General features: G+C 40.4%; 4 protein-coding genes across 10 annotated transcripts in view; 3 read left to right on the forward strand and 1 right to left on the reverse strand.

The window, feature by feature from the left end:
* The first annotated feature begins 24,003 nt into the window (after positions 1 to 24,003).
* ARFGEF1 (ADP ribosylation factor guanine nucleotide exchange factor 1) lies at positions 24,004 to 118,693 on the forward strand. Of its 3 annotated transcripts, none has more exons than XM_044424063.1 (39): positions 24,004 to 24,492; positions 51,902 to 51,932; positions 54,192 to 54,348; positions 55,545 to 55,691; positions 57,089 to 57,268; positions 61,463 to 61,739; positions 62,097 to 62,210; positions 63,125 to 63,300; positions 65,560 to 65,693; positions 67,391 to 67,625; positions 73,598 to 73,700; positions 73,845 to 73,984; positions 74,081 to 74,189; positions 75,293 to 75,494; positions 87,288 to 87,399; positions 88,703 to 88,908; positions 88,986 to 89,070; positions 90,831 to 91,002; positions 92,841 to 92,992; positions 94,018 to 94,146; positions 95,077 to 95,235; positions 95,566 to 95,716; positions 97,119 to 97,209; positions 99,077 to 99,117; positions 99,211 to 99,380; positions 99,655 to 99,806; positions 103,934 to 104,106; positions 104,393 to 104,553; positions 105,538 to 105,668; positions 107,847 to 107,976; positions 109,304 to 109,439; positions 109,522 to 109,660; positions 110,366 to 110,438; positions 111,395 to 111,524; positions 112,126 to 112,265; positions 112,901 to 113,069; positions 113,963 to 114,101; positions 115,637 to 115,754; positions 117,380 to 118,693. In XM_044424063.1, the coding sequence occupies exons 1-39, from the start codon at positions 24,369 to 24,371 to the stop codon at positions 117,542 to 117,544; spliced, it is 5,553 nt and encodes a 1,850-aa protein (XP_044279998.1). In that variant the 5' UTR covers positions 24,004 to 24,368; the 3' UTR covers positions 117,545 to 118,693. The 3 variants fall into 3 exon arrangements, with proteins under 3 accessions (XP_044279998.1, XP_044279999.1, XP_044280001.1); XM_044424064.1 differs by having other exon boundaries at positions 24,005 to 24,492; positions 73,598 to 73,697; XM_044424066.1 differs by lacking the exons at positions 24,004 to 24,492; positions 51,902 to 51,932; positions 54,192 to 54,348; ... (2 more) ...; positions 61,463 to 61,739; positions 62,097 to 62,210 and adding an exon at positions 62,240 to 62,697.
* A 737-nt stretch (positions 118,694 to 119,430) lies between these two features.
* Positions 119,431 to 203,208, reverse strand: CSPP1 (centrosome and spindle pole associated protein 1). 5 transcript variants are annotated; one of them, XM_044424068.1, is made up of 31 exons: positions 202,927 to 203,208; positions 197,956 to 198,067; positions 195,810 to 195,906; positions 190,247 to 190,344; positions 189,035 to 189,058; positions 186,238 to 186,318; positions 184,025 to 184,126; positions 182,833 to 183,242; positions 180,434 to 180,501; positions 179,889 to 179,982; positions 178,178 to 178,235; positions 174,983 to 174,997; positions 171,303 to 171,493; positions 170,606 to 170,736; positions 169,306 to 169,384; positions 168,937 to 169,054; positions 168,154 to 168,301; positions 166,805 to 166,957; positions 165,123 to 165,235; positions 163,828 to 163,977; positions 163,116 to 163,253; positions 160,118 to 160,222; positions 158,183 to 158,243; positions 157,945 to 158,068; positions 153,906 to 154,048; positions 152,121 to 152,255; positions 150,880 to 150,935; positions 139,547 to 139,613; positions 137,214 to 137,323; positions 135,564 to 135,714; positions 119,431 to 120,226 (listed from the first exon to the last, which is right to left on the reverse strand). In XM_044424068.1, the coding sequence occupies exons 1-31, from the start codon at positions 202,977 to 202,979 to the stop codon at positions 120,084 to 120,086; spliced, it is 3,528 nt and encodes a 1,175-aa protein (XP_044280003.1). In that variant the 5' UTR covers positions 202,980 to 203,208; the 3' UTR covers positions 119,431 to 120,083. The 5 variants fall into 5 exon arrangements, 4 of the variants coding, with proteins under 4 accessions (XP_044280003.1, XP_044280002.1, XP_044280004.1 ...); XM_044424067.1 differs by having other exon boundaries at positions 153,906 to 154,051; XR_006414080.1 differs by having other exon boundaries at positions 120,089 to 120,226; positions 135,564 to 135,646; positions 153,906 to 154,051.
* A 762-nt stretch (positions 203,209 to 203,970) lies between these two features.
* On the forward strand, positions 203,971 to 214,599 carry COPS5 (COP9 signalosome subunit 5). Its single transcript, XM_044424313.1, has 8 exons — positions 203,971 to 204,480; positions 207,367 to 207,601; positions 208,211 to 208,339; positions 209,605 to 209,670; positions 209,790 to 209,875; positions 210,220 to 210,331; positions 211,958 to 212,106; positions 214,218 to 214,599. The coding sequence occupies exons 1-8, from the start codon at positions 204,329 to 204,331 to the stop codon at positions 214,300 to 214,302; spliced, it is 1,014 nt and encodes a 337-aa protein (XP_044280248.1). The 5' UTR covers positions 203,971 to 204,328; the 3' UTR covers positions 214,303 to 214,599.
* Positions 214,600 to 230,496: 15,897 nt separating this feature from the next.
* The window catches only part of PPP1R42 (protein phosphatase 1 regulatory subunit 42), a 19,737-nt gene continuing 8,577 nt past the window's right edge, over positions 230,497 to 241,656 (forward strand). Inside the window, exons 1-4 of the mRNA XM_044424341.1 lie at positions 230,497 to 230,629; positions 231,891 to 232,057; positions 233,422 to 233,560; positions 241,107 to 241,223. Coding sequence (XP_044280276.1) covers positions 230,501 to 230,629; positions 231,891 to 232,057; positions 233,422 to 233,560; positions 241,107 to 241,223 — 552 coding nt within the window. The 5' untranslated portion in view covers positions 230,497 to 230,500. The remainder of the gene's footprint in view (positions 230,630 to 231,890; positions 232,058 to 233,421; positions 233,561 to 241,106; positions 241,224 to 241,656) is intronic.

Here is a 241,656-nt window from a genome sequence, read left to right on the forward strand (position 1 = left end):
CAGTGTTTCAAGCAGTTCTTGACTCCAGCTCATAACTAGCAGCAGCAGAACAAACTATGTAAACTAACCATTCCTATTCAATTTGGCTTAATTTGCATAATTTCTGCAAGCCAGAAATTTGGCTTCATTGAAGAAGAGAAAATCTTAGCTAATGTTCACAGAAGATTTTAATTTTCATGGAAGAGAATATACACAGCCCCAGATATACCTGTAATGCATACACCATAAGTTAAAGAATCTCTCTTTGGGACAATAAAGCTCCTCCATTTCCCACCTCCATCATCAGTGTTATTAACTTTAATGACAGGAGAATAACATGCTATTATGTATAAAAAATACTGTAAAGACCATGCATAAAAACACAGAAAGAAAAATGCATTTCTCTGTGTACCTTCTGTTCTCTCAAACTGTAGTAGTACCAAGAAAGACCTTCGGAAGGTAGATATAGAATGCAATTCATAGACCCTCACCTAACAGTAGCCTGTATAGCCTGTTCAGGTCATGCATATTGCACCTGATGTAATCATTTATTATAGCTTATGTTTTTCTGTTACCAGTTCATAGCAGAATAACTTGTGCTATTAGGTACTGAAGCCTGGCAAAGCTATTTCTTTCAAGTTATGGCTTATGCATAGCCTTTGCTCTAGCGTAAACTCCAGTGATAATTTTGCATCCAATTTACTAGCAGGTGCAAACAAGCAATATATTTTAGGAGAGGCAAGCTATAAAAGAAACCTGACTTTATGCTATAGCTCATGGGCACACAGTTCTTTGGCTTGGGGTTGAGGGCCTGAATACACATACACATATCCACTCCACTCCTTCCCCTAGCATTCTTGATAAATAGCACTTCTTCCTGTGAGAAAAGAATGATCTCCATGAGCATCTCTGAGAACTTTTCTCTACCATTTACTCCAGCTATCCTGATAAATGTCACTCTTTCCCATGAAGCAAGAGTAATCTTATCAGTATTTCTAGAAAAGGGAGTGGAAGGCCTTCCCAGTGCCTGGATGACTTAGTTAGCAGTAGACAGTCTGATAAATAACTGTGTTTGAAGCATGCAAGCCACTAAAGGTGAGTACCAAACACAGCTGGGTCTGGTGATGAATGGGGCAGGGGCAGCAATGTAGTCATTTCAGGTAAGGCACAATATGATCTCATCACATGTGAGATCTGATAGCAGCATTCTGGGTTAGTTGCAACTTCTGGACAATCTTTAAAGGCAGGGCTATACAAGCCACTTTATAGTAATGCAACCTAGAAGATGCCTTAACACAGAACATGGGTAACAGGTTAAGCTGACAAATAATAGCAGATTATGTTCAGGTCCATCATTAATGCCAGTTATCACATAGACAAGAATCCTGATCCAAGATATGGGTGGCATGTGGATTTTGCATGCAGATTGTTCCAGCATCATGTGTGCAGAACTTTGGGGAGGGAGGTTGAAAACTCTTGGAACTGAGCTGGCCAACATGCATATGGAATTCTGGTCCATGTCCAGAGACCCATGAGAACAAAAGTAGAATGTACACATGCTTCTGGAGTCCCTCCCCTTGATGGGAAAGGAAACTCATTTTTGAAATAGATTTCTATTAATCCTCTTTGACCTAAGTTTGCAAAACAGATTGCTTGTTGGATTATCAGTGAGATTAATTCTTATAGCCAGAAAAAAACAAAATGTACTTGAAATTCATGTTTGAGGAACTGGGGGTATGGACTAATACAAACATGTTCAATAAGTATAAACTAATCTGTTTTACAAACTTAGACCAAATAAATATGCTTCAGCGATGTTTAACTTAGTATAACTGTATTATTCTTGTGTGATGCAGTTTCTGAACTGAGGCACCAGTTCTTTCCATGAGAAGTAAAAGGTGGGAAAATAATTCTTTTCTCTACCATCCTCTTTCAACGCTATAGGCTTGACAGCCATCTGTAGGGTGGCTTTGAAAGCTCTTCAGTGATTGTATATTTACAAGCGTTTTAAGACTTGCATGTCAGCTGGCTGAGATGCATCAGTTGTGTGGGTATTTGGTGGGAAACCAGTGAACTCAATTAAGCAGCAACACAGCCGCATCTATTTGATACTGTAAGAAAGGTTTAGATGGCAATATCAATTGAGTGGTGAATTTGTGTGCTAAAAGTATGAAACTGCAGCTTGATCCAGAAATACCAGAATACAATGCTCTCCTTTTATATTAGGAGTGCAGAATCAATTAGCAACATAAAAGTACCAGCCTTCTGTATTTTCTTTTCAGTACAATGAAATAGGCTCTCTCTTTCTCTCTCTCTATCTCATTCTCTCTCACACACATTTTCTCTGCGTGTGTGTGTGTGAGAGAGAGAGAGAGGAAGAGAGAGGGAGAGAGGGAGAGAAAGAGTTCTGTAATATCCATTCCAACAAGAATAATGTGATAGCTTCTCTACACATACTGAATAAGCTTCCTGTGAGTAGATGCTTTTCTATCAAATCTCTTATGCTCTCCAGCACAGGAAAAGAAAGGCCTGGAGATCTGAAAGAATTGTTTAAAAAAATCAATGGGATGGTCGTCAAAATATGTGACAAATGCTTTTAATATGTGTGTTTTATGTGATGCATATACACATCATGTCATGTGCATATCTAAGCATGTGTTTGTGTATTTCCATTTGAACCTTACATTACTGTTGTCTATAATAGATACTTAGCACAGGCAGACCATTACATAGGAGTATTCAAATCCAGACACTGAAAATACACAGTGTTTTCTTTGGCCTTTTTATAATTAATTTAATCCTTATGTTAAAAATTCACACTCCAGTTGCTCAGTGAAAAAGATCACTTATTCATAGGGAGAAATACATATTCTTGATCTCACATTTCACCCATGCTTTTATAAAAACACAGTGTGCATGGGCTTCTATCCCATAGGACCTATGGAAACCACTGCTGTCAAATTAATCCAGAGACATTAAATTCACTCAGCTCAGCAGACGCTTTCACTTCAGGTGCAATATTGGGCAGTCATCCATGGTGAAGAACACTCACTCTGTTGGTAAATTACATTCCTTTTCCTTAACCAGCATAAGGTTCCTTTCCCCAAAAGAGTTCAAGAATAAGGCAAATTTAATTCTTAACATCTGGTCTCCTAAACAGTGCTACCATGTTCCACTTAACTGTTACACAGAATTTACAAAGATTTTATGAAATTCCATAAACAACAAAAATATGGGCTTCTCACAGCAGCATACAGATTTCTCCCACGTCACCCCTGAGGACTGGGTCTTACTTCATCAGAGCACAAGGTGCAAGAGATGTAAGTAGGGGAAAGAACAACAGAACTGGAGCAATTCCACTATGTTACACTTTGTATCCAAACCTTGCTTTGTCTGGAAGTCACACATTTTTCAGGAAATAACACCTCATTTTAAAAGCTATTCCACTTTTTCCCTTCTCTGGCATTGCTAAGTTTTACCATCTTGTACCCCTGTCTTCCATTAAATTTTCAGCCTTGTGGAAGCTGGTAAGAACCATGAACCCCTAAAGTTTCTATTCAGAACTGGTTACATTTGTTCCAATATTTTATGGTACAATGGGTCAGGAAAAAATGCCATCCTCCACCAAAAGTTTTCTCCTCCTTTCAATCACTAGGACCTTTCTCAACTAGAGCCTTGATGTTGCATGCAGTGCCCTGGTACCATAATAAAATTTATTCACCTGGTAAGTTAGGTTTCATCTTTCAATCTGAGAAATTATTCTGTTTGATCTGGGAGGACCTCTAGCCATCATATTGGCTGATACCTAGAGAATTTCACATTCCCGTTTGTACATGTTGGCTTGGCCTTTTCTAGATGTGAATGTTATCTATGTGTTCTCCTTCCTATCTGCTCTGCATTTTCTATGCTTAAAGCTGCTTGCAAACAGCAATTTCATAAGAATAAGTGAAGTAACATCAGCCATCAAACACCTTCCAAAGTAATTTCTGCAGGAGTCAAAAGATCAACTCAGTACTTTCTGATGGAACAAATTCATGTGTTTGGACAGTATCAGTAAAGGTAGTTGATTCTAACATACACTAGGCTGACCTAATGACCACATGAAGGCTCATATGGAATAATGGGTTTATTTTTATTTTTCAGAGTGGAAAAGAGCTTGTGTAGTGTTCTTAATATGTGTGAATGCTAATAGGTCATGGTATTTTTTCTACAGTGGGATTCATACTGCTTTCCATATGATGTTGTTTACCTCTAAGTGCTCTCAAGCCAATTCAGTGACCATATTGACTGGATTCAGACAACACAATTACCCAGGTTCAAGGATTAAGTGTAAATGTGTTGCTGAATCATGGGTGGTTGTTGAAATATGGGTTAACGTGTTGTCTCAAAAGAGGGTGCATCTTTATCCCATGCTAGTGTACACTTGCAGCCTGCTAATGTGGCAGAAGCTTCTTGTTCCTAGGGCAAGAGTGTGAGGGGAGCAGCTGAGGCTACATAGCAATGGATGGTAGCCGTCTCTCTCCCTTCATGTTGACCATCACATGGAAAGCATATCATAGTTACAAAACATAGAGGTAAGTATCGCATTCCTCTTTTCTCTAATAAATGGTTCATAAATTTGGCACAGATAAAATGCAGTATGGCATGGTACACTTATTTTCTTGAAGCACCTTTTCCACAGAATAACCTGAACTTGATGTTAACCCTTAGCAGGTTTATTTATTTATTTAAAGCTTTTTTATTGTGTCCTATTAGAAAAAGTGTCAGGACAGTCATAAATAAATAAATAAATAAAAGCACAACATCAAATCCTCAATAAAACCCCAATTAAAATAGCAATTAAACCTTAACATACTGAAATATGAGATGGTTTTGGCCTGGCATCAAAAAGAATAAAGTGTCAGCATCAGGTCCACCTCACTGGGGAGCCTATTCCATAACCAGGGCACCACTGCAGAGAAGGCCCTTCTCTGGGTAGCCACTCTCTTAATCTCCTTCAAAGAGGGCTCCTGAAGAAGGACCTCTGACTTAGATCTTAAGGGGTGGGCAGGCATATAGAGAAGGAGATGCTCTTTCAGATATCCAAGTCCTAAACCTTTTAGGTTGACATGTGAATGGCTGGATGCAACCACATTTTTGACAAATGAGGGATCCTGGTTAAACAGCTCTCACAAAACTATATTTGAAAATGCCCTCTCTAAGGTCTTTCAGGGTCAAAGATTCTTGATCAATAATTTATTGCCATTTTCATAGAAGTGCCCACATACTTCTCAATAACAAAGGTAAAAAAGGGACAGGTTTGTATCAGCACACACACACATATTTTAGAATATTTATTGTCACTAATATTGCCTTTTGCAATGAAGAGAGAAGGAAATACATGCCTATTTTCTAATTTATGGAGAGTTGCAGGTTAATCCATCCATTGCAGGTGGAAATGGGGGATAATAATTCTGAGCAAAGGCATACCAATATCTTTTTATTCAAAATACAGATGAATCATGAGATCAGAAGACCACTTCCTTATTCTTCTTGACTGACAGAAATTGAGCAGCCAGGCTGAACACTCCAGCTGTCTTCACCTTGCAATCCTTTGCAAAGTATTTCCCCTGGGTAAAAAATGCCAAGTCACTTACTGGATGAGGCATTCCTCCATTAAGACTTCAGAGAGTCTACCTATGAATAATATATGGCATGGGTAATTGAAAGGAACCCAATGAGGTACATGGATTGGTGATTGCAAATGACAAAAGAAGTCTTCATTGTGCAACATTAACAATTATATGCATAGCTCATGTGTGTTATCAGTTAATGGCATACAGATCCATGGCTGGTGCATGTGTGTATCTATATAGAGAAGTATTACAGTAAAGAAGATGATACTTGACAATTTCTCCATATAGTACACCACTGCCTCTTCTTTTTAATGCACTATGCTTCAGTATATATGCATGTTCTACTGAATAGTTCAGTTGATGAATGAATGGAACCATATTATTATTGCTAGGCAAAAAATCATTCTGGGCACAATCCTATGCCTTCCTGGTGTGTCCGGGGGACAATAGGATCATCCAGATCCCCAGCTGCATGGTTCTGCAAGCTTGGAGGTGAGTCTCTGAAGAGCGCCCCCCCCCCCCGCCCCCATCATGGCTAAACCACACTGAGTTCAGAGGCTTATATGCATCTTCTGTGGAGGGCATTAGATTGTGTCATTAGTATCTGAAATAGGTAGAAGAGTTGCCAGATTTAAATGTAGGTTACAGATTATTGTATTATTTATTACTTTTTTTTTTTACCACCCAATAGCTAAAGCTGTCTGAGTGGTTCACAACAATTTGGAGTATATTCTGAAGTACATTAAAAAATGCCACAGAACAGGAGCTGACAAATGTTTGGGGCTTGTGAACACATCTGACATTTTGAATAACTGTTCATGGTACCACTGCAACAGATGCATAATGCAGATTAAAGCACCAGCTTTTAGTCATGTGCCATCTTATTTTCTGAAGATTGTCTCAGAACATTACATGTAGCCCAGAGACATTTACAGGGAGAAAGGCTGAAACAGCTGGAGGTCTCACTTTGCTTGAGCTGTTCCCAGCTTAATATATATATTGTGTAGGACGAGTTTGTCACTTTGGTAGGCACTAGAAAAGCTATCAAAGGGATCCAAAGGTTCACTGCTGCCACAGAGACTATGAGATAAATATCTAGCTTGTCTGTGTTTTTAGACTGGTGTACCAATGATCTATGTAAGACATATGACCTGATGCTCTTTCCATTGGGAGGTAGAGGGGGGAAATTCAACTGGTTTTGATGAATAAAGTAACCAAAGCCAGTGACACACATCCTGTTTAAAAAATAATTATAATTAAAGATGAGTATATTTACCAATATAGTGATTACTAAATATAATTCCTGAGAATCAGCACACCATATGATAATTATTAATGGCAGTCATATTATTTTAGAAAATGGTACACCAACACTGTAGAACATAGAAAGCACAGCATCCATTTTACAGAGCACATATGTAAAAAGTTAACAGCAGCTGTTTCATGGTAAACCAATTTCCTCTTCTGAACCTTTCAATGTATATGCAACATAGAGAACTGTCTCCAGTTCTGCATTCTATCCATCCATCCATCCCAGAAAAAAAGCCAGTGTAAACATCACTTAAAGTGTACATGTAAAGAAAAGAGAGAGTTTGTGTTGTAGCAACTGTGGTAGTAATAATGGGCAGAGTACTGCAAGAACAAGGGGTACAGCTGTTCTTTGAGCCACAGTCTCCACAAAGGATCGGGCGATTGCATGGAGAAGTTTGACTTCATTCCTTAGAATTGCCAGTAAAAAAACTTTGAGTTGAACATAAGACAATGTAAAATTCATTCACCCACCTCTGTGTTACACTTCTGTGGATTTTTGTTTGCATGATTTGTTTTGTTTTAATCACTTTCATAGCTAACAAGGAAACTAGAACACTTAACCTTTAGTAACAGTAAAATATTGAGCCTATTATAAACATGTGAACTTCCTCACATTCCTATGCAAATGTGTTTACACAGATCTCTATGCATAATGTGTAATATATGTAGCCTTATATAATAGTACAATTGTAGCACTTAATTGGCAGATCATACAGTTGTTAACAGCAAGTTTAAATGAACTATATTCTATAGTCCAAAAGCAGAGTTAATGACTTGGCTAATATTATGACCTGGAGCCAGTACAACCACACCAAGAACTTCAGAAACACTTCCCAGGAAATGAAATTCTCAGGCTGCTAATGTAATAATAGTTGCCAGACCCTTCAGGGGAGGAGAGTGGCTGTGTTCACATATACCCACAAGCCATGGCAGGAATGCCTTGTTGTTATGTGTGAGTACTGGAAGCATGGTGAAACACAGAATGTTTGATTACCATGAATCACCATGGAGAACCAACAGTTTGTTTTAAGGTTTCCATGTTTCAGTATTGCTTCTCATGATAAGTGAAGCTGGATACAATGTTTTTCTGCAGTTTCCCTATTTGGCAGCAAAGGCATCCACGGCAAATTGATCATACACCTGGAAGTTAAATTATAGTGGACCCTCAGAAACTGATCTTGCCCTGCTAGAAATATGGCATTTAATGCAGCCTCCTAGAAATATGGCATGGCCCCCTAGAGGGCCATAAAGCCCATGATGAGAACCACTGCTCTGTACCAATAGCCCTGGCAAACACTGTAGATTAATTAAGTCAGTTTCCCCTTTTTGGTGGCAAGAGTGGTCATGACAGCCAAGGCCATTCCAGCTGCTATTTTCCACTGCCCTGTTTGCCTAGCAATGGTTGAGTTATTGGTGGACAGAGAGCTGAGTAGCTATCTTGACACTCCCTGCCCTCCCTCCCTCATGAGCATCACAAAAGTTGGGGAGACATGTCCCATCCCGTGAGCCTCACATGAGAGATGAGCCCTCACAAGGCATCAACATGGTTTTGCCACATGAAACACCTGGCAACTTGACCAGGAAGAGCATGAAGTGGGCAACCTGGCCAGGAGGTGGGCAAGGTAGGAGATCTGGCCAGGAGAGCATGGCAAGGCAAGCACAGGAGCAATCAGTGAAGAAGTGAAAGAGTGGAGTGGTGGGCATGGCATTTATGGCAGTGGTAGGCAACCATGCACCAGTGAGTGTGTGCTGGCAGGGAGGACAGGGAAAGCTTCCAGTGAGTTAAACTAGAAATCAGAGCACCTGCTCTACTTGCGAACCTGCACTACCATTATACAGAGTGATGCAGTTATTTCAGGCAGTTCATTTGGGATGTTATGGACTGGAAAAAGAACCAACTGATGTCTATTCGAGTTATTACTATTGCATTTTTACTGCCAGGGAAGAAAAGGCAGTTGTAGAATTTTGCCAAAATTAACTTGAACAAATCTTGGGCACCTTGACTGGGGGCTGGGCTTTTTATTTCTCCATCTCAGGTGGCAAAATGACTTGAACTCTTTAGAAATCATTGAAACATTAGAAACCTTAATTGTAGCTGTTCTGGGTCTTTGTTAAGTAATACTTAATAAAGAATCCTTTTTAGAATCATGAGGAGTGTGAAGAAAAGAACAATGCTAAATGTGTTAGAACAGTAAATACCTCAATGGAAATGATTTGGTGACAGGAGCTGATGTTTGCAGACTTGAAAGTAACCTGAAGATCAAAGATTTAAAAACAATATTTGCCAAACAAATGTAGCATAATTACTTAACAAACAAGGAACATGATGAATGCATAGATTTTTTTTAAAAAAGTACTAAAGTAAGAGAATGGTTAGATACCACTTGCAATAATTCAGTTCTGATAATGATAGTTTGCAAACAAATTTAAAAAGAAACCTCACTCCCAAGTATCCTTTTAAGCAACAGCTTTTTATTAGGTCCTTCATGCTTACACATGAATGATTTGATCTGTATTGAAAGCAACATTAGTAGTATGTTCACTTCCTATATATAAAATGATCTTAGAGAATTACAGAATAAAAGGGAATGCAGATTACAAAATAAGAGGGAAATGGAGGATATAATGTAATACTTTATGATTTAATTTACCTTAATATTTTAGTATTTCATATAACACTTTATGATTTGGTGTGAATTTCCCAGTATCACACAAACAATCCATCATCTAATGGCTTTCATGTCTCACTAGTACCCAAACAGTACTTCTCAAAAAACCATATCCTCAGGCTACATTCATAATCTGATTTTTCCCCCTTATATATTTTGTATCATGGAAAAGGAGAGATACAAAACAGTAGATAATCCTTTCAGAAATAATAGGCACCACCTGTGCGATGCAGATGTGATATATATAATATGTCCCCTGGTGGACTGTGAATGACAGAAATATGCTTTTTCTACTCAACAGGGCTGCTGAGAGCTAATGAACAGAGAATGTGGTCTTGTTTAATAGTGAGCCTCGTTGTTCACATTCCTGGATCTAAAGATATCAAGGTGCAATAAAAAAATAATTTCATGTCAGCAATAACCTGTGTAGGAATATGGGTACTGCTTGCATTTTCTTTACCCTTTAAAAGTATAAGCAGCAGCAGTACTGATCTCCATGATACAGACAAGGACATTCTGTACATTGTCATATAAATCAAGGTTTTAGCTAGGGTTTGTTTGCTCTCTCCCTGCTTTTACAACTAAAACAAATAGGAATTCCTATGTAAATAATGCATAGAACCTTTCAAATTGGTATGGCCAACAGAGAGGCACAAAATAATTATTTCTAAAATTAAATTCCTTATTTTGGACAGAATCATTCTTCATAACAAATAAAAATGAAATGCTATTCATGTGTAAAAACAAAAAAAAATGAATGTTTGAGTATTATTTTGGTTGGAGCTAAGAATGGCTAATCTATAAGTATGAAAGACAATGGGTGTCTGTCATCACTATGGTTGTTTCTGAATGGGGAGGAAAGGAAGCTGAAACACTGGAGAGACCTTCTCTGCTCCCCTCCCTCTGGAATGCTTCCTTTGCCCTTTCACTGAGGTCACCTTCCTGACCTTGGAAAAGCAGCCAGTTCAGTTCTTTCTGCACCAGCTGTGAGAGCAGGAGGGGAATCCTACTGTGGATCCCTAGCTCCAAGGTCAGAGTTCTGTTTCTGACTTCGGATCTGGAAATCCAAAAAACCTAGACTCCCTAGATGCTCTGTATGGGGTCATAGAATCATTCTGTTAATTAACTGAAATGTGTTTGTGTGGTTGAAGACTACAGTAAAATCTTCAGCTACTATGACAGGCTTTCCTAACCAACTCATACCTTTGCAGTCCATACAATCTGAAATCACGGAAGATTAGTAAGCCAAGGCTTACTATATGCCTTTTTCCTGCACTGAGCACCCACTTCCCAGGGAAAAGAGTGGGAAGGTCTCTCTATGATACTATCAATCATGGCTTCATTCATGCAAGGCACACGCTATGTGTCTAAATCTGACAGCTTTGTGGTCTTCACTGTATCAGTGTAAGGACTGTCCTCACCCATGCAAGGCCAGATCTGCTTGGTAGTTACGAATATAATAGGTGTTTGCTAACTTTAAGATACACAGAAAATGTCACAAAAAATTAAATAAAACTATTTGTTATTTAGACTCAGATTACCTTCTACAATAAAATGTTTTAAGCTATATAAACTAAATATATTATTAGTATATTATTGTTGTTGCTGTTAGTCGCGGTTGTGTCCGACCCATTGCGACCCCATGGACTACACTCCTCCAGGCCTTCCTGCCCTCCACCATCTCCCGGAGTCCACCTAAGCTCACACCAACTGCTTCAGTGACTCCATCTAGCTACCTCATCCTCTGCCGTCCCCTTCTTCTTTTGCCATCTATTGTTCCCAGAATTAGGCTCTTCTCCAGGGAGTCCTTCCTTCTCATTAGGTGGCCAAAGTATTTGAGTTTCATCTTTAGTATCTGGCCTTCTAAAGAGCAGTCAGGGTTGATCTCTGCTAGGACTGACCAGTTTGATCGCCTTGCTGTCCAAGGGACTTGCAGGAGTCTCCTCCAGCACCACAATTCAAAGGCCTCAATCCTTTGGTGCTCAGCCTTCCTTATGGTCCAGCTTTCACAGCCATACATTGCAACTGGGAAAACCATAGCCTTGACTATACGCACTTTTGTTGGCAGGGTGATGTCTCTGCTTTTTAGTATGTTGTCTAGATTTGCCATAGCTTTCCCCCGCAGGAGCAAGCGTTTTTTAATTTCATGGCTGCAGTCCCCATCTGCGGTGATCTTGGAGCCCTGGAAAATAAAATCTGTCACTGCCTCCATTTCTTCCCCATCTATTTGCCAGGAAGTGAGAGGACCAGATGCCATGATCTTAGTTTTCTTAATGTTGAGTTTCAAGCCAACTTTTGCGCTCTCCTCCTTCACCCGCATCAAGAGGCTCTTTAGTTCCTCTTCATTTTCTGCCATGAGAGTGGTATCATCTGCATATCTGAGGTTGTTGCTATTTCTCCCAGCAATCTTAATTCCAACTGGTGATTCATCTAGCCCCGCCTTTCTCATGATGTGCTCTGCATATAAGTTAAATAGGCAGGGTGACAGTATACAGCCTTGCTGAACTCCTTTCTCAATTTTGAACCAATCAGTGGTTCTGTGTCCAGTTCTCACTGGTGCTACTTGACCCGCATATAGGTTTCTCAAGAGACAAATAGATGGTCTGGTACTCTCATCTCTTTAAGAACCTGCCACAATTTGTTGTGATCCACACAATCAAAGGCTTTAGCATAGTCAATGAAGCAGAAGTAGACGTTTTTCTGGAACTCCCTAGCTTTCTCCATGATCCAGCATAGGTTGGCAATTTGATCTCTAGTTCCTCTCCCTCTTCGAAATCCTGCCTGTACTTCTGGTAATTCTTGGTCCACGTACTGCTGGAGCCTAGCTTGTAGGATTTTGAGCATAACTTTGCCAGCATGTGAAATGAGTGCAATAGTGCGGTAGTTTGAACATTCTTTGGCATTGCCCTTCTTTGGGATTGGAATGTAAACTGACCTTTTCCAATCCTGTGGCCACTGCTGAGTTTTCCAAATTTGCTGGCATATTGAGTGTAGCACTTTAACTGCATCGTCTTTTCGATTTTGAATAGCTCAGCTGGAATACTGTCGCCTCCACTAGCTTTGGTCTTGCTCAGACTTCCTAAGGCCCATTTGACTTCACATTCCAGGATGTCTGGCTCGAGGTCAGTGACCACCCCATCGTGGTTATCAGGAACGTTAAGCTCTTCCTTGTATAGTTCTGTGTAATCTTGCCACCTCTTCTTAATCTCTTCTGCCTCTGTTAGGTCCCTGCCATTTTGGTCCTTTATCATGCCCGTCTTTGCATGAAATGTTCCCTTCATATCTCCAATTTTCTTGAAGAGATCTCTGGTCCTCCCTATTCTATTGTTTCTTCTATTTCTTTGCACTGGTCATTTAAGAAGGCATTCTTATCTCTTATAGCTATTCTCTGGAATTCTGCATTCAATTGTTTGTATCTTTCTCTTTCTCCCTTGCCTTTCACTTCCCTTCTTTCCTCTGCTATTTGTAAAGCTTTCTCAGACAGCCATTTTGCTTTCTTGCATTTCTTTTTCTTTGGGATGGTTTTAGTTGCTGCCTCTTGTACAATGCTGTGAACCTCCATCCATAGTTCTTCAGGCACTCTGTCTATCAGATCTAATTCCTTAAATCTATTTGTCACCTCTACTGTATATTCATCAGGGATATGATTTAGGTCATACCTGAGTGGCCTAGTGCTTTTCCCTACTTTCCTCAACTTAAGCCTAAATTTTGCAACCAGAAGCTCATGATCTGAGCCACAGTCAGCTCCTGGTCTAGTTTTTACTGACTGTATAGAGCTTCTCCATCTTTGGCTGCAGAGCACATAGTCAATCTGATTTCTGTGTTGACCGTCTGGGGATGTCCATGTGTAGAGTCGTCTCTTGGGTTGTTGGAAAAGAGTGTTTGCTATGACCATCGTATTCTCTTGACAAAATTCTACCAGCCTGTGCCCTGCTTCATTTTGTACTCCAAGGCCAAACTTGCCTGTTATTCCGGTTATCTTTTGGCTTTCGACTTTAGCATTCCAATCCCCCATGATGATAATGATATTATTTTTGGGTGTTAATTCTAGAAGGTGTTGTAGGCCTTCATAGAACTGGTCAACTTCAGCCTCTTCAGCACCAGTGGTTGGGGCATAGACTTGGACTATTGTGATGTTGAATGGTTTTCCTTGGATTCGAACTGAGATCATTCTGTCATTTTGGAGATTGTATCCCAGTACTGCTTTTCCTACTCTTTTATTGACTATGAAGTTTACTCCATTTCTTCTGAGGGATTCTTGCCCGCATCGGACTCTCCTTTCACCACCAGATACATCAGCAACTGGGTGTCCTTTCAGCTTTGACCCAGTCACTTCATTTTTTCTGGCGCTACTAGTACTGACCCTCTGCTCTTTCCCAGTAGCATATTGGACACCTTCCGACCTGAGGGGCTCATCTTCCGGCATCATATCTTTTTTCCTTTTGGTACTGTCCATGGGGTTTTCATGGCAAAGATACTGGAGTGGGTTGCCATTTCCTTCTCCAGTGGATCACATTTTGTCAGAGCTCTCTGCTATGGCCTGTCCATCTTGGGTGGTCCTGCACGGCATAGCTCATAGCTTCATTGAGCTAGGCAAGCCCCTTCACCACAAAAAGGCAGTGATCCATGAAGGAGATTACATGTAAATTATTTCATGTAATAATTCCAAATAAAGTAATATGTCAAACTGGATTTCAACTGAGTATTTGAATAGATGGCTGATGAGTAGAATAAGACTGCTTTTGGGTGAAGGACTGTATTAGATTTTCCTTGATACATCCCAATTCTGTGCCTCCAGGGGCAGTCCAAAGTTGCCTCCTAACTGAAAATCAACATCATAAAATATATTCAAATTTTAAATTTGGTCATCAATAAACATAAATGAGCAATTGGTGGTCATCAATACACATGATAAGAGATACAAAATTAATGCTCTTTCTTATTGGATCCATTCCCATTATAATTTAATTCAATTGTCCATAACATTTGACTGGCAAATAGATACACTGCAATGATGGTGCACAGTACTAGTTATATAAAATATATAATGGTCAAACTATACCTTGTTCCTCAGTTATAAACATCCAAGTTAAGAACAACCACCTATTTACAAACAAGCAAACCCATCAGTCCTACCTTATCCTTGAGTGGCAAGTGGGCACCTGCTGGCAGCAAGCAGTGAGAGCTGGGGGTTGAAGAAAGGAAAGAAGAAGAAAGGAAGAAAGGAGGGAGGGAAAGGTAAGGAGGGAAAAGTAGCAAACTGTCGAGGTGCTACTCAACATGTAAACAACCCACACGTTCACGAGCAATAAAACTAAAGTCCTTTATTGCTACTTGTCTACAAGATGTACAACTCTATAGATAAGCTCTTCTGTTGAGGTCTTTGGAATGCAGTTGTTAATCCTCTAATGGTGTCTCTCCCCGAGCCCAAGTGGGACTAGCCCTCCTGGTCACGCCTTTCTTTCCTCTGGCATAGCAAGCTCTGCCTTTGCTCGTACCTCCTCAGAATTCTACGATTGGTCGCTAGAGAAAAGTCTATTACGCCCCCTGCGTCTCCTGTGTCATGTTCAGCATGTTCAGCGTCAGTAGGAGGAGGGACACCCCGCTCTGACTCCTTCTGAGTAGAACTCGTAGTGTCTTTTCCCTTGGGGCTCTCTTGCTTTGATGTGGTCTCGGGTGTTTGCTCACTGGCCAGGGAGCCAGTGGGAGGTGCAGCTATCTGCTGAGCTACCCCCAAGCTAGGCTGCGGGGTTGGCTTTTGGATACAGGGTCCTAAGCACAAAACCTCCTCGTGAGGTGCTGTCTCTGTCGGGGCTTCAGGCACGACACAAGCAGTGAAATTGGAATTAGAATGTGACTCCAGTTGTAAGCCAGCCCCGCTCCAGCAGCACAATCAAACCCTGATTCTCCAGCACCAGTCCATCCTCTCCAAAATTAGGCTTAATGTTAGCTCAAGAAACGCTAACCTTTAATAATCTTTTTTTACTATTTTTTAAATCTTTCTATCTAAACTGTTTTAAGAACTGTACTGTATACCTACACACATACATACAGATTCGCTCTTCAATACCTCCAGTTACTTTATTATTACTGTATTAACATCATTATCATTATTAAAATGCTATTTTATGTTTAAGATGTTTAAGTGTTTCTTTAGTGTTTTATATGCTGTTATATATGTGATCCAACTAACATACAAATTTGACTTAAAGATGAACAGAACAGGAACTGAACTCGTTCCTAACCAAGGGACCAGGTGTACTTAAAAATTAAAGCCCTTGAGAAAGTTATGAGTAACTGAGGTCTCCAAGATTAGTTTTGGAAATATACATCTTCAACACTTTCAGAAAGATTACATTGATATTGCTACTTTGCGCTCACTCGCTCGCTCACTCTCTATCTATATAATAGGCATTTTCACTTAACATGTTTACTTTTCAAAATTATTAGCAGAGATAGGTAGAGTCTCCCACTTCTGGTCCACAAAAGGTTCAGCACACCCAGATTTTTTTAAAATCTAGGTGTCATATCCACCAACATTCTGCCCTCTTCCTGTCCTAAAATCCATTTCTGATTAATAGATATGGATTGAGAAATATTTATGATACTGGACATATAAAAGGAAAATTGAAAAGATATATGTATCATAACTTTTATCATATATCATATTTATTTGATGACAAAGCAATTATAAATCATACACTCTAGCTGTTTGTTCAGATATTGTTTTATACTATTGGTTACCAATAAGGAGGTTTCTGCCTATACATGCATTCCACAATAAAATGCCAAGATGTCCTGATGAATCCTTGTCATCACACAAGGGTGAGCTTCAATGGCTGCATTATTGGCCTCTCTCCAGTAGTTTATGATCATTTGGTAAAAAGAAAGAAAACATTGTAAGGGTGGGGAGTTGCACAACTTTGTGCAGAAATAAGTGTTTGCACTGGTTACTCCCCAAATTAAAACTTGGCAAAATGTCACAATTTTTTAGTAAACCAAAGCAGAACTGGATTAAAAAGAGATGCCATCATTATCTCACATTACTACTGCTGCTGTCACCTTGAGTGTTGTTTTTAGACAGTGGGGCAGACCTTTTTTGGGGAAGTCCAATTTCCCCCTGCAATCTATTAAACTTATAAGTTTGAGCAATGGTTGCATTCAGGTTTTTAACCTAGATGCCAAAACAGTTGGACCACAAAACTAGCAGTCACACATGTATGTGAGAGAGGAGCATTAAGTCCAGAAAGTGAAAAACTTACTCCATTCCAGATGACATGTTGCCAGGATCCTGTCATGGAACAGGGTAATGTGACCAGCTTTTGTGGTGTTAGGGGATGTTGTGGTGTTTGAACTACAGAAGCATCACCTTGCTTCATTTAGGTAAATAAAAACAAGGACAAGAATGGGTGTCATACATAAAGGATGGTTCACGGAAGTTTGCATATACAACTATTTTCTTCCCTTGTATCTTTCCGTTAGCGTTTGCCAGCCCTCCAGTTACCACTGTTCTGCTTGATTGTCCTAGCATGCTTGGACTATAACAGTACAGTGTACTTGGAAATTCCTCCAACATATCTTTCCTCTAATGTATCAAAACTAATCTCATATTCATTTCTGAGGGACTGAATATGCAACATCAGGCATATTATTAGCATAACTATCACACATTTGTCAGGAAAACAAATAGCTTTTCAAAAAATGATTTTTAATGGTTATGTATTTAAAAAATAGATGGCTTATGTACATGAATGAGTTGTGTCTGTGTCCCTGTTTTATCTGTTTTGAGGCAAAAGTAACCCCCATTTCCATACAATTTTACCTCCTGTGTTATTCATACTTAGAACACTTCATTCTTCTCATGCCACCCATTATAATGACTGGCTTGAAATATCAGTTATTGCACTTTTGACAAGAAATAAGTAGATGGCCTTGCTGGAGGAAAGAATCATGCAGATCCAAAGATCACTTCTTGGCAGTTAAAAGTGGATATTTTTCCAGTCTTACTGCTTTTCACCTTAATTCACATGACTTTATGACCTTCTGTCTGAGTTTTTCAACATAGATATTAAAATGCCTACAGGGATGAACAGTTGAAACTGTCCTTGTTATTCATCTTTTATAATTCAAACGTGAAAGGGAAAAATATTTCCTGTACTAAGTTTTCATTTAGCCTTGTTAATTCTTTATTTGCTATTTTAGTAGATTATTAAGATCAGCTTGAAAGTATTTTTAAGAAAAGCAAGGCTTTTTTCTCAAAGTCAATTGCACATATAAAAAGCTAAATGTGTTATTAAGTATACAATATTATGTCTTTTTTCCTTCTCTTTCAGCTACTAGTTTTCATCCTAAATCTTAAAAACCTACTGTGATTATAAGTTTACAATGTTTTTAATAGTTCCAGGGGAAAATGTCAAGAATCCACAATGGGTATAAGGCTATCTGTGGGGCAAGGGAATGCTCATGAACTCAAGGAGTGAAAGCCTAAGATCCAAATAACTAATGTTCTTATTTGTGCCCACACACACACAATTGAAAGTCAATTCATGTAGCCTAACCTACCTATTTTTACTCTTTTTATCTGGAATTTCTATTGACTCAACATTGACTTGGATCTAATAGTGTTGATATTCCAAAAGGGAAAAGAACAAATTCCCCTTTCCCAATGCTGACCCCATGCACTCCCAAATTTGTTCCAGGGAATCTCCACAGGAGACCAACATAACAAATTAAAATAATTGACACAATGATGCTCTTGGGTGCTGCCTAAGATGGTCAACTAATTGCAATTCATGGCAGAACTAGATCTGCCAGGGCCAGGCCACACATATGACTAGTTGGCTACATATGGCTCTCATGGCACATGGGGCAGTTAAACCCCAGTTTACCTTTTCATTTCAAAGAAGGATTGCTAAGTATGAAGATGGTCTTACAATGGCTGCAAGAAATTTAGAAAGAGCTAAGAAAAATGAACTCCAATTTAATAAGCTTTTCACGTATCTTGCATGAAATGTCACCATAACTAATTTGTTCAAGAAAAATACGTTTATTTGGGGAAACAAATCTAAGACCATTATAGAATAAATATAAAGCATCTAGCTACCATGGCATACAATCCCACATGTTCATAAAATTGAATTAAAATATTACTTACAGACAAGTAAAAGACAAAATTAGTTGAATCTCTGCCAGAACACATCATAGGTTGGAGATTCATTATCCCTCCTTCCTTGGTCAGTCAGGTACACTGCCAGATTGGCACTAGGCTACTATGGAAACAGGTTGGATGGCATGGGCAGGAGCCAAGAACAAGCACAGCTTATCATATCTTTGCCAGGGACAAAAGAGCATTCCCATTACCTCTTCATGGCAGCAGCATGACATGTCCCTAATGACAATGAGGTTGGAAGAAATGACCTAGCTCAAATAACCTGATAGTGCACTGTGGGTTAAGCTTTAAGGGAGCATGGTGCATGCTGTCCACTATTATGAGTATGTGACCCCCAGCCAGGAACAGACATGGCTTGCAATGCAAGCAAACACAGCAGCAGAGATATTTGAAAGTTAAACTAATCTTGCATAACCATGGTCTTAGTGTTAAACAAAGGTCATTTAATCCTTGAATGACACCCCTTCCCCTGGGCCAGCTGTGCACAACATGACAAGCAATGATTGGACATTCATAAAGATGAACAAGCCCGATGTCTTTAAACCCAGAGAAGCATGGCCTTCACATTTCCTTTGAAATCCAAGGGACTCTCAGGAGTCTTCACCAGCATCACAATTCAAAAGTGTCAATTCTTTGATGTTCAGCCTTCCTTATGGCCCAGCTCTCACAGTCATACATTACAACTAGGAAAACGGTAGCTTTGTCTATACAAACTTTTTTTGACAAGGTATGTCTCTGCTTTTTTAGTGTGATGTCTAGTTTCACCATAGCTTTCCTTCCAAGGAGCAAGTGTCTTTTAATTTCATGGCTGCAGTCCCCGTCTGCGGTGATCTTGGAGCCCAGGAAAATAAAATCTGTCACTATCTGCATTTCTTCCCCATCTATTTGCCAGGAAGTGAGAGGACCAGATGCCATGATCTTAGTTTTCTTAATGTTGAGTTTCAAGCCAACTTTTGCGCTCTCCTCCTTCACCCGCATCAAGAGGCTCTTTAGTTCCTCTTCATTTTCTGCCATCAGAGTGGTATTGTCTGCATATCTGAGGTTGATATTTTTCCCAGCAATCTTAATTCTGCCTTGTGATTCATCTAGCCCAACCTTTTGCATGATGTACTCTGCATATCAGTTAAATGAGCAGGGTGACAATATACAGCTTTGTTGTACTTCTTCCCTTCAAGGCTAAAAATGCCCAATTCTTTCAATCTCTTCTCATAGGGCTTTGCTTCCAGTCCCCAAATCATGATTGTTGCCCTTCTCTGAATCCTTTCTAGTTTGTCTACATCTTTCTTAAACCATGGTGTTCAGAACTGGACAAAGTACTCCAGATGAGGCCTAACTAGTGCTGAGAAGAGGAGAACTAGTACTTCACATGATTTGGAAGTGATATTTCTATTATGCAGCCCAAAACTGCATTTGCCTTTTTTGCAGCCACATCGCATTGTTGACTTATATTTGACTTGTAATCTACAGCAATTCCAAGATCCTTCTTACTTGTACAATTGTTCAGCCAAGTATCCTCTATCTTCTAGCAATGCATTTGGTTTCTTTTTCCTAGGTGAAGGACATGGCAATTGTCCCAACTGAATTTCATTCTGTTGTTTTCAGCCCAGAAGGCTGAATTTTGTTTCTGTCTTCCAAGGTATTACCTATCCCACCCAATTTTGTGTCACAACATTGCAACAGTTTAACAAGGAGGTTACCCAATCAAAAACTGAATTCAGATTAGTCTGGCAAGATTTGTTCTTGACACATCCATGTTGACTTCTAATAATCACAACATTGTTCTCAACGTATTTGAAGAGTAACCACTTTATAATCTGCTGCAAAATTTTCCCAGGGATTGATGTCAGACTTTCTGGTCTGTATTTTCTACATCCTTCCTTTTTTCCCTTCTTGAAGATGGGGACAACATTAGCCCTTCTCCAGTCATGTGGTGCAAAGATAACAGACAGTGGTTCTAGAAATCTTCTGGCATTCCTTTATTACTCTAGGATGGAGTTCATCTGGCCCTGAAAATCTGAACTCATTCAAAATAATTAGATGATCTTTGACATTTGTCTATCAATGTCAGGTTGTCATACTGCTCTTGCACCTCCCCTGCATCAGGAAGGTCATAGATCCTCTTTTGGGAGCCAAAGCAGGAATCAACCATGTCTGCTTTTTATTTGGCATCTGTTATTTTGCCATCCACATTGAGTAGGTGAACCCCCATTTCTTTCTCTATCTTTTCCTATACCTGTAACCTTGCTAACCTTAGTTCATTCTCAGCGTTAGCCTTCCTGGTGGCAGCCCTGCTATTCCATGCTATCTGTTCCTTTCTTTGTAGCCTGGCCTTCCTTCCACTCCCTATACATGTCCTTTTTTCAGATAATCAATGGCTTCTTCTGTTGCCCTTTACCTTTTTTTCCTTGTTGGAATTATTTGTAATTGTATCTTTAGAATTTCTTTTTCTTTTTTTTAAATTCCCACCCATCTTTGACTCTTGCCATGACTCTAATATAATTTCTTTATACTTATTTTAGGTGATGAGATTGTGGAAACAGACAACAGAATGTCTTCTCTGTTAACATTTTCTTCTATCACTTTGAGGAGTACGAGCTAACAAATATGAGTCTTAGTCAGTGCAGTTAAAATACTAATGAGATCATTTTCAAATGGTTATCTAAACTAGACTGGGAAATATATTATCCCCGCTAGAGATCACACTATCAAAAAGACCATTTCCTCTGGTCTTTTAAATTGTTTTATAACAGGAAGAACAATGGTACTGGGAACTGGAAAAAAACATTGTTCATATTACTACAGACTATGCACCTCCACAAAACAGTACAGCTGTACAGTACATGACACCATAGGCCAACATGTTTTATTTTTGCTTTTTAACCCACAGTGAGGCTGTGGCACGTGCAAGGAACATCCATCTGGCATTTTTAGTATCCAGCCTCTGCTTGTGCAGCCCCTCTGAGAATGGGTTATGGGAGAGATAAGCAAACCTCACTTAACCTATGGTCTACATGTGCAATATGATACCCACAACACCAACCAGTCATTGAAAAATGCACAAACATTTACATATGAATTAAAGCTCACAGGACATACACATTGCTAGAGAAATGTTTTAAAACACCTCATTTACTTTGAGTAGGTATCATTTTTTGATTCCTGCAGTTGAAAACTACATAATATGCAACCTTTTAACAAAATGTTCATGGGAAACTTTCTATACAGTATAAATAAAACCTACTATAATGAATATATCATCATTCCAACACTGCTGCATCCAATTTTATTTTGTGTATTTGCCTATCTGAACCACTGATACCATTCTTTGAAAATAGATAGTTGCAAAAGCTTACTTCAGACTACAACCATTCCAGTTTTACAATGTATATTGCTATTTATAAATTGTCACCAGATATTAATTTTCTGTGAAAACAGAAAAGGTCCTACAGCTCCCAGAATTTCCCAGTGAGCCCATTTTCTGTCTAAACATGAATAGGATTACACCCTTAGAATTATTAATATTACAGAGAACAGCCTAACTCTGACGAGGCATAACAACCTTCTCCCAAGTGGACTTCTGAAAGGATCCACAGCCAAACATGATAAACTTACCATGGAGAGCACTGCACCACTGCATTAGACTATTTGTCAATCTAACCTTATAGCAGCTCATCAACATTTTGGGCAAAGAATATTTGCCCATCTTTTATTACACAATTCCTTTTAAATGGAAATACCAAAGATTGAACATTATTAAAATCCTGTTTTATCATTTGTGATCTCCATCATATACCACTCAACTGAATACTTGGAAAGATAGTAGGACCATTATTTGGCATAGCATTGTCAACATGTAAGTCAACCAGTTCCTAGGGTGATGCAAATTCATTTCCCAACTTTTTTGTGACTTAGCTGAACAAAGAGAGGGAACTTCCTTTGGTTCATTTATCCTGGTTGTGAGTGCTAAGTCGGCATTCCTTGTTTTTACATTCTTTTAAATCCAGGATGTCCTCCTCATCTGATTAGGCTCTGCCCACTTTGATCTGCTTTCATCTTGAGGCTGAGTAGAAAACAAGTACTCTGCTGCCAAACACTTTTTATCTCTGAGTTGTTTTATCTTAATTATCCATGGAGGGCTGGAGCAGAGGAAGGGTCATTATAGCCAAGCATAAGCTTTAGAATAGATTATGCCTTCATACTTTCCTAACTACAATTCCAATTTACTTTCAAATAACAAATTCGGGGGGGGGGGGGCGAGCTGATTGGTGTATGCTGGGAGTTGTAGGCCTTTTTTTTCCTGTTTAAACTTGCAGGTAAACTTAGTCCTTTACTAAGGCATACTGTGACAAGTTGAAGAGAAAGAGATTAATTGTGGCAAAAATCTAAAGCCCGCCAACAGTTGTATGTAGCAATATGTGTGTGATAACACACGCACATAAAACACAGACACATGCCTCTTGATTTGATGAAATGGGCTCTAGCCAACATACCAATTTCAAATGGTATCTTGAAGGTACTGCAACACACTTAGAGGGAAGTGTTCCAACACGTACTCAAGGGGATACACATACACACATGAATATGATAAACAGCAAAATGCAGTCTGTGACATTTCTATACAATACTCAATCGAAGATAAGCAGTGTAGCCACTCATCACAGCCGTACTTGACCACAGCACAGCCTACCTAGTTTTGCTATGCTAGTTTAATGACCATAATTAAAGCGAGAGCAAACCCGGCCTGGGCTAGGCTCAATCCTAAAAGAAGAGATTCAGACGCGCCATCAGTTCTTATGCTTCATCATCGCGGAGTCATCGATGCCTCTCCTGGAAGGGACATGGAAGAGGGGCGGAGATCGGCTCGTTTTCCTTATCAAGTCTGAAGGAACAAGCGGACCGAGCTGGCCGGATAGTCTTTGCCATCATCGGGAAGCATCTGAGAAGAAATCCACTGTGGCAGGGAAAAGGAGCGAGAGGCTGGCACACGGAGGGCGGGCAGATTCTTTCACAATTCAGCACCTCTGTGCCGCTCATCCTCTTCCACGTTCCTTTTAGAAGAAGAGGACCAGGCCCCTCCCCTCCTCACACCTGTTGCGCGGGCCGACAACCAGTCCCAGCTCTACCTCGCTAACGCGGCTGGTGTTGTTGCTCTGCTCGGTCCCTCCCTGCGGCTGCGCCTCCGCCTCCGCCTCCGCCTCCGCCTGGGCTTGGAGCAACAACAGCAGCGGCAGCAGCTACCGCCAGCGCCGCTGCCGCTTCCTCCTCTGCAGCCACTCGGGCCGCGGCCTTGACGTCGTTTCCTTCCAACATGGCGAGAACAGGAGGTTGCTGCCGCTTTTGCTGCCCCTGCCGACGCCGCTGCTAATGGAGGCTGAGGCGAGCGGGCAGCTCAGAGGTTGAGGGCTTAGAGTTCCTAGAAGAGCCGGTTCCTTCTTCCCTGGCGACGAGGAAGTAACCTCCCTGCCCCATCCCAACCTCAGTCGCGTCCAAGCCGGAAAGCTATTTCACGGAAGCTGCTTTGGTTCTCAGCCGCTGGCGCGGTCGGAGCAGCTGTAGTCTAAAGCAGAGAGAGAGAGACTCCCCACTGCTCGCTCGCTTCTTTCTCCTCACTTTCATCGCATCCCCATGTATGAGGGGAAGAAAACGAAAAACATGTTCCTGACCCGGGCTTTGGAGAAGATCCTGGCCGACAAGGAGGTGAAGAAGGCGCATCATTCCCAGCTGCGCAAAGCCTGTGAGGTCGCATTAGGTAAATGTAGGGGGACAGGCAGGCTGGATGGAGGGGAAGGGTAGGCAGACCGAGGCACCTGCAGCAGAGCAGGCCTCGGAACTGGCTGGGGCGGCTGTCATTGTGGGAAGAAACTGACAGCGAGAGGAAAAAGGGCGAAGGCAATGATGAGGGTCTTCCAGGCTGGGTGTGTGCGTGGAGCAACACGACAAAGGTGAACCAGGTTTTGATAGACTTAGTGAGGAACGGGAAGGAAGAGGACGGGCAGTCCCTGGTATTGCCTAGTGCGTGACAAGGCCTTTGTGATCCAGCAAAAACGTTGGGTTGGAGGTGACGATGGGAGATACTAAAAACAGGCCGTTTGTGTGTGCGTTATGTTAGTCTTGGCGAGGAGTTGTGCGTGTGGGTTTTGGTGAACGGGAGGGTGTGTTTTAGCAAGCTTTTTTCCCCTTGTTGACAATACAATGTAGTCAATTGCTTCGACATGGCTCTTTCCTTGTCGACTCCCTCATGCATAAACACACCCTGGATGAATAGGCAGGGAAGGTGTGTAAAAAGCTGACCTGGAAGAACAAGGGCGCCTGGGAGGGAGCAGGTGACAGGCAAGCGGGAGGGGGGAGAAGAGCGGAGAACGGAAGCTGAAGAAAAGCCGATGATGGAAAACAAGGAACAGTGACACCCTGGCAACATTTAAAATTTATGCTGTTCTTTGAATTGAGAGGCTGCTGTGTAGGGCAGAGAAATAACAGCAGGGAGGGATGCAGTGGTACAAGGGATCTTTTATGGCACATCTGTGTAGATTAAAAAAAAAATCTGGGAGGAGCATGAGTTTCTTTCAGGTTTTGCATAATTATTTAAGCCAGCATGAAAGAAATACAGGAAATGCATTCACAAGGTGAACTTTTCACCCAGTTTATTAGAATTAGACTTAATCCTTCTCCACATAAATAATTTTCAAAGGCCAGTTGAGTCACTTGGTTAGAGCAGGGAGATACTGAAATGAAAAGTGATTAGGTGGCATATGATACAGAATTCTGTTTTGATGAAGGCTGACAAGTAATATGTCCCTGGACTGAGCTGACCCTATATTTGTTTTAAAAAACTTAGTGTAATTTAGAAATAGTAAAGAAGGTGTTTCATCTAGAACAACTGGCTAATTGTTGGTTTTGTTTGTTTGTTTTGGCCTTATCCCTGGTATGTTAATATGTATTAGTGTTAGTTCAGTATCATATCTGTGTTTTTATAAAAATCACAAACCTTAATTTACTATTTGAAGCTAATTTTATAATTCATACAAGGGTCTGTCTATGTAAGCATCTTTCTTCTGGATCAGGAACTATGGCCCAAATCAGAGGTGCATCTGGTTCTACATGTTGATGCCTATCTGAATATGGACATTTAACTTTGCCACTTTGCCTTCATTGGGGCAAGCTTTCAGATATGCATTTCTATCTACATGCTGGTACATCTGGTCATGCATAACTATATGCAACTAGAGCTGGACCAAGGCAATATGTTTTCATATATGAAAATCAGTCATTTGTCAGTGTAGTGGTTGGTAAAAATAACCTTTCATCACCTCTTTTCTCTACTGAGTTTTATTGCTGTTTGTGTACATCACCAGCCAACATCATTGCAGATATAAGTTTTAAAAAATGACAGTAACAAGCTACTACTGAGGATCCACCAGTTATAATTGGAAATAAAGGTTATAATTGATTTAAAGTTGCTCCAGTTTAACAGGAAACAATGAATTTTATTGGATCATATTTCAAACAAAACTGTTGAGATACATTGAACTACAAAAAGAAAGACAAAGAAACCAAAAATGTGCTAAATTAAATACTGGGCTCAAAATGAAAGAACTCCAATTATACCCAGTAGTTTTGGTGTTTAAGGCACAGTCCAATGCATGTTTAAACAGAAGGAAGTAGGAATTGTAGCACTTTATTCTGTCAAAACATGCCTTGGATTGTACCTTGGGCTAAGCAATTCTATGGCCATTAGACAGCATTTATGACCTTGGAGAAGCAACCAGCACAGCTATTTCTGTGCTGGCTATGCACAGGGAGGTACTCTTGAGTTCAAAAGCGCAGCTGGTTGGAGTTGGGTCTCTGAAAAATCCTATAGCTTTGCAGACATTGTGTAGACATAATGGCAATGCATTTGTGCTGCCCAAAGTGCAATCCTGTACATGTTTAGATAGTGTTTGGGTGGTTGAGATGGAACAGAGAGAGGAGGCAATAGATGCTACCACAATACAATGTATCCTGGGGCTACAACATCCTCCATCCCTGCAGTCCCCTGGCACATAGATACCTGAAATCAACTGTTTTGCAGAACAGAAGTGTGGAGGCAAAATGCTAAGGTTTACTGTAGCTATAGAATGGAGCCTAATCAGATTGAGCATTTGGTTGTTTCATTTCAATAGGGGTAAATCAGACCCTAAGTGTTGTCCATGGGGTCGCAATGGGTTGGATGCGACTTCGCAACTAGCAACAATTACTGACACGTAACTGTTCAAAGGTTATAGTGGTGGTGAGAAATGAAACAATGCAGGAAAACCAACCCTTAATTGAAGAGGGGTGCATGGAGTATGAAACAGTTCAAAAGCCAGAAAGTACCTTAGGGTGCAATCCTGTGATGATGGCCATAAGCCTCCCAAGTCCAGAGCTTTATGATCATCCAATGCACAGCAGGTGGAGTAGTGGATGTAATCTTTTCTTCCTTAATCCTTCCCTTCTAGACAGACTTTTTTGCCTATCAAGTTGAGTATAAGAGATGGTGAAGAGGCTGGAGACATGTCAGGAAAGTTCATATTCCCCTCTCTCTGCTCCTTGAAGAGTCATTTTCCCCCTCTCTGATCTGACCTAAGAAAGCAGCCAACACAGTTCTTTCCTTACTGGCTGCAGGAGGATGGAGAAGGCAGTCAGCGTTCCAGTTTCCAGCTGCAAGGTCAAAGCACTGTCTCCAAACTCAGATCAGGGAACCTAAGCTATCCCATGGCTCCTCAGGCTAGGGACCATAGCGTGCTTCCTTAAATGCTAACATTTATTATGATTGCAGCTTCCATGTACTAATGTCCACTTGCATCTAATCAAGTGGATCTTAATCCATTAAGGTTTATATGGAAATAAGTTTGTTTCTTTTTAAGTGCCATAAGATGGTTATGTTGTTTTTGCTGCTACAGAAAAACATGCCTACCCCCAATCCCAGAAGTGGCTGAAGTTTGATAAATTTTTTTAAAAGGTGTTGGGACTCACAGAAGTTCCATTTGCACAAAGCCTGATGTAAAGCCTCAAGAAAAAAGGAAGTCAATAGACCTTTAACTTTGTCCAATAGATTTCTTTTCATATCTGATCACCAATAATATATATAAAATACACACACTAAGAAAAAAACATGAGGAGCATTACTATAGTATTTATTTGTGTTTCATATTCCTCAGTCAGAATCAATTCTTAATTGCACAGTTGCTGTATTACCATTAAAATATTTTTACCCCTCTTTGTAACAAAAAGTCAGGTGGATTACAAATATTAATATATTGCAAATATTACATCAGTCCTTGTCTTTAGGCTTATTATCTAAATGACATGATACATACAAAAGGTATAGGGATAAGGAGAAGTAAAAAAGCAAGCTCAGGTGATAATTCTTAAGGTTACAGTTCTTTAAACTTCATTTAAACTAAGGCAATAACTAGGTTCAGACAACCAGATAACCACACTCAAAGCTGAAGTGTTGGTTGTTGTGGAACTGTGGTTTTTCTTGAAACATGGGTTATCATGCTGAACCAACAATAGTGGCTGTTAGGTTGAACAAGAGTCAAAAGCATCTGGTTTTTCAGCAGAGGTAATGGAATGGCTCTGTTTCTACTCTCTTTGCTCTGCAGCCTGATGGAATCTTGGCAGCCACTAGATGACAGTGTAATTGTTGTTCACCAGTTCTACAGTCTTTGTAGTTCAGCTGTACATAGAGAAATTGTTCTTACCCAGAACTGCATTGACATCTTGGGACAGCTTGGTGGTGCAAAGTGTTGTTCTCTTTATGGATATAGAGTAGGATCCACTGCTGTTTAAATAAAAACTGATTGGCAGACACAAACAAGACCTAGAGAAGTCAGAATAACAGCTTGAAAGTGACAGTGTGATTTCTGATTAGGCTGTTGCAGAACATGACAATACATCAATGATAGTGTAATTCTGATACATGGAACAGTATCTCATAGCACCTCTAGTTATTAATAATTGTTAAAATGCTCACATGTCTAAAGAGGCAAAGAGAGAATTCCATTTCATTTCTGTTTTATATATTATGATTTATTAATACACATGAACTGAGAAAGTGGATAGTGTTAATTTAATGTGCAAGTGCTGAATCATTTAAAAATATATTAATTTACAACAGCTTATCTAAATAGGCAGGAGATCACCAGTGAGCCTCAGTGCTGTAGTTCCTGCAGTAGAAAGAAGGAGTGAAGGATACTGGCAGTGTAGGGTGACTGGAGATGAGAAATGGCAAGAAATTAGTAATAATACTTTGAGATGCATGCAAAGTCGAGGAGATCAGAGTCCTGCACTTGGAGCCTCTGGATCAACAAATTCTGGCTGATATGAACAGACTGAGTGATGCTATCTCCAGAGCCATTATGTATACCTAACTTAAAATAAGGTGAAGTACAGAACTCCCTGCTACAAGAAATTATTGTCAGAAAAAAATCCAGCAGTTCTCCAAAGGTTATCAGTATTTGCATGTAATTGTATCAGTAATTGTCCATTGATAATGCCGAACTCTGCCTCCATCTGTCATCATCTTGTGACTGGCTCTGTCCCAGCACTTCCATTTTGTCATTGGCGGGCCTCAGTCATATTCAGCTTTCTTAAGTGGGCCCTGAACATAGAAAATTTGAGATTACCTGGTTTAGAATATACAGTATATGTAGAAAGAAAGAAAATCAATGTAAGCTTTGAATGTATGTCTTATGTTTCTTTATAAGTTTTCTTTTAAAAATGTATATGTTAATTTTTATAATTAGTTTGAACTTTATGAAATGCAATTATGCCATATTTTTCTGAACTCATGACTGTAGCATAAGTGTCCATCAACTAAACAAGTCTACTTTTCTGATAGTATGTAGTGCAATCCTTTGCATATTGATTCAGAAGTAAGCTCCACAATATTAAATTAGACTTATGCATTTTGTTGTACACTGTCCAGAGAAATTTAGCTACAGGAAGTACAGAAAATAAATAAGCAAGCATATTTAAGATAATATCCTTTTTTCTTCTTTGCACTGGTGTGATTGTTAGCTAGTATGTCTTGAGTTTGATCTAGCTCATTTTAATTACAGGAGGCCTATATTTGCTCTTTAGTTCCATTCAGTGTTCCTCTGTGGGTTTTTTTTTTATTTAAGGAGCTCTGCAAATAGCACAACTAAAATAAACCAGAGTTTTCCTACCATATAAAACTGGTTTCTATCCATTCCTTAAGTAAGGTTGTTATATTAAATGAATGAAGCATATTAATGTGGATATTTCATTCTCTGTTTTGGTACCTACATATTGCTCAAAATTAACCTTTTTTTGGTTATGTTTGATAGAAGGATGTTCTGTTTCTGTTAGGCTAATATTCCCTTTATCTTACTTTTCTTTATCATTTGATTTAGAATAACAACATGCTTGTTTGTGTATGGGGGCTTTACAAAGAGTTTTCCTCTTGTTCATACTTTAACTTAGTATTTCAAGTATCCTTTGAAATACTTGTACATGTTAGTTGTTTGTGTTCAGTGTATCTGTGTTGCTTGGGGAAAACCAGTCTTTTATGTAAGCCAAGCAAACAAAACAAAACAAAACAAAACAAAACAAAACAAAACAAAACAAAACAACAATTAGATTGTCCATAAAGGTTCAAGTGAATTCAGATTTTAGAAACTATGCCATGGGTGGCCAAACCAAGCCTCAGGAGCCACATGAGGCTCTTGGAGTTTATTTCACAGCCCGCTGCTGTGGGTGCCTGTAGGTGCCCGTTTGCAGCTCTCATATATCTGACATTTACCATATATAGCTTTCCCGTTGAGCAAGTCTGGCTATCCATGGACTATGCCATAGGATCATGCACATTTTATTTGTCTTTGACCCTCCTCTGTCTTTCCCATCCCATCTGTCTTCCTGTGCATAGTGTTGGTTTTAATGGTGACTGTTGCTAATCTGAATTAAAATGAAGTTAGATGTACTCCTGAATACTTTCTGGGAACCTGTGTTTAACCATGGTTCTTTATAAGTAAGTCCGAAAGCATGCCTGGTAACATTTTAACCTAGGTTGGCAATAATCTTGTATAACTGAAAAAGTAGGTGGAGGGAGTTGATGGGGTACAGGATTCCAAAACCTATTCCTGAATCTTAAATACTGCATTTGGTTATGTATCTGAACTAGGCCTTTCCCTACTTACTGCGTTCTCTGGTCTGCTCCTGTCCACTATGCATGCTTCACTCCCTGCAGTCCTAGACTTTGCTTAATCATCTCTTTATGTAACATGAGAAATTTTACTTTTTAGTACTATAATAATAAAGTAAAGGAGTTTTCAGAGTGGTTCAGTTGCCTTTCTGTCATGTAAGTCCCTCTCATTTAAATGAAGTTCACAATGGAAAAGTTTTCTTCAATTTGCTACAATGAATCATCCTGACTTTCACACTTCCTTTCCTTAGTTAATTGCACAGCTTTTAGCAACATATATTTCCTGCTGCTACAACAATCTCTCTTGCCTTTGCCCTATTTTTGTTTTTATCTTTTTACTTTCTAGGTCTGATTTCCTGTTCCTTCTGCTCCTTTACATAAAATCACATGCATGTGTACTTGAATAGAGTGGAGAACAATCCTCCTAGCACTTGATTAGGTTTGATTTCAACATTTTGAGGTGTGCCAGTATGTTGATGACATCCCAATCTTCTTTCCACCTAAATCCAAGGAAGCAAATTGAGTTTTAAATCAGTTTCTGTTAGTAACAGACTGGATAAAGACAAACAAATTGAAGCATAATTTAGACAAGACAGAGATACTTCTGCTTAGTTGAAAGGCAGATTAGGGAATAAGAATTCAATTTATGTTGAATGGAGCTACATTCCTCAGTCTGCAGTCTCAGGTTTGCAGTTTAGGTGTACTTCTGCATTCAGCCTGGATGTCCAGGTTTCAGTAGAGGACAGCAGTCTGTTTGCACAACTGAGACTAGTGAAGATGCTGACTTGTTTGAACTACTGCATGGGATTGCCTTTGAAAACCGTAAGGAAGCTTTAGCTGATCCAGAATGCAGTTGGCTAGATAGTTGACTCAGTTGGTTACAGGGAACAGATTGCTCCCTTGTTATAGTAGCTTCACTGGCTTCTAGCCTTCCTCCAGCCACAATTCAAAATGCTGGTTATGTTCTATAAAGTTCTAGTACTTCTACTACTACTAATAGTACATGAGTTGGGATCAGGCTGTCTGAAAGACTGCATTTCTCCATGTGAGCTTTTGAAGAACTTTTTGGGAGGCTTTTATCTTAATTCTTACTGCCACTGAAGGCACTTTTGGTGGGAATGAGTGAAAGAACCTTCTTAATGGCTTCTACTAAGCTAATGGAATTCCCTGCTGTCAGGCCAATTTTTTATTCAGACAAGCCATTGGCACACAAACTGGTATATTGATGAAGGTGGTTTTAACTGGTTAGATGCTGTTTATTTCTCTTTTTATTGTTTTTTATGGGTTGAGCTCAATTTTATTCTTAACCAGCTTGACGGCTTCTAAGTTGGAAAGGCAGAATATTAACTAAATAAATGAACGGAATTTATTGAAGATTCAATAATGTGTTAATACTGCAAAAAGTTACTAGGTTGATTATATGTCCTTAGTCTATGCAAATAATGTTTGAGTAATTTTTGCCCTTGGAAGAAAGAGCAGGGTAAGAATAGTGATTATCTGTGATTAACCATGAGACTCCTGTGGTAGCCATTTTGTGGTGGCGGCCCATGACAGTAATTTTTAAACATACCTGTAGGCTCATATGATGGAAGACTCATTAGATCTGGAATAAATGGATCTGATCTGTGTTCTGTATCTTATTAATATAAAATATTAAGTTGGAATTTAATCAAGTGATTCAGCCACACAGGCTCTGCTCTGTTCTGAATACAGCATTTAACTGATAAGTGCACAGCTTTATAATGTATCCATATACCCTGAAGTGCCTGATCCTGCCTAATCTTGGAAGTTAAGCAGGGTCAGGCCTGGTTAAAATCTGGATAAGAGACCTGAGTCCTGCATTGAGCAGAGGGTTGGATCCGATCACCTTCGAGGCCCCTTCCAACTGTATGATTCTATGTTTCACTTAATATGTAAATATAATTCTACTACAGCCTTTAAAATGCTGCATATGTGTTTAACATTTTACCTTAAGTCTCATTGTTTTGGATTATACCATTTAATATTAATATAAGTTAATATTAAATTCTATTCACTATTTTTCACATCATTGTCATGCAGTTTCTTACAAGCTTCATCTTTTATGTAGCTTATATAAAGAAAAATCTGTGTCAATATTTCAGGTAAATAAATTAAAATAACTTTGCATTGTTTGTACTGAGAGTGTTGGTGTATGGGCAGTATAAAAATGTAATAATAATAATAATAATAATTTTGTCCATGCTGATCAAAGGATCAATTTACTGTCAGGCATAATTTTTGTAACTTTGCAAAGCATGTTTTATTCATGTTGTTATTCACTGAACTGGAGTTTATGAATTTTCAGATTTAATATACTGGTCTGTGAAATTGGTTCACTTATTCATCCATCCATGTCCTGACTCAGTTTTAAAAGTATTTTTTCTACATTCTGCTTACATCAAACTGGATTGGCCAAGAAATTGTCAACTATTGAAAAAAAAAGCCCAATAATTGTTTTTTGTCTTAAATTATAAATCCATTTGATTTTGTTTGGAATCCTTGCTAAATCAATACTCTTAACATGATATTGATATGCTACTTTTGCTATTGATTCATATGACCACTTCAGGTAGCAGTAAATATCAAGTGATAGGTACCTCCTGCTAGTAACATATAGCCTAGCAATATTTACTTGATCTGCAAGAAATACATGTCAATACTGGGAACTCCCCCCCCCCCTTTATTTCATGCTGCAGAAAGGAATATGAAGATTGGCTCATCTATGACTTGAGGATCTTTCATGTATTCAGACATGTTTTGCTAAATATTTCCTTTTATTGGGCAGATTTAAAGTATAAACAAAATAAGTAAAGTCAAGTGTTCTGTAAGCAGAATTCAGTAAAATGCCCAGCACAAGAAGAACTTTTCTGCTTGATTAAAGAAATATTGTTGGAAATATCCAGGCAGCTTATTTGCTTACAGCAAGTATCAGTTGCCCCGGGTAAGCAACCAGATGGCAAATGGCATATGCCTGTACTCCTGCTGTAAGCAAAGTACAGCACTGTTCCCTGGCCAGAATCAAATAGTGTTTTGCCATAGTGCTTCCAACTCTGTCCTTCTGCCTTAAAGAGATAAAAGCCAGAAGTCATAGAACTGCATACACATCTGCATAATTATTTTTGGTGCCACTTGCTTTCTCTTCTTCCATGTAAAAGAAGGTAAGCAGAGCTTGGCTTCTCTAATAATGCCGCTGGGAGGTGTGGCATGGTACTAGTGCAGCTGTATGGCACCCTCTCTTCTCTGAGAACAACAGAATAGTATTCTGAAGCTGATGACTGTGCTGCTGTGCTGTGAATGCTGGAGGATGAGTACTTGGTGCAGAATGTATAGAGCAAACTTTGAAACTACATGAAAGACTAATATTTTCTGTTGGAAAGGAAAAGAATACTTTTATGCACTAATAAATTCTGTCAACATACTATAAGATACTTGTAATATGGTGAAGCTGTAATCTTTCAAGCAGTTTGATCTGTTCAGGTGAAAAAGTCCCATAAGATAAATGCATGATAAGCTAGGACAAACTTCTCTTATAGGTATTTTTTATTAAGCAGTGTAGTGGTTAAGAGCACAGGTATGAGGCAATCTGGGTTCTAATCCCTGCTCAGCCACTGAGCCAACTGTGCAACTTTGGGCCAGTTATAGGCTTTCAGCTTGACCTACCTCACAGGGTTTTTGTTGTGGGGATAAAATTGAAAGCAGCAGGAGGAGAATTATGTAAGACACTTGAGTGCTTTAAGAAAGAAAAAGGTGGGATATAAATCAAATAAATAAAAAAATAACAATACTTCTGCTTCAGTCAGTTGTCAGTTGATTGACAGCCCAAATATTCTTAGTTATTTCCATGTTTATGTTACTGGAATTTTGCAATTTTATTGTTTTATATGGGCTTTTTAGCATATAAGGCAGTATATGAATGCTAATATTAATCAGTAATTTTATCCACTATTTCCAGACCTATAGCAGGATTTATTTTTCTTAATTTTGTAAAACTTGCAACAGGACTACCACACTTTTACATGAATGGAAACAGAATTGACATCTATGGTCATTAAATAATGAGTCATATTAGATTACATTTTGGGTAGAATGTCAACAGGCAGAGCTTTAATGTGGCTTAAGCTTTAAAATAAACAGGCATGACAGCTACAACTTAGGTGCTGGACCCTTGCCTGTCCTGGCTTATAAAAGTCTCCTGGGAAGAGTCTGGCTGTGTAAATGAGGATAGAAATGAATGCTTGTTTACGGCAAGTTGTGATTCTATTTTGCTTAAACGAGATGGGGGTAAGACCTTTAAAAAGAAAGCAAAGAAATGTTTTAATAAATAAAATAAATAAAATAAAAATAAAATCCCTGAACCAAGATGTATTGGATAATTCTTGGATCATTTCCAGTATTCCATTCTTGAGCAAGGTGTTGGAATATGTAATTGATTCTCAGTTTCTGGAATTATGGATAAGAAGGGTTACCTCGATCTAGTTCAGTTTGGACACTGGCTTGGTTGTGGAGCAGACTAGGTTCATGCAACATGATAATGCACTGTTAATGGTTGGGTATGGGTTGTCATTGAACTGCACGTTTTTGTTGTTATGTGAGTTATTAGGTTGTCTGGACCTAGCTACACTAACCACGAATTGTTAGCTACAAAACACACATGAACACACACACAGATTGTTGTTGGGTTGTGAAGTGTGGATTGTTTGTGGTTTGATAGGCTAAGATTGCCTCTGTGCTCCTCCCATGCTCAACTGGATGACTGTAACCTGGAATATTTGACAAGTTACAGGGAGCCTCATATGATGGTGCCCTTTGCCTCTTTCCTTGTTATGGAATGGAATATTTCTACCAAAAGATGTCAAAGATTTCAGTGAAACAAAATGTGTCTCTTTATATATATGAGCAGTAGGCTGTTACTGAAGCATACATTTGAGTAAATTTAGTGTTGGAACTGGAAGATCTAGTTGAATTAGTCTTAATATTCTGACTCTTTAGACATTGAACAAAGAATTCTGCACCTATGTGTTTTGTTTGTTTGTTTTTATGCCATCCAATAGCTGAAGCTCTCTAACTGGTTTACAGTTTGGCTGCCATGTTTTACAAAAGCTTTGGCTTCCTAATATTTTGCAAGAGAAGCCCTGCAAATAGTTTGTTTAATCTAAATGAGAGGTGTTTAAGGCATGGGCCACTGTGGCCAGATCTGCCTTCCCAGAAAGGGAAAACATTAGCCAAAGCTGGGCAAAGATACTTCTGGCTGTTGCTGCCAACTGACCAAGAGCAGCAATGGACCCCAAAGTGTCTCCATACCTCCATTGCATTGAAATCCTGGGTTTCTGAATTGTTTTCTATGGGTGCTGCAATCGGCTCTCCACTAGTGAAACCCCCTAACACCAGTGCTTTTTTGTAAAAAAAAAAAAAAAAAAAGTGCCGGAACTCATGTCTTGGGGTCACACTTTTACACTAAAAAAGATTTTCAATTCACCAACTTTTTTTGAAATTAAGAACAGATTTACCTTTTGCACATAGCCAGTCACTCCACAAACACATAAACATAATGGTCGCGGCCGGCAGTAAGCAGCGTGCGACCACATGACCAATCCCAAGCCGAGCAGTGTCCCAAGCCCAGCAGCGCCCTCACAATCAGCACGGACACACAAGCAGCCCGCATGAACTATTTTAATGATTTTTGCCGCCGACCTGCTACGCCTGACAGGGCGATTCACCATCACTTGGAAAAATCACTTGGAAAAATCCATCAAAAAAAGGTGCCAGAATGCCGTTCCGGTGCATTCTATGACAAAAAAAGCCCCACCTAATACATATCTCAAAAGGGGAAAAACACCCTTTAAAATAAACTAGAAAGTTATCCAGGCAATGGGTCTGTCACTTTAGTCTTCTTGCCTGACTTATTCACTGAAATTTTGAAAGGTGGGAGCATGCTGGTTTTTCACAAAATGGAAACTTTATGTACATTTTGTCTCATATCTGGGATTCTACATTTTTAAAAAAGAACATTGGAAATTGGGTGGTTATGGCTCATCTGGGTTAGGACATGCTCTCTGTAGAAGTCCATGGTCTCTATTTATTAGTTGTCCCCTCCAACACACACCCGACTTTACAATTAGAAAAGGGCAGAATATTGTCCTTTCATTTTCCTTGTTCTTAATGTCTTGGAGTTTCGTTCTTTCAGCTCTGGTAAATTGTCATCATAAATTAACTCAGTAAAGACTGAATAGGTTTTCAGATGCTTATTTGCATTTGAAACACTCATTGTTATTTTATTAAGTGTAATAATTTCAGTATGGATTTAGCTTAATACTAGAGCATGGACAGAAAATTCTGCGGCTCCTAGACAGCATCTGGGGATCCATAGGATTGTGACACCGCCTCTGTGCTCATAGATAGAACTATGACTGCAGAGAAGATCCAGTCATGGTTCTTTTGACCCCCTTCAAAGTGGTTTCCCTTTTGAGTTCTAAGGGAAGAAGTAGGATAGTGGGTGGGTCCAGGAAAAAGAGGCTTGCATCTCCCTGATCCAAGAACCTCTCCATGGCGATGGCAAGCAAGTTGGATGGCCTGAAAGGCCATGCATCTAAAGAAAAGTTAAACGGAAGATGGAGAGCCTGTAAACGCCTTTGCCCTCTTTGTGCCATGCCTGCATTTTCTAGGCAAGGCTTCGGATAGATAGCAGTCTGTCAAGTAACAATCCTTTAGGGGCATGTGCTTTTGCACATTTTTACTAGCCACTGCTTTGGCATAAGGTGCATAATAGTTGCAGTATGTACTATTGTACTGAAAACATGCAAACGCTTTCTGTGTGGGTGGAGGTAAAATATTCTAGCTGTTTCAGATATGTTTCCACTATCGGTCCATGAAAGGTAGCATTTTTGGTATAAGCAGTAATTGTGTGGAAGGATCCATAACACATGAGACAGAGGCAAATGCTCTGCAAGTAGAATGTTCATCCATTTTCTGGGGGGGGGGGGGTTGCATCAGTCTAGAGACCTAGTTAAATGTGAGATAAAATTAATGTATCCTAGAGATTGTAATAGAACTCACTAAACATTGTGTACACGTGTTTTAACCCTTGATACTAATAAAAATACTTTCCCAGTCAGATACTGAAGTCAAATAGTTTCCCAAATTATAGTGTTAATTTTCTGCATATCTACTCAGCAGCAGTCACAAAGGAACTTACTCTCTAGTAAGTGGGTTTATTGTATTTTTAGTTGCACTTTAAACAATCAAGGCAGTGTGCCTTACAGTAGTTCAAACTTAATGCAAAAATGTGTAATTATGCTGAGTTTTCATAGTACAGGTGCAAGTGGGGGATGATGCCTGGAATCTGAAATGGATTTCTAAAAGACCTCTGATGCTTCAATGAAACACTTCCTGGAGGCAAGTTCTTTTTCCCAATGTGATGGTTTATAACATCTGATGGAATATCTTTCTCAGTATGAGCCCACCCATTCACTGAGGCCCTCATCCAAGGAAGGTTTCAAAGAGGGCAACAAGGGAGGGTTTCCTCTTTTGGTGGGCCTGCAGCTGTGGAATGAAGCCCATTGAAGCCCATCTGGTCCAATATTGTAGTATTTTCAGGGCGAGATTAAGGCTATCCTCTACTCTGATGGGATTTTAAAGTTAGTTTATCAAGTACCAGTATCTCATTGTAACTGTTTTGATTCTTTAAAAATTTGGACATTAATGTTTTTAGGTTATCTTTTATAATTTTTGTGAACCAATAGAGCTCTTACTAAGGGGTAGTATAGAAATAAATAAATGAATAAAACTAATGATAGTGCAGCCACAGCACGAAGCAGCCATTGTGCTGTTTAAAACTCTTTCCTCTAATCTGTGCTATTTCATATTCCATATATTCTTCTATTTTACAATAAAGAGATCAGTAACTGTGTAGTATTTTAATCTCTCTTTTCCCAGTTTGAAGGTTATGTTACAATACTGTTAATGAGAGTCAGAGTAGTCTCTACAACATAAGAAGATCCATGCTGAATCAGACCAAAAACCTGTGAAGAATACATTCACACTGGCCAACCAGCTGCCCACAATCGGCACAAATGCAGCACACCACCACCACACACATACATACTGTCTCTGAAACTGGAATTAAAATATAGCCATCATGACTGATAGTTATCAATAGACTTACCTGTCATTTTTTTTAAAGTTATCAGGCTGATGGCCATCATTACATCTTAGGGTAGTGAATGCCATTATTTAATTATATACTATATGAAGAAATACTGCCTTTTACCTGTGCTGAATTGGTTGCCAATCATCTTCATGGAATGACCTTAGAGTCTTACATCATGACAGGTTGGAGAAAAGTCTCCTTGTCCATTTTCCCCACACCATGCATTGTTTCTTTACCCTTATCTCCTTTTTCCTAAGTTAGATGGGCCCAGATTTTTTTAAACATTTTCTCATGAATTAGGTTTTGGAAAATTTTGAATTGATTTTTTTTCTGGAAATGATTCCTATGCAAATTATTTTAACTTAATTTCCTGTGTAACTCACGTTTATATGCATAGTCTAATTTTCATTGGAGAATGTTCTGATGCCATAGTGTAATCTAATTTAGAATGTTTAGTTTATTTAGTAAAGAATAAAGAAAAGAGTAACCCTTTTTGTACCAATATTTCACAAGTATTTGACCTGAAATACTTGGATGGGGCAGAATTAAATAATAATTAATGTGATTTAAATGTTATAGAATGCAGAATTTTATATTGGAGTACTAGCAAAACTTTAAAGACAATACCATGTACTTCCTTTAGCTGAGTTAAATGTCAGGGAAGAACAAAGGTACTGAAAAATCTTCATCAGTACATTAGAACTGTGTATGATAGGCTGACAACTACTCATCTATAACTTGCAGCTGGCAAGTTTGCCTAATAGGTTGGCATCCATTCATTGTTACTAGTGAACTTATTAAATGGAAATTTAAAGCACTGGGAATGTTTCTGTTGCACACCACTGCTCTTAGAGAAGGTGTACAAGGCTATTGATCATTTTGGTTGCCCTTTTCCACACCTGTTTCAGCAATATATGTGCTTTTTTTTTTTAATTGTGCTCTTACAGCTGCCCCTTATTTGTAGTCTTGCTTGGTCAATTGCCTTGTATGTTTCAGCTGTCAAAGGGCAAAGCAAAGTGGACTTGGGAACATATGTCAAAATTAATAAGGCAAAGCTACAAATAGGCCAATTTGTACACTCTCCAGGGATTAATTGCTGAGTTAATTTAAAGGAGTCGGGGGGGGGGTGAGGAAGTAGATAAAAATGATGCCCCAGAATAGGAGGATAATATCACCTTTGGTAGTGTGATCCTACCAGTTCAAACGTTGAACTGACACTCCACCTTTTTAACACTTCCCCAAATTTTCAGCTACTTCAGAAAGGGAAGATACTGGCTTTTCGCATCCACATCACTGTTCACACCCTCTTCTAGAGTACTTACTGCTATAGTTCCTCTGTGTCCCTAACACTTCTAAAAATACAGAGAAGGAGGTTGAACAGGATAGAATGAATGGATCTCCACAGGAAGTGGGAGCTGTAAAGAAATACCCCGAGTGCCAGTGCCCCATTGGCTGCATCCCAGCATGCCACAATGCAGTTGTGGGAGTGGGGAGGATTTTTTTGTTTTTGTTTTCTGTCAGGAAGATTTGCACGATTTTTCAGACTGGGCTGAAATGTAATAGCTGCGAGGGAAATGGAGGAGAAATTAGTACACATGCAGTAATGGAATAGTTAATGTAGGTGCATAATTTTCCTCTTCATTTCTTTCCCATCCCTTAAATTTATGTAGAATTAATGTAGAATTCCCTTCCATTTACTTCCCAGCTTTTACATTTGTGTATATATTTGCAGATTTATTTGGTTTTTTTACAGATATCAGGCACTTGCAGTAAGTGCTCTGAAAAGGAGCTGTGGAGATGGTACAGAGCCAATATCTCCCCTTTCTGGAGTAACTGGAGACTTTGGAAAGTGTTGAAAAGGTGTAGGGAACAATAAGGGTCATTTTAGCACTTCAAAGCAATAGGATCATGTTGCTGAGAGGCAGATATTTGAGAACTGCATTGGCCATTTTTTTTAACCCTAGTTGTGTTTCATTTGACAACTTCATACGTATATGCAATCTTCCCTTTTCCCATTTCTAGACATGTTACGTTCTTTACTTCTCAGCAATCTTTGACAACTGAAACATACAAGGAAATTAACTAGGCAAGACTAATACATACTAGATAGGTGCAAGAGCACATTTGGACACTTGTGAAAGACAGATCAACGTAATAATACATTTTAGAATTGCAAACACAATTCAGAAAGGGATCTCCTGGGCCATCTAGTCTGACCCTCTCCCAGGCTCCAACTGGCTTTGCTCATGACATGCCTACCTCGTGCATGGCCAGTACATCCTTGAACGCCCTCACTGATGGGGCTTCATCCTCCTCTCATGAAAGCCCATTCCATACCCTAGGGGTCCTAAGTATCAGGAAATACTTCCTGGCATCCAAATTGAATCTTAGTTCCTTGAGCTTTGCTCCATCAAAATGCGTCCTACACTCCTCCACAGGGGACAACAGGTCTCAACCCACCTCCATGTGGCACCCCTCTCCTCCAAGCTGAAAAGACCCAGTTCCCTCAGTCTCACCTCGTACAGCTTTCCCTGCAATCTGGTCACCATCTTTGTGGCCCTACAGTACACCAATTCCAACCTGGCGATATCCTTCCTGTAATGTGGAACCCAAACTGAACACAGTATTCCAGTTGCAGATGCACCAGAGTCATATAGAGTGGCAGTAATACCTCTCTTGATCTAGAAGCCATGCTTCTGACTATGCAACCAAGGGTGGCATTTTCCCTCTTGACTACTGTGTCACAATGCTGACTTATGTTTTGCCTGCAGTCAACCAGTACTCCGAGATATCTTTCACAAGTACTGCTCTCCAGCCACTTGTCACCTAACCTGTACTTATGGCAGCTATTCCTATGCCCCAAGTGCAAGACATTGCGCTTATCTGCATGGAACGCCATCTGGTTGCCCCCTGTCCACTTCCATACTCTTTCCAGATCCTTCTGGATCCAGAGTACCTGCTCCTCGGTTGTGGCCACTGCCCCCCATTTTAGTATCATCTGCGAAATTGATAAGCAGACTGCTCACCCCCTCTTTCAGGTCATTGATGAAAAGATTGAACAGGATCGGTCCCAGGAGCTGTAGGGGACTTCGCTTGTCACCAGCCTCCATCCCGATGTTTCCCCATTAATAGTTACTCTCTGCTTTCAGTCTGTTAACTATGCCCCAATCCATCAGACGGTGCATTGGGCTATCTGAAAATTCCTCAATTTCTCAACCAGGATATCATGCAGCTCTTTGTCAAAGGCCTTGCTGAAATCCAGGCAAACCACATCCACTGCATCCTCTCTATTTAGCCACCTCAAAACCTTGTCATAGAATTCCACAAGTTTCATCTGGCAGGACCTGGTTTTGTGGAAGCCTTGTTACGTGGCCTCCAACCTCCCTTCCCTGTCTACAGTTACTAGATCTGTCCCTATTATGAGCCTTTCTATTTTCTTTCCTAGAATGGACATAAGGCTAACCAGCCTGTAATTCTCCATGTCCTCTCTACTACCCTTTCTGAAAACTGGGACCTCTGACATCACTCTCCAGTCCTCTGGAATCTCACCCGTTCTCCATGAGGCCTCAAAAATGGAGGCCAATGGACACAAGAGTACCCCCACCAACTCCCAAAGTACCCTTGGGTGTAACCCATCAATGTCTTCGTAATGCCCAGTGCCCTGAGGAGCTCCTTGACTTCTTGGGGGGGGGGGTGACTCTAATCTGTGCCCCTAAATCCCCAGCTTCATCTGGTCCCCCATGTAGATCTCCTCCATCCTGCTTTAGAGAGAACACAGAGGCAAAATAATCATTTCGCATCTGTGTCTGTTCCCTCACATCCGTCACCTAATCCCCTTCTTTCTTATTAGGTGGCCCCACCAAGACAAGACAGTTTATGTTGGGAAGGACACTGAGGTACCATCTGGTAGACTGAGGTAGACAGTATCTCACAGTGATCCTGATAGTCTCCTGGGAATACTGTTCATTGTTCAACAGACCACACCACACAGCTTGTTTTCATGATGTTTTCATGTATGGAACAAACGTGTCTGAAGAATTATTACCAAAAAGATGTTTGCTCTGCTACTCAACAGAAAACAGCCTTTAATCTCTGTTGTCTTCTGAGGCTCATTACCCTCTAAAGCCAAACAGATGGATAATGGGAAGGTACTGGGGTAGGTGGAGAGAAACTGTTTAGTTTTCTCCACTTATCTTTTTAAAGTGAACCCTCTAATGCTCTTGCTGCATTTTTCTTACTTGCAGAGGCCTACCTACAACTGAAAAAAAAAAATAGTATCATGGAGCATTATTATGAAGAATTAACTTGAGGGTAAAGATTAAACAGCATCACTAACCCATCCATCCAAGCTGCTTTTGGCTTTGAGGAAAATAAAACTACTCAAAAGAAAAAATATGGAGCTCGTAATGAAGTTAAAATTGCTCAGTTAAAATTGCTGTAGAAGAGCAGCCTCTTATTTTTTAGCTCCACTGGGGGTAGACATGGAACATATTTTTCTACTCGACTAGTGTGTATGAGAATTTCTTATTAGGGATTTACTTTTGCCATATTACCTGCAGTAACTGCTGTTGGCACGTTTTTTTAACCTGCCTAGAAAGTTTCTGCACATGATTTGGGAATGAATTAGGAACATAGATTTTTTTAAAAAAAAATCATTTTCACCAAGTTGTTGGTAGATGTTGGTAGACTTCCCGCCTTGACTTCTGTAACGCGCTGTACGTGGGGCTACCCTTGAAGACGGTCCGGATACTTCAATTGGTTCAACATAGAGCTGCCAGGCTGCTGACAGGGACTGGGCGTTATGTTCACATGACTCTAGTCTTCACTGGCTTCCCGCTGAAGTCCAGGCCCAATTCAAGGTGTTGGTGATGACCTATAAAGCCCTAAACGGCCTGGGTCCTGGTTACCTGAAGGAGCACTTACATCCATATACGCCCGCCCACCCTTTGAGATCTGCGGGAGAGGCCCTTCTCCGGGAACCCTCCGTGAAAGAAATTAGGAGGGTAGGTACTCGGAGGAGGGCCGTCTCTGCGGTGGCGCCTAATCTATGGAATGCGCTCCCCAGAGAGGTCCGCCTGGCGCCATCGTTATTTGTTTTTTGGCACCAGGAGAAGACCTTTTTATTTAAACGTCACTTTAATTGTTAATATTATTTGCTTATTTTATCTGGCCAGGGCGACTTATTTTATATTGTTAATTTGTTGTATATTTGAATGTTTTATATTTTAATTTTATGTTGTGAGCCGCCCCGAGGCTTCGGCGAATGGGGCGGCATAGAAATGTTTTAAATAAATAAATAGATAGATAGATAGATAGATAGATAGATAGATGAAGAGATATAAGCTAGCCCAAGAACCATTATATCAACAATTCACTTGTAGGTTTAACCTGGCTTTCTAAGTTTGAAATTCTTATGTTACATTTATTTGGCTTATACCATTGATCTGTAAAATGTTTCCCTTGTATTTCTGATAGATATCAAGGTTCCTTTTTTTCTTCTGAATTGGGTGTTTGTTTTGGGATGAGTAAGTTTGGAGTGTATCATAAGCGTTCTGTTCTCATAGATTTTCCTTTTAAAAATATTTATTGTACTTCTGTAAACACAACTCAGAGCATGCTAATACTTTCATCTTGTTTCTCAGAAGCCCTGTTTTCCTCCAATTCTATCAACACTCACCACCTGAGATCACTGTTAGAGACTGAAGTAGTAAACTGTGACTTGTTACATAGAATTCAATTATACAGGTAGTTCTTTGCACCCAGATGAGGCAACTTAGGGATAAAACTTTCCTGAACTCAGAATTAATCCCTTAAAATACCTGCATTTGAGCCTGTGGAATAAATCTCATCTAATAAATGGGGGAAAGCTATGGCAATTAGTTGGAAACAAACTTTGCTGCATGAATTCAACTTGTTTAAAATCATTAACACATTCTTAGACAATGATGTTTTGCGTATCAGAAGATGTGACAGACATCCAAAATGAATTATAGAAATAGTTCTTCATGTCAAACTTGTAATTAGTTGATTTCTGGAGAAGAAGAATTGTCTTCAGACAACCAGATAGCCACACCCTCCCCTTCTCAGGACACAAGGAGTTGCCAGAAGAGAAATCAGAGAGGCAGATGGCATAGTGCAGCATTTTATTTTAAAGGGCTTTGCTGTGGCACCTGTTAGTCTCTCACCTTTCCAGACCGTAATCCGTTGTAGGAAGCTTAAGAAGGAAAAGTTAGAAGTGGAAAGGGTGGCAGAACAAAAAGAAATGGGAAGAGAAAAGGAGGATGAGGATGGCAGGAATTTGGGTCAGAAGCCCTGGCCCTACTCAGCACCATGAGAGGGAAAAAACTACAAATGCAGCTTGACAAACTTATCACATTTTTAAGTAAGTGAAATGCCATCTAAAGAAGGTGCTTTCATAGAACTGTAAAGCTCACAGGCTAAGATTGGTTAATTGCCTTCCTTCAGCTTCGGCTGATCCATCAGCTGTGTCCCTTCCTGGAGAACGACTGCCTGGCGACAGTGACACACGCGTCGGTAACTTCCTGATTAGACTTCTGTAACGCGCTCTGTGTGGGGCTACCCTTGAAGACGGTCCGGATACTTCAGTTGGTTCAGAATAGAGCTGCCGGGTTGCTGACGGGGACTGGGCGTTGTTCTCATATAACCCCAGTTCTCCGTCAGCTTCACTTGCTCCCAATTGAAGTCTGGACCCAATTCAAGGTGTTAGTTATGACCTATAAAGCCTCAACGGCTTGGGACCTGGTTATCTAAAGGAACGCTTGTGTCCATATATGCCCTCCGCCCCTTGAGATCAGCAACAGATGCCCTTCTCCGGGAACCCTCTGTGAATGATATTAGGAGGGTGAGTACCCGGAGGAGGGTCTTCTCTGCAGTGGCGCCCCACCTATGGAATGCGCTCCCCAGAGAGGTCCGCCTGGCGCCATCGTTATTTGTTTTTCGGCTCCAGGCTAAGACCTTTTTATTTAAAACTTATTTTAATTGTTAACTTATTATGTATTTATAGGATTTTAAAATTTTAGCTGAGATGTTACCAGGCTTTTTAATCTTTAATGTGTATTATTTGTTATTTATATGTTTTAATTATGTTGTGAGCCGCCCCGAGGCTTTGTTGCGATGGGGGCAGCATAGAAATGTTTTAAATAAATAAAAATAAATAAATAAAAACTGCACCAGTGAGGATGACCACTCCTGATAATATTCTTGAAGGATCCTTATACTGTTGATAGGGATTAAAAAGATACTTTCATTTCCTGATAAAAGTGAGCACTGTTTTGCCCAAAAAGATAGGTTAGATCCAAAGTACTCCATGCATGAAAGGAATGTCAATTTCTGTTGGATACCCCTGCCCCACCAAGAGGTGGAACCCCCTGTGCCACCCCATACACTGTTCTGTAGGATGTTCTGACATATAAGGGTGCAAGATGTTGCAGTGGCAAGGTGTTTATTGCTATTTGCGTCAACTGGGCAGCATTTATTCAATACTGTTAAAAGAAATCTTAAAGATGGGATGTGTATTTTTTGTTAAAATTTTTGACCCTGTTCTTTTCATATGCAAACAGTATCTTTCTCTGTTCTTTTTGGTTATTCCACTGTCTGTTTACAGCAGACACAGTTTCTCTAGTTGACTTTCCTGCAAAACAGGTTTGATCCTTTTGTTGTTTAGGCTGACAAAGCTTGTTCTCAGAACATAGGCTTATTGCACTTGACCAGTATTATCTACTGGAAGAAAATTCTGGTGAAGCTGAGTTTTGCTTTATCAGTTATTTTTCTCCTTCTTCTCTATAGAACACATGCGCTATGGAAAGAGTTTATTTGGGGGAGGGGGGTGCAGACACTTATGTTTAATTATAGATGCTGTTTGGCAGTCCTCAAGCCAAGACTATCCCTGAACACTGAACTTTCATACGTCATGAAATGTCTGTATGTTACTTAACATCTGTAGCATAAGCAATCCACAGAATCAAGGTGTGAGAATTTTCACCTCCTTTGTGAGACTAGAGAAAGAGTTTCTGGTTCTGTATCAAGGTCACATATGCTCTATTTTTCTGTGACAGGGATAAAAATCTAACATTAGTTGACAGATAAAGCTGTGAACCCGTATGGTATAGTGGTTAACAGTGTAAGTCTGGGACTCAGGTGATCTAGGTTGTAGACTCCACTCAGCCATGACACTAACTGAGTGACTTTGGGCCAGTCACAGACTTTTAGCTCAACCTACCTCACGGGGTTGTTGTGAGGATAAGATTGAGAAGAGGAAGAGGAGAAGAATAAGTTGCTCTGAGTTCTTTGAAAAAAGAAAGTGGTGGGATATAAATCTAATAAATAAACATTTAAATTCGATCATTCAGAATATTTAAGCAAGAGGTTCATTTCTTGTGAGTTAGCAGAATTTAAACATGATCTAAGCCAGCTTTTTATGCATGATTACAATCCTGTGCACGTATTGATTTTTTAAAGCTTTAGAATTTACTGAAATTCAGAGGCATGGAGGTAAGATACTGTGATCACGACTATCATTTAACTGTTGATAACCTTAGCCTCCATGAGCCTGTAATGTCTGTGCTAGAGGAATCTTCTTCAGAAGAGCTAGAGCTCCTGCAGACACTGCTTTTCTCCTTTTCCTTCTAAGCAGACCGAGACAAAAATGTTTTATTATGTTAAAGCTGGCTTTAAACTATTGCAAAAGTCAATGCAGATCCTCCTGCTTAGAACTGATCACTTGAAGTGCCTGACCCATCTCAACTGGTCCACCCTCTTAACCCGGTGCTGTACCCTCAGATTAATGATGATAAGTTAGGTCTGTCCCCTCCACAATTGCTTGCCTACTAAACTTTCCCACAGTTTTTGAAACTATCTGATTTTCAGCCACTTCCTGGCTTATCTTTGGATCCAGTGGCCTTGACATTTCAGTGGCAGATTCTTCTTCACCTGTATCTCAAGCCCTTGAATACTTTTTTATAGCAACAGCAGCCAAATGGGAGGCAAACCAGGAAAAGTAGGACTCATCAGGAGAGATGGCTACAGAGGCTTTTCTGGAAGAGGAGAAACTTGCCTCTAAGACAAGGCTAAGCAACTGTTTAGCTGCAGAGAACTACAGCCTCAAGAGGCAAATCAGAACAATCATTGTTAAGAAGCATCATGCTGTAGAGCAGGGCTTCTTAAAAGGGAAGCAGAATTTCCAGAAATTTTGAACCCATGCCAGAAAAATAAAATCCCTGAGGTGTTTCAGTCAATAATGGAATGTTGGGGGAAAATTAAATATAAGCAATGCAGGTGTGGGGGATTTTTTGTGCTCCTTACAGATCTGAGGTCATGGTGTTGCTTCAACTGCTATCAGCCTCAGACAGCAGGAATGCTGAGTGTTGAAATCCAGATCATTTGAATGGCACCAGGTTTGGGAGAGCTGCTTTAGGAATGTAAAGCAATTTTTTAAATTGTGTATAATTTGGTTTGCTCATAAAATTATCATCACATTTAAAAACTTTTAACAGAAAATTTAGTTACTATATTTATAGTAACAAATTTGAATAAAGTACAGTGGTACCTTGGCCCATGAACTTAATCCGTTCCAGGACTCTTGTCGTGACCTGAATTGGTTGTAAACCAAGTTAAATTTCCCCATAAGATTCAGTGTAAATAAGGTTAATCTGTTCTGTAACTATTTTTTCTTTATCAGAAAACTGTGAAGCAAAGTGACAAAGAACAACAAAGATCGCGGCCATCTCCCCACCCCCCAAGCACGAGCATGGCCATCTCCCTCCCCCAGCACGGCCGCGATCACACCTGTCATCCCTGCACGCACCCATCATCAGTATGCTGCGGGGGGGGGGGAAGACAGGCACGAACACGGGCACACTTGGGGGAGGGAGAGACGGCTGAGATCACAGATGCGCTCATGCAGGAAAGACAGGAGCAATCACAGGTGCACTCATGCAGGAAGGATGGGCGCGATCTCGGTCGCCACTTGCAGGGGTGGGGAGATGGCCGCAATCGCAGTCGCCACCCACTGCGGAGTTTGCAACCTGAGCCAACATTTTAATGAAATTTTTGTTTGTGATTTGGTCATGAACTGAGGCATTCGTGAGCCGAGGTACCACTGTATGGTTTTAAATTTGAAGTACCAAGCATGATAATTTTATGAGCAAAACATTATATATGCTTTTTATATCTATTAATGTAGAACATGTTTTAGTTTCCTAAAATAGCATCTGTTCTTATTTGTAAAGAAGTTTAAGAAAATTCCTATATCTGTTTCTGTTTGTAGGATGGAATTTAGGGAAATTTAACCCATAGGGAAAGCTGAGGAAGCATCATCTTCAGATTGCTGAACAACTATATTTAATTTAAGAATCTTTAAGTAATCTCAGCCTATCATTTGAAGAGTGACATTTTATTCACTGTTGTAAATAATAATGAACATCTTAGTTTTTGTTCAGTTTGAAAGGTGGTCTCCAGTGATAGTGGCAATCCCCTGCCTATGCCACAGGAACCAGGATACTGCATTTCTTTTATGTAGAGAGGGTTTATTCTACTGGCAGCAGTTCAAAGGCTTTATAGCTGAAGCAGCATTTCCTAGTAGTGAGGTTTGATTGAGAATGTTATTTAAAAACTCTAGCAGTGAGTTCTGTAAATCCAAGTCTTAACATTAATTTAAAAAATAAGTGGGATAACCCAAATACTGTTACTTTGCACCTGCTGACAGTTATGGAATAACTTACAGTGTTTCTTTTTTCACATGTGGGTTTTAGATTAGAACTACATTAATTGACCACTTACAACATCTAAACAAAACACATACAGAAGCATAGGACTTGGTAGAGCAAAGCCCAAACTGTCAAGGAGCACATTTTTCTTCCATATTATGATATGGTGATTCTACACAGAGAAACGGAGCTATTTTACTGAGTTCTTCAAGGGTTCTTCCCTTGGCCTTCACATCTCTAACCTCTTGTAAGTAAAAAACTCCTCATGAACAGAGCTCTTCCCAAGGTCTCAGATATTTTGTTGGTGAATCCTCAGTGTGCTCCGAAAGCTTCAATCTATAGGCCTCATTTCTCATTAGGGTGGACTGCTGGAACAGCATGTTTGCATCACCTTTTGTATTTGGTGTTACCATTCTTGATCCGTGGTTACTGCAATTTTGAGAAATTTCTAAGCATTTTGGGAAGAATTAATTATCTTGACTACCCCTCACAATTTCCTTTTTACTAGTTCCCACATCTTTTACTAGTTCTCAAAAGAGAAGTATCCTCTTTTGAAGTGAAATGTGACTTTGTTGGACTTATTTAGCAAGTTTCCATTTAAGTTTCAATTTCATTTGATGGCAGTATAGGCACTCTTTCCAGTTGGTTAAGCAGCACTCATTTTTTTGCACTAGGCTCTGGGCTAGAATACTGTTTAGGATTAATTTGATATTTGGAAAATAAAAAAGGCTGCTTCATCCATATATGAGGAATAGAACATTGCATTGAAAAATGACTGGAACCTGTTTGCAAGACTTTTAGTTGACTACTAGTCCAGGAGATCTCAGAGTCTTCTTCAGACACAAAAAGCATTTCTGTCTGTCTATCTAATACAATGCTTGGAGAGCTTGGATGTAGTATAAGGTCTGGCCTAAGCTCAGTATTTCTTGTGAAATATATAAACTTGCCTTAGTTATGATGAAATAGCCATTGATGATTCTACTTTGGTAAATAGTTCACTGCTGGAACAACTTAAACTTTTCCAAAATATGCTGGATTTCATTTGTTATCAAACAAATTGCTATCATGTATTACAAAGACAATTTGAAGGAAAGTGTGCAAGCAGAAAAAAGACATAATTGGAAGTCATTATGATCCTACAATACAGCTGCCTACTAACTGGCACAGCTTCTTAAGAATTGATTAAAAGAACCAAGCTTTTCAATTTCCTTGCAGATATTATTTCAATTAAGGCTGTATCAAGCATTTGATCAGCATGTATGAATAGCTAGACATAAGCAATGTCTTGTATGGCTATGGTGAGCAATGTGGGTAGTGTGTGAGTGTTAAAGGTAATTTTTCTCTGTGGTCTCTGTGCATCACACACATGGGTGCTGTGCCTGCGCAGTGCCTCAGTTTGGGAAGATTCTTCTAGCTAAGCCTACAGTTTTTGGTGGAGCCCCACCCACTTCCCTCTTAGTATAAATAGAGCTCCTGCCATTTGTCAGTTTGCTTTTGACTGCTGTTTTGTTGTGCCTTGGGTTTCTTCCTAGCCTCAATATTTTCTCCTCACAACTTAGTTGTTTTATCTCTTCTTCTTTTTGCTAACTGTTCCTATTTTCTCATGTTTCTCCCTCTTCCTCATTACCTCAAATCCCCTTATTAAAAAATAAAAATGCACTTAAGTTCAGACATTGGAGAACACTATGAGATGAAAGGCCCCATATCCTTATTCTCCTACTGGGCCAGATTTCTTAAGGAACATCAGTAAAATCATATAACACGGATTAGTTATTGGACCACTTGCCTTATTCAGAGCAGAGGTGGCTTTCCATTCTTCCCTTGAATGCTTATGCCTTATGAGTTGTCAAGGTTCAATACATATTTACCATCTGTTGTGGGGGGACAATTAGCAGTTTTTGTTAAGTCTACTTAGAGTACATGTGGTACAAGTATGTGTTCTGTGGTTGGTCAGCAATACTGGAAATGCAGAATTATATTAATAAATGCTTAAATAAAAGTTACATGTTAAATGTGCAACTTGTCATATGTTAGCATTCTTGTATCTTTTGTAAAACAGGCTTTTATTTTTATTTTTTTCCAGAGGAAATAAAAGCAGAAACTGGAAAAAGAAGGTACCTTTTTTCTTGATTGAGCATGAATTGTTTTCACCTATTTGTTGTGTTTATTTACAGTGCAACCATGTTCATCCAGCAATTAGGTCTTTTGTTCATTGTAACTTTTTAAGGGGAGGCTTCTCAAGCTACTTGTTTAGTGCTAAACTACCATGCCATGAGAGATATCAGGAAGTAAAGTACCCGGAGGAGGGCTTTCTCTGTGGTGGTGCCCAATCTGTGGAATGTGCTCCCCAGAGAGGTCCGCCTGGCACCGTCGTTCTTTGTTTTTCAGCGCTAGGCCAAGACCTTTTTATTCAAACAATATTTTAATAATCTTTAATATTTATAGGTTTTAATTGTGCAGCCAGTGTGTTTCCGGGTTTTAATTGTAATTGTTATTTGTTTTGTATTTATTTATTTCTGTGAGCCGTCCCGAGGCTATATAGCAAGGGGGCGGCATATAAAAAGCTTTTAAAAAATAAATAAATAAATGTCTGGAATGTAGAAAGCTCACATAGAGACATGCTGTACGTGAAGGGTATCAAAACCTTCCACGGTATTGTACAAATGCAAAGGGGAAATGTATTTTAGTTATTTACATTTCTGGAGTGTCACTTTTTCATTCTAATCACTTAGACTTTAAATTACAGTTAGGGAAAAATGGAGAGTGTGAGCACACTGTGAAATCAGTGAACCTTCTAGTGAAGACAGCATAAAGCTTTTGAACACCCTCTGGGAAGAAAACCATTTTAATCCTTTATGATTAGCCTTCACTCAGCTCCAGAGCAGTCTGCATGTGTAGAACTCGCTGATTCGTCATATTTTGACCTTCTGGCATATGCATTCCCCTGTGAGGTTCTAGTATGAAGGAAATTTTGCAATAGGCTTGGATTTGCCTTGCCTCGCCTTGCCTGCAAAACTGTTACTGTTTCAGGGGTAACTGAATTTATTCTGGTGTTCAAAGTCTATTTTAAGAATAAAGGATGTATATAATCTTTTTTTAAAATGTGGATTTGCCTGATGTAGGAAATTGGGTAAAGCCACTTCTGTTTGTACACTTAAATCAGAAATGAACAGAAGTAGATTTCCAGCTATTTGAGACAAACTTCTAGAAGGCCCTATCAAAGAACAACAAAGTAACAAAGAACAACAAAGATTGCAGCCATTCCCCCCCCCCCGCACGACTGCTATCATGCCCATCTTCCCTGCATGAGTGCAACCATGACCATATCCATAGACGGGTGCGATCACAGTCGCGCTTGGGCTAGGAAGACAGGCATGATCGTGGCCATCTCCCCACCTCCCTGAGCACAATCGTGGTCATCTTCTCCCGAGCATGACCGCAGTCGCACTCGTGCAGGGAAGACGGCCCAATTGCAATTGTTGCTCAATGCGGAGTTCGCGACTTGAGGCAAAATTTTTCTGAAATTTCTATTTGGGATCTGATTTGATCATGAACTGAGCTGTTCATGAGCCGAGGCACCACTGTATGTTGGGCTGTTTGGGACTGTTTGTCATATGTTGGGCATATAAGATGATCCCCAATTTTTGCTTTGCTATTTTTGGTTTCAAGTGTTGTCTTATACACCAATATATATGGTAATAATTTATGGAACAAGCAACCAGGAAGTATGTTTCAGAAAAATAGTGTATATATTGGCATGTAAGGTGACTTGCATATAAAACAAGGTCAATATTTTGGGCTGTTTATATATGCTGAGTGTATAAGGGTGACCCCCAATTTTTGCTTTGCTATTTTTCTTTTCAAGGGTTGTTTTATATGCCAATATATACCATGTTTATTTTTGCAGTGAACCAAATAAATGTTACATTTGTACACTGCATATATGTGACTTCTCTCTTTCTCACAAGTAGTGATGGTACGTATATTAAGTTCTAAGTGTTAAGATGCATCCTTATACAAAATAACAATGTTCATTTCCCTTTATCCATATTGGGAAAAATACTCTTATGCATCCAAAGTAGAACAAACAAACATTCAGTTAGTTAGCTGATTCTGTTAGGATAGATTTGCCTCGCAAGGCTGGTGTAATTTTAGGTTCTGCTATGTTAATAGCAAATTAATACTTTTGCCATTGTATGGTAGTTGACTTTCACTAATTTGTGTCTTTATTTAAATATTAGTTTCAAATGAGAAGGCAAACTTTTAACTCAATATTGATAACTGAACATGAGCATAAATATGTGGTGATCAGCTGTAGACAATTCTGTGTTCATTTAAAAATGTATACTATTAACACTATTCCTCTTATTCAGTCCTCCTCATGGAGAAGCAAAGCCTGGTTCAAGCACTCTTCCACCAGTGAAATCAAAGACAAGCTTTATTGAAGCAGACAAATACTTCTTACCATTTGAATTGGCTTGCCAATCCAAGTGTCCCAGAATTGTTAGCACATCATTAGATTGTTTGCAGGTCTGTATTGAATTATATGTGGTTAATTTGCTGTTTGTGATATCCTTATCATAAGGAATGAAGAAAAGCAATAGCAATTCTTAGATAGTATTTAATTTTCAATCACTATGGTTTAAACTGTTTTATAATATTTCAGCTTGGAAAAATATGTTGCATAATAAAAACAGAACTTCTTGGTAAGAAACCTTATCAGGTGATGTAGGACAGTTTTTTACAGTCCCTCCATGTTGGTGGAATACTGTACTAGCACAAGAGAAACAAGCTATTACTTAAACAACCAAAAATGAATGCTTCTTTCTGGAATGGAGCGGGTCAGCAGAGCTCACTGAAGAAAGCTGCACTGACCATCTCCATTCTGGAAATGCACATTTCCATTTTTCCCATGTTTACTTCAGGAATGGCTAGTTTCTGTTGTGCTAGTGGTTTATTCCATTAGTGCAACAGAACTAGCAAGGCATAGCAGCAGTATAGGATACTGTCCATAGTTGGGATTTTCAGTAACCTGGTTCAAATATCTTGGCTGAACTACATTGCCTCCACAGGTCCTGCCGTGCTTCATGGGACCTGCCAGTTGCACAATGAGGCTTTGGCACTTCTAAAAATAATCCTAGAAATGAATAGAAATGTTTGTTTTCAAATTGGGACTGATCAGTCGAGCCCTCTTCCATTGGCTGCCACAACTATTCCATTATTTTTAGTTTGTTTTTAAACATTCTAAAGCAGCATTGGGTGTTAGAAACAAAATTCAGACACCTTCCCTTATGCACATCTTCCCCTCTTTCCTGATACATATTAATACTGTTATGTGCATTCTGGTTTGTGGTAACAATGATCTTTCTCTGATATTCAAAGCAGTCAAACTATGGTATAGCAATAGTTTTGATTCCAAATCACAAGCAGAAACCCATTTCAGACTATAATTTCTGAGTATCATTTGGAAACAAACTATAAGAAATGGTTACCTTAATTGCCCAGTTCAGATTTCATGGGAAAAGGAACTGAAGAAGAGGAAATGTACCAATGTCTTGCTAGTTCCTACATGGCTCTGATTTTATCTACATAATTAATTATCACAGCCTTTAAAAATATATTTTGCTACAATAGGATATTTTAGATAAGAATTAACATCACTATAAGGTACAGTACAAGATCTAATGTGTTGTTTGTTCAGACTTGTTCTTTTGTTTTGCTCTCAGAAACTTATAGCCTATGGACATTTGACTGGCAATGCTCCAGATAGTACAACTCCTGGGAAAAAATTGATTGATAGAATTATTGAAACAATATGTGGCTGCTTCCAAGGTCCTCAGACAGATGAAGGGGTTCAACTGCAAATTATAAAGGTAACCAACAGCATATTGTTAGCAAACAGATTCTAAGAAAGCACAGAATTTGCTTTTGAAATGTGTTGTAGGCACAAGACAGTATGCTGTGCTTCAAGTAGACTGAACAAGAGCTGAAACTAAAAGCATTTAATACTTTAATCTGGTGTTACTTCATTGCATGTGGACCAGCAGAAAGATGACTGTAGCTGTCAACTCCAATCAGAAGTAATCACCTTGTCAGAAGATGAAGGAATTAATTTCAGGAATCCTTTCCCTTCCCTTTTTACCAAATGATTGCTGCATTTCACTTTGTCAACATTTGTCATATGTATAGATTGAGAAACTTCACACAGAGACTGAAAATGTATTTGTAAAGTTAAAAGGTTGAGGGGATTTCTTTCAAAACTGACTGATCAAAAGTCAGGTATCAATTAGAAAAATGCTTGTTGACTGGAACCTTTCATTCCACACGATGGCTTCTTTGAAATAAGTGCAGCTGGAATGTTTGAGTGGACTAGGGGGAAAAAGCTGAATTTGAACTATTTATCCAAACTGAATAGGATTTGTTATAACTAAAATACCTGTTTGGTACATATTTGCGTCACATTGATCTGAATGTTATATACCTTGATTTACTTGTTTAAACCATACTGTTTTCAGTTTGTCTGGAGCATTGGATTTAATATTTCAGTTGTTATCATTTTCTTTTAATAGCTCCACTTGTACTTTTTTAATTCAGTGGAAATACAGGAATAAATGTTTAATGAATAAGATCATTAAATAAGATCATCAGTATGAAAAATGTATAAAAAGAGTGTGTGTTACCTTTTGAAAGCCCCATTCAAATGTGACAGGCTCAGAATAAAGCAGCTGCGTACATGCCCTACACAGCTGTTATCTGGTTTGCTTAATGGTGACATATCATGGCATCCAAATATTCAAGCCACAGTGATCAATTACTCTGGCTTATTGTTACATCTCAGCATGATGTGGGTGGGTTGTTAGCATGATTAACACACCACCCTCAATCCATGGGCTAATTAAGGGTTGTAGATAGTTTGTTAACCACTTTAACAACCCACCATTGCCATTTTTTGGCATTACATTAAACCACAGTGACAGACATCCATAGCCTGAATATTCAAAATGGCAGTACATATTCCAACATAGCATGCACTGAACCCCACCATGGCTTATATAACCCACAGAGGGCTGCAGTCATCATGCAAACTGGGCCATTAAGTGTGCTTGTATATGTTGTTGGAATAGCAACAGTGAATATTCCACTAGCATTCTAACACTGTATACATGTGATCCAGGGCAATGTGGTATGCATTGAAATTAGATGTGCATATAGTATTTTTTTAATGTTTATTGACAGTGGCCGTAACATTGTGTGTATGTGTGTATTTTAGGCTTTGCTAACAGCAGTAACATCTCAACATATAGAGATTCATGAAGGGACTGTTCTACAAGCTGTAAGAACATGTTACAATATCTACCTTGCAAGCAAAAATCTCATAAATCAAACCACAGCCAAGGCTACTCTTACACAAATGTTGAATGTTATATTTGCACGAATGGAAAACCAAGCAGTAAGTATCATTACATTTGATATTTAAATGATTTAAATGCTTCTGTAATCTCCCGTATGTGCAATTTGATTGGTTTGCCAGCTTCTACCCAAGACCTTTTGTTTCGTATAACAATCACTGAAAAAGGCTCGAGGAACTAACCTGGCAGAAAAGCTGTTATTGCGTGATTTAATATATAAACTTTACATATAAGGGGCATTTAGTAGAACACCAAAATTGGTGTTGAGTTCCTGGTAGTGTTATTACTCAATGCTAAGTTGACACATAAAATATCACTGATTAAATCATGGATAAAAATGCTGACCTGGCCTATATCACTGAGACCTGGGTGGGAGAGATGTGGGGGTGGGGGTACTCCCAGCTGTGCCTGCCTGGGTACTCGGTAGAGCACCACCATTGCCTGGAGAGGTGCTGCTGTGGTTCATAGGGATTCTACCGCCCTCTCCAGGCTTCCTGTTCACTCAAGTCCAGGCTGTGAGTGTCTTTACCTTGTGTTGGGTGATGGAGACGGATTACAGATTGTGCTGGTTAACCATCTACTCTGCTACCAGCTGATTCCCTGCCAGAGCTGACAGAGGTTGTCTCCAACCTGGTGTTGAGTACTCCCAGGATGTTGGTCCTGAGTGCTATCAACTTCCAAGGCTCTCTTGTTCAGGGCAACTCAGGGCTGTATGGTAGCCATGACAATCATGGGGCTGTTTCAACATGTCACGGGCCTGACACATGAGAAGAGACACACTCTGGACCTGGTTTCCGTGACTGGGCAGAACGATGGTGATCTGGTGGTTGGAGGTTTGACAACTACCCCTTTGTCAAGGACAGATTACTTCCTCTTGAAGTTTGAACTTTCAGCTTTCTCTTCCTTCTGCAGGGGTGGAGGACTCATTAAGTTGCTCCACCCTCAGAGTCTAATGGATCCTGCAGGTTTCCAGAAGGCTCGGGGGAGGGGAGGGGGTTCTGGCTGGCATGGTAGGTGTTACTGTTGAAACCCAGGTCTCTTTATGGAATACAGAGAAGGCCCGGGCAGTTGACACAATCACTCCCAAATCCCATCTCTCCCATCACAGAGCTCCACCTGCTCCATGGTATATATCTGAGCTAAGGAAGATGAAGTAGGTGGGGAGGCGGCTAGAGTTCGGTTAGAAGAAAACTCTGGCCGAATCTGACCAAATATGGCTTAGTGCTCATTACTGACCCTGTTCCATGGTGGTGAAGATGACTAAACCTGCATTGCGTCCTCAGAGTGCCGTCCAGAAAAGCTGTTCTGGATGATTCTGAGACTTCTATATTCTGGTCCCAAAAGAGATACCAGTGAGCCCTTGGCAGCCACTGTGATGAATTTTCAAGACACTTCGAGGGCAAAATCACTCAGATTCACTCCGATTTGGACTCTACAGTTGTCTTGGTTCCATTGGCAGAGGTGTCCAGAGCTGTCTGATCTTGTTTCAATTTCAGTTACTATGGCCCAATGATGTGGACATATGGTGCTTAGACAAGTGTGGCCCACCACTTGTCCACCATTGCCCAGCATGGCTTATTGGGAGATCTAGGAAAGGGGTTTGCACCTGGGTCCAGGAGGCTGTCAGTGCGCCCTAGAGAGAGAGAGTGAGTGATGCCAGCCCCTTTGAAGGCAGCTGTGATAACACCACGCCTACAGAAGCCAGGCCTGGACGCAGGTGATGCAAACAATTTTAGACTAAGGGACCAATTTCCCTTTCCTGGGCAAGGTAGAAACATAGAAACAAAGCAAGTCAGAAGGGGACTCCCAGGCTAGTCTGACCCCTGGTTTCAGCCAGCTCCACTCATGAAATACCTATCATGTGCATGTCCAGCTTATCCTTGAACGCCCTTCCTGATGGAGCTTCAACTACCTCCTGTAGAAGCCCATTCCATACCCTTGGAGTCCTAACTATCAGGAAGTACTGCCTGGCATCCAAATTGAACCTTGGTTCCCTGAGCTTTGCTCCATCAAAATGTATCCTGCGCTCCTCCGCAGGGGAAAACAGGTCTCAACCTACCTCCATGTGGGACCCCCTCACGTACCTATATGTTACCAACAGATCCCCTTGGAGTCTCCTCCAGGCTGAAAAGACCCTCCTGGGCCATCTAGTCTGACCCTCGCCCCGGCTCCAACTGGCTCCACTCATGACATGCCTACCTCGTGCATGGCCAGTATATCCTTGAATGCCCTCATTGATGGGGCTTCATCCTCCTCTCATGAAAGCCCATTCCATACCCTAGGGGTCCTAAGTATCAGGAAATACTTCCTGGCATCCAAATTGAATCTTGGTTCCTTGAGCTTTGCTCCATCAAAATGCGTCCTACACTCCTCCACAGGGGAAAACAGGTCTCAACCCACCTCCGCGTGGCACCCCTCTCCTCCAAGCTGAAAAGACCCAGTTCCCTCAGTCTCACCTCATGCAGCTTCCCCACATTCTGGCTGCCATCTTTGTGGCCCTACACTGCACCAATTCTAACCTATCCCTCCTGTAACATGGAGCCCAGAACACAATACTCCAGTTGCAGGCTCACCAGAGTGGTAGTAATACCTTTCTATAGACCCATTTCAATTAGGTTTTTGACCAGGGTTTGGGATGGAAACTGCCTTAGTTGCCCTGTGGGATGACCTTTGCTGGAAGAGAGACAGGGAGAGTGTGACCCTGTTGATTCTTCTGGATCTCTTGGTGACTTTCAATACCATTAACCATGGGATCCTTCTGGAATTGCTGACCAGGTTGGGAGTAGGGTGCACCACCCTGCAGTGGTTCCACTTCTACTTGGCTGATTGTTTCCAGATGGTGGTGCTGGAGGACTGTTGCTCTGTGCCATGGTGACTGCATCATGGAGTTCCACAGGGTTCGATGCTGTTCCCCACGCTTTTCAACAACTTCATGAAATCACTGGGTGAGGTCATCCGGAGGTGTGGGCTGAGGTATCATCAGTGCACTGATGACACCCAGCTCTGCTTTTTCAGGTGAGGTGGTAGCTGTCCTGGAGACCAGTGCCAGAACTCGGTAATGGACTGGATGAGGGCCAATAGACTGAAGATGAATCCAGACAAGATAGAGGTCCTGTTGATGGGCATTCCTACACTCCAGCTAGGAAACCTTCAACCTACACTCCCCCTAAAGGATAAGGTTCATAACTTAGGGTTGCTCCTGGACCCCAAGTTCTTAGAGCCTTGACACAGTGACCCATGCACTGGTAACCTCTCGCCCGGACTACTGTAATGCACTGTACATGGAGCCACTATTGAAAATGGTCCAGACATTACAGCTAATACGGAACAGGGCAGCATAGCGGCTTACAAAGACTGGCTGGCAAGAACGTTACACCAGTCCTCCATCATCTGCATTGGCTCCCTGTTCAAGTTCAGGCCCAATTCAAAATGTTGTATTTGACAAGTAAAGCCCTAAATGGCCTGAGACTAGAGTACCTGAGGGAGCACATATATTCCTTTCCATCCATTTAGATTCTCTTCAGAACTCTTCCTCCGAATAGTGAGATCAAGGGAGGAAGGCATTTTTGGCAGTAGCCCCTAGACTTTGGAACCCATTCCCCAGGGATATATGGCTGGCACCAGCTCTTGTTTTGGGTTTTTTTAGGGACCAGGTCAAAACTTTTTTATTTAAACAAGATTTTGGTTAATTTAATTTCTGTTTATATTTTGTTATGGATTACTTATTTAATTTTATTTTTGGTTGTTAATTTATTGGCTCTATTTATCCTGTTGTGTGTGGTCATATTTTATCATGAGATGGTGTGTCTATTATTTTATCTATTTTATCACTGTATGTTATGCTGTTCTAGCATTTCTAAGCCATCCAGAGTACCTTCGGGTTATGGGAAGGCATAGAAGTAGAATGAAATAAATAATAAATAAATAAATATAATTGAAATAATTCCTGAACTGCATATCTTTGATTTTATTTATGACATTTCTATACTATCAACCAATCGAGATGGTTTATTGAAAATCTAAATCAAAAACACATAGCAGCCTTAAAAACCATAGCAATAACTTTTAAAAGCCAAATTAAAAAGATGTGGATTAAGGCATAGGAGTATTTGTGTTTATACATTTTCTGATATATAAGGTAGCATGCACGGTTATTCTGCCATAAGAAATTTTGTGTGTGTGTGTGTGTGTGTGTGTGTGTGTGTGTGTGTAAATATATATATATTTCCCCCTAGCTTCAGGAAGCTAAGCAAATGGAGAAAGAGAGACATCGCCAGCAGCACCATCTGCAGCAGTCACCCTTAAGCCATCATGAGCCTGAATCACCTCAGCTGAGACATCTTTCGGAACAGACTGTTGATCAGTTATCCCAGGATCATGAAGGGGACTTGGACAATCATACAAATGATGTAGACAAGAGCCTTCAAGAAGATACAGAAGCAGAAAATGGATCTGATATTTCCAGTGGGGAAAATGAACAGACAGAAGCTGACCAAGCAACAGCAGCAGAAAGTAATAATGGGTGGTTTAGTTAAATTGGGTTGAAAGAGGTTATGAATTTTTACTACCTTAGGGAATAAGTATTTCTTTTTAAGTTGGCTAAAAATAACATGCAATTTGTCTGCAGGCTTTGATATCAGGATTATGATTTCTTTATAAAATACTTTGTTGTTATAGTGGCTTTCTGCTTATTTGCTTTCTTGAAGTGTATTTAGGGAATTGCTAGAAATGCAGATTTAATCAATTAAACAAATTACCATCAAGTAATAATCTGTTTAAGAGTTATGTGTAGTTTATAGAATCATAATGCTGACTAGAATGCAATTCTGATACATTTTGAGTAAAGTATTTCTTGTTTTTATTTTGTAGCTCTGTCTAAAAATGATGCGGGGCCATATGATGGAGAAAGCAATCAATGTGAAGAAACAGCACAGGATGTTGTACAAAGTATAGTCCAAGAAATGGTGAACGTAGTAGTAGGAGGTAGTATATTAGCAAACTATGGTTTATAAAGCTGAGTATGATGCTCTAGCTTATTAAATAAATATAATCAGCAGAAATTGCAAGGTGCTTGAATTTTATTTCTGCCTCAGCATCACCTGTGTTTATTTGAACTTCTGCTACAAGGACAAGCAGAAAACTATTTTGAGGCAGTTAAGTTTCTGTTAACTTAAAGGGATATTTTCAGTACTATTTGAGCTAATGAGTTGACCTAGTTTTGAGTTATCAGGATTTGACAACTTATTTCTTTTTTTTTTCAAACTCCCTATTTTTTCCTTGTATGTGTGAGCTCTTCACAGCAGGTTTTCTTTCTCTCCTGAGAGACTAATGAGATGTTTATACATTCTGGCACTTTATTAAAATGTTTGATCAGAGATGGGGGAAATATTACAAATATCTAGTCTCTGGACCAATTTGGTGTTGCAAAATTCATTAAATGTGAAGCCCAATTGTCATAAATAATGTACAGGTTAGTTATAATTCAACAAAATATAGAATATTTTACATGGAATTTCACCTTGAACTAGACTCCTGGTTCATGTTGATGTTCCTGGTACTACAGTCATAGTCATGTTCTGATTTTTAAGTGCTATAAACATGCTGAACATAATTTTATGGTAAACACAGTATTTTCCAGTTATGTGTTTAATCTAGAATATTGTTCTGAATTCAATTGGTATAATCATATTAAATATAATCTGGTGTGATACCAAGAACTTTTGGCAACAAGCAGATAATCTGAGGATCTTGTTTTTGATGCTACTTTAAAAAACTAGGAGTCCTATGTTACCTATAAGGTTAATCTATTCCATTTATAATTGCATTACCAATTCTTTTTAAATTTAATTATTTACATGATATTATTATTAGATATCAAGATTATTGTTTTACTTTAGATGCAGAGGAAAGAACTGCTGAAAAGGGTATGACGGATGGACCAGTGGGGACTTCAGAAGATGGTAGTGACAGTGAAAATATTCAGGCAAATGGAATTCCAGGGACACCCATTTCTGTTGTTTATACACCATCTTTGCCTGATGACAGGTTATCAGTTTCTTCCAATGACACTCAGGTATAAGAATGTATCCTTATGCAGTATACATTTAGAATATAAAAGTGGAAAATTATAATTTAAAGAGGTTTAGGGTATTTTACAGTATATTAAAGTTCATATTGTACGTACAGTACTGCATAAACTACTGTTCCATAGGGGAGTAAATTTTCTCCTGGAGTACAGATGTTTTAATGTGAATTATTCATATGAATCAGTGCAAATACATGATAAGCACTATTGGTATGTCTTAGACCAGTATTATATGTAAATAAAATGTAGGAATAATCTGTAATTCCTAGTATACAGTAGCATGGATTTAATATTTTTCATTTGTACAGTAAATTTCAAGAGTTTTAACTTTTAAGGCAGCAACTAATGTTTTAAACATTCACTCTCTAAGCAGTCTGTATATGTGTTGGACTGGCAAATGGGAATATGTCTGAATAAAGAGCCCATTGCCACATTACTTATTAAAACTAGATCCTTTCTATGGTGTGTATATTGGAAAATTTTTCTTTCAGCTGCACTTGCAAGAATATTTAGATGGGTTAATGGCATTTATACAGGAAAATGACAAAATATTTTGCTTAAAATATTTCACAAACATATCTGTAAAATACATTATAGTTTAAAACTATTGTTATGAAGTCTTTCATATTTTTACAATTTACTGATTACACTTAAAATGAGAACTTACTTTATTATTTATTTATTTGATTTTTATGTCTCCCAAATAGCCATAAGCCCTCTGGATGAGTTACATATAATCAAAACCAGAATACAATCCAATAAAATCTGCAAATGCAATAAAAACATTAAAATCAATAATAATCAACAAAAATTAACTACTACTAATAATTACTTATTAAAATATTAAAGCTAAATAAAATAAATAAAACAGATAAAGTTGAATGAAATATTAGGGAGTAACATTGAATAAGATTCTCTATCCTTAGAAAATTATTTGGATAAGCGGTGGTTTGAGATTTGGGGTTATGTTTCTTGAACAGTTTATTATTGTCAGTGCAGATATTATTTTATTTATTGTCTTCATGTAATGTTTAAAAAAATCAAGAGGAGATTTCAGAACATGCTCTTACCTCCATTAACTTCCAAAGGGTTAACTAAGTATGTTGCAGCAGTCCCAGCAAAAGTTTCTAAGAGCTTAAATACTAATAGATTTACTATAGAAGATGATTTTGTGAGCAAGGATTCATTTTATCAGATGTATCAATTTCATGCACTTCCAAGTCTCTTCCAATTCAGCTGAATACACAAAACACAAGACAGACCCCCCCCCCCACATACACACACACACAAAGATAAAAATCAGAATGGCAGTAAAATTCAAAAAAGTCAGTGACAAATTAATTAAAGTTTAAACATATATATATATATATTTAAAATTGAGCATAGTGACTTTTCACAAGAGCAGTAATTGGTGATAGTATCTAAGTATGTTTGGATTGTATCTTTCTTAACCATGAGTAAGATGTTAGAACTCATAATAACCATAATTCAGGCTCATCAGGGTTTCCTTTGAAATTCTGAATCTGAAACTTCTGTGAAGTATTTAAAGGAAATTCTGGTTAGCCTTAATTGTGGTAGTATCATTCCCATCAAAATACATGTTTGAGGGAGGGAGGAAGAAAAAAGAAATTACAATTTCATGGTTGTCTTTTGATTTGCTGATTGTACTTTTCTGTAAGCCAGCATTTCAGAGCATCTGTATGATCAATAACTATAAAAGAATATGGCCCTGAATGGCCTTTCCAGAAACAAGCAAAGAACCATCTTGTTTATAAATGTTATAAATTTACAATATTAAAAAATAAAATTTAAAAGATTTCATGAATGTAATTTTTTTAAATTGAAAAAGTTATTTATAGAATGTTCTAAAATTGTATCTAAATTTTAAAAGATCTTTTAAATTTTAAAAATTATTAAATCTAACTCTTTAATTTTTACATTTTAAAAATTTTGAATCTAAAAGTTTTATGGTGGACTTTTCCCTAGTTTTTGGACTATTACATTATATACATTGCATTCCCTGCGTATCAGTTGATTCTAATTAACTTTTAAAATATTAGGTTTGTGATTCTGGAGCATAACAGTTCATTTAAACAATATTAAATGATGCATTGTTAATTAGGGAAAATATGTTATAAATATGTATGGTATCATGTTTCTATTATATTCTTGTTTCTGTAAGGTGAAAATTACTCACTATGCCCCTCTGAATGCTAAATAGAATCTAAAATATGTTAACTTTTTTAGGAATCTGGAAATTCTTCAGGACCTACCCCTGGTGCTAAATTTTCCCACATCTTACAAAAGGATGCCTTCCTTGTATTCAGGTCACTGTGTAAACTCTCCATGAAGCCTCTGTCAGATGGGCCACCTGATCCAAAGTAAGCTGATATTGTTGTTTATGAATACTTGGGTAATACAACTATTATTGTATTGTATTACAGTACAATACAGAGTAGTACTTCACCCTAATTCCCCTCTCTTTGCCTTTGAAATGCAGTACCTAACATCTAGTATCATCTCAGTAAGTTATGTAAAAGCAAAGAAATTAGAACCTGGTGGCACTTAATCAGTTAGCATAAAAGAAGACTGTGGACAATTCTGATTAGAAGTATTTATATTTAGCTAGACCATTACACTCACATAAGATCATTTCTAGAGTAAATTGGTCTTTGCAGGGGACTAGATTGGATACCAACCTCCTGGAGCAAAATATTGAAAAAAAGATAGTCTGAAGAGCTGATTGCTTATTTTGGGGACTAGCACTGCTCCTCCTCCAAAATAGTGCTTTACATAACACTAAGCTATGTTTGGTTGGTCGTTGTGTGAACAACCTATGATGTTCCTAAAGGATGATCAGGAAAGCTACTCATTCCCTTTTTCTGCCTCAGTTCAGGGAACAGTGTAGCAGGACTTCCCTCTTGCTCTTCCCTCCCCTCTGCAACCAGGAATAATTTTCCTCCTTCTCCCCAAAATGGAGAAAGCCAGCTTGGCAGCTCACTTATATGATCCCTGTTCTGACAGCCACTGATAGCCTCTTTGAAGGGCCCACGCAGCATTTTAGAAGAACTATCAGTGTTGGCAAACTATTTTTTTAAAATTTGCATTTACATGGAGTTGCCCAATTCTGCAAGTGTGCAAATTTGAAGCTTCTGCAGCATGTGTACCAAACCTGATCACTGATGCAAGGTGGTTCCAAATATTTTTTTTCTTTCCTTTGCTTTCTCTTGACAGCTGTGAAAGGCAAACTGTCAACAGAAAGCAATGCTATGAGTGATTTTACTTATGGAGAGGTTCACCAGGCGCCGAGCCTATATTCTTTTCGGCGACAGGTCAAAACCTTTTTATTTAAGTGTTATTTTAAAACTAGTATTTTAATAGTTTTAAGCAGTTGCTCTTGACTTAATTTATTTTTATTGGTTGTATATATATTGCTTTATATTTGTATCAATTGTTACTCGTTTTTGATTTAAATGTTAGTAAGCTGTCCTGAGATGCCACACATAGAAAAGTTTTAAATAATAATAATAAATGAACAGTGATAGGGTGAGTTGAATTCCCTTTGCAGTGAGACCTTAAAATGTTTGTTTGCTTGCTTGCCCTATTAGTCCTTCCCTTCAGGTGATACACATTTTTCAGTTTTTAACAAGATTATAGCTGCTACAAAAAGTGCAAAGGTGGTTTTTAACAGCTAACTAGCTCCCCTGTAAAAGCTTTTGACAGAACTGTAGGTGATGCCTGCCTGAGACATATAGGTATATATGTCCCAGTCTAGAAAATTCCCATGGGTCATAACGTTAACTTTTGTAATGAGCGATTGTATTATTTTTGCTATTTTGGGGTAATTATGTCTTTGATACATAAAATGCACAGTGTATTATACAGTAACCTGTTACAAGAAAGGTCAAGTCAGTCAGTCATAATTTAGCTAACAAGCATTAATGCAACTATTTGTCAGTAGGTTAGTTTTGTAGTTGTTGTTGCTCATTGTTACAATCATTAAGTTAGAAAAGTTATACATAGTTTCTTGAAATAGGAATCCACAAATATTCTAATCATTATGATTATTTCTTCCTAGGTCTCATGAATTGCGATCAAAGATCCTTTCACTGCAGTTGCTGTTGTCCATTCTGCAGAATGCAGGGCCTGTTTTTAGGACAAATGAAATGTTTATTAATGCTATTAAGCAGTATCTTTGTGTTGCACTGTCTAAAAATGGAGTGTCATCTGTTCCAGAAGTATTTGAACTTTCTCTCTCTATATTCCTGACTCTGCTTTCAAATTTTAAGACTCACCTGAAAATGCAGATTGAGGTATACCTTCAGTATTTTAAATGCCATATTTGATGCACATCTTTGTGCCTGTAACCAGCAAATAGTTTGGCTAAAATCAAATGGGGATTCTGAAATATACATAAGTCTTATCAAAAAATAATTATATTCTAACATCCAAGTGGTTGGGCCTTCTTAAAGTTAAAGATCACTTTACTCAAATAAAATAACTGGCTCCCAAATCATTACTGATTATGAGAACAATTTCTTGCAGCATTTGAAGAATGTAACTAGATACACGAATGTTCAGAAACTGACTAAAATGCGGAACTGGAATCTGTTCCATCTCCATCTGACTTTTGCATGTTTGTGTGGGTGGCCATTCATGCAGTCTGCTTGTGAAGGCCCTGACAACCGTATGCTTCTAGTTGTGCAAATAGGACATATATGCATCTGCCCATGTGTGAGAGCCCCTATGTAAACTTGAAATCCAACCCATGAATCAGCAAATCCATATTAAGTAGAGGTGGCATTTATACTTTATTAAGTATATGTGCCACGTTTTTTATCTTTGAAGTCCCAAATGGTTTGGAGCCCAAATACCTGAAGGAATTATCTCCCTGTATTCCCTGTCCATCTGTATTTTAATATCTGGTGGCAAGGCTCTTCTCAAAGGACCTGTTGCACATAGTATATCAATAAAGGAGGGAGCTCTTGTCATGGAATGCCCTGCTTCTATAAGTGTGCCTGGTACCAACTCGTACGCTTTTAGTGACTAGTAAAGCTTCCTTATTTGCCTGACCATTGGTTAGTCTAGTATTTACTTCCTCTTAAGTTATTTTATGAATGTATTTTTGTTTTTGTATTTTCATGTTTAGAATGCTGCAGAAGTTGCTATTAATAATGTGATTGTGTTACTGTGGGGTGTGGGAGGGCAGGACCTTAGTGGTTGGACCTTAGCTGACCTTAGGAACTAGTCATTCAGCTATGTGGAAAAAGTCTGCTCCAACCCCCAATCTTAGCTTTAAACTGAGTATCTGTGGAAGAATCATTGTTATCTTACTTCTTACTTCAGATAAATAACACAGTACTTGGGAAGCAGGAGAGAAAAATGAGATTCTTATATCCAAAATATCTTTTGTCCCTGGCAAAGCTCACTGTAAGGCACTAAATGAAATTTCTATCATACAAATAACACCTCATCATTGTATGACACTCATTCCTTTAGTGAATGATTTTTCTCACTGTGGTAGGGACTTGTTCTAGAATTTCACTTTTCTGTTCCTCATCAGTGTTTGTCTGCAATGATCTATGAGTTAATGAATACTCATAGAAACAAACTGAATTCAGGTATATGAATTTGTAAGTATATTTGTTTGTTTCCTTTCAGTGGCACTGCATTAAGTCTAACACTTTCTGATACCACTTCTGGAAAAAACTACCTTTTTACAATAGCCAAGATAAAGAGTTAGTGTGGAGAGTCTGGTTCAGTGTGTCCTCAGCGTTTTGCCATTCATTTTCCAGGTTATTACCCAGCAGCAATCCTGGACATTTGTTATAGTAGTTAGTGATTAAGTTGCAGGCTGTTTTTATCCTAGCATTTTGCAGTGGTCTCCTGTCTTTCAGGTGCCGTGACTGATACTGTGTGTGTTCACGCCTGTGCACACACGCATGTGTCCATTTTGATGTATATATCCAATTCTGTGGCATGTAGACAATTCTCTTAAGAAGCTTTTCTCTAAATTGCTTCCTAGCAGCAGTGGTAAGATTTATGAAAAGCAAAACAAAGCATGATATCACAGTGCCATGTTGTTGTTGTTTTTTATATGATCTCACCCATATTACCACCCTGAGACATAGTGAAGAGCAGATATAAAATCAATCAATCAATCAATAAATATTGAAGCAAAAATACTTAGGACCTCAGACACAAGGATCCATAAACCCTTAAAGCTAGTTCCATGACCCCAATAGGGAATCAGTCTTATTTTCCTTTAGGGCAACTTCTCATGTAACATACTGAAGACATTAGGTCAACTGTGTAGATGGAAGGAAGGAAGGAAATGCAGTGCTAAATCCTGGCTGGGTCCCCCCACCCTTCAGTTTCAGCGCCAGTGCAAGCCTCTTGCATTATTCTAAGACATTGCTTGGATTTCTGCTAAGAAAAAGTTTAGATGACATTTTTGATCTGTTCAGCACCTTTCATATCTTGAAAATAGGTGATTTTAAAGGACTTAACTGTGGACATTTGTGTCCTAATAAAGGTATGGAAAACCTGAGGCCTGAGAAGCTATAGGCAACCCTCTGGCTAATCTCAGGAACCTTGTGCAAATAGACAGTTTAGACTCCTGGCCACCTGTTCAAATGGCAGAAAAGGGAAAGAAAGAGAAAGTGGTGGAAGAAAGAGATATACAGAAGGTGTTGTTACAGAAGAGCTTCAGTTGTGAAGGCTCTCAGCTGCATGTATTGTTTGCTTTTGCTTTAATTAGTTTTATGCACACAGCTTGGCTTAAAATTAGGTTCTGAAAGGCACATCTGGCAAGCTGCTAGGGCCCTGGTTAAGGCTCTGAATTCCTTCAGAGGCACAAAAATGACATAATGTACTTGGTTTGCCTTGATTAGATTAAGGGACTGCCTCCTTAAATATGCAAATGACTGACTGGTAGCCCAGCTAACCAATGCACAAGGGTATCTTTGACCTGGCCAATAAAAAGCCCTGGCAGTAAAACTGCCCCAATTCTGAAGTGTTCTCATTTCCTAGACAGATCAGAAACACTACCTGAGTACTCTTGTTGATCCTTGTGCTGTTCTGTATAGGCAACTGTATATAAATCAGTAAAGAAGCAAGAACCCTCTCCCAAGTTTTCTATTCATTCCCCAGAACAAGTGTTTTCCTTTTGTGCTTACTCTAACCTCTGGGCAATCAGACTTTTCGTATTCTCTGTTTTAAACCCTATAACTGACTTGAAGTTTGGGCAGTTAGTGTTCATTTTTTTGCGTGTGTATTCCTTACATCGATGTGTCTCAGCACTAACAATAACCTGCTGTCCATTCTGGTGACTTCCCATGTTTCAAAGGCCAGAGTTTCCTCTCATGGTTTCTAATTGAACCCTCTTATAGCCATGTTTAGTTGGGGAGATCTTTTGCTTTGTACATCCAAAAGGAATACTTTATTGTCCCAGGTAAATTGCCCCTTGGATTCCAAAGAATTCATGTTCTATGTGTGCAAGAAAACAGTCCAATGAGGCTACATAGGCACTATGCAGCCTCTGAGTGGGTTGTCAACTTTAAGTCCAGGAGAGGCAACCATAGAGTGAGTGTAAGATACCTGGAAGAAGTGATTCCAGAAAAGTCTTGAGCATATTGCACAATTTTGTTTTCTTTTGTGAACCCTAAGTAGGAACCACATTGTCAGCACTTTCTTTCTAAAACTGTTTTTTTTTTTTTTTTAACTAAACTGTATTGGCTACAGAGTCCCTTCTAACAGCATAGGATTCTGCATACTCTGTCATTCCAAAGAAATCATCCTTTCCATTCTTTCTGGATAACATTTCCTTTAGGAAAACTTAGGCAGCTTGAGGCTTATACCCCATTTTTTAATTTGGTACTAAAAGCTGATAAACTCAAGTGTAGTTTTTCCCTGCATTATTTTTTTAAAATTCTGGCAACCAACAGGGAAATGTGATCCTTTGGCTTCATCTTCCTCTGAAACCAGATAATTACAGTAACTCCAGCTCCATTTATTTTCCTTTCCTCCAAAGTCTATTTATCTCTACCACCACCCCAACCTATCTCTAGTGCTGAGCACTTTTGGTTGTAATCCTGTGCTTTGCCACTTCCATAGTACCATCTTCCACTCCCTGTTTCATAAATGTTAATCTCGCTGATGTTTGTCTCAATCCTGTTTTTCATGTTAGGCCCAATAAAACTAATAAACTGGCCCATGTGCGAGGTAATGGGTATCCTAACCAAGCATTTTTTTTCTTCTGGAATGAACATGCACACCCAGATGGGTGTGTGCTTGTTAAGAACAAAAATCTGTAAAAAAAATAGTGGGATTGGAGTTTAGAGATACGTGAGCTAATTTACTTATTTAGAAGTTAGTATTAACAGTTATGTCCTTACTTAGAAGTTAGAACTGGATATGTTCAGCCTTGAGAAAAGACTGAGGGGTAACATGGTACCACTTTATAAGTACAGTGGTACCTCGGCTCACGAATGCCTCAGTTCACTACCAAATCGAGTTGCAAACAAAAATTTCATAAAAATTTTGAGTCAGGTCATGAACTCCACATTGGGTGGTGACCACGATCATGGCCATCTCCCCAACCCACTCCAAGTGAGGAGATGGCCATGATCGTACTGGGGGTGCGGTGAGGTGGCTGAGATCACTCCCGTCTTTCCTGCACAAGTGGAACTGCGATCTTGGCCATCTTCCCCCCCCAGTACGATCATGCCCGTCTCCCCCCCAGCGCACCCGCAATATGCCCATCTCCCCCCAGCACACTTGTGATCACGCCCATCTCTCCCCTCCAGCATGCTGGGATGAAGGGCGCGTGCAGGGATGACGGGCGCAATCGCAGTCATGCTGGGTGGGGCGGGGGGAGAGATGGGCACGATCTTTGTTGTTCTTTGGCACTTTGCTTCACACTTTTCTGATTTAAAAAAAAAAAGTTACAGAATGGATTAACCTTATTTACATTGAGCCTTACGGGGAAATTTAACTTGGCTCACGACCAATTTGGGTCACAACCAGAGTCCTGGAACAGATTAAGTTCGTGAGCCAAGGAATCACTGTACCTGAAAAGCTCTCACAAAGAGAAAGGACAAGATCTCTTCTCACTCATACCAGAGTGTGTGACATGAAATAACAAGCTCAATTGAGTTGCAACAAACCAGATTCAGGCTACATATCAGGAAAAAATTGCTAACTGTTGGAGCAATGCAACAGTGGAACCAATTGCCTAGTGAGGTCATGGGCTCTCCCACACTAGAGACATTCAAAAAGAAACTAGACAGTCATCTGAATGGGATGGTGTAAACTGGTCCTGCAACAGCAGGGGGTTGGACCTGATGGCCTTCTTGACCCCTTCCAACTTTGCTATTCTATGATTTTCTATTTTATTGAAAGCATAGTGCATACATCTACTATGCGCACACCACACCTGTGGTCAAGACACCTACATATCATTGCATGTGTACACATGCTTGTTAAAGAGGCTACATGGCAAAAGGCTAGCCCTGTCTGCTTTTGGCTGCAGTTCTGCCCACCACTGATAAAAAATCCCTAACAGATTGCTACCAAGGGAATACATCCCTCAGCAGTACTTCTGCCATAGTCTATTAACTGGATTACTTGCTTTGTCAGATGAGCAATGACATGAATTTAAAAGGTTGATTTTTTCACAAAAGGGAAAGGGGCATTTTAAGGAGCAGTTCAGAGAAAATGTTTAATAGATATTAACCTAGGAATGAGCATCAGCCACATGCACTCCTGCCTCACCCTTTCTGCCCACTAGCACCAGGTTCAGCACACTGAACCAATGTTGTTGTTGTTGTCTTATGTCTTTCAGCTTTGTGTAGCAGGACATCCAGATGCAATTTAATGGAGCTGGTAGAATAGTAATTGGAGTAAATGCAATTACAGTTAAAGTCAAACTCTGTGACCTTCATAGCCATATGTAATCCTGTGCTTCTCCCTGAATCACTTCCTTTGAATTAAAATGTCGCTGTACAACATTGCTGCCTGTTATTTTGATGAATAGCATAGCATATTGTCATAGGATCAGGTTGTACTCTTAGGAAAGTTGTACATTTATATAGCAAGATTAAAAACTATGAGTTATTAAAAAACTATTTCCCCCCAAAGGAATATGTCTTCTATAAACTATGTGAAATTTTACATAAGTCAAATTATGGTTTATAAAGGATAATTGGAAGGAAAGAACTCATTAATGAAGTGCAGGTTTTTTGAAATGGAAGCAACTTCTTTCTGTTTGTATCATTTCTCCTAGGTTTTCTTCAAAGAGATATTTTTGTATATCTTAGAAACCTCCACTAGTTCTTTTGATCATAAATGGATGGTTATACAGACACTGACAAGGATATGCGCAGGTATTACTCCATTGGGCATACTATATGTTTAAAAATGGTTAAAGATAATGTATCTTGCTGGTTTGATCATTTTTGTTATGCAGGATTTTTGTTACTATGCTTATACATACAAAAGCTCTTCAATGTATACTTTTGTTATGGTTACAGATGCCCAGAGTGTAGTAGACATCTATGTAAACTATGACTGTGATTTAAATGCTGCAAACATATTTGAAAGATTGGTTAATGATCTGTCAAAAATTGCTCAAGGAAGAGGCAGCCAGGAACTTGGCATGACCAATATTCAGGTAGGAACTGAGGCATATTTTGTTATCTTTCTAATTGGAAAAATGTGTTAAAATGGAAGGCTATCTAAATCTTTTTGTAAACATAACTTCTTGCAGGAGCTGAGTTTGAGAAAGAAAGGACTTGAATGCTTAGTATCTATATTGAAGTGCATGGTAGAATGGAGTAAAGATCAATATGTAAATCCCAACTCTCAGACAACCTTAGGTAAGCTGTTTACTTAATATTGTTATTCCCTTATGACAAGTTGTCCAGGATTTGGGACCATCTTTTATATTCCGTTTTTCTAAGAGTGCCACCTTATTTTGCTTACATAAGTGAATTTTTTGATTCACAATATTTCTGTTGGGCCTGTGTGTGTAAATTTCTACCAGTAGCAGGGTTGGATCCACTAATATACTAGTGGAAGAATTTCTGTGAGGTTGCTGTTCTTTAAACTGGTACAAGAGCTAGTTGGATACGTCAAGCAACATGGACTTAAAAGAAGTATGTAAGACATTTGAACTATTTGCATGTAACAGTGGCTAATCAATCTATTACTTGCAGTTTAACTGTGGGTTGCTTAATCCATTATTAATCTATAGTGTTCAGTTCTCACATAGTTACCTCCTATTAAATATACAGAACAGGTGCAAAATGTGCATGACACTCCAGCAAGTTATTGAGTTAATAAATCAATTAACCCAGGAATTGCCACTGTTACATGTGAACCTGTTCTTTGTGTGAAACCTTGAGCAAGATGTTGCACAACAGCTTGTGCAAACAAAAGTACAAAGTGTGAATTCAGTTCTCTTTTCTCATGTGAATGTTTGCACTAAGTTGGGAAAAGCTCTTCCAGTTTCAGAAGCACATCTCCAGATGCCTCCCATAGAATCAAAAATTTACAAGAGAGTCCTCTGTTCACCTTCAGATTGTATTTTGTGTGAGCTGTTTGTATAAGCTAATACATTGCATTACATAGATCCATACTATCTAGAATTGTAGCTTCAATATTTGGCATGCTTGGATCATGTAACAGGCTGTATCATTATCTATAATAAATACTTCAGGCGAGGACAAACTTTTCTGCCCTTTATTATTTTCTTATTTGAATATGATTAGTTTTCCTTCAATATTCAGATCTGACATTTTTGTTTAATATTCATATTACAAAATTCTGCTTATGGTACAGTGTTCCATATCATTTGTTGAATATACTTTTAAATTTTGGGGCAATTAACAAAACAACTTCTGAAAATGGTATTTGATATGAAATATAACACTATCTTTAAAATATGTAAAGGTAGCTTTCCTTTGCATCCTTTGTGCAGGACAAGAAAAACCCACAGATCAAGACAACACTGAAACCAAACACCCTGAGACAATTAACAGATATGGAAGCTTAAATTCCTTAGACTCCACAGCCTCATCTGGAATTGGTAGTTACAGCACGCAGATGTCTGGTACTGACAATCCAGAGCAATTTGAGGTCCTAAAGCAGCAAAAAGAAATAATAGAGCAAGGGATAGATTTGTAAGTATGTTTGCTTTACCCATAGGATGAATTGAAGAATGCAGAGGAAACTTCTTTTTATCTGTTCTTTCAGCTGTTGCCTTTCATTTACCACATTTTAATTTATTGGCAGTGTTCCATAGCACCAATTGCTGACAGTGTGAGTTGTCTTAAGGCAACTTTCACTGTAACTTACAGAAAGTGTTGCACTTTCACAATGCTAATGAGGACTGCTGTCTTAGCCAGTTATAAATGTCTGCTTTCCAGATGTCTTATACTGAAGTTCCACTAGAGGAAGTCAGGGAAGCAATATTTCATTTCCCATTGCAGCCACGTCCACACTGTTCTGGAGAAACAGAATCTTGTGAAGCATCTTTTCAGTGGGCAAAGGAGGATTAAGGGGGAAACCAATGACAACTTCTCCCCCCAGTTCCTTCTTCCAGCAGGAGCTTCCTCTGGATCCCGTTCCCTTCTGTAAATGGAAGGAGCGCCGGATCCAGCAATACATGTTTATTCAGAATTAAATCCAGCTAAATTTAGTGAGGTTGATTTTCTAATGAGCGTACTAAAATTTTGAGCTACACTTTAACAGCAGTGTTCTCTTGTGGCTTCTCCCCAAAGGAATGTAAGCTGTGACTGTTCATGGAACAACCTGTGGTGCACTGACACACAGTTGGGCTTGCCATGGCTGATTCTTCGTTGTGGCCTCTGTGCATCACACACATGGGTGCTGTGCCTGCGCAGTGCCTAGGCCGGAAGATTAAAAAGCTAACGGTTTTTGGCAGGAAAACTCCACTCCCCTCCCCATTCATGGTATAAATAGAGCGGAGTGTCCGCCATTTTGTTCAGTCTTTGCGACCACCGTTCGCTGTGCCTCGTGCCTGTTAACATCCTCACTAAGATCTTGAGTCCTTACTGTTCCTTTTGCCTTTATCCTCTCTTTTTCTTCTTCTCAAAAAACAAACAAACAAACAAAAAAACCAAAAATATTATCTTACCCTCTATCCTGTCATCTTGTCTTCTTTTTCCGCGATGGCGCAGTGAGCGGCCTTTCGCAAATGCACCACATGTGGATCCAAAATGTCACCTGCAGATCCGCATGATCTATGCCTCCTCTGCCTCAGCGAGGGGCATAGAACCGACAAATGCGGCCATTGCTTGGCCTTTACCAAGCAAGCGTGGAAGAACAGGGAGAACCGTCTCCGTAAGCTCCTCTGGGACCAGGCCTTGATGCAATTGGACCAACTGCTCTTACGGCCTGGTTCCTCTTCAGCCGCACCGCCTCCCCCATGCTCCACCCCAACTGTGAGCGCTCCTCCGAAGCGTCCCGCTTCCACCGCTCCTCCTCAGCATCCTTCGGCTGAAGGCGCTACTCCAGTGGAGACCCAGGTGTCGCCTTCTTCCCCAGCCAAAAAACGGGAGAAGCGCAAGCACACGGGTTCGGATAAGCCTTCCGCTCATAAAGTTCCGAGGAAGGAGAAGGCAGATAAACCCGCTCACAAGACCAAGAAACCTGATCACCCCAAACACCGGGGCTCGGGTTCGTCTATTTTTTCAGTACCGTCCGCCGCCATGGTACCGACCCCTTCGGGACCGGCCCTGAAACTTACTATGCAGGTAACACCGCCGGGATCCCCCAGGCTTCTCATTCGGCCTGAGAGCATGCTGACCCAACAAGTGGAGGAGCCGCTTCGGGAGTCTATCTCTGATGGCGAGATTAGAGACTTCCCACCGAGGGAACGGTCTCCAATGCACATGACTGAGCCACCTGTGGAGTCACCTTTGCCTCCAAGGCACCGCAGCCGCTCGTCCGAACACCGGGGTGACGACTGAAGGATGCACGGATATGATGCCTTCCCAGACTGGGGTGGCTATCAATCTTATTCGTACTACCTCGGGATTGTGAGTTTCCATCGGCCCCAAGAGATTCACCTTCGACGGCCAGGCATGTGGACAGGGGACGTCCAACCTCCCCAGAAACGTCGTCTTCGAGCGACCGTCCACTTTATTATCCAGATTCGGACGAATCCGAGGTTGACTCTACATCCCCCGATGTAGCAGTCACCTCCCAAGAACCGGCGTCGCCCGATGAGCCACATGTCTCCTTTATGGAGCTCATGTCCCGCCTCGTCCGTTCACTAGAGATTGAGGCTAGTCAACAGCCGGGCCCATCCACGGATCGCTTCTTTGATGTTGTGAGGGGAGAACAGTCCGCGGCCATAGTCCTGCCGCTTATTACCACACTTCGGCAGGCTGTGGTCCAACCCTGGGATCAACCGGCCCAACCGCAAGCGACCTCTCGTCGGCATGAGGCCATGTACAGAGTTCTGGAGGACAACATTCCGTTCCTGATTCACCATCCACGCCCGAACTCTGTTGTCGTCGAATCCTCCCAGGGTAGGGAGTCCAGGGGACACATAGCCCCTCGCGACAAGGAAGGGAGGAAAATCGATATGCTCACCCGCCGCGTCTATGCGGCCTCTGGACTCGGCGTGCCCACATCGAACTATGAAGCAACACTGGCACGTTACCAGTATTTTATTATGCAAAAACTGGATAACGTTGCCTCCTCCCTTCCAGACCGCCAAGCCAAACTTGCCATGGTATTCATCAAGGAAGCTATGCAGGTAGCAGTGCAGCAATTATCTACCGCACGACATCACGTAGATACCAATTCGAGAGCTCTTGTGAATGCCATCTCGCTGCGCCGACATGCATGGCTTCGTAATTGCAATTTCCCGAACGAGATGAAATGGAGGATCGAGGAAATGCCATTCAACGGTACCGGGTTATTCCATCAGAAAATCGACTGCAAGTTAAAAGCAATACACGAATCGCGGATGAACGCGCGCTGCATGGAGCTTCCTCAACAGAGGCGTAAGTGGCAAGAGCCTCGTTCCCCTTACCGTCCACAATTCCACCCTCAGCAACACTACCAACAAAGACAGCAACGGCGAAGACAACAGCCACAGCAACGTTTCCCCCAGGGCCGGCGGCACTTCGACGCTGAGAAACGTCCACGTTGACGGTCCGGGCGAACCATTCTCTCTCTCCCCACACCAGCTTTCCCTCTCCCTTTTGGGGACCGGCTCCAGGGCCGACTCCCCATTTGGGAGTCCATTACATCTGACAGGTGGGTGTTGTCTATCATTCAGTTTGGATATAGGATAGAATTCGATGTCGTCCCTCCACCGTGTCCGATTCAATTTACATCTTCTTCATCGGTACTGTGCGAAGAAGTCAGTTGCTTCGCAAGGGCGCGATTTGACAACAATCCTGCTCAGAGGGATTGCACGGATTCTACTCCAGATACTTCACGGTCCCGAAAAGAGACGGTGGTCTTTGTCCGATTTTGGACTTACGGAATCTTAACAAATACATCAAAACAAAAAAGTTTCAGATGACCACTTTATAGAGTATTTTTCCGTTACTGAAGAGAGAGGATTGGTTCTCCTCCTTAGATTTGAAGGATGCTTATTTTCATATTGCTATCCATCCTTCACATAGACGTTTCCTGCGTTTCACTGTTGGGCTTGACTTGTTTGAATATGCTGTGCTACCGTTTGGCCTGGCCACCGCACCTCGAGTTTTTACGAAGTGTATGGCACCAGTATGTGCGCACTTACGGACAAGAGGAGTGCAAATATACCCATATTTAGACGACTGGCTAATTGTCTCCCAAACTAAACAAGGGCTTCTGTCTGCAATACACATGATCTGCGCCTTGCTCAGTGATCTTGGACTATATATTAACCACGAAAAATCATCCCTTATTCCCACGCAGGTCATCGACTTTATCGGGGCACGTCTCGACTCCACACAGGAAAGAGCTTTCCTCCCTCCGGACCGTCGCGCTACCTTATGTGCCCACATCCATCGAATCCGAACGCTAGGAACGGTTCCAGCTATATCCATTCAGAGACTATTGGGGCACATGGCTGCTACAGTTGCCATTGTCCCGTATGCCAGACTACGGATGCGGACCATGCAGCTGTTTTTCAACATGTCGTTTTGCCCACAGCGAGATTCTCCCAACAAACTGATCCAAATTCCATCTGTGATACTCAACACTCTAATTTGGTGGACCATTCCGAGCAACCTGTCTGTCGGTGTCCCGTTCCGAACACCTCATCCAATGAAGACCCTGTATACAGACGCGTTGCTACTGGGATGGGGCGCAACATGTGCGGACCTTCGGGTTCAGGGAACTTGGAACCAACGGGAAGCAAGGAAGCACATCAACGTCCTCGAACTACAGGCAATTTTCAACGCCCTAAGGGCTTTTGAGACTGTCCTATGCCAACAAGTTGTCCAGATTGCATCAGACAACATACTGGCTGTCTTCTACATCAACAAACAGGGCGGCACAAGATTGCCACCTTTAGCACGTCTTTCGATGGCCATTTGGGACTGGTACATACCAAGGGACATTATGCTTCTAGCAGTCCACCTCGCAGGGACTGACAACACCGAAGCAGACATGTTGAGCAGACATATGTCAACAACGCATGAATGGGAGATGGACAGACAAATATGCCATGACCTCTTCCATCTGTGGGGCTATCCGGACTTGGACTTGTTTGCCACTTGCGACAACAGAGTGTGTGCCCTATACTGTTCCAGGGCAGGCATAGGATCGGGATCAATGGGAGATGCCCTTATGATCCCCTGGGACAACATAGCCTTTTATGCGTTTGCCCGAATTCCACTTCTAATGAAAGTGATAGCGAAGCTATCTCAAGAGAATGCCACAGGAATAATAATAACTCCATGGTGGCTGAAACAATGGTGGTTCGCCACCCTTCTTCGTCTATCCAAAGGGACGTTTCTTCGCCTCCCATCTATTCCTCAGCTATTAATGCAGCAAAACGGAGCGATCTGACATCCGGATCTGACTGCCTTGAGGTTGACAGCATGGTGGATCACTTGAGTCATTCTGCTGCGTCGGTACCGACGACATCCGAACCTCTACCGGAATGTATTCACTCCACTGTACCAACGGCCCCTAGGTCAGTTTCGACGACAACTGCTTCGCTACTGGTGACTGTTGACCAGGAAATTCAGGCGATTCTCACATCTGCTCTAAGACCGGCCACTCGTCACTCTTATGCGGCTAAATGGAAGAGATTTTCCTCCTTTGCAGAATGCCATTCTTTTTCTCCTGGAATGGCCTCAATTGACAATATTTTACAATTTCTCTTGGAACTTCATCATTTGGGACTGAAACCGTTATCCATTAAAGTTTATGTAGCCGCTATTTCACACTATCATGGTGCACTTCAAGGGATTTCAGTTTTCTCTCAACCTCTACTTTGACGTTTCCTTCAGGGGTTACAGAACCTACACCCTTCTATTTGCCCGCCTATGCCAACCTGGAGCCTTTCGGTCGTACTCCAAGCACTTACCAAATCTCCGTTTGAGCCACTGGCGACCTATGCCTGGTGTCCTGGAAAACAGCTTTCCTCATAGTGGTGACATCAGCTCAGAGAGCAAGCGAACTTTCTGCTCTCCACATAGACCCTCCATATCTTAATTTCCATAAGGAAAAGGTCGTTCTTTGTATGGATTCTTCCTTTCTTCCTAAAGTGGCTACACCATTCCACTTGAGTCAAGATGTTGTTCTGCCAGCCTTCTTTCCAGCACCGTCGAATCCAATAGAGCGGGCTCTACATACCCTTGATGTTCGCCGCTGCCTGGCTTTCTATCACTCCCGTACGGAATCCCTCCGTCGTACGAACAGACTCTTTGTTAAGTACTCCGAACATGACAAAGGACTTCCAGTCATACCTCAAAGACTGTTGCACTGGATCACCCAGACTATTGTCCTGGCCTATCAACTATCAAAAATAGACTTACCCGTTACCCCCAGGGGTCACTCCACACGAGCTGTTGCGACTTCGTCCTCCTTTGCCACTGGGGTCCTGCTCCAAGATATCTGTAAAGCTGCAACGTGGTCAGGGCCGTGCACTTTTGCCAAGCACTATTGGCTTGATGTGCGTGCCAGGCAGGACTGCTCTTTTGGCAGAGCTGTTCTTTCGTCCGTTCTTCGCTGACGACACCTCCCTCCTTCGAGTTGGGTAAGCTTGCTAATCACCCATATGTGTGATGCATAGAGGCCACAACGAAGAAAGGCAGGTTGCTTACCTGTAACTGATGTTCTTCGAGTGGCCATCTGTGCAGTCACACAACCCACCCACTGGCCCCACTCGGTGTCCATCATTACATACTGCCTCGGTACCATGCTGTAATTTGCATCGGTACCGATGGTATATGCCGGTGAGTGGATATTGTTCTCGGTACCGTACTATACTTTGCATCGGTACCGTTGGGGCTCAATGACATTTGCAACTAATTTTATTCTTAACCTATGGAGGGCGAACGTTCGATCTTCAAGACTGAACAAAATGGCGGACACTCCGCTCTAGTTATACCACGAAGGGGGAGGGGAGCGGAGTTTTCCCACCAAAAACCGTTAGCTTTTTAATCTTCCGGCCTAGGCACTGTGCAGGCACAGCACCATATGTGTGACTGCACAGATGGCCACTCGAAGAACATCAGTTACAGGTAAGCAACCTGCCTTTCTCTCTTTCTTTCCCCTTTGTTTTCTCCAGCCTAATGGCCTTTTCAACAGAACCTGACTTGTCTTCCTCTCCCAGCTTTGATCACTATGCCTTTTTGTTCAGCACTGTTTTTTGGTTCTTTCTTTCAGAGGCCTGAAAAAGTGCACCTGGGTGTGTTTGGTTGGTTGGTTGGTTGGTTGAGACCATGGAAAATTGTAGAATTGTGCATGTTTGTTTTTCTTCTTGGTCTTTCACAGGTGGTTTGTTCTAGGGGTTGTTTGATTCCCCACAGATAACACCAAAACAATTCTTTGTTTGTCAGTGACTTGTAACTCCCAAATAAGTCAACCTGTAGGAAGTAGTCCAAGTTTGCTTGACATGGCATCCCACTATGGCCAATTAAGGTCAGTGGGTTGCCATATTTTATCCATCCAGTCTAAACCCCATCCCATGCTTGTCCTATGGTAAAATATTTTTCTGATATAACAGAAAACACATTTTTCTCTCATTCCTACTACTCTTTCCCATGCTGAGGTAGAATATTTTTTTCTGGGGATGGTGGTGTTCCTTACGTAGTGGAGTAGGGTGAAGGCTTATCAGATGGACAAATGTCAGCCTGTACAGACCTAATCAGGGAAAGCTTATTTAGGGGAAGGGGTTCCATTCTCACCTCAGTTCAGATCCCACTGTAATTGTCAAAGAGACTGTGTAGTCACGCACCCCACCTCCAGTCAAATTTTCATGAAACCCCTACCTTTGGTTGGAAAGCCACTGCCAATCAGATTATATGTTATAGTGCATGACATACAAACAGTCTGGTCTGGTATAAGGCACTGCTATGTTCAGGAGAGGAGAAACCTCTTCATCCAGCAGCCTTAAAGAGACATATGCTATGCAGGGATCCATGCTCACAGAACACTGTGTAGCTATTGCAGATGAGTGCAAGTACAGCATAGTTTTACCCATCCTGTTGTGATTAATTTGGCAGTGGGAGAGTTTCAAGTCCTACTGTGGATCACAATAGCTATATTTTGTCACCATTTTGTTCCATTTTTCTACAATGAATGCTTTAGTAGTTTTGCCTATGTCTCTCTGTCCTGGACTATTTCTAGAAATGACATAGGAAGGGATAGATTATTTATTTCTTTATTTCTTTATTTGGTTAAAAGAAAGCCCTCCTCAAAATTCCTCCAGAAGTGTGTGTGTATTTGTATTTCAGTTGACCATGGGCACAGATAAGATAGAAACACAGTGAAATAATGGTACGTTATTTGTAATGCATACAAATGGAAGGAGAAATGGACTAGTATACTAAACTGTGATTTTGAATACCATAATTTTAATCTGATACCCATTAAGAAGAAATACTCAGCAAGGTATCCAAGTTGGAAAAATGGAAGTCTAGCATAAAAATAGCCTGTAAAGCCCTGTATGGTTACCCCTTTTCACCTTCTGTCATGTTTGTCATAGAAACATAGAAAACAGAGCGAGTCAGAAGGGGTCTCCCGGACCATCTAGTCTGACCTCCGGCACCAGCCGGCTCCGCTCATGACATGCCCACCATGTGGACGTCCAGCCTATCCTTGAACACCTGCACCGATGGGGCCTCAACGACCTCTCGTGGAAGCCCATTCCACACCCTCGGGGTCCTGACTGTCAGGAAGTGCTTCCTGGCATCCAAACAAATCCTTGACTCCCTGAGCTTGGCTCCGTTGGAGCACGTTCTGCCTTCCTCTGCAGGGGAGAACAGGTCTCTACCCATCTCCATGTGACATCCCCTCACATACCTGTATGTCGCCAACATATCCCCTCTGAGTCTCCTCCAGGCTGAAGAGACCCAGTTCCCTCAGTCTTGCCTCATACGGCATCCCCTGCAAACCAGCCACCAACCTTGTGGCCCTACGCTGCACTGACTCTAACCTGGCTATATCCTTTCTGTAATGAGGGGCCCAAAACTGAACACAATACTCCTGTTGCGGGCGCACTAGAGTAGTTTAGAATGGTAGTAATACCTCTCTTGATCTAGAAGCCACACTTCTGGCTATGCAACCAAGGGTGGCGTTCGCCCTCTTGACCACCGCATCACACTGCTGACTCATGTTTAGCCTGCAGTCAACCAGTACCCCGAGGTCCCTTTCACAAGTGCTGCTCTCCAGCCACTTATCACCTAACCTGTACTTACGACAGCTATTCCGATGTCCCAAGTGCAAGACTTTGCACTTATCCACATTGAACGCCATCCTGTTGTCTCCTGCCCACTTCCATAGTCTGTCCAGATCCTTTTGGATCCGGAGTACCTGCTCCTCAGTTGTGGCCACTGCTCCAGTTTTAGTGTTGTCTGCGAATTTGATCAGCAGACTGTTCACCCCTTCTTCCATGTCATTAATGAAAAGATTGAACAGGATTGGCCCCAGGACAGAGCCCTGGGGGACCCCGCTTGTAACTGGCCGCCATCCCAATGATTCCCCGTTAATGGTTACCTTCTGCTTTCGGTCAGTCAACCATGCCCTAATCCACTGGACAGTGCTTTGGTGTATCCCAAAACTCCTCAGTTTCTCCACCAGGATATCATGGGGCACTTTGTCAAAGGCCTTGCTAAAATCCAGGTATACCACATCCACTGCATCCCCTCCATCTAGCCATCACGAACCCTTGTCATAGAATTCCACAAGGTTTGTCTGGCAGGACCTGTTTTTGTGGAAGCTGTGTTGTGTGGCTGTCAGCCTCCCTTCCCTATCTAGCATCACTAGATCTCTCTCTATTATGAGCCTTTCCATTGTTTTTCCTACAATGGACGTACGGCTAACCGGTCTATAATTCCCCATGTTCTTTCTACTACCCTTTTTGAAAATTGGGACCACTGATGCCACCTTCCAGTCCTCTGGAACTTCACCCGTTCTCCATGAGGTCTCAAAAATGGAGGCCAGCGGGCGTGAGAGAACCCCTGCCAACTCTCTAAGTACTCTCGGGTGTAACCCATCAGTGCCTGGCGCCTTTGTAATGTCCAATGCCCTGAGGAGCCCCTCGACTTCAGGGGGGATGACTCTAATCTGTGCCCCTAAGTCCCCAGCCTCATCTAATCTCCTATGCGGATATCCCACGTCATGCTTTGGGGAGAACACAGAGGCAAAATAGTCATTTAGCATCTGTGCCTGTTCCCTCATATCAGTCACTGGATCTCCTTCCTCCTTATTTAGTGGTCCCACCACTTGTCTCCCCTTCCTCTTCCTTACATGCTGAAAGAAGCCCTTTTTGTTGCTCTTGATATTCTTGGCAAGTCTCAGCTCGTAATCAGCCTTAGCCTTGCGAAGAATCCTTCTGCAACGGGCCTCCTCCTCCCGGCATACCCTTTTGTCTATTTCCCCCAGTACCCATTTCCTACGGAGGTTCCTCTTTCGTCTAATCCCTCTAACCACCTCCTTTCGCATCCATGGCGGCACTCTCCTCCGCCTCCCCACCTTACTGACTAGAGGTATCGTCAAGGCTTGCATCTCTAAAACCTCCCTTTTGAGTTCTATCCACCCCTCCTCAACTCGCTTACCTTCCAGTAACCTATCCCAGGAGACATTTCCCAGTCTGGCCTTCAGTTGGCCAAAGTTGGCCCTCTTGAAGTCCCAGCTTCTTGTGCTTGACCTGCTGCACGTCCCCAGTCCCCTGATCTCAAAGCAAAGGATGGAGTGATCACTCTCATCCAGAGCTCCCCTAATCTGTACTTCATCTATCAGCTCCTCCCTATTGGTCAAGACCAAGTCAAGGATGTTTCCCCCCATCGTCGCCTTTTGGACCCTCTGTGTGAAAAACCCTCCCTCTATAGCTTCTAGGAAGCGACGTGACCTGGCTGTCACCGCCAAGTGAATCTCCCATGTAATATCTGGGAGATTGAAATCTCCCATAATTACTGTGTCTCTCCCCCGAGATATCCTTAGAATCTGGCCTGTCAGGACATCATCCAGAGTCTCAAGTTGACCTGGAGGGCGATAACATACCCCCACTGTCAGGTCTCTTTCCCTGTCAAAACCCCTAAGTTTCACCCAGATTGCCTCTACCGAATCCCCATCTGTGCTGCATCCTATCCCTTCCCTGACGTATAAAGCCACACCCCCACCTCTCTTTCCCTTCCTGTCCTTTCTAAAAAGGTGATACCCTTCTATGTTCACATTCCAGACTTCCCTTTCATCCCACCAAGTTTCTGTGATTCCCACCAGATCATACCCTCCTATTCCCAGGAGCGCTTCAAGCTCTTCCAGCTTATTACCCATGCTCCTAGCATTGGTGTACATGCATCTCAACTCCTTCCCACTGCTTCCTTTCCTTGGAGTTCCCAGCCTCCTCCTTCCTCCCATCCTCCCTAATACCTGGCCCCTCTGAAGGAGTCCTGTCAGTCCCTGCAGTATCTCTAAAACCCTGCTCCCAGAGCCCTGATCCTCCCCCCACACTTGTCCAGTGCAGACACATTCCTGGGGGGCCTGACCCCCCCCCCGGCTCAGTTTAAAGTCTTCTGGACGAAGCTCGCTAGAGCATCTCCAAAGGACCTTTTCCCCATCCTTGTGAGGTGTAACCCGTCCCTTGCCAGAAGCCCATTGGCAAGAAAATGAGTGCCGTGGTCGAGGAACCTGAAGCGTTCCTTCTGGCACCACACCTTAAGCCAGTCGTTCACCTCGGAGACCCTCCTGTCCCTTCCTGGCCCAAATCCCCAGACAGGTAAGATTGACGAGAAGGCCACTTGGGCCTTCAGCTCCCTGAGTTTCTTCCCCAAGGCCTCAAAGTCCCTGGTGGTCCGAACCACACCCTGCCTGGCCACATCGTTTGTGCCCACATGGATCACCAGGAGCTGCTGGTGATCCCCGGAGTGAACAAGACGCTCCACTCTGTCCATCACATGCCGGATGCGTGCGCCTGGCAGGCAGCAAACCTCCCTTGTCTTCAGGTTGGGGTGGCACACCGCCGGCTCAGTGCCCCTCAGCAGGGAGTCCCCGACAGCAATCACCTGCCGCCGGGGTGATTGTTTTGTCCTTCACAAATACATTCAAACTTTCTAGCAGTAAGGACAATTGAGAGTTAGGTTACCCGAATATCACTTTGGGATAGGTTTCTTGATTTTCAGAGGAAGTTCCTCTAGATCCAGTCTAATCTATTTTGATTTTTGAATTGGAATATTTATGATGCTAATCTATGAATTCTCTTATGCATGCAGATATGTATGTATTCCATCTACAATTTTCAATGTGTAATTAATGTAAGATTTAACATGCAGGTTTAATAAGAAGCCAAAGAGAGGAATTCAGTATCTGCAAGAGCAAGGGATGCTTGGTACTACTCCTGAGGATATTGCCCAGTTCTTGCATCAAGAAGAAAGATTAGACTCTGTAAGATAACTAATGTTAATTTTCAGTTCATTTAATGTTTATAAATATAATTACAGCGGTTCAAATTAGGCTGATTTATATTCTGATTATGCAGTTTAATGGGAAATAATCACTTAAGGCTGAAACCAGGAGAGTTCATTTGGCACACCCTAGAACCTCATATTCTCAGAGAGATTTCTGACAAAACAAACTGAAGCAACAGCCCTACATGCTAAATCTCTTACTGCTTTAGAAGCTTTCCTGAGTTACTAAAATGGTTTGACATGAGGAAAAAAGAACTGCTGCCCAAGAAGGACCTAACTGGTTGTCTGCAACAAGCGTACCTTAGTCCCTCTGATAACTGATTTCATTATAAATAAAAGGAAAATCACCTTTCCTTGTCTGTGGCTTCTAATAGAACCAACTTACCTTTTTAGATTACTGCTAGCAGTTTCTTACTGGCTTCAGCAATGTGCAGTACTCCCTATCTTCAACATAACTATAGCAAAAGGAAAGAAAAGGCTCGACTTGTGAGGAAAGCAGCATTCTGAGAATCTGAAGTTTTCCTTTGCATAATAAAGACATTGCTAGCATTTAAAGCTGTGAAGGAAACCTTGAAAATGTTGAGAAATATGTTGGAATGTCAGAAGCAAGAGAAGGAAGTTGAACACATCTTAGGAGGTGTGAAAGAGAAGGGCTTCTGTGTCCTCTGCAGTTGTTTGTGTCTTCTCTCCCCAGTCAGAAAAAGCATAATTAAAAATGCAAATTTAGAATGATTCATATATGCTGTAGAGTTCCAATAACTGTGTACATTGATATAGGACCCGTTCTGTTAAAAACGGACAAATACCCAATATTTGTTTCTGGGGAGTTGAGGAATAAAAGGTTTGCTAGGTTTAGAGGTTAGGTGTCTTATTAGAAAGATGGATGAGAAGGCGATCTCAGAGCTAGAATGACATAGGTATGTATTAGATGGCCGTACCTAATTGTTTCAGATATTATATACATAAGAGCGTAATGCCACCATAATGGAGGAATAAAACGAGTATGGTAAACAGGGTAAGATTACTCTTTATATTGACAATTAACTACAGTTTCTTGTCCTCATGAAACAAAAAAAGCAATTTCCATGCCCTATAAAGCATTTAAATAGATCTTTTACTTTGATAGATATTGCAGCAGTCAGCAACCAACACAACATATTCAGATGTTTATATATTTTATCTTCTTAGTATTTAAAAGTAATGTTTTGATTACTTTCCTTGCTTGCTTACCTATATGTGGGTTGAAATGATGGAATTTACTATCTTTTTTTCCAATTTAGACTCAAGTTGGAGAGTTTCTAGGAGACAATGATAAGTTTAATAAAGAAGTTATGTACGCCTATGTGGACCAACATGACTTTTCAGCAAAGGATTTTGTTTCAGCTCTGCGAATGTTTTTAGAAGGCTTCCGTCTTCCAGGAGAGGCTCAGAAAATTGATAGATTAATGGAGAAATTTGCTGCTAGATACTTAGAGTGCAACCAAGGGTGAGCAGCTTTTTCTTGCCTTTGTCTGCTTTGAAAGTGAGTAACAGGGAAGTTATATATTGTCTTGCTTGTTTCAGGCAAACCCTCTTTGCTAGTGCAGACACTGCATATGTCTTGGCTTACTCAATTATCATGCTGACGACAGATCTGCATAGCCCACAGGTATGTTATTCTTATCCTTTTAAGACGAGAAATGCCATATTTTATTTTATAATTAAATAAAATATAATTATCTTTTACTTCAGTCGTGGGTTATTAGTTTTATTATTGTTTGGGGTCTTTATGATCTTTTATATTGTATTTATTGAATCTGTTTGTAAGACATCCAGAGACGCATAGTGATTGGACAGGTTAAAAATATCCCAAATAAATAAATAAAATATTATGACTTGAAAGGCTTAAATGTTCATCCCATTTGATGTAATAGTGTATTAAACTGGGGACCTGAGAGATCTAGGATCTAGTCCTCACTCAACCATGAAGCTTAGTGGCCAACTTTGGGAAAGTCACTCACAGACTAACTCACCTCACAGGGCCGTTGCTGTGAGAATAAAATGGAGTAGAGGAGGACTGTGTAAGCCATTTTGGGTTCCTTGAAAGATGAAAGAAGGTGGGATCTAATGCAAGAAAATATTTTTTAAAAACAGTGTAGAATTTCATGCTTCACATTTTTTGCCTTATTGCTTAGTTTCTCCTTCTGTTCAGATCTTATATACCTGGTCCATCCATAATAACCCAAAGCATGAATTGAGTATGTGTTGGTGCTGAATCATGTTCACAACAAAATGATGGCAGAGAATGCAGGGAGACTAGGCTCATCATAACACAATGTAACCTGACTGCACTCCAGCCTCCTCTGCTTCCATTGCATAATGCCTCAGCTCTCTAGCTAAATTGCAAAGCGGGAAGAGCAATACTTTTGTAAGCCTATGTGTTCCGGGTCTTTCAAGCATCAAGGGTGCAATTGATAGGATTGCACCCTTAAATTCATGAAGAAAATTAAAAAATGTAAAACCTAAAATACATAAAAGCAACCATAGTACAAAGCCAAAGTTTAAAAAAAAAATAGCAGAGGAGAGCAGAAGTGCACGGATTTCAAAATTACAAACATATTTTAAAAACTGGAATATTAAAAGTAAGGAATGGAAAAACGGTCTTACCTACTGTTGAAAAGATTACAATATAGGAACCAAGCAAGCCTCTTCAGAGAGGGCTTTCTATATCCTGGTTGCCAGGTTGAAAGGGCAATCCATCTCTTTAGTAGTCAGCTTCATCCGGTACCACTAACATTTGGTACCACCTTTATTCTTGATAGATTGTCAACCATATTTAGTGATATCTGGTATATAATTGAAAGGATTATATGTGGGAGGATCTACAAAATGATTCTGTCAGATTTATCAACTATGTTCTGTTTTTCACCCAACTTTACCTAGATTCACCTTTAGCCTCATTATCTAAAATGGGAGTTGTTGAATAATTGGGCCTTTAAAAATATGGAGTAGTATAGCTGAAGTTGAGATTTTTCTTCCTGAATGTTAAGAGTTGGTTTTAGTGCCCTAATTCTGGAACATTGTTCCAAGCAAATTCCAGTTGACCCTTCATAGATGGCTTCTAGTTAGGTGTTTAAATTTCTTATTTCGCCACATCTTCAAATTCTTGCTAATTGGTGTGGGGTTTCTTTGAATTGAGGGGTGTGTGTGTGTGTGAGAGAGAGAGAGAGAGAGAGATGCTCTGTTTTAATGTTCTTGTTCATTTTAAGTTTCTGATTTATATTATGGAGCAAACAGTGGCTCCAACTTGATGCATGGATTTGTAGACCAACTCATCTGAAGGGCATCAGGTTATAGAAGGCTGTCATACTGTGGTGCCTTTAATTTTTCTTCCATGGTAATACTTAAATAGTTTTTCCTAATTTCTAGGTAAAGAATAAAATGACAAAAGAACAATATATTAAGATGAACAGAGGTATCAACGATAGTAAAGATCTCCCTGAAGAATATCTATCTGCCATCTATAATGAAATAGCAGGGAAGAAGATATCAATGAAGGAAACAAAAGAATTAACAATACCCACAAAAACAAGTAAACAGAGTATGTGTCTGCAGCATACTAGGTTCCACAGTATAATTGCTGGTTCTCTCTCAATACTGATATAACTTCCTAAAGTTACTACAATGATCACTTTTTAAGTGTCAGTAATGTGAAAGTGCTATGATACAGATTTTTATCTAGTCATTCTGTGATTCTGTCACTTTATACAGATCTATCTGAAGTAAACATGAAAGAATTTCAACAGCAAAAATAACACTGAATTGCAGTTTAGCATGCACTTGTTCCCTCTTTCATGTGTAACAGTAGATGTACTCAGTACAGTCATTACTAAATTCATACTGAAGCCAATTTAAAAATTGTATTGATTTTTGATTGAGGATAAACTTACTTTTCATTAAGTCTGTAATGCAAAGGCATATTTCAAACCCTTAGCTTTTCCTTTCTTTGGACTGACCCTCTTCATGAAATCTGAGACACTACTTTTTACATGTTCTTACAATTGTCAAAGTAAACTAATTTAGACCAATAAGAGAATAAACAGTTACTTGGGGTAGCAAATTATTATTTGTTTAATTCTTCAGTGATCCCATGGCCCCAAGAGAATCTCTGAGAGCCTTATGTTAATACAGGATTCCTGAATTTGAGGTTGGAGACAGAACTTCAGCCTTAGAACTGAGGATCTGTGCTGTGATTCTTCTTCCCACTTTTTTTAAATTTTATTAAAATTTTAAACTAATACTAAAAAACATCAAACATCACACCCACTTTTTACAACTGGTGTGGAAAGAAGTGCACCCTGTCTCTCCAAGGTTAGCAAATAGATTTTGGAGACAAGGTCAGGGTAGCAGAAAGCAAAGAAGACTGGGGCCCAAGGATATTAGGTATCCTGACAGGTCTGCCACTTCCTTCCCTCTTTCTCCCAAGCACCTAAGGGAAACAGTAGAATTGGACTGCCCGACATACAGAGTTGGAGGTGCAGGATGGGGCAGAGATTGTCTGTGCTTCTCCTCCTACTTTGTGCTGGATACTTGCAAGTTTCCAAGCTCAGTAACTTAGGAATGTTGAGTGTTTGACTGATGGGATTGCACCCCAACACCAGTTATTTTCCAGTTGCATTTTTTAAGTGTGTTTAAATTCCATTAAGCAAAACTCTATGTGCTTTGCTGGAATATGGATGAGGAATCTCTCTAAAATATTTCCATGGTAAATATTTAGAAGTATCTAAAGCAATTTGTAGCACAAATACTTGTTTCAAGAATATGCTGAAACTAAAATACAAAATGTATCATTGGTTTCAAAGGTTAGTATCTAATGGTGACCCAGCACTAGTGCCAATGATGCTGTCTTGCCTACTAAGCATGTGCTTGCACAATTGACAGAAATCAATGGTGACAGCCTGTGCTCAGCCAGCCTCACCAATTGTGTTCTATAAATGGTACCTTCTGCATGTGCAGTAGAGGTTTGGCACTTCTAGTGTCAACCCAAGATGAGCGAAAATGCTTGTTTCTGGAACATGGCAGGGTGGAGAGCTCACATATGCAAATGCTAACCCTCTGCTGCATAATCAGTAGGTGTCACTTGTGCAATGGAATTGGTAGACTCAGTTGCATATAGAATGAAAGTGCCAGTGGACCCCACCTGCAGACAAATAGCATTGGACACTGTCCAAAGTAACTAGAGCAATGGAGTTTTTATGTTACATTGGTTTACACTAGCATGATGTCATTTACTCTGGTGCCGGGTCACCATTAGATGCTATCAAGTATATTATCCCTATGTACAGAACCTGGAAGTACAATGTATTAAAATGCTGTAAGAATTTTTCTTCTTTGAAACATGGATGGTGAGAAATTTTAATAGGACAATCTTGCTTACAGGTGTAGCTAGTGAAAAACAGAGACGACTGCTTTATAATTTAGAAATGGAGCAAATGGCTAAAACAGCTAAAGCACTGATGGAAGCTGTGAGTCATGTTCAAGCTCCTTTCACGAGCGCAACACACTTGGAACATGTAAGACCCATGTTTAAGGTAAGAGTTATTAAATATTATCTTTTTCTCTTACTGTCACTAAATAGTTCATCTAGGTAGCTAAATATTAACTATTTTAAAAATTGTTTGAAAGTATGTGTTGGCAGTACTCCTGCTTTAGTGCCTTCATATTTATGGATAACCTAAATATTTTAACACTATAATAAGGTTAAGTATAGTAAAGTGTGTGATAAAATGGTTCTAAAAACTATCATCTATTATTTGATGTACAATGGCTCTTTTTCTGTCTCTTGTAGAAAGATGTATAGGTAAGTTTGCCATCTAAAGTTAAGCTTGCCATTTGTGTGGTTATTAGAGTGTTGGTCTAGAACTGGGGATGGCCAGGTTCAATTCCCCACTTGGCCATGAAAGTCACTGGGTAATCTTGAAATAGTTACTGCCTGGCTTTGCATGACATGACATCCCACAGTGGCTTGGTATGTCACCCAGACTCACCAGCGTTTTGTCAGGGTTGCTTAAGTTTGTGTTATAAACCATCCTGAAAAGCCATGGCTTGTTCTAGGGGTTATTTTTTCCATGATGAGTTAGTGCATTGTCCAGTTCAGACAGTGGACCTCCCTATGGCCTTTTACCATTTTTCCCCATACAACTGACTTTCATGATTCCTATGCAGGCAACTACAAGCAGCCCCCTCAGTTTTAAAAATTGATACCCATGTTCAAGACCTCTGTCAAAAAAAGGGGGGTCCACATTAGGGTGGGAGGAAAATCTCATTCTTTTGACAGTGACCCACTATTTGTCAGGTGCATTAGGGCACTCAAAAGGATACTGTCTATGAGGCAGCCTATCTCACAGAATTGTTATAAAGATCAAAGTGGGAGTGAGGGGGGCCATGTATGCTACCTTGACTTGCTTGGAAAAAACTATGATATAGTTCTAAGAAATACTTAAAATAAATAATCTTGTGAATTATTTCTCCATATCTAGTTTTATTATGCAATTCCTATTTACCTGGTCTGCGTCTTATTATGTGTTCAGCTATTTGTATCAATGTTGCATTCTAGTTAGCATGGACACCATTCTTAGCTGCATTCAGTGTTGGGTTACAAGACTGCGATGACACAGAAGTTGCCTCTCTTTGCCTGGAAGGTATACGATGTGCAATCAGGATAGCCTGCATTTTTACCATACAGGTAATACTAAATGTCAAGGAACCCAAAATATTTAAAAAAACATACCAGTATGTAGCATTATACAATAAAATACTTGGGACAATTTACTAACCATATAGGGGTTTTGGGGAAATTCCAGTTTTAAAACTGGAGATTTCAGATTTTAAATGAGATTAATTTATATATGTGATTAAAAAAGGGAAATAAGCTTGTGTTTGGAATAACTTGCCTATTAACCAGAAATGAAAGGTGCAGTGCTGCTTAGCGATGATTCAGAACCTCTTTTCTTCTGGGTAATGCAGAACATGCAATTGATTTAACAAGTTCATTTGTAAAGAGGGGTGTCTGGGCATTAATTTGTCTGAAAGCTGTCCTATTTTAGAAGAAATCCCTTTGCCTCTTAATCCCAGAAAACTGAAACTGGTTGTGGTTATTTGTCTTTATTATTTTTTATTACTTATTATTAATAAATGTTTATTATTTCAAGACTTAGGCCTGGTATTTTATTATCAGTTCCAAGCCTAATCCTTAATGAGACTTAGTCCTAATGTTCCCTGTCTGAGGGGTGTTTTTTTTTTGTTTTTGGAGGGAGGTTAAAAATAGCCACTTGTTTCTATTCCATTTACAGTGCTAGTTCCATGTTACACTATCAATGGTGCTGTCTTGGCTGGCAAGCAGCATAATATATTGCCCAGTGGGTAGAAGGGAAATGTAATAGGAAAATGTGTCAAGGCAGAGAGTTTTTTGAGAATGAACAAACCCTTTTATGTGTTTTAATACACTAGGGAAGTGTTTGAATCTTCTCCCTGCTCTTTTCTGATATACTTGTTTTAGAAACAATATTTTCCTTCTTTGCCATTGCAACAATGTATATGAAAAGTACCATGGTCTCTAGCAACAGATTAACTGAATAAATATTGATTAATTAAAACTATCTATTTCTTCCAATAGCTTGAAAGGGATGCTTATGTTCAAGCACTAGCAAGATTTACTTTACTTACTGTGAGTTCTGGTATTACTGAAATGAAACAGAAGAACATTGACACAATAAAAACACTCATTACTGTGGCTCATACTGATGGAAATTACTTGGGAAATTCTTGGCATGAGGTAGATTATTTTTGAAGTACTATACAGTAATTTAATATTAATAATACACTGAACTTGTTATATTCTTGACAAAACTATTTGCATTACCCATATATTTTTCATATAATAGATTTTTAAGAATGTATTGTAAAATTAAGCTATAATTGATGGTTTTATGAGGCTATATCACATAGTTCTAGTGCAAGATATGTAAAAGATTTGGTAAATTTTACTCCTGTGCTTGAGGAATGAGTGTAAATTGGCTGGATTATTGCTGTTAGACTATAGTAAAATTGAATCTGTTTTGATAAAATGGTGTGGTTTATTTAATAGTACTGTTTTTAATTCAAGATCTTGAAATGCATCAGTCAGCTTGAACTGGCACAATTAATAGGTACTGGAGTAAAGCCACGTTACATTTCTGGGACCATGAGAGGCCGAGAAGGTTCCTTTACAGGAACAAAGGATCAAGCACCAGATGAATTTGCAAGTCTGGGACTAGGTAAGTACTCTAAACACTAACTAGTGGATGGCATAATTGTTTGAAAAACAATATGTCCATTTTACTCATGGTTTATAGTTCTCAGTAACTTTCCTATGGAACAGAGATAAGTATGCAAATATAATGTATGCAAATATATTCAGCATTCCCCAACTTGATACTTTCCAGATGTTTTGCTGCTTAACTGCCAGCATTCCTGATCACTGGCCATGCTGACTGGAACTGTTGGGAATTGAAATACAAAATCCCTCAAGAGCATCAGTGTGGGGAAGGATGTTTTATCTATGTACACCCTATATTTTAATGATGTCATGATCATGGTACTTACAAATCTATGTTCTTGAAGTAATCGCTTAATTATTTTAATATCTGAATATTGTTTGCAATAGTATTGCAGATGGGGAGAAGATGGTTCTTTCTATGTTTTCTGAAAAAGGAGGGGGGATCAACTCCTATACCACTTTGCCATTACAGTCCTCTACCATCCTTTAGATAGCATGAACTGATTAGGTTCCATATGCCAGGCTTTGGGCTATGTTGGAATTTCCAAAGAGTGCTAAAGACTTCACAATAGTTTTAATTTATAATGTTTGTTCCATGTGTTTTTTATGATAGTGAATAGATTATAGGCTTGGGTGAAATATCCCAGGTTAAGATGGAGTGGATGGCTAATTTTTCCACTACCACCCAGCCAGAGAACCTCTTTAATTACTCAGTGTTGCAAAGTTTCTGTATTACCAGCCAGCTTTCTGCCTGGGCAGGGACTTGTTGTTAGGGAAAAGAATTCCTTTGACATCAAACAATGGCCACAGAGACAATGAACTGGCCTGGTTAGTTGATGGCAGCAGGCTCTTTGCTGTCTGCAAAATCAAACAATGGATTATGACCGCTATTACTAGTTCTATTGCCATTGCTGATCTTGTCGGCTCAGCAGTGGAAGTAACCTATAGATACACTTAGGAGTCCCTTCAGTTAACTTTCAGTTTGGGAAGAAGCATCTCATTAGTCCCATCTGCTCTTCCTCTACCACTAACCATGATCTCTCCTGTTCCTCCTTGGGTCTCACAAATTAGAGATACAAACAGTTTTGATGCAGTTAATAAACATTTACCAAACTCGTAATGTCTTAATTTGGGTGATCCCAAAGTTTTTGGTTGCTAAAGAGCTGTGTGTATCCTTTGGTCTTTATTTATAGCATTCTAAGGCAGCAGCTCCCAGCAGTGAGCAGACAAAAATGAGGGGTGGGGAATCTACAATCATCTCTTTAGCACATAGTTCTAGGATTACAAGCCTTTTTATCATTGTCCTTTTGGTAGCACTAAGAAACTTAACTACTTTAATTTACTCAACATTATTTTGTTTCCTCCCACAATCCATACTTTTAAAATGATGCATCGGGTAGTTGGAGGAAATATGGACTGGAAGCAGATTGCAAGTATTCAAGAATCTATTGGAGAAACTAGTTCACAAAGCGTTGTTGTTGCTGTAGACAGGTACAGTATTGTTTGATGTTTATATAGTAACAGTGCCTCTACTAAATTTGAAAGAGTAGTGTAGATATTTTACTTGTTGGATAATTTAGGTTGCAATCTAATGCAAGTTTAGTCAGAAAAAATGTCTTCTAACTCTCAGCAGTGTTGGCTGGGGAATGCTGGGAATTGTAGGAGTATTTTATGTCTAAACCTGTGCAGGATTTCAAAAATGTTGTCACCAATGCTAGAGTCTGATAGTGAGGACTAGAGGGTAGAACTAGGTAATGACAGACTTGAATTTGATTTAAGTAGTAGGGGTCCTATATACACTTGTGTGTACACTTTCTTAAATCTTACATTTGTATAAAATATTCTAGATACATTTTCATTAGCATACATGGTGTTTTTGACAACTGAAATTAAAATACTGACACTCATATCCCAGCATTTTTTTAACCCTAAGTGTTTTCCCTGGGATAGAATCTGTATGGTATATATCAATAAAACAAGTACTAGTAAAACAACCATTTTTAACAGGAAAGCAACACATTAGGAGGCAAATATTTTTGTAAATAAAAAGGTCTTTAACCTACATTTAAAATACTTAAAGTGGGGGGCACCTGCTCTGGGAGGAGGAATGCCTTATTTCTCATTCTTCCCTTCCTTAACTTATTTATGGAGGGGGAGGGGAATGAGGGTATCTTCTGCCAATCAAAAGGGCCATTTTGGCTGGTATTGGGGAAAGTACTTGCCTAGGTACCTGGATACCATATAGTTAAGGGGTATACATGCTAAAAGCAAGCCCTTACTTTTGGTCAGTAGTTCACTTATAGACAGTGCAGTACTTTAAGGATGGGTGTAATATGATACCTTCTAACAATACCTTCCAGCAGCTGCACCACAGTATTCTGCATCAGGTACAGCTTCCACACCATCTTCAAGGGGAGCCCATATATGTATATGTGTGTGTTTGTGTGTGGACATATGTGGAGATGGATAACGTGTGAATAGGTATTGACCTGGTATGTATGATGCAACATTCCACTATGTATGATCAGCTATGGTGGGTTGCTTGTGTTGTGTGAACCCAGCACAGTTTCTGCAAGTTTGTCTTGTTTCGGTGTAGCTCACACCCATGATGGCTTGTTATGCCATCTGAATCCTGGCAACTCTATTGTTAGTTACCAGAGATTGCTAGAGTGGTCCCTGGCCAGAGCAGCAAAACCCTCTTGCCACTCCTCACAATATTTCTTTGAGCCACTGCCAACCTTCTTTATTCCTTCTTAGCTGACAGCTGCATTTAGATTTTCTCAGTTTGCTCCTCTACTTTGCCATGACATTTGACTATGTATCCTGATCTCTCTCACTGTTCTGTAACCCATATCTATAATGTCTTACTGCATTCATAAGGATTCATAAAATTAATTCCATTTGATGAGCTAATGCTAGGAGAAGTGGAGTTTCCCATGGTAGACAGCAACAGCCACTGACCAGTTGCAGAAAGAGTGCTGAAATAGGAACCAAGGTAGTGAAAAGTTTTGAGAAAAAGGCACCTTGGGTATGTGCTGGAATCAGCAGGAGGTCTGAGGAGGGTTGATGTGGGAAAGGAAGCCACAGCAAACACAGTAATCTCTCAGGAGTATCTTGAACTCTCATCCCATGGGGGCTTATTAGCAGTGTGGCTTAGTATGACAAGCAAACCTCTCTCTCTCTCTCTCTCTCTCTCTCTCTCTCTCTCTCTCTCTCTCTCTGTGTGTGTGTGTGTGTGTGTGTGTGTGTGTGTGTGTGTTCAGTGATAGACCTGTGTAATTTAATCTAGATACATGCTAAAGGAAATTTACAATGGATAAATATGCTTACACAATTCTGTTAAATTGTGTCTTGGCAGGATATTTACAGGATCTACAAGGTTAGATGGAAATGCTATTGGTAAGTTTTAATCAGTTTACCTAATTAATGTATTGATATTTTCTTTTTTGGGGAAAAAAGGGATACTAAATTGATTACTTTTGGATTTAACAGTGGATTTTGTCCGATGGCTTTGTGCGGTGTCCATGGATGAATTGCTGTCTGCCACACATCCTCGGATGTTTAGTCTGCAAAAGATCGTAGAAATTTCTTATTATAACATGGGTCGAATAAGACTACAGTGGTCTAGAATCTGGGAGGTTATTGGTGATCATTTCAATAAGGTTTGTCTGAGTACAGTTGTATACTTAACTAGCTCTTCTTTGAAATGAAATGGAAACTTGTGTTTAAGAGCTTAATGTAAAATGTAATAGAAATGAGAAATATTTTTAGAAAATAATTATGCTATTAAATATTACAAGGATTTTTGGTATATTTAAGTGTTTATATAATTTTCTACTGTTTCTGCTAAATGGTATAAAAATAGAAATAACAATTTTGTGTGTGTGTTTTACTGTTGATACTACTTATCATGAGTTTTTAATTTTGTCTTTCTAGGTTGGATGCAATCCCAATGAAGATGTAGCTATATTTGCAGTAGACTCATTAAGACAGTTGTCAATGAAGTTCTTAGAAAAAGGGGAACTTGCTAATTTCCGATTCCAGAAGGACTTCTTAAGGCCATTTGAGCATATTATGAAGAAAAACAGGTAATGATATACAATGGGAATTACTTGGAATCACTCTCACTTAAATGCATGAAAACAGAACGTAGATGATATACACTAGGGCACAACCCTGTGGCCTCCCAGCATTGTCTGTGGAGCAGTAGGATTATTTGTCCCAGCACTGAGATCCTCCAACCTCAGAGGTGAACAGGCCAGGACCAGTGGCTTATACCATATCCAAATGGCACTCCAGCCTCCTCACCCCCTCTGTGGCACCTCATCTAGATGCATACAAGGTGCAGGTGACAGAGGTAGCTGTTGCCATGCCTTGTATACTGTATCAGATGCACATTAGCCTCCATGTTCAGAAGCTTATTTTTATCAAGGGTAGACAACATAGAATTTATTTATTTATTTATTAAAACATTTTTATGCCGCCCCATTCACCGAAGCCTTGGGGCGGCTTACAACAATAAGTTAAAATAATTATAATATAAATCAAAAATATAAACATTAAATTAAAAATGCAAAAATACAGTATAAAATAAGCCACCCTGGCCAGATAAAATCCAATAATATTAACAGCTAAAATGCCGCTTGAATAAAAAGGTCTTCGCCTGGCGCCGAAAAACAAATAACGACGACGCCAGGCGGACCTCTCTGGGGAGCGCGTTCCATAACTTAGGCGCCACCGCAGAGAAAGCCCTCCTCTGAGTACCCACCCTCCTAATTTCTTTAATGGAGGGTTCCCGGAGAAGGGCCTCCCCCGCCGATCTCAAGGGGCGGCTGGGCATATATGGATGCAAGCACTCCTTCAGGTAACCAGCACCCAAGCCGTTTAGGGCTTTATAGGTCATCACCAACACCTTGAATTGGGCCCGGACTTCAATGGGAAGCCAGTGAAGCTGAGGGAGAACTGGAGTCATGTGAACACAACGCCCAGTCCCCGTCAGCAGCCTGACAGCTCTATTTTGAACCAATTGAAGTATCCGGACCGTCTTCAAGGGTAGCCCCACGTAGAGCGCGTTACAGAAGTCGAGACGGGAAGGCACCAATGCATGTGTCACTGTCGCGAGGCAGTCATACTCCAGATAGGGGCGCAGCTGGTGGATCAGCCGAAGCTGGAGGAAAGCGCTCCTCGCCACTGCTGTCACCCGAGCTTCTAGTGAAAGCTCCGGGTCGAGGAGCACTCCCAAGCTGCGAATCTTGTCCCTAAGAGGGAGTGCAACCCCATTCAGAACAAGGTTCAGTTCACCCTCTCCAAAGCCAGAACCACCAACCAACAGGACCTCCGTCTTGTCTGGATTGAGCTTCAGTTTATTGGCCCTCATCCAGCCCATTACCTCGGCCAGGCACCGGTTCAGTACAGCCACTGCCTCACCTGGATTGGTGGAAAACGAGAGGTAGAGCTGGGTATCATCAGCGTACTGATGGTTCCGCAGCCCACACCTCCTGATGACCTCTCCCAGCGGTTTCATGTAAATGTTGAACAGCAACGGGGACAAAATGGACTCCTGAGGTACTCCATGGCATAACTGCCATGGCACAGAGCCATAGTCCCCCAGCACCACCTTCTGGAACTGGCCATCGAGATAGGAGCGGAACCACTGCAAAGCAGTGCCTCCGACCCCCAGTCCCGCAAGCCTGTCCAGAAGGATACCATGGTCGATGGTATCGAAAGCCGCTGAGAGGTCCAGGAGAACCAACAGGGACGCACTCCCCCTGTCTTTCTCCCTGCACAGGTCATCGTACAGGGCGACCAAGGCAGATTCAGTACCGTACCCGGGTCTGAAGCCGGACTGAAATGGGTCCAGATAATCAGTTTCATCCAAGTGTGCTTGGAGTTGTCCCGCCACCACTCGCTCTAACACATTGCCCAGAAACGGGATGTTGGCCACTGGTCTATAATTAGTGGCCATCTCTAGATCCAGTGACGCCTTCTTCAGGACCGGTTGGACTACTGCCTCCTTTAAAGGGGCAGGCACCCAACCCTCCCTCAGAGAAGTGTTAATCACTTCCAAGATCCAGGTCCCAATCCCGTGCTTGGAATTATTTATTAACCAAGACGGGCAAGGGTCCAAAAGGCAAGTGGTGGGACGTACTCTTCCAAGGACCTTGTCCACATCATCAAGCCGCAATAACTGAAATTCATCCAATAATTCTGGACCAGACGGCGGCATTGATGTCTCCCTTAAAACCTCTGTATCAATAGTGGAATCCAGCTCGTGACGAATCTGAGCGATTTTCTCCCTGAAATGCCTGGCAAAGTCGTCACAGCGGGCCTTTGAGGGTGGAACCAGGTCTTCTTTCGGACCTGGACAAACCAGGCCCTGCACCACTCGAAAAAGCTCCGCCGAACGGCATTGTGAGGAGGCAATGGAAGCGGGAAAAAATCTCTTTTTCGCCGCCCTCACCGCCACAGCATAGGCCCGATAGTGGGCTCTCAAGTGTGTTTGGTTAGATTCATCACGTGATTTCCTCCACCTACGCTCTAGCCGTCTCCCAACCTGCTTCATCGCCCTCAATTCAGGAGTATACCAATGGGAAGAGCGGGCTCTGCCCAGTGGGAGAGGGCGCTTAGGAGCGATCGTGTCTACAGCCCTGGTCATCTCCCTCTTCCACAGTTCGACCAGATCCTCGACAGGAGCACCCGTCTTGTCAGCCGGAAACTCCCCCAGGGCCTTCAGGAATCCTTCCGGATCCATCCAGCTCCGGGGGCAGACCCACACAATCGGGTCCGCACCCTTACAGAGGGAGAGGTCGCTCTCGAGCACAAACCTCACCAGGAAGTGATCTGACCATGACAGGGGAGTCAAACATAAATTCCTCACCCTCAGACCACCCTCTTCCTGCCCCGTTGAGAAAACCAGGTCCAGAGTGTGTCCACGTTCATGGGTTGGGCCGATGACATGTTGAGACAGCCCCATGGCCGCCATGGAGGCCATGAAGTCCTGAGCCGCCCCAGTCAGATCAGTCTCGGCATGGAGATTGAAGTCCCCAGGACCAACATCCTGGGGTCCTCAACACCAGGTCCGAGACAGTCTCCGTCAGCTCAGGTAGGGAGACTGTTGGGCAGAAGGGTGCACGGTACACCAACAGAATCCCCAATCTGTCTCGGTCGCCCAACACCAAGTAGAGACACTCCAGCCCTGGCCTTAAAGGGACAGGAAGTCCCGTGAGAGAGATGGAGGCTCGGTAAACTAAAGCGACCCCCCCTCCCCTCCCCTCCCCTCCGGGCACGAACAGTGCTGAACCAGATACCCGGGCAGGCATAGTTGGGAGAGAGCCACATCCCCCCCCCCCCCCAGGTCTCCGTTATGCAAGCCAGGTCAGCCCCCTCATCCACAATCAAGTCATGGATGAGGGAAGATTTGTTATTGACCGACCTGGCGTTAAGCAACAGCACCGTCAGGCCCGAGGGGCGGTTGACAAGACTCCCTGGCACCCTCTGGCTGGGAGCAAAACCAGAAGTAGGGACAGGTGTCAACCATCTGTCCCTCCTTCTTCTGTGCGGACACGTTAAGCTCCCACCGCTGTTACGTCCATTGCCCAAGACTACCCCAATGGCAGCGCCCGTGCGCTCCCCAGGAAGCACAAACGGCAACATGGCCAGGGACGACTCCATAAAACAACTTAAAATACCATAAAATTATAAAAACAGTTAAAAACTTACAATGACACGCAGCGCAGCAGGAAGGCTAAATATCACACAGCCAAACAAAGCCCCCCGGCCGCCGCCGGCGCTTTTCAGGGCGCAGGGCTTCCTCTGATGCTCACCGCGCCCTGACACGCCTCTCACGCGTGCAGAGCGTGGCGGCCAGTCAGGTGGTGGAGTCCGGGGCGTGGGCGTTCGCTGCCGCTGCCGTGCACGCAGGTGTCTCTTCTGCCCTGATAGCCCTGAATTGTGTCCCCTGACTGCAAACCTATGCATGTTTAAACATAAAGAGAGCTGAAATTCAATGCTGTGAGTTGTAGGACTTATTATTATTTATTATTATTATCTTTTATTTACATGTACATATGATTGCATAAAAAGTCTACAACTCTTACAAGGCTGGGTGTTTTATGACTTGAAAAGTCCTATAGTTCCTAGCATTGCATTAGAGCTCTTTTTATGGCATAGGATTGCAACATTAATTTTTTTCTTTTATAAACTTCGTATCTTGTAGGTCACCAACCATTCGTGACATGGTTGTCCGTTGCATAGCCCAGATGGTAAATTCCCAAGCAGCAAACATCCGCTCAGGGTGGAAAAATATTTTCTCAGTGTTTCATTTGGCTGCATCTGATCAGGATGAAAGTATAGTGGAACTTGCATTTCAAACCACAGGCCATATTGTCAGTGAGTACTTATGTATAACTTACAGGATATGACTGGGAGGTATACTATTTTATTGCTTTTGTTTGGTTAGTTTTTAGTTTCGGAATGAGTTGTATGGTATAACCTAAAACATTTAATAAAGCACCTTTAACTATTTTATTTCCTATTTTTATTTTATACCTTGTAAGTGCATGGTAATGCATGTTCTTTCATAAGTGAAAACATTTAGCTTTTAAAAATTAACTTAGCAATTGTCTGTTGCAGTGTAAAAAAAACAGCTCCTAACTATTCATATTATTTATTCTAGCAATTGTGTTTGAGAAACATTTTCCAGCAACCATAGATTCTTTCCAGGATGCAGTAAAGTGCTTGTCAGAATTTGCGTGCAATGCAGCTTTTCCAGACACAAGCATGGAAGCAATTCGTCTCATTCGCCATTGTGCAAAATATGTGTCAGAAAGGCCTCAGGTATAGTTTGTAGGTATTAAGTAGTAGTCCTTCTGTACAGCATTATTAAAGCATTGACTATGATTGTTGTGGGGGAAATTAGATTTGCACAGACCATGGGCTGCCCATGTGAGAAACAATTGTGACAATTATCAAAAGCTACAGTTGTTTGGCTTACTTTGGAGTTTGACTTTCTTAAAATCCCACCCTCCACAAATAAGAAAAAAATCTTCTAAAGTTATTAATAGTAATGTATGTTTCTAATATAATAGGCTTTTTGTAATCAAAAATTAATATAGTGTGATTGCGATGTAAATTTTGTTTGAATATAGGTTCACTATAGCAAGGACTGGCAATTTGTGGTAGAAAAATGTTGAATGCATTGTAAAGTCAATTAAAACATATAAATAATTGTAATTTTAGTTGTAGTACATGACAGCATTGTCTGATGTGGTCTTGGAGATACTGATATAAATGAGAAGAAAGTACTGAACTTTTTTTCCTATGGATTACATGGATCCAGCATGTGATCAGTGTTTAGAAGGATGCTTTTGTGCACACATTGGCCTTTTGGGTTGGACTGCCTTTGCACCAAATAGCGTTTATAGTAAGGGAGGATTTATATTTAGCTTCTCTGGCAATACTCATGATATTCCTATACTTAGGTTCTACTGAACACCATCTCTTCTGATGGAGCCAATAAACCCTTTAAGGGCAATAGAAAGATTGACTGTGGGTACTCTCCATGTGATTATAAGAATTAAAGCAATGTCTGTCATTTATTATGTGGAAAGTTCCTCACACACATCAGCAGATACTCTGTTATACACAGGAGCATGTTTAAACCAGGGCTTGATGTCTGATAGTTAAACAGCTTTATGTAGTAAAGCTATTATACTGTTATGTAGTGTCAAATGGCTGGGCATTTTCTAGGGGTAGAAAATAAAGATTTCATCTGATAATGAGTTTCTGCTGTATTCATTCTACTTCTGCTTATTTCTAAAGGCTTTTAAAGAATACACCAGTGATGATATGAATGTAGCTCCAGAAGACAGAGTGTGGGTGAGAGGATGGTTTCCAATTCTCTTTGAGCTGTCGTGTATCATCAATAGATGCAAATTAGATGTAAGAACCAGGTAACAATCCCTATTCGTAATACACATTTTAGAACATTTTGTTTCACTTGTAAGTCTTCAAGGAAGTGAGGAGTGGGAGATGACAATCTATCATCAGAGCACAACATCCTGTAAGAAACAGAAATATTGAGAGCTAGGTCCTTTTAACAAGTAGTGGTCCATATATTTCCTGTAAACATTTCTTTTTTCCTACCAAAATTGTGGGAAACCATTGAAAATGTCTATATGTTGTTGCTAGAGCCGAATATTTGGATTTCTAGCAGCTTTTATCAAACTTGGTCACATCTCTAAATTTACAGCCTAACAACATAGAAACAGCACTCAAAGGCTGTCTTCAGATAGCAAGCAGTAATTATTTTCATAATAGTTCTATTTTTAGTGGAACAGACTCATTTACACTAAACCCTGTTCTTGGCTGCAATATTATATTTATAATGATCTCTGATAACAGTGGTTTCTACTTCTCTTTACGTAAAGCTTCTAAAACAGCATCAAAGGCTCTAATTGCATAAAGTATCCGAGTCTGAAACATGGAATGCAGGCATCTCTGTAAGCAGTGTAATTCAAGTTCAGGAACATGTCATGATAAATGGGTAATGTGGAACTGCCAAGAAAGTTATTGAAGTTTAAGTCAGTTGTGGACAACTTGGACAACTCTAGATGCTTTGGCCTACAACTTCCATCAGCCATCACTATTGGCTGTGCTGGCTACGACTGACAGGAGTTGTAGGACAAGCTGTCTGAAGGGCTGTAAATTGCTCACTCCTGGCTTAAGTACATCAGAATCTAAACAATCTTCAGTTTTCATATTTTGGACTCAGGCTTGGATTAGCTACTATCAATTTATTTATTTATTTATTTAGGAAGTTTCTATGCCGCCCCATTCACCGAAGCCTCAGGGCGGCTCACATCAAGCATCAGTTTTTGGTGAAAAGGCAGGGTATAAGTCAAATCATCAGTTCTAATATGACATAAGTGTGCGCCCAGTTCTCAGAAACATGTTGTCGTATAGAAAAAGCTTGAGTATAAATAAGTTTTTACTAATGTTTGTTAGAAAAAGCTTGTTTGTACACTTCTTCTTACTTTGTTTTAAATGCCCAGTTCCTGGGGCAAAATTCTCTGTGAAGGCAAAATTCTGTGTGTTAAAATTATTTGCAGAGATTTTCTAGAAGAATTTCTATAATACTTTTCATAGCTGAAGCAAGTATCAAAACCCAACAAAACATGCAGATATTGGGTACAATCCAGAAAACAGTATTCTCATTTTCCATTAAATCCTTTGACTCATGTCCCATTAAGACAATGGCACAGGAGTCAGAAGTTAAGCACTTTATGTCCTTAGATTTCAGTTACACTCAGAGGTGTATAACTTCCTAGATTGTACCAAGAGTATGTTAGAAAAAAATAATAGTTCTATGGCCCTTTTTTCAGGTAGGTACAAATCTTATAATTCTTTGTTCTTTCTTTTAATAATTTGTTAATTAAATTATTTTTGTACTATTTTCAAATGAAAATTGGATTTTTTTTCTTTTTTGAGATGGAGATGCCTCTGTATGTATAAAAGATGCTTGGTGTATGTGCATGTATATGTGTAAAAAATGTTTCATCCACATTCACAGTTGTGCTGTCATTCAATCATAGGAAAACAAGTTAAATGATATTTACAATTTGAATTCTGATGTAATGAAAGACTTTGCTTCATAGCTCTCTCCCACCAGATAGCATTTGAATATTTGTTTTAAAGTAGGAAATTAAATTTTTAAAAACAAACTGCTGATGTTTGGCAAAAATGATTTCTGTTGCAGCTTACATTTTATTTACAAAAATTAGTAAGAATTTCAACTTAGAAATGTAAGCCTTTGATTCAAATCAAAGCCTTATATTACGATCATACCTCTGTTCCTTTTTGTCATGATGGAGATTCAAGGTGGCACATGCAGGGTCTCCTATAGACACTGGGCTAGGCCCAAGCATGGTTGCCTCCCGCTTGCTTATTGCGTCATACCCCTGCAGGCCATGCCTGTCCCATCCAGTATTTCTTTAATTCGGAAGTGCCTATTCCTATTGCTTTCAGAATGTTCCTTCAGGTTTAAAAATAGGTTTTAAACATCACTCTAGAAGCTGAGAAATTCTAAATTACTATAGTTTCTCATATTTGCCATTTACTTTTTATTCCAGAGGCTTAACGGTTATGTTTGAAATAATGAAAACATATGGTCATACATATGAAAAACATTGGTGGCAAGATTTGTTTCGAATTGTCTTCCGAATATTTGACAACATGAAATTGCCAGAACAGCAAACAGAGGTAAATAAAACATGAAAAGTTTTTTTAACTACTTAAAAAGTGGCTTTTGTTTCTACATTTCTTCAAATGCCATGCTACATTATTATTTATTTATTATTTACATTCTGCCTATATTCTTTCAAGGAGCCAACTGATGGCTAACATAATTTTCCTCCTTTTCTCCATTTTACCATAACAACAATCTTATGAGTCAAGTTAGATTAAGTGACTTCCCCAAAATCATTCAGTGGGCTTCATGGACCAAGTGGGGAGTAGAATCTGAATCTCTTGCAGCCAGTCCAAACACTCAAACTACTGTACAACACTGCCTCTCATGTCCTTATTGGCAGACTTGAATATTGAAGATGTAGTTGGCATCTGTATAGTGAACCAAAGTGTGGCTCTTGAATTAATACACTTAAAGCCAATCCGAATCAGAGAGGTGAAGAGATCCCATATCAGTCTAGTATGCTCAGGAAAGCATTTTGGCAGGTCATGGGTAGGCAACATGTACACACCCATGACTGTTTTTGCAGGCTCCAGAGGTCACTTATGCTAGTGCAGAATACACTGTTTCAGTCTTCTGTACCCATTCACTTTAATTAGTGTCTAAAGGCAGGGCTTTTTTTGTCACAGAATGCACCGGAACAGCATTCCGGCACCTTTTTTTGATGGATTTTTCCAACGGATTTTTCCAAGTGATTTTGAATTGCTCTGTTGGGCGTAGCAAGTCGGCGGCAAAAATCATTAAAATAGTGCATGATTGAGGGCATTGCTCAGTTTGAGACGCTGCTCGGCTTGGGATTGGTCGTGTGGTCGCGCGCTGAGTGCTTACTGCTGGTGGCGACCATTATGTTTATGTGTGTGTAGAGTGACTAGCTACGTGCAAAAGGTAAATAAGTTCTTTATCAAAAAAAGTTGGTGAATTGAATATATATATATTTTTTTAAAATAAAAGATTAACAAAATGTGAGTTTTTTACAAAAAAAAAAGCACTGTCTAAAGACCACATTTAACTGAAACCTGCAAATAAACCTCCCATTGAACAAAGTTCAGAGAATGTAGATTATGGAGGTACAAGATTTTTAAAAATATACACCCTTTCAAATTTGTCATGACCCTGAAGCATTCATTGTTGCTTTGGCTTTTAGTTTCTCATTTGTTGAAGCAATCTGTTGAATCTTGTACATTCTCTCATCTGTGCTATGCATTTTTAAACCTCTGTCTACAGAACTATTTTAAACATCCTCCAAACTTCCTGAAGAGATCTGACACTCTTGGCTGTCCCTGAGCTTCCCTTTAACATACATCCATGATGTTGAGAAGTTTCTTGTTCTTTTTTTCCTAGAAAGCTGAGTGGATGACCACAACTTGCAATCATGCACTTTATGCAATATGTGATGTATTCACACAGTATTTGGAAGTACTTAGTGATGTCCTTTTGGATGATATATTTGCCCAGTTGTACTGGTGCGTTCAGCAAGGTAAGAATGAATCAACTTGTCATAGACAATGATAACAATTTACTCTGTGCAGTACAAACCAGTGCCTTGTTTTGTGTTTCAGACAATGAACAACTAGCACGGTCTGGTACAAACTGTTTAGAGAATGTTGTCATTCTAAATGGTGAGAAGTTTACCCTTGAAATCTGGGACAAGACTTGCAACTGTATGCTGGATATCTTCAAAACCACTATACCCCATGCGTAAGATTATTGTTCCCTTTTGAATAATTAGGAGGAGGCCAATGTGTGGTAATATTAAAATATCTGTATCTGTCTTAAATAAAATTTGTTCAGTCCCACAAGTAAGTATCTGTCCATGTACAGGCCAATCATGAAACCTTCTGGAATGTTTCTTGATTAATGCTTTTGGTGCCACTTGCCCTGGTGAAGCAGCACAGAGAGTGCCTTACCTGCTTGGTCTTTTTTCACAACCACAAAACGAGAAGTTCTATGTTGCTCTTCCCTGTTGGACTGTCTAGAGCAGTGCCTCCTTTTATTAAGTCATTCTGAATAAGTCATTGTTGAGTTGCCCTTTGTGAAAAGTGACTTTCAATTTTAGCAGTTTTCTTACTAGCTCAACTCAACTGTTTTTGTGTGTTTTTGAGTGCTAGACAAGATTGCCTAATCCAGTTGGCACAGGATGTATCCTGTGCCTTGGTGAAGGCTATAATGTCACTACCCACTCAGCAATTAAATAAGGTAAAGACAGTCAATGACTAAAGGTGCTGAGATAAAAATGGATTTCCATGTCAATAAAAGTTTGTTTTACGCCAGTAGCCCTGCATAAGTAACTTTTGAGTTTCATTTTCTATTCTTTATATATTCAAATAGGGTTTAATTTTATCTTCAAACACTGAAATGCTATTGCAGTTCTGGAACTAAACTATGATATTTTCTCTTTTCAAGCCTTTTAACTTGGCAGCCAATAGGGGGAGATACTGCTCCTCCATCTCCATCTTCAGGAAGGGAGAGACAGTCGGTATGTTTGCAAAGTAAAAATATCAGGGGTGCTACTTTCAGATGTATGGGTATAAGGCACCTTTGTGTGAAACAAGAGTGGTATTCCTCGATGAAATTCTTATTGTAAATGAATGACTGCAGATTGTTTTAACTGTCGCAAATTCTAGATGGTGTCTAAGCATATTAGACCACGAGTCCTCAAACTACGGCCCTCAGGACGGATCTGGCCTGCCATGGCCATCCATCCAGCCCATGCCGCTGTTCGCTGTCCATGTGCACGCTTGCTGTGCGGGCGGGGAGGTGGTGGCTTGCTCGCCCGGAGATGGTCTCCGAGTGAGCAAGCCGCCGCTGCCGCCTGCCTCCCATACGTGCACACTCACCGCTGCCTCTCAGCGTGGGCGGGGAGGCGGTGGCTCGCTCACTCGCACATGGTTTTGGACTCGCTGGGAGATCTCCAAGCAAGCGAGCCACTGCCGCGCATACCCGGTGCTGCCTCGCATGCACCTGACGGCACCTTACTGGCTCGTGCCCCCAGGCAACCCCACCTCACCGCAGCCTTTCAACTGGCTCAAAAAAGTTTGCGGACCCCTGTATTAGACTTTTGGGTCCTTTACCTACATGTTTATGAACAAATACATTTCTACCCAGTATATTTCTGATATGCATATCTTAAGGCAATTTAGAATATAATATATACTGGAAATTGAGAATACTTATGATACAACTAAATAGAAACATTTACATAAATATAAACATTCCAAAATAGACTTTAACTTAGTTGATTTCTCTTTCAATAGTATGCACCCTGAGCTAAGACAAAGCCTATTGGGACAATACTTGACTTCTGGACTTTGGAGTAAATACGCATAGGACTGGGCCATTAGATAATTTCCTCACAAATGCTTCATTTGTTCAGACTCAGATATCATATTTGCACATGGTACAAAGCCTGTTCATTTGTTTTTCCATTTTCAGGATTCAGTATCACAGAAATCTGTAGATATACATGACTCTGTGCTACCCAGATCATCAGACAGACATCAGTTTCAGCCTAGTGTAGGGCCACCAGCAAGTGAGGAAGTCAGCAAAAACAAGCCCACAGCAAGTGAGTGTTTTCCTTTAGAAAGAAAGCTTGTTCTGTTTGAAAAACATGACCATTTGAACAGATAGATACAGGTTGAGATCCAAGGTGCCTGGATGGACCACAGAAACACTTCTTTCTATACTGCAATATTCATAATATTTTCCTTTCTGAGCTGGAACTCTTTAAACCATGTTAAGAGACCATATCCAAAGTTTCCTCAAACTGTGTAAATAACTTTTCAGGTGAAACTGTCTGAAAATGGGTGTATGGGGCAGGGGCGACAGTCTTTGCAGATGGTCTCTTTATAGCTTTTTGGATCTTAATCTTTTTGGATATTCATCGTCTCTTAATATGAGAATAATAATGCATGCAAGGTTGCAACAGAATATGTTTCTCTCATACTATGTTGATCATAAAACAGATTTACACATGTAAATTATCATACTTCTAACCTTGATGTATTAAAAAGTGCATGTTTTTGGATTTTAATTCTTCACTGTTTAGTAATACATAGACTAGATGAATGTCAGTTTGGCTGAGTAATTTTCAAAATATGGATTGACTTATCGCATCCTTTTCAATTGCCTGAATTCCTAAATTTTACTGTTTTTATTTTTTAAAGAATTTCCAGATCAGAAACTGTTTGGTGCTCTGTTGATTAAATGTGTGGTGCAATTGGAACTCATACAAACAATCGACAACATTGTATTCTTCCCTGCCACTAGCAAAAAGGAAGATGCAGAGAATCTAGCTGCGGCACAAGTAAGTCCACTTGGCTGATACAGCAATGTTTGGAGAAATACTTTCTCCTTTGGTTTGAATTCAACATTATGTCTTACAAAGTATGTTTTTTATGGCGGAAACTTAATGGATTTCCACATTAGATATCTTATTAAGAGCCAATTCAAATTTTATAAAGAGCTGTGAGTAGGGTAGAACAAGTAAATTCTGTGCTTTGTTTTTCTAATGTTTGTGTGCTTTTGAAGTATAAATGTGACCTTAGTCTATAGGAATTGCCTCATCTGCTCTTTGGAACTGTTCCATGTGCCTCCACACACAAACTACACTGAACCCAGTGGTGGAGATTTGTAGGAAACATCCATATTATCTACCCCACCCACATGGTTACTTCACATGCAGTTCCTGAGTGGCAGTGGCTACTTGTGAAGGCCACACTCTTCCTATCCTTTGGAAATCTAGCAGTATGTAGATAAACATCAAGCATCAGAATAATTTAGACTGATAGACTTAAGAGAAAAACAGTGACACAAGTGCATGCAGTTTTACCATTTCATTGCTGTAAAGTTATATGTAATGATAGGGATTGATAGGTATCATAATAACTCTAAAAAAAGAGCTTGCAATTACTGAATGTTAATTCCTTTTTTTTTCTTTAGAGGGATGCAGTCAACTTTAATGTTCATGTAGATACACAAGATCAGGGAATGTATCGCTTTTTAACATCACAGCAGCTTTTCAAGCTACTGGACTGTTTGTTGGAATCTCACAAATTTGCTAAAGCTTTCAATTCAAATAATGAGCAAAGAACTGCTCTATGGAAAGCAGGTAAGTCCTTTTGAAGCACTCGCAAAATAATGTTATACTGTAGTTTTAGATGGCTGCAGTAAAGCAGCAAAGAAACAATTACAACTGTAGTAGTAGCAAAACAACAAGTACTCTTAGAATTCATGCCATATTATTTATTCAGCCCAAGGATTCTCTGTGCTCAGATTTTAGAGGAGCATATATTCTGGATAGCCAGCCTTTTGTCTGTTCAGTATCCTGGTACTGTCTGTGGTTAAAGATTTAAAACCAATAATAGGAAAAATCCTGAGGAATTCCTTGGTGCTATAAAGTCTAGTAAATGTATTATGACTTAAACTTTCAATAAACGCATCAGATGTTCTCCACTGTATGTGCATCTGTACACACACATACTGACAGAGCTTCATCCATCTGATGAGCATGACTCTAACCTTTCAAAGTTTATGCCATGATAAATCTGTTAGTCCTTGAGGTGCCGCAAGACTTTTTGGACTGTATCCAATGTTACACTTGTGGAGAAGGAGCAGGAGGAGGCAATCTTCTACTAGTTGCACAAGTATAAGCAAAACAACACAAGCATCACAACATTTAATAAAGCAATGAAATGTAGAACAGCTTACATAAGCAGAATCAAAGTGCTGGATCTGACACTTGTGCTAGCACAATGATGGACCTTCCATAAGTGATAGAAACTTTATGTTAGTGGAAGGACACCATTAGATACAATTTTTAAAAAAGTCAAGGTAGCAATGTAAGCATCTTCACTCCCAGTCTTCTAAATGGATAGTGACACAGATAACCTGCAAAAGAAATAGCTTTTGCATCCCCATTCTTTCTCTTGCCTGTACACTTTATTCCAAAGCAGGTTTTCAGAAAAAGCTAGATACATCTGAATAGTTGTAATGTTTTTGCAGGTTTCAAAGGAAAATCTAAGCCCAACCTATTGAAACAGGAAACAAGTAGTCTTGCCTGTGGGTTACGTATTCTGTTCCGTATGTATATGGATGAAAATCGCAAAGATGCATGGGAAGAAGTACAGAGGCGACTATTAAAGTAAGAACTTGGGCTACATAGTACTTCCAAAATAAAAAAGCACAGTGCTGAATTTTGTACTATATAGATGTGTTGAAATGTACTTCAAAGGGAGAAATGTGCTATGAATAAATACCTGAATTCTCAGCTAATGTGCTTTTATTTGGCATGGTGACCTCTGTTCTTCCTGTGGTCTCTGTGCACCACTGGAAGAACAACAGTTACAGGTAAGCAACCTGCCTTTCCCTTTGATTCCCTTCCACAGGGAAATTAACAAAGTTCAAGAGCATGAATTGTTCTGGTTACTCATTGTTTCTGGCATAATATTACTAGGACAAGACCCTGCAAGTGCATCATATGTTTACAGTTGCAATTTCAAGGTTATTATATGAATTATACTGTTTAGATTGGATCCAGAAAACTGCAGGTGGTAGGAAATGCAGAGAATTCTTCTGCATCCTCCTTCCTTCCAGAAACCCCTCCGGAAAGCATTTCCCAAGGGTTGGAGGGACCCTGGTGAATGCTGTGTTCTGTGGAGCAGATGGGTCACTGAAAATAAAATCAGACAGAAGCTAACACCTTGTGAGAAGCATTCAGGCATTACCTGAAAATGGTAGAAAGTTACCTTACACTGGCTTTTCTCTGGACCCAATCCTTTGCTGTTTCTTAGGAGTAATTTCTTAGGAGTAAAACCAGCTGATGATACTGTGAGCCACCATCGTCTTTCCTTCCCTTCCCATTACCCAGACATATCTAAAATTCATTGGATGCCACCATTCTCAACACATTTTCCCTCTTATTTGCTGTGTCACTGCTCCCTTTGAGATGTAACTACAAATATTACATGATCAGCAAATCATCCAGTTATAGTTGTTCCATAGGATCAGTGACTGCTTTGTGTGACTGCTTTAAATCAAACTGCATGAACATTATGTCTAGCCTTGTACTTGCCTACTCAATTACCCATCTTTACCTAAACTGTGCCAAACCTCCAAAATGCATTGTACTATGGAGGTATCCATATGTAGGGAACAATTTGGATTCTTTTTTAAAACAGATTGCTATTTTTTATTTATTTCCAAGATTTATATTTTGCTCCATATACCAATATAAGGTTATTAGAGCAGCGAATCAAAAGATAAAACATGTAGAAGAATAAAATTTTTAAAACAAGATCAATAAAACTGTGGTAATTTCATTCAGGAAGGCTTCCTGAAATAGGAGTTTCTGGAAAGCATTGAAAACAATAGAGTATGGAGTTGCTACACAGAAGGCACTGAATCTGGGTGTATTCCATTTGGGCCACAGCGCCATATGGAACCTCCAAGGGGCATGCCTCCCAGGGATCTCTGTTAGTGAGCAGGTTGATGGAAGAGGAGGTGGTTCCCCAGGTGGCCTCACCCAAATTTGTTCTAGTATATATTACTATGAATACATTAAACATTTTCTGATCTAGGCTTTCTTTATGGTTTGTTCTGGCTATAATAGCATCATATCTTCTGCAGCAAACTATCCATACAGTTGAACTTCATCTCCTGTTGGCATGTTCTTTTCAGTGTCTGCAGTGAAGCACTTGGTTATTTCCTTACTTTGACATCAGAAAGTCACAGAGAAGCATGGACTAGCTTGCTCCTTTTATTTTTAACAAAGATCCTAAAGATAAGTGATGATCGGGTAAGTATGACTAGTAAATGAATAGGGAATATTAAAAGCCTCATTATTGACACTTGGTATAATTAAGGAGTGGTAGGCCAACTCCAATCTATTTGTTAAATTAGTTCTAGTATCAGTGTGGATTGGATCTCCCCTTCAGGAGGCTTGTGCCTGGCTTTAGACTATAGGCTCTAACATGTCTTTAATGTTGCCTTTCAAGCATAGATCAGTCACTTCAGATACATATATACACGTACGTACGTACGTACATATATATATAGAGAGAGAGAGAGAGCAGATTATATATACCCAATATATATATCTTTAAGGCCTAAGCCTAAATGTAGGCCTGCTATACATAACATAATTTGTCCAGCATACTTAGACAGAGTCATGTATTTCCCATTATGTCCAAGTAGCCTGGATTCTGGAACTTTCATTAGAATTATTCTTCCCATAATGCCCAATTATCTTGAGTTTAGCATGTAGTGTTTGGGAACTGTTTGCATCCTCAGACCTTTATGACATTTAATCACAGCAGCCCTGGCAGCTGCTAAGGTAATTAAAGCTAGACTTCCTGAGGGGAATCTGCATCGTAGTTGACTTCTGCATGCCAAGATAGCTATTTAGACCTACTTTATATCTGATTTGAGCCTACTCTGATTTTATAGGTGTGTCTTAAATAGATCTTGTAATCCAAAGCTGGAATTCAGGTTTTGCAGCAACTCCAGTGAAAATGTAACACACATGTAAATGATAAAATAGCACATAACCTCTGCTGATATTCTGTCAATATTTATTTATTTATTTAGGAAATTTCTATGCCGCCCCATTCGCCGATGCCTCGGGGCGGCTCACAAACATAAATAAACTTCGTTAAAATAATATAAATTAACAGTATAAATTGAGTCGCCCTGGCCAAAGAATAAAATGAATGAATACTATTAACAGTTAAAATGACATTTGAATAAAAAGGTCTTCGCCTAGCGCCGAAAAACAAATGACGGCGCCAGGCGGACCTCTCTGGGGAGCGCATTCCATAGATTGGGCGCCACCGCAGAAAAAGCCCTCCTCCAAGTACTCACCCTCCTAATTTCCTTCACAGAGGGTTCCCGGAGAAGGGCCTCTCCTGCAGATCTCAGGGGGCGGGCGGGCATATATTCTGGTTGTAAATTGGCATCCCTGCATAAGGAACATAAAGTGTATATTGAGAATTGCCACAAATCATCAAAAAGCAAGGTGAATATAGTGATAAGGTACACAAGGACACTTTGGTAAAGTAAGAGCATTGGGAGAAGTTCTGGCGTATGTTTATCTTGGGTTGTTGTACCTCTCCCCACAACCCCTTCCTGGCATTTTGAGAGAAAATATGTGTAAAAAGCCTCTGAAGAAAACTATCAGAGTCTTTAGTCTTTTGCTTTGGTCTTTTCAGGATTTACTTAGCAAGAATTAACCACCCAAATTAGAACCAGCATAAGACTCCTCCCCTCTTGTTTCAGTTCTGCTACTATCTTCATTTTCATTTCAGAATGAAGTTGAATTACATCCATGGCTTATTCTTTAATGCCACTAATTATTGCTTGAATTACAAATCTCCTCATGAACTGAAGTCGATGCCTAACAAATTCCTCTTTTCTCCCCAACAGTTTAAAGCTCATGCATCATTTTACTATCCTCTCTTGTGTGAAATAATGCAGTTTGATCTGATCCCTGAGTTACGAGCCGTTTTGCGAAGGTTTTTTCTACGGATTGGAGTAGTTTTTCAAATATCCCAACTACCAGATCAAGAGGTAGGAACAGCCAAGCAGTAGAAGCATGGCCAAGGAAACAAAGGACCAAGTAAATTTGCACTAGATGCCAATAAAAAAGGTTTTCTTTATATGGCATTGTGCATATATGGGTTCACAATGAAGATTAAAATTGTAATTTAGGTTTGCAGCACTCTAGTTCTTCAGTGGGGTTTCTCTTTCTCCTGACTGGTGTTACGCACACAGCCAGTTTTAACACAGTCTCATTTCCAACCTGACTGTGGATACCCTCTTATTTTCCTAGGCTCTAATATATATCAAAAGCTGTTTATTTTGGGTGTGAGGATGTACCCAAAGGACTAACACATTTTAAAAGTTAGAACTTTTACAGAGATACAGCTCAGGAGAGTTGTATTTTGAAAGAAATACTTACCATAATATTACAAAATGGAAATGTTGCTCATGTTAAGAGATCTAGCAATTATATGGAACTCTTATTCCAGAAAAAAATTGCACACTCAGGCTTTCTGAGATATAAGTAATCATCCTTCTGTGAAAAAAAATGTACAGAAATGCAGGTCTGTAATATAAGGTTCTAAACACTATACAGTTCTTCCTGCATTTATTTCTTGTATTTCTTGGAGACCCATAAGTTTGTTTACCAAATGCACTAGTCTGAGGTTGAGTTGTGATGATTTTGGTCTGTATTCTAAGAGTTAGTCTTGCTGACTTTGGTCGAGGAAAGACTCAAAATGTCACAATTAACTGTTTGTAATATATACCTGTGATAGGGCTTTTAAATATAACAAGCCATCTCAATGATCCTTCAGGACTGGAACTTGAATCACTGCAAACAAGTCTAAGTTTTGTCTGCTGTCACTATTTTTATTTTGATTGTTTGATGTAGATTTCACTCTGTGTACAGAATTTAATGTTGAATATATTCAAGTAATGAATCTGGCATGGTTTGGGGATGGCTTTAAATTTATTGGAAATGTATTCATACTGTGAATTGTGTTCTGATGGTTAAAGAAAAGATTGTCAAGCATTCTGTCTTACAGTGGATGTAGAAAAAAATTTCAGATGGAAAAATGTATATGGTACAGCTCTGTAAAGTTTTCTATGTAAATTCTGTACAACTTTCTGTACAATATTGGTTCTCATCTGGCATATTCTAATCAGGTTATAGGTCAATAAAGTTTTTGAATTCTTTCACTGGTGCAATCAAAACTAATATAATGGAAAACTAATATCTCCATGGTTTAATATTAAAATACTTAATTTTGATGGCACTGGCATAATCAGGCATTGTACTGCTTTCATAATCCCTGTAACTGTAAAAACAAATTTTTGACTAGGGATAAAGCACTGGAAACCACATGAGAGGAGAAAATGAGGGTGCCTTAGAAAGAAAGGGAGGCACAGATGTAAAAATTAAAATGCTGTTAGAGCCAGAATAAATGCCACCTGTAGACATAAGTGAAAAAAAGCAATGCAACTGCGATTGCCCACCCTAAGCAACCAGGCAATTCCTGTGTATCCTCAGTAGGTACAGAATGTTGACTGGTTGGCTACTGGAGATTAAAAAAATCAAGTGGGAATTGCTGAAAATGAAAGCGAGAACAAGAAACAAACAGACCTAAAAATAGTGAACCATTGCATTAGCTAGATAAGTCATTTTTTTGGTTCACACTAAAATGCCTCCTTAAATTCCATGGGAATGGAAGAAAGCTATCCATAGACATTAGCAGAGAATGCAAAGGCTTTTATGTAGCTGGCACTGCTTCCATATAAAAAGAGCACATAAAATGGCACATTCTTTCTCAGCAATCCTAAGGTAGCTTATTTTTCTCTGAGTCCTTTCAATTCCAGTTGAGTCCAAATTTAGTCCAGAGATGCTTGCCCCATTAATTTCAGTGGGCCACCTCTCTAAGCATGACAGGGTAAACTTTTAATAAAATATATTTTATTTTATTATCTTAAAATCAAAACCATAAATACATTTCACAGTAGTGTTCACTACTGACATCAAAAACACAAGGCAGAATAATCTCACATTTTAGGACAAATGATTGGAAAATGATTATGTGATAGTAAAGTAGCAAAAGTCCTATGCCGATCCCTAACATTCTACTACATATCTGAGAAACCGAAGCAACAGTTCTCAGCTCTGTTAAACTCAGGATGTTTCTCAATCTTGTAGTGGTAGTACTTGAGGTCTGAGGTAATCTGTCAAACAAAAAAATACCAAAAGTGTAAAGTTTGCCTCTGTGCCATTGAACTAGCTGAGTAATTGTGTGCTTAGGTCTAACCTGATGGTGACCTGCTGCAGGAGGTCCACTTCCACATGTGGGTCTTATCAGTAACATCCTGGCAGCTTAACTTTAGAGGCACTCACCATAATCAGCTTGTTTACCTGTTTACAAGATTTGTTACATTATTAACATTGAAGACAATTAAAAGTGCAGTAGTGACTAAACATTCTTTTAAAAGGCACAACTGGCTTCACTGCAGATTTATTCAGCCATGGGCAGTTGATAGCCCCTGCCAATTGAAAGGTAAGTTCTTCTCATCAGAGGTAACTTTTGCTTGACTTGACTGCTCAGCCATGTTGAAGGGTTTCTGATGTCCCAGGTCTCAGCCATGGTTCAGTTGCCACCGTGTCAACAGAATTGGATCGTCTGTCACCTTTTGATGGCAATTCCTTCAGGATATTGTTATCATGTCCCAGTGAAATATGATTAACTTGAAGAAAAGAAAAGAAACCAAGTTTAGCTTCTGCCATTACTTAAAAGTTCATTTTTTGTATGATAACATTTCACCAATCTAACAAGGTTTTTAAATACTGCAGCCTCTTCTTCAGTCAGGGGTGTTCAGAATAAAAATATATCAGGATAGTTCTTAACAGAACCAGCATTAGTTCTTGTTTATCTGAGATACTATGAGTTGCCACCTTTTTTTTGGGGGGGGGGGGAGAGCATTCCTTGAGACAAAGTCTCCTCAGAAGCTCAAACAAATGGATAATGGGAGGAGACATTATTTTCAATGCTTCATTCCTTCAGCAACACCCACAGAACCCCCAGCTTTTCAGAGCAGATTTGCAGAATTAGAGGGGATGCATAAGGGACTACACATGGAGGGGAATCAACAGAAATTTCCCCTTTTGTTCTACCAACAGAATTCATTTATTGGGTGCAATGCCTCCCACAGATAAAAGGAACCATTCTATAAGTAGGAGGCAGATTCTGGCTCTATGGCTTCAATTTTTCACTTTTCAAATTATCACTAAAGTCACTGGTAAAATAGGGAAGCATCTTGTCACTGGTAAAATAGGTTTATAAATTCAAGGTCAGAAACTGCTTAGACCTTGAAAGTAGGAATTGGAAATCTGTTCCTCTCCCCATGGAAAGCTAGGAAAATGACCTCAGAGAGGGGCAAATGACAGCATTACAGAATAAGGTAAAAGGAGTGGGGAGGCCAGGATACAGAGTATCTTGAAGTGGTTCTAGGTTCCTTCCCTCTCCCCCTCTGCGATGCTCTAGTCAGAAGGCTACCTAGAAAAGCAGAGCAAGAGAGCAGTGAGATGACAATTGCCTCTGCTACTTTTCCTGTTCTGCGATGGATGCCTATAAAGCTTTTCCTTTCTGGTCTTATGTGCATCACAGTAAGACTGAGCCACTTTAAGTGACTTACTGGAGCAGAAAAGATGGGTAAATGTTCTAATACAATTATGAAGGGATTCTGAGAAAAGAAGCAAGCCACTGTGTTCCATTCTCTAATGGATGAAACGAAGTTCCTGCCATTTCTCACACTTTAATATGAGCTTCTATAAGTGCACTTGTGGTCTCTAACTTGTGGACAACTGCAGTGCCTTTTTACAATATTATTGTTCTCTAGAGTTGCCCCATGTTTTCTGGCCATTTTGAGGATTATTTTAGAGTAAGGAAAGTCTAGCATTAGATGTTAAATTGGGCCAAATGGAAACAAAAAGCTTGTGTGTTGGTGCACATCCATTACGCTGTTGCTATACCACATCACCACCTTGTGGCTAGTTAACTGAATTTATATAAAAAAAGCAGGTTGCTTACCTGTAACTGATGTTCTTCGAGTGGCCATCTGTGCAGTCACACATGGGTGCTGCGCCTGCGCAGTGCCTTTGGCCAGATGATTGCCAGCTAACGGTTTTTGGTGGGAAGCTCCGCTCCCCCTCCCCACCGTGGCCTATAAAGAGCGGAGCGTCCGCCATTTTGTTCAGTCTTTGTGACCGAACGTGCGCCCCCTCGTGAAAAAAATTTTTTTTTGGAATTTTAGAAGGAAAAAACGGAATCATCTGTACCGAAAGATGAATCGGTACCGATGGATGTATCCACTCACCGACACCGAGCGGGGCCGGCGGGTGGGTTGTGTGACTGCACAGATGGCCACTCAAAGAACATCAGTTACAGGTAAGCAACCTGCTTTTCTTCGTCATCGCCTCTGTGCTTCACACATATGGGTAGATTAACAAGCTTACCATAAAGGAGGAAGGACGGTGTCCTCAGTGAAGAACAGACGAAAGAACAGCTCTGCCAAAGGAGCAATCCCGTTAAGCCCAAACATCAAGACAGTAGTGTCTGGCGAAGGTGCAAGGGTTCACCCAAGTAGCAGCTCGGCATACATCATCAAGTGAGACTCCGGATGCAAAGGCAGATGAGGTCGCAACGGCCCTAGTGGAATGGCCTCGAGGGACTGAAGGCAGATCGAGCTTAGCTAGTTGACAAGATAGGACTATAGTGTGTACTATCCATTTGGAAAGTCTCTGTGGCGAGACTGGATCACCCTGATCTCTAGTGGAATATTTAATGAACAGTTTATTCGAACGTTGAATAGACTCAGTCCTTGATCTGTAAAAGGCTTCCGAAGCAATGCCGAACATCAAGTGAATGCAAAGATCTCTCTAGTGGAGTCGACGGTGACAGAAAAAAGGCAGGTAGCATGATGTCTTGTCCTGTATGAAACGGCGTAGTCACTTTTGGTAGAAAAGACGGGTCAAGGCGTAAAACGACCTTCTCCCTGTGAAAGTTCAAATGAGGAGGGTCTATGCGGAGAGCGCAAAGTTCACTGGCCCTTCGGGATGAAGTGATGAAGTGACAACCATGAGAAACGCTGTTTTCCATGAAACGAGGCGCAGATCCACTGTCACCAGTGGTTCAAAGGGGGCTTTCGTAAGGGCTTGTAAAACAACCGAGAGACTCCAGGTAGGCATCACCGGTTTGACTGATGGGTTAAGATTGTATAGTCCCTTTAGAAATCTCTTGAGAATAGGTTGAGAAAAGAGAGGTGATCCAACAACTAAGCCACGGTAGTGGGCTATTGCTGCTGCATATACTTTAATAGACGATGGTTTTAGTCCAGAATGGTGCAGTTTCAATAGGAAATGAAGGATTTGATGTATGGATGACCTGAAGGGGAGAACGAGCGCGAACCAATCCTCTTTCCTTAGCAACGGCAAGATGTTTTGTAGGGTGGTCATCCGAAACTTTTTCGGTAGAATAAATTGATTCAGGTTGCGTAAGTCCAAAATCGGACGTAGACCACCATCCCGCTTCAGGACCGTAAAGTATCTGGAGTAGAATCCGTAGAGTCCGTCAGATGGGAATACCTGACGAATCACTCCTTTACGAAGAAGTTGATGCATTTCGTCAAGCAATACTGGTGAACATGATGTAAACCATATCGGACTCGACAGAGGAACGATGTCGAATTCTATCTGATAGCCCTGCTGAACGATGGACAATACCCACCGATCAGATGTGATGGACTCCCAAATGGGGAGTCTGCTTCGGAGCCAATCCCCAGATGAGAGGGGGGTGGGTATAGTAGGAATTCGAGGAATGGTTCGCCAGTCCCGTCAACGCTGCCTCCGATCATCGAAACGGCGGCGGCCTTGTTGGTAGCGTTGTTGGGGCTATGGATGGCGGCGCTGTTGTTGCTGGCGGTGCTGGGATTGTTGTCTTGGCTGATAAGACTGCCTGTAGGATGGACGATTCCATGACCACTTACGTTTAGTTTGGGTCTGTATCTCCATCCTGCGTGCTGTCATCCGGGATGAATGCAGCTTCTTTAGCTTGTGGTTGGTGCGAGAGTGGAAAAGCCCGGACCTGTCGAAAGGCATTTCCTCTATCTGGCGCTTTGTTTCCTCCGGGAAATTGCAATTTCTGAGCCAGGTGTGTCTCCGGAGCAAAACGGCACCGACCAAGGCCCGTGAGTCTGTGTCCACGTGGTGCCTGGCCGTGGACAACTGTGCACCATGACCTGCATCGCCTCCTTGATTAGGACCTTAGCCAGGTCTCCTTGGTGGTCCGGAAGGGTCAAGGCGACGTTGTGGAGGCGCTGCATAATGAAGTACTGGTACCTCGCCAACGTCACCTTGTAATTAGAGGTCCGCAGCCCCAGGCCTGAAGCAGCGTAGACTCGCCTGGCCAGGGAGTCGATCTTCCAGCCCTCCTTGTCCCGTGGCACCGTATGCCCTCTTGCCTCTCTGCCCTGGGAGGATTCTACAACCACTGAGTTCGGCTTGGGGTGACGGAGGAGGAAGGGAATGTCCTCCTCCCACACCCGGTACATCAACTCATACCTCCTGGACGTCGGTTGAGGCTGGGAGGGCAAGTTCCAGGGCTGTCATCGCCTGCCTCAGGGTGGTAATGAGCGGCAGCACGATCAATGTCGACTGTTCCCCACGGACGATGTCGTAGAACTTGTCCATTTTCGGTCCCGGGCACTGGACGGCGTCGATATCAAGGGACTGGACAAGTCTGGACATCAGCTCCGTGAAGGAGACGTGGGATTTGTCGGGTGACTCAGGACCCTGGGATGTGATGGCAACATCTGGGGAGGTTGAGTCGACCTCTGAATTGTCAGAGTCGGCACCGAAATAAGGTGGGGCCGATGACAAAGACTCCACTGGGGAAAAGGAACGGCTGCTTTCATCCCAGGCTGATCGCGGGGATGCCCGCCTCGGGTCCAATGGACGTGGCCGGTCACGGGATGGTGGAGAGGACCGCCCCCTTGGAGCGGGGTAGTATCCCACAGAAAGCGGGTCATCCCAAGTATGGTAGTAGGGGCGACGCCAACCTTCTGAATGTTGCTTGACGGAGTGGCTCCTCCGGCTCCCCGGCGGGGACATTCCAACATCCGCCTCCATAGTAGCTGTGGGCATGGGTGTAAGTGACCGAGCCCTGGGGGAGAGTCCTGAATTTCCCCATCAGATATCGAGCCCCTTTGCAGAGTTGGAAGGGGCACAGATGGGAGGTCAGCTGCGCAGCGTGGGGACCCTTGAGGGGTAACCCGCATAGCCTCCTGAATAGCAGGGTCAGGCGGAGTCGGTACCGTAAGGGCCGCCGGTACCAAGGGGGCCGGTACCAAGGGGGCCGTCGAATCCGAGTCCCAGTGACGGGGACGGTCCGAGCCCCTTGGTTTCTTAGGAGGCTTGGAGACTTTCTCCTTCCTGGCCTTCTTATGGCTTGCCGGCTTTTCGGGTTCGGCATGCTTTCACTTCTCATGCTTCTTCTTGGGAGAAGCTGAGGAAGCCACCAAAGCAGACGCGCCTCCGTCCGAAGGGCATGAAGGTGGGGCCACAGAAGAGGAGCCAGGCTTTGGGGCAGAGATCAGCGGATCAGACTGCATAAGGCCCGATCCCAAAGCAGTCTCCGGAGGCGGTTTTCGCGATTCTTCCTGGCCTGCTTGGAGAAGGCCAGGCATGAGTGCATTTATCGGTCCTATGCCCCTCACCCAAACAGAGGAGGCATAGGTCATGCGGGTCAGTTGGCGACATTTTTGACCTACACTCCGCGCATTTGCGGAAAGCTGCTCGCTGCACCATCATAGAAAAGGAGAAGAAGAGAGAGAGAGTAAAGAGGGTAAGTATATATGTTTGGTTTTTTTTTTTTTTAGATTGATCGAAAAAAGGAGAAAAATGGAAGAAAGTGCAAGAACTATACTATATGGAGTGAACTAAAGGGAATAAGGAGAAAAAACGGGAGGATAGAACTGGAATATTCGAGAAGAAAGGCGAAGTCGAAAGCAGCACGAGGCACAGTGAACGGCGGTCGCAAAGACTGAACAAAATGGCGGACGCTCCGCTCTTTATAAGCCACGGGGGGGTGGGAGTGGAGCTTCCTGCCAAAAACCGTTAGCTGGCAATCATCCGGCCAAAGGCACTGCACAGGCACAGCACCCATATGTGTGATGCACAGAGGCCACGACGAAGAACAGATCAATACAAACCCCAGGTTTAAAAAAAAGGAAAGGATGCCTTATTCTTCCTGCAGTGAAAATATAAGAATCCTTACTAAGGCAGCTGATTAAATCGCACATAAAGAAGACCTGGTTAAAGAAGAGCTTAACAGGAAAATCTATAGTGCATATAAGGGGGGGAAAGAACAACAACTGCTGCTAGATTTTTACAGAAATTTTTCAAATAATAGCATACATTGACTGACATTACAAGCAAAGAATAGGTTCTGCTTTATCTAAAACTAGATCACACAGCATGACACTTATCAGGAAATTCCCTAATAGCTTTTTGCTCTTTATAACCTGTTCTTCATCTACAAAGATTTCTTGAAAAATGCTAAACATGCAAAAAGAAAGATCCCTACCTTTGGCTTAACTTAATATGAAGCAAACCATAACAACATAAGTTGGCCTACTTAATTTATTGCTTTTCATCCATTGTCAGTCATCTCCAAGAAATGACAAGAAATATTAACCTTTATAATAGACATGCAAGTTTGCACCAAAGTATCTGTTACAAAATCCGTTAATACTTTTCCATAATGTGTAAACAACCCAAAAGTGGCGGGTAACTGGCTTTTTTCCCTACTATAAGTTTTGGAATACATTATGCCAACACATACTGAAAGAAACTTGTATTTTTAACATTAAGAAGTAACTGTCTGGGATGTTATGTTTCTGAAAGAAAATAAATAACCTGTCATAAGTACAGGTTAGGTGATAAGTGGCTGGAGAGCAGCACCTGTGAAAGGGACCTGGGGGTACTGGTTGACTGCAGGCTAAACATGAGTCAGCAGTGTGATGCGGTGGTCAAGAGGGCGAACGCCACCCTTGGTTGCATAGCCAGAAGTGTGGCTTCTAGATCGAGAGAGGTATTACTGCCACTCTACATGACTCTGGTGCACCTGCAACTGGAGTATTGTGCTCAGTTTTGGGCCCCTCGTTACAGAAAGGATATAGCCAGGTTGGAGTCAGTGCAGCGTAGGGCCACAAGGTTGGTGGCCGGTTTGCAGGGGATGGGGTATGAGGTGAGACTGAGGGAACTGGGTCTCTTCAGCCTGGAGAAGAGGAGACTCAGAGGGGATATGTTGGCGACATACAGGTATGTGAGGGGATGTCACATGGAGATGGGTAGAGACCCGTTCTCCCCTGCAGAGGAAGGCAGGACGCGCTCCAACGGAGCAAAGCTCAGGGAACCAAGGTTCCATTTAGATGCCAGGAAGCACTTTGGACCCCGAGGGTGTGGAATGGGCTTTCACGAATGGTGGCTGAGGCCCCATTGGTGAGGGTGTTCAAAGATAGGCTGGACATGCACATGGTGGACATGTTGTGAGCGGAGCTGGTTGGTGCCGGAGGTCAGACTAGATGGCCCAGGAGGCCCCTTCTGACTCACTCTGTTTCTATGTTTCTAAATGGATGATTGTAATCAAGTGCAGATAACTGGAGGGCAGAAGGAAGCAAACCTTGCACAATCTGCTTCTTTGATAACTGTATTATATTTGATAACTGGAATAATAACTATATTATTCCAGTTTAACATTTTGTGCCTCAGAACAGTCTGCGGACAACTTCTTACTGCTTCTTAGAAACATAGAAACATAGAAAACAGAGTGAGTCAGAAGGGGCCTCCTAGGCCATCTAGTCTGACCTCTGGCACCAGCCGGCTCCGCTCACGACATGCCCACCATGTGGACGTCCAGCCTATCCTTGAACACCTGCAGCAATGGGGCCTCAACCACTTCCCGGGGAAGCCCATTCCACACCCTCGGGGTCCTGACTGTCAGGAAGTGCTTCCCGGCATCCAAACGGAACCTTGGCTCCCTGAGCTTTGCTCCATTGGAGCGCGTCCTGCCTTCCTCTGCAGGGGAGAACAGGTCTCTACCCATCTCCATGTGACATCCTCTCACATACCTGTATGTCGCCAACATATCCCCTCTGAGTCTCCTATTCTCCAGGCTGAAGAGACCCAGTTCCCTCAGTGTCGCCTCATACGGCATCCCCTGCAAAGCGGCCACTGACCTTGTGGCCCTATGCTACACTGACTCCAACCTGGCTATATCCCTTCTGTAATGAGGGGCCCAAAACTGAACACAATACTCCAGTTGAGGGCGCACTAGAGTCATGTAGAGTGGAAGTAATACCTCTCTTGATCTAGAAGCCACACTTCTGGCTATGCAACCAAGGGTGGCGTTCGCCCTCTTGACCACCGCATCACACTGCTGACTCATGTTTAGCCTGCAGTCAACCAGTACCCCGAGGTCCCTTTCACAAGTGCTGCTCTCCAGCCACTTATCACCTAATTTGTACTTATGACACCTATTCCTATGCCCCAAATGCAAGACCTGGCACTTATCCACATTGAATGCCATCCTGTTGTCTCCTGCCCACTTCCATAGTCTGTCCAGATCCCTTTGGATCTGGAGTACCTGCTCTTCAGTTGTGGCCACTGCTCCAGTTTTAGTGTTGTCTGCGAATTTGATCAGCAGACTGTTCACCCCTTCTTCCATGTCATTAATGAAAGGATTAAACAGGATCGGCCCCAGGACAGAGCCCTGGGGGACCCCGCTTGTCACTGGCCGCCATCCCGATGATTCCCCACTAATGGTTACCGTCTGCTTTCGGTCAGTCAACCATGCCCTAATCCACCGGACAGTGCTTTGGTGTATCCCAAAACTCCTCAGCTTCTCCACCAGGATATCATGGGGCACTTTGTCAAAGGCCTTGCTGAAATCCAGGTATACCACATCCACTGCATCCCCTCCATCTAGCCATCACGAACCCTTGTCATAGAATTCCACAAGGTTTGTCTGGCAGGACCTGTTTTTGCGGAAGCTATGTTGTGTGGCTGTCAGCCTCCCTTCCCTATCTAGCATCACTAGATCTCTCTCTATTATGAGCCTTTCCATTATTTTTCTTGTCTTATGAAATATGAAAAGTAGACAAAGGAGAGGCAAAAATACTAATTTCTCACCCCATCACAAGGCAGACTATAATCTACTGACAAGTGGACACCTAAGAACTTGAAAGTCAACCTTATTTGCAGGACTTCTGCATGAATTGCAGACTCACTCAATACTGTGAATTAAAAAAAAAAATCAACAGAGACTGCCTAGTAAGAACGCTTAAGAGATGGCACCCAGATTCTGGAACATATTACACACTATGGACTGTCAAAATTTCATAACTCTCAGGAAAAACAAAGTTACATGCACCACTATCCAGGGGCACCAGAATAAGCATAGTGTATACTTCCCCAGTACAGAAATAAAGAAGACAACTTCTGCACATGTGAAATGCCATATACTCATGCAAACATCATGAAGACCAGAAATATTTACTCAGAGGGTAAAGTAAATCCAACCTTAAGATTTGTGCTTGGATGAACAACTAGCAAACAAGCAACACAGTATGTTGTCCAGGAAACAACTTACATCACACCTGAAAAATGATTGTATTCACCATGGTTGCACCTTCTCCCTCAAATCCTCCTGCAGGACCCATCTTATCTTCTTCCAGCAACTTGTGACCCTTTTTGTAGTCATTGCAGCTCACCCCACACCTTTTCCATTTTTCTTCCAGAGAGTATTTCATGATCTCTGAAATGACAGCCAATGACAGCTGCTTCAATGTGCCTGAATATATTGGAGCAGCTGTCACTGACTCACCCCTTTTGAAAGATGTGCCCAACAGTTGTGCAAATTTGTGTGTGTGTGTGTGTGTGTGTGTGAGAGAGAGAGAGAGAGAGAGAGAGAGAGAGAGAGAGAGAGAGAGAGAGAGAGAGAGAATGCAAGCATCTGTTGCTGTACAAGTGCACAATTCTGAAATGAACAACCTTGCCTTGTCAATGCCCTGCATGGCTTTTGTCAAAGTGCAAGGGGCACAATACATGATCATTAACAAAGCAAAGCTACAGTTACATTTATTTGTTGTTTTGCTTTCCATTTGACAGATGTCAGACTGAAAACTATCATGTGAGAAGCAGAGCTGCAAGAGGATCTTTGCTGACAGAAGGGGGGGGTGACATGTGGATCATCCATTTCCCAGCAAGTTCTAGTTTTTTGAGGGTTGAACCTGGCAGTTCTCAGTGGCCTCCATCTTTCTCTTTTCTGACAGTTTAGATACTCAGGAGAGTGTAAAAGTGCAAGCCATTCTATGTACAGGAACACAATTTTTAGAGGGTTGTCAAAACTCAGGCTCTCTTTTAAAACTGCTTTTTTACAGAGCTCACTGGGGTTTTTCAGGGACATATAAAAGCATGAATTTGAATATGAACCAATATGTCACAAAAACATCATCAGGGATGTGAGGGGATTGTAAAATGGAAAAAAGTCACAGTGTCCACAAAAGGGGTCTCAGCGTGAAACAGACCAAGCCAGTAACATTCACTCCAAAATGACAGTTGACACTTGATAGAGCAGTTACCACTAGCAGTGGTCAGTTACCAGGATTTGGATGATGACCCGTCATGGATACAACAACCTGTACTGTGACTAGATACCTAGATGACACAGAAATGACACACAACCCACTGATTATATGGCTGGATGACATACAACCCACAAGGTCTAGATTCCTATGATTGGTTGCCACGCTGTGCACACCCAATAAATGACACAAATCATTTCTTGTACGGATTCTTCTTGAGAGAATAGTTTCATAATTAAGGGGTGTGTCAGTTTACCATGGCTTAAATTTTAAAACTACCACATCCCAATACAGAAAACCATAGGAGATTACAAGTACTCTACACTGCATATAAATCACTAAAATCTACCGGCATCCACATGAGAATGGGTTCTAGATAAGCAGAACCATAGATGTAAAATGAGCAATGGGGAAGTAAATAGGGTCTGTGCTGGTCTATGAACTGAAACTTGTTTCCATGTCTGCAGCACTGACAGATTGTTATTTAAAAATTATCTTTCAATTTCTATCCATCCATCTATCTCTCTATCTATAAGAAACAAGAACCAAACCTGACCAGTTACTCACCCTGACCATTTCTTTTTATAAAGAAAATGTCAAAAACGAGTCCAGATATTGGTGGAGCAAAATGCTAACCTATCAAAAAAGAATATATATTTTTGCAAGTTTTTAAAATACTTTCATTTATGTAGGGCACTGGCACCTATATAATTCTTACCACATATTGGAAGAGGTATTCCTTACTAATTTTACAGCAAACACAAAACCAGGAGAGACAACTGACACATCAGAAGGCAGGAATAAAATTCAAAATGACTTTGATAAAATGGAAAATGTGAGAAACTCACAACATTCTGCATAGGGAGAGCAATCCTATAGCTCATAGACAACATCTGTGTTCCAACTTTAAGCTGGATATTGGCACTCAGATCCTCCTTCCCCAGTCAGCTGGTACAGAAGACAGCTGCTCACTGCTTCTCCAAGAGTGTAAATTTGACCTTGGAGAAGGGGTAAAAAGGACATTATGGAGGACAGGTAGAGGAGGAGAATGGGCTCACCAGGAATGCAAAGAAGGATGCATGAAAGTCCATGTGGTGCAGTGGTTAAGAGCACAGGAGATCTGGGTTCTAGTTCCTACTCAGCCACAGAGCTAACTGGGTAGCTTTGGGCCAGTCACAAACTCTCAGCCCAACCTACCTCACAGGGTTGTAGTTGTAAGGATAAGATGGGGGTGGGAGAGAACTATATAAGCTGCCTTGAGTTCCTTGAAAGAAAAAGAGATATAAATATAATAAACAATAAATAAGCTAGTGGTTCTCCAGTCCCTTTCCCTCTCTACCTGAAGTGTGACAGTGAGAAACCAGCTGTTTAGCTGCACTGCTGAGTGGGAGGTACAGCCTCCTGCTGTAAGCATCTGAGTTCAGATAAGCATCTGAGTTCAAAGGCAAACAGGCATTGAATAGGAAATTAAATACACCAGTTTAGGACAGAGGATACCTGTCTTAGCAGCTGGATCCTGGGACTCTTGTCAAATCACAAGTGAACATAAACATTAATCAGCAATATGATGCAGGTGAGCAAAATACACACACACACACACACACACACACACACACACACACACACACACACAATATATATATATATATATATATTGCAAGGTGATTTTTGGATGCCCTGTAAGAGAACCATGCTAGATGATTTAAAGTAAGTTTCCTTTTATTCCAGACTAGTCAGATGTCACAGAGTGCTATGTCAGGTTCTGAGCAACATATTTTAAGAATGTAGATAAAACAGGTTCAGAAGAGGGCAATGAAATGAGTACTTTTTAAAAATCCTATTTAAAATATTGAAGCATTAAGTATAAAATATTAAGCATGTATTGAATGGAAGAGACTTAGGGGATCTTCCTTAACAGTATGTATGGATTTATTTAGAAGGCTTCTATGCCGCCCCATTCCCTGAAGCCTCGGAGCGGCTCACAACAGTACTCTTTAGATGCTTGAAAGATTATTACACAAAGGAGGAAAGAGACTTGTTCTTTGCTGTTTCAATAGGAATATCTAGATTGAAATGGTTTAAATTACAGGAAGATGATACTGGTTGAACACTGAGACACTTTAACAGTTAAAGCAGTTTGACAGCAAACTAATTACTGGTATATATGTGTAAGGTGGTAATGAGAGGCGTTCTCCCTCATTGGCAGCTTTCAACCAAAAGCTGAATATTCATCTGTGGGAGATGCTCCATAGCAGGTTTTCATATAGCAGCCCTAAGACTAAAACTTGATGGCCTGTAAAAGCTGGGGTATCCAGCTTACAGTGCAAATGCCTCAAGGGCAATCTGTAGCAGCAAGAGGAACTGGGGACCTATTTGTGATATAAGCACAGCTGGTGGCCACTCTAAAGTAACACACATAGCCAAAGAGGCCACCATAAATAGTATGTTGCCCAAAGGAGCTGCAGTAAGCTGTTCATTTCATTTTATACCCAATCCCAGTTCACAATCTATCCTTGTTTCCCAGTCATTGCAGTAATTTAAAAAATTGGCAGTCAGGAAGCCTAAACATGGATTGGAACAGGTCCTTAAGTTTAAAAAGGCAATATGAGAAAGGGAGAAATACATAGAAGAGATAAGTCATGTTTTTTGAGTTTCCATGGCATTTTGTTCATATAAATAAATTCTAGCTCATGGTCTGTTATTGTTCCTCCCTGAACCTTTTATTCATTTCATTTCTGTACTACCCAATAACCAAAGCTCTCTTGACAGTTCCCAAACAGTATTCTTCAAATACAAAATTTTAACCATAAATTACAAACAGATAAAACAGCATACGATTGACAGTATACCTGTAAAACATCTGGGATGAGTAGGTCTTAAGCCCTTAAATAATCTTGAATGTCTTTAAATGCTGCTGTGCAGAGGTTCATCTTAACCTGATGTTAAATGGATGACAAGGCTAGCGCCAGGCATGCCTCAGTGGGGAGACCATTCTATAGTTGGAGAGGGAAGACCTGACCACTGTTGCTGCCCTCTGAACCTCCCTTGAAAGTGGCACTCAGAGGAGCCCCATTCATTGACCATAGTACCTAGGTAGATTACAGCTGAGAGAGGTGCTTCATGAAGTATTACAGTCCCAAATTGTGTAAATTGCTACAAAGACCACCAATTGAAGTGAAATTAGTTTTTGCTAGGGAGCATCAGTATCGCCCAGTCGTTGAAAATGACAATGCACACAGTACTCTTTTGCTATGCTATGAAGAATCAGTGTCTTACCTATAATACTGGTTCTTTAAGCAGATGATTGTGCATTCAGACATATGAGTTCTGCACCTGTACAAGCCCTTATTTGGAATGTTTTTGAGCCTAGCTTATTTTGAAAGGACTCCCACCCCTTTCAGTATGCACACTGAGACTGTGGTTTTCCTACTATTCCCACTCAGTTCCTGACAACTGATGCCATGGTCTCAGAAAAATTTCCAGCAGAAATGAGAACCATGGATGTTATTCTGGTACCTGCAGCAGGGATGGAGGCTGGATTATATGACAGAGCAAAGGACCATTCAAAGAAGCAGTTACAATCAAGCAACTTCTCCTTTGTGATCTTTCTGCATCAAACACATGGGTGACTGACACAAAGCATTACTTGGAGAAGTACAGGTGCCTCATGAAACCACAGGCAAAAGTACTATTCATGTGAACACAGTATCCTGTTTGACATGAATGTTCAACTTATAGTGGAATATGAGACTATGAGCTATGACTATGTGGCAACCGGGCAGAGATCAGGAAGGGGAATACCCTGTAGAAAAGGAGGTCCTTGTGCCTATGGAATGATCCCAGAGAGTCACCAGAATAAGTTCAAAGAAATGGGGTGGTCCTTTCTACATCTCCTCATTAAGAGATGAGAAGTCATGCTGTGGTGTTCAGATATGCCTCTTTAAGAGATCTGTTTCTCTGGGAAGAGGTATATAAGCCAGAAAGCAGGATGTGGTAGGTATGCAGATGTAGTAATGTGTTGTTTTAACATTTTTTGTATGCTGTTCCGAGACATCTGTAGTGGATGGGTTAGAAAAGCTTTCAATGACTAAATAAACAAACAAACTTGCTTGGTCTTGAATAAATGTTGATCCTGTATTTGGAGGAAGATACAACAGACAGCACCATGTGAAAAGGGGCAGCATTTGACAATACTTCAAGAGAATACTGCGAAATCTCTATGGACAATGTTGGAGTTGAAAAACATACAGGAAACATTATGTTCTGGTTAACATGAAACAGTGCTGATGTTTTGATAGGAAAGAAATATCAAGATAGGTCATTAGTTTCTCTTATTGGCTTGATGACTGGAGGTATTATGGACCAAGAGTGATATTTTCTATATTAGCCATCTGAGGAAGTAATTTGTAAGGCACTCAAAGGACCTGAATGCTCCAATAACCATGGAAGGCTTAAAGCTGGCATCAGCCCAGTACCTTGGAGATGAAGATTAAGTGAACTGCTTCAGAAATTTTCAACAAGAGTAGGCAGGGGGCAGAATAATTATCATCAACTGGCAAATGCATAGAGAACAGAATAGGGGCTGAAGTACCTGGAAGTCTGAGATTATCTGTCCATGTGGGACAATTTACTCCTACAGCTGGTGCATTTTATTTTTTCATTTATTATATTTACAACCACCCCCCAGTCTTTTTTTCCTTTCAAGGAACTCAAGATGGCTTACATAATTCTCCTCCTTTCTCAATCTTATCCTCACAACATCCACCAACCTGTGACTCTTGATAAATTGGACCAAGAGTCTGTGTCTGGCCCAAAGTCACCCAGTGACCTCCATAGCTGAGTTGGGACTAAAACCCCATTTGCAGAAGGGAATCTTAAAGGCCACAAGTCATGCAACCCCTATTCATGAAGGCACAGGTATGCAAAGAACAGCACAGGTGCAAAAAAGAGAGCAAAAAGTCCAAATAAGGATAAAAATAACAAACAGGAAACCTCCCTACAATTCACCTTAGTTTTTCACTGGTGAACTAGAAGAAAGCTTTGAGCTGGAGCTGCTGCTGCTGCGATCTGAGCAGGAGGAGTAAGAGTCACATTCTTTTAGTGCATGCACTATGGATGGAGAAGGGCAGATCTCCACAAAAATACTCAGTTCTCGAATGCTCCAAGAAGATACAGAACCCTTGTGTGCAATGAACAGAGACCACAAAAAACCCCCACACCAATATGCCAGCTTGGATCTTTCTGAGAACTAGCATAGCTTGTGCAGGCAATGTTTGCTCATTTTGCATTCTTCTACCCTATGTGCAACTTCATTCTGTGAACATGTGTTGAATTCTTGGATTGTCAATCACCTCAGTTTGTATCTCTAGTAAACAAACCATACCTATATGGCTGTCCTTCTTTTGTAGTTCATTTAGTCTTTGCAGTCGCTCTTCATTTAGGGCTTTCAGATGATCTATATTGAGACTAGAAGTTGAGTACAGAGAGCTGTTATCTGATTGTAGAGGTGGAGTCACCCTAAGGGGGACATCATCCTATAGATTTAAGGAACGATGAAACATTGAATAGTTAAAATATATATCTACTGAGGCTGATTTTTATAGTGGCCTTCATCCCCATGCTAATAATAAATGCAGTAAAGGTGGCCAGAGTCTGATAGTGAGCAACAAGAAAACGGAGCATCTTGTCAGCACAGCATTCAAATATGCCCACAGTAAAATACCATAAATTGAGCTAGATAAAGGTTTGTTATTTCGATCTAGTATGACTGGATTTTTCAGAATGGCTGATATCTAACATTTTCATAACATAGTAGTTGTGCTTCTACTACTGAAAAATGAACTAAAAAGCATATACTTCTGTCCCACTGAAAAAAATGGGGTATGTTAGTCACAACACATTAGCTATGTTCACACATAATGCTAAACCAAGATGTGTGTAGTTACTGTGTGGCATGGTATCTCATCTTGTCTCCTATGTTCCTGTGTTCACATGTTTGTGTGGTACTCATGAGAAGTTTCCACATGCCTCCGTCTTCCAAATGTGGCAGCATGTTTCCCACCAGCCCCCATGGCTGAAAATCAATCTCAGCATGCACTATTCCTGCCTCTCCTCCTCTGGTCCTCATGTTCCCCTGGGCATGGTCTCAGCTAGCTGCTGCTTTTCCTCACTGCTGCTGCACCAAGAAACCATCCATTAATTAGAGTAGCAGGGCTGCTATGTGGGAGCAACAGAGCAGCACCCACCACTGCCTCCACACTCCATGCTGATGGAGGAATATGCCCCCTCCCACATCTCTCCCTGGTCCTTTGTTGCACATGTGCCCAATGCTCCCAACCCCCATGTGCTGCATTTGCACATGCTGCTGAGGCTGCCTTCCCCCCTCAGCCCAGTGAACAAAGGGCTGCAGCATGGGCACTGGTGCCAAAGACAGTGGGAGCATGGCCTGCCAGGCACACTTTCCCAAGGATGCTCATCACCTGGGAAATTCCACTGGCAGGCTGTTGAGGGGAGTGGCAGGGCTTGTGGGGAGTTCCCTGGATTACTGAGGATAGGGTGGGAGTGGGATAATGGGTGGAAGGCAGCACAGCAAGGCCAGCAACATGGCAAGATGGCATGGCCAGGCATCAGGGAACATTTGCCAGGAGGGAGACAGGGAGCAAGGAGACAACCAATCAGCACCCTGCTGCTGGCAACTCAGCAGCTGCTAGGCAGAACAGGGCAGCAAAAATGGCGGCTGGAACAAGCACAGCCAATGTGACCACTCTTGCTGCCAAATTTGCTGTCGGAGCAACTGTAGAAACATATCGTAAATGCAGTCACACATAACAACCAGCAATGGTGAAGTATGAAAATCTTAAAACAAACTGTTGGTTCTCTGTGGGGATTCACAGCAACCAAACAGATCATACTTCACCATGTTTGCTGAATTCACACATAATAACAAGCCATTTCTGCCATGGCTTGTCATTACATGTGAAAACAGCCATTGATTTCAATTAGGCTCAGTTGCAATTCACTAAAGGGGGGAGACCTTTTTCTTCTCTCGCCTCCTTTCCCTTGCAGATACAGGTGGTGGAGGGGATGTTCTAGCCATGTTGAAGTTGTTTTCTTCTAAAGTAGGAAAGGCTTCACCATCAGTACCTAGGAATGTTTGAAAAAAATAACAAAGGCTAGGTTTTTAAACAAGACTTAAGTAAACAAAATTAACTATACTACAGGTTATATACTTTAAGCTCCACAGAGAGTTTACGGGATGGGAATTGCAAACAACCTTCAGAACGATCTCACCAATTCCAGATTAACCTTTTTGAGCTTTCCATGTATTTAGCTCTTTTTAGCTCTCTCCAAGACAATATGCTCAGATTTTGTTTTCTTTTTTGCTCCAAGTATCTTTTATAATACTGAAGCAAGCAGTTAAACCACTTTTACATAGAAAGTTGCAAAGCAGCAGTGGCAGGCAGCTCCATCTTATGATTAAATGAATGCCATAACAATAGGTCTTACCTAAAACTATTTCATACATATATCATTTACATAACTGCAGGACTAATTATGTGGTGCATTTATATCTCAGCTTTTTTCCCTCTTGCAAGGAATCCAAAGCAACCCTTCTCCAGTTTATCTTCATAACATTGTGAGGTAGATTACACTGAAAGTCAGTAACTAGCCGAAAGTTACTCAGTACGCTTTAAGGCTGAGTGGACACTAAAACCCTGGCCTCCTGTGTCCCAGTTCTTCCCTTTAAAACTAATTCATAACTTAAAATAAGGAAATGCAAACCTTGTTTTAAATCCTTGTGTGTGTGTGTTGTGGGTTTTTTTTTTTTTTGTCTCAAGATCTGAAGTCCTTATAGGAGACGTAGGGAACATTTACCTTTAAGGGCCAGTTTCCGTTCTAGAAAATGTTTCAGATGTCATACTCCCTCTGTGAGCATGACCAATGGCCATGCAGCCATGGCCAAAGTCAGGATGTACATCGCCAAAACATGATTCTTACCCATTTTAACCTTGCTCAGACAAGCACGACAAGTCTCTGCATGTCTACTCAGAAGCAAGCATGTTCAGCATGTCTTCGCATGAATAAGCAGAACAAAACTCAGAAGAAATGTTAAATCACTCAGCAGTTTCCTCACCAGCTTCCCCGCTACACAACAACAAAAAACCCTTACTACTCTCCAGCAGATGCTTTGAAAAAAAGCTTTTCCTTAACAGGAGAGTAGGTGGGCCTAAGGGAAGACATAGTAGGCTGTAATCTAGATATGGAACCCCTGTGGGCCATCTCCAACCCACAGGCCAGAGTCCATATGTCTGCACTACAGAGATGTGGGTCTAATATAGCATTGATTCATGTCTATAATATCTCCATGAAGACAGGTGCATGGAGACCCAAAACAGATGAGAAAGGTCTGTTGTACCATATATTTGCCTCATTCACCCTAGTTCATACCTTTCACTCTGGCATGCCCACATAAGCACCCTACTTTAAATATGCTTGATTTTTAATTCTCTCCCCTGTCTAACACATTACCTGCTTCTAGTTTGGGCTAGTGGTTTACAGCTTTTTAGTCAAAATTACAGTTACTGTAATTATAGTTATTGTAATTTTGTGGAATTAATCTAAATGGTATTTTAAATATTCCTTAAAGCCTGTGATTCTTGGTTCAAAGGCTAGAGATATTCTTGAGGACTCTGATAATGTGATCCAATACCCTGCTTTTTTCAAATAGAGTCTTCCAGAAGGAAAGCATATTTTTGAACATCAGAGCTTTCTTGATGTTTCCTCCATCCCTGTGAGAGATGATGCTTATTTTTCTGTGAAGAAGCTGCAATTTAATTTTGAGGGCAGACAAGAGATGTAGCCGAGGAACTGAAGAAGGGTCAGCATGGTGGCTTTCTTTGAAGCTCTGAAACATCTGGGCTCCTCAGAAAGCTGACTGGAGAGCAGAGTGTGTTGGGTATTATTGCTGAGAACCTTCATCTTATGTTCAATCATTAAATATGTGTAAATAAATCATATATCATACACGCACCAATCAGTCTCCAGTAACACCCTTCCACAGCAGCCAAACTCTGGGTAAAGCACTCAAATTCCTGAGCACTCACTACTTTACAGCTTTATAGAAATCTGTGTCACCAAATGTTTGAACTCCAAGTCAGAACATCTGCTGATACCCAGGTATCATAAATAGCTGAAGATTAATAAAAGTCTCCCCCTTGCTACTATTCTACCATAGCTATTTCCCTCAAACAACACACAAACTTGGCAGAAAATGCACTTTAGTGCTAGCATCAATGGTATTTTACAATAGCAGTCTATCAAATGAAAAAGTATATAATGAACAAGTAAGCACCATTGAATACTCACTAATAAAAGCACTATCAGATTCCAAGAGTGAGCTCTTCATATACTCATTTGACTCATCATCTCTGACCTACACCAGAAAAATACAAGAAAACTCACTTCAGGTTTTTTTTTTAAATTTCTGCAAGAAGCAGCCTAGCTAAATAAACCAGAGTTATGAAAGCTGCCAGATTGTCAGTTATTAAATCTGTTTTTACAGGAGGTTCTACAGTTTTGCCCCTTCTGAAACAAATATTAGAATCTTGCAAGGTAATAGCTTTTTGGAAGATTAATTTGAATAAAGGCAGGTTATATACCTGTAACTGTCGTTCTTTAAGTGGTCATCCGTGCATTCACACATTTTGGGTGCTGCACCTGTGCAGTGCCTGTTGCCGGGAAGATTTACTAGCATTAACAGTTTTTGGGGGGAACTCTGTGCCCTCCTCCCCCATAGTATGAATGGTTGGAGTGCCCGCCCTTTTCCCAGTCAGCTGAAGACCATCTGTTCACCCCCAGGTGGAGCTGGCTGGTATCAAATCTGGCACATAAGGGAGAAAAAAAATACATACATATACATAGTATAAGTAGAGATATAATATACCCAGTCGCCAACATCGAGTGGGGCTGGTGGGCGGGTTGTGTGAACGCATGGATGACCACTCAAAGAACGACAGTTACAGGTAAGCAACCTGCCTTTCTTCATCATGGTCTCCGTGCATCACACAGTATGGGTGACTAACAAGCTTACCACACTCGGAGGCAGGACAGTGTCATCACTGGAGAACTGTGGAGAGGTTAGCACGGCCGAAGGAACAGTCCTGTCTGGCCTGGACGTCCAAGTGGTAGTGCTTCATGGAAGTGCACGGAGTAGACCATGTGGCAACTTTGCAGATATCTTGCAAGGGAATGCCCGCACAGAGGGCAGAAGAAGCAGTGACAGCTCTAGTGAAGTGTCCTTTCAGAGTGATGGGTAAGTCCAGTTTTGAAAGGTGATAAGCCAGTTCAATCATCTTAACAATTCATTTTGAAAACCTTTGAGTACTGATAGGAGCTCCCTTGTCATGTTCCAAGTATTTGATGAAAAGCTGTTTGGTTTTCCTGAATGACTCAGTTCGGATTGATAAAGGCTAAACAGCACCGGACATCCAGGCTATGTAGGGAGCGCTGCTTCAATGTCGACAGAGTAGGGAAATAAGCCGGTAACACAATGTCCTGGTTAAGGTGAAATGAGTCACAACCTTGGGCAGGAAGGTTGGATCGGTATGTAGAACCACATTCTCCTTGTGGAAGTTTAGGTATGGTGGGTTGACATGAAGGGCACACCGTCCACTGGCTTTTCTGGCCGAAGAAATCGCTACTAAAAAAAGGCTGTTTTCCAAGTGAAAAGGCGTAGATTTGTTGTGGTCAGTGGTTCAAATGGAGGCTTTGTGAGAGCTTGCAGGATGACAGGGAGGCTCCACGTTGGAACTACCGATCAAGTCAGTGGCTAAAGGTTTTGTACTCCTCATAGGAATCAATGCACAAGGTAATGGGAGGAAACAGACAAACCTCCAATGTATCCTCGATGATGTAAGATGGCTGCAATATACACCTTAATGGAGGAAGGTTTAAGACCCCCATGGTGTAACAAGAGTAGAAATTGTAGAATGTTCTCGATGGTAGCAGATTGAGGTAAAAACTGATTAGCAGCAGCAAAGGAGGTGGAACACTTCCATTTGGCAGTATAAGAGCGCCATGTGGTTGGTAGGTGCAGATTGGAGAATAAACTGTATATCAGGATGAAAGCTGGTCATGTCTGAGGAAGACATCAGTACCTATGTCAATACTGAAGGCAGTATTGGATTGGAAAGCTCTAGTGCAGTAGATACATTTGTAGAAGAAGCAGGCATCGATCCTGATGGGGGTGCATGTATCAAATCCAAAGAAAGTGTCAGTATCGATGTAGAAGAAAGAGCCAATGAACGAGCCAGACAGTGAGATACCGAGAATGTAGGTCGGGATGTTGTATGGCACCGTGCTCTTGAGTGAGAAGGTGAGGATTTCAAGGTAGGTGAAGAAATTTGTTGTGTGAAAATTGGAAGAGAGCGGAGAACCATGACTGACGGGGCCAGCAAGGCGTGATGAGGATACAGTGAGTGTCATCTTGTCAGATTTTGGCTATAGTCCTTGTTAAAGCAGGTTACTTACCTGTAACTGATGTTCTTTGAGTGGCCATCTGTGCAGTCACACATATGGGTGCTGCGACTGCGCAGTGCCTAGGCTGGAAGATTAGAAAGCTAACGGTTTTTGGTGGGAAAAACTCCGCTCCCCTCCCCCTCGGTGGTATAAAAAGAGCGGAGTGTCCGCCATTTTATTCAGTCTTGAAGACCGAACGTTCGCCCTCTAGAGGTTGAGAATAAAATGAATGACAAACATCATTGTATCGCAACGGTACCGATGAAGTTATAGTACGGTACTGAGAGAAAGAAATATCCACTCACTAACACCGAGGGGGGCCGGCAGGTGGGTTCTGTGAATGCACAGATGGCAACTCGAAGAACATCAGTTACAGGTAAGCAACCTGCTTTTCTTCGTCGTGGCCTCTGTGCATCACACATATGGGTGATTCGCAAGCTTACCAAACTTGGAGGAGGGAGGTGTCGTCAGCAAAGAACGGATGAAAGAACAGCTCTGCCGAAAGAGCAGTCTTGTCTGGCACGTACATCAAGCCGATAATGCTTGGCGAAGGTACATGGACCAGCCCACGTCGCAGCTCTGCAGATATCTTGTAGCGGAACTCCTGCGGCAAACGCAGACGAAGTCGCTACTGCTCATGTGGAGTGACCTCTTGGAAAAGCAGGTATGTCTATTTTCGATAGCTGGTAAGCCAAGACGATAGTCTGGACGATCCAATTAGAAAGTCTTTGGGATGTGATCGGTGATCCCTTGTCACGCTCGGAGTACTTAACGAAAAGTCTATTAGTACTACAGAAAGATTCCATGCGAGATCTGTAAAAAGCCAAGCAACAGAGAACATCAAGCGTGTGTAGAGCACGTTCTTTCAGGTTCGAAGGCAATGGAAAGAATGCTGGCAAAACAATGTCTTGACTCAGATGGAACGGCGTAGTCACTTTAGGAAGAAAGGAAAAATCCATCCGAAGAACGACTTTCTCCTTATGGAAATTCAGAAAGGGCAGGTCTATGCAAAGAGCACAAATTTCACTAGTTCTCCGAGCTGATGTTACTGCTACGAGGAAGGCCGTTTTCCACAACACGAGGCGTAAGTCCACAGTTGCCAAAGGCTCGAACGGTGGTTTGGTAAGTGCCTGGAGCACTACGGAAAGGCTCCACGCTGGCACAGCAGGACGGATACACAGATGTAAGTTCTGTAGTCCCCTAATAAAGCGTCGAACCAGCGGTTGAGAGAAAACTGATGATCCTTGGATAGCGCCACGATAATGTGATATGGCAGCTGCATAAACTTTGATGGATGATGGTTTGAGTCCCGTGTGATGCAGTTGCAAGAGCAATTACAGAATATTATCAACTGAAGCCTTCCCAGGAAGAAAAGAATGGCACTCTGCAAACGAGGAGAATCTTTTCCATTTAGCTGCATAGGAACGACGAGTGGACTGTCTCAATGCAGATTCGAGAATCGCCTGAATTTCTTGGTCAGTAGGCGTCAGTACCGCAGCGATTGCTGTTGAATCCGAGGTAGGAGCCGTATGTACAGACTGCTGAACTGGGTCCTCCGTAGAGCAAGGTGGTGTCGGTATCGACTCAGTGAAATGACTCAGTTGATCCGCCATGCTGTCAACTTGAGGGAGGTTATATCCGGATGTCGGATCGCTCTGTCTTGCTGTGATAACACATGAGGAAGAGTTGGTAGGCGAAGAAACGTTCTTCTGGATAGTAGCAAGAGAGTGGCAAACCATGGTTGTCTCGGCCACCACAGAGTTACTAATATCCCTGTGGCATTGTCTTGGGCTATTTTCGCAACCACTTTTGTTAGAAGTGAGATTGGAGGAAAGGCATAAAAAGTCCCCCATCAATCCCGATCCGATGCCCACTCTGGAACAATACTGGGCACACACTCTGTTGCCCTGAGTGGCGAACAGGTCCGTGTCTGGGTAACCCCACAAATGGAAGAGTTTCTCGCAAATTTGTCTGTCCAACTCCCATTCGTGGGTTGTTGACATCTGTCTGCTTAACATATCTGCTTTGATGTTGTCGGTTCCAGCCAGGTGAACCGCCAGGAGCATAATGTTCCTCGGTATGCACCAGTCCCAAATGTCCATCGATAGGCGCGCTAAGGCTGGAGATTTCGTGCCGCCCTGCTTGTTGATATAGAAAACAGCAGGTATGTTGTCTGATGCAATCTGGACAACTTGACTGCATAGCACAGTCTCGAATGCCTTGAGGGCGTTGAAAATCGCTAGAAGTTCGAGGAAGTTGATGTGCTTCCTTCGTTCTTGTCGGTTCCAAGTACCTTGGACCCGAAGTCTCGAACATGTTGCACCCCATCCAAGGAGGGATGCGTCGGTATACAGGGTTGTTGTTGGCTGAAGCGGTCGAAACGGGACGCTGATAGACAGGTTGCCTGGGATGGTCCACCAAGTTAGAGTACGAAGGATCGCAAAGGGAATCTGGATCAGCTTGGTGGCAGGATCTCATTGCGGGTGAAATGCGGTGTTGAAAAACAGTTGCATGGGCCGCATACGCAGTCTGGCATACGGGACAATGGCAATCGCAGCGGCCATGTGTCCAAGCAGTCTCTGAATGGATAAGGCTGGGACTGTTCCGTGCAGCCATATCCAATGAATGTGGTTGCATAAGGCATCTTGACGTTCTCGTGGAAGGAAGGCTCTTTCCCGTGTCGAGTCGAGTCGTGCCTTGATGAATTCGATGACCTGTGTGGGAATAAGGGACTATTTCTCGCGGTTAATGCACAGACCAAGAGCGTCGAGTAGAGCGCAGGTCACTTGTATAGCAGACAGAAGACCTCATTCGGATTGCGAAACGATGAGCCAATTGTCTAAATATGGGTATATTTGTACTTCCCAAGTTCTTAAGTGTGCGCATACCGGCACCATACACTTCGTAAAAACTCGAGGTGCGGTAGCCAGGCCAAAGGGTAAAACATTGAACTCGAACAGATCGGACCCGACAGTAAAACGTAGAAAGCGTCTGTGTGAAGGATGGATAGAGATATGAAAATAGGCATCCTTCAAGTCCAGCGAGGCAAACCAATCCTCCCTCTTCAATAACGGAAAGATATTCTGTAAAGTGGTCATCCGGAGCTTCCTTGGTCTAATGTACTTATTAAGAGTTCATAAGTCCAAAATTGGACGAAGACCACCGTCCCTTTTCGGGACCATAAAATATCTGGAGTAGAATCCATGCAATCCTTCCAAGCAGGATAACTGTCGAATCGCTCCCTTGATAAGCAGCTGGGAGACCTCGTCGCATAGCACCAATGAAGAAGGTGTAAAACGGATCGGGCTCGACGGAGGGACGACATCAAATTCTATCCTATATCTGAACTGAATGATAGATAACACCCACCTATCAGATGTAATGGACTTCCAAATGGGGAGTCGGCCTTGGAACCGGTCCCCAAAAGGGAGAAGGGAAGGTGTTGTTGGAAGAGGAAGGATGGTTCGCCCGGACCGTCAACGTGGGCGTTTATCGGCGTCAAAGCATCGACAGCTTTGGGAAAAACGCTGTTGCGGTTGCTGCCTCCGACGCTGCCGTTGCTGATATTGTTGGCAAGGGTAGTATTGTTGGTTCCGACAGGAAGACCGAGGCCACTGCCACTTACGCTTTTGTGGAGGGAGTTCCATGCGGTGCGCAGTCAGGCGTGATTCGTGGATTGCCTTTAACTTGCAGTCAGTCTTCCGATGGAACAGGCCAGTACCATCAAATGGCATTTCCTCGATCCTGCGTTTCGTCTCATCTGGAAAATTACATTGCGAAGCCACGCATGTCGGCGTAACGAGATGGCATCGACAAGAGCCCTCAAATTGGTGTCTACATGGTGTTGTGCAGTAGACAACTGTTGCACCGCCACCTGCATTGCTTCTTTAATGAAGACCCTAGCAAGGTCCACTTGGTGATCTGGAAGGGAGGAAGCAACGTTATCCAGCTTCTGCATGATAAAGTACTGGTAACGTGCCAGTGTTGCTTCGTAATTCGAAATGTGTACGCCAAGCCCAGAGGCCGCATAGACCTGGCGCGCAAGCATATCGATCTTCCTCCCTTCCTTGTCACGAGGGGCAGTATGTCCCCTGGACTCCCTGCCCTGGGAGGATTCAACCACGAGAGAGTTCGGTTTCGGGTGACAGAGCAAAAAAGGAATATCGTCGTCACGAACTCTATACATGGCCTCATACCGGCGGGAGGTAGCTTGTGGTTGAGCCGGTTGATCCCAGGGCTGGACCATAGCCTGGCGAAGTGTAGTTATTAGTGGCAGGGCTATGGATGTGGACTGCTCTCCCCGAACGACATCGTAAAACCAATCCGTGGAAGGACCTGGCTGCTGATGAGCTTCGATCTCAAGGGACCGAATGAAATGGGACATCAGCTCCGTAAAAGAGACATGGGGTTCGTCAGATGAAGTGGGCCCTTGGTATGCAACTGCCACATCGGGGGATGTCGAGTCGACCTCCAACTCACTGGAGTCTTCATCGTAGTGGCGGCGGTCAATTGAGGAAGAGGTTTCAGGAGAAGTTGGATGCCTACTCTCCACACGCCTCGAGGTGGATGGTATGTCCCTCTGGACCGATGGTGACCTACGATCCCAAGGAAGGTAATGGTATGGTTGATAACCACCCCAGCTGGGGGGAGCACCATATCCAGGCATCAACCAATCATCATCCTGATGTTCGGACGAATGACTGCGACACCTTGGAGGCAATGGCGAAGCTCCATGAGGCTCAGTTGTGGGCATAGGCGTTGGCGAGTGTTCCCTCGGTGGGGAGTCTCTAATCTCACCATCAGAGATGGACTCCCGAAGCGGCTCCTCCTGTTGTTGAGGGGGCACACTCTCAGGCCGAGTGATTGGCCTGGGGGATCCCGGCGGAGTCACCTGCATAGCGGATTGCAGGGCCGGTCCCGAGGGAGTCGGTACCATGGCAGCCGTCGGTACCGAGAAGCCCAATGAGCCTGAGCCCTGGTGTTTCGGGCGGTCAGGTTTCTTGCTTTTGTGAGTGGGCTTGTCTGCCTTTTCCTTCCTCAGCTTCTTATGGGTGGAAGGTTTATCCAAGCCAGTATGCTTGCGCTTCTCTCGTTTTTTAGCTGGGGAAGAAGGCAGCAATTGAGTCTCCATAGAAGCGGCGCCTTCATTCGAAGGGCGCTGCAGAGGATCAGCAGAAGTTGAAGTGGGGCGCTTCGCAGGAGCGCTCGCGGTGGAGGAGGAACGCTGAGGAGGCGCAGCGGAAGAGGAACCAGGCCGTAAGACCAGTTGGTCAGACTGCATTAACGCCTGGTCCCACAGGAGTTTCCCAAGGCGATTTTCCCTGTTCTTTCTCGCTTGCTTGGTAATCGCCAAGCAATGGCCGCATTTGTCGGTTCTATGCCCCTCGCCCAGGCAGAGGAAGCACAGATCATGTGGATCGGCAGGCGACCTTTTGGATCCACATTCGGTGCATTTGTGGAAAGCCGCTCACTGCGCCATCGTGGAAAAGGAAGAAAGAGAAGGTAGTGTAGAGGGTAAGATAATATTTTTGTTTTTTGTTTTTTTTATAGAAATGAAGGGATTTAAGAAGAACCGGGAAGAGCAACAAACTTGGATCAAGAGAAGAAAAGTTTAGGAGATAAATGCAAAAAATAGACAAGAAGCACAAGATCTAAGCGAGGGACGAACAGGCACAAGGCACAGTGAACGGCGGTCGCAAAGACTGAATAAAATGGTGGACACTCTGCTCTATTTATACCACCGAGGGAGAGGGGAGCAGAGTTTTTCCCGCCAAAAACCGTTAGCTTTCTAATCTTCCAGCCTAGGCACTGTGCAGGCGCAGCACCCATATGTGTGATGCACAGAGGCCACGACGAAGAATTAGCGGTATCGATGGAAACATGTAGAAGAATTTGTTCTCCCATGACACCATGAGTGCATCCCCGATCAAATTCAGGCTGATGCCCACTGGGGATAAGTATGTCCTGCAGATGGAGTTGTCGTGAGTCACAAATAAGTCTATGTCTGGTGTCCCCCAAAGTTGAAACAGGTATAGGCAGACTTGTCGATTTAGCTCCCACTCGTGTGTTGTTGACATGTGTCTGCTGAGGGAGTCAGCTTCCTCGTTGTCAGTGCCTGAGAGATGGACAGCTAGAGGAGTAATCCTGTGGGCAATTCACCAGTTCCACATGTGCAGCGAGAGCAAACAGTACTGACTCCATACCTGTTTGTTTATATAGAACATGGTCACAACATTTTCCAACACAATCTGGACTGTGTGGTCTTAGAGGAAGATTTGGGAGGAACGTAGCACTTTGTAGACCACCAGCAATTCCAGGTAGTTGATATGCCTGGTGGTCTCGTGTCCATGCCAAGCGCCTTGGGCCTGAAGAGACATGCAGTGGGCACTCCAACCGGTCAGGGAAGCGTCAGTATAGAGGGTCATGGTCAGTTCCAGTGCATGGAATGGAACTCTGTGGGAGAGATTGGTATCAACAGTCCACCAGTACAAGGTCTGGAGGACTGAGTGCGGAGGTTGTAGTATCTGATTGGCTGATCACTTTCCGGGTGGAAAATGTGATTGAACCAGGGCTGCAAAGGTCTCATCCGCAGTCTTGCATTCAGCACCACTGAAACCATGGATGCCATATGACCAAGCACCTGTTGAATCCAATGCTCAGAGACAGTCTGCTGGGCAGTGATCTGTCGAATAGAGTTATCAGTCTTTCTTGTTGGTCCCAAGGAAGGAAGGCTCATGTGTGTAGAGTCCAGGAGTGCTCCGAGGAAATTGATGACCTGGAAGGGAACGAGGCATGATTTCCCGGTGTTAATACGCAGTCCAGTTGGTCAAGCAAAGAACAGGTGATATCAATTGAGGTCAAAATGTCATTCCTCTAAACATATATGGTAGGGGGACCCAGTACCTCAACAGTTGTGGTGCAGGAGCCTGTGGTGGTAAGAGGGAGGAGAGGCATTGGGATGCCCTTGGAGATTCCTCCAGAGATGTTGGCATTGGAATTGGAGATCTTGCAGGTGGGTTGGTCTGGTCACAATTGAGGGGGAGATTCTCGGATCTTGCCATCAGACTCTCTGGCCAAGGGATCAGAATGCTTGGGACTGGAAAGTGCTGAGAGAGTAATCTGCGGTGGTGACGCTGGTGGAGTCACTTGCATGATGGATTGGCAAACTGGAGGTTTGGCCAGAGTCAAGATCGGGACCAAGATCGGGACCGAGACTGAAGCAGCAGTCGGGTCACGGCAGGGCACCTTGTCATGTTTTTTGTGCCTGCGCTTGGCTTTGTTGGGCTTGTCCTTCTTAGGATGCTTCGATTTCAATGATTCATCGGACCCGACCTGTTTCCTCTTCTCCTTCTGTTTACAGGGAGGAGAATGTGAGGAGCACTTTCCATCCTTGCCGGTCAGGTCCCCTTCAGATGAACAAGGAGGAGTGGCTGAAGAGCTGGCCTCAGCTGATACCTGCTTCATCGCAACCATTGCTTGGTCCCACAGCATTTTATGCTGCCTGTTCTCACATATTTTGCAAGCCTGCCTGGTGAAAGACTGCATTTGTTGGTTCTGTGTCCTTCTCCAAGACAGAGAAGATACAGAACATAAGGATCTGTGGGGGACATTTTGGCTCCACAGAAGGCTGTCTGCTGTGCCATTAAGAAGAAAGAGAAATAGAAACAGTGAATGGAGATGGTTTTATGGGAAAAAATGACAATAGATGATTTTTTCTATTTATTTTTATTTTTATTTTGGAAGGGGAAAGGGAAGAGGGGGTGAAACAAGAAGTAAGGGTAGGGGTTTGGTAAGGAACGAACTGGGTTTGGGAGTGAAAGTTGTAAAGTTTAAAAGAGACAAGTTCAAAATTTATAGATTACATGGAGAACTACAAGTAGACAAGCAAAGAGAAAAGCTCAAGGCATGGTGAACAGTGGTCACAAGCAGACTGGGGAAAGGGTGGGCACTCCGACCATTTATAGTACGGGGGGAGGGTGTGGAGTTCCTGCCAAAAACTGCTAATGCTAGTAAATCTTCCCGGCAACAGGCACTGCGCAGGCACAGCACCCATAATGTGTGATGCACGGAGACCACGATGAAGAATTGTACTGTATGTATGAGTGTGCATGACACTTGAATAATCTAGCTTTATTCCTAACATAAATTAATCTTAAAAAGTCATATGCATTCAGCATGAGGAATGTTTATGTGTATGTTAAGGGAAGAAGTGTGCACCTGCCTTTTCTTCAGGTGTCATAGTGATTCACAATCATGATGATACTGGCTGACATGTTATTGGAAAAGTGGTATCCAAAATTTCAGAATGCATCACTTCCAAGCTCAGAATCCCAGTCCATATATGACTTGGTTTGCTCTGTGCCTTGTGCCCCAAATTCTGGCTATCAGACCTACCTGGATTACTTGAAAAACATGTAGCATCTTCCACTTGGAGAGAGATACCTACAGAATGCCCCATCTTAAGTGTCTTCTAGTGACATATTATACTGAACTATGAGTATTCCAAAGTTCATTTCTCACCATTGTGGAAATGCTATAAAATCAAGTGTGCGTGTGTGTGTGTGCATGCACGAGAGAGAGAGAGAGAGAGATTACAATAATAAATTATACTGTTAATTTATATTATTTTATTTTATTATTTTAATGAAGTTTATTTATGTCTGTGAGCCGCCCTGAGGCTTCGGCGAATGGGGCAGCATAGAAGTTTACTAAAGAAATGAAATGAAATGAAATGAAATGAAATGAAATGAAATGTAATGTAACTGGACTATGTGTAGCAACTATTAGCTTTTTGCACCATGTGGAGGTGCCTAAGAATAAGCAACTAACTGAGCTGTTTCAAACTGGTGATAATTGCTAGTTGCAGTCAGTGCCAATCTAACAACTAAATTCTACATTATTCAAGGTTTCCAAGTTGCCTTTCAGGCAGTATCATGAACAATGTACAGTACTAGTTCATTTTGGAAGTCACTGTAGAAGATGGAGAGGGGATGAGTTAGTTGGTAGCAGCCAGCAATGAAAATATTGGGCTATATTCTTTACAAAAGGGTATATTGTTATAATTAAAAGAGAGATTTGAAGACAGAAAGATTACTCTTTCAGGTATATGATTTAGGGCATACACATATGCTCAGACATAGTACTAGAATGAAAACAAAGCAATCAAATCTGTTTTTGCTTACCATTACCCTGTCTCTTGATTTAAAGCCAGACACTGGATCATCAAAATCTCGAACAGCTATTAAAATGAAGGAAATGAACAGGAAAAAAAATGAAAAAGAATAATTATACAAGTGCATAATGTAACAAATTCAGTGACTATAATAGCTCTTATCATTATTAAAGCCATGCATTTAGGATCACACCAATAATAGCAACAGCTACTTTACTGAAAAATTACTCTAGTAATAGTCTTAAGGGAAATAAGGTAGAAAATTGTAGAAGAAATTATCATTAGATAATTTTAGTAACTGTTTATTTACCAAATTGCACAAAAAATACAGAGGATTCAAGTATATATTTATCCATTACATGTGCATACAATGTCATTTAAACAAATTTTACTTTGCATTCTTGAGGCTGTAGCTAGCAAGCAACAGAAAAGCACGTAAAAGAAGCTTTTTTGAAGAGACAATTGACCCTACATAACTGCTATTTGGCCAAGTGAGTGAAAATGTACAGGTACTCATAAACTTTCAAGAACAACCTCTTTTTTAAATAAAACAAATCTGCAAGTAATTGCATAATACCCTCAGTCAGAAATTTCTATTTTACCTCTTCTCTTTAAAAAAAGTTGTTCAAGATTCAACCAAAAGTTTCTACATATTTCAGAAGTTTGTATTCGTCATTGTGAGTTTTGTTTAACTGGCTCTGCCATTTAACAGTTCCTTTTTGTTACTTTCCTGTTCAGTGTGTAAAATTCAGCATTATAATAGGAACTAAGAACACTGGTGGAAGACCACATAACAGAATCTGGACAACAATCACAGCTTTGCCCAGACCACTGGGGAAATGACACAGAGCTGTGAGGGAAGTGAGTAAAGAAACAAGTAATGTGTTTTTTCAAAAGCTGAACAAGCACCATAGTGGTTCAGATCGTGGCTATGTTCATATGACACAACTGGAGATGACTAGACAGTGGCTGACTATATGACCACAGAAATCTATTGCATTTCCACAGGTCAATGAATCTTACCTTTATGTATTACACAGACCTGCACTAAACACAGAGTAAGCCTCCAACTAAAGAGAACCATATTAGAAAGACAGTCAATATAAGCTACACTTGGTTTTAAGTCAACCCTACCTGGACAGCCATCTGAGAGGGATGGTTTAACTTGGAGTCCTGCACTGAACACAGGCTTGGACCTGATGCCCCTCTAACCCCTTCAAACTCTATTATTCTATGATTCTATGAACTTACTTTCAGAATTTCTCCTCATTTTTTTTAATTTCTTTTTTTGCTCCCTTAGCAATGCCTGTTGCTGAATGTCCAAGGTATCATTATTGGTAGGAGGATCAGGATACATGCATCTTGTTTCTACTCGTGTATCTGAATCTATTACATAAAAAAACACTGAGAAATCGCACATATTTTTCTTCAGGATGTTATAAAACATATATAAATAATACTAGTCAGAATCTGCATTGGCTTCCTTTCACTCAATCCTCAATGAGACAATGTAGTCTTTTGGATTGGAAAATTTTATCACACAATGGAATACACACCAGCTTCTTTGACTTTTTTTGTCTATTGTCTATTTGAGGAAATATGATGGATTTACAAAGGGTTCTTTTTAAACTGAAGTAAGTCATAATTTGAACCAAACTTCCACCTACATATTAAAAAAAACCCAGAAAATTAATTTTAAGTAATGGATACCAGTTGTGGGCTTTATTACTGAATTTTGGGACTATCATTTTCAACTTGTATATATTCATATTTGTTATAATTGTATAGGGAGGTTATGTTTAATCTCGTACTTGAACATATTTTATATTTTGTACTTTCAGTGTGTTCAGCCACTTTCTGCAAAGTTTAATTTTTCTATTAAGCATTAAATGCACAAGACATGTAATGCGTTGCAATCAACCTTTGATAAAAGTTCAGTAAGGACTATGTTCAGTGGAAACAGAATGCCCTCAGGCCCTTGATAAGCAGCAGCTGGAAGCGGGGGGGGGGGGGGGGGATAAGGACAAGCGCTTTCCTCCAGAAGCTGCTTCAGCAACACAGGTCTCTTGATTGCTGTGTGTCTTGCATGTCCTGTGTTTGTCCTGCTTCCTTGCCTTGCTTACCATGCATTCCTGCTCCTGAATCACACCTTGTTATCCTGCCCCAAGGCACCAGCTTCTTTCTCTGTTGTCTTACTGGTGATCAGCCTTTGGCTTGTTTGTGACCAAGTCCTTGCCTTGCTTCACTATGTACTCCTGGTTCCTGACCCAGCCTGTGTTTCTTGCCTGTGATTCTTACTTCATTATTGGACTATGGACTGTGTTTAGACACTGCGCCTTGCCTCAGTTTCTGGTGCATCTGCCTTGACTTCTGCTGCCCATGACCTGGACCCTGACAAGTACTACAGTGGTTATTTGGCTAAGAATGCAGGGCCAGTACTGCACTATTTTAAAAGTGATCTTTTTAACCTCAGATTTCAAGTTGCAGTGATCTGAACCAATTAGATACTGCCTTTGGGGGGTAACAGCCAAAGAAGGCACAGGGATACTCTCCACAAATGTAGCATCTGACTGGTTCAGTTTGCTAGCACTTGAAATCTAAAGTTAAAATGTCTTCATGTTGTAAAATGGCATGGTGTGGGCCCTGCAGATATAGGCTCATCTGTCTGTTGAAAGCTTGCTTCTGGCAGTGGTGCTGTTGGAAAAGGGGACAGAGAGGAGGAGAAGCCACTATAGCAGCAGTAGTAGTCTGCCCGTAGTGACAACTGCAACAGGGTTAGGGCAAGGCCCTTTTCAGTGTCTGGTCCCACAGCAGTTGCCAGTCCATGATGACCTCTGATATCAGTGCATCTACCTTAACTGTATCTGGAGCAAACCCATAGTTTTCTGTAACTATAGATCATAGCCACAATGAGACACTAATGACAAATATATTGCAAAGTAGTCTAAGCAACCTCCAATAGTTAAAGTCATTCCCTTTAAAGCCGACGAAGTGACTGAAAATTAGGAAGACCATAATAGCAAAAGTGATACTAACCTTTGTATTTAAGTTCATTAAATTCACGGATATTCTGTACATTGACAGGATCAGCAACATCCTTTGATGATGGTCGCCTGACTGGAGCTTGCATGCGAAGTCTAGCCATCTCAAATATATCCATGTTGTATTTCTCTTTCCTCCTGCTAAAAATGTCAACATCATGCTTTCAAAATTACATATTTCATAAATACGTGGTTTCATTTATTAACACAAAGAAATTGAAAGTTGGAGAGTTGTAAACTAAATGAAACCACTTCCCAACTCCATTATGCTCTTGTTGTTGTTAGTTGCGAAGTCATGTCCAACCCATTGCAACCCCATGGACAACATTCCTCCAGGCCTTCCTTTACTTTTGACTATGCATAGATGCATTGCATTGACAGGTGCAGAATTTCCTGTTTCATCACTACCAAATACTGGATTTTTATTGTCACTGGCTGCCATCCTGATGATTCCCCGTTAATGATTACCTTCTGCTTTGGCATTGCCCTTCTTTGGGATCGGAATGTAAACTGACCTTTTCCAATCCTGTGGCAACTGCTGAGTTTTCCAAATTTGCTGGCATATTGAGTGTAGCATTTTTATTGCATCGCCTTTTAGGATTTTGAGTAGCTCAGCTGGAATACTGTCACCTCCACTAGCTTTGTTGTTGCTCAGCCTTCCTAAGGCCCATTTGACTTCACATTCCAGGATGTCTGGCTCGAGGTCAGTGACCACCCCATCGTGGTTATCAGGGACGTTAAGCTCTTTCTTGTATAGTTCTTCTGTGTAATCTTGCCACCTCTTCTTAATCTCTTCTGCCTCTGTTAGATCCCTGCCATTTTGGTCCTTTATCATGCCCATCTTTGCATGAAACGTTCCCTTCATATCTCCAATTTTCTTGAAGAGCTCTCTGGTCCTCCCTATTCTATTGTTTTCTTCTATTTCTTTGCACTGTTCATTTAAGAAGGCATTCTTATCTCTTCTAGCTATTCTCTGGAATTCTGCATTCAATTGTTTGTATCTTTCTCTTTCTCCCTTGCCTTTCGCTTCCCTTCTTTCCTCTGCTATTTGTAAAGCTTCCTCAGACAGCCATTTTGCTTTCTTGCATTGCTTTTTCTTTGAGATGGTTTTAGTTGCTGCCTCTTGTACAATGCTGTGAAACTCTGTCCATAGTTCTTCAGGCACTCTGTCTATCAGATCTAATTCCTTAAATCTATTTGTCACCTCTACTGTATATTCATCAGGGATATGATTTAGGTCATACCTGAGTGGCCTAGTGCTTTTCCCTACTTTCTTCAACTTAAGCCTAAATTTTGCAACCAGAAGCTCATGATCTGAGCCACAGTCAGCTCCTGGTCTATTTTTTACTGACTGTATAGAGCTTCTCCATCTTTGGCTGCAGAGCACATAGTCAATCTGATTTCTGTGTTGACCATCTGGTGATGTCCATGTGTAGAGTCGTCTCTTGGGTTGCTGGAAAAGAGTGTTTGCTATGACCATCGTATTCTCTTGACAAAATTCTATCAGCCTGTGCCCCGCTTCATTTTGTACTCCAAGGCCAAACTTGCCTGTTATTCCGGTTCTCTTTTGGCTTCCTACTTTAGCATTCCAATCCCCCATGATGATAAGGACATCATTTTTGGGTGTTAATTCTAAAAGGTGTTGTAGGCCTTCATAGAACTGGTCAACTTCAGCCTCTTCAGCACCAGTGGTTGAGGCATAGACTTGGACTATTGTGATGTTGAATGGTTTGCCTTGGATTCGAACTGAGATCATTCTGTCATTTTGGAGATTGTATCCCAGTACTGCTTTTCCTACTCTTTTATTGACTATGAAGGCTACTCCATTTCTTCTGAGGGATTCTTGCCCACAGTAGTATATCTCATGGTCATCTGAATTAAATTCACCCATTCCTGTCCATTTTAGTTCACTGATTCCTAAGAGGTCAATGTTCAGTCTTGTCATCTCGTTTGACTACATCCAGCTTGCCTTGAATCATGGATCTTACATTCCAGGTTCCTATGGAGTATAGATCTTTACAGCATCAGACTTTCCTTTCACCACCAGATACATCTGCAACTGAATGTCCTTTCAGCTTTGACCCAGTCGCTTCATTCTTTCTGGCGCTACTAGTACTAGCCCTCCGCTCTTCCCCAGTAGCATATTGGACACCTTCCGACCTGAGGGGCTCATCTTCCGACATCATATCTTTTTGCCTTTTGGTACTGTCCACGGGGTTTTCATGGCAAAGATACTGGAGTGGGTTGCCATTTCCTTCTCCAGTGGATCACGTTTTGTCAGAGCTCTCTGCTATGAACTGTCCATGTTGGGTGGCCCTGCACGGCATAGCTCATAGCTTCATTGAGCTACGCAAGCCCCTTTGCCACAACAAGGCAGTGATCCATGAAGGAGCCAGTATGCTCTATGGAACCACTAAGAAAGAAATGCAGACACGAAATTGAACAAGTTACAAATCAGGGACTGGCAATGAGGTCCATAGTACCACTTTGCTACATTGTACATCAATTTTAAACAATAAATTAAGAGGTTCTCATCTCTTACCCTATCCTTTCCCTGTCAAAAGGCACCATAGGCATGGCTCACACAGCTATGTAGGGCCTATAGGGATGGCAAATCTTGTTACAAATCCCATTTATGCACTTCGGTAAGCTAATATCTTTGGTATCATGAGAAATGTACAAGCAGCAGTAGACCCAAATTCCCTCTTTCCAGTACTTGTATTCCTCCTCACATCAGCATAACCTTTGTAGTCAGGCATTCCCCTGGAGTATTTTTCTTTCCCTGTCTATTCATTTTCCAAGAACTAGAAGGGTGAAAGAGAAAATTATCTTGGCCATAAAGTTTTTCACTTTCCCCCTTAAAGCTTCAAAAGCTGAAGCTGCAGTGTCATTTGTTCCCACATGTATAAGGAAGGAAAACACATCAGTGCACTTTACGAGACTTGGCAATCCTTCAGTTACATCACTCCAGGAAGACAGCATACCTAACAAGTCCACAGGTCTTCACAACAAACGTGTGTTTTCATCTCACGCAGCAGGGAGTCTTGTCAGAACTAACACTCTTCGTGTTCTTGTAGGCCTCGGTATCATTGACACCACTTGGTTGACCTTTGGCCTCTTGCTCTGTGTTACAAAGGATGACTTACAGTTCTTCCACTGCAGCCTGCCCTCCAGTCTCATCCTTGAGTATCTGAAAGTGGTTCCATAGTTCCACTGTTTCCACTGGTGCAGGGTGTCTTCTAGTTCTTCTGCCGTCACCCATTTCCAGGAAGATTCTTCCTTGTTTTTCCTTGCCTCATGATTCTCCTCTTCCATCTCAGCTTGCTATTGCTCGTCTAGTTCTTGTACTACAGATGGCTGCTGCAGTTCTACCACTCCGTCTAAAAACTCTTATTTTTATTTTTTATTATTTATTAAAACATTTCTATGCCGCCCCTTGCTGTAGCCTCTTCATCTTCTCTAACTCCCTTGAAGGTAGACACTTGCCGCTTTAGTGTACTCACCTTTTCCTCCAACAGTGCTTGCACTTGTTGATGTGTAGGCCATGTTGACCTCCAGCAAGGAAACATTGCACAGACCTTGCAAGTCACCACCACTGGGGACTCTCCTCAGTCCATACTCTCTACTGCCTTTTTGATTCTACCTTGTAGGTTACACTGTAACAATCAGTGCTTTCTCCTATTTTCCCTGAAGGTTAACAACAGAGTCTCACCAGTAACTGAGAGTGTATTACAGGAAAGAAAAGTGTATTACAAGTAAACAAAGAAAAAGAAAAGATGGGGTGGATAGGTGCTGATCATGCTCTCCAGGAGCTTGGCTGCTTGTATAAATAGTCCCTCGTCCACCTGAGGCAACTTCCTCTGATCTGCTCAGCTAGGAGTCAGCAGTCCAAATGTAACTCTTTCTATTAACATCTAATTTTATGGATTTTTAATTCCTCATGAAAATCTTTTAATATTTCTTCAGTTGCGTATTACTTGTCCAAAGAGACTGTGCAGCTTAGCAAATGACTTAGTGCAAGCCAAATTCCTCACCCTTTTGCTGGCATGTCATCATCATCACTATGTACTTTCAACAATTGCTCCTGTAGACGCTGCTCTTCACTACGGAGCTGCTTCCTCATCTCTGACAGCTCATTTATTACATCCTTCCTTTCTTCTGCAATTCAGTACAAAGAGAATTTTATACAGAATAGTAGCATCTGCTTTCCCTTGAGAAATTTCAGAGAAGTAGGCATAATGGGTATTATCCCATAACATACAAATTTCTTACCATATGCACGGAGTTGGTTTCTTCTAGCTGGGACTGGAGGAGATTGAACTCTGGGAAGATCCTAGTAAAACATAAATATATACATTTATACATACATTTAGAGGCAGGGAGGGAAGGGAGGGAGCTTAAAAATAATCATATCAATAAGGGGGGAATAAATGGTAATTCCTTTTGATTTATTTTCCTATATTTGAAAGGCCTAACTATATAAGCTGTTAACAATGTAATTAGCTATCACTTTTTAAAATACCAGGTCTAGGGCAAATAGTGATCAGCATCACAAAGCATGCGGAGGTATGGTTTAATCCTATCCTTTCCCTTGCCAGTAATCCCCACTCACTACCATACCCCCACTACCATACCCCCACAGATAGCATTAGAAACAAAATTCACACTGGCAGCAATAGAAGACTTTTTCGAAAGGGGGGAAGTTTCTTTTACCTGGATTATTACTTGAATTTCCCCTTCCCGTGTTCAGTGCTGCTGATGGCTACTGCATCTCCTGCCCATCCCCACCTCCTGGGATGATAGGTGGTTACTGATCACTTTGTTAGAGTTACATTTAGTTAGCCCAAAAAAACCCCCACAAAACAAGTGCTATGAGCTTAAGTCTTGATTTTTTCAGAACAGTTCATCTTTTGACAGCTGTCAAGAGAAACTGAAAGAGAATAAAGCATTTGGAGCTTCTTCTGGGGAATGCCTGAGGTTACTACCTGCTGCACCTTAGCAGCAAACACTCCTCTCAACATTGCCCTTACCATGATTTCAAATCCCCATACTTGTGTTACTGCTGAGGGTCACAGTTGTGCAAGTGCAATTAAAAAGTTTTTTAAAAAAATAATAAAAGTGCTTTTCACTCAGGTTTGTTTGTTTTTGTTTTGCACACAATTCTATTTTTTCAATAAAGGTTCTAGCAGCCACGGGCAGTTCTTCCCTTTAAGATGCATCCCAGACACTTTAAAGGAATTGTCAGAGTCTACCAAAACTGGGATCATTGCCTCAAGAAAAAAAAAAAAGAAATGGGGGAAAATGCTGTAATGTGCCCAAAATGGCTCATGTTTACAATACAGTTGCGGGGAGACACCAGTGATAGTTACATACCTGGGCACATTGAGGATGGCTAACACTGGTAGTCACCCAGGAGCTACTCAGCAAGAGCTACAGTGGGTTTTGCCATTTTTGCCATGTGGTTCTGTGGCCAATTCCCCATACCCACAATGGGTTCATGCAGCCCAGTTTTAGAAGATACAAAAACACATTGTGGATACAATAAACAGCCCGGGTGGCTTGTTTGCCATGAATAAGCACCGTGGGAAAATCATCTAGGGTTGCATGACACAACAAATTATCAGAAGTGCCATCCACAATGGGTTGTGTTATACAAACTAAGTTAGTAACCTGTACCCCAATCAGGACTGATTTCTCTTAACAACTACTTGAAGACTTTGTAGTCACCATATAGTAGGATCCCTGCAGAACTCAATTGTATGAAAAGGTCTAACATGCAACAGAATGCACAACCTTACACTTTTACTATTAATTTGCTGCAATTTGAAAGAATATTTGCTGTTGAGTCTGTGGCACATTGAACATATTCCTTCAGCTTAGTTCTTCAGAGATAAGCATCTGAATATGCAGTAAGTGAAGGGGCCTTTCTAAAGGCAGAAACCACATGTTGGAGTACTATAGCATTTAAAAAACTTTCTCTAAAACTAAGCAATCTGACATCATACATTGGACCACTAGCTAACAACATAAACAAGAGTAGAAAAGATTCCAACAATGATATCTCAGAATTGCCAGGAATTTAAATATCATGTGATATGTTAATATTCTACTCCCTGTTCCCCAAATAACAGTCCTTTACAGAACACAGCTGGTTTGGGCTTAGGAAGAATAGTATCAAAACACTGTGCAGATTATGAGCAAACATACATGAGTGTAATAAGACATGCGGCTCTCCACCAAAAGTGACTTTTCTTCTTTTACCAATGCTTTGTTCTGAAGAGGTGGAATGAGAGGAGAAGGCTGTCTAGATATCTGGAAAGTAGAGGAAGATATATTACTCATGTTTTAAACAGCCACTCAAACTGTGCTTATACTTTAAGGAAAGGCATTTCAAAAAATATATGACATAATAGTGCTATGCAATTGGGGCCAGGCAAAATTAGCTTCTTAAAGTCCCTTACAGCTCAGTGCCTCTGAATGAAAAAACAGTGGCCCCAGTTCTGTCAACTCTTGAGCTGGTAACCTTTTGTTCTAGTAGGACAAGAGGATGAACAGAGTGAGTGAGTAGCAAGAGGTCAGGCTTACTAACGATGCATCTAAGAAGACTGCTGTCAGAATCTGAAAACCTGACATCTTCCCCTGGTGATGACTGTAAAAATCAGCATATTATTTGCAAGGACTGGAGACTGTGCTATCATGTGGCACAGCTGGGAGCTCCAAAAGGCTCTATAAAAGGCTACACTGCACTACTCAGCTGGCTACAGCAACATGGATTTACGTGACAGTCGCACTGTGTTCCTGATCCTGATGTTAGCCTTGTCTTGGACAATGGCTTCTGCCAGCTCTTGACTCTGCCCTTGTTTCTGGTCTGATCCCACTTTGCCAGGTACCTGTTCCTTACCTATGTCTTTGGTCCTGCTATGTCTTACTGGATATCTGATTCTTGCATTTCTCTGACTTTGCCTTCAACTTTGGTCCTGCCATGCTTTAACTTAATATTTGACTTCACTTGTTCCTAGTTCTGCCTTTGTTTCCAGACCTGCTGGGACTTGCTGGATATCTGACCTCAGTATTTCCTGACTCTCCCTTTGTTTCTGGTCCTGCTATGCCTTGATACTATGACTTGCATAAAAAGTGTATTTATGTTGAGGGTCCAGAACATTACCAGTCTCATAGAACCCTGCTCTTCCTCAGCTGCCTGGGAATTTATTGGAAAGAAAAAAAAATCTTGTCCGGTCTAGACATATATTGCAGTTTACAATATTTTAGTATTTAGCAGTTTTGAATTTTGATAGACAGCAGGGGATTTTCATATCAATGTTCAAAGCAAGTAAAAAAAGAATTCTAGAAATTTGATATTACCTGTGTAAATAAAGATACTTGGTGGTGGTTTAAGAAATTCCTCAAGAAGTGTTAGTCCATAGCTACTTACCTCCCTCACCAACTTTTTTAATTTAGACAGCCTAGGAGATACTTGTGTCTATTTGGAGCTTCAAAGTAGCTACTTAGGAGAACATGGGGATCTAGCCACATCCCCAAGTATGATTTTACCCATTTCTGCTCTTCTTGTGAAAGTTTTACAAACAGGTTTTTGTACTTCCAAAGAGTTGTATGGACACACTGTTTACCTTCTGTCTTACTACTGTGCTTAATATAAATTGGCAATGTCAGAACTTTATTACTCATGGCATACTGTTGTGCATGAAGCTCCGACAGAAACAGTGACTCATGAGAAGACCTTGCACTTGGCACCCAGTGCCCAAGAGTCAACCCCACAACCCAATGCAGGGACAGCTGAATCAGCTACTGCGTCTTCCCCTGAGCCCCAGCCCGTTGAGCAAACGCCTGGACCTTTATCAGAGACAGAGAGTCATGAGAAAGAGGGAGCTGCAAGTTCTACTCAGAAAGAGGCAGAGCAAACTGTCTCCTCCCCCCAAGGCTGATCTCCCTGAGCCAGAAACAGAAGACACAATAGGTGTCGTAGATTTCTCAAAAGCCGAGAACAGATGTCTTTTACGCAGATTTGAACAACTACAAAGTAGACAGCGTAAGAGGGAAGAAAGGTGTGACTTGGGAGAATGATCCCACGTGGGCTCAGAAAGAGAAGCCATTATAGGACTGACATCTGCTTAGCAAGGACCACTATTAGAGAACTTATCTATAGTATTGTAAATCTTGTAGACAATTAACATTAAAGGACTTTAGTTTTATTGCTCTATGGAGAGTGGAATGTTTATATAACGGGTCCTTGACAGTCCCCCCTCGACACATACTAAGATTTGCTACATCTGTGTTAGGAATACTGACAGCATTTCAAAATGTTTATATAAAGTCTAATGAAGAAAATAAGTGCATAGTTGAGTTCTTGTTCACACACGTCTGAAGTGTGACATGAGTACATAGCAACAAACCTTGGGGCTTGCTTTACACACTACAGCTAAATATGTATTAACTGTGCATCTAAGAACTTTGATCAATCTCCTAAGCATGTTTACTTGTATGTAGAACCACTGAAATCCTACCAAAAAAATTTCCCTCCCCCTCACAAAAAAAACCCCTTTCAGCAATAACACGCAGAGCTTGCTTTTCACTGCTTTTGCCTGAATGGTCAAGGGCAGCCTTAGGCTCTCAGTCAGAAAACCCAGAGATAGGATTGTATAAAGCATCTGAGAGAGCTGTGGAAACTATCCAAATGTTCAACCCCCTATAAACTTACAATAAGCAGTGACAGGAACAAGTTCTTTAGGTCTTGGTCTTATATGGCATGGCAAAACAAATGGGCTGAGAAACTAGAACTTGTCAGATCATATACAGTCTGGGCTAAATTTGATCTGTTTACCTTTTAGGATAGACTTTAATCTGACTCTTCAGAATAAACTTCAGACTAGTTATTTATCCGTTAATTATGCCTTTGATTTTTTACATTCCTGGTACCCATTTGAAAATTCCATTAACCATGTTTTTAGAGACTCCAAGTGGTCTCTAAAATATTTGCGATTTCCTGGTAGTACAATTCATCTTGCATTTAAGACAATCAACAGTTTTTCACAAACCTTGACTGGAAGTTACTATTACCTGTTCCTCAAAAAGACAATCTAGAGAACTCCTAGAGCCACTTTTTGGAGATATATATTGGGGGAGGGAAGCCATGCAGATGTTCTTGGGATCCAAACCAACCTAATTCAAAGAATAAGTTTAAAATTACCTTTTCTTCCATGATCATATGTTTTTGAGTTTCATAATCCTGTTTATCCTGCCTTTGTTCTTCTTCTATCCTTTTTCTTTCTGCCTCTTTTCTCCTTTCTTCGGCTAATCGATACAGTTCTTCATTTTTTAATCTTTGCTATAAAAAAATAAGTGTGATGATGCAACATTTAAAAAGTATTTGAAACTTTGATGACAATTCAACACATTTGAGGATATCTATTTCCTCTTTCATGTAAACATCAGGGCAAATGCATGATTGCAACAGTGAAGCTATTCCTTGATTATGCAGAGGCTAGGGAAACCCACCCATGTGTCCGGGGTCTGAACACATACCAGAATCTTCAGAAGAGAAAGAATCCTAAGGAGCAGGGCAGTATGTTTAGAAAGATGTCACAATTAAAATAAAAAAGTATTGCCTCTACAAAAGGGTACACGGAGATGGACATATTACATTCTTTTATCAGTTTGAGAGATGAAAGTGAAGTTGGAATGGTGGACAATAAGCAAATGCAATCAACTTAATCTCTAGATAGCTAGTTACTCTAGACGAAATTTAGAACCTAGTGTAGAATTAAGATAGCTTTTGAAAATTATAACTCTTACATATTTTAGTATTATATTGTTATGCTTAGTCTTCCCTGAAAATGTAATCTCTCATGTATGGGTCACATTGTTCTTTTTAACACAGGAGACTGTCAATTATATCACACCTCCTCCTCTTTCCTTCTCCTCTTTTCCAATTCTTCATCATATTCTCTTTGTATTCTAGCCCTCTGCTCTGCTAACCGTCTTTCTTCCCTTTCTTCTTCAAGTCTTCGTCTTTCACGCTCTTCTTCTTCTCTCTTTCTTTTTTCCTCTATCTAGAAATAAAACACACAAATATTAATCTGTTTAACAGCAATGCAAATGTTTAAGCCTTTTCACTTAATCATGTATCATCAATCTTGTCTTCTGCATCATCACCTCCATTTACTAGAAGACTAGTTGTTTCATTGCATTGATACATGAACACTTTTCCCATCACAAAATACCACAGGATACCAAGAAATGTCTTGATACCACTAATTCATCCAACATGAAGACTTGTGCACCTCATACAGGTTGCCACGTGTTTTAATAGGTTAATGCATGAAGACAAGTAGCCTCTGATTTACTTCTCTTTATTAATCATTCCATTCTGAAAGAAAGAGCCATTATATGTAATGGGATGGACTACAAGTATTAACATTTGCTGAAGAACTAATGGATTTTAAGTTATAAAAAACATTTACAGTTAACAAAACAATCCTATGAGCTCTGGCTAGTCTCCAGGGAGCCATGGGATCCTTTAGATTTTCAGAACCAGGCTCTGAACAAAGTTCAAACCTTGGAGCTGGAGATCTGCGTTCAGCCCCCCACCCCATGACTGACTCTTTCTGAGATCTTAACAGTAATCACAATGAAGGATAAAGAGGGCATTTGGACATCCAGGAGGGTGGGAGACCAGATCCACCAGGACTTCAGCCTCCGTCCCTTCCTGCCTGAAGGGCCATGGCTAGACGACCAACAGGTTATCTAGCTGACTAGCAGGATGGGAGCCTCTGTATTCCTTTCATCTTTCATAGGATGCCCATCAACCAAGCTCAGAAGCTTAAGGACATTTCCACTGGACTGCGCCCTTAGCATGATTTCCCCAGCAGCTCAAACTTCATATTGTCCATCTTTGTAAAACTAACCAGCAAATGAGATTGTGATGCAACAAAGATACACAAACATATTTTTTCAGATACAGAACATTTTATGTTGCTTCTTGTGTACGCATGGAGTTGTCTGGTTGCATACAAATATTGAAAAATAGGTTAGCTATTAGCTTAGAGACTACTAGATGAAAACGCATTTTCATATTTCTAATCATTTAATATGAACAGCATTGCTTCATAAAAGCTTTAAAAGCTATATTTATTACCAAGGTTTTCTTAGATCAGAAAGCTCTTTTACATAATTTAATGATGTTACACATACTTACCTGAAAACGAAGGAAGTTCTTGTATGATTCTTGTCGCCTAAGCTGTTCTGGTGTTGGGGCCTCACCAAAAACATTACCACGAGCATATGGGGATGTTTGTGCATATGTAAAACCTAGTAGATTTTTTAAAAAACAAAAATGTTTACAAACATTGGTAAATTTGTCCTTTCACAAGATTTCAAATTGGAGCTTAATTACTCATTGTGAATTGTTTTTGCAGTTATGTGAAGCACCTTTTAAAACCATTATAGCCTGAAAGCAAGAAAACATAAAAGCTAAAACATAGTAAGTATGCAAACACAAAATGCTTTGCTTCTTCTCACATTCAAGACTCCTGCATCTTCCTTTCTCCCTACGCATGTGCAGAGCACACACATGGAACAGGTCCCTTTGGGAATGAGAAATCAAGGAGCAATTAATATATATCCCATGAAGCCATAACTATTTGCACTGGTAGGGGTGGGGTGAGAGAAAAGGGCTGGAGATAAGAAAATATCAGTGTACACATGCAGACAGGAGGACAAGGGGAAAACAGTCTTTTAGTCTCTGAGAATTCTCTGCATTGACATGCTTAGACCTATGGTAGTTTGGATTGTGGCAAAGGTGTTTTGAGCTTCAATGAAGGCTTGCCATGCATCTGAGTATACTGAACACTTAAAAATCAATATAGCAAAGCTCTCCTAGAAAGAAATGCATCTGACAACAATGAATCCACATTTCATTTCAGAGTTTGATTTTAAATCCCCTCTTACTTGTACTTTAAAAATATATTTGAAAATTAAGAAGTAAATTTGCAGTGAAGATAAATTTATAGTGAAAATGTTAACATCAATAGAAAAATCTAAAGAAAGGTCAAACTCCAGCAATTCTAAATAATTAGCTTTCAAAATAATAAGTCCTTAAAGCCAGCAAATCTAATAGCTGGATAACAAAATGTATTTGTTCAAACTATGTATCTACAAGTTTGCTTAGCTGGAGATTCTTTCCTAAAAACAAAAACATACTTTACTGTATCAAATTTCATGTCGCTGTTTCCTGAGTTTGATAAGTATTCAAGAATTATGTTTGGTAAATGTGAATCCCATAGTTTTAACATGATTCAATATAAAAATAAAATAGCCAGAGAAATCTACAGAATTTGCATCAACATATCTGCCCACTATCAACTTTGCACTAATTCTCTTTCTGTACTTTTTCTGACACTACAATATCCTTTTCAGGAGCAGTGGCCAGAAATGTACCCAATTTCTAAGTGCAGTTGCACCATAGAGGAAATAAGATATTGGCAGTTCTATTTTCAATCCCTTTCCTAATTATGCCTGGAGTTTCCTTTTTTCACAGCAGCTGTGCACTGGGTCAACATTTTCATGGAGCTGTTAACCACAACTTCAAGATCCTTTTCTTGTTCCTTTCTCTGGATAAAGGATATGCTATATTAAGGACAGTAAGTGATTCACAGTGGATAACAGGAAGCCATAAATGCTACAAAAATATTTATTAGTGCAACTACACCATGTCTAGTGCTAGACATGTACTGGAGGATCAAAAGACGTGTCTAGAGGATCAAAAGAAAAAAATATAGGACTGCCTTCAGTAGAAAGTACAGCATAAGAAGATCATACAGTAATTTTGACTGGTGACACAACACACATTTACAACTGAAAGTATGTTACTATTTCAACCTGCTATTTTATTTGTAGATTCATCTGTATTTTCAAGTTTCGGGGAGGCCAAACTTAGGTCAACAGATATTATAGCCCTTTTATCTTCGTGTGCTTGTGCATCTGGATTATGATATGCATCTTCATTTTGCTTGTGCATCATTTTCAAGTCAGCTGAAGAAAAGGGGGAAACAGCCACTTATGATACTTTATTCCAAGAAGTATGTTTATGATGAGAGTTTCAGATTAAGAAATGTTTCTTCTGTTCAATATCTAATTGGACACATAAATCTAATACAGAGTTACATGTTTTGCAGAGTGTATGCTTTATCTAAAAGCCTACAATTGTCTTTTAATTCCTTTTTTACTTTTTTAAATACATTCAAAATAAGATATTAACATTGGGTTTTAGGCATTAAGTGGATTGCCTTATCAACTCTCAGTACTCTGTTCTGCTTGCACTGCTACAAACTATCATTTGCTTAGTTATCAGTATTAAAAAGTTACCACCAGATTTATCATGTCTATATATTTTGTTTATTTATGTGTAAACTCTATATTCAGTCGGCTATATCTAGAATGTGCCTCCCATGAACTAAAGGGCTCCTTCTGTCCATGGAAGGATTTTGCTCTTGTGCAGCACTTCTACTAATGGTATTGCCTGTCTCCAAAAAATGGAAGGAAAACAGGAAATATAGTTTTTTATACACCTTCTGACATGTTTAACAAACTACATGTGTGGGGAAGGAAGATTTATAGGTGATATTTATTTATTCATTTTATTAGAGCTACTTTGTAAGAAAAGAGAAGGTGCATTTTAGGTTGTTTCTTAGACAGAAAAAGCTATTTTGCTGAACAATTCAAAAAAATCATTGCCCCCGCCCCCATAAAACTTCTTTGAAGAGAGGTGAAAATTTGTTGCATTTAATAATTAATTTAAAAAATATATTCCACAAAATATAAATTTTAATAGGAGAGACTTTAAGATTTCATGAAAAATTTGTAATGTTCAGTTGTGACATTAGTGAAAATATGTAACAAGAGGCACAGAAATATTTCTTTGTACACCTGTTCTTATCATTACAGAATACTCTCTCACATTTTATTACTGCAATCGTTCCCTCTTGTTCCTGTCACCATCTTTTGCTGAATTTTGTCAGTTGTTTCATTTAATACTTTTTCTTACAGAAGTGAAAGTACTAGTTTGATTGCCTTAAATGACCAGAAAAAAATCTTCCATGCTATAAATTCGCTGTAGTATATCCATTTAACTCAGGGGGAGGGGGGAGGGAGTGGCTGGTTGGATCTGAGCATATATAAACAATAATAAAGATAGATAAGAGGAAGATTCCCCCAACTTTCAAACGTACTTATGAGATTTCCATTTTTATCTCTGAGAGGAGCACCTCCACCTCCTTTTCCCCAAGGATTATATTTTCTCATTTCAGCTTCTAACTTGGCTTCATACCGTTCCTTTTCCTCCTTTTCTTGCCTGCGACGTTCTTCTCTTTCCCTTATCTGTGAATAAACAAATCAGATACATGTATTATTAAAACAAGTATATTTTAAATTGGGGAAAGTTGTTTTAAGTAACTACTAAGTTTGAAGTAGGTTCAAGCACTAATTCATCATACCTTAATTCCTGTAACAGATACAGTAATTCAATTTGAAAAAACTATCTCATATTTTCTGTATTTCCGGGGGTGTATATGAGAGAGAGGATCAATAGCAATTGTATATGACCTTGCCCTAAATGAATTATTTCATGTGCAGGTTACTTGCCCCCATGGATTGGATCTAACACACTGTTTTAAACACAGCATGCATATTTTTTCAAATTTCATTTTTGATATTAATTCAGGAAGAGTCCATAAAATAACTAAGCGAATGGTCTTACATTATGCAGCACTCCAGTCAAATTCATATTGTATAATATAAGCAAAGTACACTTCTTAAATATCAAGAAAAGGTGGCATGAGGCATTTCAAAAAATGTTCAACAGCAAAAGCAATTCATTATGGGGTGATATATAACAGAAAAGAAAATGTATATTTAAGAGCGCTTCCTTTCCACATAGAAATTGCTTAAAATACAATTCAGGTTCAGAGTACAAATAACATTTCTGGGGGTAAAAAAAAAAGTCAGGTTCACACCTGCTGTTGTAATTCCTGTTGATAAGCTAAAGTAGTCTCTTTTATGGGCTTTGTTTTTTCTTCAGGAAATATTGCTAGACCTCTTGACCTATCATTTGTAATCCTTGCAGTTTTACTCCTGCATCAAAAGAGTAAAAGATAGAACACAATTTTAAACAAAACTTAAGAAGTGCCACTATCCAAATTTGTTTTAAAGCAATACTTTCCTGAATTTCACTGATAAAATCTCTCAAAATCAAAACAGAAGCCTGTTTTTATATGTACAGCTATCTTCAGAGAGCTGGCCATTTGTCCATTATTAAATTTCATACTCATATTCCCAAATAAGTAACCAAGCAATACTAGCCTAATCATCATAGCCATACTTACATAGTCACATCAGGTCTTTGAACAATATCAACAGGTGGAGGTGCAGATGAAGCCTGTGCCCCCATCATGCCTATGCCATCTAAATCAAGGAAATGTTCAACATTTTAATATAGGGTTTATGGCAAGATAAAATGTTCTGATCTGGAGTATGAACATTAGATATTGGCACATCAAGAAACCGAGCCAAGCACAAAGGTGAAACAGTAAATTCATATTGTAGCCAAAATGGAGACATTGAGAAGTACAAGCAATCTTGAAAATCAAAACAAAACAAAGTGGCCAAAAATCCACAAAGTCCCATCCCAATACAGACTCACTGTATCAAGTGTGTATATGAATATATATATGGACTGAGAGCTCTTTCACAGAGTCAATGATATACCCATATGTTTCAATATTCTGCAGCTATGTAACTTTTTCTGAAGTTGTATGATACAATATAGCATGTAAACTAAAAGTATAGCACAAAAAGTCAGCATGCTTATAAATCAAAGGTTTACTTAGTTTCTGTTTTAAAAGCTTTAGCAGAGGTCTATTACCTTTTGTATTTTATTTTTTTAAGGACACAGTAAAAGCAAAGTAGCTTCAGCAGAGAAAAATGTAGACTAAAAAGGGAGGAATTTGTTAGGCACTAACATGAGAATGTTTAAGTGCAAGCACATGCACATGCACGCACATGCCCTCAATATTGCTTTAGAGAGAGGAAGGAGGCAAGGCAGGCAGGCAGGCAGGCAGGCAGGCAGGCAGGCAGGCAACAGAAACAGATGGCACTGAGTTTCCATTACCAAAGAGCTATAGTGTTATAGCAGCTGCAGTGCTAGACTAAGCCTGGGAAGACCCAGATGCAAATCCCAATTCAGCCCTGAAGGTCACTAAGTAAAAGTCAGATTGTAATTGCGGTTCTTTGAGTGGTCATCTACACATTCACACATATGGACATTTGCAGAGCCTTGCTCTGAAAAACTTCTACAGCTAATGTCTTTTGGCATGAACTCTCCCCCACTGTCTCAATCTCCTTAGCAGTTTACTGCCTATTTACTCAGTTCCCTGAAAATGCCTAATGTGGCCTTGGAACAAAGAGAAAAATCTCAGATTCACCTTGGTGCAGTTACTTAAACTGGTACTTCCTAAACTTTGGAAGGGATTGGCATATTTTACCTCCTCCACCTTTCATAATCTCTTATCCCTATATTCTGTAGCTTCAATTAAAAAGCAAACTGTTCTAACATTAGAGCAATCTCCAAAAAGTGTATTACTTGAGAACATTTAGCAAAATGCTTACATCAACCAACCAACTTACAGTATGCAAGGCTGGGATCCAAAGGATTCCTGGCACCATAGAAGTAGTATGCATCATCATATGGAGTTCTGTAATTGTCAGCCAAAATTGGTGGTGGCAGTGGTGCTGGTGCTGGTGGTAATGTTTGGATTCTACAGCAGAATAAAAATTACATCTTTTAATTTTGTCAGCTATTTATGTAAAGGATGAGAAGAATAAAATATCCAACACTGATTGCTTTGCATAGCAATTGCAAGGTGACACAGTGCTGCAGTTCAGATGTACAAATCTTAACTCAATAAGTCAAGGTATGAGGTATACTTGATCCCTGTGCACTCCAGTCCCCTGCCTCTGCTTTCCTCCTTGGCCTGCTATTATCAACCCTAGAGATCTCCCATTAATCATAGTTGCCCTTTATACCCAAACTAGAAAACTGATTACCTTGTTTAGATATAAGAGAGCTTAAAAAGCTTCAAACAGTGATTTAAAGGTTTCCCAGGTCAGTTACAATAAACAACTATTGTTAATGAAATCTTGGGATAATCTGAAGCATGTCAAGGAAGGAGAACAGAAGTGGGGGAGAATGCACAGGCAGAAGGCTCATGTGTATCTTGGTTAATTAAGCAAGATTTGTGTGTTCAAAATACACCATAGACCTGTACACCTCACAACTACTCAAACACCATTCACCTACAAAGAGAGCATTACAGAAAGTTACCGGGGAGCTAACATTTCTCCAAGAGTAGTAGACAATCCTCTGTGAAAATATTCATTCACTGGTGAGACAGGAGGTGCAGATATGGAGGTAGGTCCAGGTGTAGGTGTCTGAAACGCTGGTCTTGGTCTTTCTGGTGGTAGTTTCTCTTCAGGTAATCGGGGTGTTAATCCCAACCCTTTTAGTCTGTCAGGCTAAGGAGAAAATTTGATTTATTATTTAGCATATGTTATTCAAATTATTTCAGATCCAAGAAACAAACAGAAAGGATAGAACATGATGAAGGTTCCCTATGGTTTTGTATGACAGAGGCATCTAACAGTGGGTTATCTACTCACAGCACCCAAGCAGACAGGGATCATGTGACCTTTACTAAGCCCCATACTGCAAGAGTCCTCCCCAGTACTGCCGTGTCTGAAATGAAGACCAAAACACCCCAAGGATTCTATGAGGTAGAATAAAATATAAAAAGATGAAATCACATGCCCCTAACTAGGACTAGCACTAGTTGGAACACAGACAAGTTACCCACAGAGAATAAGGCCATAAACAGTATCTACTCAGCCACTTGATTGACTGAGGTACAGTTTGGATGCCTTCATTATACCAACCAAGGAGAAACCTTCACAGAAGAACGTTACATCATCCATTTGCTGTGAGGAGGCATTTAACAGTGGTATGTCCACAAGCTAACACTGTATCTAGAGAAAGCTGAAAGGTATCCGAATTGATTTCAAAATATGTTCATATAGTAACACCTTTCTCCCAAATGATGTCTGTGCAAAAGAGAAAGTGTCCAAGTCTGTAGTATTCAATTGAAATGTTTGGAATGGCCTACATGACACACATTTCTGTGAAGGATGCATTGGTAGAAAGTCTGAAGACATGGCTGTTCTCTAACAGGAACAAGCTGTGATATGGAGGAATATAGACTCATAATTTTATAGCTCTCATATTTTGGCAATAGTTGCTGTAAGCCATGTGGCTACTGTGGCACATGAGGACTCTCACTGCCAAGGAAGTGAGAAAGAAAAGACATTAAGAAGATTTCAGTCCATTTGAAGGCTTTTATTTGATTTGTTTAACAGGCTCTACATGATCCATGTCTGCTGAACTTTGCCTGGACAGAAGGAAGGTAAAATATGAAATTCCATAAATTATACAGGACACAATATAAGCCTCATCTGGAAGCACCCCAAGATTTGATTTTTTCCCCCCTTTTTTCCTGCAAAATGGAGGAAGAGTCTGAGGACAGTTTCTCTATACTGCTCCACTTATGAGAGAGTTCATATTATATTAAAGCAGCTGGTCAATCTGATCACTGATAACAATCTGCTTTATAAGCGGTGTATGCGTGCGTTTGTTGAGATATTGACCCTGGGGAATAAAGGAGAAAAAAATGCGTGCCAAGTGGACTAGTGATAGGGCAGGAACTCTGCCTATTTATTCGAGGGGAAGGGGGTGTGGAGTTCCTGCCAAAAATATTACTAAGCTGAGAGAATTTTCCTGAATGCTGGCACAGCTCCCATATGTGTGATGCACAGAGACCACAATGAAGAAAGGAGAAAAAACATGGGTGCTACACTTTTGGGAGGAAAGTAAGCCCAAGAGATCAAATTTTGATTGCCAGAGACCTGAGAACTTCCCATTCAATTAATGGGGTTTCTCTCTTTATTTCAGCAGTTTGCCGAAGGCTGGAGTTGCTTTTTTGGCTTGTACTGCCATCTAATGGATACAGTCAAAAAGCTTCCCTTCACTGTCTTCAAGATAGGGTACAATGCTTTGCCAGGAATCAAGTCACAAACAACCCTGACAATTGTTTAAAAAGGTATTTAAAATGCAGAAATATACACAAATTCAATGGGTGGAAAATGAATGTACCGGAATTCTTCTAAATTTAAGGACTAGGAAGTAAATGGAAAGGAAATGTGCATAGGTGCAATAACTGCTCTATTACTGCAGGGGTACAAATTTCCTCTCTTAAATTTACATATATTTGTGTGGGTTCTTTTTTAACTATCAGTGGACCACAATAACTATAGTGGTAAATGCTCCAAAATGGAATTGTGAAAAGGTCAAGGGAGCCAATATCTTCCCTTTCTAGAGTAGCTGGAGATTAATGAGCGTGCTGAGAACTGACAGTTCCACAGTTAAAAATGATAAGATCTCAATGCCAAGGGAAGATATTGCTCCTCCCATTTTGCTTCTTTTGCCCTCTTTTCCATGCTTTTCAAATGACAGCTAAGCAATTTGTCTCAGCAACTGTGTCCAAAGTTACCTACATACAGTCTCACAATATCTATTTTCATGAATGTCACCTTTTCTATTTTTCATCCACCTTTGACTGCTGAAATATACAAGGAAGCTGACCAGGCAAGGCTACACATATTGGACAGCAGTAAGAATGCATTAGCAAAAGATCAACACACAACAATTAGACTTGAGTAACTTTCTGGGGCGCCCCCCCCCCCCCCCCCGGCATTTGTTTATTTTTTTGGCTGTGAAGTTTTCAAGAGTAACAAATGACAAAAGACCATGACTGGAGGATAAGTTTTAGATTCTGCTGCAAAGACACTGAGATACTGGCTGGAGGACCAAGACAGAAAGAGGGAGAGAACAAGCGAATCATCTGTCAGGTATATCATAGGTAGATCCATAAACCACCCACACTACATATGTTATTTGTAGCTTGGCTTAGCATGTCACACAAGCCCAACCACAAACTGCTTTACTATGTCTAAAAAGGCACCTCAGATCAGTTTGTGTGTGAAGACTTAAGGAAAATAGATACATTTAATGATAGAAAGAGATTACAGATGGAAAGAGTAAAGCTGAAACTCTGTCATGGACAAAGGCAGGAAAAGAACTGGAAAAAGAGTCTTGTAGACACAGGTTACACGATCCTTCTCTTCTTGGACTATAGGGGGCGAGAACCTAATACTAGATGCCTTTTCCACATCAAACAGAGACTACTACTTTTAAATAGCAGAGCACACCTTTAAAAATATATTTTAAACATCAACACACTGATTTTCTACAAAATAACCTCAATGCCAAATGTGCAGTTCAACATGCTAGTAATCAAGATAATTATGTCAACACTATTGTGTCAGCATTCTTGTTAATCTTAGAAAATTTAGGAAGAATTAATTTCAAACAACAACATTCTATAGTAATTATTGTGAAGAAGAATATTGAAACCTGTCAAATAAACATTTCTAAATCATTAGAAATTAAGATATGTTATATTAATGTTAAGCATTGAGTTCATATTAAGGCTATTTAAATATTTCTGGGGAAAAAACCATAATATGCCCTAGCGATCCAGTAAATAAAAATGTTTATTGACAGTTGAAAAAGTCTAAGAGAGTTGGTACCATGCACTTTATCAAAAAAAGCATGCAGGTTTCAAAACTATCCTACTATCTCATAGATTCCCTGGAAAAATCTATGTATGTTGGCTTTTAAAAAAATTGATGCCAACATTAATACAATGTGAATAGCCTCCATGATTTTTGTAAAGACAAATTAGCTTTCTGCATTTATATATCATTTCTTATTCACTGTGTTGATAGCCAGAAAAGTGTTGATAGCTCTGGAACCCTACATGCCTAAATGGGTATTATATACCTATCTTGACAGAATACTTTCTGATAAAACAGCAGTAAGTTGAGATGTTTTACCTTTTCTTCACTTAGCTGCAAGACAGTATACACAATACAGTTAGTATTTACAACTACATAACTCATATTCAGGAACACAAAGAAACGTGCATCACACTCATTTTCTATTTCATCTTTAAAAGTTAAATGGTTATAGTCACTAAAATTAGAATTGTTGTTTAACCAGTATGACCAGAAACATACCTCAGGTAGGATCCAGAGATGATCCTTAGCTCTAGTAGTTGCTTTCCTTTTAATAATTTTGGCTACAATCCTATTTACACTTACCTGAAAGTAAGCCCCATTAAACTCAGTGGAAGTTTTGTATATGTACCTATAGCCAGGTAAGACTGTACTGTATATGCAAGAGCTTTCAAAACTACTTTTTGGACTTGACATTGTTTGATAAGGGGTGATCACCATCCATAAAAGCTAGAAAATTGATCCGTATGTGAATAAAACTCCTTTGGATCCTTGTCATCAAATGTATAATTATTCTGAATCAGACCTGGTCTTCTTGCATGCTAAGTTCTACTGAGAAACAGCTCAGCAAATATCCTGTATACTAAACTAGGGTACCTCTCAGCATCATAAAGAGGCACTGCTATCTGTTCTTAGTTTATTTATTTATTTAGTGGACTTATATGCTGCCCCATTTGCCTAAGCCTCTTTAAAAGCTCTTTAAAAGTTCTTTAAAAGCCAAGACAGTGTAGTTATATAAGAGAAAGGCATAACAAACAGTACAAGGATTTAAATTATGGAAAGTACTATCAGTTTTCAATCATATAATATAGTGTGGATACATAAGCCAAGCCCATATTTCATTTTCTCTTACCAAGGTATCAGCTGCACCGATCCATTGGACCGCCTTTCTAGTCTATTTTTGACACTGCCTGTTCCACTGAGTGCCCCACCACAACAAATTGCTCAAAGCAACAATAATCCATTCTAGGTACAATTCAGGGAACAAATGCCTTTATCTCATGCAGAAAGTATGACTTGGCAATACAGAGCCTTTGTACACACTTTTCTTTGGAGGAAGGCTATCCTGACCCTCATCTCACTATTAGCATCAGCCCAATGAACCAATGCCATGGAAGACAAGGAGGGCTTTCCTGTGATAGTGATATAATGCAGCACCATCCAATAAATGCCCATGTCATATGTACCCCATCTTCCCCACAGAAGTGAACATGCAACAACCATACTTATGGGCTATTAAAACTTCTGTTTCCCAGCTGCTACACTTAGCATACCAGTTGCTGAGGAACAGCATCTTAAGGGAAACAGGCATTTTAGGGACCAAAAGCTTCCATATAGCCTACAGTACCTGATCCTGCCTAATCTTAGAAGCTAAGCAAGGCTGGACCAGGTTGAAATCTGGATGATTTAAATGTTGTGAACTGCCCAAACAGCTTCAGCTAGCAGCAGTATACAAATGTAATGCAATAATAATAATAATAATTACACCTGCAACATCAACCCCAGGAAAACCGCATACCCAGGAAAACTCCAATACCCCATACACTGAAGCATGGAACCAAATTGTTAGAATTATCTGTGCTGAATTGTTTTGACCAAGCCCTTTGTTGTTAAGCATAGACTACAGTGATCACCTTCTCAATATACAGTGTGAAATACCAAGGACCTGAACTCTCCTTACTCATACATCTCCTCCTTTTACTCCAATCAAATGTTAACCAAATAACAAGGATTTCATTGTATGTTGAAGCCTAGGAAAGAGACTTGAGTACAAGTCATTAAATTCCATGTTTTCAATATTGTATAGAAAATTTGCGATACTGTTCCACACAGAAAATGAAACTACTTCAGGGCTCTAGCATTTATATCCACAGGTTGATATTGGGTGCTCTGCCCTTTAACAGAAATGGTTCTCAGCATCCACAGTTTCCAGCTGCTGTACAGTAAGGCATTTTTGTTTTGATTTTTAGATGTCCACAATATCCACAAATATAAAAAGCAAGCAGCTAACCACAGTTTAAAGATGAATAACGCTTCCTTTCCACACAGTTGTAAACAGGATCTGAGTATCAAAAATTATCCATAGTCCCCAGAGACAGCTATAGTCTCCAAAGATACACCACCTCCAAGCTATCAAAAACACATTATTTGGCACTAGGATACTAACCCTAGCTAGTTCCAACAATCACAGTTTAAAGAAATCTCCATGGAAGTATTGAAATGATTGAGAACTACCGTTATTTTAGAAGTAAGGAGCAAAAAAGCTTGTCAACATCTCATAGCCACATAAAAGGGAAAAGCACATGAGACTAAGGCTTACCCAGTCTCATGTATGCAGAAGGAAGCCATGGCTTCCCATTATTTCTGAACCACTTCAGTGTGTCAATGGGCTCATGCAGATTCTGTCATAATTTCCAAAAATAGTTGGTTAAAGCTACTATGTACAAATAATTATTACTATAGGACCTTCCCAATGAATGGGATAATGACTCTGGGCTAGTTCTCCTACTACAGCAGAATAACAGTTTAGACAGTAGAAAAAGGAACAGAGGAACAGCTGCTGTTAAAGAGCCTATTTGGGATTTGAAGATACAAAGGATAAACAAAACAAGTACACTGAGAGGCACTGGCTGAAAGGTTATATATGCAGTCCACAGTAAATGGGGTTCTACAAACCCACCCCATCTTTCTGAGGTATAAGCCTAAGCTTACTAATCTACAGACATATAAATATGAGAAAATAATCAGTCCCGTCCTTTAGAGTTCAGTAGCTACATTATTCTGTCAAATTATAGAAAGTGCTCCTACACCACAACTTTTCTTCATTCCCAAATAAATGGTATTGGAACAGAGAAATAGAAGACCAAGTACCCTATTGCACATTAAAATAATCTTCAACACTGCGACTAGAGATGGAGATAAATAACAAGTCACGGCAAAAACACTACTATATTTCCCTATAGGAATAGACAGCAATACGTGCAGGCATTATTATGCCTCTTTAAAATTTATCAGAAACATTTTAACTCAGCTGCCAAGGTTTAAAAAACCCTGCATAGCTGTATATCACACTAGCATGTTAATTCACCTTTGCTAAGCTGGAAAAGTGTGGGCCTGCAGCTGGATAGGTGACCACATGTGGAAGGAGAGCAGAGTACTACACTCCATGATCTTACAGACCCCTTCCAACTCTACAACTGTTCTGTTCTATTCTAAATGCTAAAAGTCACTCACCTTTTTCTCAGGGTCTAAAGCTCCAGATGCAGCAACTGGGAGCTCAAGCTCCTTTTCACTGTTAGAGAGAATATGTACACAATTAGCCAAGATCACTTCCTTTCTCTAAAGAATACAGGTAATACACAGAATTATTTCATTTTATCCTCGCAATGATCCTGCCATTTGTTAACCTGAGAAACAATTTTTTACAGAAGGCTATTGAGTAAGTTTTATACCTGAGCAGGAATCTGAAATCAGGATTTCACATGTCCAAAGTGAACACTATTCTAGCATGGGTGAACATGCAGCCCATCAGAGTTGTTGCAGTTCATCTCTCATCATCCCTATGGCAAATAATCAAGGATGCTACAGTTGTAGTCCATTGAAATCTGGGGTGGGGAGAGCACAGGTTTCCATCCCTTACTATAACCAAAATACTAAATCTCTCAGGTTCTCTCACATAGAGAAGAGTACTTAAAATTACTAACCTATGTTTAAATTTAATAGTACTTTCAAAACAGTAGGAACTTGCTTTATATGATATTGCAAGCAGTACATCTGTACTAGACTTTCTCATGTGTATTTCACCCTGGTTCCATGCTTTGCCTTGACATTTCCAACAGGCTTGTTCTCACAACTAGCAGCCTGGATGGAGGGAAATGACAGGGGATGGGGGGGCCATTCCACCAGTCCCACTGGCAGACTAAACACTATTCATTTTTCCTCTTTCCTCATCATCTTTTTTCTTGTGTATTGTGTCCTTTTAGACTGTAAGCCTTTGAGCAGAGCTTCTTACTTTATTGACTGCACGTTAGCCACTCTGGGAGGCTTTCTGGTTATGAGGCAGAATACCTTAAATAATTAAATCCAAATGTAAAGCTCCCATCAAACCTTGGTTTCAAGCTAATCATCTATTAGCACAAATGCTACATAATAGTTACACCAAAGCATGGGTAGGAGACCAGATTTGCAAAAAACAGAAAATGGGCTGGGGAGGCATCACATTCCACAACTGATACAACTGTGTCAGGTTATTAAAACAGAGCCTGAAAATTACATCCTATTATCATTTGTAGCCAAAAATATTAACACAATGTCTATTACAAGTCTGTACAAATTCAACATAATTTCCTTAATCTTGTGCAATTTTAAGTAATAGTTGTCATATAAATCCAAATGTATATATAACATCCAAAACATTAAGCAGTTAATTGCCAAGCTCCATTGCTTTGAAAAAAGAACCACTACTAGATACCAAGCCATCACTTATACTTTGCCAAAATAAGTCCCTCTTGCTTTCACCTCTATGCAAATTTTTTGCACCCCTTTGTCTCAGACCTTACCAGAAATCAAATACATAAAAGAAAAAATAGTAGTTACAGCTACAGACAAAACACACTAAAGAGATCTAGCGATGTTGGTCCAATGAGTTTCCTCAGGGATGCTGAAGGCCTAATTTTTTAAAAAAATCATGGTAGACTCCAGTCACATGCTGCTTTTGTAAGTTCAAAAGAAATTAGTCATGCCACAGACACCACTATTTAAGAAATAATTATCTACTAGGCATGCGTAGACCTACTTATGTACAAGCTGTTCCAATTAAAATGTAAGCAAGACTATTCCATATTCTTGGTTGTAAAGAGATTTCCCCTTCATATGTCTCAAAAAGATCTCATTACTAATCAATTACCAATTGAAAATTATTATTTAACCAATAGCCTTCTGTTACCGTCTCTTATTTCTCTGTTGCTCAGCAATTTGCTCCATTAAGTCTTGTCGATATTGTTCTTTTCTTCTCTGAAGAAGTTCTCTATCTTGACCTCCTAAAAATGGAAATATAAATAATCACAACCTGATCTTCTAGCAACTTACATTTTCAGCAAAAGTTATGCATTGTATCCATGCATAATTTCACTTGTATAATTTCACCACTACTACTAAAAAATAGCACTACATTCAAGCTTAACAAGACAACATAAAGGAGATCCAGTTAAAAATTTTCCATATCTCATCTAGTTGGCCCTTGAATTGTATTTTTTTCCTTAAGCAAGAAGTTCCATTGTGCTAGAACACTAAAGTTTTTCTTCAGCTTTATGTGAAACATGTTGCACTGTTTTGGGGACAAGAAGAAGTGCTTCTTCTAAGATAACAATGCAGTTTTTAAAAAATCTTTACCTCTTCCAATTATTTCACTAAAAGTCATATAAAAGGTACTGTGTATTAAAGATATTACAAAACACAATGTTTCCAGTTGCTCAGTTTTTCTATACATACCAAGTATTAGTCCTGTTGCATATGAAACACTACCAGCACCAGACTGTGCGTGCTCATTAGTAGGATTTCTGTAATAGAAGTGAATAAGTCAATGAAAACAAAGATCATACTGAATTTACTACACAACTCCTTTTCAACTTTTCAAATATTAGGTGAGCAAGGAAATGTAATCTGCACCAAAACGCTTGTCTTATGTATCCTACAGGTTGCTTTTTGAATCTAAACTCTCAGGTTGAACTTAAAAGAAAAGTCGTATTTGCTGACAACAGTTTATGGTATCATCCTAAGGAAAAACAATCCCCAACCATGCTATAGAGCAGAAATGGGGAATTGTTCTATCCCATGGGGATCTGGATTGCCTCTTAAAACAATTCTGTGTACTCCAGAACCTTTGGATTCCTTTCTCCATGCAGAGTGAAGCACACAGTGATTATTCTGTGTATCTTTCTGCATGAAGACAGACCCTGTCTTTCCCTGATCAGTGTGAGAGAAAGGCTGTCTCTTGTATAGAGCACTGGGCAGGGTCTAAGAGAAAAACAGATAGATTGCACATAGAACTCATATGGGCTGGATGCAACCTGCATGCCAAGAATCTTCTGCACTCCTGTCAAAGTATTCTTAAACAGGAAAGGATATACAATAAACAGAAGCCTCTTTCTAATGTTCCTATTTTTGTTAAAAAAAATGTATCAAGCCTGCAAATATATTTTCATTATGAAATGAAGGAAATTTAATCATGTTAAATGTCCTTGTAATTGCTATAATAAACTATACTAAATTATAATTTTAGTGAAAATTATGGCCTCTACATAATTCCTACATAATTCCATCTGTGTTTTCAAAAACAGCATATATTTGGCAATGCAAGTTCTTACCCAGTGAAGGATATTCATTTTTATCTTGTGTGATTGAATATGCTACATAAAGAAAACTGAAAAGTTACTGCAAAATCCAATGTGTTTGAAATTGCCAAAGGGAACTTTCAATACCTGCTTGCTAAACATACTGGGACTGAGGGGGTGTTTGGGACCAAAGTTCTTTTCATCCTTTCTATACAGTTTGTGTTCCTATTGAGACGGCCTGTCATTCTGATTGGATGGGCCATAGCAGTCTCAAATTTTAAAAAATTTAGAAAAGTCAGGAACTTTTCTGACTGAGAGTAAGTTTTACAAGTTTATAGACTCAAGGATTGATAAACAGATATATATTCAACTGTATGTACAATCTTCTCTATACCTTCAAAGTTCCTATGCCATGAAGGAAATATGGAGTTAGTAAAGTATAACACAATGTTCTTTTCTGAATGCAGAATTATATTCGATAATTGAGATGCATTAATGTAGCAGCAGTGCAACATATTTTAGTACCAGCCTTAAACAGCAAATGAACTAGAGAGCATAATGCTGGTGGGCAGCTTTTAAACTAACAAAACAAAACAAAACAAAACAAAACAAAGGTGTCCCAACATCATCTGGGGGGATTCAGCATTCTTTGGAGTCCATGCACCAAGGTCCTTCAATTTCGATTCTGGGATTCTGAAGGCTAAGTCCTCATCCCTTCCTAGCCAGCATGGAAGAATTGAGCCAGCTGCCTCTCTGAAAACACAAGTGTCCATTGGTGATGAGGGAAAGGGACATGCTGGAGAGTAGGCAGTACAGGGGGTGGGGCTGTTTCCTTATATCAGGTCTTATCAGTGTCCCAACCTCCTTCATTCACCCTCTGTAGCACTTTATCTAGATAAAATTGCAAGAATGTGGCATGACAGATGGAATCACTACAGCTGTGCCTCACTCCAGCCTTTGGTTGTACATAAGTCTCCAAGGTAGAAGGGTGACATGCACTACAGGAAAGGAGTGACAGGACTGCCCCATAAGTATACCTTTGCACTGGACTGTAGATGGCTGTTACAATTTGCCATCCATTTTGTCACAGTAAAGCAAGGTGCACAATCTTTTTGGTCTTGAGGGCCAAAACTGGTGTTGCCATGGGGCTTGAAGTGCTGAATATAAAGGTCAAACTGCACATGATATAAATTAATCAATAGCAACTACTTCTTTTTTAAAAAAGTAATACCAGGGACAACTTTCCTAATGCCCATAGGAGCTTTCCTTCTGGGTTTATAGCTGCTGAAAGGGATAGCAGAAAGGCTTAAACCTTCTCTCCAAGAGAGCCATGTTCTCACACAAAACTGTGCCCCATATACCTTTCTTTTATAATGTTCATGTAAAAGTTCTTATGGTCAGATGTGGTTACTAAACACGTTTATTGTCCTGTCTAAGGCTGACACCCAAAAAACTGGGCTTGGAGCAGTACTGCATAGAACTCTGTGAAATGAAACACCAGAGACTGACAACAGAACTAATCAAGTTTAAAGTTAACAATAAAGAAGTCTACATTACCTTTGAGTATGAAAGACTCGAAGTGGCTTCTTATCATAATCACTTTCATATCGAAACCTGGGATCCATTTCATCATTTATTTCAGGATCATTACCCTCATCAAACCTAGCATGCCTTCTCCTGGAGGTATCAGGTTTATCATCTGGCCTTTGGTGCTTTCTATTAGAAATGTTCAATCTTTCAGCTAGTTTTTCATGCAGTAAGCTGTCCCCACATCCAATTTCATTATTTGGTTTGTAATGCTGGTCTACTAGTTGTCTCATATTTGAGACTCCTTCATATGTCTCTGTGGATGTACAGGCATCTTTTCTGAAAGATTCTTCATCTCTTCTTGCTGGTATATTTGGAGTATGTAGTTCTGACTGAATGCCAGTAGCAACAAAGACTTTTTGGTGCTTATCTTTGTCATGCTATTAATACAAAGACAAATTACTTTCAATTTACTCATTTCAATTTTAATTAGATATTTTCTCTATTAACATAAAAAGCCAGACTACATAACAATAAGTGCATTTTGAGAGCACAAAGGAAAGAGCCTTAGTGATGATACTCCAACTTTCAAATGACCACCAAAAGATGTCACTAGTGTCAATGTTGTACTAATTGGAGCACTGAGTTAAGATGCTTCTATCTGCTCAGGCATTTTAAACCATTAGTAGTATAATCTGACTGTGTGGTCATTTAGATGATTGCCGAACTTTTTAATGTTTCTGTTTCAATGCTGTTCTTATTATGTTCTTAATATGTAATTTATATTTATTTCTTGCCCTGGAACCCACTTCTTGGAAGTGTAGAAATCCTAAAAACAAATAAATGGAAGAAAAGCAAGGTGAAACAATGGAAAGCATCTTAACTGACACTGGGTATTTTATTTTCCCATTGTATGAAAATAAAATGAGAGAAGGAAAAAGAAAAAACAGCGTTAAAGGAGACATCACTCATAACTTCATCTAGATAAAAATCCCAAAGTAAAAACCATATTCAGTTTACATTTTATCACAATATAATTATTCCTCACCTCAAAATGACCCTCTGCACAGAAATCTGTATTTACAGTCTAAATAATGCATTTCAACATACAACAAAGTAGAGCTGAGAATCATCCTCCAATACACCTTTTGATAATCTAAAGAGCTAATCATAAACATTGTCCCATTGCTTCAGATATAATTGAATAAAATATGTGGTTTACCTCTGCGTGTTTCTTTCCTATTCTTCTTAACCTTTCATTCCATTCTTCCTTTTCCCTGAGATATTGATTGTACTCCTTGTTTCTTTCAAGTCTTAATCTGTCCTAGAACAAAAATTGGAAAATATATTGGATCTACAAGTTTCTTTATAGCACAAACACACAAAGATTTATATACCATTTATGAAGCATTAATAGTAACAGCTAGTTGAAGGTAAGCCTTTAAGCAAACTTACACAACTGTCAGAGTTTAGTACATTATGTCTGCCCTATCTGAGTAAAGCCATGCCCACTGGCACTCTCTGGAACATCCTCAACAATGTTGTACCCCTAAAATTCCCCTGAGTAGGGGAGCAGGGCAGACCTATAGCTCTGCCCCTTAGCCTACTAATCTCCCCTGGTTTCAAACACTACAAAACTTGGCGTTGGTTAGGGATATCTGCACCTATGGGCTAAAGATTTTAAAGATGTTACCTAAGGCTTCAACCAAATGTACACATTTAAATTAATTATTTTAATGGATTTTACAAACAACATAGCCCTGAGGTGTACATCCCTATGGTTCCCTTAGTATACATATTGTTTCAGATATCCATGCTTTATGATCTTGTCTCTAAGATCACAGACACACATCCTCTTGTTATATACACACACAAAATTCTTGCTTAAATCAAAACTGTACTTTCATTACTATTTCAATTTCACATATGCCACATTAGTATTTTTGTTGCTATAAAATACCCATGGAAGCCTTTGCAACAAATTTAAGCAAAACAAAAACTTCAGATTTTTCTTTATAACTTAACATACCAAAAGATCAATTATGCTGCAAAAATGCACCTGAGTCAAAGAGATCATTCAACTAAACTAGAAAAACATGATTTGGCATTTATGTTTGAGGGTGATAGTTTTAATAAATAATCGTTAACTTGTTTAGTAGTGAAGATAAAAAGTACATTGAGAAACATTGTTCCTCAAAAGTTACTATAAGATAATTTTCATGTAATTGGTAGCTGCAAGCAGGAACAATACAGCCTGGGGATGGGGAAGTAAAGGATTTTAAGAATACAAATAGGAAAGGGTGTGAAGTCAAATCTAACTCCTTGCAACATGGTACCCTCCAAATGTTTTTGGCAACAAAAAGTATTGTCAACCAGCTTTTGTGATCTCCAGAAAAGTAATGTTTAAAGAAAAAACATTGTGATATTCTGGGGGTACTTGCGGGATGACCAAGGGTAAAGAATGGAGAAGGAGGGGGTCAACAACCAACAGTGAGGCAAATCATCTGTTATGACAACCAATCCACCATGGCTTTTTGCCAGAGTAAATTAGCATGCTGGGCAAAACTTGCCCTGGGTCAACCTCTGAAACATCAAGTTCTTTGTTTTCTTTATTGCCAACCCTATAAACAACCTCAGAATTTGGGGTATTTGATATTCTTTCTGCCTGGGCATTCTTCATATCTGCTTGCATATCTGGGTTATTCTGAATATCTGCTATATGTTTTATTGAGGTATTACTTCATTGTTCTTATTTTGTAAACCATCTTGTTACCTTTTTTCTTTAATAAAGTTAGTGACACACTATCCTTCAAGAAAGGAAAAAAAGAAGGCATGTCAAGAGGTATGAAACAATAAGTCAAATATAGATTATAGGACAAATCAGAAGGTCCAGGATGTCTTTCAAAAGAGATATGATTTCTCTATAAAATAAAGCTCCAAGCTATGCAGGCTGAGCCAGGGAGAGGGGAGTTGTCACTTCTGAACTGGATTAAAAGTTACATGCCAGTTGCTTTGAGTAGTTGTAGAAAAACCAGTTAGATACAACCACAGACAGACAGACACACAGGCAGACACACACTGTGGTGTAAGACGCAACAGCTATCCTTCATACTGTTCTAACCGTACATGTATACCTACCTAGTGAATAAATATGGGACTGTATTTTCTGGTTAAATTATATCACACAGGTGGCCAGACTTGCTCAACAGAGGAGTCATATATGATAAATGTCAGATGTTTGAGAGCAGCAAGTGGATACCCACAGGCAGTGACCAATGCCTGTGCCTACAAGCCACAGAATAAACTCAAAGAGCTGCATGCAGCTCCCAAGCCTTGGTTTGGTCACCCTTGTTATATCATATTAAAGCTTTGGTCTTCAGAGTCCTGGAAATTCTACATGTTACTTAGGGAAAAAAATCATTTTTGTGCACCTACCTTAGCAGACCTTCTGTCACCAATAGGAAGAGACAACCCCTGAGTATATGGATCAACTTCACCAGAAGTAAGATATTTTTTCTACACAAAATAAAAGCAGTGACTCAGCAGTGAACTAGATCATGCCCCTTATATGAAGTGATATAATTCTAATTAAATCATATAAAATATATTTCTTAAATTTCTTTATAATACTAATTAACACAGTACTTTTTGCCAACAGAGTACAGCTTATTGTGAGAGCAGTAACCTGTGACTGGGTTCACATGAATCAACAACACATAATAGTCAGTCAACCATAGATGGTTTAATTGTCTGAGGCCAGAGTAGTTTTCACAGGGTCAGGCATGCCTTTTTGTAGGGTTTTTCTTACCCATGATTGGTTATTATGACAACTGAACCTGGGATCCTGATTTTCTTGTGGATTGTGGCAACCAGCTACAGAGCTCTCATTTATTTAAAATGAAAAATGGTTGCTCAAAACTGTGTAACTGAAGTTGCATATTTAAAAATGTCTTTTACAAGTGTCTACTTATGGCTGCCCTCTATGTACAGTCAATTTCCAATTTCAACTGTTAAAGGGAGCTGCAGAATCAAGTAAGGTACACAGAAATTGACACGGCAAATTTGCTATGAATTAATTCACATAATTGCAAAGAACCAAGGGAGAAACAACAGTGGAAGAAAAGAAGGGCCTGGCAGCACATTCACAAGCAAAGAAAATGGGGTGGGGGGAAGCCAAAGAAGTTCATGCACCAAAAAGGGGAAGAGGAATCCACCTCTTAGTTTTAAGTGTCAAACTATACTTCTCGGTGCTCCCCACTTTTTCAACACTTCCCCAATACTCCAACTACTCAGGAAAAGGGAGATATTGGTGCTCCCAACCCTTTGCGCAACTCCTTTTCAGAGCACTCACTGCTGCGATTACTATAGTACTCTGGGAATTCTAAAAGGAAAAAAATCAGAAATGCATACAAATGAAATGTCTAGGAAGTAAATTATGGTGATTTTTGTTTCAGTTTAAGAGGTTGGAAATAAAAGGAAAAATCTTTGCACCGCCTGCAGTAATGAATTCTTCTTAGCCCTTAAATTTGTACAACTATCACCTCCCTTTACTTTCCAGCCATTAAATTGGGATACATTTCTCTTCCATCTCTTCCCAGTCCAAAAATGTGCTAATAAAGAACTGAAAAGGGGACAGGGAGTTAGTATCTTTCCTTTCTGAAAGAGATGAAGAATTGGTGAAGTGTTGAAAACATGGGGGACATTGAGAAGTGTCAGTTCAACATTTAAAAGCCACAGGATCACATTGCCAAGAAGAAGATACTGCTCTGTCCATACTGGTGCAGACACTCCCTTGGCTTTCCCTCCTCCCCATTTTAAGTGCTTCTAAACTATTCTATCAGTTCCCTTCTTTCTCTGTTACTTCTCTCTCTGGTCCTTTGCACAAATTAATCTGTGCCAAGTACACAAATTACTCTATTTGCAGTTTCTTGTCAGTTTACTTATATGCTACCTACTCCCCTTTGCCCTTTCCTTTGACAGCTGAAACAGTCAAGAAAATAGACCAGGCCAGACTACACATATTGGAAAGTTATAAGTGCTCATTTAGGCATTTATGAAAGACTGACAAAAATAATTTTAAAAATTACAACCACAACTGTGCATTTTTGAGACACTTTTTTTTTCTTTTTTAAACAGGAGAATGAAAAGGTATAGGGACTCAAGCAAACGTATTTGTTCATTTTTAAGGCACTAAAAATGGCATGGAATAAAGAGGGGTAGCAGCAGTTTTTGCTGCAGAGACCCCAGGGATATACACTGGAAATGGACAGAGGAGGAAAAGAACATGCCATGGAAGCCCAATCATCTGTCATGTGAACAACCAACTTATCTTGGCTTAGTCAAAGGATGGCTTAGTGTATGACGTGACATCCAAGCCATTGCATTAGTACAGCATTATTGAAATGCCAAAAGCAACTTGAGCCATAACATAATTTGCATTTAGTGTGAATTAGCTTTTGAACTACACAATTTATTTTAATCTAAAGTAGATATTTAAAAAGTCAAAACACAATTACTTTATTGCAAAAAAAGTATTAGAGATTAGCAACAGAAAACATGAGGTTTTGTTTAAAAAATTCTATACCTGGAAGTTGCAAACAGAAAACACTATACTTTAGCTGCACAATTTATACCTCAACTATTTTAACAATAAAACACAACTTAATAAACAGGGACACTAATAAGGTGAATACCATGCAGCCTAATTCTATGCATGCTTGCTCAGAAATGTCCCATTATGTTTTATAAGATTTATATTCTTCAAATTGTACATAGGGATTGCACATTTATTTAGTTTATGTAAGTGGGCACAACCAATTGAATTGCCTTCGAGCCATTGAAAACAGATAATCACTCACCCACCAAATAAACCCTAACCCAAAGTGTAACAAAGTATAATTTACTGAAAGCATTATGAAAATAATCATTGAATCAACCTAAACTGATCGACATCAGCATGCATTATAAGCAAACATTCATTGTATAAAAGCTAATGCAGAAAATCAATTTAGCTGTGAAATTAAATACAGAGAAGACAATCAGTGTGGTAAGATGATGTTAATGGAAAATAATGCATAGTTTATCTTGTGGTGAGCAAGTAGCAAGTTGCAAGACAACCACAGAACACAGCAAAGCACAAAGGCATTATTTTTCCCCAAACCTTTCATTAGCACATTGGAACCAAGCAAAATGTTATATCAATTTGAAGATTAGCATGTTGCAAGCACCCTACCTTCTTTTTTGCCTGTGAGATACCCTAAAAGTTAGGAAAATAGACTACTCATAAAGAAGATTATGTCACTGATTTAAGTCTTTTCCTCCCCCACAAAGTAGCATATATATACACATTAAAACTATTTCATTAAGACAATTTTTAACTCTGAGAACTATAGATTTTAAGTATGTATGTTAAAAACTGGATTTGCTGCATTTTAAATGCCTTGTGCAACAAAATATGAAATATCCCCGATGTGCATAAAATTGGAGGAAATTATCAGCACTGAACAGTCTCTACATTGGTTTATCTTATTACTACTACTACATCATCTTATCTAGCATCGACCAACAAATATCCAGTCAGAAAATACTATTAAAGACTTCTAGGAAAATATTTTTAGAAGTCTATTAACATATTAACTTGAGACCACTACTTTCTAGGACTGTCTTGTCCTTTCTGCCATTTTCTCACAGCCTTCAGCTACAAAGTTCAGATACATGATCTATATCTTATGCCTTGATTTTTCTACCTCTAGTTGTTTTCATGTGCTTCCTATTAATTTTTGTATGGTTCAGTACATAAAAATAGTACATAAAAATGTTTAAGATTTCTGACCAGAATCAATGCCCTACTCTCCCTGCCCTACGAAATTTAACATCAATAAATTTGAATAAATGGCTTCCAAGACATTTAGTCCCCCCACCCCCAGTTCATACATTTCCAGTTGCTTTTCCATCAACTTTTCGTTATCATCCATTGTCTGCTTGGTTCATTCTTGCACCCTTATGCTTTCTTAATATGCTCATGATATATTTAGTCTCCTTCAGTGTGTTTTCATTTGTTGGACATAAGCTAGGTGTTCTGTATTTCTATATATGATTACTAAGTCCAAGATGTGAATAAAGTATTAATGCTACAGCCTTGGCTGTGGGTTCCCCATCCCATTACTGTGCCATTCTCTTTTCTAAACCATTCCCTCCAGTCAATGGTATGTCATTCCCTTTACCAAAAAGACAGCATCTCCCTATATCTATTGTATGTTCTTCTTCCCTCTTAAAATCTCCTTCCATAGCCCATTCCAAAGATTTCTTGCCATGCTGGTCTAAAACATACTATATGACTGCAGTAAGAAGTTCTCTTAATATAATCAGTTCTCAATAAATGGCATTTTAAATATACTTTTCATTTGCAACCTGGCAGTAGACAATCAGATCTAAGGCATTTTACCTGAGAAAGGTAACGCCTGTAGTCTTGTCGAAGCTCCTCCTTCAACTTGTGTTTTTTCTGTTCATATTCTTCCCCAAGAGGCAAGCTTAAGCCATATCCTACAAAATGAAGGTCACATCTTAGGCATGATTATGCAAACTACTGACTACTTGCTGGAACTCTGTGACCCAATAGCAAGTTTGATGTATTTTGATGTATTTCTATCAGAATGCAAAACTGATTTTCTTCTTTCTTTTCATGTTTGCTATTCTACCCTGTTTGTAAAGTAATATATTTTCTTTCTTTTATCTTCAATTAGTATGTTTCTCTTATCTTTACCCTTAATAAGATGCCATAAGTGATTCAGCCTGATCAACTGAATCGCTCTGGAATAAAGTTTGGTGGTTCACATAAGGCTATTTCACACATTTTTACATAAGACATGGGTATTCAGAATCTTAAATACCTCTTCAAAATAGTTTACACATGCATGTCTATCACTTGATGACCGCAGTAATAATCTGCATCTATATATGAGGCAAATATAACAAATATAGAAATTGTATCAGCTCACATGACTACTAACATAATACTTCTTAACCAAGCTAGTTCAATTAAGTTGAAGACATCATATAAATTGAAGTGCTATTTAAACATGTATGAAACAGGCCTTAATGATGGCAATGATTTGTTTTTTTCTGTGAAAGAAGCAGCTACCCACAGTATAAAGGTACAATTCAACAAACATGTGTTATAACTAGGTAACAGAAACCACAAATATATTTTCCAACAATTCCAGCACCATCCATTTTCAATTTAATTGTCCCTTAATCCAACAAAAAGAATGGTGTGCCATTAGGAAGCAAGGCTAGGAATGCTAGTTGCCTTTTAAATTAAGCGGCATTTTAATTGTTAATATTATTGGATTTTATCTGGCCAGGGCGGCTTATTTTATATTGTTATTTTTGTATTTTTAATTTTAATATTTATATTTTTAATTTAATGTTATTTATTTTTAACTTATTGTTGTAAGCCGCCCCGAGGCTTCGGCGAATGGGGTGGCATAAAAATGTTTTAATAAATAATAATAATAAATAATTTCTCTGGATAATTGAGACTGCATTAGCAAAGACAAGAAAAGCAAGAACATTTGTCAATTCAGAATTGAACTCATTTACTGCATCAGCTTGTATTAAAATAAGATGTCAAAAACCACTTTTAAGCACACATTTTATGATAAATTCTTCTCTGAAAGTCATTAAAGAAACTCTGAATTGTGAAGAAACTGAACCTAGCATAAAAGCAGCACAAAGTAGCCAAACTTGCACTAAGTAAACAGATTTAGAAGTAGGCACTGTTAAACTGGATGGAACTACCATCTGAGTAAATATGCACAGGATTAGATTGTATTGGTTTTTGTGATTTTTTTCTAGGATATATGGGTGTTGATACTTCATTTCCAGGGGAGGAGAACAAAATGAGGTGCTTACCAGAAGAAGTTGGAAGATTCCAAAGATACGCAACTGTTAGCCATGTATTCTATTTTAAGCATGTTTTGACATCAAACTAAATTCTAATTGAGGAATTTTTTCCCTTCTATAATGGATTGGTGTCATTTTATTTTTATTACACACTAAATTTATAAAATATATGCAAGTGAGGGAATATGGCAATGCATTTAGGGGCAAAAAAAAATCTCACTTTTGGCCTCATAATGTACATTATTCTGTGATAATAATTAGCACAGCCTAGGCATGTCATTCCTTTGTGACATCATGAAAATATTTAAAAATAAAGGGAAAAGATACCTTCAACTCACTTAAAAGGCAGCAATCTTGATCGTCCTAGTACAATGCCAGGCCTCTTTTCACTGGCAGTTGGATTCATTACCTTCAAGAACAACAGCCTTGGGCTAAATACAAACACTTGAGCTAAAATTCTGTTTTGTATTTTTGTGAATATATTGCATTTTAGTAATGACAGCTGGGAGCAACCTTGACTAGTCCCTTCAAATGAAATTACTAGTTTATCTTGCCTGCTTGAAGCACTGTATTGGTAAGGAAAATATACTCATTAATATAGCTTACACAGAATATCAACTACTAACCATGAGAAGAAAATGAACCTACATTGACAGAGGCAGTTTACTTTTGGATACCAAGTACTAGAACAAACTGGAAAAGAGAACCTGCACTATCCTGCTTGTGAGATTCAGCAATCCACTGATAAAAAGAGAATGCTGGAAAAGATTGGTCTTGATCTGATTAAACAAGCTAATTCTTATGATCTAAGACAGAGTAAACTTATGGCTCAGAAGTCAAATACAAAAGACATACTTTTTTGGGTGCTGCCATGATGTTTTCTCAGAGGGCTCTGAGGGTAAGTAGTACTTAATTGTTATTTTAGGTCATTTCTAGTGATGTCATGTTTGCCTACTCTCAGGCTGACTTCATCATATTAAACTGTTTCAGCAAAGATATTACAAGATGAGTACTGCTTCATGAGGTTCTTTTTAAGCTTCTCAGACTTGTACACTTACGTATAAAATACATTAGCATATCAGAACAGATAAAAAATCAGAAGTCTACATCAATTTAATCCTGAACTTTCAGACTGTCAGGAAATTTAGAGAGCAATTCTATGAGCCCCCAACATCATCTGTGAGGCCATAGGACTATTCAGAGCCCTAGCTCTGAAATCTATCTCAGAACTAGGACTCTGAAGATTGAGCCCCCCACTTCCCACAGACAGCAAAGAAACTGCACACTGGATGTTCCCCTCCACGAGGTTGCAACTGGGCCATGCAAGGGGAAAAACAGGCATGCTCAGAGGTAGGGAAGACAGGAGGGCGGGATCAAGGACTTGCACTGATTCCTATCAGTGTCTCAGTTTCCTTTCTTCTTAAGTACTTTATATAGATTGCTGAAAATGGCCATTCAGATAAAATACCTGATGTGAGTCATGGTGGCAGAGACCGGTACTTCCACAACTCATTCCAGGCATAGGATGCACATAACTCATTCCAGGCACAGGATGCACATAAACCTCCAAGTTTGTAGGTTTCTGCTCATCAAAGGAACAATCTGCACTCTTTTTACTTTATGTTTACAGTTAGAAAGAGCAAGCAGAAGAATTATCAAGGCTATATTAATGCCAGCTCCTATTTAATAGGGAAAGTTTTTATCATAATAAATGACAGTGCTGGCTACTAAAAATATAACCATTCAACTTCAACTAATAAATTTTTCCCTAGAGAAAAAAATATTGGGACTTTTATACTTTCTGCAGAAAGAAGGAAAAGCTTGTGAGGGGAGTGGCAGAAAAATGGCTCCAGGGCAAAATATTAAGCAGGCCCTCTTACCTTAATTTCTTCATCTATAAAACATTATCTGCTCTTAATAATGGTCCAATAGCTAATTCTATGCATTTTTAGTAACCACTTTTCAGTATGTGTGGAGATATCTTTATTCTAGATTTATGCTAAACAATCATACTATTGGAACAATAATCTATCCAGACTTTTTAATTTCATTTTTATATTCTTGAATGCATTTTGTCCTTACAAAGCAGCAAGGTAAGTCAGTATTTTATATTACAATGAATAGAAAAAGACAGACTTACCACATACAACAAGTCCAGGCAAGAATTAGAACACAAACTGAAAGCTGCCAACTCCAAGCTCAGCTCTTAAGATACTGGGTGGCACTGGTTGCTAAATGAAACTCTCATAAAAGTTACAGTTCTTGGTACTAAACGTCAATGGTCCAGTTTGTACTTCAGATCAACAATGGTATTGAAAAACCTGTGTTGTTGTGGACAAATGATCTGCAGTCAATTCTGTTCAATTCCTATTATTGAACTAAATCAGGACATTGATGGGATCATCTCCCAGCTTTCTGTTGGGATGAACAGTGGCTACACTTAGGAATCCCAAGTTTACTTAATCATTCCTTAAAGAGCTTCAGACTGTGTTTGGTTAACAGTACATGCCAAACTAAAGAGCCCTCAATTCTAGGTTTGAACATCCATCTAAAGTAGTACTTATTTTATGACTTTCAGCCAGGACACATTTAACTCAGCTAATGGACTGGCAACTCTATCGATTCCAGTCTGAAAACGACATTAATTCAATACAAAGCAACACCATTCTTACTCTTCTTTCAAAAAATTAAAGCCAAAGTTTACCTAACATTATTTCTTTACCCAAGCATATGTTCTGCAATATCTGTTTGTAATTAGTTCAGTACAAGTTTGTATGATCATTTTTCCAGCAAGCTAGAGTGCCATTCTCAGGACAAAGAGAACCTTGATCACAGATGAAAGCCACAAAACAAAGCAGCATGGCAGTCTATAGGAAAACAAATGTAAGCAACAGAAACACAACTACCTTCTGAGGGACACCAGAGATGTTGCTAGGTAACAACTGACTTGATACAAGACCCTTCACAGAAGGTAGGCATCAATAAGCACAAGATGAAAAAATGGGTCATATCTGGATGAAAATTTCACCCTCAAAAAAGTAAATAGTAACCTGCTTATCAAAGGAGAGTGACCGATACCTGAGATGCAAGGTTTTAGAAAGATAAGTAGCTATATTTTTCTTAAATGCACACCAAATAAAGAAGCAATGTCAAAAAAGTCTCATTTTTCTACTTTAAAGGAATGAAATCTGTTAAAGGAGATGGAGTTTGTTTATAATTTGAACATCAATCTAAACTAGTGCTTCCATGTAGCCTGAAGGGCCTGATCATGCCCCATCTTGGAAGCTAAGCAGGGTCAGGCCTGGTTGGAATCTGGATGGGGGACTTCAACATTGTGAACACCCAGAGAGCTTTGGCTATGGGTGGTATAGAAATATAATTAATAATAATAATATAATTTCACAAATATGAAAAGTTGTATATACCATTAAAGCCTTTATTGAAAACCAAGGGTACATTCAGACTACATTTTCCTTATACCATACAAAATCTTATCTATTGTAGATTACCTGTGACTGCACAGGGGGCAAAGGCTAGAAGGTATTCATAACTGCCAACTATGTCTTATGGTATAACATCAGTAAAGCATTACTGCATCTTTGGAACTACAGCCAAGAAGTTCCTCATGCATTATATCCCTTCAAAGAGCAATCAACCTGCATAGGAATCCTTCTGAATGGGATCCAATGTGCCCTGCACTTCAGCTGACTTTGTTGACCACAAGGGCTATCACTGCAATAGGAAGACAGCATTTTCTAGAGGAACTGCAGAAATGAACATAATTACTTGTTTCCAGAATGTGATAGTTCAGACAAGTTAATTTCTGGTTGTTTTAAGAAGCACTAACTTCTCACTCTGCTGGTGATGGTCCTACTAGATCTCAGGAAGCAGCACTAGATATTGCCCTCTGTGTCACAAAAGGGATATTTTCAAAATTTTTATCTCTTATTTGTGGGAAGGAGTATGTTTAAGATACTTTGTAAGTTTGCTAGAGCATAGTAAGGTTTTAGCATAGATGGAAGATACAATAAACTGACAGATACAATAATGTTTTCCCTTAATATGAGACAATAACTATCTACAGCGAAATGAAACATGAATACCATCTGTACCAGGCTGTTGATTATTTGGTGGAATGTTTTCTTTAGCCATGGATATTAGTATTTTGCTTGTCTCTGAAAGCTTCTCTGAACTTTTATTCTGCAAAGAAGAAAAACAAAAAAAAAAAAAAAAACACAGAATATGGCAGAATTAACATGACTAGAACAAAATGCTTTAATTTCTGCAAGTTCAATTGAATATGATAAGGAACTGCAGAATGTTTCTAAGAATAATTGCCACTAATGCAAGTATTATTATCCCCCACCCCGAACATGTTCAATGGACGGATCAATATGTGCACCTTATCTGAGAACTGTACTGTACTGCCTGGCGACGGTGACACATGCGCTGGTGACTTCCCGCCTAGACTTCTGTAACGCGCTTTACGTGGGGCTTCCCCTGAAGACGGTCCGAACACTTCAATTGGTGCAAAGTAGAGCTGCCAGGTTGCTGACGGGGACGGGGCGTTATGCTCACATGACTCCAGTCCTCCGTCAGCTTCACTGGCTTCCCATTGAAGCCCGGGCCCAATTCAAGGTGTTGGTGATGACCTATAAAGCCCTAAACGGCTTGGGTCCTGGCTACCTGAACGAGTGCTTACGTCCGTATATGCCCGACCGCCCTTTGAGATCTGCGGGAGAGTCCCTTCTCCGGGAACCCTCCATGAAAGAAATTAGGAGAGTAAGTAGTCGGAGGAGGGCTTTCTCTGCGGTGGCGCCCAACCTATGGAATTCACTCCCCAAAGAGGTCCGTCTGGCACCGTCGTTACTGGTTTTTCGGCGCCAGGTAAAGACCTTTTTATTTAAACATCATTTTAATTGTTAAAATATATGATCTGGCCAAGGCAACTTCTTCTTCCTTCTCTTTTCTCCTCCTATATTATTTATTTACTTATTTTATACTGATAATTTTAATTTTATATTATTATGTTCATAACTCAGTGTATTTTTTGTATTTTTGTATTTAATGGTAATTTATTATGTTCTATTGTATTTCAATGTATTTTATTGTGTTGTAAGCCGCCCCGAGGCTTCGGCAAGGGGCAGCATAGAAATGTTATAATAATAATAATAATAATAATAATAATAATAATAATAATAATAATAATAATAGGATGGATGTTAGTATACATGTACTAAAGAAGCCTAGATGCTATCTAGACAGACATAAGTCAGATCCCAGCTTCAACTGCAGAAATGCATTTAGAGGTTGGAACTATGGCTGCCTCCCTCTGCCCTCATAGCCTGTGTACTTCTTGCTTCAACAGGGAAAGGGGGACATTCTGGGAGAAGGAGAGGAGCAAGCCTCTGCCAGAATTTGATGCATCCCAATGGTCCCTCAGCTCCTCCTACTTTTGCAGTGCCAAAAGACAAAGACAGCTGAAATCAACTCTCTGTACCTTCTGCCAGGTGAGGGAATCAGAGAGGCAACACTTGCCCCCACACTCCTCCCACTCATGACTGGATGCTTATAATCCGCCAACTTCTGTTCCAGATAGGCAAATTGGATGGCACCATCCATAAACAACATATAACCCTGACCTTTTAAAGGGTTTAATAGGAACACAGACATTATACTAGGTCAGAATATTTATCTATCTAACATGGCATTGTCTATTATGACTGGGAACAGCTTTCAAAATTGTCAGATAGAACTCTTTCAAATCACATGTAACCTGATCCTTTTAACTGGAGATGCTAGGGACTGAATTTGGAACCTTCAGAATGTAAATCACATGCTCCAGCACAAAGTTATTATAACTAACACTATATAACAAGTGATATACAAGTAGCTTATATTTATTTCTTCTAGTTGTCATTCTCTTAAAATTCTCAGAGCCTCCAGAGGGCCAACTTTGGATAATGTTACTATTTATGATTTTTAGGACTGTAGTCCAAATATTGTCAACATTGCACTTATTGGAAATATGTGGCTGACTTTTATGTCAGCAAAGGCCATAAACATATATTTTAATTTCTGTTTGGCTCTCTTTATAATATCACATACAAACACTTTTTAATCAACTTTATTTACTCACTTAACAATAAGGGACAGGCACACAGAATAAAATCTCAAGAGTAAAGTATTTAAGAGACTTTAACCTGAATTATAGGAATAATGCTCTGCAACTCAACATTAATACCTTACCTGCATTTCCATGTAAGGAGGATCATTTTCAAGTTTTGCTTTGTCTTGTGCCAGCTTGGCTTTTTGTTCTTCAATAAACTGGTCTAGGTTTTCAGTTATCATTTTTTGAATCCTGGAAATGATAAAGGATTATTGAAGTTAGTGCCTAAGGGACAAATAACAGAAAAAATCTTCTACAGCTATGACTCACACAGTATTAATCATAAATATACATATTATACAGGAGCAAAGCAGCCTCTCAAGACCTTGGCTTACAGACTGTAAAAGTTTCAGCAGTTAACCTTAATTAGATTCAGCACAACTCCAGTGTAAAGGCAGATACACTAAACAATACTAATGGGACTGGCTTGTGGTTTCTGAAGAAAGTAAAAGCTTCATTTTCAAATTGTTTAAACTGTTCAGTGAAATTGAATCTTAAAATAAGTTAAAGAATCTTATGAATTTATATGAATATTTAAAAAGCTATAAACAGAATTTGTATTAATCCGAATTCTTGAGCAACTGATATAGATGGTTGAATCTAAGACGAAAAGAAAAAACAACAAAGAAGCCAAAGAGATCTCTCTGTTGGATGAACGCTGTATAATTATTTTAAAACTCAATGACTTGACATGGATATTGAATGCCTTATAGAGCGCTGGACGAATGTTGAATAGCTATCTTTTTAATTTGGTGGAATAAAGCTTAAAGAATAAGTGATTTAACTGGATTCTGAATATTGATTTGTTGGTCTTAAATTGTTGATGCCACAAAGACAACCACAATGAAAAATTCACTCTGTCTGGAATCATGAAATAAGAAGATCATCAGATTTGAGTCTAATTAGTGCTACTAGACTAACACGTACAGAGAGTGAAGAGAAATTGGAAGGAGTCTCAGGAAGCAAAATGGCTGAAGAAAAGACCTTGAAAGCTTTAAGAAGATTCTGGACTCAAGTATGAAAGAACAGAAAGAGGATAATTCTTAAGAACTGAAATGGATGAGAGAGCAGTTCAAAGAGGATATTAATCAGATGAAAATTGAAAATCAGAACGCTTTTACAAAAATGATGAATCAAATGAAGGTGATGGAGAAGAAATTCAAAGAAACAGGGCACTGGTTAAAGCTAACACTTTGCATATAATTTGCCATTCTGAAAAAATAACAGAGCTAGTGAAAAATGTTATTGATTCTTTGAAGTGATGTGCTTGCATGGTTTAAAGAATTGATGCCAGATGTGAAATGGGAAGAAGACAATATAGAGAGAATACATCATGTTGGCCTCCAAAGCCAGGTTAGAATAACTCTGAGAGATGTATTGATAATATTTTCCAACTTTTATAAGAAAGAAAGGCTGATGAGAAAGTTGAGAGAAAATTTGGGTCAACTAAAGTTTAAGGATGCACCTATTCAAGTGTTTCCAGATTTATGTTCCATATTATTTTTTAGGAATTCATTGCAAACATTTAAGATTATTTTGTTGAAGAATAATGTTAAATATACTTGGAGATACCCAGTGTATATGACAGTCTGGCATAATAAAAAATAGTACAGAATAGAGTCACTGGAACGAGGTTAAAATTGGTGCATGAATCAGGCCGTATAGATGAAGAATAGTGAAAGGAAGAAATTGAAAAATGAGCCAGAATAGAATACAAGATCAAGAATTTACTTCAAAAAGAAAGAATTTGAGCAGTTGGTGGATTTTCTTCAACCCTGGCTACTGACTACAGAAAAGCAGATCTTGCAGCAGTTCAAAAGCTTCTACAGGATGAAAAGAAAAGAGATGAGCTATAAGGGGCAATGGGGAGTCTTTCTCCAATTTAGACCATTAAATGAGTTGAAGAAGAGGCATTCTAGGTTAATAGTTAGGAGGTAGAAGGTAACTTACACTCTACTTTATGGTTATGGGTAATTATTAGGTAAGGTTTATTATATAAGAGATAAGTAATAATTTATAAGTAAGATAGATGAATGTATAAATAGAGTAGATCTCTAACTTTGACTAAGCTAAATATACTAGATGAATTTTGAATATGTGAAGTATAAATGGGAAAGACAGTATTGAGAATTTAAAGAGTTAAAGAATTTAAAGAGTTAAAGCCCAACAATGATATATGATTTAAATTTGAAATGGTTAAAATTGTAAGAGTATTTAGTATAGTGTTTGATTATGTTCATTACCATTATATTAACTGTATTATCTATGTAAGTTCAATTAATAAAATGTATAAATTAACCAAAAAAAAGACCAGCATCACTTAATTCTCAAGCAGGAGTGATGAGAATCTGCTGGGCAACACTGCCCAGTCGGAGACTGCACACTGCAGCAAATTCCCTCATGCCACCTCTCTCACATGAGCAGCGAGGCAAGAGGCAGCTGAGCAGTGGCAGTGGTGCCTGGTTAGGAGCTGCATACTGCAGCAGATTCCCTGGGTATGCAACCAGAGTGAAGCTCCTCATAGGCCAGCAGCAGGAACAAGAAGTAGCTGAGCAGTGCTGTGGAAAGGAGCAGCACCACTCAACTGATTTCCCTCTGCCACTTTGCATGCACCAGAGTGAACCACTTCATGCACATGAATGACCCAGCTCTTTTTTTCCCTGCCGGGCTTCCTCAGTGATTTGTCAATCAGTGTGATTCTCTCAGTCTTAGATATTACCTCCTCTTGTCACAGTTGACAGTTTCCTGCTGGCCCTCCCCCACTTCTGAATGGTGAGAAGAACACTGGAATTCCTCTCAAGACACTGGAGAATTGGCAGCATCTAGCTTCAGAGTGCTTCTGACCATAACTTACCACCATTTGTTGCCATAGGCTTTCATGAAAAACACTGATAATTTTAAAACTACCTTTCGTTTTCCACCAATCCAGGTGAGACAGTGGCTGTGCTGAACCGGTGCCTGGCCAAGGTAATGGGCTGCATGAGGGCCAATAAACTGAAGCTCAATCCAGACAAGATGGAGGTCCTGTTGGTGGGTGGTTCGGGACTCGGGATGGGGGATTTGGGCCTTGTCCTAAATGGGGTTGCACTCCCTCTGAGGGACAGAGTTCGCAGCTTAGGAGTGCTCCTCGACCCTGAGCTGTCTTTAGAAGCCCAGGTGACAGCGGTAGCGAGGAGCACTTTCCTTCAGCTTCGGCTGATCCATCAGCTGCGTCCCTTCCTGGAGAACAATTGCCTGGCGACAGTGACACATGCATTGGTAACTTCCCGATTAGATTTCTGCAACGCGCTCTACATGGGGCTACCCTTGAAGACGGTCCGGATACTTCAATTGGTGCAGAATAGAGCTGCCAGGCTGCTGACGGGGACTGGACGTTGTTCTCATATAACCCCAGTTCTCCGTCATCTCCACTGGCTCCCGATTGAAGTCTGGGCCCAATTCAAGGTGTTGGTTATGACCTATAAAGCCCTCAACAGCTTGGGCCCTGGGTATCTAAAGGAACGCTTGTGCCCATATATGCCCTCCCGCCGCTTGAGATCAGCAACAGATGCCCTTCTCCAGGAACCCTCTGTGAATATTAGGAGGGTGAGTACCCGGAGGAGGGCCTTCTCTGCGGTGGCGCCCCACCTATGGAATACGCTCCCCAGAGAGGTCCGCCTGGCACCGTCATTATTCGTTTTTCGGCGTCAGGCTAAGACCTTTTTATTTAAAACTTATTTTAAGTGTTAATTTATTATGTAGGATTTTTTTAAAAAAATTAAGCCGAGATGCACCGGGTTTTAATATTTTTAGTGTATAATTTTTGTATGATTTTGTATGTTTTTGTTTTTGTTGTGAGCTGCCCCAAGGCTTTGTTGCGATGGGGGCGGCATAGAAATGTTTTAAATAAATAAAAACTGTTGTTCAGAATTTTACCAAGCCAAATGAAAGGCATACAACCTCAGCAAGTCTGAATACATAGAAACAGAGCGAGTCAGAAGGGACCTCCCAGGCCATCTAGTCTGACCCCCGGCTCCACTCACGACATGCCCACCAATACTTTAGTGGTTCCCCCCAGAATTTGAAAGAAATCTATGATATGCCAAATCACAATTTGAGCAAAAAGGTCTAGAACCAATTTAACATGTTTTAAAGTGCTGTGTCTGTAGCAATTTTAGCTGGGTTGGTTTGAACTTCTGTGCAACTGAAGATCACATCAGACAGATATGGGTCACAAGTTTCACATTATGAACAATGTCCTTTACCTAAGAGTAGATTTGAATCTCTTAATGGCTGGGGCTTTTTATTGTAACTCCACCTTGGGGGACCCTTGAGTCCCTTTAATGCAACCTATTCTAAGGCTACAATCCCATGGACATTTAATAATAAGGATCATTGCACTCAGTTACATTTACTTCTTGATAAACCTTCTAACACTTGTGTTAAATATATTTGGTGACATATTCATAGCAGTAGTTGAACTGTATGAGCTAACTGCTTTTTAGGAGTCACAATAAGCATTACAGCCATCTTAATCCTGAACATATGCTGTCCCTTTGTGGTTTTCTAATTTCACAAACTGTGTTCTTCAAAACCCTTCCCCATATAGAAATTTTTTTTAGTTAACTCTTGAAGACGATTTAGATATTTGATAACACAAACAACCTCTGAATCCATACAAGGAGTTACAAGGGAGGTAACACAGAGCAAGTAGCAAAGTTTTTGATTGGGAAAGGGAGAGGCTGGAAAGAGAAAAGCAACCGCCGTTTCTACGCGTCGATTTCTTTAAGAAGCCATTCAGCGTTGTTAGGCAACCGGAACACAACAAGAACGGAGGCCTCTGAACAGTCCTTGCGAAAACAGATCCCATAGTACGCACTTTTCTGTAGAAAAGCAGTCTCCGGGACTTCAGAGGGCACCATCCTTAATCCAAAATGGTAATTCCACGTACACACTCCCAGCCAGTCAGCGAAACCTTGTGAGAGGCATTTACCCGCCTTCCCCCAAACTCTTTAAAGATGTATGCCGATATTTCCTTCAGACTCCTTGTAACAAAGGAGGCAACTACTTACCTTCCTACTTCTTCCAAACTAGGAGAAGGAATGCGCTCTCCCTCAACACGCATACGCGAACTTTCTAGTCCTCATCAGAAAGTGACCCACTTGTTGTGGGGGGAACCGCATCCCCGCTCCCCCGCACCGTTCCCTCACTAGAAGAACACGTCCAACCGCCGGTCTTCGCAATCGCTACTGCTACCACCCGTCGGAACCTGCCTGGTCACTCGCCCGCTCCAGAGAGGCCCAGCCGCCGTTCGGCTGTCAAGCGGCAGCTCCCGCCGACTCTCCAGTCGTTCAACTGCAGTCGCTCCCGGCTCCCCACCTCGTCTGGGAGGAGCCAACCCAACTGCTGGCGAAGTTGTGTGCAAATGGCTCCCTCTACTGTTTGGGACGAGGCGCCAATCCTTTAATAGGGGCCAGAAGAAAACTTTTTTTCTGTATTGCAGGGACGAGCGTGGAGGTCTCGAATCGCGTTTGAACGCTTTTCCTTATGTGCGTGAGCGGCACTTTTCAGGTGAACATAATAAAAGTTGGACTAGCCGTTCCGTTTCTTTTTTCTTGCATTCCAGAGGAGCTCACTGTAATGCTTGTGGAGGTGATTTTCGTTTCCTAATTTTGCAACTCACCATGGTTTTTTTTCCCTCATTTTCTGGCAGTAGAGTTACCAAGTTTCTCCATAAAATAGACCAGATAATTTTTTTGCTGATACATACACATACAAGGGAGTGATCCAAGTGAATGGATACCTCGTGAATGAAGTTTAAGAGCAGTGCACTGCGAAGTAGAGCACGAAAAGCACCTCAGTAAATGGAAAAGAGCTGGTCATAATAGAATTGTCAAAATGTTCCTATTTTTATTTTCATGTATTTGATATTTCAAAACAAATCACAAAGTAATTAACAGGATAAACACAAAGAATATTTGCGGTAAATAGCGGGTTCGTAATCTGTTGTGCTCTATGCAGCTGTAATTTTTGTTCTTCTAATTCCAGAAATCCTTTTTAAATGTGATGCAGCTGTTTGTACCAGTAAGACGACATTAACAGCAGGTTTAAGCAATACGTTAAGTATAATAAAGAGTTAAACGTATGTAACGTGTTTTTCTTGCTGTCCGCTTCTCGTATTTGGTTGTCTTGAGCCGCCAAGTTTATCGTGACCTGACGTAGTGAAAGGAGCCGTTTGTCTTCCCGCGGGAGGCCAATTCCACTGCTTTTCGTTAGGGGGCGAGCTAACTGAACGCGTCGTGCAGAGGATGGAAACGCTAGCTCTATTCCCCTCCCAAGATATATCCTCCCACTTCCGTGGTGCTTGGTTCGCGCCGCTGCGGCAAGCGGACTAGAAGGCGTAGGCCATCTGGGCGTTTATTCTTGGGCTGGCCGGCTTAGCTGGCTTGGCTCTCGGCCTAAGGAACCATTGACATGGCGGCTGCCGGCCCTTCCGGGAGTGGAATTGCCCAAAAGACATGGGAGATGGCCAACAATATGCAAGAGGCGCAAAGTATCGATGAAATCTACAAGTACGACCGCAAGCAGCAGCAGGAGATCCTGGCGGCCAAGCCGTGGACCAAGGAGTAAGTGGGCACATGGGCAAGACGGAAGGGAGGAGGAGGAGGAATGCCCTCTCTCTTGGGTCTGATTCTCGGCCCGACCAGCGTTAAACTGGGCTTTGCAGGCTGTGATGTAACTAGGGCTTGCACGTTGGTGGCAGTGTCCAGGCCTCTCAGTCCAGCCCTTCCCATGACCAACCAAAGAGTGGCAGGTGATGAGGGCAGCAGAAGTAAACCCGTTGATTTAAATGCATGTAAAATGCAAAACTGCACATGCTCAGGAATTATAGTTTAAATCAAGGTCGCCAAACAGTGTTATTGTTCTTAAGTAAAAGGACTGTAGAATAAATTGTGAAGGAAGAGAATTATTAGTTGTGTGCTTTACAACTAAGGTAACACATGGTTGTTTAACGGAGACACCCATGATATAATTTAAGTCCAGTGTCTAAAATTATTTAGATGCACCACTGTTTATTGTTTCTGGATGATGCCAAAAGGTTCAGGCAGAGGTGGTAAGGAAAGGGTGTTTACTTGGTCCACATATGAACTCATGGATGATTAATCTTAATTCACTGAAGAGGTTAGAAATAGCAGAGAAAAGGTATGGAAGGGGGAGTTCACAGAACTCTGGGCAATTTCTACCATAGTATGGATTCAGTACAAAGAGACAAGATAGGAGAGGGAAGGGTGGTAGAAATAACACAACTTGGCAGTTGTTTAGATGTTAGCAGAGAGGAGAAAATAATGGAGCCAAGGTGAATCCAATGAAAGGAAGGAAAGCTTCCTGTATCAGCACACATATGTTATGTTATGATCCCTTGGTGTTTTGCTAGAGAGAGGCAGGCTTATGAATTTGAGAACTGGCTGCTTCCAAAGTGCAAATAATAATACCTAATGCAGTATCTTAGTGTAATTGTATTTGACTTTATTTTAGACTTTATAACCTGCACCTTCATCCAAAAAATGGATTGCAAGGTTGTAGGCCTAAAACGTTTAAATAGTACAAAAGTAAAACAAGAAACATTTTGTATATGCTGTAATGTGTAGGGTCACAAGGTCTCTTTGGGGAGGAAATAAGCTCTTTTTGAGAATGGATTCTTTAATTTCCCTTTGTCTACTTTTCCAAGTATTTCCATGTATGTGAGATTTGAACAATTGTTAAATTAAGAGGCTAAAAAGAGCAGCATTCTAAATCTGGAAGGAAGAAAGAGATCTGTCATGTGATGCAAATCTAATTCTGTTGGTAGGGCTTTCATTCATTCTAATTGTATTGTTTAAAAGATGGATATACTGTTCAATAACCATATTCTCAGAATAGCTTATAGCAAAAACAACTAAAATATGTACAGCAAATCCATAAAACAACATTTGTAAAGCACCCAGATAAAATAAATAAAAAGTAGAAACAGATTAAAATGCATGAAAGTGCAATTCTGTGGCTTGTTCCTGTGGGATAGTTTGGAGTCCCTACCCTGATCATAGAAAAGTTCTCTGAGAAGTCTATTCCATAGCTGGAAGGTCACCACCCAAAAGGACCTTTCTGTAGTAGCAACCCACCACATTTTCCCTGGCAGGGGCACCTAGAAAAGAACCTTAAAAGATATTTAAAGCCCAGGAACAGACACAGGGAGAGAGGCAGTCCTTCACATGCTCTTGTAATAACCTGTAAAAAACCTTAAAGCAAGCCAGTGTGTTGAACTGGGCCCAAAAATAGACTTGGAACCAGTGGCATTATCAGAGAACAAGCATCATATACCTGTACTGCCTGATCCCAGTTGACAATGTTGAATCTGTTTTCTGAACTAACTGAAATTTCCAATCATTTTTTAAAGGCAGCCCCATCTTTAATACATAGCTCTAGCCCAAATGGACATTGATAGGGATAATGTGGTCTTAGTAGTCCAACTTGGGTTGTAATTGGCTCACTAACTGAAGATGAAAAAAGGTGTTCCATGTCATGGAGGCAACCTGCACCTCCAGTGACAAAGATGGATCAAGGAGTAGCCCGAACTCTTGAGTGGGCTGGACATCACTCACCTGTGTAGGTGAATATTCTACTAATAATCCCAAAATCCATGATTAGCCAAATGCTTTTATAATAAAAACCAAATAAACACAGAAGCTTTCCAGATTTTATCAAGCAAAATCTTATAAAAAGTTTGGGGAGGGGGGGTTGACAGTGTTGAAGTTATAAGCTCTGAAAGTCTTAAGGTGGAGTGAAGTAGGAGCTAGAGATGTAAATCTGTTAGCTTCTACTGAGCATCATGCATGTCTCAGTTTACACCTAGGACTGATGGAATTAGCATACATATAATGGCTGGCTACCCCAATTTTGAAAATATAAAATACAGTTGTTACCCAGCTTTTTCTCTAATCTGAGGCAAGACATAGTTTGCTTAGTATATGGAGAACAAAAGCAAGAAACATTGGAATTTTTATATTAGCAAGATTAGTGATTGCATTTCATATTGTGCCGTAGGTTAAAGAAAAAGAAAAGCACAAGCCAAATTGGATAGTGTTACCTAGTAGCTGGAGAGAAGCCAACTCTCGAAGACTAGACTTTGATCTTAAAAATAAGTTGATACTCATTTTTCTTCAACATGAGTTGAGCCTTTCTCTCCTCCTCCTCTATGCTTTTTTAACATCTTACCTGATGAAGAGATCTAAAGATCTCAAGACCTTGCCCACCATTTCACTGGAATTTTTCTTATGGGCCAAAACAGTTTGTTCTATGGCTACCAACAGTGCATCTTACTGTGTCTGAATTGAGTTTTAATTTACTGTTTCTGGTTAGCAGGATGAGCACTCTTTCTAGAATAATTTCTTACCTAATGCTTGTATTTCTCCCATTTTATTTTCCTGTCATAATAGTTCCTTGTAGTTTAAAGATGTTTGATCTTGTTGTTGCAGTCATCACTATTTCAAGTATTGCAAGATTTCTGCTCTGGCTCTCCTAAAGATGGTCATGCATGCTAGGTCAGGAGGCAATTTGGAAGTGATGGGCTTAATGCTTGGAAAAGTGGATGGTGAAACTATGATCATCATGGACAGCTTTGCTTTACCAGTCGAAGGCACTGAAACACGAGTTAATGCTCAAGCCGCTGCATATGAGTATATGGCTGCATATATTGAAAATGCAAAGCAGGTAAAAAGAGACGTCTGATTTCCTTTCAGCAATTTAACATGTACCAAAGCAGTCTGAAATTGAATTGGGAATGGAGGACACTGAGCTTGTAACTTCTGAACAATGGATGTTGCCTTACAACTCTATCTGGCCTCACTTATACTACCAGTTCAATATAAACTTGGGCCAACTTTCATTCAGATCAATCTTTGCTTAGAGTCCACATGAAACATTTCTTTATGCACATACTTATAGGTGTGTTTTCTTAATTTTATCTATGTTTTAATTATCTTAGGGATTTCAAGGAGGATGAGGAATTCAGTCCTTCCATTTAATTACTGCATTTGTCAAATGCACAAGGCTCAAAGTTATTAACTAGTAATATGGTAGCATGCATATTTTTATCCTGCTTCTAGGATTCCTGGTGTCATCTGGCTGGCTTTGAAGGGGAAAGGATGCAGAACTGGATAGGCCTTTTTAATGGGACTTTTCTATTCATGCACAATTTTATTTTTTAATGAAATCTGTCATTTAATAATTTTCCCGAAGATGACCATGATCATGCTGAAAAAACTGCCTTTTTAATAGTGTGCTTTCTTCCCTCCCACCTTCTTTGAAACCTCTGGTTAGGTTGGTCGTCTTGAAAATGCAATTGGCTGGTATCACAGCCACCCTGGTTATGGCTGTTGGCTTTCAGGAATTGATGTCAGCACTCAGATGCTTAACCAGCAATTTCAAGAACCATTTGTGGCTGTGGTTGTAAGTACAGTATCAGAACTTGTCAAACTCTAGTGTTTGATTCACAATACGTTTAAATCATATTGCTGTGAAAATATTGGACACTGGGTGGGCAGTGGTCAATTCTTCAGTTTAATTTCTGCATTTGTCAAGTGCAGAAGAGGCTCAGAGTTATTTATTAAATATATGGTAGCATACCTACCATGGCTTGTTGCTGGGTTATTTGGGGTTACTTGCTTCCCTCTCAACAAGCTATGCTGCCCACGTTGGGACAATATGACAAGCTATGCCTGAGACAAATGGCACCCACTGTGGCTTGTTTAAACTGTTGTGATTGTGCAAACTGAGCCACTTCCTTTTATACTTTACTGAATGTCATATGCCATGACATTCCACGGAGTAGCGGTTCCCTAACTTTTTCAGTCACAGAACCTTAGCCCTAGCTCTCCCCCTGATTTTTACTAAGCATTGTGAACCCACCACATTTTCCTTCTTTCATCTGCTCCTATTGCCTGAGTGCTTTGCACAACATAGTAAGTTTGGAAATAAAGAGAAAATATCTGAAATATAACAAATGAATAAAGCAATTATATGGTAATATCCCAAATGAATTCTTTTGATTATTCCCTCACGCAGTAGAGTCCTAGGAACCAAATTACTTGATGCATTTCCTTGTTTGCTGCTTGGACACCAACTGACAATCAAATAGTTGGCCTCATGTGGTTTCATTTTAAAATCTGTTTTAAATTTGATTTTTGAGATTTTTCACAGAACCCCTCTGAGGCTTTTGCAGAACCATAGGTTTCTGCAAAACACAGTTTGGGAACTGCTGCCATAGACTACCTAAAGATTCTCTTGCTATTGTAAATGTTTGCTATGATTTTAAGTGCAAGGTTGCAATAATCAAAAGTAAAAGATAATATATTTAGAATTTAATTTGTGTATTACTACTTTCAGTAATTATATCTTGAAATATTGCTGAATTTCCATTGTGGCAAGAGATGAAGCATCATCAAGAGAAAAAAAGCTAAATGTATTAGTCTTTCACTGCTCCATGAATGTTATAATTTAAATGGAGGTTTCTTTTTCTTGCTTTTTTCTTTAAAAGTGCAATTTAAGGCTACAAGTCAGAATGCTTGATTTGATATATAAATAAAGTTATGTTGACATGATTTAGACAGTTTCTGTAAAAAGTAAATTGGAGATTAAATTATGATAATGGCCTTTAACTGCTTCTTGGTGAATGCACTATATGTTTTAAAAACCCTTTTAAATATATTTTACAGATTGATCCAACAAGGACAATATCTGCAGGTAAAGTAAATCTTGGAGCTTTTAGGACATATCCTAAGGTAAGGATCAAATAATATGTAATAATATTATAATATGCAATTGTAATACAAAAAAACCTTAAAGTCTGAATTCAGTTGTCTGATAACTTCAGATTCTTATTTGTTTCTTTATTCATCAGGGCTATAAGCCACCTGATGAGGGCCCTTCAGAATATCAGACTATACCTCTTAATAAAATAGAAGACTTTGGAGTACACTGTAAACAGTAAGGAATTATTTTCTAACAAAGAAGTTTTAGAATGTTCTCCAAGTTAGAAAAAAGTTATAGTTCTTCGAAAGTATTTAAGAACTGCACCTATTTCCTGTGTAGTCATGTTGAGGGTGGGTGTGTATGTGTGTAGTTTTTATTTTGGAACAAAGATAGCTATAAACACTGATATTAGATATAGTTCTTAATGCCTTTGACGAACTGTATTAAAAAGGTCACTGGTGAGACAAGGTAGAAAACTTATTCCTAGAAGTTTTTATCAAATAGCATTAAATATTATGTACACTCTTCAGTAAGACTCTCACTTTGGAAGTTTTCCTATCCTTTTTCTAATGAAACAGGTATTATGCTTTAGAAGTTTCCTATTTCAAATCGTCCTTGGATCGCAAGTTGCTTGAGCTTCTCTGGAACAAATATTGGGTGAACACTCTTAGTTCATCTAGTTTACTTACTGTAAGTATTATTGTGCGTTCTACTAAATACCAATCAGTAATGTGCTTCAAAATTCAACCTTTGAGATGTCTGTTCCTGTGTGTAGGTAGGAAGATCAATAGATAAGTGAGTCAGCAAAATATAGTGAATCTGCAGTATTACACTCCTGAAGAAACGTGTGGTGTCTGTGTTCCTGGATAACACAGGGCATTATCTCCCAATGAATGCAAATTTGGAGAAAGCTCTTGTACTGAATTGATGAAAAAGAAGGAAGTTGTAACTAATTGGGAAGGAGCTTCTGCATCTTTTAGGGAGGGCTGCTACTCTTTTTTAGTGGCTAAGGGTAAAATTTAATTGATTCTGTCCAGTTTTGGAATGGCATCCACTAATGAAGTGACTTCCCTGTGCTCCAATCTGCTTTGGAGATTTGGGGGTATTCTAAGGAATAGATTGTGGGCCTGCATAGGAAGGACCCACAATCAAAAGTTTTCCTGAGTTATGTTAAATGTAACCTTCAATATTCCTGAATAGCTATGAATGTATAACTTGCTACTAACAAAACAGTGAACTCTGAAAGAGCAGTAAGAATCAATTATTTGAATTGATATTTAATTCTATAAGTATTACCCCCCCAAAGGAATAACTAGATTGCAGTGATACTATAAATGTAAAGTTGTATTTGAGAAAGCCACTATAAATTGGATTGAGAGAAGTGCCTTGAAGCTGTTGCGTTACTTGAATTACTAAAATAAATTACTTAATATAATTTTATTGAAAAAAATTCCAAGACAGCAAATTCAAGTAAGGTATAAGACTAGGATGATTTAAGTATCCAACAGAGCAATCTTGTGGCCTGTAGACAGTGTTTAGACAGCAAAAGGATTGTTTGGATTCCCACTCTGATCTCAGAGCTTGATATCTGTACAGATCTGGGAATGGGTTTAGTGTACAATTCAGGGGATGAGGAGAGAAGACCATCACTGCCAAGATAGATATATCCTGGTAGTACCTCAGTCTCAGTCTCTTCCATTCTGAAGCACTGCTTTTATACAGCCAAAATCCACTGTCTAGAGCATGGTGGAAGCCCTCACCTTTGCACTTCTGCTTATGCAAGGATAGTGGTAATCCTCTAAATTTGGAGAGTTACAGGCATGCTTTGGGAATGCATCCTAAAGCAAAGCAAGGCAGTAGAGCAATTCTGCTCTCTGTGACTGTAACCCTGCTTTATGACAAAGTAACAAAACCATCAAAACACTTTCCAGTCAGTCCTATGATCAGTTCATTAATTAAACAAGTCCCACAAAATATGTGATTTAATTAATAGACATCTTACAGCTAAAAATTACGTCAGCTCGTTTTCTTGATATATTCAGTATATTCTTAATTCTCATATGAATTGCACAGATTATAGCATAATTAAATGTAGTTGCTTTATTTTCAAATGTCTGTTTCATATATATAATCTCATTAACTGTAAAAACACACTGTTACTTTTCTGGATTATTACTACTTGGTGGCTAGATGCAAGAAACAAAACTTAGAAGCTTGGAAGTATTTTTAAGCTGGCTACTTGCACAACATGTGGGTTATTCCAGAAAACAGTACAGATGACAATACTATTAATGTTTAAATGTCTTCCTTATGCAGAATGCAGATTACACCACTGGGCAAGTGTTTGATCTGTCTGAAAAACTAGAACAGTCAGAAGCCCAACTAGGACGTGGAAGCTTCATGTTGGGTTTAGAATCTCATGATAGAAAATCAGAGGACAAACTAGCCAAAGCAACAAGGGACAGGTAATGTCATTTCCATTTTGGGATTTGTTTAAGGAAAAAAGTCTTATCGCTGTGATGTAAGCTCTGAAATACCAGAATTCTTACGTTTTGGGGGTAAATGTAAGAAATGAACAATTGTCTGATAGCATTTGTTTTCAGTAATTATAATGCTATGATGCTTGAATGTAGTACTCCATAAGGAGGGTTCCTTTGCATTACTGCCAAATGTCAGTGGCCGGTTTTAGCAATTATGTGCCTGTCCTGTTCCATCTCTTCTGCTTAGTTGTTGTTTTCTGTCTGCTTTTTTACAGCTCCAGTAATCTCTTACTGCATGGCTTTACAGAAACCTTGCACACCTTTCACTAATGTTTTGTCAACTCCCAAATTATATCATTTATTTTTCCATTTTCATTATATTAATTATCTATTCGTATATTGCTGGCAGTGTAATTAAGTCCCCTGACTGGAAAAGGCACGGCTGAAGTTCAGCAAGACACTGTTTTGCTTGACAAACCAGTTTCCTGGTCAACTCCTGGAAGAGCTATCTTTGTGAAGGCAAAAGACTAGTCTACCTGGACATTCTGATAGATAAGGGATTCTTTGCTCTGGCCCTAGAAAGGGTCCTCAAAATACAGCAAGTGAGAAATGCATTCATATCCCAGCATACTTGATGTGCCTGGGCTGTGGCTACTTCAGCAGTGTTCTTAGCTAATGCCCATCTGACAGTTATTTGTAAAGCATTTTTTGTGGTATAGTCCCAACACTTAACACAAGGTAAATACAATACCTTCACCTTTACAGGGGCAGACTTTTGGAGGAAAATGCTAGAGCACCTTTCTGACTGGAGCCATGTATATTTACTTACTCAAAAATGGGGCTAGCTAGTGGATAGGGCATTGTTGGATGCCTCTCACACCAAACTTAGAAAAGAACAAGTGATTGTTCACAATAAAGACTATTTTTGGTTTCATATGACAAGAGAAATCCAAGCCACACCCTAGTACCTAGCGAGCAGGTACACCCTGACATGTTGAGCTCTACCATGTTGTATTGGTAGGAGAAAGCTTCCTCATTTGAAGTGCTCCTTTTTATCTTGTCTTAGCTTAGCCACAGTGTGAAACTGGGTCCCGAGTTTCACCAACCGTAAAACAAACCCTGTAGTTACTGCCCTTCCTGGGCAATGGGGGAGATGTAACACATTGTTGAATGCCTCCATCACACCAAGTTAGAAGGATCTTTTACAATAAGATCCTGCTTTATTTCCAGTCAAGAAAATTTTAGCATTTACTTGGTCTTGTTTTGCACTTTCTTACTAACTTCCCTCCTCTTCCCCAGGTAGTTGTATGTGGTTTCATGGCAGACTTTCATCTTGCTTTAGTAGGCTAGCTTTATAATGTAAACATATGAAGCTGCCTTATTCTGAATTAGACCTTTGGTTCATCTAGGTTAGTATTTTCTTCCCTGATTGGCAGGAGTTCTTCAGAATTTCAGACAGGCCTTTCTCAGCCCTGTCTGAAGATGCCAAGGACTGGATCACTGATCTGTGGCACCTTAGAACCATTTCTGGGTTTAATGGCATAAAGAAGTTGGAAGTACAGTGAAAAAGATAAAAAATGAAAATTTTTAATCCGTATATATGGTACTTTTCAAATGATGGAGGGCAGGTCCCTACCCCAGGTGGCTGTCAAACTAGCCCTTAATTTAACCAAGACAATAGACAAGGGAATGAAAATGAAGAGGTGTAAATCAGAAGAACATGCAGTTATATCAGTTACACGTAACTTTGGCCCATAAAATATATTTGGAGAATTCAGAGTTCCTGTATCTGTCACAGATACCTAAACTATTGACTTAGTACAATAGAATGTCTTCTTTGTTGTAGATCGGATGTGTCAGACTCATAATGTCTGCAGTTGTGTTCTTACATACAAAGAGTGTTTCAGTTTACCTTTTAAAGCAAATAGATTTGATAGTTGACTAAATTGTTGTGCCTGCTTTTTCATAATGGGACAGTTGAGGATATTTATGAGGTTATGGGCACTGTGAGCTCCTAAGATATCAGAATGACTTGCAATACAGTGACAGAATTACATTTAGCCAGTTTTAAATTTATGCTTTTATTTTTCCTTCAGCTGCAAGACCACCATAGAAGCAATCCATGGATTGATGTCTCAGGTTATTAAGGACAAACTTTTTAATCAAATTAATATTGCTTGAAGTAGATCAGCTGATATGTATCTTCAAGACCAAGAGAGACGTACCTACTTGGACTTGTTCATTTGGGAACTGAAACCAGAATGGAAATCTTCAGTTAATTTGTAGTACTTTAAATCATCTCTGCCACTTCTTTTGCCCAGTTTTAAGAACAGGGCTCTGAAATTTATTGTAACTCTGTTCTTTACCATAACGTTTTGGTTGTTGCTTCAAAAGAACAGTAAATGTAACTCTTTCTGGATGGTGGAAGTTTACAATTTATCTCTTTGCCATTCTGCAATAAAGAACTCTTTAAAATGGCCAGCTGCTTTTTCCTTTTTCTTTGTTTAATTTTATCTCTGAATTGCATCATTCTTTCCCATCCTATTTCATAGAACTCTTGAGCCAGAAACTGTAAATTGTTCCTTGATTTGACATACCAGTCTCTCTGGCTTTCCAAGTGCAGTAAATGCTACACAGTCTCCCTGCAGTATATGATCTGCTCTTCATAGTCCATGTCTTATTTTCTGAAAACCCAACCTTTCTAATCTACACACACAAATCCATTTGTGGATATATTCATTGTGGCTTTCCTGAACAGTGTGTCTGCTTGTATTACCCTAATTCCCAAGGCCAGTATTTTTGGGGATAGCATTTCTTCATTATTGGTGATAGAACTGCAATAGTTGGTTCTGATGCTATCATTCATTTATTGGTCATTCATTCCAATAAAGCTGTTAGTTTTTTCTTCAGTTCTTGGCATACCTTACAAATAAGTAGAATAATTTCCACATCTGGAGTTACCCTGTAGTTGCATGTACAGGAATCTTGACACAGAAAGATCTCCTATGTAGGAAACAAGATTTTGGATTAGATAAGAGCTATGGTCAGATCAGCAGGAAGTGTGTTCTTAGGATATCCTGAAAGGCAATGTAGTTAAAGACAGTTCTTTCTAGGTTACAAAACCAATGATCTTTTTAGTTTAAATCTTTTAGATGAACTTAATGAGAATAAACTTTGTGGGTGTTATCCTGCCCAATGTATTGACTGAATGCTCACAGATTTCACATAATTCATCGTTTATGTTTACCTATACCTTGTATTTGATCGCTACATTTTCTATTACATGGTATTGTGCAATAAACAATTTACTTCATGGTTCCCCACATTCTTAAAAGGTATTGTATTTCAATGTATAACTTTGTTATATTTCTAAATGAGGAACATCACAGTATGTATTAGCATAATTCCATGAATGCCAGCTTCTTGTGTAATTAGTAGAACTACCTGTAGCAAGTACCTGTGGTAGTCAGTCAGTGTGGGATGTAGGTACTTTCTGTATCCTCCTAATCCTTCCCCACTGTTACATAAACCACTAAAAAATATCCAAGCCATTGTCTACACTTCAAAAGGAAGATTGCTCATGTAGCTACTTCTAATAGCTACCATCCCTGTTTGTGCATCTCTCTCATCCTGAAAGATGGCCTCCATCAGGCTCCTCTCTCCAACTTTCAGGTGATAGAAGTGATTCCATCAGGTAGCAGCAGAAGGAAAGGTAAGAAAATAGGGCCTTCTGTTCTCTCCCTGAACTTTTCCATCAAGCTGGTCAGTATAAGGACTTGGCAAATTTGGAAAGAATGGTGCTCTTGTTCACTTGTTTTTCTCTTTATCCATTTTGTGTTACGTTGTTTAGAATGTTAGGCCATGGGGAGGGACTGTCCTTCCAAAGATCTTGTGTAAGCTCTTCTGGGAACCATTTTGTTAGCTGAATGACAGGTCAAAATGCTTAGGTTAGCTTTCTCTGAGGGCTGTTCTGCTTTGGGTGTCTGGCGCTCAATACAATAGGTTGACATGCCATAGGTACACAGGAACATGTTCAACTGTTTCTTGGTTTTTTGGTCCTTTACTAATACATGACCTGAATATAGCTTTAAGAGGAATACTTAATATACACATCCCAGCCATTGCTTCTAGCTATATTCCAGTACAAGAAGGATTTTCTAATGTGGTTTGGAGTCTAGTTTCCTGATGGTGAATGTTTTAATGAATTCACTGCTCAAAATTGTGGAAGAAAAGCATTCTCAGTCTGCAAAGTTAGGCCTCTGATGATTGCTCCCTAATTCTGCTCTGCCAACCTGCTGGTAGAATAGGAGAAATGACTGAGGTGAATTTTATCTCTGCCCACCCACATTTTGCTTGTTTTTCTAGAAGGGCCTATGAGCCTGTCTTGAGAGTGTATCCTGGCTGGCACTGGATTGGACTCATACAATTCTTTCTTCATATCTTGTCATTTCTTTTCTTGACCTCTACGTAAGCAGACAGGTGGAAATAGGGAGAGAGATCAAATACCAGGGCCCCTCTTTTGAAGTCATAGCTCTTTCTATCACCTCAGAAGTGTAACTGCAAGAAATCTTCCGGTTCCTGGAAGCAGAAGGTTGCTCTTAGGTGTTTCTGTTTTAAACATTAATTAGTACTGTCACTATTCCTCCCATTTACCTGCTTACAAGCACAAAAAACAGACAACATTTATTAGTATTCTTTAAATGTTTGTTGTATTGCATTTTCTATACATAAAATTGTTCATTAAAAACTAGAAACCCTAAGTTGTTTTGAGTACCTACAATTCAGATTTAACTAAAATTGTGCAAATGCTAATTTGGAACCTGTCCTCTCACACAATAGAAACTTCTGATCTTGCTCTAGGCCTTCAGAGGCAGATTTGGGAGGGGACACATGTGCAGAGAGGAGAAACCTAAGTGTTTTCCCTTTGCCAGCAGAACACCATATTGGATTGTACCAAACATATTCCTGCAGATGTCTTAACTTCCTAGATACTAACACTGCTGAAGCATATATATGCCAGTCCAAATCACTATTGCAAACTACAGCCAAAACTGTAAAAAGCTTATGTATGCTTCCATGCAGTATAATTGAACAAATGGTTGAACTGTGAAGCAGCTTGTATATCAGTGCTATGTGGACTGCAGTTTTATTAGTGAAAAATCTCAAACTTAACAGTTTGGAACATTTGTCTGCAACACCAAAAATAAGGTTTTTGCATTAGGAATAGATATTGGAGGTACTTGTATTTTAAACTGGGGTTTTTTGAGACATCAAGTGATAACAGTGCCTCTTAGCCAGTGGTCTTTATGACTCTGAAACAGCATATTTTGGCTAAGCCAAAGAATGTTAACTTTGTTAGTATAGCTGTGCTGCTCCCTATTTCACAAGGTACCACTATGGTTAGAGAATCAAACTTTTTATTTAAGCTCCATTGTTCAAGCAAAAGTAATCACTCTTTGTAAACTGCCCAAAGAACTTCAACAATTGAGCAGTATAGAAATAAATAATCAGACAAGCCATGTTCTGGTAGGCTAGTTTATTTGCCCAACTGGTTCACCTGTTAAAATCTGGTCCAAGCTTGTATTGTTTTAAGCTTTAAACTGATTAAAGCTGTATTAAAATATAAGTCTGATCAGTATATAGTAGAAAGAGCAAATAGTTCTTGTTGAACAATTTTGACTGTTTTACACATGTTCACAGATTGAAACCATACCTTTAAAATATGGTCGAGGTAATATATAATACTCAAGCTTGGAAATGGTTTGTTTTTAAAATCAACACAATGTCCAGCCAGTTTTTATTTTCAACAATCACATTATTGCACAATGCAGTAATACAGTGGAGGACAGCGAAACCTTTTGAAAATAAGCATGATAGCAGAAGGCCATGGAACTTGGAATTATTCTCTGTCAGTGTTTTGTAGTTTAAATATGATACACTGTAGAGGCAAAAAGTTTCAGGAAAACTGCTGTGTGAATGACAAGATGCAGACATAAGGAATTCACAGGAATTCATTTATGCTTCTGAAGTCTGCACTGTGTCTGAATTCATTGTATAAACTTAAGTAAAAACATGCTGTTTACCTTCATCTACATTTCTGGATTATTTTAAAGTTAGTTAAACCATAATGGCAACCTATGTGAGCAAGAGGGATGGCTTTCTTGGGTAGCTGCTTACATAAAACAGTGCTACAACTGCATTGTTGCTCAATTTGATATTTCATATATACATTAAGTATGAATGTAGATGTATTCACAGATGAATACACTATGTTCAAGATTTAGAATTACTCCATAGATTTATTCATCAAGGTTATTCTGATCATGCCCTCCACACCACCATAATCAATGAATACATTAATTACTTTGTTACCAATTGCAGCACCCCAAAACACCCCAAAAGTAATTGGTCAGAGAAAGGCCCCAAAAGTAGTTGGCCAGAGGAAGGCCACATAGTAAAAACACCACAGTTATACTGTCCCAGAAGGGAGAGGGGATAAGAACAAAATGAACTTTGTGTAACCCACAGCTAACACACTAGCCTGACCTCGAATACAGTAATCAAAGGGACGGTGGAAACTGGTTTTAGCCGCCATGACAGTTGCAAATGTGCAGTGAGTAAGAACATAGCAAGCCTGTGTGAATCTCGAGCAGGTAAGAAATAGACATGGGAAATGTCTGGTCCTTGACAGAAGAAAGGACTCTTTCTCCAGCATGGGAGGGGGTGCATACATTGATGTATCGATGTATAAGATGTGTATTAGGTGACCAAATTGGTTACCTAGGGTATAAAATGCATGTGCCAGGGTGCAACTTTTGGGGGACTGCTTTGGGCTGAATGTCCCCTTTCGTCTCCCTTTATTCTATAGTGCACTAGAATAAAGCTGATTTTGGCTCTAAGTCTCGTCTCAGGCTCTGTTTGGCTCAGGTCTGGGGTCCACCCGGGTTTGCCCCAGCTGTTGACTGGCTGAGTCTGGTAATTTCATGAAACAACACAAGAAACTAACCTCATCCTCATGCCTAGATTACATAGAAAATTTAGTATTAACTTTGCAAGATTAAATCAGTAGTCATTTTCTGTTGTTTTTATCATTTCAGGACAACCAATTCAATGAAGGGAAGCAGCAGTTTACCTGGAATACTTTTCCTAACTCACTGATCTGTCTGGTTTACATTTTTAAATTTATGCTAGTGCTCTTTGCAAATTATGTAAATCTGGGTGTTCTGGGGGAAATTGTATGTTAGAACGAGTTTGTAGAAAAGATATATGCACATATTTTTTTAGTGTGCTGACACACCACCATTTTTGAGAATCTGATCCAAGGTGTGGTTATTTATAGAATTAATGAACATAGTGGAACCTAGTTCTATGTAAACATCTATACGATTGTGGTGTGAAACTATGAGTGACTATTTAAATTTGGTTTGCCACATTAAATGTTACCCAAACCAAACTAAGCAGAGTAACTTAGTTTGTTCATATGCTCATAGTTCACAGCCAATTTGTGTATGTTTGTGGATTTGAGAGAATGTACATTTCTATGTACATGCATCACTATGACTACTATTAATTTATTGATTTATTGCATTATCCCATTTATAGAACAATTATTGTCTTCCAGCATGACTCACATGAATAATTAAAGAGCCACCCACCCTCAGGCTTATAAAATAAAATGGCAAGACACACATGGGAAAGGATGTGGAGAGAAAAGGAAGAGGAAGTAGGTCAGTTTTTCAAGGGCAGAACAAGGTGGTGAATTATACGGAAGCATTTACATGCACTTCAAGCAGGGCTGATCTTCCTTTACTCCTGTTCTTGGGTGAATGAGGCTTTTGTTCTTCTGGTCAATGGATGGGGTCACAGCATTCTTTCCCTTTCCTTCTACTGTCTCAAGGAAATTGTCAGTTGGACTCTCTTGTTCTTTCTGGTGGGATAATTAGTGAGCTCCCGCAACTGCTCCTTCTCCAGTTGATAGATGGGCCAGATTTATCCATTGGTTTCACATTCTTACTATACACTGGTGTAGCACCCAGAGAGCACAATAGGATCTTGTATCTTATTACTTGCAAACACTTAAAACACCACTGTTTATCTAGTATTTTATCCAGGAGGTACTGTCCTAGCATTTACCCTGCTTCTTCAATTCTGGTTTTGCAACCAAACTAGAAGGTCCTTCTCTTCAAGTCTTCCTTTGATGGATTCTGTATATTTGCTGAACTACTCTTTCAGTAACCTCTATAGTTCTGATAGGGTCACTTCGTATTTGTACCTGGGTTCTCTGTAAATTGCAGGGAAGGGCATGGCTTCCAAGTATCCAAGGTCCTGGGGTCTACTGCTGGTTGGGCAGGAGCAGCAGAGGTGATTTTTACTTGCCTTTTCCAAAATTATCGTCCGAGTCCTTCTAAAGATGATATAATGCTGGAACTAGGCCAAGGTTAGAAAGGCCATAGGTCTTCCTGTAACATCATCTTCTCTCCCCTCCCCCACCAGAACCAGCTAACACACTTCTTTCCGCAGCAGCTGAAGGGGAAGGATAGGAAAGGGGGACTGGAAGTTAAGAGTCTCCCTGCTTTAGGTCATGACAATGCCTATATCCTTGGAGGGGGACTATAAACAGTTCGATGATCCTTGGGACACTCTCCTAGGAACCATAGAATAGCTCTTTAAAAGTACTTACTAACAATTGTTAATTTCAATGTCAAGCAAGGATCATTTTATTTTTTCAGATATTTAAATTCTCTGTTTTGCCAACATTTGGGTCTTGTTTTGTTCTTTTAATTCCACTGACTTGCTCTGATTCTTCCCTTTTATATTGTGCTGATTTCATATTGTGCTGATTTTATTTAATTTTAACTTTTGATAAGCCACTCTAGGAACCTATTGAATGCTGGAATATAAACCAAGTGAGTAAGTAAAATCTATATCACAAGTGCCTCAAAATCAGCTTCATAACAAACCATTGTTAAGATCTGAGCACTTAGACAAAAAGTGAAACTATATCTGATTATATCCATGATTAGTGGCTTTATTATACAATTTCCCCTTGTTCCCAAGACATAGGGGACAATTGACATTGCAGTCTTTTATAAATTAAGCTGCATTATAGTGGACTTTTTAATGACTTAACAAAACAGGAGAATAGTTTCCTTTAGGGCACATTTTAATTAACTACAATTTTTAGAGAGTCATAGTCACAAAGAAAGCAGTTCAAGCTTGTTCCTCATTCCTTTATCATTCATAAGGAAAACAAATGATTTTCAATGCTTTTGGATATATCATTAAAATTACACTAGTTCTATAGGTGTGCTGCTTTTTAGTCAAATTTGGAGCTTGGACAACCAAAAATTCCCCCTTGCAATCTACACCACACTCTCATGCTACTGGTGGGATTTATCAGGTGGTTTAAGCTCTAGCACCTGTTCTCTTAAAAATGCTATTAACTATCCACACCAGCCACAGCAACTACACAACATTTTCTGGCAATCAGCAGAGCAGCTCAGGTAATCTGAATTGTGCTAACAGTTTCACAATAAAATAAAAATGTGGTGGACTGGGACAATAATGTGTGAAAACAGCTTTAGATCATAATGGAGAGGAAGTGCATGACCCCTTTGAGAGGAAACTATATATATTGTTTTAGAAACTTAAATTTTTACTGAAGCCTGCATTCAACTCCTATGTAATTCATCTATCATTTCCTGTGTAAATTTCTCTGTTTATTTTAGACGCATTTACCTTAGGGCTTGTGTATAACAGCAACTGCTTTACTATTAAAAAGGAAATTAATCTATGTGCCTACATACAGTCTTCTGTAATTACAACCATCTGCATTTCTTCCCAGTTGTTGAAAGCAACATTCATTCATTTTAGTATATCACTTGAGCCTGGCTTTAAACAGATAGTTTTACTGCATGTTGTGGAAGAAAGGTATTTTGTTATATACCAGTTACATAGTGTCAATAAGAACTATGGAAATACATGTCACAGTCAACATAAAAGCACATTACTTGGAAAAGCATGGGTTAGATCCAGACTTAGTCATACCTTAAGCACTATTCTTTTTTTAGTGTATCTGTTCTAAGTATGGATCCAAGCCTGGATCCAACTTAACAGATTTAAAATCTACCAAAAATCTGATTAATTGGTAGCTAACAGTGATTTTCAATATATTTCCATATCATGTGTATCTTTAAAATGTTTGCAATATTTATGTTCACAATGTGTTTAATGTTGATACAATTTCAATTTGTAATATATATTTGTTATTTCCTAGGATATGTTACTTATGCTTGAAAGATTTTTTTCAGCATTATGTTTCATTTATGCTAAAAAGGGATCTTGGAACATACCAGGAACTGAAGCACTGGATCAGCTGTCTTTTGTTCTGTAGGCCATTCTCTCCTCTTCATCTGCATTATTTCTTTTTCATAATGAACACATTATGCCTATATCCTCTTCATAGTTACCTGGTATAAGATCCATTCTACAGTGAGATTTTTGAGTTAACATGATACTACTGAATGCAGAGTCTTTTATCTGAGGATCTCAGTTTCTGTGTTCAAGTTTCCATTGAATATATCCATAAAATACAAATATACTTAAAATGAATAAATTGCAATTAATAGATTCTTCAGAATAAGTCTATCTAAATAAATGCTCAAATCATTTCATCGCAACAGATTAAGTAGTATTTAGTCTTTTGTTTTATAGCTTTTAAATAAAAATAATTTGAGTTTGTAAAAAAATACATGGGGGATGCATGGCCCAGCCAAAGCTAAATATGTTTAGATACAATTACTTTTAGTGGGACAGAATTAAGAATATATTTGACTCTTGTTATATTTCATACCATCTTAAAAGGCAGATTAGTTTATAGCGGCATGAGCCTTTATATGAAGTCATGCATGAAAAAGTCAATATAGTTAGTGGCTGCATCATGCTAACTCCCCTACTCCAGCTTGAAACTTGTGTAGGAAGTCCACTGCCCTGCCTCCCATTGTACCCAAGAGGAGACATTAAAACTACTCATTCCTCCAGGAAAAGCAGAGATGGAAGAACACCCCTTTACTCGCATTCTCACAAACCTTCACTCCTTCTCTTAGTATATATTAGAATCTTGTAGAGTTGCTCACTCAAATGCTCCTTTGAAACTGGGATCAGTTTGCATGACCAGTATATAACTACCTACTTTTAGTATTTATTACTATGTTCTGGATTGTGTCCATTGTGATTATGTATATTGGTATAAGTATGTACAGAAGTGCTCCCATCACCTGTTATCAACAAAAGTTAACTAGAATTCCCTTTGGTGAATCATGGGAACCTGCAGGGGCTTGGGTTTTACAATGTTTTCTTAAAGTACTGCCAGTCTTAGTTAGGAGGTACCAGTTACCTTGCCTTAGGCCCTTGGCCAGTGCAGGAGTGCAGGCCACAAGAACTTTTTCATATTGGAATTGCATCATCAGGTTGGAAAGGGCTTCCTACCCTGTTTAGAACACTACATTCACAATTGTTACTCGTTTTCTCCTGAAGTTCAGACGTCTTTCTTCTCTCTATAATTTGCATCCAATTTTAGACCTAGTTAAAGCCACCCCATTGGACCTAATCTAAATTAATCCTATTTAGAGTAACACTACTCTAAGAAGGATCAACATTGGATGCAACCCTATATATTGCCCCAGAAAGATTTTTGCAATAGCAAACCGTGATATCTTGCAGCTGTATTAATTTTCATCCAGCAAAGGCATCAATTTTTACAAGGGTGTACATACAGCAACCCTAATCACATTACTTATTGGGTTCAGACGCTATAGGTACATTAGTATAAAAAGATCTATTCGTTTCTCGTTCCACTTGTGGAAGTATCTATGCGTGTCGTCTCAAATCATGTCAACAGCATAATAAAGGCCACCCACCTTCATTAACCAACCTAGGAAAGAGCATATAAATGCGCATGCGCTGGCGTTTACAACCCTTTCTCGCGTCGGATGCGCGCCAGGCTATGCAGGTCATAGGTGTGCTCCAGCCCCGCCTGCATCCAGGGAACTATTTTGAAAGGCAGATCCGTCGGTGGCGTCCTGTCTCCAGGGCAACGCGTTTGCTGTCTCTTGCTGCGGCAGCGGCACGCATTCTGCCGCCTGTTGGCTGCCTTGGCACCGCGCGCCAGGGAGACCGTACCCAGAGGGGTGTAAGAGTCGGGGAGGGCGCTCATCTCTGTGCAGGAAGAGGCTGTGGAGCGTTGGCCGGGGACACAGAACTCGGAAAGGAGAGGAAGGGGGCCGCGTGCCCATAGAAAGAGCGGGTCTTGATGGTCCTGCAGCCCTTTCGAGACAGGCCCTGCCAAGCGTTTTCCTTTGAGGAGCGGGCGATAGCTTCGCCCTCTCCACGCCTGATCTGAGGCCTAAGGCGAAATTCCTCTTGAGGAGCAGCAGACAGGAGTTGCAGCCGCTCCCGAGTGAGGTCACGGTTTGGGGTGCGGAAGGGGGGCGGGTCTGGCCCCGCGACGTAAGTGACGCTCATCTTCCCAGGGAATCTCAGCCCTGTTGTTGCTGCTTTTTTTTTTTGTCTTCAACAGTGGGAAAAACGGGGGGTGGCTTGTGTGTGGCCTCTAGAAAACAACTAGATTTGGCAGTTATTCGTTGTTCCTCTCTTCAGTTTTGCTCTCAGGCAGAGATTTGAGACTGTAAGTGATCTTATAGCTTACAGGAAAGGGCTTGAGAAAGGCTTCAGGGAGATAAGACGTTGGAGCGATCCCTTCACTTTTCGCTTCTTTTGCTTTTCAAATTGTATCCCCCGTTATATGATTGGAATAGTTTTAGACGTGTTGTGAGCTTTAGTCTGGTGTAGGATGTCCCAGATTTGCATATATACAGTAAGTAAAAACAATGCACAGACTTTAAGTTGTTAGTCTGTGAGGGAATGTTTATGTTTCAGGATTATTGCCTTTTCTCAACATTCATGTAATCAGACTGCAGTATTTGCAGCTAAGAAAATGTGATTCTTCCCCTTAGCAAATACTACCCCTACAGCCAGGATTATGTATTTCTGAATAGGCCTATGAATGACACAGCTGATAAGTCACAAAATTCTATAGCCTCATGCCTATAACACATTTTAGACTCTTAAGAAATTTTAAAACTTACCTAAGCCTTACAAATCAAAAATGGACAAACATCATTAAAGCTCCTTGCAAACCTACTAGTGGTAACACTCTTATGAAACTTTATTTTCCATACCCTCAGCCACTGGAAGGTCTATTTTCTTATTTGATTTTGATTTGTGAAAATAAATTTCCCACCCATCTCCACAGTAAGGCATCCTAGAATTCATGATATGGGGATGAAAAAGCATGAACTATAACTGCGCACGACAAGAATGAATACGGCACTAATATGAAGAAAGAAAAAGGCTCAAAAAATCTGTATATAGCTATGGAGGTTCATCTTAGTACGAAAGCAATCTTATTTTATAAAATTTTCCAAGACGGAGTTTGGTAATATGTGACCCTAGGACAGCATTTAGCTCTTCGCCTAACTGAAATAGTTAATAGACAAGAGCGTAATTCAGACTTTTGACAAGAGCAATTTGCTCTTCTCCCGGCAGCTGGTTTGGTGGGAGGAGAGATTTTGGTATGAGAAGGAGAAAGAGAAAGTGATGAATGTGAGAGAAGGGAAGGTAGCCCCAACCTGTTTTTGGCTCTGCCTATTTCTGACTTCAGAGCTGTTCACTTCCAGTATATGGTACTTAATAAATTATTGAGAGTGAATGAGGGCTTCAACAGAAGAAAGGTTCCCCATCCTGACCCAGAAATTAGAAATGCAAATCTATGAACTTTTGCATTCATCAATGCAGATCAGCACTTAATGTGGATCAATTAAATGTACTTCCTAACATGCAGAGTTTTAGGAACTTCATGGATCACTGCCTTGTTGTGGCAAAGGGGCTTGCGTAGCTCAATGAAGCTATGAGCTATGCCATACAGGGTCATTCAAGACGGACAGGTCATAGCAGAGAGCTCTGACAAAACGTGATCCACTGGAGAAGGAAATGGCAACCCACTCCAGTATCTTTGCCATGAAAACCCCATGGACAGTACCAAAAGGCAAAAAGGTATGACGCCGGAAGATGAGCCCCTCAGGTCGGAAGGTGTCCAATATGCTACTGGGGAAGAGCGGAGGGCTAGTACTAGTAGCGCCAGAAAGAATGAAGTGACCGGGTCAAAGCCGAAAGGACACTCAGTTGCAGATGTATCTGGTGAAAGGAAAGTCCGATGCTGCAAAGATCTATTCTCCATAGGAACCTGGAATGTAAGATCCATGAATCAAGGCAAACTGGATGTGGTCAAACAAGAGATGACAAGACTGAACATTGACATCTTAGGAATCGGTGAACTAAAATGGACAGGAATGGGTGAATTTAATTCAGATGACCATCAGGTATACTACTGCGGGCAAGAATCCCTCAGAAGAAATGGAGTAGCCTTCATAGTCAATAAAAGAGTAGGAGAAGCAGTACTGGGATACAATCTCCAAAATGACAGAATGATCTCAGTTCGAATCCAAGGCAAACCATTCAACATCACAGTAGTCCAAGTCTGTGCCCCAACCACTGGTGCTGAAGAGGCTGAAGTTGACCGGTTCTGTGAAGGCCTACAACACATTCTAGAATTAGCTCCAAAAAATGATGTCCTTATCATCATGGGGATTGGAATGCTAAAGTAGGAAGCCAAAAGAGAACCGGAATAACAGGCAAGTTTGGCCTTGGAGTACAAAATGAAGCAGGGCACAGGCTGGTAGAATTTTGTCAAGAGAATACGATGGTCATAGCAAACACTCTTTTCCAGCAACCCAAGAGGCGACTCTACACATGGACATCCCCAGACGGTCAACACAGATATCAGATTGACTATGTGCTCTGCAGCCAAAGACGGAGAAGCTCTATACAGTCAGTAAAAACAAGACCAGGAGCCAACTGTGGCTCAGATCATGAGCTTCTGGTTGCAAAATGTAGGCTTAAGTCGAAGAAAGTAGGGAAAAGCACTAGGCCACTCAGGTATGACCTAAATCATATCCCTGATGAATATACAGTAGAGGTAACAAATAGATTTAAGGAATTAGATCTGATAGACAGAGTACCTGAAGAACTATGGACGGAGGTGCACAACATTGTACAAGAGGCAGCAACTAAAACCATCCCAAAGAAAAAGAAATGCAAGAAAGCAAAATGGCTGTCTGAGAAAGCTTTACAAATAGCTAAGGAATAGAAGAAATAGAAGAAAACAATAGAGTAGTGAGGACCAGAGATCTCTTCAGGAAAATTGGAGATATGAAGGGAACATTTCATGCAAAGATGGACCAAAATGGCAGGGATCTAACAGAGGCAGAAGAGATTAAGAAGAGGTGGCAAGATTACACAGAAGAACTATACAAGAAAGACCTTAACGTTCCTGATAACCACGATGGGGTGGTCACTGACCTCGAGCCAGACATCCTGGAATGTGAAGTCAAATGGGCCTTAGGAAGTCTGAGCAACAACAAAGCTAGTGGAGGCGACAGTATTCCAGCTGAGCTATTCAAAATCGTAAAAGATGATGCAGTAAAAGTGCTACACTCAATATGCCTGCAAATTTGGAAAACTCAACAGTGGCCACAGGATTGGAAAAGGTCAGTTTACATTCCAATCCCAAAGAAGGGCAATGCCAAAGAATGTTCAAACTACCGCACTATTGCACTCATTTCACATGCTGGCAAAGTTATGCTCAAAATCCTACAAGCTAGACTCCAACAGTATGTGGACCAAGAACTACCAGAAGTACAGGCAGGATTTCGAAGAGGGAGAGGAACTAGAGATCAAATTGCCAACATACGCTGGATCATGGAGAAAGCTAGGGAGTTCCAGAAAAAGTCTACTTCTGCTTCATTGACTATGCTAAAGCCTTTGATTGTGTGGATCACAACAAATTGTGGCAAGTTCTTAAAGAGATGGGAGTACCAGACCATCCTATTTGTCTCTTGAGAAACCTATATGCGGGTCAAGAAGCAATAGTGAGAACTGGATATAGAACTACTGATTGGTTCAAAATTGAGAAGGAGTTCGACAAGGCTGTATACTGTCGCCCTGCCTATTTAACTTATATGCAGAGCACATCATGAGAAAGGCGGGGCTAGATGAACCACCAGTTGGAATTAAGATTGCTGGGAGAAATAGCAACAACCTCAAATATGCAGATGATACCACTCTCATGGCAGAAAGTGAAGAGGAACTAAGGAGCCTCTTGATTCGGGTGAAGATCATGGCATCCGGTCCTCTCACTTCCTGGCAAATAGATGGGGAAGAAATGGAGGTAGTGACAGATTTTTTTTTTCTGGGCTCCAAGATCACCGCAGACGGGGGACTGTAGCCAAGAAATTAAAAGATGCCTGTTCCTGGGGAAGAAAGCTATGGTAAATCTAGACAGCATACTAAAAAGCAGAGACATCACCCTGCCAACCAAAGTGCGTATAGTCAAGCCTATGGTTTTCCCAGTTGCAATGTATGGCTGTGAAAGCTTGGACCATAAGGAAGGCTGAGCACAAAAGGATTGAGGCCTTTGAATTCTGCTGCTGGAGGAGATTCCTGCGAGTCCCTCGGACCGCAAGGCGATCAAACTGGTCAGTCCTAGAGGAGATCAACCCTGACTGCTCTTTAGAAGGCCAGATCCTGAAGATGAAACTCAAATACTTTGGCCACCTAATGAGAAGGAAGGACTCCCTGGAGAAGAGCCTAATGCTGGGAACAATAGATGGCAAAAGAAGAAGGGGACGGCAGAGGATGAGCTGGCTAGATGGAGTCACTGAGGCAGTTGGTGTGAGCTTAGGTGGACTCTGGGAGATGGTGGAGGACAGGAGGGCCTGGAGGAATGTTGTCCATGGGGTTGCGATGGGTCGGGCACGACTTCGCGACTAACAACAACAAGGAACTCTGGAATCAATATAATTATTTTCTGGGACTGTTTATGGTGGAGGGGGGTGGGGTTTCTTTTTTCTTCCTAATCCCAAGACTGGGTTCTTGCTTTAAAAGATTTTGTGTATATTTCAATCATATGAACAATTTGTTTCAAAACCCGGTTTAACTGATGGAAACTCATATTAGAATTTTACCAGGATGCACTAAAGCTACTATTGTTTGCGTTCAAGTGACTATAATAAAAATCCAGTAGCTGGTAGTGATGAAACAGGAAATTCTGCACCTGTCAATGCAATGCATCTATGCATAGTCAAAAGTAAACCCCATTGAATTTGGTATTTATTTTCTTTTTGAATTTATATGCCACACACTAATCCAGATGGATTCTCTAGGGTGCTTACAGTAAAATACTAAAAATAACAATAAAAGCTGTTAAAATTACAATAAAAAGAATTAAATATCACAATATACCCATTAAGCAGAACAACAGATATCGAAATAAATTGCGAATTTCAAGACTTTTCTTGGAAGTATTCAACGAAATGTTTTTTCTTGGTGCCAAAACAAAGACAAACTTTGCACTAGGTGAATTTCTTCAGGGGAGCTGAGGGGCAGCCACCAAGAAGGCCCTTCTTCTGTTTACCATCTGCTTTATCTCCTTAAGGAATGGCTCTTTTAGAAGGACCCGCCCAGATCTTAATGGGTGGGTAGGTATATATAGGAGCAGATGGTCCTAAGCCATTTAGGGGCTTTATATGTCGAAACAACCACTTTAAATGGGACTTACTCTTGGGTAAATATGTTGAAGATGGCAGTTTTGATGTTCCAGTACATAAAGAATCTGAACAAAAATTCACTTGATAATGTTTTTTAAAGTCATTTAGGTGCTTTTGTGTTGGCAACAATATGGTTTTGCAATATCTGCCACAGCCAAATCAGGATTAGCTAAAAGCAATTCCCTTTACATAGAACCTAATACCACATAAGGGCTGCAAACTTAAGTTGACTGGCTAGATTAAAAATGTCTTCAACCGTGATTTAAAATATGATTGTTTCTTCAGAACTAGTAGTATATTCATATGTATGTTTATACAGGTTTTTAAAAACAATTTAAGATTTTACCAATAAGGTGTTGGTTCTACTTCTGAGTAAGCACAGGATAGGTTTTGGTGTAATCTGTAAAATATTTGGGATGACATACATTATCTTCGCTATTTTTTTTCAAATGGTTAACTGTAAATAGCTGAAAATGGTGAAAAATCCAATTCTAGTTGAAAAATAGCAGCTGCAGGAAAAGTATATGATAATTTAAAGATACTAAAGAGGGAACTATCCTATAACCTTTTCTTATTTGAAGGTTCTATATGAAGAGAAGGAATATGTGGCCATCAAGTTCTTGGAGAAAATAATTAAATTAATTTTATGCAGAATTATGGTTCGACTAACATTGGACCTAATTGGTAAAAGCCTCAATCAGAAGAATCGCCGAGATGAATCCTTGGCCCAGCATCTGAGGAAAACAACCCACCTCAAGTTATCTAATAAAAATATAGATATAATTGTAAGAATGTTTACATTATTTGAGAATACAGCTTTTGTTCAGTTGAATATTTAAGCCCTATTTAATTTTTTTTGCGGGTTTCTGTTAATGAATAGGAAAAGAGGCATAGGAGGGAAACTTCAAATTATATAAAATTTCATACCATTACAATAATCTTGGTAAAATATAAGTTACTTTTATTGATCTACAAGGTGATAATATTTAAGTTACTGAAAGCAGCTTTTATTTGCAGATAAATAATTTTCAGTCAGAAATGTAAAGTTTGTTTCCAGTATATTAGGGTACAGTGGTAAAGAATGGATGATTTTCAGAAATTTATTTTAAGCTTGCAAAGAAAGGCATTGTATACTGAGTCTACATCTCTATATTCTGTGATATTCTACTATTCCAATACAACGATGAACAAAAAAAAATATCCAAGTCCTAATGTGCTAATTTAGGAATGCCTAATGTTTTTGCCAGAGTTAGTACAATTTTTACCTTTCCTTCTGTTGGACAGCATACCCACATGCTGCATTATTAAGCACTTAGGAAAATTTCTTTTCAAAAGTAGTTTGTTGGAATGGCCAGGAAACACAACATCAGGGTCCTTTTCTCTGTATTGATTTTGTGCTGTTCTTGGAACTTGGTCTTCGTACATAAATATATTTGTGTATAAACTTTATTGTTATCAGAGGAAGCCCTACTCTGTATGGTTTCCATAAAAGAAGTACAGATGGGCTTTTTAATACAGAGACACCCCAGCTCTGGAGTGCCCACCTACCCAAAAAGTCTACCTGGAACCAGTGTTGTATTTTTTATTTGCACTGGCATTTAATATGTTTACATTTAGCTAGCTGAAATAGATGTAGACTTCTCAATTTTTAAATGTTTAGATTTTATATGATTTATATTGTATTGTTTAAATTGTTTTATATATGGTAACCTGAAATACTTTGGTATGAAAAAAATGGTTTATAAACTTCTCAAAAAATATTTTTCCAAGGATCGTGGGGCTAATATCCCCTTTTCTTTTGAGTTAGATCTTTTAGATTGTAAACCTGAGGATAGGAGCCTGTCTTAGTCTTAAGCTATGTAAGCCAATTCAAGAGCCTTATTTGGCTGAAGAGTGAGGTGAAAATTCTGTAAATAAACAAACATGATTTATGCAAGGTTTATGGAAGTATAACGGTCTGTGCACAGGAAAAAGGCTGTATCTGGGGGAAATGAACAGTTGCCCAGTAAACTTTACAGAATAACACATTTTCTTTCATTCTTTTAGGATGACCTCTCTTTGTGTAAAAACCTTAATGTCCTTTATCTGTATGATAACCAGATTAGACAAATAGATAATTTGAATTTTGCATCAAACCTAAGACACCTGTATCTGCAGAACAATTGCATAACTCGAATTGAAAATCTATCAGCATTAATAAAACTTGAGAAATTGTAAGTGAAAAATCAGTTTTTCTCAGTTTGTATTGATGTAATAATTAGGTGTAATGAATATATTTTGTTTCAAATATCACTGTATATTGCACAGGATCTTTAGAAATCCCGTTTGGATGCCTTATAATGTGCAAAGACACAAGGATGCCAAAGTTGAATGCTTTTTGGTGGATTAGCTCAGCACTTCTTTAACTGTTGTTAAAATGAGATAAATCTAGGAAAAAGATGGTTGTCAGTGACAACTAGCCTTAATGGCTATTTGCTACTTCCATTATCAGATGTAGTATGCTGAGGAAAACCAGTCACTGGGAAACTTAGGCAAGAGATTGTTCACTTGCATGTTTTTACTGTGGTCGACTGTTTAGCATTCTGGTCACACAGTGGCCAGACTAGGTGAATGTTGATCTGATTCATCATGGCTCTTCTTAAGGATGCAGTTCAATCAAGATGAGCATAAACCCCTGAACTTGGAAGATTACATTAATTCAGTATAGAGTAGGAGAGTGTTGCACATGATCTTTGCCTCCCACTCTTCTAGTTCTGCACTGTTGCTGGAGAATGTTTTTCAGAGAAACAGGGAAAACTGCTGACCAGGCTATCTCTGATCTTAGCTGTTCCAGTCACCTCCCCATACCAGAAATGCCTCCTTTGCCCTTTCAGGTTGCCTTATCAACCTCAAAAGAGGAGCTGGTACAGCTTCTTTCCATATTGACTATGTGAAAGCAGGGGAGAAGGTAGTGGAGTTCCGGTTCCCAGCTCTGATATTTGAGCTCTGGTCAGCTGCTTCAAAACTGGGAATCCAAACTATCCTATGGTCCCTCCCCGGTGCCCAGCAGTGCCTAGGAACATTTCCTTCCTTAGGATTGTTTTACAGTGAAGCCAGATTGTGGCTGAACATCAGGAAAAACTTACTTGGGGAGGTTGTGGGCAGTCTACACTGGAGGCATTTAAGATATAGCCAGACAGCCATCTGTTAGGGATGATTTCACTTGGAGAACTGTATTTGGCCCTTTCAACTCTGCAATCTATGAATTTTGGCTGGATTATTCCTCAAATTAGCAATTGATACTATTTTAAATAAGCATTTTTCTTTCTACTTTTATTATTAAAACACTTGTACTAAAATAATAAGCTATATAGCCAGTGTCATAGTCTGCTTAATACTGGATTTAAAATGATTTCATTATGTTCTAATTTTAAAAGAGTTTTACTTGGCAGTAAGCTCTGTTATATTTACTTCTAGAATTGGGCTAGTCTTATTACTATTTAATAAGATTTTTTTTTTCCTTTCAGAAATAGGTGTGTCAGTATCTTTTCTAACAAATTAGAAAATTAAAGCCTCTTTTATATTGTTCTCTTTCCAGGTATCTTGGTGGCAATTACATCACTGTAGTGGAAGGCCTGGAAACTTTAGAGGAACTGAGAGAATTACATGTTGAAAGCCAGCAGCTACCTCTAGGAGAAAAGCTCTTGTTTGACCCAAGAAGTCTTCATTCACTAGCAGTAAGAACATTGAATTTGGATGATATCTGGTAATAGATATTGCTTAAATTAAACAAGAATTATTATAGATGTATATTTTACTTTTATTTGTCAAAAATGTTATTCTCATAATAAGAGTGGCGATGTTTCATTTCATTAAAAACATCTTTGAAAATTAGGGTAAACAACAGTTTTGTTTTGCCAGAAGTTCTGATAATCATTTGTAGGTATACTTTATTTTGCATCAAAACCTGACTATTTTCAGTAGTAAAAAATGAATGAGGTAGTAAGAAGTGGGTAGAATATATATAATTTTAAACCATTTTGCGAAGCTTCACAAACCACAGGGTGTTCTTTCTCTCTATCTGTTTGTATATGTAGGTTAATATAGAACCTTGGTAGCATCAGTAAAACCTGTCATAAGTCACCATAGCCTCATCTTATTTGCCCCTACTCTATTACTTGAACCTCCTCTAAACCCTCTCTTCACTGGTCGTTTGTCATGTTCGAGCTTGCTTTTAATTTCTGTACAGTGTTTCAGAAGAAATAAAAATTAACAAAATCAGGCCTGTGAAACTGAAAGAGTTTGATACCTTTTTTAGGTCATCAGTGTGCCACAACCAACAAGTGTTGCAGGGGTGTGTAACTGTTTCCCCCACCAGATATTATAGCCTACAATCCCCATCAGGCCTAGCCAGCATGGCCAGTGATGAAGGATGATGGAAAGTGTAGGCCAAAATGTCTCAAGGACCACAAATTGATAATTTCCAATGCATGGGCAAGTAAGAAAGTAAAATAAAATTATAGACTAGTAAATTTGGAGAATTTTTTTAAAATGTGATACATAATGTATAGTTTAGGACTTAAATTGTTACTTTTAGGCATTAATCCAGGAGGAGTTTTCTCTCCCTTCTCTGAACAGAACCCTATTCTAATGCCCTATCACAAATGGTTCTTGAAACATACTCACCCATCTCAGTCCTCCCCTCCTCCCCCTCAAATATTGGGAGTTGTCAGCTCTTATTTGCAAGATGGATGCAATAATATTGTGCAATAGTCACTTTCCTTAGTACACTGGTTCTTCGTCGTGGCCTCTGTGCATCACACACATGGGTATTGTGCCTGCGCAGTGCCTTTGGCCGGAAGATTACAAGCTAACGGTTTTTGTCAGGAAAGCTCCACTCCCCCTCCCCCACAGCCTATAAAGAGCAGAGCGTCCACCATTTTGTTCAGTCTTTGCAACCGCCGTTCACTGTGCCTCATGCCGCTTTTGACTATCACTCTGACCGTTACTCGTATAGTTACTTCTTCTCGATTATTCTCCCAGTTATTATATCCCTGTTAGTTCTTGTTGCCTCTTATAGTTCTTGTTAGTTCGGTAGTTCTATCGTTCTACCTGCCTTTTGATCTTCTATAAAAAAACAAACAAACAAGCCAAAAATATATTCTTACCCTCTGCACTGTCTTCTTTTTTCCCTTTCTTGCAATGGCGCAGCGAGCGGCTTTCTGCAAATGCGCGGAATGCGGGTCAAAGATGTCTCTGACTGACCCGCATGTGACCTATGCCTCCTCTGCTTGTGGGAGGGGCATAGGACTGACAAGTGCTCTCACTGCCTGGCCTTCTCTAAGCAGGCCAGGAAAAATCGTGAGAACCGCCTCCGGAGGCTTCTGTGGGATCGGGCTCTCATGCATTCCGACCTACTCGTCGTCGCTCTGAAGCCTGGCTCTACTATGCTGGTCCCGCCCTCACACCCTTCAGATGAAGGCGCGTCTACCATGGGGGCCCCACCCGCTACTCCGAAGAAAAAGCGTGAGAAGCGTAAGCATGCTGATACCGACAAATCAGCAAAGAAGGCCAGGAAGGAGAAGCCTCCGAAACCGACTCAGTAGTCGAAGGATCTGGAGCGCCCACGGCATCGTGACTCGGGTTCGACGGCCCCCTCAGTACCTATGGCAGCCACTGTACTGACTCCACCCTATCCGGTACTCCAGGCGGCTATGAGGGTCGCCCCCCAAGGGTCCCCTCGACGTGTGGCTGACCTTCCTACCTAGCCGCTTTCAACTCTTCAGTGGGGGTCAATTTCTGATGGGGAAATTCAAGACACTCCCCCCAGGGCTAGGTCGCCCACGCCTATGCCGGTAGCCATGATGGAGGCAGATGTGGAGATATCCCCACCTAGGGTCCGCAGGAGTCGCTCAAGGGAACAGCGATCCGAGGGATCACATTGCTCCTACTATCCATCCTGGGGCGAACCACACTCTACCGAGTACTATCCCGCACCTAGGGATCAGTCTCCACCACCCTCCCGCGACCGTCCACTGTCCCTGGACCCGAGGGGCGCGTCCCCGATTCCTCGGGATGAAAGTAGCCAGTCCGTCTTGTCGGTGGAGTCCTCTTCTTCGGCTCCCCCATATTACGGTGCGGACTCCGACGACTCGGACATCAACTCAACCTCTCCTGACATCGCTGTGATCTCCCAGGGCCCTGCGTCACCGGACGAGTCTCACGTCTCCTTCGCGGAGCTGATGTCCCGGCTTGTCCAGTCCCTTGATATTGACGCCGTCCAGCATCCGGGACCTTCGACGGACAAGTTTTACGACGTCCGCAGGGAGCAGTCCACCTCGATCGTCCTGCCCTTGATCACCTCCCTACGGCAGGCAATGACACAACCCTGGAACTTGCCTTCTCACCCTCAACCCACGTCGCAGAGGTACGAATCCATGTACCAGGTTCGGAAGGAGAACATTCCATTCCTCCTCCGCCACCCCAAGCTGAACTTGGTCGTGGTGGAGTCCTCCCAGGGTAGAAAGGCAAGAGGCCACACCGCTCCGAGGGATAAGGAGGGACATAAGATCGACTCCCTGGCCAGGAGAGTCTGCGCAGCCTCAGGCCTGGGGCTGCGTATTTCAAACTACGAGGTGATGTTGGCGAGGTACCAGTATTTTATAATGCAATGCCTCCACAACATCGTCTTGACCCTCCCAGACCACCAGGGCGACCTGGCCAAGGTGCTAATAAAGGAGGTGATGCAGGTCGCCGTTCAACAGTTGTCCACAGCCAGGCACCATGTGGACACCAATTCAAGAGCCTTGGTCGGTGCTGTCTCTCTTCGCAGGCATGCGTGGTTGAGGAGTGCCAACTTCCCGGAAGAGACTAAGCACCGAATTGAGGAAATGCCCTTTGATGGGTCCGGGCTTTTCCATTCCAGGACTGATCATAAGCTCAAAAAACTCCATGAGTCCCACATGACGGCCCGATGGATGGAGCTCCAGTCTCAACCAAGGTGTAAGTGGGCATGGACCCGTCCGCCCTATAGACAGCCTTACCAGTCCAGGCAACAGCCTCAGCACAGGCAGCAGCAACAACAATGCCGCCGTCAACAGCCCTAATAGTGCTACCAACAGGGCCGCTGTTATGACGGAGATAGGAGACAGCATTGATGGGACTGGTGAACCATTCCTCTGACCCATCCCATACCACCCCCCTCTCATCTGGGGACCGGCTGCGAAGCCGACTCCCCATTTGGGAGTCCATTACATCTGACCGGTGGGTATTGTCCATCATACAGCACAGCTATCGGATAGAATTTGACATCGTTCCTCCATCAAGTCCGATCCAATTTACATCATGCTTGCCGGTATTGCTCGATGAACTACAACAACTTCTTCGTAAAGGAGCGATTCGTCAAGTAACCCCACCTGATGGACTCCACGGATTCTATTCCAGATATTTTACAGTCCCCAAGCGGGATGGTGGCCTACGTCCGATTTTGGACTTAAGTAATCTGAATCGATTCATCGTGACGAAAAAGTTTCGAATGACCACCCTCCAAAATATTTTGCCACTGCTAAGGAAAGAGGATTGGTTCGCCTCATTGGACTTGAAGGACTCCTATTTCCATATTGCGATCCATCCCAATTATAGGCTTTCCCTTCGCTTTGCTGTTGCTTCTGATTTGTACGAATTTACGGTTCTACCCTTCGGTTTGGCCACCGCTCCGAGAGTGTTCACTAAATGCATGGCCCCTGTCTGCGCTTTCCTATGCCTCCAGGGCATACAAGTTTATCCTTACCTTGATGACTGGCTCTTGGTCTCCAGGTCTAGGGGAGCACTCCTCACTTCCATCCGTATTACCTGTGCCTTATTGGACGATCTGGGCCTATGCATTAATATCGAGAAATCTTCTCTTCTTCCGGTACAGAAGCTTATATTCATCGGAGCCCATTTGGATTCGACGTTGGAAAAGGCCTTCCTCCCTCAGGACAGACAACTGACTCTCACTCGCCACATCCATCGAATGCAACGAGACGGGACGGTTCCAGCGAAGTCCATCCAGAGGCTTCTAGGACATATGACTTCCTCCATTGCTGTGGTACCACACGCCAGACTTGGACTTCGTCCTTTGCAGCTATTTCTCAACAAAGTGTTCCATCCACAGAGAGATTCACTGTCGAAGTTGCTTCGAGTTCCATCCTCAGTGCTCCATTCTCTACCATGGTGGTCGGTCCCAGCCAATCTGACTGTTGGGGTCCCCTTCAGGCCCTGATGCCCATCGATAACCATCAGTACCGACGCGTCTCTTCTGGGATGGGGAGCGGTATGCTCCATCCTGTATACCCAGGGCACGTGGACTCATTAAGAATCCACGAATCATATCAACTTCCTGGAGCTGTTGGCAGTTTTCAAAGCCCTATGTTCTCCCGAGGATGTTCTTCAACATCGGGTCGTTCAGATAACGTCGGACAACATAGCCACCGTCTTTTATCTGAACAAACAAGGTGGGACGAAATCTCTGACCCTGGCCAGACTTTCTGTGCAGATCTGAGACTGGTGCATTTTGAGAGACATTACACTAATGGCAGTCCATCTGACCGGTACGGACAATGTGGAAGTGGACCTTCTCAGCAGGCGCATGTTCACCTCCCACGAATGGGAGCTAGATCCTCAAACATGCGACGATCTTTTTCATCGCTGGGGGTTCCCCGACGTGGACTTGTTTGCCACTCAACAAGGTGTGCGAGACTTTCTGTTTGAGAGCGGGAATCGGGTGCGAATCCCTAGGGGACGCCTTCATGATCCCATGGAACAACCTGAATTTTTACGCCTTCCTGCCGATTCCTTTTGTGATGAGTCATAGCGAAGATTGTATACGATCGGGCCATGGGGATACTAATTACTCCTTGGTGGCCACGCCAACCTTGGTTTACCACACTGCTGGACATCTCTCACGGGGAATATTTTCATCTTCCACTGCTTCCGTACCTCATAACCCAGCAGGACGGTGCACTTCACCATCCAGATATACTGTCGTTGAAACTAACAGCATGGCAAATCCGATAGTTAATTTTGCTACATCTGTACCGACGGCAAGTTCAAGTGGTTCGAATCCTGCCTTCGAATCCACTGCATTCAGAACCTTCAAATCCGCTTGGGGTCAGCGCTGCTTCCTCTTTCGATCCACCAGCACTGTCAGATCCAACGATTGTTCCGCCGAATCCGACAACCTTTCATCCAGACATTCAACACATCTTGGATTCCGCTTTAAAGCCTTCTACACGGAAGTCTTACGCAGCTAAATGGAGACGATTTTCCTCCTTTGCCGAGTCTCATTCGTTCTCTCCATTTACATCATCGATACATCAAATTCTTCAGTTCCTCTTAGAACTACACCACTCTGGACTTAAACCATCTTTGATTAAATTGTATATGGCGGCAATCGCCTATCATCGTGGCATGGTGGACGGATAGCCCATCTTCTCTCAACCTACTATTAAGAGGTTTCTGAAGAGGCTTTATAATCTGAATCCATTGATCAGGCCAGTAATGCCTACCTGGAGTCTCTCTGTTGTTTTGCAAGTGTTTACAAGGGCTCCTTTTGAACTGTTGGCAACAGTTGATTTGCATCTTGTTTCATGGAAGACAGTGTTTCTAGTGGCGGTTACCTTGGCCCAAAGGGCTAGTGAGCTCTGTGCTCTCCGCGTAGACCCACCTTACCTCAACTTTCATAGAGAAAAGGTCATCCTGCGGTTTGATCCATCCTTTCTCCCTAAGGTGGCCACACCCTTTCATATGGGACAATATATTATTTTGCCTGCCTTCTTTCTGTCTTCGTTGACTCCGTTAGAAAGATCATTGCACTCACTTGACGTTTGGCGCTGCTTAGCCTTCTACAGATCTAGGACGGATTCTATTCGGCGCTCAAATAGACTTTTTGTTAAATATGCTATCAGAGATCAAGGCACCCCTGTCACTCCGCAGAGGCTTTCTAAGTGGATAGTCCATACTATCACTTTGACTTACCAATTGGCTAAGATTGACTTACCCACAGCTCCTCAAAGCCATTCGACTAGGGCTGTTGCTGCCTCTTCTGCCTTCGCATCAGGAATACCGATTGACGATGTATGTCGGGCTGCTACTTGGACAAACCCTTGCACTTTCGCCAAACATTATCGTTTAGACGTTTGAGCTCGACAAGATTGCTCCTTTGGCAGAGCCGTTCTTTCATCTGTTCTTCATTGAGGACACCTCCCCTCCTCCTTTTATGGTAAGCTTGTTAATCTACCCATATGTGTGATGCACAGAGGCCACGATGAAGAAAAGCAGGTTGCTTACCTGTAACTGATGTTCTTTGAGTGGCCATCTGTGCAGTCACACAACCCACCCGCCAGCCCCGCTCAGTGTCAATGGGTGGACTTTTTCGTCATACCAAACATTTTCATTATTTCTTGGTACCGATGTTGTTCACAGTAGAACTAATTTTTCCACATGGGGGTGTCCGTTCGGTCGTCAAAGACTGAACAAACTGGTGGACGCTCCGCTCTTTATAGACTGTGGGGGAGGGGGAGGAGAGCTTTCCCGCCAAAAACTGTTAGCTTGTAATCTTCCGGCCAAAGGCACTGCACAGGCACAGCACCCATATGTGTGACTGCACAGATGGCCACTCGAAGAACATCAGTTACAGGTAAGCAACCTGCTTTTATTGAAGTGGTAAATCTTTATTGGGGAACAAGATTATGGTCTGTTTTGTCCTGCCTTTGGACCCAGTAACTGGAAACTATTAGTAGTCTTTTTTTAAATTAGAAATTAAATTCCTATTTGATTAAGTGTCAGTGTCTTTTCCAGAGGCTTGGAGAAAAAGATCCAAGCAATTAGGAGTTACCATGTTACCTTGCATAAGTCAATCAACCTGTTTATTTGTTAGTTTCTGAAAATTGAAAGTTTTCCCTTTCATACTTTGTCATACATATCAATATGAAGTGCCAAAAAGTATTGTTTTAGGTTTTTATTAATATTTTAATTAGGGGTGTCCTATTTCATGGTCAATTCATTGCTACTGTATCATTATGGAAGAGTCATACAAGTTATTAACCATCAATTTTAGACAAGGTGTTTCAAACTGAGGTGCTGATTATGGATAAAATGCTTCACTGTGCAGTGCAATGCTATGCATGTTTACTAGAAAGTAAGTAGTCATTAAATTCCCTTAGGCTTACTCCTGAAAGCTATGTGCAAGGATTGCAACTAACTTTTGATTTTTCTTTTGGATAACTATTTGTTTTATTGCAGAAGTCTTTATCAGTGTTGAATATCAGCAATAACAATATTGATGGACTGAGTGATTTAGGAATTCTAGAAAATATTTTCCACCTCATAGCTGTTGACAATCAGCTTCACCATATGAAGGTAATAAGAAGGAATAATTTCTCAGTTCAAATTATTTGTTTAGAAGGGACAAGTTAAAGTTAATGGGATACTTGTATGTAACAACCATGTTCAGCAGCAAATCATGGTTAATTAACTTGTGAGCTTCTTCTAGTTTGCAGCAACAAGCTTTGAATGTTACATGGTAAGTTGTTCCCATGAAGTTCAATGTCTGTGCATTTTTCAGTTGTTATGGGTTAATCAATCCATACAAGTTAACCATTAAAGTTAACAGTCCAAACCCATGGTTAACCTTGGGTTGCAGCTCATATAAATGCAATTCCTTGATTAATTATCCTGCAATTTGTCAGTAAAAACTGTTGGAAACAATTCAATATGTGTCTGAAGACAGTGGTGCCTCGTACTTTGAACTTAATTCATTTCAGGAGGCCATTTGAAGTCTGCATCAGTTTTC

Source organism: Varanus komodoensis, unplaced genomic scaffold, assembly GCF_004798865.1.
Source record: "Varanus komodoensis strain SLA01 unplaced genomic scaffold, ASM479886v1 scaffold14_1, whole genome shotgun sequence".
Taxonomy (NCBI): domain Eukaryota; kingdom Metazoa; phylum Chordata; class Lepidosauria; order Squamata; family Varanidae; genus Varanus; species Varanus komodoensis.

Excerpts from the sequence above, each read along its gene's own strand:
- ARFGEF1 (XM_044424063.1), top strand. The coding sequence starts at position 24,369 with ATGTATGAGGGGAAGAAAACGAAAAACATGTTCCTGACCCGGGCTTTG. Across the intron at positions 89,071-90,830 it reads CAGATCTGCATAGCCCACAG|GTAAAGAATAAAATGACAAA; the intron begins GTATGTTATTCT and ends CCTAATTTCTAG. Across the intron at positions 109,440-109,521 it reads GTACTGGTGCGTTCAGCAAG|ACAATGAACAACTAGCACGG; the intron begins GTAAGAATGAAT and ends TTTGTGTTTCAG.
- CSPP1 (XM_044424067.1), bottom strand. The coding sequence starts at position 202,979 with ATGCGTGTTGAGGGAGAGCGCATTCCTTCTCCTAGTTTGGAAGAAGTA. Across the intron at positions 183,243-184,024 it reads TAGGAAAGAAACACGCAGAG|CATGACAAAGATAAGCACCA; the intron begins GTAAACCACATA and ends TTGTATTAATAG. Across the intron at positions 152,256-153,905 it reads TAATGAACTTAAATACAAAG|ATTCAGATACACGAGTAGAA; the intron begins GTTAGTATCACT and ends TTTATGTAATAG.
- COPS5 (XM_044424313.1), top strand. The coding sequence starts at position 204,329 with ATGGCGGCTGCCGGCCCTTCCGGGAGTGGAATTGCCCAAAAGACATGG. Across the intron at positions 208,340-209,604 it reads AACCATTTGTGGCTGTGGTT|ATTGATCCAACAAGGACAAT; the intron begins GTAAGTACAGTA and ends TATATTTTACAG. Across the intron at positions 212,107-214,217 it reads GCCAAAGCAACAAGGGACAG|CTGCAAGACCACCATAGAAG; the intron begins GTAATGTCATTT and ends TTTTTCCTTCAG.